The 233,868-nt window shown below is 58.1% G+C and overlaps 4 protein-coding genes and 1 non-coding gene across 9 annotated transcripts in view; 2 read left to right on the top strand and 3 right to left on the bottom strand.

Moving 5' to 3' along the window:
* Positions 1-293: 293 nt before the first annotated feature.
* CHRAC1 (chromatin accessibility complex subunit 1) lies at positions 294-4,486 on the top strand. Its single transcript, XM_008156630.3, has 3 exons — positions 294-1,128; positions 2,727-2,853; positions 3,394-4,486. Exons 1-3 carry the CDS (start codon positions 982-984, stop codon positions 3,516-3,518), a joined length of 399 nt encoding a protein of 132 aa, XP_008154852.2. The 5' UTR covers positions 294-981; the 3' UTR covers positions 3,519-4,486.
* Positions 4,487-15,140: 10,654 nt separating this feature from the next.
* On the bottom strand, positions 15,141-54,696 carry AGO2 (argonaute RISC catalytic component 2). Its single transcript, XM_054708742.1, has 19 exons — positions 54,515-54,696; positions 36,579-36,774; positions 31,285-31,405; positions 29,402-29,583; positions 28,614-28,750; positions 28,027-28,161; positions 27,506-27,593; positions 26,607-26,754; positions 25,986-26,105; positions 25,781-25,903; positions 24,411-24,544; positions 22,772-22,956; positions 22,250-22,409; positions 20,362-20,452; positions 19,522-19,716; positions 17,843-17,977; positions 17,479-17,580; positions 15,763-15,962; positions 15,141-15,562 (listed from the first exon to the last, which is right to left on the bottom strand). Exons 1-19 carry the CDS (start codon positions 54,534-54,536, stop codon positions 15,454-15,456), a joined length of 2,583 nt encoding a protein of 860 aa, XP_054564717.1. The 5' UTR covers positions 54,537-54,696; the 3' UTR covers positions 15,141-15,453.
* A 6,461-nt stretch (positions 54,697-61,157) lies between these two features.
* Positions 61,158-143,033, bottom strand: PTK2 (protein tyrosine kinase 2). Of its 3 annotated transcripts, XM_028132801.2 has the most exons (32): positions 142,807-143,033; positions 139,928-140,094; positions 136,284-136,371; positions 131,460-131,539; positions 130,635-130,697; positions 128,978-129,032; positions 127,210-127,350; positions 126,459-126,536; positions 125,190-125,297; positions 123,722-123,839; positions 121,918-121,948; positions 118,990-119,042; positions 111,223-111,279; positions 109,701-109,721; positions 108,555-108,652; positions 107,467-107,551; positions 106,464-106,564; positions 103,861-103,976; positions 103,055-103,155; positions 100,240-100,329; positions 97,264-97,468; positions 83,132-83,243; positions 79,901-79,987; positions 77,548-77,685; positions 76,838-76,969; positions 69,507-69,569; positions 66,724-66,763; positions 66,333-66,439; positions 64,095-64,103; positions 62,972-63,127; positions 62,345-62,425; positions 61,158-62,165 (listed from the first exon to the last, which is right to left on the bottom strand). In XM_028132801.2, exons 1-32 carry the CDS (start codon positions 142,999-143,001, stop codon positions 61,953-61,955), a joined length of 3,189 nt encoding a protein of 1,062 aa, XP_027988602.2. In that variant the 5' UTR covers positions 143,002-143,033; the 3' UTR covers positions 61,158-61,952. The 3 variants fall into 3 exon arrangements, with proteins under 3 accessions (XP_027988602.2, XP_054564691.1, XP_054564690.1); XM_054708716.1 differs by lacking the exons at positions 64,095-64,103; positions 109,701-109,721; positions 139,928-140,094 and adding an exon at positions 113,658-113,675 and having other exon boundaries at positions 142,807-142,883; XM_054708715.1 differs by lacking the exons at positions 64,095-64,103; positions 109,701-109,721; positions 139,928-140,094 and having other exon boundaries at positions 142,807-142,879.
* On the bottom strand, positions 94,928-95,008 carry MIR151 (microRNA mir-151). The gene has a single exon (NR_129159.2). It is a non-coding gene; the product is annotated as a microRNA mir-151 (primary transcript).
* Positions 143,034-207,398: 64,365 nt separating the features above from the next.
* Positions 207,399-233,868, top strand: part of DENND3 (DENN domain containing 3) — a 26,985-nt gene continuing 515 nt past the window's right edge. The window contains exons 1-23 of one of the 3 annotated variants that reach the window (XM_028132782.2): positions 207,399-207,587; positions 212,738-213,014; positions 213,855-213,970; positions 214,464-214,609; positions 216,020-216,131; positions 217,180-217,299; positions 218,312-218,530; positions 219,307-219,413; positions 221,096-221,251; positions 221,742-221,838; positions 223,072-223,175; positions 223,704-223,903; positions 224,241-224,762; positions 227,714-227,973; positions 229,137-229,307; positions 230,003-230,132; positions 230,534-230,641; positions 231,173-231,312; positions 232,083-232,243; positions 232,720-232,853; positions 233,227-233,339; positions 233,418-233,552; positions 233,657-233,868. The exon at positions 233,657-233,868 is cut by the window's right edge and continues 515 nt beyond it. In XM_028132782.2, the coding sequence (XP_027988583.2) occupies positions 207,486-207,587; positions 212,738-213,014; positions 213,855-213,970; positions 214,464-214,609; positions 216,020-216,131; positions 217,180-217,299; positions 218,312-218,530; positions 219,307-219,413; positions 221,096-221,251; positions 221,742-221,838; positions 223,072-223,175; positions 223,704-223,903; positions 224,241-224,762; positions 227,714-227,973; positions 229,137-229,307; positions 230,003-230,132; positions 230,534-230,641; positions 231,173-231,312; positions 232,083-232,243; positions 232,720-232,853; positions 233,227-233,339; positions 233,418-233,552; positions 233,657-233,857 (3,831 nt within the window). In that variant the 5' untranslated portion in view covers positions 207,399-207,485 and the 3' untranslated portion in view covers positions 233,858-233,868. Of the gene's footprint in view, positions 207,588-212,737; positions 213,015-213,854; positions 213,971-214,463; positions 214,610-216,019; positions 216,132-217,179; positions 217,300-218,311; positions 218,531-219,306; positions 219,414-221,095; positions 221,252-221,741; positions 221,839-223,071; positions 223,176-223,703; positions 223,904-224,240; positions 224,763-227,713; positions 227,974-229,136; positions 229,308-230,002; positions 230,133-230,533; positions 230,642-231,172; positions 231,313-232,082; positions 232,244-232,719; positions 232,854-233,226; positions 233,340-233,414; positions 233,553-233,656 lie in introns of all 3 variants that reach the window. The other 2 variants (XM_008156620.3, XM_054708700.1) reach the window with 2 other exon arrangements.

Raw genomic sequence — 233,868 nt, 5'->3', positions numbered from 1 at the left:
AACAGGTATTTGTGCCCATGTTCACAGCAGTCAACACGTGGAAGCCCCTGCGGGCCCCAGGGGTGGGTGAGTGCCACGGGAAAGCCTGCCCCTCTTGGCCTAGCATTGCTCCCACCGCAGACCTTCCACCTTTACCACTCCCGCCTGGGCTATTCGCAATCAAGAGCCAGAGACTGTTTTAAAAACTTCAGACAAATCCCATCATCCCTCTTCTATCTTTCACCCTCCTCCCCTTTTCCTTAGAATAAAAGCCAACAGGACAGACACCTCTCGGTCCTCCTGGCGGGCACACCTGGTTCCACACCCCGGTCCTGTGGAGCTTTCCGGGAAAGCTCCTGCCTCAGAGCCTTTGCATCTGTTTCTTCTCCACGGAAGCGCGTTCGCAGACGTCAGGCCGGCTTCCTCTCCTCGCCGCCGTCTTCCTCCCACCGCCCCGGTTAAAACGGTGGCCGTTCCTCCGTATCTCCTCACACTGCTCTGCCTTCCTTCCCGGTTTGGATCAGCATCCCGCTGGGTGCCGGCTCCTTTCCTGCCTTCCCTCCGGAAATTCGGCTTCAGGAACGCCTTCCCTTTGGTGCACGCTGCATCCCCAGTCCCAGCAGAAAAGATACCGCACACTTACTGAGCGACACGGACCGAGGGGGGAACCTTCTCCCGCCTCCGGGAACTCCTGCACCGCCCACCTGCTCTGAGCAGCACCCACCCTCCCTCGGGCTCCGGCTGCCACCCAGCCAGGTGACAGCGCGCCCCACGCCGCCGCCGTTTCAGGCTCCCCCGGGCTCCTTCTGCGCAGCCGCGGGATGCGCGGGGCATCATGGAGCTTGTAGTCCGTCCCCGGAAGGACGGCCGCCGGACCCCGCCGTGGCGCCTCCCCCGCACCACAACTCCCAGGGGGCAGCGGGACGTCGCTCTCGCAGCGCCCGTGTCGGCCGGCCACCGTGCGGCGAGTCCCGGCGGCCGCCGCGGGGGAGGGGCAGGAAGATGGCGGACATGGTCGTGGGCAGAGACAAGTGCGGGGAGCAGCGCCTCGTGTCGCTGCCCCTGTCCCGCATCCGGGTCATCATGAAGAGTTCGCCCGAGGTGTCCAGCATCAACCAGGAGGCGCTCGTGCTCACGGCTAAGGCTACGGTGAGCGGGCGCCGTGCGGGGAGGAGTGAAGGGCGGGGGTGGGGGCCGCCGGGAGCGGCCGCGCTGCGCAGTTCCCGTGGGCCCGCGCGACGCCAGCTACCCTTCCGTGGGTTCGCGCGTGCGCGCACCTCTGTCCACGCCGCGCGCGCCCCCGCGCGCTCTCCTACACTCGGCCCCGCCCCCGCGCTCCCTCCTTCACTTGGCCCCGCCCCCAGCGCAGCTCCCGTGCTCCCTCGCGCGCCCTCCTTCACTTGGCCCTGCCCTCAGCGCCGCTCCCGTGCTCCCTCGCGCGCCCTCGCCCCGCCCACCCTGTGTGGCTCCCGCCTTCCCCCGCGCGCCCTCCCGTCCTCCCTCGCGCGGGGGTCAGCTGGGCGGTGTCATTGCTTCTCCGGCCGAGGCGCCGCGCTGTACCCCAGAGCCTGCCCCTTTTTCTCCCTTTCGGCCTATTTCGTGGTTTCGGGGCCCCAGCTCCCCAGACGGCCCAGTGAGGGCCCGGGCGCTGCCACGCGAAGCTCGAGGGCTTCCAGACGAGGTCCGGCCCGGGTGCCTGGGGTCTCCGCACTTCCCCCCCATCCCAGCGGGACGTCCCCGGGTGGAGGGAATCGCAGGGACGCGAGCTGGACAGCCTGCCGTGTCCGATTTGGCCGCGGCGGGGGAGGCGTGGCGGGAGCCCCCCAGTTCCTCGGTTGCTGGGACTTGCCGTAGGTGGAGTCTCCGGCTCCTCCTCCGTCAGCCCCTGCAGTGTTGGGCCAGAGCTGGGGGCGGCGGGAAATCCCAGATTTCTTAGAGCCAGGGAAATGCCCGCCCGGCATGGATGTTGGGGTGCTTGTTTCCCGGCACAGTGTGGTCCTGTAAGTATTCAGGAAGCAAGATTTAGCCCCGGCTGGTTTGGCTCAGTGGAGAGAGCGTTGGCCTGTGGACTGAAAGGTCCCGGGCTCGATTTCGATCAAGGGCATGTGCCTGGGTTTCGGGCTCCATCTCCAGTAGGAGGCGTGCAGGAGGCAGCCCATCAGTGATTCTCATCATTGATGTTCTCTCTCCCTTCCTCTCTGAAGTCAATAAAAAATATATATATATATATATGCGCACACACATATTTATGCAGCAGGCACTTGATTCCTCACTAACCGTGCTGGGTGGAGTGAGAGGCTCAGTGCAGGCCCTTGCTTTAGGGAAGGTGTGTGGGCGAAATAGGAAATGTGGTCTGTTCTGAGCTTCCGGTTTTTGACTGTTTTATTTATAGGCGAACCACCTAAGACAAAGTATTCCTGAGCCAAACAATTTTTGAATGGTCTCCTGCTCCTTTTTTTTTTTTTTTTACTGTAGAGCTTGGTCATTAAACATTTACGACTCATTGTTTCGTTTTAAATATTTTTACCGAGTTAAAAATCTAAAGTAAACTTTAGGGAAATGCCTGCTTCCCCACCAACTTTGATACTTGGTTTCTTTCTGACCTCCTAGCTCTCCTTTCCTCGGTCATTTCCTGTCATTTGAGAAACCAAGATAGTCTGCAGTCATCCACCTTAATGTAATTCAAATTTTAAGTTCTGTGGTGTTTTCAAAGCACACCTTTCATTTTACCTTTTCATTTGTTTTAGGAACTCTTTGTCCAATATCTAGCCACCTATTCCTACAGACACGGCAGTGGAAAAGAAAAGAAAGCACTCACTTACCATGATTTATCGAATACTGCAGAGGAATCGGAAACGTTCCAGTTTCTGGCAGGTAACGTACAGCCTTTCTCCCTGCTTTCACTGCAGCGAACATTGCGCTGCTTTCTGTAGGTGCCAAAGTTAGCCGTGACCTGGCACAGTCTTGCCTGTTGAGTATGTTTGTAACGTGGCTCACCTAGGATGACGATGAGGTCAACAACCTCCAAAAGGGTGTGTGGCCGCTGGAGAGCGTGGCAGACCCACCCTGGGACTTCTCCTTGCCGCCGAAGGGAAAACCCTGGGCTGGTCCACTTCGCCCCGGAAACACAAACTAACTGTTGTGGAACAAGCGGCGTGGGCCAGGGCTGAAAAGGGCTAAGTCTCCCCCTGGGCGGGCCAGCCTGGCACACAGAGCAGCACATGGTTTGCATTCCGTGAAATGGAAACAGACCTGGAGCACTGGTCAGGAGACCACCCAGAACGCCGTCTGATTCCGTCTTGTTTCGGGACCTACTTTAGAGGTCAGAGCAGGAAGTAGTACATTTTGGAATGTGCGTGGCTGTATGCATAGTCTACCAGAAGCAACTGCTGATGCTAGCTTTCTGTTTTTAAGATATATTACCAAGGAAGATACTAGCGAGTAAGTATCTGAAAATGCTTAAGGAGAAGAAGGAAGAGGAGGAGGAGGAGGAGGAGAATGAGAATAACAACGATGAAAGTGATGAAGCAGAATCCTAAACCCCAAACGAAATGCTTTCCAAGTCCGCCTGGTGAGGCCCTCCAGGACTAGCCCAGCACTGCGCCTTCAGTCTCCTCATCTTCCAGAGGCTTCCAAGACACTGCCCCTCCTCGCTGAGACGCAGGGCCTGAGGCATCTGCACACAATGGCCAGAGGAAAGCTCTGGCCCACAATGCAGTTGGAGGGCACCAAGCAAGAGCTGCCTGGACAGCCAAAGGCGATTCTGCTTAGCTTTCGTTTCGGGGTCGAGTTCCAGAGCTGCTACGTAGCAGTCATGTAAGACAACTGCGTCTAGTTTTAGCTAAATGTAGTTTAAGTTACATTTTGTTACATTGTGTGTAGTGAGTTACATTGGCATTTTTGTATTTCAAGAAAATTTGATTATTTGTTTAAATACAGCATTTTTAACTGTAAAGACAAAAAATTTAAATTAAAAGTTATACGTATTTTTACAGTAAAATGCTCTAGATCTAATTTTAGAACCCTCTATTCTAATGCTTCGCTTATTATCTGAGACTTTTGTGAAATTTTAAAATATGCATTTCTAGCATTTTTATTCCCAGATGAAAATTTTAAGTCAAATCATAAATCCAAAAAGAAATACTACCTCTGCATAAGCATATTTTTCTTAAACACTTTAGAACCTTTTGTATCTTGAAGATATAACTCATTTACTGTTCCTTCTTTACACCTACCGTAACTATTACCGTCCACAAGAGAAAACCATAAGCTCTGTATTTTCTGGCTCTTACCTTTTTAATCTTTTTTTAAAAATTTAGATATCTACATCCAGTAACAGCACCCTTGTTCAGTCTGTCGGTTGTGTAAGCAAGCAGTCAGTCCCGTCACCCCAAACATCCCACGTACCCCTTGGAGGGACTCCCTTTCCCTGCTCCCAGGCAACCACTGATGTTTTCTGTCTCTCTTGTTTTTAAAGTTTATTTTTTAAAATAAATTTTAAAATCCACTTTTTGGTGTACAATTCTGAGTTTGACAAATGCAGAGTCATGTAACCACTGCAATTACGATAACAGTTTTATCACCTCCCCCCAAATTTCTGCGAGATCCAACTCATTCCTTCCCTTTACCTTGGCAGCCGCTGAGCGAGGCCCTGCCCTACAGCGGCGCCAGCCCTTTCTGAAACCGGCTATATGGAAAGTATTTTCAGTTTTGTGGGCTGTCGATTACTCAACCCTGCCGTTGTACAAAAGCAGACTGAGATAGTACCTAAGGAATGAGCGTGGCTGTTTCAAGACAATATTTCTGGATGCTGACATTTGAATTTTGAATAGTTTTCATGGGTATAAATTTAAAAAAAAATTTTTTTCCAACCATTTAAGAATGTAAAAACCATTTTCATAGGTCCAACAAAAAAAAACACAGTAGCACCCCAGCTGGTTCGGCCTGCAGAATGAAGGGTCCCAGGTTTGATTCCAGTCAAAGGCACATGCCTGGGTTGTGGGCTTGAGCCCCAGTGTGGGGCGTGCAGGAGGCAGCCGATCATTGATTCTCTCCCATCATTGATGTTTCTCCCTTCCTCTTTGAAATCAATAAAAAGATAGACTTAAAAAAACAAACAAAAAACAAACCCACAGTAGCCCCCAGACTGTGGTTTTCTGGCCTGTCTTTCCCCGGCCACGGAAGGACCCACAGTGCGCGTGGCTGCGGCGGGCTTTTCCGTGCGGTACATGCGCGTGGCTGCTGTTACAGTGTCAGCAGCCCAGGCCCACGCCTGCTGAGGGCTCCCGTGCATGGAGACCCCGCGGTCACCGAGTCCCGGGGGAATGGGTGAGTCCCAAGTTGGGTTGTTTCCAGTTTTGACGATTACAAACAGGCCTGCCTTACGGGGAACGAAACCTCCGCCTGCGTTAGTAGCCCTGCATCCTAGTACCTTCAGCCACTTTTTGCTTTTCTCAATCCACTGTCCTTGGCCTTCCCCTTTTTATACAGACAGAAGTCAACCCCCCCAGGAGGCCCAGGACTCAGAGCTGCGCCAGTGCAGGCAGCCTCAGCCAGGGCAGGGGGCCCAGCGACCCGCCGGCCGCGAACCCCGAGTATGGACAAGTTTGATTCCCACAGGACGTGGAGTCAGGGCTTTCATCTGGGGCTCAGCTGAATGGTTTCCTTCCTTCCGGCTGCTAAAGTAGAAGCACCCCAACTCATCCTAGAGACATCTGTCCTACCATCCAGTCCATTCCTGTGGCTCTCACCCCCAGACTCCCAAGTTCTCAGGGGCAGTGCCCAGCACTGTTCAAGGAATGGGTGAGTCCGATGCTTGTAGAAGCCCTAGACCAGCAGTCGCCAACCGGTGGCCCGCGGGCCACTGCCCTGGGCAGTACCAGTAAACACACAAGCAACTGAAGACCTTGGGGAGAGGCAGCTGTAAATACAAGGAATTTTATTTTATTTTTTGCTGACATACTATGAGGCAAAACAAAATTGACACCATACAAAATAACTTTATAAAATATCATTCACATATTTTATCGGATTTACAGCATTCTGTGCATGTTAAGGGTTATGTAAGGAGGTGAAAAAACACTATGCCAAATTTTTAGTATTAGTTTATATACACACAGTAAGAAACAAAACAAATAACTGTTAGGGTTTCCATGAATTTATTGCAAAAATAGTGCAAACTACTTAACCTAGGAAGCTGTAAAACAAACTCGAAAGGACCCAGCTAAGCTTAGACACGACCGAGGTGCTCAGCCTCTCAGCCTGGAGCTTTCTCCACCGGTTTAGCTTCTGTCCATCAAGACCACGCCCCACCCGTTTGGTTAGGGTGCGAGCAGGGGGCGGAGATGCAGAGCCTGGCTCTCCGGAGAGGCCGCCGCCCCGCTGCCCGGGGCCAGCAGCTCCTCTAGGGTCATGCTACTCACTCAGTGGCGACCGTGTGGGGTCTGTTGAAAACGTGTGAGATGCCACGATGGTTAAGTCTGACCTTAGCAACGAGTTACCCAACCTCTGCCTGGCGCGGAGGCCGAATCCAGGACGCAGCGCGCAAGGGAAGGACTAGGCCCGCCGCCCGCCGACACCCTCTCAGGTGTGTCGGGCAGAGGATGATGCTACTTGTGGGCAACCTTTGAACCCGATGGTGAAGTTAAAGAAACAAAGCCATGGTGTCCCCACAAGGGTCCCTCTCAGGCTTCTCTCAACAGCCTCTCGGGTCCGAAAGCATAAATCTAAACAACAGTCAGAGCAGAACAAAAGGCTACACAGAGACGCTAAAGAAACAGATGCAGCACATTCAGGCTCTTTTTCTTGAGGTACCTATATAAACCCAACCACCTGCCCAGGGACTCCTGTTCCTACGACGACGCTTCCTGGCCAGCCAATCGCAGGGCAGCTGTTATTACTGAGAAAGTGCATCAGGGCCCATCCTACATGCAGCATAAAGGGTGACTCACTCCACTCAACAGCCCACGGAGCGGCCCGACAGGAGTTTCACACGAAAGACGTTTACCCAGAATTTGCCCCGTTTTTGAGATCCTGCAGCAGAAAGCCGCCCACGTCCATCAACTTTCAGAGTTTTGCCACTAAGGAATGTTGGCTCTCTTGTCAAATTCAGAGATCTCTTTAAAATAGTAAAACTATGCACTACAGGAGAGATTCCCCTGAATTTTTACTTCTTATTGGTATAAAATCAAATTCTTAAGACTCCAAAATATTGCGTTACCTCCAAAGGGTTAAGTTAAAAAAGATCGCCAGAGTAGGAAAAGTCTAGAATTGTAAACTGCCCAATACAAAAGCGTGGAAAGTGGCCCATCCCCTCTGCCTCCTCACCTGCCAGGAGGCGCTCCTCCCTGGGACCCCCGGGCTGCTGGCTGCTGCTGAAGGCCTCCCCTCCCCACAGCCTCACGGCGCCGCCCCTGCCCGCGGTCAGCAACACCTCTGCCTGCGGTTGGGAGATGAAATGGACGGCAGTCCGTTGCTGCTCAGGAAATCAACGTACACACCAGAGGGAGAAGGGCCAGGCAGCGAAAAAGCAACAAGAGGACGCGGGCTGGTTTTGGCCGCCCCTTCGTTGGCACAGAAATGAGTGACAGCTATACGTATGTGCATAGAAGAGTTTGGAATTTGTTTGTAAAATGTGAGATTTTCTCTTGGACATAATTTTTTTCTTTTTTCACAAGAAGGCAGTTGGGATTCCCATGTATGTGAGTGGTTGGCTGGGTGTCTCTCCAAGGCCAAGGCCAGCCGGCTTCCCTCCCACCTGGAGGACAGGTGCTTAATTTGAAACGGATCTTGTTTTCAACGCATCAGGATTCAACACAAAAGGCACAAAATAAATAAAAAATATTATTAAATAAACGGAAACTGTGATTTCAAGCTTCACGTGGAGTTTACAGCTCACGTTTGGTTACCTTTTCCAATTTAATTTGACAGGCTTAGTGAATAGCACCCAACTGTGTAGTGAGGTAGGTCCGCATTGTAGAGAAAGCTGGGTCCCCTCCATTTTGTGTCTAAATTTAAGATGCTTTTACAAAAACAAAAATCCATTGAGTCACAGGCAGAAGCGATGGCAGGTGGCACTACCTGAAGGAAGCTTGGAACGTGAGCCAATCAGATTCATGCCCAAATCATACTCTCCATCAGCCATGCGTCCATCTCAGGCTGGAGGGGGATCCAAACATTAAAACCACCTGGAGAAGCCTCAAGGCTTTCAGAGCGGCCTTTCTGACTGACGGCCACAGAGATGCACAATGGTCCGTTCTCACTGAGCGATGGCAACAGCCAGGAGAGAGAGAGGGAGAGGAAGAGGGGGAAGAGACGGGGAGAGAGGCGCGTCACTGAACGTTTCCCTTTGTAACTCTGGAGAAAAGACAAGTTGCATTACCAGACAGCATCTTGACCTGGCCAGCTGACACTCACCCGCCTACCATGCTCTGAAACTTACAAATGGAACGGCGGATTAAGGCTTCATCTAAAGGGGCCTCCCCCCCGGCCTCGAGCAAGCGCCGGCCGGGCTCAGGACACAACGGCAGGGAGCTGGACAGGACGGGCCGCCGCCGAGGTGGGTGCAGCAGGCCCGTCATTCCACAGCCGATACAATTCATGAGCGAACTCTCGAGAAGCCACGCAGAGGCCAACGGGTAGAGATGCTAGTTTGCACAGGAACTGCCAATTTACAGCACAGCACACGGCCCGGCCCCTATCGGCACAGGACGCGGCCCGGGGGCCGCGCGGAGAAGCAGCGAGTGGCAGAGGGGACGCGAGCACCAGCGGCGGGCTCGGCAGCGGCGGGGCTTCGTGGGGAGAGTAAACTTTAATGGTCGAAATGCATTTTGATTCAAAATGTCTCCGAAAGGGTTTTGTTGTGGCGGGGTCAAGAGGAAACTTCTGAATTCATTTTTGGTTCTTTTTCAATTATTTTATAAAAATAAAATAAAACTAGAAAAGTTGATAAAACTCAGGGTTCAAACCCCTCCATACATATTAGGTGAGTAATCGAAGTGTACCAGAGGTAAGAAAATTCTGGATTTAGACACTACATTCTTCTCTTGTATTTGATGAGGAATTAGCCACTTTGCTGTACAGAACCTTACAATTATTCTCTGAAAACTGCTTACACCGTGAAAACGCACTAGTCTCTACAGTTATAAAACATGAGCTCACGCCTCCAGCAACGACGTTACAACCCCTCGCGCTCAGGGCGCCGACGCGGACTCTGCCCAAGGCCGGGCCTCGGGACTTCCAGGTGGACGTGGCTTTGAAGGGGCGATGCTGTCCCTGCGCCTGCTGAGGACGGAGGGCGGGGGGGGCCCCCCCAGAGGAGCCACAGGAAGGGCTTCCGACGCGTTTGTGAAATAAAAGCAGGGACGAGCTCCCCCACTCAAGACCAATCACATCGCCCCCGACACAGAGCGGCTGCGGTCCGACCATCAGCCAGGGCAGGACGCCCACCCCGAGCGGCGCAGGAGCGCATTCACAGACGAGACTCCGATTCCTTTGAAAAATCCAGCTCCATCAGACTAAACACTCGGGAGCGACTGAGCAACCCCACCCGGCTCAGTCATGGCCACGGCCACGGCACGGCCACGGCCAGCGCCTGGAGTCCCTGCAGCATGGCCTGGGCCAGGGCGCGGGAGAAGCCACGCGACCGCCACCTCACGTTTTCTGACACGAGACAGCACCTTTGACAAAGGCAGGAGGCGATGGATGACGGACGTGGGGACGGCGCAGGCTTACCGCCCAATGGGAACGCAGCCCCGACGGGTTCCGAGGACACCGAGGCCCAGGCTTCGAAGGCACGAGGCCGAGACGGGGTCTCCCAGGGCCTGCCCCTCCCATGAGGGTGTTCCCACAGCCTCCAGAGTCCAAGGAGCCTCGGGTCCCCCACACGGGCAAGCAGCGCACCCAGTCCGGGGTGTGGGCTCTTCCTGGGGTCCGATCGCGGGGGGGAGGACCTGGGAGGCTCAGAGGAGCTGGGCCCCGGGGAAGTGAGCGCCGGCGTGCAGCTCCAGCTCCGCAGGCTCAGCTCCACGGGGCGCACAGCGCTGGCGCAGCCCCGCACCCGGGAAGACGGTGAGGTGCCGCCTCCCCCCGGCCCACGGCCCAGGCGCTCCCGGACCTCACACGCCTAACACTCCCCCACGCCCAGCTAGAGAGCAGAGTTCACAAAAGCACCAGTGGTCTCGTTCTCTCCTCGTTAACCACTTTCAGGAGCGCACACGTTGGGGGGTGGGGTGGGGGGCTCTGATTCTGGAGACCCGGGCACAAAAGGCTGATGGGCGGATCCGGGCTGTCGGTCCCCATGACTGATCCAGCAGGGGCTGCCGTGCAGGGTCCCCGAAACACCCATGTGGGGTCCTGGCTGAAAAACACCCATGTGGGGTCCTGACTCACCCAGCGGCCAGCCTCCCTGCGGGCACCCCACGCTCCTCGGGTGGACAGTGCGAGCGTCCCGAGGACCGAAGGACACTCAGCTCTTCCGGGCGTGAAGCAGCCACGGGACAGGCCCGCACCGAGCTCGGACGCCCGGGAGCCTCTGGCCCGAGGCCAATGCGTCCTCCCCGCCAGACAACGCCGCCCGCCTGTCCCTTCAAACTCAGCGTCGCTCGCCCTCTGAGGACGTGCCAGCACAAGGGAAGAGCGAGGGGGCAGAGGTGCCGCTGACTCCGGCCGTGTGTGGGCAGGGACCGGTCACAAGGGCACTCAGTCCTGACTGCCGCCCGGGACGGGCTTCCTGCAACGACCTTGCGACGACCCAGGGAGTGGGACGCCCACTTCCCGTCACGGCGGCGGCCCTGCGTGCCTTCCAAACACGGGGCCTGGGACTCAGACAGAACAACCCACTCAGCCTCCGCTCGGTGTTCAGAAGGGCGTGATGGGAACGCAAGGCTCAGGGTCAAAGGTCAATCGGCATGCCCGCACTGCTATCACCATGCGGCCGCTTTAATTGTGGGGTTTCCGGGATTCGGGGTCCAAGCCCTTGGTGAGTTCACAGAGGCGGTGAGGAGGCGGCGGGAGCAGAGGACGCCTTTCCAACCCAGCCGTGGGTAAGGCAGGAAGGACGTGTCCTTCCTCGGAGCAGGCCAGCCCCGGCCACGTGGACACGCTCCGGCCACGCCGGCGCTGAACGGAGGTGCTCACACTCAGTTTACGGGGAGACGTTTGGCTATTTTCAGTGTGGACGGCGAGGCTAAGAGCAAACACGAACTACAGAGAATTCAGAGGTAGCCTTTATCTGCATTTTTTTTTTAAAACTAAAAGGTATTTAGAAACCACCTTCTGTAGTGAGCTGGCTAAGCCAATACATTCACTGGGGACAGTCACACGGCGAAACGTACCCACAGAGCACGAGGTGAGGGCCCGCGACGGCATCTCGCGCACCAGGTGGCTGGCTGGCGGGAGACTCCGGGCGGCCTGACCCCAAACAGACGCGCACCCGGGAGAGGGGGTGCGAGCAAACAGGACTCCCCTGGCAAACACCGCAGGCCGACGGACAGCGCTGGGCCGCGGCCTCTCCGCACCATGACGGTGTAGACATAGCAGTGACCTTGTGGCTTCACCAAGACGGCTGACCAGAGAGGGGCCCGGAGGCGTCCCTCTCGCCGAACACGGGCCACACAGACGCCTGCTCTCCACGCGGCCCCGTGCGCCCGGGGTCCCGGCAAACCACAGCAAGCCACAGAGCACCCAAGGGCGTGCAAGGGCCTCTTACGACGCCACCTGCGGGCCTCCGTGAGCACACGCCCCCCCCCCTGCAGCTCCTCGGGAAACGAGGGGAGGCCACGCTGCCCTGCACGCACAGCGCGGGCCCAGGCGAGGGAGGAGCCGCTCCGGGCACCGGCACGGCGTCCCGGGGCCCACGCACGGTTCCGCGGCTTCCGCGACCCAGACCTACTTCCAGTCAGCCAGACAAGCACAGCGGACGCGGGTCGGACATAATTACAGAAGGAGGTTGTCGAGATCAGTGCAATTATTTTGAGCTGAAAATTTTCCTTACAAAAAAGAGTGTGTGACGAGAACAGCCCCATGGCGAGGCCGCCACGTGGTGTCCACGCTGACAGACGTCACGGCAGCCGACGCAGCCAGAGAGGACAGCTGGGGTGCTTGGGGGGAGGGTTAAAATATAAATAAAAGAGTTGCATTCTGAAAGTGAGCGTACAAACACCGAGGAAGCTCCTCCACTGTACATTCCTTTTCTCACGAGAGAGAGAGATGAGTCAGAGGCCACAGGGAGTGTCTATGGCTTGTCCGGGCCACTGGGATTGTCCACGGTCGGGGTCATGCCAACTTCTAAAGTTCCTCCGCATGGAACCGCCTTAGTGTGAGGAAAATGCCCATGAAAATCCTGTAACTGTCCATCCACTCAAAGTCCCGCCGAGCCCCCTCACCCAGCCCAGCACCTCAGGCCCCTGGGGACACCTGGGGTCCCACCCGCAGGGCGCTCGGCTGGCCCGCCCTTCACATATTGTATCAAATATATAATTCGACTGGAAAACTGCCTTGCAAACAGAAAAGGTAAATCTCCCCGCAGATCAGTGTAGCATTACATTGCTGCATATATATAAGAAAAACAATTCATCCAGAAAACTTACATTTGTGGCTTTCAAAAATAAATCAGCCGGCAAACCTGCAGGTAAACTTTAGGCGACTCATACAAGCTGGGAAATGATTTCTAGCTGACAAATCCGGTGCCACGCGCACCAGGACGCCCACACGGACCACACACACCAGAGCAGAAAGGCAGAACGAACAGCAACACCGGGCTGAGCAACGGGAAGCTCAACATACAACACGGCATCCGCGCCGCCCGCCACCGCCGCCGCGGGAACGGAGGGCGGGCCTCTCCCAGCCGCACGCGGTGACCGGGGCCGCGGCCAGGGCTCCGCTGCGGGTCCCGGGCTGCGCTCATTTTCCTCAGTGAGCACTGAAGCAGGCTCCGAGGGTCCCAATGCAAGGGTCTAGTTGGGAGAGCTCTTTTAAAGAGACGAGATAAATCCCAGGTTTTCTTTTATATGAACCCCGACTTCTACATCATTTCATTTCACATTCAGTTTGCTTCAAGCAAGGCACACCTTACTAACAGTGGGGTGGGGCGCAGCCAGCCGATGGGGGTGCCCCTCCTCGGCCTGAGCCTGAGGTGGCCCCGGGTGGGGGCGAGCAGTCAGACGGCCTGGGCCCCCCGACTTCCAAATGAACGGGGCCTGGATGATTCTACTGCCCCAGGCCTTCCGCCGTCTCAGACTCACAATTCACCCGCCCACGGCACTGGCTGGAGTCTGGGGACAGCTGTGTACCTGAGTGTACCCACAGCGCTGTCTCGGAGCCATCGGACACAGAGGTGCGTGCAGGCGGCCTGGCCGTCGATGCCGTGAGCGGGGGCGCTTTGTGAGACAAGCACAGGCTGCAGGAGGGAGTGCGGTGCCGCCGAAAAGGAAACGCTGCCTCGAAGCAATCTGTGAGGAAGTCAGGTGTAGTTTTCTGCCAGGTTTCAGCTTAGAGCTTCATGGCCAGGGCCCCTCCACAGGCTCCAGGCGGGGTCCCCGATGTCAGGCAGCCCCGGGCCCGAGGCCGCAGTGAGGCCCGGGAGCCGGCACTTCCTCCGGGCACCACGCCGCCCGGGCCGCGGTCCTGTCGATGATCCTAAGTGGCTGGAAACCGGCCTGACTTGAGAGCGTGTGGGTGAAGGTCCCTCCTGGGCGGGAGGGCCTGGGACCCAGGAGCGGGCGGTGTCCGCGCGGGAGAAAGTGCCACTTGCCAACAGGACAGGGAGCTGCGACGTTTCTCAGAGCAAAGGCCTCTGTCGTTGGAACAGACGAGATACAGCAAGAAGAGACGACTGCACTGAGGAGACACCCACATGCACACACGCACACGCACACACCGCTCAGCGTAGACAGCTTCACAAACACTCCCACCCCCGTCACCGCCGCCAGAACCCGGCCGTGTCCACGGGAGCCCCGCACTTCCTGTCCCCCAGCCTCGGAGCACAGACAGGAGGTGGTGGGCACCCCCTCCAGGGGAGGCAGCCCCCTGGGGACCCCGCCACCACGGCGCCAGAGGTAAGTGTGGGGCGGGCCGTCAGCAGGGACAGGAAACAGCACAAAGCAGCGCGGGAAGGCCGTCTCCTTCCTTGAGTCTCTACAACGAGCGTGGCCGGACCCTGGAGAGAACTGCTGCCGGGACAGAGCCCACGTGGCACAGAGCCGTCTGCCGTCACCTTCCACGCCGTCCGTGGCATCCCTCTTAGTGCAATGGTTTCTGGGTGGCAACCCCACGCCGGGGCCCAGAAGGCAGATCCCCGCGGCAGGGTCTGGCCCTCACGCTGGCAATGTCAGCCGCCCTCCGGGGACAAGGCGCCCGGCAGAGCCCCGCCGACGGCTTTCCGTGGGTCTCGGCGCACAGACCCTATGACACCCGGCACACGGACGTCCTCCCGGAGCGGAAGGATCCGTACAGTCCACTTGTGCTTCATCGCTGGCCACACCGGGGAGGCGGCGGGCGGGCGCGAGTGAATGCCGTGAGCGCCCCGGCCCCAAGGGTACAGGCGACAGTCCACACGGGGCGGCCGCTGTGAGTGAGTCCGCCGCGCACTCTGCGCCTCAGCCGAGACCCACGGGGCGGCGGCCTCCCGCCCCGACGCCGAGCACGAGGAGTCCCGAGGCCAGGAGCTGAGCACACGCCGAGCTCACGTTAATACTGCAGCCAGATACACGTATTCTCTACATCACAGACAACAGTGAGGAGGATTGTACTGTACCATCACCAGACCCGTATTCTTCAGGAACTTTGGAGAATAAACGTCAGTCCCAGAGGACCGAGCTCACCGTTAGACTGTGGGCATACCATCTTTTTTCTTTTTTTCTTTTTTTAAATAAATTTTTATTAAAATGGCACTTGGCTGCCAATCTCTCTGGACCTAGAAATGTCGAGTGGGCGCGGTCTGCGGTGTCCCAGCCCCTTCGGGCCCCTAAGAGCTTGCGGAGCCACGTCAGGGCACACGAGTGTCGCGTGGAACACGCGTTAGTGACAACGTCAGAATGGTCAAGGCTTTAAAACCACAATAGTGTTTGCGTTGCTTTCACCCTCAGAGAACGCTCACAGCTAGTTTGAGCCCATCAATTCCATACAGAATCACGTGTTAAAAACAAGTAAATCGAATGACCAAATAAATTAAAAATGTTTTAAAGCCCTGAGTTCATAGACTGCTTTTAGGAGATGTTTTTAGGAAACACGGGACGATTTAATGAGCAGCGGATAGATTTTGGCAAACCCTATCTCCTGCGACAGTGGGGTCTCATACAGGTCTGCAGCTCAGAACGAGTGTGGAATCCGGGACGGAAGGCATTCTGGGAGAGGAGCCTCGGCTGAGTCCACGACGTCTGGGGTCCAGTGCTGGCTGCCACGGGCTGGCGTCGGTTGGTCTGAGTGTCGCTGGTCTCGTGTGAATCCGACTCCGCACACAATCGTAAACACAACACGTCAAGCAAAGTACATGGTGCGCAGCGTGTCCTGGTGGACCTGGACCGCCTTGGCCAGCGCCTGGTGGTCCCGCCCGTTACTCTGCCCGGAGGTATGGCTTCCTTCAGCACTGGGGACAGGGACAGAGACAGCCGGTCAGCTCGGCCAGGCCACGCCCCCACGGCTCGGCCAGGCCACGCCCCCACGGCGCTGGGCTCGGCACCGGGCCTCTGTTGGCTCCGGCTGCTTCCCGCGGGGAAAGCAGTGGCCACAGCCTGCTTCGGAAGCGACCCCTGCTGGGACCGGTGGCCGGAGAGGCGAGCCACTCACCTGTCATGTTCTTTATCCACCAGGTGGTACCTGGCCCGGAAGGCCACCAGGTGAGCGTAGTACGCTGGCGCGGGGATGGACACAGAGCGCGTGCAGCGCACGTAGGTGTGACACAGCTGGTAGGTGAGGATCTGCAGCTCATCGGAAGAGAAACGATTGTCATCCCAAAGCACGTGGTAGTGGGAAGGCCTGCTTGTTCCCTGAAAGCAGACCGCGGGTCAGAGACGGCAGACTCACCGCTCGCACGCTCCTTACCAAGGACGCGGTGTTTAACGACAGACAGACAGCGACGTTATTATGGTCATTGCAAAAGGCACCGGAGGATGTACTTCATCAGGCGTGTAACACAGACCGCACACACTCACTCAGATACAAAAGTCATAGAAAACATATAAAACACCAGGAAAACGTTTGTCCCGCAGACTGCGTCACCCGTGTAGATCAGGTTTCTACAGTGTTCCACTTACAGGCAAGAAAAACCTCTTAGAACTCACGTGTGACAACACTTTAAGAAGGGAGTTGGCACACGCGTGTTATTTATGCAGTTTGTGTAGCTTGAAATCTTTTGGAACTGAAGGAAGTGGGAGCTGGCAGCCTTGCCCCCCAGCACGGGCACCCTCATAGCTGCCGCACTGCTCAGCCGGCCCGCCCGCCTGCCCGCCTCCCGCCAAGTCCCGCCTGACTCCTCCGTCCGGCCACGGCTGCCCGCTCACCCCTGTGCTGGGCCCAGTGACAGACGTCCCGTCCCTGCCCCACCCCACTTTGCCATTTCGTTGGTGGCTGTCAAAGGGGCGGGGGCCGCGGGGCATTCTGTGTAAGGGGGCCTGTCCCTCGAGGCCCATGTGTCCCCCCCAAAAGCACCGGGGCAGAGAACAGGCCCGAGGGCCCTGAGGGGGAAGGGCGCCCGCTGGCAGGCCGTGAGCGGGAGAGGGGCTGCCCGGGACCCGCAGGGAGGCCGCTCTCTCCAAGGCTCGGCCTCTCTTTCCTCGTAACAACTGCAAACACGGACGAGCCGTTGCGGCCTGGGATGCACCGGGCCCACAGGCCACACCTCGGCGGCGGGCAGCAACAATCCCCAGGAAACTGTCCGACTGCCAAGTTCACAGGGAAGCCTCAGGTTTTAGGCCGCCGTCCCGTCCCCCTGGGAGGTTACGCAGGTCCTAGCAGCCTCAGACCCGAGCCCGTGTGCTGGGCGGCAGCCAGGCCGAACTCCCGGCGCACAGCTGGCAATGGGCTGCTGGCCCGGCACCCGCGCGGCAGACCCTCGGGACCACCCTCTTTGCCGAGACCGGACGAGCCAGAGACACTGCCCAGGTGCCCAGCAAACGCGTGTGGGGGTGACACGCGTGGACCCCACCACGGGGTGTGAGCTCACCGGGGCGGCCCCTCGTCCCTCACCGCCCTGCCCACACCTCCTGCGCCCTCCTGGTCACCGGATGTGAGGCCGCCGTCACCAGGTGGTCTTGTCACCTGAGCTCTCACCCCGCTTGCTGAGCACCAGGCCCAGGGACCCCTGCCCCCACCGGTGCGCCTGCACGTGGCCCTCACCGCTCCTGCCTGGACCTGATCTCCTCTGAAATGCACCCAGCTTCCCAGCGGGTCCCTGTCCCCAGCGCCCGGCGGTCCCGAGCCCCTGACCACGGCTGGGGCCCCGGCCCACCGAGTGCCCACGCCGAGGTCACACCTGCGTGTGTTTGCTGGGGCCCTTGCCCTTACCTGGATGCCAGCGTGACTGCACAGGTAGAAGTCGAACTCGGTCGGGTGGGTGATCTTCGTGTCCACGGTGGTGCCTGCTGGAATGTTCCCGCTCTTCCCGACCTTCAGCGACACAGGGGCGTCAGCCAGCCCGGAGGCGGGCAGCCCAGCAAGCCCCGCCCACTGCCCACCGCCCTGAGCCGGGGCCGCCCCGTCCAACTCTTTAAAGTGACGGAGACGTCGGACCGGCCACTCCTCACTGAAGCACGTCTCCGTGGACCGGGGGTTCGCCAGACGGAGGACGGCGCTTCTCTAACGGCCCGACCCGGGCCCCACGCAGCCCTCAGGGCGGAGGCTCCCCGACCCGGGGCAGGCGGAGACGCACCCGCTCGTTCTTGTCCGTGCAGAAGAGCCGCGTGTGGTGCCGCTTCTGCACCACGATGAACGTGATGCCCGGCTGGTAGTCCTTCTCCAGCTTGATGCACGCCTCGCGGATGGCCAGCAGCTCGTGGTGCAGGACCTGCGGGGACAGGGCGTCAGGGCCGGCGCGGCCTCGGCCTGCTACCGGGAAACAAACCGCTGAGTGACACGCGGCACGTGACACGCATCTGCAGCCACGCCCTCGAGTCCCGCTGGCGTGTTCATGGCTGCGTGCCTCTGCCTTTCGGAACCCGTGTCACTTGTATGACGGAGACTGACAGCCAGGCCTCATGGGCCAGCGGTGTAAGGAGACGAGGCGCAGAACGCTCAGCACGGGCTGCGCAAGGCGCTGCGGCCGGACGAAGGGCCGCACGGGGCATGCGGCACCACGGACACAGCACAGCCCACGTCTGTCTTGGAGCAGAGGGAGCGGCCGAGGAGAGACCGGGCTTAGGAGTCGGGTAAGTCCGATCCCCACTCCGACACGAGGCGGCCGTGAGGCTGCGGGAGAGCCAGGCGCCCGCTCCGATCCCGGTTTTCACTTGTGAGACGGGACCATCGACCTTGCAAGCTGGCTGTGGTGACTACAGTCAGGCCCGGGAGCCCGGGAGTTAGGGCACCAGGGCGGGAGGCACCGTCCCGTTCCCTCCGGCTGTCCTCAGAGAGACGGGGACGTCCCCCACACACCTGAGACCCCAGGCCCGGCCCGTTAGCGCTGCGCTGTGTGTGTGACTACGCCGGCCGGCCCTCCCGAGACTGGGGGCGGAACAAACCGCCAAGGAGGCTGGGAGCGCCGAGCAGCACCTTCCGGCCGGAGGGAGGGGACCCGGGCTCTGCACAGGCGGTGCCATGGGGCCCGTCGGCCTCGGCACCCATTCCCCTCGCCGACCGCGGCCTCGGGACCAGCTGCTGCCCCGGGCCAGGCAGGCGGGCACACAGGCCCCGCCCCTGCACCCGCCCGCTCCCCGGCACCAGGCGGCCCTCCGGCCCCTCCCGCCGGGGCCTCCGCGGCTTCAGGTCCGTGCCCGCACCCGCCTCTGCCTCCTGAGAGCAGCTCCCGGGGACGTGTCGGGGACGTGGCGGGAGCAGAGGTGCAGGTACCCGGGCAGTGGGCACACGCAGGCATTGACCGCCCGAGGTCCAGGCGGGGACGCGAGCTGCCCAAGGCCCCGCTGACCTGGGGGCGCCGCAGCCGCTGCTCCCCTCACCGCCCTCCGCGGTGCCCCCTGCGCCGTGACGCACCCACCGCCTCCCAGACCGCCTCCCTCCACGTCCAAACTGGCCGGGCCGCTGACTGCTTTCTCAGGGCTCCCAGCCACCCCTCCCGCCGCCGCGGTTCTCCGGCGCTGCGCTCACTGCCCGCCCCGCACACCGCAACACGATGGGGTGCCCGCCCCACAAAGCCTCCGCCTCCGCCCGCACAGCCCTCCGGGCCCCAGGCCCACCGTCGCTCCTCCCGCCCCGTCTGTCCGGCCTCAGCGTCGCCGCCCGTGCCCACCGGCCCCGTGACCTGACAAACACAGGCACGGGGGGCGGTAGGACAGGACGTAAGCCGCACCCCCCTTCCCTGTGGAGACCCCGAGAAGCCGCTCTGCCGGACAGACAGGCAAACCCCAGCACGCCGAGAACAGAGCGAGGGCCCACCTGCTGGAACTGCCCCTCGGACACGCCGTCGCGGTAGAAGATGATGCGCGTGGGCTTGAAGCGCGTGGACTTGTAGAACTGGATGAGCAGCTCGCGCACCATGGCCGCCAGGTCCTGGATGATCTCCTGGCGGTGCTGCTGCACCCGCACCGTGGCGCAGTAGCGGTTGGGGTGGGCGTCCATGCTGCCCACGACCTGTGGGCGGGAGGGAGCGAGACTGACCCCGTGCCTGGCGCGGAGCAGGGGCTCACAGGTGCCAACACTGCTTGCTTAGTCTCGAGCGGGGGCAGGGCCCACGAGCTGCCCTGACAGAGGGCTCTGGACAAACGGCGGACACAGCGGCCCGGGCGGCCCTCCGCAGCCCCACCGGGTCGACAGGGACCTGCCGCCTCGGACCGCGCTCCTCCCCCGGAGGCAGGCTGGGCGCAGTGGCCGGGGTCGGCAGTGTCACCTGAGAACCGAGGCCGCCACGCCGCCTCCTGGGTGACAGACACCCAGAGTGAGCAGGAGGGGAGGACTGTGTGTGGTCCAAGCCGTGCCCACGCTTTAGAACAGGGGCCGCAGGCCTCGGTCTGCCCCGAGTGCGGCCAGGCCCAGGAGCAGCGCCCCCTTCGGGGGACGGCCATGCTGGCTGGGGTGCGTGTTCGTGCTAACACGCCGCTCTCACTGCTTCTCAGTGCACTGGCCCGCCTGCCGGCAGCGCCCCCAATGCCTCTCCGGCGGGACTCAGACTTCCCGGCTGCTCTCAGCAAGAGCTCTGGCCGTCTGGCCATCTGGCCGTCTGGCGGTCACGGGACCGTGTCCCCCCCGACCCCCCCGCCAGGGCCCAGTGGCACTCACAGCAGCGATGGAAGGCTTCTTCCCGTCCCCCGCGGGGGGGTGCGTGACGTCGGCCCCCAGGAAGATGACGGGCTGCTGGAACACGGGCGGCCTTCGGGAAGAGAGCGAGCGTGAGGCCGGGGCTGGGCACGCCCACTGGGCACGGGCACCCCGCTCCCGGGCGGCCAGGGCACTGGGCGATGCTCTCTTAGCGACACACTCAGAACGCCTCGCAGTGAACGGCACGGCCACGTGAGCTTCGGAGAACCCGTGGGGGGGGCGGTGGGCCGGCCGCTGAGGCTGGACGGGGGGTGGGGGGGGCGTCCACCTCTGCGCACACTGAACACCTCCCACGTTCACCGGCGGGAACTGGCGGCACGGCCTCGCGGACTTCCTGGCCCACCAGGGGCACGGGCGCTTCCCACCCAGGCACCGAGGACCCCCCGCCCGAGTGGAGGTGCGGGGAAGGGGGGGGGGTGCCGCGTCAGTGCCCCAGACGCGGGCCAGTCCCCATCCGCGCCCAGCGTGGTCTAACCACGGGCAGCTCTGCCCCGGGACACCAGGAGCTGCTTGCTACCCCTTCCCGAGCGAGGGGCTCGCGGCCACTCGACACCGTCCTCCCACAGCTGTACGGAGGGTCCGGCCGGCACCCGTCCACCCGGCGGCCCGCCCACGGCCCCGCCCACGGCCCGGCCTGAGCTTCTGGGGTTACAAGGCCTCCTACCAGCCCCTCCCTTAACCCCGAGCGCCACCGCTGGCAAGGCTGTGAGCAGGAGCGGGGGGAGGAGCACAGGCCCCGCCCCTCCTACACCCCCACCCTGCACCCCACCCCCAGTTCTGGATCATTCCCAACAGCACCCACTGCCGCCGTGACTCAAACCTGCCGCTGGGCTCCCTCCCTCCCCCGGCTCCCCCCCCCTCTCCCCCGGCTCCCTCCCTCCCTGCGCTCGCAAAGCTCCAGAAGCAGCAGGCGGTGTACAACGCCTCCCCACGCTGCCATGGCAACCAGACTCCTCTTTGCAAGGTCACTAACGACCTGCATGCCACCGACCTGCATGCCACCGGTCCAGCCTCAGGACAAACCACCTTGGGGTCAGGACCCGCCCACTGACCCTCCCCTCCCTTCTCAGGCTCCACTGCCAGCTCCTGACCCCTGACCCCCACGACCTTTAGCCCCAGACCCCCACCTCCCCCCTGTCTGCACCCTCCCAGGGTTCCCACCTCCACAGCAGGAGCCCTGCAGCGGCATCCCTGACCCCAGACTTCACCTCCACCCCCGTCTCCCCTCGAGGCCGACACGGACACGCACCCCCGGGGCCTCCAGGCGACCTCACCACCAACCTGCCTTCTCTCCCCACGGGCCCGGGACCTCGGACTCATCCTGGAACCTCCTCCTTCCCCTCAGCCAGACCCACTGGTCTCCGAGGGCCCCTCCTCCGGGGATGAGGCAGGAGCTCCGGGCCCGGCGGCACCAGGAGCCGACAGTGCTTTGGGAACAAGGTCAGCCGGACCCTGTTCACTCCCGAACCTCCAGCTGCAGCCTCCTGCCGAGGGCGCCTCCGCCTGTCCGTCCGCACGGCCCTGCTCCCGGCGCCCACAGCGGCGCCCTCAGCGCTGGCCTCGCCGCGCGGACACCAGCTGCTCACCCTCCGGGGCCGTCTCTGTCCCTGAGCCCACGGCAGCCACTCCACACAGACCCGCCCCGAGCGCCACCTGCACCACAGGCCCTGCTGTCGTCCCCGCACTGAGCCCGTCAGGAGCCCGGGCCGCAGAGCCCGGGCCGAGGCCATGCCTGCCGATGCCAAACTCCGATTCTTCCCCCGTGACCGGGCCACCTCCTGGCAGACGCGGTGTCTGTCAGCGACAGCAAGAGCCAGCAGCGCGTGCGCCCCCCACGCCAGGGGCTCACCTGCCCTGCGGCAGCAGGATGTTGTTCACGCCCCCCAGCTTCACATTGATCTTGAGGCAGAGGTTGGACAGCGTCTGCGGCGTGGTCCGCTGCACGTTCTTCATCTGCACGCACTGGGTGGCCATCCCCAGCACCGTGTCCCCCACGCGCTTCACCTCGGCTGCGGCAGGGAGGGGGGGCGCTCAGGTGGCTCTCCCGGCACCTCCGGAGCTCTCTCTCGCCTGCCCGCCCCGCCCCGCCCCGCCCCGGGCCTGGGAGACAGGGGCCAGGCAGGCGCAGGGAAGTCAGAGCCTCTGGGTTCCAGTTCTGGCTCCGGCACTGCCCCCCTGGGGCGGAAGGCCATCCTCCCCCACAGCGCCCAGGACTCAGGAGTTAGCAGTCAACGCCCGGAAGCCTGTGTGTCCTCGGCTACCACCAGGCTGACCTCCCAGAGCAGCCGGCCCCACCCCGTCGCGGGCTCCCTCGGGACGCGGCTGCCACTCCCGCCCGCCACCGCCCCGCCGCCCGCCCGCGGCCGCCTACCGTAGACGGGGGTCTTGCCCGGCAGGATGACCACCACCAGCTGCAGGCCCGTGTACGTGTTCTTCAGGTGCCGGAACATGGGCTCCACGCTGTCGGCGCCCTGGGCGTACTTGCAGAAGCACGGCTGGCCCTGGATCGGCATCCCCGCGTCCCTCGAGATCTTTCTGAGCTGCTCCGTGAAGGACCTGGAGGAGAGGGTCCGTCGGGCCGGCAGCCTCCCGCGTGCCGGCGTCCAGACCCAACCCAACGCCGTGCCCGGAGGTCGGGGTCGAAGCCGCCGCCCCGGACAGAGCGGTGCCCGCGCGTCCACTCGGGGGAAAGGTGCAGGCTAAGCACCCACAGGCCACTGAGGGTCACCCCAATAAACCGAAGACTTCCAACAGGCCCGCTGCCCCCACCCCGGCCGTGACACTCCGTGCAGAGTGACGCGGTGCCCTGCTCACGGCCCCGCTTCCGTGGGGCACACCCGCCGCTCAGGCCGTGCAGGCCACGCACTGTGAGGGGCCGCTCCCTCGTGTGCACAGCTCGGAGACGGGGTGACATCACCGTGGAAAACAGAAGAGCGAAGCCAGAGGCTCCGGGGGGCACAGGCCGGAGGCTCCGGGGCACAGGCCGGCCTGTTTTAAGCTCTGGAGCAAAAATAACGTCGCCTTCGACAAAGAGGCGAAGGACACCCATCCAGCCCAGCCGGTCGGTGTCGACAAGGAAACACGCCAGCGTCTGCGTTTAGCGCCACGGCACTGACCGCGGGCCCACCTGGCTCCAGGCACAGCGGAAGGAAGGGGCCGAGGACAGACCCCGGGGAGGCCCGGCCCAGACGCGGGCCTCAGCTCGGCTCCGAGGGCTCTCGGGGCGGCCGCTGGCCCTGCGACAGCCCCTCCCCCCCACGGCAGCTCCCTCTGCAGAAATGTCCTGGGCGACTCCCCGGCCGTGGTCCCGGCGCTCCCACTTCCACGTGAGGAGGGAACTCCGCCGTGCGGACGCTGCGGCTCACAGCGCTGCTTTCAAAGGCGGTGCAGCAGGGCCGCCCGCGCTGCCCGGCTCCCTGGAGGGGCGACCCCTGGCTGGGCTGCCGGGCACACCCCCCGCCCCAGGACAGCCGCCTGCCGGGGAGCAAGGCCCCGTCTCTGACCACCTCCCCTCCTTCTGGCTTCACTTTCTCCGTCTCCCTCACGCACAGACACACGTAGCTAATGTGTTTTTAAAAATAAGCTTAGCCCTGGCCAGTTTGGCTCAGTGGATAGAGCGTCGGCCTGCGGACTGAAAGGTCCCAGGTTCGATTCCGGTCAAGGGCATGTACCTTGGTTGCGGGCACATCCCCAGTGGGGGGGTGTGCAGGAGGCAGCTGATCGATGTTTCTAGCTCTCTCTCCCTCTCCCTTCCTCTCTGTAAAAAACCAATATTTTTTTTTTTTAAAGAAAGAAAATAAGCTTAGTTCACTGAGTCCAGCTCTCTCACCTCCTTTTCACACTTACTCCCATTTGCTGTTTTCTTGTCTCATTGGTGCTGCCCAGCAGTGAGGGGGGGGGGGGGCCACCGCGCGGCCTGTCCCCGCCCGGCTGCGGCTCTGACACCAGGAGAGGCTGCCCACCCGTCCCTCCCGCCCGAGCCCGTGCCTCGCCTGCCGCTGGCGCCTTACTTGAGGTGGACCTCGGTGCACTGGCGCTGGGGCGCGAAGCAGGCAATGGCCCACACCTTGATCTCGATGCCCGTGTGGAACTGCTTGTTCCTCATGTCCCAGACGCCCTGCACGGGCGTGGCTATCGCCTTATTCTGCAAATGGCGAGACGGTCAGAGTGAGCACAACGGGGACACGGTCCTCCACCCTGGGGCTGTCACTGTCCCCCGACCGACGGGCTCCTGAGGCTCCGAACAGAATCTGTGTCGCCCACCTCTGGCGGCCCAGCTCTGCAGGGTCCAGGCGGCTGCAGGGGGGGGATGGATGGATGGACAGATGGGTGGGAGGATGGCTGGATGGACAGATGGGTGGAGGGATAGGTGGTGGGTGAATGGATGGGTGGGTGGGTAGATGAAGGGATGAAGAGGTGAATGGAGGACGGTGGCTGAGTGACGGGGACCCTATGCAACGCACGTCACACAGACACGCAACCACCTCCAAGATTCCTACAGGCTCCGAGAGGGAGCACCAAGTGCAAAAGCAAGCTGCAGGCGCCTTCACTGTGCCGTCGGCAGCCCGGCCAGCGAGGCGCAGCGTCGACCTATGAACCAGGAGGTCATGGTTCCATGGATTCCCAGCCGGGGCACATGCCCAGGTTATGGGCTCGATCCCCCCAGTGGGGGGCGGGCAGGAGGCAGCTGATCCATGATTCTCCCTTTCCCTTCCTCTCTGAAGCCAGTTAAAAGTGAAATGAGATGATATGCCTCCCGTACAAGAAGGGGGAACCCTGCGGCCATCGGGGCACTCGCAGCGCGGAAAACAGTGCTCCCTGGGAGCAGCCGGGGAGAGAAGAGACCTCTCCCTACGATCCCTCTGCTGCCTGCTGAGCTTTAAAACGTTAAAAACACGAAAGGAAAGACCCACAAACAAAACTGCCCCTTGCTGGCGGGGACTCCCTCCGAGCAAACACGCCCTCAGTGAGAAGGCGCGCAGTCAGCGAGCCGCGGCCCCCGCCCCAGGCTGTGCACCTGAAGGACCAGCCGCGAGGAGGGGGGAGACCCTGCATGAGCCCCGGGCTCGGTGGTCAGGACGCCTTTGCGTTCGCACTGATAAAAGCTGGGGGTCAGGGGGCAAACCCAGAGACGCCCAGGTGACCGACTGCTGCCCCCCCCCCCCAGCACAGGGGCAGCGGGAAGCAGCTTGTCGCCGAGAGCGCCTGCGGCCCAGGGCAGGCTGCCCCTCTGCATGGCCGCCGGTCACCCCGGGAAGATGGAGGCTGATTCCAAGGAAACGGGCCTGCGCAGCCCCCGCACTCAGTTCCCGCCTGGACCCGGGCTGATCCTGGGCCCCCCGCCCTGATGGGGGACCCCCAGGCCCCGCCCCGCACGTACCCGGCCCCCGTACAGGATGGAGGGCGGCTGCAGGACCCGCCCGGTCACGTCCGTCATCTCATCCTTGACCATGATCCCAAACTCCCGGACGTAGGGGTCGGTGTTAAAGCTCGCGCTTCTCATCTGGAAAGGTGGGGACGGGCGGAGTCAGGGTGTCTGCTCCCCGGGGCCGGCACGGACTGGCCGCCCCAGGACGGACGCTCACCAGCTTGCTAATCTCCTCCTGCCGATCGGGCGCCGACCTGGCCGTCGCTCTGATCATGGTTGAGGTCTGATTGTCCGTCAGCTTCTTTATACATCTCTGTCCCGCCACGATGTTGCAGACCTGGAGGCACAGACGCGCGTCAGCACAGGCCTCTGCGGGCACGGCTGCCCCGCGGACACGGCGGGCAGCGGGCTGACAGCAGGACGAACCCTGCTGGTGACAGGCACCACCCGTGGGCGGCTGTCCCAGCGCTGGGCCGTACGGCCCCCGTCCTCACAGGGACACGGCTGCCCGCCACGGAAGCCCACCTCCGGCCACGGCGTGTGAAGCTGAGCCACGGCCCTCGATGGGGAGGGGAGTGGGGGGGACACAAGGACCGAGTGTAAACCACCGACAGAAAAGCGCGAGGACCCGCGCCCCCGTGGGCTGCCCAGGCTGGGAATTATCAAACAGCCGGCGAAGAGACTGCATTCTGGGAGCACTCGGCCCCGCGCCAGGGCCGGCGGGCACTGGTGCCAGCTCTCATCTTCACACACGACCAGCTCCACACCCGCCTGACTCACGGGGAAACGGAGGCGAGAGGAGGTCCCGCTGGGGACACGGGGGGGGGGGGGGGCTTGCCTCGAGGGGAAGGTAGGTGTGTTTCTGCTCCTGTCCGACTTGTAAACACGGGAGGTGGGGGTAGCGCAGAACCAGCTTGTGCCGGTCCTTGAAGTACTGGGCCACCGTGCACTCCACCGTCTGCCCGCTCTCCTGCTGCAGCGGGAACCTGGGGACAAGGAGGAGCGGCTGCCTGGGCTGCGCCCTCAGGGCCAACCACACACCCGCCCCGAGGCCCCGCCCTCCCCTCCCCGCAGCTGCGACACAGAAACGCCGGCGCCTGCTCGGCAGCGATCCCAACGGCACACGCGCCACAGGGGACGCGGGGAATCGCCACGGAGACCAGCCAGAGGGAACGGCCGGGGCTTCCCAGCCGCCGTGCCACACCCTCTGGCTCTGGACGTGGTCCGTGGCCGGTGCTCCAGGTGCCGGCCGGACCTGCACCTCCCGGTCTGCGGGCACCCTCGGCCACGGAGTGGGTGGGCAGGGCAGAGGCGGCGTGCAGGGTGGGGCCGGTGCGGGACCGTGCCCCAGCGCCCACCGGGCCAGGAGACCCTGTGTGGGGCCGCACCTCCTGCTGCTCCCCGGTGAACACACACGACCCAGGACGCGCCCACCCTGCGGCCCGGCGGTCACGCCACGGCCCTGGACCCGGCTGGAAGTGAAGCCAGGGCCACTCCCAGCCAACACGGGGCCACCCCGAGAACTGGGGGGCGGGGAGGGGAGAGAAGCCCGCTGCTCCCAGCATCTCAGCACGAGCTCGGACCGAGGAGCCCCCAGGTTCCTTCCACCGGGAGGTTTGGGGCCCCTGGGCTAACTTCACAGCCGACGGGGTCGCTTTTCCCCGGAGTCCCTGTTCCCAGGGGCCTCTGCCCGGCGGAGGGTGGAGGGCAGGGGACACGCGCCGGGGGAGCGGTTACGTTTGGTTGCTGGCCGGCCGCCGGGTCACGTTGCAGACGCGGTACTTCCTCTTCATCTGCCCACAGTGTGTGATCTCCACCTTCAGACCTGGCGACAGAGCAGCGCCTCAGGGTGGCGGCCGGGCCCAGCTCGCCACAGGATGCCTCCGCCCGGCCAGAGGGGGGGCGCGGGCTCAGCCTGGGGCCCTCGGCCACCCCGGCGTCCGGTGCCTCCTGGGCTATTTTTAGCAGCAGCCTCAGCGAGCACAGGTGCCCACGGCCGAGCCGGGTGGCCGGGCCCCGGTCGCTGCTCCAGGAGCCCCGGGCAGAGGGGGCACGACAATGCGGGGCCGGAGGTGACACCGGGACCAGGGCGCCCGCCTGCAGGGCCGCCGGACACGGAGCACAGCCAGGAGGGAGGGACGCTGGTGGCCGCCCTCGCTCCGCGCCCACAGGCATCGAGGCAGGGCGCTACCACCCCGCTGAGAAGCGGGCTCGCTCGCCTGGGGGTGACCCCGCCTCCGGACCCGGGCCCCACCCACCTTTGATTTCTTTGGTAAACTTGACCCTTTGGGAGTCTGTCAGAGGTTTCTGTTGTTCTTCAATACTTTTAAAATCCAACACTTCACAAACAAACTCGATGACCGGCTGCGCCTTGTAAAACGCCGTCGCCGAGACTGGAGGCGGGAAGAGAGACGGGCAGAGGCGTGACCGGGTCGCTCCGCCCTCACTGACCGCGAAGCCCACCCTCGGGCCTCGGAGGCGGGCAGAGCCGCGGTTCACGCCTGCTCATGGGCGGCCCGATCCTCCCTGGGGGCTGCTGGAGGCGACCGTCACCCTCGGAGACGGACACCCAACATCACACCCAGAAGGCTGGGTTCCCGACCCTCATGGAGCAGGCCTCTCTGAGGTGGCACCCCTGGGGCACAGGCAGTGGGGGTCCACTCATCCCCCAGCAAACCCCACCCGCCCTGTGGGCACGGCCGCGGCCTCTGGGACCTTGTCAGACGCGGGCCCTGCGGGTCGCTCCTCCGCGAGGAGGACACAGGCCGGGACGCAGCCGCTCGGGCCCTTCGAGGTCGCAGCCCCCCGCAAGCCCCACCCGCCCGCAGAAAACGGGTCTGCTCACCATCAATATTGAGCATCATCTTCCAGAGAGAAGGGCGGACGGACTGATGGAAGCCGAACCACACTTCCCGGCCGCCGCCCAGGGGGTTGGAGCAGCCCTCGGAGGCGGTGAAGAAGGAGCGGCCCACGGGCGTGTACCTGCGGCCAGAGACCCGGCTGAGCTCGCGGTTGCGCCCCTCCCGCCCGGCGCGTGCAGGTGGCGCCGGGGGTGGGGACGTGACTCAGAATAAAGCGAGAGTCTGATCACGCACGGGCCCTGCAGCCCCGACAGCTCCTCCGGAGGCCGCTCCGTCGTGTGGAGCGCGGACACTATGCCACGGACAAGTCCCAAGTGTGAGGCCACAGGGAGACCGTGAAACAGCGGCGCTCACGCCCGCAGAGCGGAAACCCGGCTGCGCCCCAGGCTGGAGCGGGGGGCCCTGCTGGGCTGGGAATTCCGGGAATCCCTTTCACATGAAAAATGTTCCGCTTGCCCTGACCGGCGCGGCTCAGTGGATGGAGCGTCGGCCTGCGGACTGAAGGGTCCCAGGTTCGGTTCCGGTCAAGGGCATGTACCTTGGTTGTGGGCACATCCCCAGTAGGAGGTGTGCAGGAGGCAGCCGATCGATGTTTCTCTCTCATCGATGTTTCTAACTCTCTCTCCCTCTCCCTTCCTCTCTGTGGAAAATCAAATATTTAAAAAAAAAAAAAAGTCCCGTTGCACTGCTGTGACTGCGCTACACAAACGCACACGCTCCCTCAGACAGGGCGCAGCCGCCCAGGTCCCCCCCCCCCCCCCCGGCGGCTCACCTCATGGAGGGCAGGTGCCTCATGACCACGTCCAGCGCCTGGATCGTCTCGAAGGGCACGCTGGGCAGCCGCCCCGAGAGCGCGTCGTGCAAGGCCTGCAGGCTCACGCAGGACACCCACTTGATGGACACCTTGAAGATGCGGTCCTTCCCTTCGCCCGGCAGCGTGACCTCCAGCTCCACCTGCGGGCCGGGCGCAGGTCAGCACGCGCCTCCGCCAAGGCAGGGGGGTCACGCTCGGCGGGGGGCGGGGCTCCTCTGAGGAGGGCGTCCCCGGGAAGGGGAAGAGGAAGAGGAAGAGAGGGGCACAGGAAGGGGGTGGGCGGCCGGCGGGCCCTGGCGCTCTGTCCCCACGGAGTCAACGGAGGGGCTGGGACCTGCGTCCGGTCCTGGCTGATGAGTCCCCTCTCCCTCCCTCTCTGGAACCAATATAACGATCTACGTATTTCTAAAGACGAGCCCGGCCTAATTTACCCCGGCTGTGCTCTCCCGTTTGAACAGTGTGGGGACCCCCCCCCCCCCCAAGGAAAGCGCCCTGAGCCCCGGGCGCAGGATGAGCACGCGGCCGAGGCTGAGTAAGCTCGTGTGGCTTTCTCTCCCACAACTTTAAACAAAAACAAGCGTCAAGTTAAACGCAAAGCTTTGCATCAGTGAATTCCCGACGCTCCGCACGTTGGTTTGCAAGGGGCGCGCCTCCCGCGCCGGCGGGCAGGGTCCTGGCACCCCCCTGGGGACATCGGTGCCATCGCCCCATGCCAGGCAGTGCCCGGTGCTATCCGAGCCACCAGCCTTCAGCCGGAGCCTTATCACCCGGCGGCCTGGCCGAACGCCTCTCCTCTTATCGGGCACAGCCCCACCAGAGCCGGAGCCGCCCGCCTGCTGCCCCCCCCCCCCCCCCGCGCCCGGTGCAGGAGCGCTGTCTCCGCAGGTGGTCAGAGACCGCAAAAGCCACACCGCACAGCCTGCAGGGCGCACGCCGGCCAGCCGGCGAGGCCTCGGTCTGGGCCGCCCTCGGGGCCCGGGTTTAAGAGGCGGCCCGTGCGGTCAGCCCACAGAGCCGGCGGGCCCTCCTGCTAACGGGCGTGTGAGGGTCTCCGAGCCGCCGGCTCTCCAGCCCCGACGCCCCAGCAGCCGTGTGCTGAACGACGTGCCACGTGACAGCTTCTTGGCAGGAAGGTGACACTTTTAAGCAGAGCCACTCGCCCCGGAGCCGGTGCAGGTGGGGAGAGGGCGGCTGCGAGCACGCAGGCCTCACGGGACCGCCGTGGCTGTCACTTCAGGCAGACCACTGGCTACAGGCGGAAGCCAGCCTGTTTTACTGCCACGGACACACGGACACACAGACACACGGACACGGACACACAGACACACACACGGACACATGGACACACAGACACACACACGGACACACACACACGGACACACACACGGACACATGGACACGGACACACACGGACACGGACACACACAGAGACACGGACACAAAGACACACACACGGACACACACACACGGACACACAGACACACACACAGACACATGGACACGGACACACACGGACACGGACACACAGACACACACACAGACACGGACACAAAGACACACACACGGACACACACACACACAGACACGGACACACGGACACACACACACACACACACGGACACACAGACACGGACACCCCTACAGCCGTGCGGGCGCCGCTCCTCAGGGTCTCCACCCCGCGGGCAATCGGGCTCCGTCTGCAGCAGCGGGCGGCACCTGCCCACGCGGGCCTGTCTCCCACCGGAAAGCCCAGTGGTTTAACTCCTGTCTCCCGGCACTGGGAGGCGTCCTGACGGGCCAGCGCGCTCCCCGGGGCGGCTCCCCGGCCCAGCCGGACTCACCTTCTCCCGCCCGATGGGCAGGGGCATGGCCGTGTAGAGGTTCTTCCTCCCGTCGAACACGGGCTTCCGGTCCCCGAAGATCTGGGCTTTAAAGTGCTGCACCATGTGCTCCACGATCTCCCTGCAGCAGGACAGGGTTCGAGCGGAGCGTCCGTCAGAGGGAGAGGAGGTGCGGGGCCCCCTCGCTCCCGCAGGAGCCCCGGATTTCACTCAGACCCCGAGTCGGCCTGGCCAGCGGCCCAGGCACCACCGGCACCCGCAGGACCGCGAGCGCCCATGGGCGTCTTGGGGGGGGAGGGGGCAGAGGGCGGAGCTCTCCATGCATCTCCTGGATGGCGCCACCAAGAATGCACCAGGGCAGGGGGAGGGGGAAGGGGGGAGGGGGAGGGGCAGGGGCAGAGGGCAGGGGGGAGGGGGAAGGGCAGGGGCAGAGGGTAGGGGCTGGGGCAGGGAGCAAGGGGCAGGGGCAGGACCCAAAGCCTCCCCACACTGGGTCCTGAGCCCAGCTCTGCTCGGGGCTTCTCTCCGCCAGGAAGCAAGAACCAAAGGCACCCACTCCTCTCCCGGGAAACGGACAGCCCGCCTGCCCGGCCTTGCCCAGCCGGCCTTGCACGGTGCCCATCACAGGGACCCAGCCGGCCTGCCTGGACACCCATGCCCGGAGTCCCAGGGGTGGACGGAGCTCGCCATGCATCTCCTGGATGGCGCCACCAAGAACGCACCAGGCCTCCCGGCCTCCGACGCCACCTGGAGACCTCAGCCCGGGCAGCGCCAAGCGAGGCCTCCAGCCAACGCCCCCTTCCCCCCCCTCCCCCCCAGCAGCCGGGGCGCGACCTCCCCTGCGCCTCCGTGGGCCACTCTGGCCACTGCTCCCCGAGCCTCAAGGCCCCCATCTTCATGGCCAGGACGTCACATCGCCTCAAGGTCCGGTGGCTCCGCTGGGAGTCCCACCCACACCCAGAGGGCGCCGCCCCACCGTCCTCTGAGGCTAGCAAAACTTTTATTGTTTTAAAATGTATTTTATTGATCTCTGAGGGGATGGGAGAGGGAGATAGAAACACCAATGATAAGAGAGAATCACCAATCGGCTGCCTCCTGCACACCCACGCTGGGGATCCAGCCTGCAAGCTAGGCCTGTGCCCTGACCGGAATCACACCCTGACCTCCTGGGTCATAGGTCAACACTCAATCACAGAGCCACGCCGGCCGGGCAAGGCCAGCAAAGCTTTTATCTCGACACTGACAAGGTGATCACGGGCCAATCTCACTGATAAACACGGATGTAGAAACAAGGTATTAACAAAAGGAATCCAGCAACACGTGTCGAGGCTGGGCAGACGCCAGGAATGAAAGGTCGGGTTTACAGCGATGAAGGTAATTATGTGGAACAAATTACACACTTAAGTAAGAGCCAGAGCTATAGGCCTTCTGGAGGGAAGCAAAAGGGAAATCTGCGAGAAGCTGGGGTAGACCAGGCACCTCAGCACGTGAACAGTCTCAACGGTGAAAGGAAGGAAATGGGCCGGACCACAGACAGCCCCAGAGCAGCGAACGCTGTCCCCTAGAAGACGCCTTCACCACGGGAAGGGAAAGGCCAGCCCCCAAAAAACCACACCCACAGAGGACACTATCGTGCGGCAGAGAGACAGCCCGGGGCAGGACCTGGGCAGAACCCAGAGCCCAGAAGGCCGGGGCCTGGACATCTCATCTGCGACAGAAGCGGCAGGAGAGCGAGGAGCTGAGGCAGCGCGGCTCCCGGTTCTCAAAGCAAAAAACCGGAGCCTGTGCCCGTGAGACGGCGTGCACACTGCCTGCTGCCGTCACTCCGGCTGCGGGCAGGAGGCCCCGGGAAGGCCGGGCCACGGGGCTCAGGGAACAGCTGTTCAAAGAGGACTCTGCTCGACCACGACAGCCGGGCACCGACGGGGGACACGGCCGCCCTGATGGTGGCACCGTTCTCTCGGCCTTGGGCAGCCGCTGGGGGTCTATCCGCTGTCTCCAGGGCACACTGCCCTGTAGGGAGCACCGTGTGGAAGGGGAGGGGCCTGACAGCCTCCCCCCAGGGGACAGACAGCCCAGCCTGAATCCAGTCCTCAGCCTCCCTCGGCCAGTGCTGACTGCGCCCCGCTGACCCGGTCTGGCTCCTCCCCACCACTCACCCGGGCCCAGTGCCCAGAGGAGGTTCCCTAAAGGGGGCAGGAGCCGCCCAGGCGGGTGTCAGCACAAACACACCCACATTTTCCTGTACTATTTTGACTGTAATTGAGGCAGGGCCTTAGCCGAACTGCACCGGAATCAATCCTGTACAATAAAGAGCTAATATGCAAATGGCATCACGCCCTTGGGCTGGGGCCGGGGGACCTGAGGCCACGTCCCCTGCCCGGCGGGGCTTGACGGGCGTGGGGGCGGCCGGGTCTGGGTCTCGTTCGATTTCGAGATGTGTGTGGGTGGGAGGCGACTTGACTCTGGGTCCCGGGGTGCGCCCCAGACTCTGACAGGAGGGAGATTTTCATATACATTTTACTAATTTTCTTTCATCTCTGATACTTCTATTATAGAGAAAGGGCAAACAGCAATACTAAAATATTTCCTCTAATTAGTTCCCTTTAAATGTGCACGAATTTTGTGCACCGGGCCACTAGTAGTAAAATAAAAAAAACCCCGGACACTCACACACTTAACCAGGCGGCAACTCCCAGGCTCGCACCCGGTGGGGGGGGGGGGGGGGGGGGGGGGCAGCAGGACACACGGGGACACGGCCGGGGGCGCCCACGGAGGTGCCGCTCAGGGCCCGCCTCGGCTACTTTCTGTCTGACTCGAGGGGATTTCTCGTGGGAACCTCCAAACCCAACGGGCATAACTACCGAGAACTGTGGCAGCCGGGGGGAGGGGCGGCAGTGGGGAAGACACCCCACTTTATTTTTTTTATTATTATTTTTTTAAATATATTTTATTGATTTTTTACAGAGAGGAAGAGAGAGGGATAGAGAGTCAGAAACATGGATCAGCTGCCTCCTGCACACCCTCCACTGGGGATGTGCCCGCAACCAAGGTCCATGCCCTTGACCGGAATTGAACCTGGGACCCTTGAGTCCGCAGGCTGACGCTCTATCCACTGAGCCACACCGGTTTCAGCAACACCCTGCTTTAATCATTGCCGACCACTCGCCAGATAACACAGCCTCGGGCAGACCTGTCTTCATAAAAGGGCGCTGCTGGCGTGGAGGTTGGCGGCTCAGTAGGACCCCTACCCCGACCATCAGGCCCGGGAAGGGCCGCCCCCGTCCCCTCCGCCAGCGCCGAGTGCCCTGACCGGACTCTCACACAGACCAACAAGCCCCGATAAACCCAACAACGTAAGCGAAATGGGCAGACTCCCTAAAAGACACAAACTACCAAAACTGATACAGAAAGAAATGAAAAAAACCTGAATCGCCTAATATCTGTTGAAGAAATCAAATTGCTGCCCGGCGGCGTGGCTCAGTGGTTGAGCGTCAACCCAGGAACCAGGAGGTCACGGTTTGATTCCTGGTCAGGGCCCAGGCCCAGGTTGTGGGCTCCACCCCCTGTAGGGGGCGTGCAGGAGGCAGCCGATCCACGGTTCTCTCTCATCACTGATGTTTCCATCTCACTCTCCCCACCCTCTCCCTTCCTCTCTGAAATCAACACCAACATGTTTGAAAGTGTACAGTTTGGTGGTTTTAGCAGATCAGAGAGTTCGGTAGCCGTCAGCTCCATGTAAGTTTTGAACACCCTCATCACCCCAAAACCCCACACTCATTAGCAGTCACTCCCACCCCTTCTAGAGAAACGAAACGTTAAAACACAATTTACAGTAACAGCAGAACACACTGCAGGACAAACAAAGCGAGGCCGCTGGCTGCACGTTAGGAGTAACGGCGAGGGGAAACTAAGGCCGCGCGCAGGGACGCGCCGTGTGGGTGCACTGCAAGACCCGTGGCAACCCCCACGTTTAACTACAGGTCAGAGCAGTCCAGGGTCCGGACGCCCAGGGCGCTCTGGTCGTTCGTGAGCACGAACCGACGTCCCCCCGAGGGGACAGGCCAGTCCGGGCAGAAAGAAACGCTCTGTAACAGGCCCTCGCCTCACACCGGACACAACCATCATCTCAAGATGGACCGAGACCTCAATACACAAGCCACACTGTCATCCTTGTAAAAAACCAAAATACACCACGAGGGGGTCTCTGTTCCCGCCGGGCAGGCAGATGTTCCTGAGGGCGCCTACCATACCACGCGGTAACCGGTTTCACAGTTTGCCAGCTGGGCCTCGGAGACATGGCACGCTCTGCTCACTGCAGACGCCGACGTGCAACGGCCAAACCCCAAGTCCCACCTGCGCCCAGGATATACCAAACCCTCCCACTCGGGGACGAAGGACCAGCAGCCCCGAGACCGGGAAGACTGGCCTGGCTGGCGCGTGCCGACCGGGCGTGGAGCGGGGCCGGGAGGTGCCACGGCGTTTCCCACAGCCACACCCCACCCACCCTGCGCCCCGCAGCCCCCTCCTCGTGATGCGTCCGAGAAACACGGACGTGCTGGTCACAAACTAGACTGACCAGGTTCACAGCAGCTTCGTGCAAACCCGGGCTCCCGAGCCTCTACCAGGAGCAGGAGTGACTGAGGAGGAAACGGCCCTGGCCGGTGTGGCTCAGCGGGTAGAGCGTCCGCCTGCGGAGCAAAGGGTCCCGGGTTCGATTCCGGTCAAGGGCACGAGCCTCGGGTGCAGGTTCCTCCCCGGCCCAGGCCGTGGCCGGGGCTCGTGCAGGAGACAACCAATCGATGTGTCTTTCTCACATCAAGGTTTCTCTCTGTCTCTCCCCCTCTCTTCCACTCTCTCTAAAATCAATGGAAAAATATCCTCGGTGAGGATTAAAAAAGAACAATAAACAAGTAAATGGATGAAATGATGAAATATTCACGTCAGATGGTCCCGAGCAGTCAAACAAGAAGCTCCTATCACGAGGAAGCCGGTCCATCTCAGGAACACGGGCCGATCCCGCGGCCACACGGACCGGACACGACCTCAGAGGGCAGGGCCGGCGGTCAGGGTGCGGGCACCGCTCCGGGGGTGGGCATCTGTGCGCATCTGTCAAAACTCGTGGAACTGCACCCCGGATGCGCACTCACTGCACCCCGATACAAAAACGCTTTTCACAACATCCACGCGCCGGGAAGGAGCTTCCGGGGAGGCCGCGCTGAGGACCGAGCTGACCAGCAGGCAAAGCGCACACCGACCGACCGACCGACCGACCCGCCACGAGGACACGGTACCTGTTCACTCTCCGCGGGCATTTCTCTGGCTTGATGTCCAGCTCGTAGTGATAGATGTCAATTTTTGGAATGTCCATCTCAAAGAAGTTGGCCTGTAGCTTGATGGTCCTCCCCGAGGTCCCGAAGTCGGGTCTGGGCGGCGGCTTGAAGGCATATCCCTGGAGGGGGGGCGGCGGCGGTGCCGGAGGCGCGAGAACTGCAAGGCAAAGAGGTCACGTCACGCAGGAGCGGACGGGCGGCCCCTGGAGCAGCGCCAGCGCAGGCGGCGGCCGGGCCTGGCCGGGCCATCCTCCCCCTCCCGGGACCCCGCGCCCTGCGCCCCCTCCCCGGTCCTCCCGGCTCTGCCCAAACCCCTGAAATGGTGCGTTTCCCCTGCTGAGGGCTCACGGCCCCTCCCGCCATCACGGCCGGGCCTGCCCACCTCGTCCCCGGCCACTGCACGACCCTCGTCACCTCCACCTGCCTGTCCCTCAGCCGCCGTCCCGCCCCCTCCGCCCGTGCTCACGGCCCGGGTCCTGCAGGAACCACAGGAGCCTCCGCCGTGCTCGCTGCTTCCAGGCCGAGTGTCTGAGTCACCTGCCCGCGCCTCCGCGGCTCCCCAGCCGACCCGACACCCAGGCACGCGCAGTCCCCACCCCGGCCCGGCCTCGCTTCCCAAGACCCCAGGCCCCGCCCACGGTCCGCACAGGGCGGCTCCTCACCCACCGCCGGTGTAGGCGTGCCCGCCGGTGCTGCCGCCACAATCGAGGCGCCTGGCTCCCCAGCGGGAACACGAGCATCTCGGAGCGTCCGAGAGCACGTGACACACGGGAGGCGCGCAGCCCCTCCGATCCCCCTCGCTTACCCCAAGGACGCGGCACTCAGAGGCGAGGAGAGGGGAGTCACCGGAGCCTGCCCTCCACCGCGCCCACCGGCTGCTCCGGCTCCTCCGGCCCCACAGGCACCTACACGGCCACGGCCTCTCTGGTCCCGGAAACTGCGACTCAGCACCCCTAGTCTAGACCAGCGGCCCCCCCTCCGCCCCCCGCCCCCGCCAGGCAGCATCTCCACTGCTCAGCGTCCCCTCGCCTGCACAGTAGACGGGAAGGCGGCGCTGTGAGCGACGGCAAGGAGAGGACCGAGGCGGCACCACTATTCACACCCCCGACCGGACGGGGCGTGCCCCCCGAAGGAAGCAGAAAGCAGCTTCATCCCGACCACGCTGTGCACGATCCCTTTGTGCAGTTAGAGCTGTGCCTCCAGCCGTCCGTTTGGCTCAGTGGATGGAGCGTTGGCCTGCAGACTGAAGGGTCCCGGGTTCGATTCCCGGTCGGGGCACAGGCCCAGGTTGCAGGCTCGATCCCCAGTGGGGGCTGTGCAGGAGGCAGCCGATCAATGATTCTCTCTTCATTGATGTTTCTCTCTCTCCCCCGCCCTTCCTCTCTGAAATCAATAAAGATATATTTTTAAAAAATAAATGTGAGATTTTAGGAAAAACGTCCCCCAATAATAGAATGCTTTTAATTTTCACTCCGTCTGTGGTTTCTTAATCCTCGTTAAAAAAGACCCACAGCCTTCAACGCCCCGCGGCCCTGGAAACGCGCTCTCCGACGGCGACGGCGAGCGGAGCTGCCGGCTCTCCTCACCCGGCGGCCGGGCAGGGGCTCCTCGCGCTTTTTTGTTTTCTTTCTGTGGGAAGCGAGCGGCGCCCGGGTGACGGCCTCGCGGAGCTCCATCTGGACGCCTTCGGGCCCGCCCTGCCGTGACTTCACACATGACACACTCAGATTGCACAACACGCCGTCCGTGCTGGGCCGGGTGCCAGGGACAGGCACTCGCAAAAGCACGGTTCTCTCTCCGCGCTCACGTGTCCCCTCCCGGGAGCGTCCGGGCAGCCGGCGAGTGGGTGTGGTGCGTCCACTTCTCGGAAGCCCAGCAGGTCACGTGACCCTGCACCAGGGCTCCCACGGTGCCCAGGAGCCGACAGAGTGACACCAAACCAGGCCCCTCGGCACCACCCGCCCTGCCAGGCCTGCAGGCCTCACCCCACATACATCTGACCCGACACAGGTCAGGCCTGGGCCCACCCCTCAGGGGAGCCTGCTTTTCCGACGTCCCCAACACCCATTCCTTCTACGGGGTTTGCCCAGGGACACAGAGAAAGCTGTCCGCCATGCTGTTAAAGCGACGTCAGGACTCGGACCGCGACACGGTAACACCCAATCCACAAGGTCCTGCCTCCTTGCAGCCTTTATGTATATTTATTGATGTCAGAGAGGAAGGGGGAGGGAGAGAGAGAAACATCAGTGATGAGAGAGAAGCACTGACCGGCTGCCTCCTGCACGCCCCCCACTGGGATGGAGCCCACAGCCCAGGCAGGTGCCCTGACCGGAATCGAACCCAGGACCCTTCAGTCCGCAGGCCGACGCTCTATCCACTGGGCCACACCAGCGAGGCCTTCCTTCCAGCCTCTGCGAAGGCAGCACTGAGAGGGCGGGAGAGGCGGGGTGCGAGGGAGCCCGCCAGCAGGTGCCTGCGGGCACGCGCCCCCGGCTGCCTCCTGCACCGCGGCCCCTGCAGCGGCTTTGCTCCAACCCGGGCGCGGCCTGGCCGCAGAACACACCAGGGCGTCCCCAGCGCATCCAGGGCCGGGGTGGGGGGTGGGGGGTCAAGGCGCACCTCGGGAAGCCAGAGAGGAGCGGGAATTTGCCGTGAAGGAGGCGGGACCTCCGGGCGCGCAGGACCCTCGGCCGCCCACACCACCTGGGGTGCAGGTCCAGAAACCACGAGGGCGACGGGTCACCGAACAAGCTCGGCGCCTGGGTGACCTCGGTGCCTGTCGCCTCTGACAAGATCTACAAAACCGCAAGCAAGAAAGGAGACACCACCCCCGGGGTCCGATGCGGCCTGGCCCCGGCCCCCGCCCAGCAGGAGCCTCTCCCCAGCCCCGCCCCGCACCGAGGACTCCTGCGTCCCCCGGGTGCGGGCTCCCGGGCCCCAGGCCTCCCGCGGCCCCTCCATCCTCTGCCCGCGGGGCGCTGGTCAATGTCAGACCTGCTCTGCGTGGGGAAAACCCGAGGAGCGGGGACACGGGGCGCTGGCCGTGAGGCTGGCTGTGCTGAGGACGCTCGGCCCCCGGCCTTCAGTGACGACCGTCGTCCGGCCCTCCCTCCCGGCCAGAGCGACCTCGAGGGCTGGGTCCCCGCTGAGCACACAGCAGTGCGGGGACCGCCTGCCCATCACCATACATGGGTCTCAAATCCCCCTTTCAGCCCAGCCCGCCTGGCTCAGGGGTGGAGCGTGGACCCGGGAACCAGGAGGTCACGGTTCCTGGTCGGGGCACAGGCCCAGGTTGCGGGCTCGATCCCCAGTGGGGGGTGTGCAGGAGGCAGCCGATGGATGATTCTCGCTCATCATTGATGTTTCTATCTCTCTCTTCCTCTCGCTTAAAAAAAAAAAAAAAAAGCAGCTTTTAAACAAATTCCATTTTTAGAGCCGCGTCTCAGTCAGTGAAAGGGAAACGTATGAAATGAGTCACGGCTTCCCGTGCGTGAGTGGGTCGCAGCCCCGAGAGTCTCGGGGTTTCTCAGACGCTGGGGCTGGTCACTCGGTGCTGAGGAGCCCCCCAGGGCGCAGATGGCCTGGCTTCTCGGGGTCGCCGAGCAGGGCGGGGGCACGGCTCCACGCACCAGAGCCGTGACTGCACCCCCCCTGAGGACGGGAGGGGCAGGGAGGAGCGGGCACAGGGACAGGAGAGCGAGGAGACGAGAGGAGGAGGGGTGGGCGCCCAGGTGGGGGCAGGGGGGCCGCAGTCGGTCCCTCGGTGCCCCCTCACGGCGACACGGCCACAGGGACTTCTGCTCAGACCCAGCTCACCTGGGGGCGGCCGGGGCGGCGGCACGGAGAGCCCACCTGCCAGGTCTGGGGGGGAGCAAGCTGGGGTGTGGGGCACTCCCCCAGCTGGGCCGCCCCAGGACCCCAGGAGCTGGGCCTGGTGACAGAGCCTGGAAGGGCTGCCCATCAGCCCATCAGCGGAGCCGCCTGACAGGCGGGAGTGGGTGTGGCCGAGGGGAGGGGAGGGGAGGGGAGGCGGGGCTAGGCCGCCCAGCTGGAGACCTTGTGGGCTGAAGCGCACCCAGTTTCGGCCTCAAGGGAGTCACTCGGACCCCACAGCGCAGTCCGGCCCAGGACGCAGACACACTAACCCTCCCACGTGGACCCAGGAGGCCGGCACAGACCCGGTGCTGAGACCACGGTGGGCCCAGCGTGGCAGCCTCTCGCCCAGGAACCCGCCCCGAAGGGCGTTTGGGTGCCGTCCAGTCCCCGTCACACCTGGCGGTGCCCCAGGTCAGCGCACAGCCCCTCCCCGGGGCCTTCACCGGGCGGCTGGTCTGCCATCCAGGGCACCAGCCCGCTCACCAGGCTGCCCAGGACCAGGCCGCCCGGGCCAGGAGCCATGGTGCCGAGGAGCCGGCCCCGCAGGTGAGACCGGAGGAGCCGGCCTGGTAAGGGCTCGGCGGCCACGCAGGGAGCTCGTGTCCGTGAACCTGGACCGACCCTGAGGGACCCGTCGCTCTCCCCGCCACGAGGAGCCGCACGAGGGTGTCCGCCCCCCGCCTCACCGCACGGGCCCTGCGGCCTCGTCTGCCTCTGTCCCCGGTCCCTGTGCGCCGGTCACGGCACTCCGACCTCACCAGCCCTCAGCCCCGGGCTGTCTGTGCCTTGGAAACGTCCTCCCCACAGGGCCCCCCCCCCCCCCCCCCCCCAGCCTACGGCTGACGAGGGCCCCTCCCCCCACACCGGCTCGGAGGGGCCGGCGGCCCATCTCTGAGCAGAGAAACCGGGGTCCCAGCTGCTGCCGTCACCCAACCCCCCGGTGGCGGGCCGTGCGGAGGGCCGGGTGAGGGCCGTGGCAGACAGCAGGCCCGTGACCACTGCCCTCCGTGGCTGCGCTGGGAACGTCCCCGAGGTGAGCGCACGACGTCCCGCTGCCATGACAACGGCTGTCCTGCTCCTCACAGCGCCGCCCCCTCGCGGGCGCCGAGTCGGGGTGCAGAAAGCGGACATCCTCCCGCGCGGGCAGCATCGCCGGTGGCCAGGCTGGCCCGGCGGCTCAGGGGCAGGTGCCCCCTGCCCACCTGCTTTCCGGTGGGAGCCGCTTGCCCGGGCCAGGACAGGTGCGCAGGGCAGCGGGGCCAGAGCTCCAAGTCCGCCCTCAGCGCCGAGACAGGGCCAGGCCTGCGATGCTGGCCGGGCGCAGCCCTGGGACCTCAGGAGGCCTCGGCCGCCCCCCCCCCCACCCCCCTGCCCTTCAGCGAGCAGCGCACACAGAGGTCCTGGCCCAGGTACACGCGCCCCGAACTAAACCACAGGACAGAGCCAGAGCCGCCCTGGGGACGGGGGGGGGGGGGGGGGGGGGGGGGCACAGGGACTCGCCCTCCCCCCCCCGCCTGCCTGCTCTGAGCCAGCGACTGGGAGCCTGGCTGTAGGCGGGGGCTGGGGGGCAGCACCGAGACAGGCCTGGGGCCGTCAGGGGAGACGCCATGAAAACACCCAGAGGAGAGGCGGGCACAGGGCTTCCCAGAAGGGGCAGAGCCAGCTAATGCCCAGGGGTTTCCATGTGGTAACGAACAGGCCCGGTCACCACTCCTCACGGCCCGGGCAGGTGCGGTCAGCCTCCCACTGTGGGAAGAAGAGAAAAATGAGAGCCGAGGAGGCGGCCCCCCGCAGGCTGGGGGCAGGCTGGGGGGCGGGTCACAGAGCTGGTCTCTGGAAATGTGTCACCTCCACACGATTCCTGTAAGTCCCTCATTTCTTCCTCTCTCGGTGAAAACTCGGTGGGAAACTCCAATCCGTCAGCCTGGTTCTAGGCACCCCCCTGCCCCCCGACTGTGGGCCCCAGAGGCCCTCCTCACTGCGGAAATGCCTCCCCCGCGTGTGCGGTGGGTGAGTAACAGGCTAAAAATATGTCAGCCTCCCGTGGGCCACGTGGTGTGCAGTGTATGACACACGTTTGGGATTAATCACACACCAACAACGGCCTCGTGCGGGTCCTCTTTATCTCTGTTCGACCTCCAGGAACTCCGCGATGGGTGTTCAATGGGCTTCAAGGTTCAGCCCGACCCCCCCCCCCCGACCCCCGTCGTCTGAAACACCACCCCTTCGAGCGATGGTGCCCAAAGGCACCCCGTGTGCAGCGAGCAGCGTTTTACTGTAAAAACTGTGGATGCAATTCCCCTTCGAAGTTAAGGGCCGCTCTGCCGCACCCCGTGTCCCAGTGCCACGCGCCCCCGAGGCCGAGGGACATCCAGGCGCCTCACCTCCAGGGCCGGCCACGCCGTCACGGCGGCGGGACCCACCAGCGCGCGGACCTCGGCCTGCGGGGCCCTCCCGAGTCCGGCGGGGCCAGTGAGGCGCCTGGATGTCCCTCGGCCTCGGGGGCGCGTGGCACTGGGACACGGGGTGCGGCAGAGCGGCCCTTAACTTCGAAGGGAAATTGCATCCACAGTTTTTGATGCAATTCCCTTCGGGGTAGGGAGGGAGGAGGAGCCGTGAGGAGGGAAGACACACGCCTCGCAGCCACGCCAGCCCCAGGAGAGGCCTCTGCTGCCGCCGGTGCGAGTGTTTTAGGGCAAAACCGGAGGCGCCGTGTGAAGCCCGGTGTCTGTGCCAGCCGGCGCCCGTTCTCACCGAGGATGTGGCGCCCTCCGCATCACCAGGTTCCCGGGAGGCACTGGCCCAGGAAGCCGGCCGTGACCTCGCGAGCAGGCCTCACAGGGCAGCCACCCGCCTGGACCACCCGCTGGGCAGGGCAGGATGCAAACCGGGGTCCCTGCCCAGGGCCCCTCGCGCTCCCCGCCGACACCGGCCTGAAACGCAGGCGAGAGCCACAGCCGGGCCTCCCGCACAGAGGCCCCCCCCCGACCCCCCGCCCCGGACACGCAGGAAACTGCCTGCACAGACACTGCGCAAGCCGGGGACCCTGCGCCCCGGGACCCTGCACCCGGCCCGCTGTCTGCCCCCCTCCCCGCAGGCTGCACGGTGGGTCCCCCTCAGGTGGCGGGACCCCGCATTCCCCGCCCCCTCTGGCTTCCACTTGCCAGTGTCGTAGCCGCGGGACACGTGCCCCCACTTCGGGAGAGCGGGGACGCCGAGCCAGGGAGCTGCCCACCAGCGCTCACTTTTTGAAAAATATTTTTTTATTGATTTCAGAGGGGAGAGAGAGAGAGACATCAATGATGAGAATCACGGATCGGCTGCCTCCTGCACACCCCACTGGGGATGGAGCCCACAACCCGGGCATGTGCTCCGACCAGGAATTGAACCGTGACCTCCTGGGTCATAGGTCGAGGCTCAACCCCTGAGCCACGCCGCTGGGCCGCCTTTTCTTCACGGAAAAGAGAACGCAGCACTGAGCGCACCGGCTCCCGGCACAAGGACGTGGCGCACCTGTGCGTGTCCCAGGCCCAGGGGCCCGGCTGGGACGAGGTGCGGGACAGCAGCTGTGGTGTGAGCAGCCTGGGGGTCCGGCTCGGCCACGGCCCCCAGCCCCTCCTGACGCCCAGCAGCCCGGCATCCGGGCATCCCAGTTCCCTCGGAGGCCGAAACCCGCCCATCAGCATCCGCTGTGGCTCTGGTGAACTTTAAGGGAAAGGAGTGAGGAGGGAAAAGGACGCCCACAACCAAGAGCTTCCATCCGGCCCGGGGCTGACGCTCTGGCCGCCTGGAAAGGGGCAGGTGCGCTCGCAACCGGGCAGCCAGCCCTCCCGCCGATCCCCGCCGCCCGTGTGCCATCCCTGCGCCGGGCGGGGCTCCGGTCAGAGGCTCTGAAGTCGTCACACCGAGAGCCACCTGGGACCAAGGCCGCGTGCAAGGTCAGCTGGGGTCGCCACAGCCCCAAGCTGGCGAGGGGAGGGGCCTCGGGGGCAAGCGGCTCAGCCTGGAGCAGCGACTGGAAACGGAGCAGAACGGAGCGGAACAGAGCGGAGCGGAGGAAGCGGCTCCCCGTGGCCAGGACGGAGGCAACGCGTTCACGGAGCCTCGAGATGCGACAACACCCCCACTGCGACGTGGCCGCCAGCCTCCAGGCCGGTGCGGCCGCAGCCACGCAAGAGCGTCCCCAGCCCCCGGGACCAGCCCTCACACACGCACAGGAGCCGGGACGTGCTGGAGGCCGAGTTGTTTAGTGGCTGCCCAGGTCAAGGGCCCTTTAACACTGACCCGGCCCACTGTCAGTCGGCACACGGGCCGTCGGCACACGGGCCGTCGGCACACGGGCCGTCGGCACACGGGCCGTCGGCACACGGGCCGGGCCGCACGGAGTCCCTGTGGCTCCACAATCCCCGGGGCCTCGGCAGACACAGCGGCCAGAGACAGAAGGCAAACGCTGGCGACCTGTCCCGCCTCCTGGCCCTGCACCTGCCCGTCCCCGGGTCCCCTGCTTGCGACTCTCCTCCCTCCCAGACCCCTGTGGCTGCTCACCCCCTCTCTCCGGGATCTTTGTTCAAAGATCCCCACTTGTTGGAAACGGCCCTCGCCCTGCAGCGCAGACCACGAGTCCTCCCGGGGCAGGTCCCGCCGGGGGGTGAGCGCGGGGCGAACGCCTCAGGGAGACGGGGTTCTCTGCGCCCCAGCAGGGCAGAGCCTGCCGGCTGCCGCCACGCCGGGCTGCCTGATCGTCCTCTGCCAGCGGCACACGCTGCCAGCTACGCGGCCCGGCGTGTGGGAGGCAGGCTGGGGGCAGGCCCCACGGCGGCTTCTGGGCACAGCACCCCAGGCCACACGCCCCTGGAGAAGGACACGAGGAAGACACGCGTGCAGAGCTCCACACCGCCTCCCTGCGGCCACCGTGCTCCACACGAACACGCAGGGTCCTCCCTCTAAAAACAGGACCGCCCGGCCAGCGGGCTCCATGGTGCAGCGTCGACCTGTGAACCGGGAGGTCACAGTTCGAGTCCCGGTCGGGGCACCTGCAGGGGTTGCAGGCTCGACCCCCAGTGCGGGGTGTGCAGGAAGCAGCCGATCCATGATTCTCTCTCATCACTGATGCTTCTGTCTCCCTCTCCCTTCCTCTCTGAGATCAATAAAAAAAAAAAATCTAAAAAATAAAATACTTAAAAATAAAACGGTATAATAAGGTTCAAAGAGGCCCGCCGACGGCACCCTCTCCGTGTGGCATGGCTCTGTCACACAACATACTCCACACGCCTGGCGCAGGCGTGGTCCGCTCCGGGGCAGCGCCACGGGCACTCCGCTGGGGGAGTGGGAGCCACTGAAGGCACAGCCACCGTCCGGGGAGGGCGGGACTTCCTGCTCACAAAGCGGACACGGCGAACAGCAAGCATGTCGGCGCCCAGGACGGCGTCCGAGATCAACGGGCAACACGGGCCTCGGCCTGGCCCATCGCCAGCCGGTGCCCGTCCGCGCCACCCCCTCGCCGGGGCGGACACACCCCAAATTCACCAACGGACAGAAACCAGGACGTCCCCGTCCGCGCAGCCAGGGGTGAGCTGCCACGGCGAACGGGCGAACGAACGGGCGCCGCTCCTGCCAGCCAGGGCCTCCGGGGGGGGGGGGGGGGGGGGGCAGGGACGCAGCCCCAGGGGACCTGAGGAGGGAGCCACGGGAGGGCCGGCCGCCATGACAGGACATGACCGCGTCCCCTCCCACAGGCCGCGGCAGGCTGGGCACACGGGAGACGCGGCCCAGGGTCATCTTCGATGGTTCACGACCAACGGCCGGTGACATCGCTGGCGCCTCAAGGTCAAGGCCGAGCTTGGGAACTGGCTCATGAATATGCATGAAATGATCCGGGGCCAGGTCTTTAAAAACTCACATTAAAATCCACATAAATTAACATAAAATTGACCGTTTTAACCATTTTAAAGTGTACAATTTAGTGGCTTTCGGTGCAACCATCGCATTACCCAATCCCAGGACATCCTTTCCCCCCAAAAAGGCAGCCCCCCTGCCCCGCCCCGCCCCCCCACGGTCGCACCTGCTCTGACCGCGTCGCCCCCCAGGTCCCCTCCCCGGGCGCCAGACGGAGCGCGGCCAGAACCGACTGGAAGCAAAAGTAAACCGAGTCTGCATTCATTCATCAAACGAGCGCTTTCAGCAGAATCCACCGGCTCTTCTGCAGGGAGAGACCGGAGAACCCCACCCACGTGGCTCCCAGTCAATCCCCCTTTCTCCGCGAGGAAGCGGGTCTATACGTTTGGGTGACGGTGGCCAAGCAACACCCCCCCCCGCCCCGTGTGCTCACCGCCCAGTTCACAGCCTGGCCCGGCCCTCCCCACGTGACAGACCTCCCTGTGCCTCAGTTTCCTCTTCCAAAAGGGGAGGAGGCCAGAGCCACTGGGGCACGTGCCCGCACAGTCACCGCGGCGCGTGGGAGCTGCTTGCCGGTGTCGCTCTCACTGAGTGCACCCCCAGCTCACCTCAGCCCAAGCCGCCTCCCCCCTCAGCTCACCTGCAGCCCCCGCGCCCCCCCCCCCCCGCCCCCAAACCCCACCTGTGAGACTCCTGTGGTTTTTCCCGACACACAGACTCGGGCCCTTTCCCGCGGGTCCTGCCGCTCACACACTCATCGCTCTCACCTCCACCCCCCGCCTGTCCTGTCGCCGTGGGAGGGCGCTCAGGCCCAGGGGCTGCCGGATGCCACGTGTGGGACACCCTGCGAGTGAGGTGACCACCTGTCCTGAGGGGGCGGTGACGGCCTCACAGCGGCAGGAGCAGCTGCCCCCGAGGCCGCCCGCACTGAGCTCGGCTCCCACACCGTCTGGTCAGAGGCCGAGCTCAGGGTCAGGGCCCCAGGGCGCCACGGGGCGGAGGCGGCTCCAGCGTCTTCGGGAGGCAGCCAGGCCACAGGAAATGTCAGCATTTATTTTTTCAACTTTTTTTGAAAACTATATTCTTACTGATTTCAGAGAGGAAGGGAGAGGGAGGGAGAGAGAAACATCCATGATGGGAGAGGACCACGGGTCGGGGTCGGCTGCCTCCCGCACGCCCCACCCTGGGGATCAGCACACAACCCGGGCCTGTGCCCCGACCTCCTGGTTCATAGGTCAGCGCTCAACCTGAGCCACGCGGCCGGGCTGAAATGTTAACATTTAAAGAGTTTGAAAGTGGATGCCCCCGCATGGGTCTGTCCCCGCCCTCACACAGAGACGCCCCACCCGCCCCCTCCCCGCGGAGGCCTGCTCTGGACTGACACCCACTGCTGGTCCCCGCGAACCCGCCCGCCGCCTCCTGTTCAGGAAACAACCGGCCGATGTCCACGCCGCTGCCGCTCAGCCTGTCCCGTCCGGGGTGATACAGGCCCCGCGCCCACCCCACCACCAGCCTGTCACCTCCACCCGTCACCTCGAGGCCCAGGCGCTCACCCCGTGAACCACACGCTGTCCCGGGGCTCGCGGGGTGCTCAGACCCCCTGCCCACACAGGGGACCACTGAGCTGCCCACGGCCTCACGTGGCAGCCGGCACCACGCCCGGCAGGACACCCACGCCCACCGTCCGGGCCAGAGCGGAGCCCCCAGGAGCCCCCGCGGCTCAGCCCGCACCAGCCAGGCACAGGCCTCCCTCTCCGCCCAACGCCCCAAGTCCTCTGCGCCCCAAGTCCTCTGCGCCCCAAGTCCTCGGCGAAGGGCTCGCCCCAGGAGCCCCGCCTTCCACCGCCGATGCCAGCGCCGGCCCAGTGACCTCGGAGCACAGCCTGGCCCGGGAGGCCTTCCCTGCGGAGCCCGTTTCCCGCCACGGTGACAGCCACAGTGACAGCCACGGTGACAGCCACGGTAACCGGCCACGGAGCAGCGCCCACTGCGTGAGCGACGACGACGGCCATCAGGGTAACCGCCACCTGCCCGCACCAACACCATCGCGGCTGCGGCTGCGGCTCCGCCACCCTGGGCGATGCCAGCCCGGGCCGCGGCCCCCCCCCCCCCCCCCCCGCAGAGAGGCAGAGCGCCCGGCCAGCGCCAGCAGAGCCCGGGCGGACCCAGGCGTGCGGCTGCAGCTGCCAGTTCCCCGGGGCTCCTCCGGAGAACGGGGAGCCTCGGGGAGACGGGAGCACGCACTCCTCTCCGCTCCTGGCCTGGGGGTGGCGCCCCCCGCGGGTGTGCAGCGGGGTCCCCAGCGCCCGCCTTACCCGTGACCGGTGAAGCCAGCTTACACCCGGGGCCTGTGATCACCCCTTAGGGAGACAGACACGCCCCAGCACGAGGCATTTCCCCTCGGCGCTGTGTGCGCTCCCTGCGCATCCCGTCTGCCCCGCACCCCACGCCCCTAACCCCCCACAAATGCTGCCGACCTGCTCTCTAGCACCGGCCGAGGAGCCGGGCAGCCTGTGGTCAGGGAGAGGACACCGCGTCCCCCCACCGGGCCGGACTGGAACACAGCGCCGCAGGAAAAGGGGGTACAGAGCGAGTACGGGAGTGCGTGCTGCCGGCCGCCCCTCCGGCTCCTCAGTAACTCCGAGGGGCTCCTCAGGAGCAGAGCGGCACAGGCAGGGGAGGAGCTGACATCACCCGCGGGAGCCACGGCCTGCTCCTCGCCCGCCGCCCGCCGCCCGCCGCCCGCGAGGCCGCCACCTTCCAGACGTGAGGTGACGAGGGACAAATAGCGTTAAAGGCGGCTCATCCAGCTGCCCGTGTGGACGGGGAAAGGTCTGAACATAAGCACGCGTCCACACGACACGATCTCCCCAGGAACAGCGTGGCCGCGCTTGACCACCTTTTCATTTCGGCATCTCCTCAATTCTCTGAAATGAGCGTGTATTCCTGTTAACATGAAGGAAAGAATGACCTTTACAAAACCCACACACACTCAAAGGACAGCACCGCCCGGGTCACACCCTAAGGAAGTCCCGGTGGACGGCGTGGGGTGCGGGCGGGCGGGGCGGCCTCCGGGATGACAGCTGCGCGCCCGCCCGTCCTTCCCGCCGGCCCTCAGCGCAGACAGAGCCTCAGTGTAGCCAGCGGCCCGCACGGCTTTAGGAGCAACTGTTACCAAGTCCCCCTCAGCCGCACACACTTGGCAGCTACTTTGTAGCAACTCAAACATTTACGCGGCTCCGGAGGCTCTGTAACGGGAGCCGGGCCTGCTGACTCCGTCACTTGTCTCAGGTTTTAACCGCCTCCTCGGCCGGGGCTCACTCCCTCCACACACACCCACCTCCATCTCACACCCGGGCCGAACGAGGGACACAGGAGACCACGGTCGGTGCCGCGTGGCACGCGTGGGGCCCCACACGCTGGCCAGACGTGGTCAGGACCGAGCGGAGAAGGCGCCCGCGGACGGAGGGCACCGACGGGAGGGGAAGCGCCGGGGAGCGTGGAAGGCGATGCCGTGACTACACCGAACACCACACACGCCATCGGTTCCCTGGTTAGGACGCGTTTCTCCCAGGGACACGGTCCCCTCCTCAAGCGACCGCGCACCCCAGGTCTGAGCAAACACGCGAACGCCCTGTGGTGCTGAGAGCCAGGCGCCTCCGTCTACAGAGAAGTTACCAACACGGACGGGCACGAGGGTCAGCGCGGGGCACTGCACGGCCCCGGAACGGTCGTAGGGACTCACGGCGGAGACGTACCCAGCCCCGGCGAAAGGGACCCGGGCTCCCGATGAAACGGCCGAGGCCGGAGGCACACCAGGGGAGCCCGGAGCACCCACAGGTCCTGAGGAAAACCCTCGAGAACGAGGGGGGGCCTCGAAGAGCTCCCAGGTCAAGGTCACAGCAAAGGCTGGAGCGCTGTCCCAGGCTGGAGAGCAAGGACGCCGCGGGCCGGGCACAAGGGACGCCCGGACGCCCGGCGGCCAGACTCCGGGAGCAGGAAGGAGGCAGCGCCGGCCCAGCGCCAGCCTCCGGCTGTGGTCCCCATCCCAGGAGCTCATCGGGGGTAACCCTGGGGGCGGGGGACTCCGTGCTACTTGGCCATTTTTCCAGAAACAGAAAGTTATTTCCAAAGAAACGGTTAACAATGTTTGTGAACGCAACAGCGCGAGCTTCAAGTGGCGGGTGCGGCCAGGGCAGAGCGCCGGGAGGACCGAGCGCCGGGCGGACCGAGCTGAGCGGCGGGACGGGGCCGCATCCTCCCCCTGGACTCCGTGGTCTGAATTCTCCCCCTTTGAAAGGCCTAAGGCTTTACCTCAGCCAGGCCGGCCGGCCGGCCGGCCGGCGTGGCTCAGTGGGTGCACTTCGACCTTTGAACCAGGAGGTCACGGTTCGATTCCCTGTCAGGGCACAGGCCCGGTTATGGGCTCGGTCCCCAGTGGGGGGCGTGCAGGAGTCAGCCAATCAGTGATTCTCTCATCATTGATGCTTCTCTCTCTCTCTCTCTCTCCCTCTCCCTTCCTCCCTGAAACCGATACAAATATATTTTTTAAAAGAACTGAATTTCCTAAGAGGCTGAGGTGGCCATGGAGTCGGCCGAGATGTGAGGGAAACGGAACTTTAGATGCTGTGGGCTCCTCACTCCTTTACTCCACCGCCCAGCTCAGCCCGTCCCGGGCCTCCCCCAGGCAGACCCCCGGCCGCACCCACCTCCTCGGCTCGGACCCTTTTCAAAAGGCAGACACCGAGGCCCCTCCCCCTCAGCGGCCCTGGGCTCCAAGTCCCTCCCACCCCTCGCACTCCCCCCTCATCTCACCCGCCCCCCGGAATCCTGGCTCTGAGCTCACCTCAAGGCACCTGCACTCTGGCCACAGCCCTCACCCCCGCACACGCGCTCCGACTTCACCCCCAAAGCGGTCAGTGCCCACAGCTCCAGCTGTTACAGTGGAGAAGCTTACACTTGAGGGGTTTCTCCAAAGTCCAGAGCAGAGGAAATGGGGGGCAGGGGAGGGAGCCCCCTAGCTTTAGAGTCTAGAGCCTCAAAGACGGAAAAGCAACGTATGTGAACCTTCACCGACACTCAGGATCCCAGACGGAGAGTGGCCTGGGCCGCGGGGACACGGCCTGGGCTTAGCGTCCCAGCCGCACACAGGGCCCCGGTGCGGGGCGGGGGGCGGGGGCGGGTCTGGGAGCGGCCGTAGACCCGGCTCCGAAGACAAAGGGGAGTGGGCGGGGGCACGCGTGGGGAACCGGACAGCGGCTGAAGCTGCAGGTGGAGGAGGGTCCGGACTAGCCGCAGACTCTGCGTGTTTTTTATTATTTTTTAAATTCTTACCCGAGGACATTTTCCCGTATTTTTAGAGAGAGTAGAGGGAGTGGGAGAGAGAGAGAGAGACATAGACGTGAGTGAGAGAGGCACACCAATTGGTTGCCTCACGCACGGGATCGAGCCTGCTACGGAGGTTCGTGCCCTCGACCAGAATCGAACCCGGGACCCTCAGGCCGCAGACTGATGCTCTATCCACTGAGCCAAACCGGCCGGGGCAGACTGGGTGTATCTTAATCAGTTTACAATGAAAAGTAGTTAAAAAATGGAGCGAGACGTTTCGAAGGCTCAGGGTAACAGCTCAAGGAGCCGAAGCGCGTGCTGTCGGCGGGCTTGCCGGGGCCGCACAGCCGGAGGGGAGGGGAGCCTCGGCGCTGTGCGCAGGGAGGTCGGCTTCTCCACACCACCCAGGCCCGGGGAGCTGGCGCCGACGGCTTTTCCTCACCCCTTTATGCACCTCCCTCTCCAAGGGTCAGGGCAGATCCCAGGCTTAGTGCCTCCGGGGGCAGAGGCCCCGCGCACTGGGCGGGCGCGGGCGCGGGAGCGGGAGCGGGCACATCTCACAGAGATAAGGGGGGGGGGGGTGCAGGAGGAGCCAGAGCCGCAGTGAAACGTTCCTTCTCAGTCACTATCCTCTTCAGACACTTTCCAACCAGCCGCCGGCGCTCAGCGGCTACTTTGTAGCAAACCCGGGGATGTAACGGGCAAGCTCCGCACCAGCAGGCCGGCCAGGCCTTCTCACGCCCCCAAGATCCGAAAGTGGTTTCTGGTGTTGCTGTTTTTTTTAAATAAACAATTTGTTGCCTCTGAAGGTTCAGGGCCACAGGAGAACCCGCCCCTCCCAACCACCGCCTCTTCCCACAGCTCCACCGAGGGAGGAGCACAGACCCAGCTCCAGGGTCCCGACAGCAACGGCACCTGTAACCGCGTTTGTAACCGGCCGTGAGCCTCGCTCTTAGGAAATTCATCTACGTAGGAAGTCTGCTTAGCAAGTGTCTTATTGGAGGAGCCACCTGAAATGTCCACACAATCCGATGTCCCCTCCTGACCCTAAACCAGGACACGTTCAGAGGTTTCACCGAAGAGCCTCCGGCCCCAAACTCCTCCTAACAGAACGAAAAGGTTAGTGTGAGGAACAGGCCCACCTGGCCTCACAGCCGGCTCCTGGCCCGAGCGCCGCCCCACACGCCCCTCGTTTTCCCAGCCACGCTGTCCGCCGCGGGCAGGTGCGTGTCCCCACCGCGCCGTCAGAGGCCCGCGCCACGGCCAGGCTGCCAAACGGCGTTCTGGGCGGCACGGAGCCTGGAGCTCGGGGCCACAGCGTGACAAGGAAAGAAGGAAGCAGACAGGAGCTATGGGGGCGCGGGGCCCACCGTGCGGGGGGCGTGCCTCCGGGGCTCCCTTCAGCGCTACCTGTGGGCGCCACGCAGCGCCCCGTCTAGACGGAACCGGTATTTCTGACTGTGGGTCAAGGTCACAAAGCCCCACAGCCGGTGCTCTCGGCGTGGACAGAGTCGGCGAGGGACCAGACGGCCGTCCTAACGCCCGTGCGGCCTCCACCTCTGGGCTGAGCCTCTGCAGGGAGCGCCACGCGGAGCCGGCCGTCCGGGGCCCCAGGATGCCAACCTCGGCCGCGGGCCTGGCCTTCCCTCAAGGCGCTTCCCTTCTCCCGCCTTCAGCCTTCAGAGCCAGGCACGGCGGGGGCCCATCACGGGGGCCCATCACCGGGGCCGCCCGGCGCTGGCAGGGCCTCCTGCAGGCAGGGGAGGGGCGGCACTGCCCTTGCCCCGTGGGGGGCCAGCACCCCGAGCCTCAGGAGCCAAACCTGCCCCCAAGACTGTCACCTCCCAGGGGTAGGGCTCCAGACCGGCTCCCACCCCCTGGCTGGGCTCCCCGAACAGCTGGGCGGGCTCAGCCTCCAGAAGCGACCCGGGGAGCAGACCCTCCAGCCCGGGACCCCCACCCCGGGGCGGCCGGCAGCCGGGCCGCCTGGCGGACAAAGGGGCAGGCGGCGCCCCGCGAGCGGCAGGGCCAGCGGGAAACTGAGGGCCACGTGCCTGGCGGGACCCTCTGCGCGCCCCCAGTCCGGCGCCTCTCCCGGCGCCCACACAAAGGGCGGCGCTGCCGCTCGGGCGCTGAAGTTTGGGACTTTTCCCCCGAAGGAGCGGCGGGCGGGCCGGGGGCCCCAGGAGGCAGGGGGGCCCCGAGGCGGCGGCACGTCCCCTCCCGCTCCCCGCGCGGCCGGGCCAGGAGCGCCCGCGGAGGCCGGGGTCTGGGGGCGAACGGCCGCATGCAGCCTCGGGGTTCGGGGCGCGCTGCCCATCTCCCGGCCCCGGGGCCGCACCGCCCGGCCTGCGGCATCGCAGACGCCCCCTCGGGCCGGGGCCGCGGAACGGCCGGCGACAGCGAAACGAAACCCGGTGCGCCCGGCCGCCCCCGCCGCCCCGAGCTCGGCCTCCCCGGCGGCGGCGCGGGGCTCGGACGCGGCCTCGGGCCTACACGCCCCGCGCGGCCCCGGACCAGCTCGAGCGCCGCCCGCGGGCCCCGGAGCGACCGGGAGCGGAGGCCCAGGCCGCGCGGGGCGCCCCGACGAGTCGGCCCGAGGCCGCCGAGCTGCGTGTCCGCGCCGGCCCGGGGCTGCGGCCGCCGCACCGGGACCCGAGCCCCAGGCCCGGCCCCCGCCCCCGCCCGGCCCGGCCCGCGCCGCACCCGCCAACCGCCAACCGCCACCCGCCACCCGGCCGCCGGGGGAGGGCGCCGCGGGAGGAGCGCGAGCGGCCGGCGGCCCCGCGAGGACTCACCGGGGCCGGCTCCCGAGTACATGGTGGCGCCGCCGAGGGGCTCCGGGGCCGAGGGGCGGCCGCGCGCGCGCCACGGGCCCCGACGCCGCGAGCCGCGAGGGAGCCCGGCCGCACGATCCGCCCCGGCGCGGCCGCCTCGCCAAACAGGTTTACCCGACGCGGCCCGGGCGGCGGGCGGAGGCGGCGGCGGCGGCGGCGGGAGGGGGGGGGAGGGGAGGGCGGGCGGGGCGGGGAGAGGGAGGGGCGAGGGGACGGGGCGGGGCGAGCGGAGGGGGAGGGCGGGGCGCGGGGCGGAGGCGGAGGAGGCGAGGCGCGCGCGCGTCTGGGGGGCCCGGGCGGGGACCCCGCGGGGCCACGGAAACTGGGCGGGCGGTGAGCCGGGGCCGCGGCGGGGCGGGGCCAGGGGCGGGGCAGCGGCTGTGATGGGGGGACCCCTCGCAGCCACTCAGATGGGCGACGTGGCCTCCGGGGCGGAGCGGGCCGGCTCAGCGTCAGCGGCCGAGCTCCGGAGAAACCGCGGAGCGCACAGCCGGGCGTCCCCGCCGCCTCCCGCGCGCGTGGGGAGCGAGTTTTGGCTGCTCGGTGGGGGCGGGCGGGGGGCGCACGACCCTCCCCACGACCCCCACCGGACGGTGCGCTGGGCCGCGAAGCTGCCTGGTGCCGGACCCCCCAGCATCTCAGCCTGGCTTGTTTTTTTTTGTTTTTGTTTTTTTGTTTTTTTTTTAAGTTATTAACGAAATCGGAATGTCGGGGCGCTGGCTTCCGACCAGAGCGTGAACTTGACCGCGTCCGGCCCTCGCACGGCCGCAGCGCCCCCCCCCCAGATACTCGCTGCGCCGCTCAGCCACCGCGGTGCAGGCTCGCTGCCGGCGAGGCCATCAAACCTGGATGAGGGCCAGGCTCGTCCATTGCCCCACCTGCCCCACCTGCGCCGCCCGCCGCCTCCTCCCACGCCCTCCCCCCTTCTCCCTTTACTTCATCTTTGTCCATCCTCACGGAGCGTTTGTTTTCCATTGATTTTTGGAGGGCGGAAGAGAGGTGGAGAGACACAGAGAGAAACAGAGAGAAGCATTGATGTGACAGACACATGGATTGGTTGCCTCCCACACGTGGGATCAAGCCTGCAACCAGGTACTGCCCTTAACTGGAGTTGAACCCAGGACCCTTCAGTCCGCAAGCCGATGCTGTATCCACTGAGCCCCAGCGGCCGGAGCTCAAACCCTCCAGCCCCCGCGTCCCCTAGGCTCTCTGGAGCTCTCTCCAGGGCAGCCCGCCCGTCCCCGGGTGGTGGGGTGACTGGAAGTCGGAGGTGACAGTGATGCCAGGGGCTGGTTGCCGGGCCACACGCTCCTGCTCGGCCTCCATCCCATCAGCACGCACTGCCTGCATGTGGGGCAAGGCCCGTCCCTGCAGCCAGGCCCAGGTGACTCGGAGCGGGAGGGCCCTGCCCCACAGCTCTGCACCCAGTAGGTCTATTACTAGTTCTTTGCAGCCTCCGGGGCACCCCAGAATAAGTGCAGGGCAGCCAGCCTATTCTCCGGAGAGAAACGCAAAGGACAGCCATCTCCGCCAGAGAACCCGTGGCCAAGGCCGCCGCGGCCCAGGCCGCCCCCCCCCCCCTCCCCCAGCACCCTGCTCTCCAGCGGCCGCCGTCTCCCTAGATCACAGGCTCGGTTCCGTGCCTACTCGCTCTCTGGCTCCCGTCGACACCCGCACGTGTCCCAGCCTGTTTGCTGTGCAGAGCCGGACGCCAGCCCCTTCCCCGCTCCTTCAGGCCGTTGTGAGCTGGGTCTTGCCACAATCACTCTCACTGTGGAAACCAGTGAGTGGCGTCCGGAAGCGCTGGCCTGGGGGTGGGGGTGGGGGTTAGGGGGAGCAACGGGCCTGAGTGCCTGGGCTGCATCAGGGACCAGCTCCGGGAGCCGCACTGTTCAGAGGGGGTCAGCCTGACGAGGAGCCCTCCAGCTCAGCACTGCCCGCTTGGCAACAGTGTTGGGTGACAGACGCCACGGGCCACACCGGTTCCCTTTGTAAAAGTTCCAAACCTGGGCCCGGCCGACGTGGCTCAGGGGTTGAACATCAACCTGTGAACCAGGATGTCACGGTTCGATTCCTGGTCAGAGCACAGGCCCGGGTTGTGGGCTCCATCCCTAGTGTGGGGCGTGCAGGAGGCAGCCGGTCAATGATTCTCTCTCATCAGTGATGTTTCTCTCTTTCTCTCCCTTCCTCCCTGAAAGCAATAATAATAATAATAATAATAATAATATATATATATATATATATATGAAAAGGTTCCAAACCCAGGCTCAGGGCTGTGTAACTGACAGTAAAAAGTAAAGACAAGGTAGTGTTACCATGAGCTCAGACGGATGGATGGGTACTGGGGGGCGGGGAGGGAGGATGGGGGAGGGGGGTCTCTCTCCCAGGGTTGGCGTGTCTCTCATTCTGCGTCAGTTTGGGGCACTCCCTGTGCCTTCGCTGTATTGCACAATGGAGAGTTTTCACGGCCAGTCACGACTCCTGTGGCTGTGCTGCCCATGAGCCTCTAGCCGGAGGTCTCGGTTAAAGCACGCATCCTGCCTGCTCAGGGCACTGCCCTCTTCCCCTTAGGTTGTCAAATAAAGAAGTGACAACAGAGCAGTGGGTCCGGTGCGGATGAATGAAAGAAAATGATACCTATTTCTTTTGTCAGATCGGCAAAAAGTATCTATTTTTGGTGTTAGCCTCAGAATGAGTGTGTGTGTGCCACGAGGTGAAGGCTGCCTCCGGAAATCCCCGAGTGACCCAGAGGCCGCGCCTGCGGCTGCTCCCGTGACCTCCGGCCTCTGAACCCCCGGGAGAGCCGGGTCCGTCCGCAGGCGGGGAGCCCTGCCTCTGAGCACACCCGTGGGGTCAGCGCGGGGCCCGCTCCCTGGCGGAAGGTCAGGCAACATAGTATCATCGCCCGGCGCTTCTTTGTGTCGCTTCCCCGCCTGGAAGGACGCGCGCGACCCCTGTTGGTGGAGGGGCGCCATCGCAGCCCGGCCCGCCCACCAGCGTCCCGCGGGCTCTCCCACCCGCTGCCCGGACTGTCCCCCTGCGCCCGCCTCCCCCAGGCCGCAGCCTCCAGGCCGGAGGGGTGGATCCGGCCCTTTCCTCAGCCCCCGACCCCCCAGCTCCAGGGCCACAAAGCCAACCCAGTTCCTCCTCCGATCTGCCCTTCCTCCCCCGTCCCTGCGGGGCCAGCGCTCACCATCCACGAAGGCAACCCCAGGCCCTCCGGCCTCCCGCAGCCGCGGCCGCTTAACCCGCGGAAGGGGCCCAGGCCCTTCGGACTGTGACCGGCGCTAACCCCTCCAAGTCCTCCTCCAACGCGGATGCTGACCCCACAGGACTGGCTCGCGGCTCCTCTGGGGCCCAGTCTCTCTCCCTGGCACGTTTACTGCTCTGTATTTTGGGGCCCCTATGCTAAGATTGCAGGGCCCCCCCGCGCTAGTCAGCCCCAGGTTTGCACCTCGGATGCTGCGGTCCAGACCGGTAGCGCGCTGGGGAGGTCAAGGGAAGGGTGGGCCACAGCGCCCTCCTGTGGTCATCGTGCCCACACAGCTCAACTCTGAGGCCCCGAGTTTCTTTTCCCCGGTAAACATGTTTATGGATTTTATAGAGATTTAGAGAGGAAGGGAGAGGGAGAGAGAAACATCGATGAGAGAGAAGCATCATCAACCGGCTGCGTTCTGCACACCCCCCAACTGGGATTGGGCCCGGAACCCTGGCATGTGCCCTGTCTGGGAATTGAACCATGATCTCCTGGTTCATAGGTCAGCACTCAACCACGGAGCCACACCGGCCCACAGGATGGACTTTGTGATAAAGGGTGCTGGGGCAATGGACACCCACACTGGGAAAATGCATCAAAGCCCAATTCCAGGTGGACGACAGACTACGTTTAAAAGCAAAACAGTAGCCCTTTCTGGTGTGTGTGGCTCAAAGGTTGCTGGTTCGATTCCTGTTTAGGGCACATGCCCGGGTTGCAGGTTAAATGCCTGGTTGGGGGCATGCAGGAGGCAGCCGATGGATGTTTCACTCTCACATCAATGTTTCTCTCTCTCCCTTTCTCTCTAAAAATCAACTTTTCAAAAAGCCAAAAAGAAAATATGAGACACATGAGGCCTCACACTGCAACTTCAGGGTTTATTATGAGCAACAGCATGGAGATGGGTTGGCTCATGCAGAAAGGTGTTTTCTGAGGCTCATATAGAATCTTCTTTTATTTGGAGCCACCCTGTGCCACCTGATACATGCAGGGAGGCTTGGGGACATAAAAACATATTAATGCATCCATACCAGTGGTCGGCAAACTGCGGCTCGTGAGCCGCGGTTTGCCGCTCTGTTGACTGAGTTTGCCGACCACTGATCTATATCATTGCCAATAAAATGTTTTTAAAATTAAAGTTTTTGAAAATCACTTATTTACATAAACTTACATCCAACTCTTAGAGCTACAAAATTTAGTTCATTCAATTTATGGAAAACTAAGGCCAAGTCCCCTTTGTCAAACTACTCAGCCAAACACACTTTTTTATTTTCATTGATTTCAGAGAGGAAGGGAGAGGGAGAGAGAAACATCAATGATGAGAGAGAATCACCCATCAGCTGCCTCCTGCACCCCCACACTGGGGATCGAGCCCACAACCCGGGCCTGTGCCCTTGACCAGAATTTAACCTGGGACCCTTCAGTCTGCAGGCTGATGCTCTATCCACTGAGCCAAACCGGCTAGGGCTCAGCCAAACAAACTTTTTAAAAAAATATATTGTATTGATTTTTTACAGAGAGGAAAAGAGAAGGATAGAGAGTCAGAAACATCGATGAGAGAGAAACATCGATCAGCTGCCTCCTGCACACCCCCCATTGGGGATATGCCCGCAACCAAGGTACATGCCCTTGACCGGAATCGAACCTGGGACCCTTCAGTCCACAGGCCAACGCTCTATCCACTGAGCCAAACCGGTTGGGGCCAAACAAACGTTTGATTAGAAGGTGACTTCCTTTTATAACTCAAATGCTAATATGCACTTCCAGGAATATTACAGCATCTACTGAGAATTCGGTTCAGGAGTGAATGTCTGATAAGACAGGCCCTAAAGGCAGTCGGGTGAGGCGGAGAGGGCTAAGGTAACTAACGTGCCGATCACGGTGTGCTGGGAGAGCCAGGAGGCAGGCGGAGCCTCCAACAGGACCCGGTTCCTGGTAACACCGGGGGACACGCACCAGGACAGTCAGTACGGAGCCAGGAGGACAGGAGCCGCTCCCTCTGGTAAATGGGGGCGACTGCCAGGACCGACGTGTGCTTTGGGCTTTTGAGATTAATTAAATGAGAATCAAGTATAAAAACCAAGTAATTCCATTCATTTTGTTACATATCATGACTGGATTTTCCTATGGATTTAAAGAAATCTTATGGAATTTAAGCAAATGTTTAAAAACAAAGGAACGATCGCTCGGGAAGCTCACCTCTCATGTTAGTTGTTGCTGCTAATCCTCACCTGCGGATGTTTTATTCCATTGATTTTTTAGAAAGAGTGGAAGGGAGTGAGCTGGGGGCGGGGAGAGAAACAGCCATGTGAGAAAGACACGTGGATTGGTGCCTCCCACATGTGCCCCGACCAGGCTGGGGATCACACCTGCAACCTGGTGCACGCCCTCGGCCAGGAGCCCAGCAGTAACCCTTCAGTGCGCGGCCGCTGCCGGCCCCAGCACCCTCCGGGCTGCTTTCTGCTGATGTGAAGTATTGGAGAAGATGAAGTAAGACGGGGACTGACTGATGCCCATCCAATGCGGAAGGGACGAGGGAAGTGTGAGCTGGGTTTCAGCGCTGTATCCTGAGGTGGTGGTCGGTCCAGAGCACACTGCAGCTCGACTCGTCATCGCCAACGCCGCGGTGTGAGCTCCTGGGAGGGGCCTTCTCTCCCACCCGGGACACGCCAACCAGGAGGAGGACCCTGGCTGCTGGCGAGTGGAGGCAGGCAAGCTGCTAAGCTCCCCGCAGTCCACCGGGCCGCCCCCTGCAAGCCCTGGTCACGTCCGGGCAGTTCACCTCGGACCCCGCTCGTCTTCGCCTCCCTGTGGCCTCTGTGAGGAGGAGGAAACGGACTCGGAGACCGAGGAACGCCAGAGAAGAGAGCTCAGAGGATGCAGCCTGACCTGGCCCAGATGGAGTCAGCGTCACAAAACCTGCAGGCACAGGTGTGCACACAGGAAAACCGGGTTCACCGGGTATGTCCTCCAGGCCCCACCGGGGCGCCCTGGTCCCGGCCTGACCCTCCGATCCCGCCCTAGCTGCCCGCCCACGCCAGGGCGGGTCTGGGAGACACGCGGACCAGCCCTCCCCAGTGGCCTCAGGAGGAGGGTGGCCCCGAGGCTGGAACGCCAGGACACCAGCACCACCCGGGCCGCCCTGGCTGGACAGTGCTCCGACCGACCGCTGCCGCCAACAGGTGACAGCCCGGCGTCTCTCCGGGCAGCAGCCTCCACGGGTCTGCAGGCACGGAAAGAAGGACGGACAGTTACCGAGAGCTTCCTGCGTGGGACCTCACCGGACAAGTCACCGGGAACTGCCCATGTCTGAAGGAAAAGAAAGGCCACCGCACCGAGCCCTTTACGGTAACACCTGTTTAATAGGTCAGAGTCACTGTACAGGTCATCATATTCTTCCTGAGAATAACTTAGATCCCCCAGCAAACCAAAGGGAGGGCGCAGTTCTCCAAGGGCCTGCCTGGGCAGCGGGCGGCCGCCGGCCCCCGCCCTGGCCTGCTGCCCGGGAAGACACAGAGGAAGGTCAGTGCGCGGCGGCGGCGGCGGCAGGGCAGTCATGGCTTTCCTCTCTCGGTATAAATTATAGAAAAGGGGCGGGAGGCGCTGGCACAGCGTTTCTGCTGAGAACATCGCTACAAACTGGCTCGCCGTTCCGTGAAGAGTCCGTGCGCTCCACGCCGTGCCCCCCGCGTCCCCCAGGCCCCGTGAGCGAGAGGCCGGAGGCGCGAGGGCTGTCGTGCTTTTCTAGAACGACACGTCATCCAGACACGGCGCTCAGCCTCGCCCTCCGGGACGTGGTGGCAGCACGTGCAGCCGAAGGGCGTCTGCCCACAGCGGGGCCCAGTCCGCACACTGTTCCGGGCCCCCCTCCTCCTCGCGCTTCTAGCAAGTCCGGCCATTTCCTGCCACAGTCTCCGCACGACCCTAACGCTTCTCCCGGACAGTTCCATTCTTAGAAAAATGCCACATTTTGGATCCGGACTTTTCTGAACACCATGATTCAAGAAACAACAAAAAATGAACCCAAATCAAAATGTGGTTAAACGCTGAGAGCTCATCCACCAGCTGTCAGTCAGAAGCGCCGGGCGTCGGGCTGCCCCGCGGCGGCCCCGCTGCTGGTGCACAGGAGTGTCGGGAGCGGCTCGCTCAGTGCGGCCTCGCCTGCCCCAGCATCTTCAGTCTGGCCTGGTCGATGACGTCCAGCAGGTTCTTGGCGTCCACGGCCAGGGCGTGCGCGGCCGTCAGCATCTGCTTCTTGTACTCCTGCTGCAGGCTGGTGAGCACGTGCTGCTGCGCCAGCCGCATCTTGCTGATGAGCTCGCCCAGGTCCGAGTTGAGCAGCTTCTGGGCCATCTCGACCTGGAGGCACGGGAGGGGAGCCCAGGGAGCGGGTCAGGGGCTCACCCCTGCGGCGCCTCCCCGAGAAAGGACAGCTGGGAGGGTCACTGCACGGCCGGGAGCCCGGCCAGTTTAAAGGGCAGCAGCAGGGACCGCCCGCGTCCCCCCCACGAGCCCCAGAGCAGGCGTGCCGGGCCTACCTCGCGGTGCGTGCTGGCCGGCAGGCCGGGGATGGTCTCGTCCACAGTGGCCAACAGCGTCCGCAGGGCCAGGCCGACTTCCTGAGGGACAGGACCACACAGTCAGGTCACACAAGGCCTCACCCGCAGACCAAGCTGTCCTTCCAGTTATGACATTTCTGCGTTTCTTGCCCTCGTTCCCTGAGCCCCACCTTCTAAGTTCCGAGGCAAGTCCCCCGAAAGGCTCTGATCTGACACCAGGGCTCGACTGCCCTGGGGCGCGGGGTGAGGAGACACTCGCCTGAGGAAGGTCCGGGGAGAGCAGGGCTGGAGCCCCGTTTTCCTTGTCACCTGGTACTCCCACCCACACTCTGCCGCCGCCTGCCCGCCCTCCTGGGTCAGACGTGCCACCTGCCAGTGCCGCTGAGGGCGGGCGACACACTCTCAGAGTGCTCCCTGAATCCCTTCTCCCCTGGGAACTTTCTAGGGCCCAGGAGGCCGGCAAAGAGGTGTCATGGCTGCCACAGGCCTCGCTGGCCAGTCTCAGGCCTGTCAGCAACTGTGGAACGCCTGCCGCTCCAGGACATCCCCACCCAGGCGCGGGGCCAGGAGCAGCCGCCCCGAGGTCGGGACACGTGACGGTCTCACCTTCACCATGGGGACGTACTCCTCGGGCGGGGCGGGCTGGATCTTGCTGGACATCTCGATGACCGCCTTCACCAGGCCCGTCACGTGCTCGTACACCCTGTCGTTGGAGCGGTCCAGGTTGGCCGTGGGCGGGGGGCTGATCTCCTGGGGCTGAAGCTGCCAACACAGAAGCCCGTTACCTTCTGCGTCCCGGGCGGCGTGCCACGGGGCTCGTTAGGGAGCGTCTTTAAAAGAGATCAAAGCAGATGAAGACGGACTCTTGTTCTACGGGGTCAAGTTCACTTGGAGGATGAGTGACGTGACTCCGAGTGACACACACACGAGGTCCTCCTCTCTCTAACTTTGAGCTCAGTTAAAGGGGATGAGGGGGAATCACACACGATACCAAAAAGCCCCTGATTCTCTCAGACAAGCGATTCGATGCCCCCAGAATCATTCCCCCGGGGAAGCGTGCGCACGTGCCCGCGGGCGTTCAGAGGGGCTGCTAAGGGCCAAGCGCTCTGCATTGGACCAGCGATGCCCACGGGGCCGAGTCCTGCAGCAGGGACTCCACGGCGCAGCGGCGCCTCAGGCCGCCTAGTGGGAGCTTCCCTGGCAGGTGACAGAGCGGACACCATGTGTGCAGACGCAGCTCAGGTGAAGCCGTGCTGGTGCCGGAGCCAGCGCCGCGCTTCCGGGGAGCGGCGGCTCAGCCCCATAGGCAGGGCCCGTGAGGTGGCCGCCCCGCGCCGGGCACCGAGCTACACAGGCCTCTGGGGAGTCTCCCAGGGTCTTTCAACAGCGAACGGCTGCCCTGGCCCCACGGCACAGCGCCGTCTCCCCAGAGACTCAATTCAGCACAGTCTGGGCCGAGTCGCTGCTGCCTGGGCTCGGCTGCAGCGGGAGGCGCCCTTTCTCGGGCCGCTCTGCCCGGGGAGCCTGGACTCGGTCCCCATCGGGCTGGGGGCGGAAAGGACAGTAGTCCCCCTGCAGAGGTGCTCCTGCCTCTCGCTCTGGGAACGACAAATGCTGCTGCTGCTATGAACAAGCCAGGAGCCCCCACCCCCCGATTTCTGGTCCAGTCACATGCAGAGCGCTGGGTGTGATACAGAGCTGGACAGACACACAGACAAGATGTGCTTACCCTCCACGGCTATTGTTGAACGGAAGGTGAGGAAAGGTTAAAGGGGTTATCAGAGAGAGGGAGAAAAGAAAAACAGTATTAATACAGGCAGCAGACAAACCCCGTCCACACGAGCGGGCGAGCAGGAGCCCGTCGGCCGGCTCTCAGCCGCTGCGTCCGAGCAGAGCCGCGCACCCCCAGGCACCGCAGTCCGTGGGTCTGCCACACACACGCCTGTTCCCACAAAATGATCGCGGAAACAACGTGCGAGGCCCGAGAAGGACAATCTGCCAGCTGTGCGCGGACCAAAGACCAGGGCCCTCAAAAAGGGGGAGGAGGCTTGTGACCACTGAGCCCCTGGGCCTCCGAGTGACTCAGGAACCGCACCCCTGCCTGAGCCCGAGCCCCAGCCCCAGCCGCCGGAAGTGGCCGCACCACACAATGCACTCCTGGGCCGGGCTGGGCTTAAAGACGTCAGGAGCCTATTTTAAAAACAAAAGCAGAAACCCTTCTTTTGAAGCAAGTCTCATGGTTCCTTCCTTAAACTCGTGTAACTTACTGCTTTTCTCTGCAGCCTGAAGCAGGGCCCCGGGAAAGCTGGCTGGGGAAGCGGGGCCGTCCTCTCCTTACAACTGTCTGAAGCAGGAGCCGGGGGTTCAGGATTCTGCACGTCTCGGCCCACTATCTGCCCTGTGCTGTGGGGGCACGAGGGGGTCCCCCGGGGCTGCAGCGCCCTGCAGGGCCCTGGGAGGGCAGGACCCGTGCGGCCGGGACGAGGTGAAGGGGCTCCCCGAGGAGCCTCCGGCAGAGCCCCGCCAGCAGCACCGGCTCCGGAGCCGGGCAGGGCAGCGCCTCCACTGCGTTGCCTTTGCCACTCCCGCCACAGCAGTCCCGGTGCCGTGAGGGACACTCGCAGCGACACCTCCAAGCGAGAGCTTGGACGACGTCTGTCGCTGGTTTCAATGCCGTCCGGACGGGTCACGAGCGTTTCCGTGACCACAGTCGTGCTCTCAGCTGATGTGACAACCTGCACCCAACTGCTGGCCAGCGGGCAGGACGCACGCTTCCCACTGCTGCTCCCGCACACCCCGCGTTCCCACATGAAGGACGCACGCGATCCCGGTAAGACTCGGGCTTGCTCCACACCCTACGCGAAGGGCTTCTTCACACGCCTCCCCTGCCCCACGCCACACCCACCGTGAGCGCCGCACCTGCCAGGCCCGGCTGCATCGGATCTCCTGCTCACCTGCTGTCCCTGGCCCACCAGCCACGGGGAAGCCTGCGCACTAACCCACTTCCCCCCTCGTGTGTCAAGGACCCGCGTCAGGAAGGGCTGTGGGCTGTGTCCTCCCGTCTCTGCCCGAGGACACCAGGTGTGCTGCCAGCAGCCCTGCCCCTTACACGGCACCACAGGGAGAGCCCCGCCCCTTACACGGCACCACAGGGAGAGCCCCGCCCCTTAAATGGCACCACAGAGGAGAGCCCCGCCCCTTACACGGCACCACAGGGAGAGCCCCGCCCCTTACACGGCACCACAGGGAGAGCCCCGCCCCTTACACGGCACCACAGGGAGAGCCCCGCCCCTTACACGGCACCACAGAGAGCCCCGCCCCTTACATGGCACCACAGGGAGAGCCCCGCCCCTTACACGGCACCACAGGGAGAGCCCCGCCCCTTACACGGCACCACAGGGAGAGCCCCGCCCCTTACATGGCACCACAGGGAGAGCCCCGCCCCTTATATGGCACCACAGAGGAGAGCCCCTCCCAGGGGCCCGGGAGCCCAGCACGCCAGGGCCCTGCTCCCGCCCCGGGCGGGCGGCGGGGAGGGAAGGTTTGGAGCCACGAAGTAGCTCCTGGGCGTCAGCGCCTGAGCCTCGGGTCCCTGTCCGGGCGGCTCCGCGCAGTGCAAGCTGCTTCCACAGGCCGTTCTGCTGGGGAAACAGCGGCCTCTCCACTGAGCCACATGGCGGGCTGGAGCCGGGCCTGCAGGTCTCGCCTGCGTCCTGATTTAATCAGTTTTTAAAACCAGAAGCCACCCTCTGCCTGGCCAGAGAAGACGTGTTGGGACAGTCAGGAGCTGAGCGAGGCCCTGGGTGGGGTCTGTCCCAGAGGAACGGGAAGGATCCCGGGAAAGCGTGTTCCTGACTCTCCGGGGTTTGGAACCACCCTGAGCTGCAGCCCACGGCTGCCGCCCCGGCCCCGCCCGCAGCGCAGGCTCATCCGCCAGAGCCCGGAGCAGAGCCAGCTCCCCGCCCACCTTGACGCCCTCGTTGTAGCTGTCCCCGGGGCTGCTGAGGCTGGCAAGGCTGCCCAGGTGGCCGGGGGCTCCGGGGCGTGGTGGCTTCTTTGGTGGAGCTGCAGGATCTGGAAAAGGGAACACGTCTCATTAAAGAACACGCCTTCACAGAGCGCACGCACATGCACGCACACGAACACGCACACGCACGCGCGGCCCTACTGGTGCCCGGTACGAGGTTCCCTCTGCAGCCTTCTCGGCAGGGGCTGCCTTTGGGAACCGTCACAATCGCTGTGGCTTGCAGAGGGGACCGATAAACCATGAGGTGTTCCAAAGCTCAGAAACGTACACATGAAAAGCCGCTCCCTCCATGTTACCCAAACTGCTGGATATGGTTTCTTTCTCCGCTTACCTGGCTTCCCCACCGGCTGGTAAATGTGCTGGTTTCCAGTCTGTGGGACAGAAAGGTCGGTCAGCGCGGCAGCGTCACGGCCGCCCGCCCTCGCCTGCCCCCCCCCCCCCCCCCGGAACCGGGTGCTGAATGCTGGCTCCAGACACCACCGAGACGAGGCAGCTGCTTTAGGCCTCAGCGGGGGAGGGGCAGGCAAATAAGCAGGTCATGCTAACGGGGACAGAAGGGCTGCGACAGCGCGAGCCTGGGGGACGGCGATGGCCAATTTGCGATCCTAAGAGCCCCGCCGGGTGCCGGATGTGGTGCAGTCAGCTTCCCTGGCCGGCTCTGACCGCCATCCTGACAACGATGGACAATGCTGTCAGAGCACTGGGAGCCTACGCCCCCCGGGGCCATGTCCTTGTCTCCCCAAGCCCTGCGTGTGTGGGGACCGGCTGGGAAGGCGGTCCTAACCAGACCAACTTCGGGCTGGCAAGCGGCCATCACACTTCCGACCACCGCCCCCAGGCCGCGCCAGGCAGAGCAGCTCCTCAGAGCGCCCGCTGCGGGAGACCTGCCTGTCTGCGCACTCCGGCTGCGCTGCCCTAGGGGCCCCTCTTCAAAGGGCCTGCCATCGCGCCCCCCGCGCCGCACGCGGACGCCAAGCCCTCGGAGCCGGAGCTTCCGGGCAGCACCCCGGACCTGCCGCTCACCTGCTAACACCTGCCCGCTCCGCACCAAGCGGTGGGGGAGCGGCACCGACAGCAGCAGCTGCCGGGGGAGGGCTGCGAGCAGGCCGGGCCCAGTGACAAAGGAGCTGGGGCTGGAGGAACCCGAAGGTCAGGCCCTTGAGAATGTGACCCCGTGCAGACCTGGGGTGGGCAGCGGAGGTGTGACAAGCCCACGGGGCCAGAGCAGCTGCGGAGGAGTGAGCGGCCCAAACTTTAGAAACAGACATGGCTGTGCTGACCCGGCCGTAACGCGCACACATTTTAAAAGGTTTGAAACATAAAGAATGTTCTGGTTGACTCCTAGGTAGCAGGAAAGTTCAACAAACTAGGATGTTCTATTCTCAGGACGTTCTTGATGCATTCGGCAGTGTAGGCATCAGGCACTGTGCTAGGCAGGCACACAGCTCTGCCTGGAAGGGCAGGCCTGCGGGAGCCCCTGCCTTCAGAGCGTGCTGGGGTGACTGCGTGGACCCGTGCTCTGGCGGGACGTGTCTCCAGCTGGGGGCCTGCGGACTCTCTCAGCTGGGGGCGGCTTCCGTGTCCCATTCGTAACTGAGGCGAACAGCTCACAAAGTAACGGTGCTGCCAACCCGGGTCCTAGCAGGGAGTGCAGGTCGTTGTCCTCTATGCGGCTGAGGGCCGCCCCCGCCTGTTCTCAGGCTCACCAGCCTCAGCCGAAGGGCTGCCGGCAGCCGCAGCACAGCTCACAGCCTGAAGGCGGGGAGCGGCAGCCGCGGGCAGACCACGGAGCCACCTGTAGCTGAGGACACGGTCCCGTGTGCACCGCCCCAGGAAGGAAGCCGCCACAACCTAAACCGCCGCGGCAAGTGAAGAGGCCGCCCGGCCAGCTGGCCGCCTGGCGTCTGACGCGGCAGCGGGCGGCTTTGGGTGCATTTCCTACAGCCTCGGTTCGCCCACCTGTGGGTGTGGGTGTGGGTGTGGGTGTGAGCAGTGCTGCCTTCACGGGGTGCTGGGGACGTGTGGGGGGCAGGACGCATGCAGCACAGCACCTGTAGGACGAAGCGCCTTCCCCACCAGGTCGGCCCACCCTTCCCGTCGCCCAGGCCTGGGGCAGCCTGTGCTACGAGGTCACGCGTGGCCCCTTCCTGTGTCTTCGTTCCACGGAGTGTTTCTGCCGCCCCTCAGCCGGGCCGACCTCAGCCGTTACTCGTTCCTCCACACCCGTCTGTGCTGCCGTCGCACACGGAGCCCAGCAGCTTTCCTCACCAAGCTCCCTCCTGGTCACGTTCCCACAGCAGGTCCCGGGACGAGGGCTACATCGTGCCGAGCCTCTCTCTCCCTGTGATTCGGGACAGAGTGCTCACGCACAGGAGGAAGGGGGACGTGTCAGGCGGCGGCGGATCACTGACTCCGTGCTCGGGGACTAAGGACGCCTCCCTGCCTGCAGGGCCCGCCGCACCAGCGCCTTCCGGGGCTGACACTGAGCACGCCACGCTCCCAGGCCCGCCTCAGGGCAGCGGGGTCCCAGCGCAGATGGGACAGCTCCTGGCCTGTGCGTGTCCCGATGGCAGCCGACGGCTTCTGTCTAACGGAGCCGCTGGTGGACACTGGCGGGCGTAGGCCCTTTTCCTGGGCGCTCCTTTCCGTGAGAGAGAAAGCTGTGCTTACTGTAACCACACACCCGCTGATGGAGGTCCTAACGAAACATTTCACTCCTCTCCCAAGACCAGGGGAGTTCCAGCAGGGCCTAACCTACTGGATGAATCGTAAGCTGGCTCCTTGAGGAGGATGTGAGGCATTTCCCCCGACAGCGCCGAGGAAAGGCCTTCCCTGCAGCAAGTGTTCTGCGATGGGAGCGGCTGTGAGCGCGCAGTGAGAGCGTGAGAACGTAGCGGACTCAGCGTGTGCGTGTCAACATTAGTGCGTGTCCCTGCTTCTCCAGGCGCAGAGCCCAGCTGCCCACGGAAGAGACGGCACTGGTGGCGGGGTGGAGACCTCCGCGTCTGAGCAGGGACACGGGGTGCGGGGCTACCACGGCCGCTTCGCCCACAGAGTGGATGGCTGGGTTCGGAGGCGCCACGACAAGGACACAACAGCCCACGTCCTGCTTACCGGGCCCTGGAGACTCCCGTCCTCCCTGTCCACGCTGCCTCGGGAGAGCCGCACGTCGGGTTTCTGAAGTGAAAACAGAACCAAACAGCTTCAGTCGGGGTTAAGTCCCTTCCTTTTTCAACACAGCTGTCCTCAACTAAGGAGAGGAGATTAGGCCCCAGTTTTGGAAAAATTCTCAAAAGCCAGAGACGACAACCCCTGGTCGGCGGCCCAGAAAACCCCACGTGCTCCCAAATAGGGTTGGGCCCGCCCCCGAGCCCGGCCCCTCCTCCGGCAGCAGGAGAGCCTCCCCCCCCCCCCCCCCCCCGCCCCCCCGCACCCAGGAGCCACCAAGGAAAGGAGCAGCGCACTCCCTGCGCCCGGAGGAGCGGCGTGGACCTGGCTCTGCCGCCGCAGCGGTCGATGGTACATTTCCCACAAGCACCCAGAATACAGACACCAAACAGAGAACTGGTTAACAGAAATGAGCTCACCACGTCACACGCACTAGAATAAAGGCTGGGTCCACACCACCGGGCGGCAGCCTCCAGCCACCAGCGCGCTGCCCACCACACCGCCCCCTCCTGGGCCCACGCTCCCAGGGAGCCCTGTGACCACCGCGATCGCTCCCCGCCAGACCAGAGCGAGCTGCCGCGAGCCCGGCTGTGCAGCTCTGCACCGGGCAGGGCCGGCGCCCAGGACACGGCCACAGGCACTGCTGGGGCGATGGAGAAAGGGCTTGGCCTCACTCTTTTTAAAGGCACGTGTGCACAAAAGGGCAACGACGTCACAGAATCTGCAGCCTGACTGAACTAATATTGGCACGTGACTACGTTATTGCCACATCAGGTGTCCGATAAACCAACACCTCTCGTTCGTGGAACACCTGGGCCATTTCCACGTTCAATGGTGGTAGCAGGCTGTGGGTGACTGTGTACAAACCGAGCTGAATCCCCGATTACCTCCCGGGCCAGAGCTCTAGGAATGGAATTACTGAGTCAGAGGTCTCAACGTTTGGAAAGTTCTGGGTATAAGTTGCCAAACTGCTCCCGGCAGGGGAGTTTACCTGCTGGGTGTGAGTCTCTCCCCATATATATGTCCCCCTGTGCTGTCACTCAAGACTCGGCCAATTCCAGGAACAAAACGCTACGCTGCTGGGGTTGCGCCCCCCTTTCTGAAAGAGAACACCTGTTTCTTCTCACTAACCCAGGGGTCCTCAAACCTTTTAAACAGGGGCCAGTTCCCTGTCCCTCAGACCGTTGGAGGGCCGGACTATAGTTTAAAAGAAACTATGAACAAATTCCTATGCACACTGCACATATCTTATTTTGAAGTAAAAAAACAAAACGGCAAAAACACCCGCCTGTGGCCCGCGGGCCGTAGTTTGAGGACGCCTGGTCTAGACGCTCGGCCCGTGAGGTCAGAGGCCCTGGCGCGGCGCCCCGCTGGGTCTCAGGACAACAAGTGGGGAAGAGCCACCTGCATGACACCCCAAATCCACTCTCTCCCGTGAGACGGAGCCCATGGGTGCCCGGTGCTCAGCCCGCACTCCAGGAGCCGTTAACCCCCGCGGGCAGACAGGCCCTGCCGTGAGGAAGCGCGTGGGAAGGCAGGGGTCGCGGCGGCTCCATCAGTTCACAGGGACCGGGAGCACCTTCTCCCTGGGAGGTATGTTATTTGCTTTTTTGCTGTAATGAGAGCAACTTGAGTTCATTGTTTGCTGACAGAATAAGGAGCTGTGTTTCATGTACTTACAAGAATTACCTATTTTCTTCCCATGTGAGTCACAGGAAATGACATGCTTTCATTCTTTATACGTAACAGTTCCCTCAGGTGTACTTTCCCAGAGTGGGGATTTCAGCTGGAAGGGAAAGGTCTTCCCCACGCGTCCTCTGTGTGAGTGGCCATGACCGAGCTCCCCGTGGGCTGACAGCGCCTGAGCGGAGCCCGCCCGCCTCGAGCAGCGACCACAGAGGGAAGAGATGGCTCTTCCCTGCTCCCGGGTGAGGCGAGTCTCCCGTTCCCCGCCCAGGACACTCCAGACCCGAGGACAGGAACGGCTCCGATAAAGGAGGCGGCTACAGCTGACATCTTACACTGACAGGTACAGACGTAACGTTGGGGGCTATGTGGTTATTGTCCCCATCGTGCAGCATCTTCTGGTTTTTATTTAGGTACAACATTTGTGACAAAGTGTACACATGTTCAGTGTAAAGCTCAACACATTTTCATGTATGTGTGTCCCTGCCTAACACACCACCCAGATCAGGACAACCCAGCAGACTCCCGCCCCCCCTGCCTTCGCCCGGCCACAGGGACGAGTGGCTGAGCTTCACGTATGGACTCAATGTGCGCCCGTGTCTGCGAGACGGCCCCTGGGCTGCCCCGTGGCGGCAGCACAGCACCTGCTGTGTGAATCTTGCCTATTTCGTGGTCAGGGGCAGGTGGGTTACCTCCAGTTCCTGGCACCACACGGGCGCTGCTGCCAGCAGGCTGCTGCGAGCAGGCGCACACACTCCCTCTGCTCAGCAGCAGTGAGAGCCAAGGCACTTCTGAGGTCCTAGGGACACGGCCACCCACAGGCCATCTCGGTCTAGACTCCCCCGTCACTGTCCCTCTGAACACTTCATGTTCAGACTTTCACTCCACAGTCGCGCCAGCGTGAACTACACTGCTTCGCCTTCGAACCTGGCACCTGATGTCAGGAGGAAGCACAGGGGGATGTGGCCTGGCCCAGAGCCAGAGCCAGAGCCAGAGCGAGCAGCAGAGCGGTCTGCGGACGGGCTGTCCTGGGTCGGATCTGAGAGGAAAAACAGCTCAAATATGTACTTCCTGTCTGAGGACACAAAGCAGGCTTTATGGAGGCAGGCGTTCTCATTTTAAAATTAGACTTCTGTCTTGAGCCCAGTATCACATCAGAAAACTCCTGTGCGCACAGTGACAAAAATAAGGAACAAAGGTACTCTGTGTGTAAGTCACCCCCGACCGGGAAGAGTGCTGGGAACAGCCTGGGACTGTGCTCTCACCCAGATCTGCATTCTGCTGGCTCGGAAGGACACAAGCTGAGCAGGGATGGGAGAAGGGAGTGGGCATGCCACCACACACAGGTGCCGTGGGTCCCGGCTGGGTGACCTTGGGCAAGAGGCTGCCACTGCCGAAACCGGTTTGGCTCAGTGGATAGAGCGTCGGCCTGCGGACTCAAGGGTCCCAGGTTCGATTCCGGTCAAGGGCATGTACCTTGGTTGCGGGCACATCCCCAGTAGGGGGTGTGCAAGAGGCAGCTGATCGATGTTTCTCTCTCATCGATGTTTCTAACTATCCCTCTCTCTTCCTCTCTGTAAAAAATCAATAAAATATATTAAAAAAAAAAAAAAAAAAAGAGGCTGCCACTGCAAGAACGTGTGCTAATGGACACACAGATCTGGGGGTCCTGGCACACCACAGTCCTCAAGAAAAGGCAGGAGCTATTATTAACAACTAGGGGCCCGGTGCACAAATTCATGCACACTGAAAGGAAATTAATTAGAAAAAATATTTTAATATCGCTATTCACCCTTTCTCTATAATAGAAGTGTCAACCAAATTCATGATAGACAATGACAGATGGAAACACACGCATGTGATTGGCGCCAGCAAGAGCTTTATATGTATTGTGCATGTGCGAGTCAACTTAGCCTTTTATATGTATAGAATAAACTTGCTTAGTTAGACCTGCTTTCTGATGTAGCTAAACTTTTTCCAGCCCCGTGAAGCACCCCAACTTCTCTTTCAGGTAATTGTCAGCAACACAGCAGTAAATATCAACACAAAGCAGATTATTATTGTAGATCATGCAGGGAGAACAAAGGGTAAAATATTTAACTGCAGCAGTGTTTGACTATATTCTGTGCAGTGAGAAAACCTGAAGTCATTTTCAAGGTCCACCATTTCTTACTTCTTTTCAGTCAGGTCAAGTTTCTAAACTTTCTAAATCTCCCTTTTCCGGCTAATGAAAAGAAAATAGGATTCTACCGAATCTCCTATCTACCTACTCCAGGACTTCTGTGAGGATCAAATGAGATGAGGCATAGGAAAACGCTTCAGACATTTGGTTAAAGTGTGAAATGTTTGCACCTGGCGATAAAGCAAGCTGTGTTCCTGAGCTGAAGAAACCCCCCAGGAGGCTAGTTGCCAGGGAGAGAAAATCGGGTGTTGCTACACTGCTACATGACGTCATTACCGGGCGGGGCTGGGCTGTGGGCTGCATTTTGTGCACGGGGTCTCAGCAGCATTGGCTGCGATTTGGTGGGGTGTCACTCTGGGATGGTGGCGGGGCCTGTGTCCCACTTGAGGGAAGCCGAGTGTTGCTTTGTCAGTGTCAGGTCGGTGGTGCTGTTTCTTTGTCAATGGCCAGTGCGCATCACAGCAGCTCCTGCGTTGAGCGTCTGCCCTCTGGTGGTCAGTGTGCGTCATAGAGACCGGTCGGACGGTGGAGGGACACTTAGCATATTAGCCTTTTATATATGTAGATGACCATGCAATCATGCAAGCCCTGAAAACGGGATCTATTCGAAAAAATCTGGGAACTATGGCTGAGAAGCAACTTTAAGAGTTAATTTTTCAAGTAGAAACCTGACTCTGTCCAGGCTGCATAGCTGATGTTACTGGGGGCAGCACTGCTCCCCAAGCAGTCTGAGGACCAAGCGGGGCGGAAATGATCTGTTACCAGGCCAGGAGGAGACAGAACAGAAGACAAGAATCTTTAGAAATTTCTAGAGCCATCTGAAATAGTGTTAGGTCCGTTGAAGTTCATAATGAAAAAGTTTGGCTTGTATGTTGTATATCTTTTTGAAATTTCCCTTTTCTAGTAACTGGGTTTTATTTTCCTTAGCCAGGGCAGCAGGTGCACAGCTCGGACGACACCAGAGGCTGGCCCGCCGCGCCGACAGCAGGACACGCCTGCCTTGGAAAGCGCCGCGGCCTAAAAGGCGGCATTTACGACTGGCAGGCTCTGCGCACTCCAGGGGCTGTTAGCTACCTGCTAACGAGAGAGAGTGAAGGTTCCCTTGTGACAGCCAATAAATCCAATAAAAGGCTCTGCAGCTCCTGAGCAGCGATCCCCTCAGGCTCCTCTGCAGAAACCTTTCGAGAGTAGCCAACCTCGTACTCCATCTCTTCCTCAGCTTGGGGTCAGGAGCGGAGGAGGTATTCTGGGACTGTCTGCAGGAACGCTGTGTCATAGGAGGAACTTTGTGACACATGACCTAGGAGTCTAGGTTCTCACCAATGTAGCTCATGGCAGCGATGGAGCTCAAACTGAGGAAGAGCGAAAAAAGCCCTTTGAAAATTAGGGGGGTGCTCCTCCCTCCACTGCTCCCATGTCACCCTCACCCCCCTAGGAGGAAAGCATTACCCGCACTGTATGGCGGGCCTGAAGTGCTTCACAGGCTAAGAAAAGCATGAAGAGAGAAAACAATGCAGGGTCCCAGTAACGAGGATTTTTAATTCTCCCAAGTCTAAGTTCTTTCCCATGATGCCGGCTGAAAGGACAGTCAGGATGGGAAGGACCTCTGAGTGCCAAACTGCTCCGTTTCCCACCACCGCCAGGCCCTGCCCCCCCCCCCCCCCCGCCCCGCCTGCATGGCCCGAGGCCCTGTGTGGTCTGCCCCCCTTCGTTCCTGCGCTCTGGCCTCTATGGCTCTCTTTCCAACCCTCAGATGTACTTGGCTACTTCCCAGCTCGCCTTGGGTCCTTGCACTTGGCGTGCCCTCTCCCTGGAATGTTCCTCCCCAGATCTTCTGGGGCTGTCACTCGTGCCATTTTAGCCGCTCCGCCTCCCCAGTGAGCTGGGGCTGTCCCTCCCTCTGTGCTCAGTGGCTCTGCCACAACGGGAGGCTGACCCAGGAGGACAGGAAGAGAGGAGGGGCAGAGGAGGCTGGGCGGGTCATCCTGGGCTAGCTCCTGCAGACTGGACACCAGAGACTCAGGATCAGACCTGTATTTTAGGAACATCACCGTGGCTGTGGCGGGGACAATGCTGCAGAGACCCCAATTAAAATGCCCATGCGGAAGGAAGGCTAACTGGTCCCGTCTCCTCGCTCTCAGTCCTGTCATTGGAGGCGGCCCCGCCTTGACTGCCTGCTGCTCTCAGCCCCACCACCCACGACATGGCCCTAACGAACCAAATCCATAGGGTGGCAATCACTCACCGCACCTTAGGAACCAGCACTGTGCGGATCCTAAAGCCAATAAGCGATGACAAGAAACACATTCTTCTCACCGATGAGCATCATCTAACTCCCAATGAAACGCCGCAAACAAAATAAACCAGGCCTGCAAAGAGGGGTCACCTATGACTGAAGAGGGATTTATCTCTGGGATGCAGGACTAGCATAAACCCAAGCAAAATGCTCCAGGTAACTCAGGTTAAACCTTTTAAAGTTTTCTTTTCTTTTTCTTTTTTTTTAAATACATATTTTTATTGATTTCAGAGAGGAAGGGAGAGGGAGAGACAGAAACATCAATGATGAGAGGGAATCACTGATTGGCTGCCTCCTGCACGCCCCCTACTGGGGATGGAGCCTGCAACCCGGGCAGGTGCTCTTGACTGGAATCGAACCCTGGACCCTTCAGTCCGCAGGCGGACGCTCTATCCACTGAGCCAAACCAGCCAGGGCTAAAGTTTTCTTAAAAACACCACCACCACCTCAATATATTTAAAATGTACAGGCACAAATATACCAAGTTATCCTTAATGGAGCAAACTATTAGAGGCCCTACCTTTAAAAGCAAAAGCAGGGAAGCCAGCAAGGAGCTACTTCACACTGAAGTTGGCAAGAGACGCCCCAGGAGGGAAGGCGCACGTGTCTAAGAAACACCGAGTGAGACGAAGAGCGACAGCTGTGCATTCGGAAAATCCAAGGGAACCGGCCACCGAGATTTCACGTGACCGATACCGGAAGACCCAAGACCAATTCCTAACCACCAACTGCACGTGCACACACAGAAATACACAACGACAAGTTCAATGCAAACGAGACACCAGTCTCTCAGCGACAGGCAGCTTAAGTGGCGGGCAGCAGGTTATCACGGAGTAGACAGGCGGGCTGTCCGTGCGCAGGCTGACACCTCGGGGAGCTGTTTCTGTCAATTCGGTGGTAACACAGAAGCCACAGAAATGCTCACACCTCTGAGCCTACAAGGCCACTGCTACCCTCAAAACTGATACTGAAGAAGTGACTCCAGGAAAGCCAACACCCACAACGGCCATTTCAGGAAGCGGATGGGAAGCCAGCTCTCCTGCTTTGGAAGAGGGACCTATGCCCCAGACCCCGCAGGCTAAGGGTGGAAGGACATCTCCGAAACGCAGTTACCAGAAACCTCTCCTCTTTCTCCAGCCAGCGCTGGTCCTCCTCCATCTCCTGCTGCTGCCGGATCAGCCTCTCCTCCATCAGGTGTGTGGGCAACACCTGTCCGATCCCGCGCAGGTCCAGTGCCGCAGGGTCCTGAGGGCAGAAACGGCACGGCTGCTCGCGGGTCTACTTGGGATGCTCTCACGTGTTCCCTGTCTTCCCAACAAGGAAGCAAGGTGGTGGGGACAGGTGGCGTACACGGCTTGTGGGAGCGACTTTCCTGGAGGCTGTGAGTTGATGCGTGCCAAGCATCTTCAGAAAGTATACAATCGCTACGCTCAGCGCCACCGGCAGGCAGACACTTGACGGAGGAAGTGAGCATCTGCGCACAGATGTGCCGTTAGTCCTAGCGGGCAGTGGAAACCGTCTGGGAGTGAGCAGGACCCCACGACAGAGGCGACAGCACTGACGGCTCGTCTGCCTGCTCCTTCCTCAGCTTCAAGCCAATTCCATTCAATCAGGGGTCTGCCTTCCAAACGAAGGGGCTAATGCTGGTGGCGTCTCTCCTCTCTTTAATAAGAAAGATTCCCAGCAAGCATCTGAGTAAAAGGAGCCTCCTGATCTGAGAAGTAGGTTACCAAAATCAAGACACCCTAGGATTTAGAAGGAAAAGGTACCTGGGGCAAAGCTTTGTCAGTTAACAAACGGAAGCCTGAGAGCACCCAGCTTACCTCCACGCTGGGCTGCCACATGGACATCTCCTGGGGTCTGTGATTCCACGAATCTGTTTGGTCCAAAAGGGATGCCTGTCCCGGGTACATGCTGCCTGCCATGGCTGGGATTCCGTGTGAGCCAGGGTAGCCAGAGACCTGCGGGCGAGTGAGTGGTGGGTCAGGTTCGGACACACGAGTTCTGCAGAGTCTGCGCCCACGAGAGAGGAGGTGACTTGGGCTAGAGAATGCTGTGGGGCTCAGTTCGCAGTCACCTTCCGGGCAAAGGGACCTTGCAGAGGGATGTACATGAGGAACTTGAGACAGGGGCGGACCTGACGTGACCTCAGGGTTCCTTAGAGAGTGCAAGAGGGAAGCAGGGGGCGGGGGAGGGAGACCGACTAGTGAAGATCAAGAGCGCCTCACCAACTGTGGCTCTGAGGGTGGAGGAAGGCCACAGCCGAGGAACGCAGGTGGCCCGGGGAGTCTGCACTGAGGCCGCAGAGACAACTGCGCAAACACGCCCGCAGTCAGACCCTGCACTTCCTACGGCCTCGGAGGCCGTCCACAGGCTGCGCCACGCACTGCCAGGGAGCCCTTCCCGCCCGGCCCACAGACTAAGCCCAAGGCTGTGCCCTGGTGAACAAGGGCTGGCAGTGGGGTGGGTGGGTGTGTGTGTGTGTGTCAATCTTCAAGTCCTAACCAAGGTGAGTGAGCCCGACCCTAGGAGACAGCCAGCTAGCCGTGGGGAACAGCGGCAGGCAGGAGGAAGATGAGGCTGTTTTCCTGAGCTCCCTCCCTCCCTCCCTCCCTCCCACCCTCCCTCCCTCCCTCCCTCCCTCCCTCCCTCCCTCCAGAGAAGACAGAAGGGCCCTGCCCTGTTCCCAGGGCTCATGATGGCCTGGGCTCTCGGTCACATCTTTAATGAGATAAAGCACAGCCCAACAGCCACAGAGCCTTCAACAGAGGTTTTGTGTATCCGTCAGGCCTCCGGGCACTGACATACCAATCCCCTCCTGACAATATGGAATTAGACTGCCAAATGAGACATATAGATAGTGCTCACAGTTTACCGAAGTCAGTATTTAATGGTAAAAATTCTGCTAAACATAAAATGCTGTATACTCTTACTGTATTTGGTCAGAAAGGACATATTACTGCCAAGGAACAGTCAGGGATTTTCACGAATGCCCTAAGGCAGTTCTCTCCATACCTCGCGTGTGGCAGGACCAGAGGAGCACTTTAGGCTCCAGAGGAGCCTGAAACACCGCCAGGCAAGGCCCGCAGCTGCGCTCACTTCCAAAGCAGGAGGGCTCCTCACCCTTTCCGCCAGGATAACACAGACGCCGACCTTGACTCCTGGCCTCTGCTGTGCGCGCTGTAGCAGGCGCTGAAAGTCCAGGCGAGTCCCTGTCCTCAGGGGACCCCCACCTCTAACAAACACACACCAGAGCCCAGCCTGCAAGCGCCATGGCCGGCGCGCCCGTCACAAGGCGAGGACCCAGCTCTCGGCACCCGAGCGCTCCCTCTCTGTGCCGCCATGTTCTCTCGAAACATGGGTCCGACCCCTGCTGGGTCCGACCCCTGCTCAGTGCCCACTGAGCCCTGACTTCCTGCTCTTAGGAAGAGCGGACACCTTCCCTCGGAAATCCACACCACCATGACTGACTCTGCTCTGGGCCTCCTCTCACGCGTTCACTTCTCTGCGCAGGTTTCTCGTCTGCAAGCCCACCCTGCCCTCCACACCGGCCCATCTGGCAACTCATCTGGGCTTTTTGTTTGCTGTGTTAATCCTCACCCAAGGGTATTTTTTCCATTGATTTTTAGAGAGAAGGGGAGGGAAAAAGAGGGAGAGAGAGGGGAAGGGAGGGGGAGGGAGTAACATAGACGTGAGAGAGACACATCAATTGTTTGCCTCCCACCACTCCCCGACTGAGGCCAGGGATTGACCTGCATCCCAGGTATGTGCCCTTGACCAGGAATTGAACCCACGACCCTTCGGTGCATGGGCCGATGCTCTAACCACTTAGCACACCGGCCAGGGCTCATCTGGCCTTTAAGGCACTTTTGAACCTTATTCTTGGCTCCCAGGAGAACTGCCCAGTGGAGGGGGCTCTGCAGAGCGGGTGCCTGCTGGGTCCTGTGCTGAGGGAGCAGGCGGGAGGGAGCAGACGGGCACGGTGGGCCATGGGACCCTCCCCCAGCTGCTTTCAGAGCAGTGAGCGCTCAAGCCCCACATGAATGTCAGGACAACGTGCGCCTTGACAAGACTCCTACGCACACAAGTAACAATACAGACACACAGCGTCCTTCCCGATCCCGAGCCGTGCTAGAGAAGAAGAGAACAGATCTTGTCTCGGTGAGGCCTGCGTACCTGGTAATGGTTGGTCTGCACCATGTGCTGTGGGCTGGGATAAAATCCTTCACTGGACCGCGGACTAGGATAACCCGGCCTGCTGGGCTGTGGACAAACCAACAGAGCATCACATGAATGGGTGTTTTGATTACTTTGTAAATCATAAATCCTGGTTTTATTGAAAATAATAGAAGAAGGTGTTTCTCTAAAAGAGTTTACTTAGAAAGAATGACAAAAGGTACCATGACATCTCAGAGGGGTTAGAAATAGTCTTTTCAATAAACGATGCCGGAACAACAGGCATCCACATGTGAGCAAATGAAGCTGTCCCCTTCCTCACAATATCCACAAAATCAACTCAAACGGGGTCGTGGTCTAAATGGAAGAGCTAAAGCTATAAAACTCCCAGAAGAAAACAAGGACAAATCTGTGGGTTAGGGAATAGTTTTTTGACTATGACACCAAAAGCTCAAGCAACAAAACGAAATAAATAAATAAACAAACTGGCTTTCATCAAAATTAAAAGCTTTTGTGTTGCAAATGGCAGCATTAGAAAGCATTAGAAAAGTGAAAAGACAACCCACAGAATGGAAGAAAATGTTTGCAAGTCATCTATTTGGTAAGAGTCACACCCAATTATAAAGGACAGGTGTCCCAGTTACCAGTGGGCAGAGGACTGGAGTGGCGCGGGACGCCGTGCGATGGCCAATGAGCGCAGACGTGAGAAGATGCTCACACCACTCAGCCTCGAGGGAAAGTGATGCTGGACACCCATCCTGCTCGGCCACTTCCTGGTGGGTGGCCGGGGACAGAGCAGCAGGCTGGCCTCTACTTCCTCACCTATGACATGGGGGTGGCGCTAAGCAACTCGGAAGTCACTCCCAGATCCAAACTGTTGGTGAGACGCCTGAACTTCAAGCATTTTAATCCTTGGAACAACCGTGGATGCCGCTTTTTGGTATTACAGCTGAACTCAGCCGCGGTGGGCGACTGGCCACACGGAACTGGAAACTCTGCCGCCAGCTGTTGCATCACAGCCTCTGCCGTCTCTGGGCTGTGAGCGCGCCTCTCCCGCTCATCACGGGGAAACAACGGAGAGCCGAGCACGCGGCTCTTCAGTGTCCACATGTCAAAGCACCCCGCAAACGCCGCGCACTGTGGGCACCACCCACGCTCAGCAGGTTGGCTAAGAATCGCAAAGCTACCAAGGTGATGGAGATATTTTTCCGAATTCAAATTTTTGGCTGAAAATGTAAAATTTCTCCCTGGCAACCAATGTTATCAGTTGTTTTCCTTGGTGAGACAGTCTTGCTTCTTTCTTTTTTTAGAAAATGTCTACCAAACGCACAACTTGAACCGCACGGCACACCTGCCAGCTCTCCCTCCAGGAACCCGGGCTGCCAGGCGCAGCCGCATGGAAACCACTGCGGTGACTCTCTGGCCCTGACAGCCTTGTCCAGGGTTTGCCAAGCTCCCTCCTGAAGGGCCAGAGAGTGAACACGCTGACCTTTGGGGCCACACAGCAGCTGGACCACTCAGCTCTGTCTGCGGCAGTGAAACCAGCACGGACATCGCAAAAGAAGCTGCAGTTTGTTCCATTCAAACTTTAACGAATAAAGTCGGGCAGTGGGCGACAGTTGGCTGACGCCTGTCCTAAAGGGCAGCACAATCTCTGATTATGGAAAAGAACCTAAAATAGGCCCTTTGAAGCACCTCCAAAAACAGTGGGTGTTTAAAAATGGAAGCAGAACTGGTCTCTACTCTGCAACGGAAGAAAAAAGCCCTGCCTCCTCCTGCACCTACGAACCTGGCAGCCAGCTTTCAGAACTCGGCCGACTGAACCGTCCACGTGCCACGGGGTGAGATACAGGGAGCTGTCCAGGTGGGGGAGGCCTGGAACTCTGTGAGTTTGGGGGTGTGGGGGTGCATTACTTGGCGCCCATCTGTGGGGCTGAAGACAGTGCTGTGAATGCCCGGCCACAGGGGACACAGCGAGGCTGGCACAGGAGGGAGCCTGCCCGGCGGAGAGCCCGCGGTGAGCTGGGAGACCGCCCGCCCCAGCCCTGGCCTCCGGCAGCTGTCCCGAGGTAAGACAGGCACGCTGTGGACAACTTGGGGGCCTGAGAGGCTGAGAAGTGGGGCGCACAGCTGTTCTGGGGGGCAAGGAGGGATTTTCTGTTGTTAAACTGGGAGACGGGGAAACGTCCTGGCTCCAACGCGAAGCCACTGCAGTGACTTCCATGGGACAGGCGCCGGCCTCCTGCCTGGCCTTGGGTCTCCATTGCTGAGGAGGGTGCCCTGTGGAACCCCCCTCGGGAAGTCTGGGGAACTGTGCCCGTCCCCAGCACGCCGTCAAATGGTCACAGTGCTCGCCGCTCACACGGAAAGCACTGCCCGGAGAGCAGCTCTCGGCAGAGGGGAAAGCCGGTGGCATGCACACAAGCATTTCTGGTTCACAGATTTCGAAACATTTTCAAAAAGAAATGAAGTAAAGAATGTCAACGTTTCTTAATATGTTTTTAGCCAATGAAACACCCAATCGCAGGTGATTAACTGCAGAAAAGCCTCCTGCCCATTTACTTTCAGAGGATGGTCTGGACTGGATTGATGGCGACTGAGCCTGTGCGTGAAAATACAGCCTGGCAGAGCCAAAGGGGCACCCCAGCACAGCTCAGCAGGCCACGGTGAGGGGTGGGGGGAGAGGCCCCCCTCCCCAGCACCAGAGTCTAGGTGTGAGGGGAGTGGGCAGGCGAGGCCCAAGGATGCTGCGTGAGTTCCCTCACCAACACCCCAGCCAGCAGCCGCGAGCCAGAAAGCGGCTCCAACCCAACCCAAGCCGAAAGGAGCAGGCGGGCGGGACGGACTCCTGCTGAAACAGAGCAAAACGGAAAGCACTCGGCCTAGGCTCAGTCCCTCTCCTGCCTTCACCGTGACTTGATGCGAGCGAGCGAGGTCCCTGACGCCAACAGAGGAAAAGCCTCCCCAGGGAGGCTGCTCAGTCTGTGGCTGGGGGAGGGGGAGGGGAGGAAGGGGGAAGGGCGGGAGACCAGAAAGAGCATTTTAAAATCATAGCAAACGAATCTAATCCAAGTGCACAGAGCGCACCAGCAGGAGCAGACAGGAAACCACCGCTGGAGTGAGAGGGTCACTCTTAGAAGCCCCGTAGGCATGGCTTCCCCTCCAGGCAGCTGCCCACCCCAGAGGCGCAGAGGTTGGGAGGAATGCGAGTTGGGTAGGGGCCGCTGCTACCTTGGGCGGAGCTTCGTCGGAGCCTCCGGAGTCCCAGGACACTGTGACCTGCCGCCTGGACTCCATCCTCACGCGCTCCTCGTGCTGAGCCTTCTCCTCCTCCAGGATTGTGCTGCAGAGACAACACAGGGGTTAAGGGAGCCGGGCAGCCAGCACACACCAGCCCCACCCGACTGTCTCGAAGCACACGGGCTAACAGTAGATGGCAATCAAGAGTGGGAAAGACGATCAGGTTTCTGACTCTTCACAAAATGACTCAAAAATAGCTGAGTCCAAACTGCAGGCCCAGTTGCAGCCCAGCTATAGGTCAGAGGACAGCTGGGAAGACACGAAGGAGTGTGGGAGATCAAAGACTCGCCCAGGCGGGATGGATGTGTGTGCCTACATGAGTTTGGAGCAGAGCAGAATTGCCTCGAGCACCCCGGCACCTCACCCACACAGACACGCCCCAGGACAGACTCCTCATGGGAATGTGGGCACGCGGGGAGTCAGCATGTTATGGGGCAGCTCAGCAATCTGGCCATCACCTCCGTCACCGCCGTTTCCTGCTCGCTCTCAGCTACCCAGCACTTCACCCTCAGGAAAATGCGGAACCAGTGACAGTATGGCAGTGCTTCTGGAAATACCAGCGGCTTTAAGCTGCGAGGTGTGGGTAGTAGTGCTGTAGGCAGGTAGACGGACATGAGCAGAGCAAGGAGGATGGGCCGAGTACAGGTCACCAGGATGGAAAGCCCAGGTGCCTGGCAATGGACAGTCAATTGTAGGGTAGGACCTCAGCCCCAGGGTGACCTTCCTCCCCTAGCAAATCGCTGGTCATGAGGTTTGGACCCCTGACCTTTCCCCCCTCGAGGTAACATCTAGGCCTCACTCGTATTTCAGCTCCAGGCCCAGACAAGCACAAACCCGGCCGGGCTGACGTCAGGACCAGCTGCCCCGGATGGTGACCCTGCCCTGGTGCCGGCCCAGCCATCGGGGAGCGCAGCCCTGAGAGGACCCGCTGGAAGCTGCTGCCTCTCTGCCGGGACCTTCCCGGGGGGCTGCTCCCACCTCCGCCCTGAAGCCCTGAGGACGGAGGCCCAGTGCTCGCCTCCTGGGAGCACAGCCTGCTGCCCTCCCCTCCCCCAGGCAGTTACCTTAGCGCCTCACTCCCCAGCCCCAAGGCCCCCCTTTCCTCCAGAACTTGTGTGCGGAGCCATTTCTCCTGGAGTGACTTCTACCTGCGAGTCACCCAGTACATGCTCTCTGTGGTCTGGGTCTTGCTCTGAATTCTGTCCCAGCCAGAACCCAAGGCCCGAGGTTGCTGACCCCACCGGTCAGACGCCTGGTGCCGTGCCCCCGCCTACAACAGCAGCACCCTACTTACCACTGCTCGCCTACTCAGGGCCTCGCTGCATCCCACACTCCTCTGTGCCGGCTGTGCGGCGGCCTGATCCTGCTCTCTGCCATCCAGAAGCTACCCCGAAGGCCGCCAAGCCAGCCCCTGCCCCCTGCCCATTGCACTCGGGCCCCCGGGTTCAGCGGGCGGCAGGTCTGACTCTTTCGTCCCTACGATGGCAATCGGCTCTCCTACAAGCCTGCGAGGCTGAGCTCTAGGAATGCAGCCGCCTGGTGGATGCAGGGAGTCCGCGCCCAGAATTACTCATGGAGTGAGGTCACTGCAGCGCTCCCGTTCTGCTGTGGGAATGTGCGCCGCTCAGACAGACATTCCTGCCTGACAAGCAGCATGCTCTCACCCCGCCAGCTCCCAGCGCCCGGCAGCAGACTGTCACCGCTGAGCGTTTTAAGGAAAGGGACTGCTTCCTGTTTCCGTGGGAGGTCCCACCTCCTCAAACAGGGTTCTGGTTTCTTCCTGCCCCGCTCGGTCATCGTGACCGAGGAAACACACGGCGTCACCCTCGGGCCCCGGCGCCGTCACCCTTGGTAAGATGCTCTGTGAACGGGACTGTCCGCCTGACTTCGGCTCCCACTAGGCCGATCCTGCCCCCACATGCCCGGATCCCCACAGATCCCGGCGCCCAGCTCCCTGTGCACTTGGTGGCCAGAGGGTCATGGAGCAGGGGTCCAGCCTGAGACACTGGCCCCAAAGGAGCCACCCTCTCTCAATCACCTGACCCTCAAAATAAATAACGGACCCCGGGAATCAGAATTTCCAAACACTACTGTTTAAGACAACTGAAAAGTCCACAAAAATCAAGAAAAAAAAACAAGTTAAAAAAATGTCCTTTTTTCAAGTGAGGAAAACCCAAGCAAACTATGGTAAGACCACGTGCGACATGCTCTTTCAGGAAGGAGAAGTTACGGCACGCGGGATGCTTGGTGAAATGGAGTCACTGTGCCCACAAAAACCACGCAGCTTACGAGAGGTCCCGGCCACAGACCCTCCCCAGCTCCGTCCACCAGTCTCCACCACCTCGCTTCCCCCGCTCTCCGCTCCCGAACATGCTGTCTGAACCCACTGCCAGCCCCTCAGCACCCCACCTCCACCCCCCTCCCCCGCTCGGCCTGTGGGTCTACTGGGGGGCTCCCCGCGGCCGTCACTCTCATCAGCTGTGTGGCAGCTCAGGACAGTCACTTCAATGTCCCTCCACTGAACAGGCCAGCCTCGTCCCCAAGAACACAGTGACAACGGGGAGCCAGTTCCCTCGACCTCAGCACTGCATTCTCACACCGAACAGCACGGCGCCCCTGAGAAACCACGCTTTGCTGCTCAGAGCGGCCAGGAATATACATGACCCACGAGACGCCCGTTTCCCAGTGGACACGATCCCACCGGTGGACTCGGGGCACGCGGGGACATTTGTGAGCGCTGAGCAGCCGCTGCCGCACCAGAGCAGGAGCCAGAATGTGCATGTCAGGGGTCAGGTTTAAACGTCTTTTCCCAAACGGCAGTATTTTTAGTAGCAAGACGCTCTCCGGGCGCTCGGAGCTGCCTCCTGGGAACTGGCACGGCGCCCTCCCTCCTTCCCTGGGACGTGGCTCTATCTCAAACTTGCAAGCAGATGAAACAATAAAAGCCAAGACTCACTTAACCATCAGAACAGCCGGCACTGTCTGGTATCCACAGGTCCCACCCAGGAAGAGGCCGTGAGGAGAGGGAGTACTTATCCACGTCCGTCTTATTTTCACCCCCGGCTTTGACAGAAGTCGTCAAAGACCGCGAGGCAGGGACAGGGCCGCCCTGGGCCCGGAGGGCGCTCTGGGGCAGTCTCCGGCCGCAGCACTCCCTCCCTGCGAGGCCTGGTCTCGGGGCCTCGGCGAGCTGGCACGGGGAGGGCTTATTAAATTTCCGTTCTGGAGCAACAAAACATGACTTCACTTTGAAGGCATTTTCATGGAGAGCGAGAGAGTGGTCTCATCGGTTCCTTGTTTCCAGGACTGACACGGCCAGTCCCAGCTCTGCGGGCTCCAGGACACAGGGCCGTGCGTGAGGCACACCGGCCTGGCCTTGCAACCTGCCTCCTCATCATAAAGGAGGGTCCGGTCTGCCCTCCCACCGCTCGGAGCGCGGACGGAGACGAGCGTGGGAAAGAGTCCCACTCCTAAGGGAGCGGGAGTTCCTCCAGCTCTCCCTCTGGCCTGCCTACAGGCTCCCAGGGGGCTCCGTGCTTTTATCTGTTTCCCTCGGTCGTATTTTCCCCGAGAATACTACTCTTCTTTGAAACTAAAACCCTACAACATTCTTCTTTTAAATGTAATTTGCTTGAATGAGTTTTTTTGTAGAAGACTGGACTTTGGTCACCTCAACATCTGTTATGGTGACATCACACCATTTGCTGTGGACACAGGCATCAGGCTGGATCCACAGCTCCTCAGGCTAATCCGAAAAATGTCCAGAGAAACTGCAGCAAGAAACGGGAAGGGAAAAGCCAGGAGGGAAATGGCTTGCTTTGGCAAGTTCATGGGAACGTCAGTTTGGAAACATGATCTCTTCTCATTGCCAGCACTGCCTCAGCACCGAGGAATGGAGCTGACCTAGCACAGCGCGAGGCTGGAGCCGGCGTGAGCCGGGACGGATGGCATGTTTGTAAGGGGCTGACCCGGGGGAAGTGCCCCGGCCGGGGTGGCAGCCTCGGCCTCTGCGCCTCTTCCCTTACAGACAGGCCGGGCAGACCGACGTCTCGTTTCACGGATGCACTAAAACCACTGCCTCTCTTTGCTTGTTAGGTATCTAAGACTGTCGGAAATAATGTACGTTTGTTTCATTGTACTACCCATCTCAAAATTATTAAGAGTGATTTCTACTGAAATCTCCCTTTAAGATGGTGACCTCTTTGTATCTGCCACGTTCGAGCACTCCGATGTGACCACCCTCTTGCAGGCAGGGGCTATGGACATAGGAAGTGGCTGGGGGAACAGGAGAGCCCCCGGCGGCGAGTCTGGGAAGCTGACATGGGGGCAGGCCACGGCACAGGGCGGGCCCACATTTCAGAGGCCACAGCCAGAAGCAGGCCCGATCCTGCTGGTGTGAAGAACCAGAGCGTGAGTCACCACAGGAGGGGGAAGTGAGGGGGAATCCCAGTAAGAAGAGAGCCAGGCAGAGGGTTCCTCAAATTCTGAGTATAAATTCTGCCCCAATCTCTAGCTGACCTGAGTCACCCACCTATAAGGCAGGTTCCAAGAGGCCCAGCTAAGGCTAAGAGGACGGAATTAAAATGTGCTGCTGCCCACACCGTGGAGAGAGTCTGCCATCTGAGACCAGCTGAGTTAACTACTCGCTAAAACCAACCAACCAACCAGCCAGCCAACTAACCAACCAGCCAACCAGCCAGCCAACTAACCAACCAACCAACCAGCCAACCGGCCAACTAACCAACTGTGGGGAGCGGGCTGTAAGCTGACCCGGTCCTTGCACCTGTAGGGGCTAGCAAGGCTGGCACCTACCCGCACAGATTTCCCAGGCCTGTTTGGATGGCAACTAATCAGTATAACGAGAGCAGCCCCTGCCTCCAGAGCTTTCCCAGGTTTGTTTATATGACTGCTATCAGTAGGATAAGAGCTACTTTCATGGCTGACCAAGAAATATGTACCAGCTAGTGAGATTTATTGTAACAAGAGACCTGTCCTTCAACTTATCCCTCCAGTAGTGATTTCAGAGAAACAAAGAATGTTTTCCTTGTGATTCCCTGCTTAGTGTCTTGTGTATAAAAAGCACTGTATTACTAATAAAAGTTGCCAGAGCTTCTCGAGAGCTGTGGACCTCCCGAATCCCACTGTCCTGTCTTTCTTTCTCTTCTCAAATCCCACCTCCCTACCTCAGCCCGGTTCAATCGTCAGGCTGGACCTGACAACCAACCAACCGGCCAACTAACCAACCGGCCAACTAACCAAGGTCTTCCGGAAAGAGTGCAGAGCACTGTATGGACTTAAATATAAAGTATTTTTTCCCTAAAAAGACTATTTTACACGTGAAGCGCCAGCCCGTTTTGTCTTCCGGGCGGAAAGTATAGCGTCGGTGACCGGTGACTGACTGGGCGCTCATGTGTTCAGACACAAAATACCGAACCTTATTGTGTGAGGGTCCGAACAAACAGAGCGGGAAGGGCTGCGGCGGGCGGGCTGTCCACACCGTGGCGGACGGTGACGAACTCTCAGTAGGCTGAGAGTGACGCACGGCTCCGTCAGCCTGGGTCACCATGCAAACACAAGCAGACGTGGGGTTCGGAGAAAGGTGAGGAGATGAGCTGTTGTCTCACTCCGCTCAGCCAAGAACGGGGCCTGAGCCCAGGACTCCTCTCCTCCCCGCAGGCTGCAGGGGCGTGTGGTTTGTAAGTGCCGCGGAGCCTGTGCTTCTCCTGCCTCCCCCCCCCCCCCCCCCCCCCCCCCCCGCACACCTCCCTCTCCCCCCGCACACCTCCCTGTCCCTCCGCACGCTGACGGGGCAGGACCACCTCGACCCCATCCCCCACAGCCGAGAGAGGACGGGAGATAGTCACGTCTGCTCCTCTCCTCCCTGACGGCTCCGAGGATAATAACCTGGAGACAGAATTCAGTGAAGGGAACGAACAACAGCTGAAAACTAGAGGGAGAATGAATGGTGACAGGCAGACAAGCCGTGAAGAACTGCAGTGGTTGCTGGGAGAGAGGGTTTCACTGTGGGTTCTGGGAACCGGGGCAGCGTGTGACAGTGAAATACAGGCCACAGCTGAGACGTAGCTTCGCCTGGTCAGAGGTCTCTCTACAGGTGAGAAAGCGAGGGGACGCACACAGCGCACGCGACACCCAGAGGGAGGCCCTGTGGCCCCGGAGGCCGGAGGAAGGGGCCGGGTCTGGGGTCCACGCTGGGCTCGCTGCACAGCCAGGGCAAGCCAGACTGCTCTACGGCCGGGGCTGCTGAGTGAACGGGCAACAGAAACTCACACGGCGATGCATGTGAGGGTGACCCGGGAAGCCACACAGGGACAAAGGACCGTGTCTTATTACACGCACGTTTACCCCACTGTACGCCGTAAGTGTCTGTCGACGCAAGCGGGGGACCTCACCCACATGCCACGCACTTCTATATAAAAAAAAAAAAATGTTTTCCCTAAGTGGCAGCCTGACCAATTTTAAAATCATTTTTTGTGAGAATTTTCAGCTAAAAATATTCAAGAATATTGTTTTTATAATATTTATTGCAAATTTATTTTTTAAATTAAATTCAAAATATGGTGGCGTGTGAAGATGGTTTCCGTTTTGGATGCGTGGCAGTTAACTGGTTAATCTCACTAGGAATTTGTTGACTTCACACAGAACCACAGCCAGAAGCGGTGTACCTATAAGACACACTTGCACAGCTTGGAACACCCATGTGTGGCTGAAACCAGCACGGGTAAGAATCATCCTTAGAGAGAAATAAACAAATGGGACTACATCGAAACGAGAAGTATAAATCTGTGCAGTGAAAGAAACCATCAACAAAGCAAGAGAGCCCACTGCATGGGAGAACATATTTGCCAATGTTATCTCCGATAAGGGTTTAATCTCAAAATTGATAAGGAACTCGTACAACTTAACAAAAAGAAGATAAACAAATCCAATCAAAAAATGGGCAAAGGACCTAAATAGCCACTTTTCGAAAGAGGACATACAGAAGGCCTGGACACATATGAACACATGCTCAAAGTCATTCATCATCTGAGATGCAAATCAAAACAACAATGCGGTACCATTTCACACCTGTCAGAATGGCTACCATCAACAAATCAACAAACGACAAGTGCTGGCGAGGATGCGGAGAAAAAGGAACCCTCGTGCACTGCCGGTGGGAATGCAGACTGGTGCAGCCACTGTGGAGGACAGTATGGAGTTTCCTCAAAAAACTAAAAATGGAACTCCCATTTGACCCAGTAATCCCACTTCTAGGAATATATCCCAAGAAACTAGAAACACGAATCAGAAAGGATATATGCACCCCTGTGTTCATAGCAGCACAATTCACCATAGCTAAGATTTGGAAACAGCCTAGGTGCCCGTCAGCAGATGAGTGGATTAGAAAACTGTGGTACATCCACACAATGGAATACTACGTCGCTGTAAAAAAGAAGGAGTTCTTACCATTTGCAACAGCATAGATGGACCTGGAGAGCATTATGCTAAACGAAATAAGCCAGTCAGAGAAAGAGAAATCTCACATGATCTCACTCATTGGTGGAATATAATGAACATAAACTGATGAACAAAAATGGAACCAGTCATAGAAGCATTGAACAGACTGTCCAACTATAAGGAAAGGTGGGGGTGAGGGGGTAAGAGATCAACCAAAGGTCTTGTATGCATGCATATGAGCATGACCAATGGACACAGAAGGGGGAGTGGGGGTGGCCAGGCAGTGGTCAATGGGGGAAAAAGGAGACTTATGTAATACTTTAAACAATAAAGAATTTAAATAAAGAATCATCCTTAGATGAGAAACAATTAGGACATAATTTTTAGTGGAAACAACTTAAATTTTACATTAAATTCCTATTGAATTTAGATTTACTATTTACGTTTATGACTGGAAGGCGAAGGAGCAAGAACAAAAACAGAGCCTCCAGTTCAGGTGGGGCCATGCTCAGATGTGTACCGGGGAACTGAGGCCGCTGTAGGGCCCCAGCAGGACAGCAGTGAGAAGGAAACACGGTTACGATGACTTAAGGAGGCGTTTAACTCCACCTCTGAAAGGAATTTTGGAAGCAAATACAAAACCACTTAAAAAAACACACACAGCAAGGAAGTACAAGAAACTTCGAGTCATTAACCAAACATAGAGCTTTAAATTCAGAGTCCACCTTTTAGGATAAACCAAGACTCGAAAAAGATAAAAGAACTTGTATAAGATGCTGTTCACATATTAACATTTTTAAATCCACGTCTCCGTAAAACATCTATAAAATGTCAGACAGATAGGCTTTGTACTGGGGTATGTGGGTAGCAACAGCTAACACTTTCCAATTCCAATAGCCGATTAGAACGGCTACTGTTCACTTTTCTGTACTCTACCGGCCCAGGTCCCTTTGGGTCTTCAGAGAGCGCCTTGTCGTCACTTCTGCCACCAGAGCAGCTGTGTGCGCCACGGAGCCGCGGTGATTTCATTTCCCCCTGAGCGCCAGGTGCAGGTGGGCTTTGTGACCCTGCTCTTACAGCCCAAGGTCACGCAGCCTTTAAACTCTAACCTTCACCATACAGGGCACGGCACTCTCACCTCCACACTCAGGGGTGTTCTCTGAGCTTGTACTTCTGTAGGAGGCGCGCACACACCATTTACCCTAAAGGTGCACTGGCCTGAACTGGCAGCCTCACAGATGAACTGGAAGAGTTGTGCCCTGAGCCGCTGTGTACCTTCCCTTGGGTGTGGTACTGAGGTGTAATAGGAAAAAAACGCTGTACGAGTGAGTCTGTGGCTGCAGCCCTGAGGCCAGCTTTGTTCGATAAAGCAAAGAAGGGAACGTGAGGATGTTAAGTTAAAATAACTAACCGCCCCCCCCCCCCCCCGCCCCAAGCTGTAGACGGGCTGGTATCACGCAGACAGGAGGCATCCACAGCCAGTAACTACAGACTGGCCACACGCTGGCATGACACGACTGCCGCCACCTCGCCTCAAGTCACCGCAGGCAGACTGGGCCTCCCCAGCACTTCCGAACCGCTCCCCCACTTCTGGGACCCAGAGGCCACGGCTGTGACAGCGAGACAAACGTCAGGAAGAGAACAAACGTTCTGAAACCGGCACACAGACCAGGTCACCTTTTGAAGTCCTTGGTGGGGCCTCCATGCCTACGCCAGGAATGCTGCCACTCTTTTTGGGGTCTTGTCTGGTTGACACTCAAACAAATGTAAGAAAACCCACTGTGGGAATTCCTTGTAAAGTATGTTTTCCTCCTTTTCCTTTTTAAAAATTATTTTATTTTTTAAATATATTTTTATTGACTTCAAAGAGGAAAGGAGGAGATAGAAACATCAACAACGAGAGAGAATCCTTGATGGGCTGCCTTCTGCACGCCCCTCTGGGGATGGAGCCCACAACCCGGGCACGTGTCCTGACGAGAATCGAACCGTGACCTCCTGGTTCTCAGGTCAACCACTGAACCACGCTGGCGGGCTCTTCTTTTTCCTTGTTAACTAACCAACGTTAACAGGTGCTCACCCGTCACATCATAAGGTGGAGCACTCAACCTCCAGGCATGTCTCAACCAAGGCGCAGAGCAGAGCCGCCAGCTCGGGCCCTGGGCTCAGGCTGGAACCCAGCCCCGGCCGCGGTCGGCTGCCTGACCCGTCTCAGCACAGAGCACGATGCCGCCGCCTCATCTCCAGGGCTGTGAGGACAAAGAGGAAACCACGTGTCGAGGTCACACACAACGCCGGGCCCACAGAGCGCTCAGTAAACACCGGTTTTCAAGTTCATGACTAGTCCTTAACGGGAGCGGATGGGGACCTGTATCAGCGGACACGCTGCTGGTTCAAAAGGTCTTCCCCAGGCTCAGTGACAGGAGACCCACTCGGCATCCCGGGCCCTTCCAGGCCGATACTTCACCGGCCAGTGTCTTTGGGACAGAAAAGCTCAGGTCATCTGCCTGCACACCACTCAGCTCCTCCGGCCGGCCTCCCGGCGGACACCGCGTGCTGGAGCCAGGAGAGACGGCCCCGGGTTAACACGCTGGGGCTGGAGAACGAGTGTTTGAGTTTGTGGGCGCATCCCCTTTGGAAACTGGCGGCACCTACTGACTAGACTTGTGCACACGGCTGCCTCTTGGGTACACACCGGACTGATACTGTTGAACACGTGCTCACCAAGAGACGCCCATCGTCAAGTTCACACAGCAAGAGTCTCAACAGCCCCAAACTGGAAGGACCCAGCAGTGGAGCGGGGAAGCTGGGCCAGCCACCCACGGACACCACAGCCACGCGCATGCAGCACAGCCACCCGGACAGGGCCCATCTCAGTGCCACGCTGAGCAAACCACCAGACAGACAAGCCCGCACAGAATGCCCACTGACGTGACGCTCAGGCAGGGGAGCCCGCCGCGGTCGTGAGCCTGGGGCGCACCGTGACTGGGAGGGCAGCTGGGGGGTGGGCCTGGCAGCGCCGGTCTCGTTCTGGATGCTGGTTACAGTCTGTGTGTGCCTGCTTGTGAAAATCTAATGAGCCGTCTACTTCTTGGCATGTTTATATGTTCACATCTTTGTATGTCAATAAAAAGTTAAAAATATAAAAACTATGGTATAAAGCTGTAAGTGGATAATTCTCTTTGTTTGCTGCCCTTGTTTGTCTAAACGGGTTTAAGGAAGCACATCAACTTCGAACTTTCCCTAGGGGTGCGACGCGGCCACGGCGATGCCGCAGGAACCGCGGAGGCAGGCAGAGCGCTGCTGGAGCGGGACTGGAACACACGCTCCCGAAGGGCAGGTACGAAAGCCGTTTATGGTGGTGTCCTTGGCACAGTGGCTATAAAAAGTTAACTGAGCTTATCAGCGACTAAGCAACGTTTTCATTAAAAAGTAGTGCACGTATGAGCTGTCAGTCACAGCACAGAAACACCAGAGAACACGTGGAGAACCGTTCACGGAGGCCCGGCCCGTGCTCCGCGGACGGAGTCCGTCAGGTCCATCTTATTCGCATCGCGGTGCATTCACACCGTGAGTAAGACACAGGATGGAAGGACAGACTCTGAGTCACAGAGACACGCCCACGACAGTGTGACCGAGCCCTTCATGAGTCTGCCCGACAAGGTTCACGCGAGGAAGGGCACACAGATGACCCACGGTGGGCGGCGGCTGGCAGGCACCCTGCTGAGTCTCTCTGCAGCCCTTTCTCTTAAGGCAGACGAGGAGGATGGGGTTTGGGAAACATTACTAACTGCCCTGAGGTAAGGACTTTCCAAACTTATTACTTTGCAAGCATCTTGAATATAATAAAACTTTTTAAAAGCTCAGTAAAGTCTATTTAATTACTGTGATACACTGTTACATGTAAGTGACCAAGCAAGCTAGCAGATTATAAATTTCACTGGCCTTTTTGGTAGCCGTATTATACATTTTCAATTACAAAGTTAAATTTAATTTCTGACTAATACAGGACGATACAGAATAAATTAATTTTCAATGGCCTGTGCTAACTGTGCACAGGAAGATATCCATAAATTATAGTCTAGGTATCTTATATCTACGTGTGTGAGTGTTTGAAAATAGTTATATTTAGTTCTAAAAAGCCATGCTGGCAGTGTCTGGGCTCGTTTACCAAGGAACAGGCCTTAAGTGACTGTCAGGGTGAGCTCGGGGCTGTGTGACCCCCTCCCGCCTAGGCTCCTGGCCTGGAGGTGCGGGCGACACCGAGGTGAGTATGACGATCCCTGTCCTCAAGGAGCTTCAGTCTAGTAGGGGATGAGACATACTAGACTGTGAGCTCCTCGAGGGCAGGAAAAGTGCTCTGGTCATCGTGCCCCAGTGACCAGCACCAGGCTCAGCACGAGGTGCTCAGTGTCTGTGGGACCGGACGCGGCTGCAGCCAGTGTGGCAACATGGGGGGCGGGACAAGAAGAACAGTGCTCGCAAGACTCCGAGGCCGCGGTGAGTTAGCCGGGAAGTCACAGAAGAGCCAGCACAGGAGAAGCCCAGAGGGACAGGCAGGGTCACCAGGGGCAGGAGGTGGTCCAGGCCAGAAGGCGGGTTAGCTTGGCCACAGTGTGAGAAAAAGGACGGAAAGAGCTGGCAGGTCAAGGCCATCCCGTTTGAGTCAGGGTCACGTCCCACAGCGAGGCTGCAGGAGACGGACTAACGAGCTCTCCTGGGCAGACGGGAGGACAGTCAGGAGGACAGCGGAGAAGGAGCGGGCAGGAGGATGGGGCTGGAGGCGCCACAGGGAGGCCTCCGGCTGTCAGCTGATGGGCGGGCGAGGAATTACCCATGACCCCAAGGTGGACTTGAAGACAAAGGCCCCACTGTCACAACAGAAGGTGAGGGACCGAGAGAAGAAGGCCACAGCTTTGCTCTGGACAAACGTGATGGCCAGCGGCGACTTCAAATGCAGGCGGAGGGGCTGCGAGAAAAGGCAGCAGAGCCAGAAGCAGACGAGGGCGGAGGAGGAGCAAAGCCAGAGCTGCCAAGAACCCCGGAGGACGGAGCGGAGCGGCCCGAGGAGAAGCCTCTCTGCTCAGAGCGAAGGGGCAGGGACGCAGGTCAAGAGGCAAGAAGCCAGGGAGGCGGGCAGGTGGGACTGGGACCGGAGGGCAGACCCTGAAGGGCAGAACCTGTGAGCTGTGGGGAAGACCAAGGAGGAACAAACACGCCTCGGAGCACAACAGGAAGCGCGTTCGAATCCAGCCCCAGCGGTGAGGCCGTGCACCTAAGTCGTAGGAAAATGAGGAAGCTTTGGCCGGAGCAGGCCGTCTGGAGTGAAGACCGCCATGTATGTGGAACGCGGAGCGAGCGGCTGTGCGCTGGCGCGGCCCAGCTGAGAGAGGCAGGCGCTCAGCAATCAGCTGCTGCCTGGCCGGCCCTTCCCTTTCTCCCCAGGGGCCTGAATTCTCCTCTCAGGAAACTTGTCCAGCAGGTTGAGTGCATGAGAGGAGGGGAGGCTATAGATGGTTAGGGAGGGTTCAGGCCCTGGGGAAGGTTGGGCTGCATGAGCTCAGGGCCTTCTGGACCCTGATACTGACTACTTTTTATGAAAAAAGACTAAATGGCAGCAAATGAAAAAATCTCACATAACCTCGAGGAAGCACCCCAAATATGAAACAGGTGACACAGCTCACAATAAACCATGGCACTGGTTGGTTATAAAATTAAGCTCCCCATGCATATGCATAATATTAAAATATCTTATCTATTAAAGTATTAAGTCTTAATCTAGACTTAATTCCATTCAATTAGGCAACTGTTTATTGAGCACGTAATGGGCGCCTGGTCCGAAGCTCCGGGGCACAGAAACGAGTAAGACCTGGTGGGCCCACCCAGAGCCTGAGTCTGGCTGGAGACACAAACAGGCAAACGAGGAACTGCCAGGCCGGGCAGGGCCGCCTCTGTGCAGACGGCCGGCGCTCGGCACACGAACAAGTCCCTGAGCGGGCCTCTCGGGGACGGGGAGCCACTGAAGGTTCGGGTCTGGCAGTGCCTGGCACAAAGCCGGAGCCGCTAACTGGTGGCGGAATGGCAATGCGGACTGCTCGATGTGATGACAGGAGTTCTGGAAAGGCACCAGAGGAGTGGCTGTCTCCTGGGGGCAGGTAGATGGGGGAAGCTTCCTCGGGGAGGTGGCCTCTGGGCTGGATTCTAAAGACAGAACCGGTTCACGGGCGAAGGCAGGGGGGCTCCTCTGAGAGAACAGCCTGCGAAGAGGCAGGGAGCGGTGCTGGCGGGACGCGGGCGGGGGCGGGCTGGGCTGACGTGAGAGGAGCCGGACAGGCAAGCGAGGGCGGCATTCCAGAGGAGCTCGCATGCCATGCGAAGTCAGTGAGAAGTTAGGGGAGAGATTTCAACATAATCTGAAGTTTATGAAGATGTGAAGATGTAATCTACTTAAGACTCTTGCAAGGTATAAATAAATGCAAAGTAAGTTTCAAAATTATGTTTGCCCAGGAAACAGGGTCAGCCTTTGACGCACTGATCAAGCGACCGTGACTGCTATCACTCAGGGAGCAGCGGAGCCTGCCCAGCCCGGCCCTCTCTCCCCCCACTCCTACCTGAGCTGAGCCTTGAGCTCAGTGAACCGGGGCCGCCTGCTGGGGTCATAGGCCCAGCATTTCGTCATAAGGCTGTAGAGGGTGGGAGGGCAATTTGGAGGCATTGGCAATCTCTCCCCATTCTCAATGCGCCCGATCACATCATTGTTCTTCACTCCTTGAAAAGGCTTCACACCATGCATCAGTATCTCCCACATACATACACCTGTGGAATGGGATGAGAACAGAACAGGGGACTTAGCAGGATCGCTTCAGAGTCAGCACGAGACCACCAGCTGTGTGATGTGGCACCAGCTCAATAAAGCACATTCGATGGGCTCTTGTAAGAACAGCAACACTACTTTAATATAATGTGAATAACGAAACATGAAATTACCAAGGAAAAAACCGTAACTTTTCCATGAGGTTTTCTTGTCTAAAACCCCTACAGGCAAAGGGCCTGGCAGTGCAGGGCCACTTCCCGGCTTGGTGGACAGCTCAAAAGCAAGCTCAGAGGCAGCGGAATGGGTTTCAGCCTCTCGCTCGCCAGTGCAACCTGCTGATGAGCACAGCGGAAGCCCCGCGCTGCCGCACTGCAGGGGGACACTCGGAGCCCTTTCGAGCTGTGGTCTGTCCTGGACTCGGTGCACACGGCCCGGTCTCCTGGCTCACCCACGTCAGTCACTGCGCCTGGGACGTCTCGTCCACACACTCCACCATCAACCTCAGAAAGTCTCCTCACAACCTTCCCTTGAGAATCTCACACTTTCTCAGGATCGGCTGAACAACTGGGCACTCACCTTTCCATTAAACAAATGAACCAAACCTAAAACTGAAAATGAGGACCAGCCCGGAAGGACCAGGGAACTGAGCCCGGCGAGGAGGGAGGGCGGCTCTCTCCTGGTGGCGTCCGGTCAGCACCCGGCACTTTGGCCCCTGGAGATCTTGCCACCCTGAACATGCCACAAACATGCCTTTGCTCGAGTGGAGTTCTCCGACCTAATGCCCCTTTACTTCCTTCTTCACAAACCCTCCTCTCGAGGCACCCCTGCGGGTTCTTCTACAAAGCTCTTCCCGATCCCCCGGGACACCTCTCTACGCCCAGTACACGCTGTGCACCTCCTCCGGAGGGGAGCTGGGCCTCCCTCCCACATCTGCAGTTCCTAAAATGGTCCGTCCCTGAGGGGAGGCCCGGCATCTTCTCAGAGCACGTGACTGCGACCCTGGAATGAGCCAAAGGCTAAGCACAGAGCGGTAAGACAGACGCGCTGCCGTCGGCTCGCTCATCAGAACCAGGACAGCACTGTCGGAAACACTGGCACCGGCCTCGCTTTCTGAGAACATGACACACCGCGGACACCCTTCCTCGATGTGCGCGTCATCCTCAATCCTCACACCTTCCCTCTCTGTACACACAGCATGTCCTCACGTCTGAGACGCCACGGGCTGCAGGGTGCGCCGTTATTGTATATGACTAAGGAGGGGGGATGCTGCCAGCTACATGATGATACAGCCTTTGTCAGCTCTCAGCATGGTTTTCGTCTCACCAAAAAGCTCTTCCAACTCATCCAGACACGAAAGGAAACATGCACAGAACAGACCAGGTCCCACGAGTGCAGGCAAAGCAGCCACAGGAAAACAGGCCCCGCAACCCCCGCGCAGAACTCCACGCCCTGGCGTGCACACAGCCCAGTTCCAGGAACGTTAAAATGTGAAAGAAACAGGCATTTAGAATCTCTGAAGGACGGACTCTCCTTGCAAACGTAAGTAACCTGCTCCCTAGCTGCACAGCTAACGAGCGAGGTCCTGGGACCGAGCCTTTTTCTTTTCTTTTCCTTCCCTTCCCTTCCCCTTTCCTTTCCTTTTTTCTTAAATATTTTCTTCTCTTTATTTCAGAGGGGAAGGGACAGGGAGAGATGGAAATATCAATGATGAGAGTCATTGATCGGATGCCTCCTGCACACCCTCTACTGGGGATGGAGCCCACAACCAGCCATGTGCCCTGACAGGAAATTGAACCATGACCTCCTGGTTCATAGGTCAATGCTCAACCACTGAGCCACGCCGGCCGGGCCCCAGAGCCTTTCTTGACCCTGCCGGACTACTTCCTATTTGGCTGAAGAGGCCCTCCCGAACCTGGTGTCAGTGAGAGCACTAGATGGTTACTAAGTCAACAGCAAGTAAAGAGAAGAAAACAAGGACACACACTTGATATAGATGAAGTTATTTTTATTTATAGGAAAAGGTACATGAACACACCAGCAGAGAGAAGACACACATTAGACTGCGCAAGCTCCACGTGAGCGTTAGGACAGGGAAAGTGCGGAAGACGCGGAGACAGGGAGTCCTGTGTCGGGACGCTACACCTGCCACAGGAAGCTTCACGGAGAGGGACATTTCAGCTGGCCTGGAGGTCACACAGAGCTTGCACTGGGGGAGTCCAGGGTGAGGTGTTCCAGGTGGGAGGAGTCACAGGGGTGCGCAGTGTGGGCTCGGAGAGCCCCTTGCACTAGCTGGGAGGTGCTCAAGGACCCCCAGCAGGAGGAGGACCGGGCGGGAAGGGACAGAGCAGACACGGAAGGGGCAGGACCACAGAGACGAGGGTCAAACCTCAAGCCCTGAGACAAGTTAGGAAGGAGGAGAGTCCAGGGGAGAGGAGGAAGCGCGGTCTCAGGTCCCCGGGTCTGAGGGACAATCAGAGCCAGAGGGACTCAGTCCATCACAGAAAGGCATGACCGAGATGGCAGAGCGCGGAGAGAAGGAAGCAGAGGTGACCGCCCTGTGGCGCAGAAGCACGGCAGGGGAAGCAAGGGAAGAGTGACGGAAGGGACCAGCAGCGGTCGCCGCAGAAGCCACACCTGGAAGCTGGCGTGCGCAGCTCCACGACTATCTGCCCAAGGAGCCCAAGAGGCCGCCCCCACCTGCTCGGAGCCCAGGCGCAGCGCAGTCAGGAGAGCGGGGAACAATCAGAGACACAGAGCTCGTCACAATACTCACCAAACATCCACACGTCACTAGCTGAGGTAAAGCGTCGAAAATTGATGGACTCTGGAGCCATCCATTTAATAGGCAATTTTCCTTTGGAAGCTAGAAGATTAATTTTAGAAAGTGAATTTTCTGTTATCTGCTGAGGAAGCTAACAGTCACAGCTTGCTGAGATGTTTAGTACCAAGATAAAAAGCGTTCAACATCCGACCCTGAACTGCGTTTCCCTGGGAGAGCTACTTTGCCTTCCCCTGACGTCCTGAGGTCCCTGGGAGGGTGGCAGTTCCACGGGGCGGGGGTGGAGCCCCGGTGTCCTCCGGGGGCAGGCGGGAGCAGGAAGGGCGAGGGAGCCCGTGCAGAAGGCGTTCGCTTGGGCTCAGGTAAGCAGCTGACATTCCCCAAGCAGCTCCTCATGCACAGGACGGAGCCCTTGTGGTGGGAGCTGCCTGCTAAGGACAGCAGCCCCTTCCCACGCATGAAGCACCTGGAACTCGGAAGCACGGTGCCCAGGGGAATATCACATGTGCATGCTTATCTCCGTCAACTATAACCTTCAATCCTAAACCTGTCCCGGTAGGTTCTCTGCTTGGGAACACGAGGTTCGGGCGCCTTGGGTGACGAGCCCGAGCCTGGCCTTCCTTCTGCGGCGGAGGGAGCACGCCTCTGGTGACTTGGCATCAGGAGACAGCCATATGCATTCCATTTATAATTTCCCGCTTCACTTCCAGAACCTTCATGACAACTGAGCTCACATCCTGTTTGCTTCCTTCCAGACAAACTGCCCTACCACGGTGCGCTGACCGAAGGACCCCACCTCCAGGGCGGTTTTCCTCAGTCTAGCGGACTCCGCGCACTGACCTTTCTGAGGCGCCAGCTGCGCGAAGCTGCCCGTTGCCCATTCAATGCTCAATGACGGCAGGCTCGCACACCCTCCTGTTCGGAGTTAGCTTCACTGGGATTCTAGGGCTTGGACTAGTTAGGGTTTGAGCTGGACAAAGACTATATTTTAAAACACTGGAAAGCTGACTTGGTTGTTTTACAGTTATCTGACCAACTAACCAAAATGAATATACAACCAAAGAGTTTTCTTTTCGCACAACCAAGGGTCACTGTTAAAGTTGTTTCAGGCTGTCGTATGCAGAAAGCATATGGAAAGAGAACAGCCAGGAGCTATAGGAAAAGTCAATCAACTGAGAAACTGGTCTTTGTAAACAGTAGTAATAATTAGAATACACACTAATAGCATAACATGAATTTATAACGCAAACCTTAGCTGAAATACTAGAATGTAAACATTTATTAATAAAAACATTTGTCAATAATAATTTGAAGAACCAAAGTCAATCTGTCCAAGGCTGGCAAGTTCAAGGAAAACCACCTGAGCTGGGTTTCAGTCCACACTCATGGGCCCAAGTCGTGGAGGTGAGTGAGGCAGACGCCTCTCACTGAGCCCTGGGACCGCCCGTGCGGCGGTGTCCGACTGCGTCCACCAGAGGAAGGACCCTGGCTGACTCCAATTCTTGGCCACAAGCAACAAGCGGCAATAACCCTTCAAGCACAGGTGTGAGTGAAGGTAAGTTTTCCCTTCTCCTGGAGAAATGCCCAGGATTGTCGTTGCGGGTCATATGGTAGCTGCATGCTTAGGTCCCAAAGGATCTGCAAACTCTTGCCCTCACTGGTGTGGCTCAGGTGGTTGGAGAGTCAGCCCCTCCAATGAAAGGCTGTGGGTTCAATTCCAGTCAGAGCACGTGCAGGAGGCAACCGATCAATGTTTCTCTCTCCCCCTCTCCCCCACCTCAAATCAATAAAAATACATATCCTTGGGTGAAGATTAAAAAAAAACACAAAAAATAGCCCAGCCAGTGTTGCTCAGTGGTTGAGCCTCAACTCATGAACCAGGAGATCAGTTTAATTCCTGGTTAGGTTACATGCCCAGACTGCAGGCTCAATCCCCAGTGGGGTGCATGCAGGAGGCAGCCGATCGATGATTGTCATTACTGATGTTTTCCGTCTCTCTCCCCCTCTCTCTGAAATGAATGAAAACTTATTTTAACATAAATAAGTAATTTTTAAAAAGACTCTGCAACTGTTTTCCAGAGTGGCCGCACTGTTTACTTTCTCACAAGTGATTTGAGGAATTTGGTTTCTGTGTTTGTGCCAGCACTGATGGTATCGCCACGTTCACATTAGCTGTTCTGATAGGTGTGCAACGGATCTCACTGTGCTCTTCATCACATGTCCCTCTTACTGTATTCATTTGCTATCTGCCTATCCTCTGCAGTAAAACCTTCCTTCCTATCTTCTGCCCATTTTCTTTCTTCTTTGTTTCTTTTTTACTGTTGAGCTTTGAGAGTTCTTTCTATACTCTAGGTATCAGTTCTTTGTTGGACAGATATGTGGTTGGCAAATATTTTCTTCCACTTTGTGGCTTGTCTTTTAACAGGTCTTTTGCAGAACAAAGATCTTTAATTTTGATGAGGTCCAATCTATCCATTTTTCCTTCTATGGATGTTCTGGTATTGAGTCCAAGGACTCTTTGCCTAGCCCTAGATACCACACATGTACTCCTATGTTTTTCCTAGAAGCTGTACATTCTGTACTTGTCTGTGACCCGCTGTGAGCGACATGGAGGCGGTCAGGCTGAGGCCCACGCATGCCCGTGGATGCCAGCGGTCCAGCACTGCACCTGTCGGAAGGCTGTCCTTTCCGTGAACTCACTCACACCTGTCAACAATCAGCTGAGCCTATTTATTACAAACATGCCTTTTAAAGGAATAACACCCATGAAAGGTCCTGAACCTATTGCTTATTTATTGCCCCATCTTACCTTTGTAGTAAGTACTGTCTTCCATGTATCGGGATAATCCAAAGTCTCCTAATTTCACGCAATCATTTGAGGACACCAGAACATTCCGAGCAGCAATGTCCCTGATAAAGAAGAATTTGGGCCAACAAATTTTAATACAAGGAAGATGAACCGCAAAGTCATCTATATTATATAAAGACATATAGGTACTTTGAAAGACAGCTTATATACAATGCAAACAGGAGATCGACCACACACTGAAAAGAAGGACACTTTACTATTTTATTTCAAGTATGTTCCTGCTGGCAGATATTTACTCGTTAATGTGATGACCAGTATTGTGAATGATGATGGCAAAGTGCATTCTCAAATAATGAAGCTGCTCATTACTTTGCAAACAATCGTTTTTGCAGCGGCGTTACTGACAGTGACCCACAGCCATGGTCGGCACCCGGCTGGCCTCAGAGGCAGGAGGAAAGAAGAGTCGTCTCATTACTTGTCAGCGTCTTTGCTCATGTGCTCGCTTTAATGCCAGATGACAAAACACTAACACAATACCACGCCCTCACTTGCCTCACACTAGACCCAGTTATACTCAGAAACCCCAGGGGACACATGGATGCTCATGACACTCGGTGTCCTGGAAGGTCCCGGCCAATGTGTCAGGACGAGCGTTCGTCGCCCTAGTGCCGCGGTCAGGCTCTCCATAGTGTTTGCGGAAGGAAAAGTGAACTGATCTAAACTGACACCTCACTCGGCCAGGGCAGACACAGCACCCGCACACCCGGGTCAAGCAGCACAAAGTCACCCCCTCCCCCTGACCTTACCTGTGCACAAATCTCTTGCTCTCCAGGTACGCGAGAGCTGTGCTAAGCTGGTAGGCGTACAGGATCAAGGATGCCAGATCCAAGCTGTACTTCCGGACTTGCAGAAATGACCTCAGCTTTGGGACAGTGACCAAGACAAAATGGAAGGATTAGTGGAGAACAGAAATGCACAGCCAAAGAGCTACTCCAACCCAGTGCTGCCCATCGCTAAATGCACTCAGGAGAATGGCTTCAGTTCTCCCCTAAGAGCAAAGCATGGCGAACCAAACATACTAGCTCAGAAATTATGGTTCATCATTCTTTATTTGAAATCCTATTGTCAAGTGGGAATCTTCTTGGCTATAGACAAACTTTTGAAAAAAATCAGAAAGATGTTTCCAGGGAATGAATAAAAGCACTATGTATATATATATGTACATATATATGTATATGTGTGTGTGTGTGTGTGTGTGTGTGTGTATATATATATAAAAGGCTAAGCGACCATCCAACCATCCAACTAGTAGCTAATGATGCACAATGACCACTAGGGGGCAGACGCCCAACACAGGAGCTGCTGAGCTACTGTGACTTGGCAGCGGTGGTTCTCGGGTGACACACCCCGGAACCAGAGAGGAGGGAGTCCGATTCCGGGGTGCGTCACCCGAGAACCGCCTTCTCGCAATCCTGGACCCCTCAGGGGATGTCAGAGAGCCGGTTTCAGCCCAATCTCCGCAGGCCAGGCCAAGGGACCCCACCTGCCAGAGGGACCCTGCTCACTCCACAGAGCTGCACTGCCACTGGCTGGGGAGGGACTGCGGGAGGTTGGCTCCAGGGCATGTCTGATCCATCTCACCCAGTCCTGCCCCTCCGGCCACCTTCTAATTAATTTCCTTTCAATGTGCACGAATCCATGCACCGGGGCACTAGTTACTAAATAATATTAGTTAGAAAACAAAAAGATCTAGTCACCTCTCAAAAAAATCCAATACACAAGCATGGTCAGCTCACACCACCCCATCCCGGGCAGATCTGCATCCCGGGCAGACCTGAGGATAGGTGAGGAGGGGAGGGAGGGAGAGATAGTAACCCCCCCCCCCTCACAACCCCCATGGAGCTTTGGGTGCAGAAAGGTCAACTGGTCATGTTTAGGATATTTATCCCACTGGGCTTCCCAGTGGTGCCTACCACTGTCATGGTTCATTCAGCTAAATACTAACATAGCAAAGAAAGGCAGAGGAGCTGAATACTCTAATTCTACAAAATCAACATATAAAGGAGAGACATTTTTTAATCCCAAAGAATTAGCAAATTCTTTAAAAGCAAAGCAGAAAAATACTGTACAAAAATATGGAAACAGCCCTAGCCAGTTTGGCTCAGTGGATAGAGCGCCGGCCTGTGGACTGAAGGGTCCTGGGTTCGATTCTGGTCAAGGGCACATGCCCGGGTTGCAGGCTCAATCCCCAGTAGGGGATGTACAGGAGGCAGCCAATCAATGATTTCTCTCATCATTGATCTTTCTATCTCTCTCCTCTCTCCCTTCCTCTCTGAAAAATCAATAAAAATATATTTTAAAAAAAAACCACACAAAAATACGGAAAGGTAGAGCAGAGGAGGGGAGACGTTGTAGGGACCTTAAAATGCTCCAGCCAGCAAACTTTGTTAGCATACGTGGGGAGAAGAGCGTGGGGACCTCAGGCAGGGCCCTTTCAAAGGCGGGCGTGGGGGTGATGCTGTTGCAAAGCGGAGGAAGGACCAAACTACACTTCGGTTCCTGGTAGCTGGTAACCCCAATACTCATCAGAAGCAAAACTGTATTTGGGAACCTTTAAAAAACAAGGAATGTGTGTAATGTTTTCGAAGGTTGCGTTAACTTTCAGTAGCAGAAAACTGCATCTGAAAAATCAACCTGTTGATCCCCAACCAGGCCAGGCTACCGAAGGGGCGTGCAGATGATAGCAGGGCTCTGGGCCCTCGCTGCTGTGCCCCATCCCGCCCCTGCCCCCGCGGGAGGGTAGCAGCCAGCAGGCCTGGGGTGGGCACAAGAGTTTCCATTTGGAACAAGGTCCCAGGTGATGGTGTACAGTGATTAGTTCGGTGTTCTGGAGAAAGTCAAATAAGGAGAGCTGCTCACACTGTTACTCATCTTTAAAACTGTGACGAATGTCAGCGGGTCCAATGTGAATTCTGAAAAGCTTAAGGAACCCTTCAGATTGACCAAAATCCAGCACTACTTCGCCACTGCTTCTCTCACCCTCCCTGCACCGGAGAGGAGAGAGGTCCACTTTGTCAGGACTGTTGCTTCCAGTCCTAACAAAACTTTTGGCTGGGGCAGATGCGCTGCTGGGCCGGAGTTAGGGACGACTGGGGAATGTGAGGATGAGGACATTGTACTGTATCCTCTGAATCAAACCTCACAACATACACCTCCCTTTAACAAAGGACATCACACAGCCAGTGTGGACTGCATGAGTACTGAGCCCAGCTGACCCACACAGGCCAGACCATGGCACACGGGGCAGCCAGCACGCACAGGCCGGGTCCGGGCACAGGGAAAGCCCGCCCACAGGCCGGGTCCGGGCACAGGGGAAGCCCGCCCACAGGCCGGGTCTGGCACATGGTACCTCTCCGAGAGTGCACAGCTCCATGATGATCCAGACCGGGTTCTCCGTGATGACGCCAATCAGCTTCACGATATGAGGGTGGTCAAACTGGCGCATGGTTACTGGGGAGAACAGTGGCCACAGTTACTTTCTCGCCAGGCCGTTAGGTGGTGATGGCTGGCTCGCTCGGTGTTTTCTTGGCCTACGCTCGCAGCAATAGACTAGCTGAGGCAGCATCCCTCCCAGGCCCCAGTCTACTGAGTCAGAGAGACACAGCAGGGCTAAGGCTATGCTTAGACAGCTGATGAAGTCGCGTGGGGTCCCAGATTTATTCATTTACTGACTGTCACGTGGTAAAGTCCCAGAGAGGGAGAGCGGAAAGCAGCAGGTTGGTCAGGGCTCATGGAATGAATAACACTGAGATTCATTTATACGACCAATGTCCGCCAGGTGCCTTCTGTGAGCAAAACAGACACGGTCCCTGTCCCCCATGGAGCTCAGAGTCAGGGCGGGAGCGACAACACGACTTGCAAGCAAGGCCGCTGAGCGGTGGGTGCTTGGGAAGGAGAGACCCTGCCTGCGGCTGGATGCGGGGACATGTGAGGGGGAAGGGCTCCCAGCTCCAGGGCAGGAGGGCGGCAGCCTGGCGGCTCCGCGTGTGCGCCTCCAGCAGAGAAGACCCCCAGGCAGCCTGGTCAGGGAGCGTGACCGAGCAGCGGGGCCAGGGGCTGCCTGTCCTGCTCTCTCCAACCCCAGGGCCTGCAGCACGTGGGCCGGGACCACTCCTCTACCTGCCCGATTCCAGGGCGAGGATGTCAGTGGGACAAGGTCCCGAGGACAAAGGGACAGCAAATCAATGTGCTCACGGCTTCCCGGGAAAATCTGCAGGTACGGCCTCTACAGATACAGATCAATAAAAGGAGCTGCCTCCTAAAAGTCAGAACATTACTTTTCTTCTTCAGAGACAGTCTGGATTTCACAGATAAAGCCAAATGGAGTTCCAAAGAAATTTCTAGAAACTTACAGGCTTCCTGCAGGAATTTCTCTCTCACGCTGTCGGAAGTACAGTTTTTACAGGTTTTAATTGCAACCGCCAGAGCTGGATTCTCCTGTGGGGAAACCACAGCGTCACACACGTGCCAGCGAGGGCCTCTGCCTGCGGCAGGGCGGGCTCAGGTGGCTGTCTGCTCTGCAGCCAGGGGGACCCGGGGCCTGACAGAACCAGATGTGAACTCAGGAGAATGGAAACTGCACAGAAACGGTACATGAACGTCCACAGCAGAATTACTTATAACAGCCCAAGTGGTGATGACCCAAATGACCACCAACAGATGAGAAGATGAACACAAAGTGGTGTATCCATACAACAGCGTGTTATTTGCTGATAAAAAGGAGTGAAGTTCTACATGACACGACATGGCAAACCCTGAAACCATCGTGCTGAGAAAACAGCCACAAAAGCCACACATCGTATGATTCCACTGGATGAAATGTCCAGAAAAGGCCAATTTAAAGAAAGAGAAAGTAGACGTGTGGCTGCCAAGTGCTGGGAGAGAGGCAAAAGGAAGTAACTGCTAACAGGGTTTCTTCTGGGGATGAAAATAATGTTCTAGAGTGTCCTGTGGTGATGGCTGCACGCCTCTGTGAACATGCTAAAAACACGGAATGATACATATGAAAGAGTAAATGTGTTAGTTTGTGAATTACCTCAATAAGGCTATTATTAAAAAACTAATTTTTAAAATTCACATCTCAGTGGAGGGCAATCTGGAACAAATTAACGGTCTGTTCTTGAAAATGCAGGAGGGTGGGAATATTGGCTGGCTGCTGTTCACTTTGGTCATGTGTTTGTTAATCCCAGCCAAGGGGACAATCTTCTATGGAATCTAGAACCGATGACAGAGGCTGGGAGAGTAAAGGATAAAAGACAGACCCGGCACTCTAGGAGCTCTTTTGCCATTTTGTCATTTTTGAATATATTAAGGAAGTTGACATATATGATGAGCTTTAAAAAGCCAACTGCAAATACCTTGAAGAACTCAGGGCTTACGAAGACAAACAAAAGGCCATTTCAACTGAAACAGTCAAAGCAGTCCAGACTTCGGGACTTACGGGGCTCACGTAAATGCCTTGGTGGACATCTCCGAACTGGCCTTCTCCAATACATCGTCCGAGCTCTATTCTTTCTCTTTGAATCTCATAATCTCTGGCTGCAAGACAGGATCCACACATCAGAAACACGAGCACAGCCACCCCAGATGTGGAAATGACACTCTACACGGTTCATTTCATGAACAGCCCTGAGTAACAATGTCAACAGTGGCACATCTTCCTATGAAAACGCTTTCAACCCAGTGGAATTCTCTTAAACGGCGTCTTTAAAGGAACTCGTGTCTGCAGGCACTGATTAAACCACCAAACACCGAGTTCTACTGCAGGCAGATTTGTTTTCACATTTTTAATGTCTGATTTAGTTTATATCTATTTGGTAGTTTTTAAATAATTTCTCTAAATATTAACTTATATGCTTATTAATAAGTGCTATTAGTTCAGGTATTAATATATGAAGGCTAACAAGTTATTTAAAGCAATTATCTTACAAATAACTTAAATTTGTAAGTTATGGAGGCAACAAAAAAATTATGTCGTGAGTAATTGTATGTTCTAAAAGTTTAAGAGTGTTCCACTTTATTATAACCCTATCTCAATATTATTCATGGAGCTAAAAGAGTTTAAAGAGGTAGCTTCTAAAAATTAATTTCAAAATTAGATGACTTGGGATCAGGTTGAGCACATCACACAAATTATGAGTATTTTATATTTTTGAGAGCATATGCCTCAAATTAATGTATTAGATTGTTGATTTACACAAAACCAATGATTCAGAGGTACACGGAAAGGAATATCCACTAGGGACCTAGGAGATTGGTTCTAATCAATTCACTACTTCGTATGCGTTTTGATTTCTCCCAGTCAGGAAAGTGCTCCCCGCAGCCCTTACTGCACATACCCCATTAGTGTGATCACCAATGGAATAACACAACTTTCCCCTGGGTTATCAAATTATAAATCATGCAAAAATTCAACCCAAAATTTAGATGGTGATTTTCCTCTTTAAAATCCTTTAGCTAGTAGTTCCATTCAATTAACAGCATGAGTAAATCAATGAAAAATAGCTTAAAAATAAAAGAAACATCCCGTATCATTCCATAGGTTGCAATTGCAAGCAAATGCAGTTATTTTAAAGGATCCTGTTACCTTCATCTATTCCATAGCTTTCTGTATTGCAATTAAGAGAGAGAAAAATTGAAGACCTTGCTTAGAAATAGCTAATAGCAATTAGGTTAACAACAATAAACATGGGAGTACATGTCAATAATATTCACTTTATTAAATACTTTAACCATGAATATGAGTTAAAAAAGAAGAGGACCAGACACAAGGAAAAACTCCCTCCCTCCAGTTAACTCAGTGTGATATAAACAACACTCCCAAGTTCTATTTCACAAACTCCTTTATGATAACTCTTTTTTGTGGGGGTCTGGGTGAAAGCAGCCATTTGGGCATTTACTACTCAACTCTGGATAATAAATATACAAATAAAAATTTGGATTCTCTGCAGGAATGTGCAAATAACAAAATGACTAAACAAAAATTAACATTTTCCCAAATTGCTGCTGCAAGTCAAAACGTTCACAGAAGTGTGGCTTTCGCCCGCCTGTTCCACATCTCTCTCTAGTAACACAGGGGCTGAGAGGGCCCAGGGCCCACCTGGGACTGCGCATGCCTCAGCAGGCCGGCGGTTTTTCTGTATTTTGGTAACAGCCCCTCAATGTACATAGTAAATCTGAACGCGAGCATCTTTTAAGATATTTACACAACAGGGTAAAGCACCCAAACATGCTACAAATATGCACAGCTCTACTGAAATCAGGATGTCAACTCGAATTATCTAGGCCTCTGAGGCTGTAAGCCGGAACCATATGGGGCCTCTTTAAGAGGGAGGGGACAGTTTTAAAATGGGAATGACATTTCAAGGGCATCTCCAGTTCTAGGTCTGGGACTGCCAACTCCAAGTAGACCCGGGGCTTCCAGATCCTCCTCAGGCAGCAGGCAGCTCGGCAGAGAAGCGGATGCTGCTGTTCCCAGGCTGCGGGGGGTCAGCTTCCCACTCCTCCCACCGCTGCAGCGCTGAATCAGAGCAGCTCTTTGTAGCTGGTTAGTCAAGGGCAGTGAAGAACAACATCTGCCATAGCTGGTTTGCTTTGGTGGGTAGGGCGCTGGCCTGCGGACTGCCGGGTCCCGGGTTCAATTCCGGTCAAGGGCACATGCCTGGGTTGTGGGCTCGATTCCCAGTAGGAGACGTGCAGGAGGCGGCTGATCAATGATTCTCTCTCATCATTGATGTTTCTCTCTCCCTCTCCCTCCCTCTCTGAAATCAATAAAAAATGTATTTAAAAAAGAAAAGAAAAAACAACAATTCCAAGGGGAAATGCAAGTCACTGGACAGACATATTTAAAAATGAAATACAGATTTTTAAACTTTAAATAACACTCTATAGAGAGGAAATACTCTAATCAATAAAATCATACTATCACAGAGCCCGCAAGCAAGATGACACAAAGCCTGTAACTAAACTAACTTGAACTTGAGTGTTAGGCACATAAAGTGTGGAATTCTGGGGGTTGAGAGGCGTGTTGTGTCACAGGGAGAAGGACAGTGAGTGAGTGAAGCGCTGGCTGAGCCTGTGGCATGGGCGCCGAGCAGCGGGCGGCTTACTTGAGGGCATGGTGTAGGTGTCCTCTTCATCGATGATCTCGGCGTAGTCGTCCGTTTCTGCAGGGAAGGAGACAGGCGCAGCGGAGAGGTTACACGCCGGCCTCCGGGCCTGGGGACCCCTCTGCGCTGTCTGTTCTACACAGTCACGCAGCGGCTGCCCGAGTCGTCATGGAGGTGACAGTGACGTCATGCCCCACTACGTCAGAAGGCAGACCGCTTCTCAGAGAGCAGGCAGAGCTGGCACAGAACGCCCTTGTGGAGACAGAGAGACACGAGACAACCACGCGGAGCGCCAAGCCGCCACGGGCGCGCACGGCCGCCTCCCGCAGCCCGGCGGCACCTGGAAGACCACGCCCTGGTCTCCCGCTCCGCGAGACGGAGCTCACACACCCGACGGCACTCCTGAGGTGACACCGTGCTCTCTTGGGAAATGAGAGGGGCAGCCGCCTTCCGCAGGGTCTCCGGGCTGACTGATTTCCTTGGTTCAGGGGGAGGCAACCCAGATGGATCTCCGCTGACTTCCTCGCTCAGACCTTTGCAGAGCGCACGTGAAGGAGGGCATGGATCGAACAGCATGCTACAAGGAGTTCTTTTCTGAGACGAGGACAAGGACTCCAGGGTTTCCCCTTCCTCCTCTCCATGACGCAGCCACGGAAAAACCCACCACCACGTGCTGGGGAGCCACCGCGCCCTGGGGGACCGTCACCTCCGTGCAGGGACGGAAGCGGCCAGGGAAGGGCAGTCGGTCCTTGGGAACCATCGTCTGACGGGGGCTCGGTCTGAAACGGACCTGGCGGCTGCTGGAAACCCCAGAGAAACGAGAAACAAAGCTCTTTCTTCTCCGATGCCATTCATACTGCATTCCGATATTAAAATTATGGAACCCAAGGAAACGGAGGCCGTTTACACTCTAGGGTACTAGTTGTCCCACGCGGCTACATAATGATGGAGAGCAAACCTAAGAGTGCCCAGGGGAGTTCGTTCCTTAATTTGTAACCATCATTACAAGTTATTAAAGTAAAGAAAAAGTCAACTGGCAGAATGTAAAGTAGACAAACCAGTTCTCTTTAACACACTTATCAAGTAAATTCTATATGCAGGCAGATAATGTATGTTATTCTTACATGTCTCCCCTAACCCTAATACTACGTGCAGGATTGAAGAAAAATAATTAATCTACCCAAAGCTTTCAAGCTTTTATTTCTGTATTCCTCCCGCTTGTCTGTTCTCAGGGAATACTTAAGAACAACAAATTGTCATGATTTAGGCCAACGGCTTTGCTTTCTTGGTGGGAGATAGCTTAACAAAAGACACCCTGAAATGCAATGTGGGGGCAGAAGGGAGCCATCGGGCACCTGTAAGAAACAGGAGCTGACCATTTTGAAATAAACAATTTTTAAAAATGGGGACTTCTAAAACCTCAGACATTGTCATTGGAAAGGCTTGGTATCACAGTGTGTGGTAAAATAAAAATGATACAAAGACATATAGAAGGACAGAAAGCGGGGAGACGGCTCAGAGGTGAGGGCACAGGAGAGGAGCCTCTGCCCGGGATCGCCATGTCAGCGGAGGACAGCACGGGCAGAGGGGCGCACGGCGGCTGCAGCCTGAGACCTGGCCACTCATCTCGTGGTGGCCTCGGCTCATCAGCGGCCACACCTGCACAACAGAGCATCGCCGCGCACAGAACTACCCTGAGCGGAAGCCGCCCACCTGCCACTCCCAGGAGGGTCTGGAAGTGCGCTCGCTCCCCGGCTGCAGGGCCCCGGACGCACTGTCCCAGCCCCGCTGCCTTGAGCTCTTCCCCTGCAAGCGTCCCATCCCCGGAGCGGACCAAGATGAGAATGGCCGGGACGCAGCCGTTCATCGCCCCCGAGGAGAAGCGCGCCCTCGCTCAGTGTCCGTGGGTGAACTCTGCCTCCTCCGCACGGCGGGCACAGTGGACAAAGGAGACGCTGACGGGCAGGGAGACTTCCAGTTGACTGGGCGCTCTCCTCGGCGGCTTGGGCACCAGCTGACACCTCCCTAAGTGTTTCAGTGTGTGACTCTGATCCCTTCCTCCCTTCCTCTCTGCTCCCTCCCCACACGGAGCACGGCTCCAGATCCTGCACTTGGGGGGCAGTGTGCTCTCGAGGGGGATGCGTCTTGCTGAACGATACGTCTGGACCACTTTTCTACAACTTCGGTTTGGTAACAAAACCTGGAAGATACACCATGAATGTGTACAAGTCAATGTACCAGGGAGACGTGGTGAAGAGATGGAGTTCTCTCCATGTCGAAGCCCTCAGCCACTCCCGGGAGACGCGCGCTCACACCAGCATTCCGCACACGTGCTGCCACACAGAGCCACCTCCTGCCTTGCACTCAGTCCTGAGCTACATGACATCAGCAATAGCCATCTCACATTAGTAACATGAATGTAAAATAAACATTACCGTCCCCACTAACTTCATCTGCAGATCCAGGTGGCATGCAAAGAAAGGGGGAGGGGTGGAGAAGGGAGGAGAGGAAGGAGAGAGAGGGAAAACACTATTAAAATGACAAGTAAATCAAAGTGTAAGGAAAACAAAAAAATTACCCCCCAAGGTCTACTTCAAAAGACAAAGGAAAGAGGTGGCAGTGTGTTTACTTGACTTCAGGCACTGCTGTCAAGTTATACAGTTACTCTGCGGTGCGGCAGGGTTCAAGTCGGTCTCTACCTCACCGAACAAAATGAACTGGATTGCCTCTCACAATTAAGTGTTAAAATGGCTTCAGCCCCCGCCCCCCAAAGGACACATGGACCCGCTCGGTACAGATGAAAGCGAGGTGTCACTGGTGTGCGTGCTCAAGGGGAAGCAGGGCAGCCCTGGCCCGGGCCCGTTCCCATGGGGATCCGCCGGTGCTGGGAGAAGCTCCCGCTCCCTCGCTAGAGTCTGCTCTCCTGGACCCTCTCCACGTGGCCTGGCAGCCTCTGCTGCCCCGCATCCCTCCACAGCTGCCCGGAGCCCGGAAGCATCGCGGCGCACGGCCACTCCCTGCACCCAGCCGCATGCTCCGCCAGGAGACCCGGTGCAAACACAGCAGTGCGGTCCTGCGCTCCCACACCCCCCCCCCCCCCCACGGGGAACCGGAAGCTCCTTCTCGCCCTGCCATGCATTACACATCAGCAAACAGGCAAACAGTCTGCTATCGACAGAGCAGCCCAAAGACCTTTCCACAAACACTGCCTCATGTCGCTGCCGGGCGGGCCAGCACACACGCAGGCAGGCACCCGTAAAGATGCGCTCTGCTCGAGACCATCTACCGCCTCTGGGCAGACGCTGGCCTGGGGGCTGTGGCTAACAACGGCTGTGCAAATAGGAGAGCAGTACCCGCAGGAGGCTCGTGGGAACAGAAGAGCAAGGGGAGAAAGCGCCTAGGTTTCTGAGCCTTATGCTGGCAGTGACTCACTCCTTTGTAAAGAGGCGAGAGAAAGAGAGAAACAGAAACGTTATTTCAGTACAAAAGAAACAATTTTAAGACATAGCTATAAAATAAACACAAAATTGCAATACTTTGACTATTGACACATAATTTCTTACTATGATTAACTTGGGCTTGGAAAAAATTACTATTTTCACATGCAATTTCCTCTTCTAGCAAAGCTTAGCACTAGGTACAGAAACTTCCAGCAAGACATAAGGAGACTCCCAAGACTGCAGTCAGCCAAGTGAAGGCACAGACACCTTTACAAACAACAAAACCGAAACAAAACAAAACAGGATGAAAAGTAAAGACCAACACATGATTCCAGATTCTCGCGAACACCTAACATTCAACCACAAAGAAAACGATGCAGAAACTAGCCCATCAGATCCTGATTTGTGAAAGAGCTTTATGGGCAATTTCCCCCAAATCATCAGAAAGACAGACTCACAGGCCGTTTGTGTACACTGGTGATGAGGATGTTTGAATACACAGGTTGCAAAGCTCTCTACCCACCAGCATCATTTACGCATTCACTCCCTCATTCACATACTCACAGCTCATGTGAAAGTCAACTATCTCTAGAGGAGGCACCTGCTGGGTCCACAGACACACCGCAGCCCCCAGGAGCTCACAGCACAGCGAGAAACAGAGAAGAAACATGTGCAGTAGAGCCGGGCAACAGCAGGCACGTCACAGGGACTTCAAACAGGGGACACACAGCACAGCCTTTTCAGATGTAGCAGTGACATGTGACAGAAGAGGCATGAAAATTTAACCGCAAACCACAGGGACCCATCAAGAAAGATGAGAGGGGGCGGGGACAGCCTGGGGTGGAGGGCGGGGGCATGCTGGAGTGGGTCAATGGAGGGGGAAGGGGAATATATGTAATGCTTTCAACAATAAAGAATTATTAAAAAAAAAAAAAAAGATGAGGACGTCAGGTGTGGTTCCAGGGAGAGCCCAAGTCAGGGTCCAGATGGCAACAAGCTATGGCCATCAACAAGCCAGGAGCCTGGGAGGTGGAGCATACTTCTCGCAGCAGCGGGGGTTCCAAGGCCAGTCCACGTGGTAAGTGTGTCCTCTGACCTTTAGTCACCAGGTAAGTGACCAGGCCTCTCAGTCCCACTCCTTTCCTGACGTGATGGTTCAGTGCTAACCACATTAATTTGATCTCAGCCCCGAGTTCTGAAAAAACAGTCCTTCTGGCAAATCATCCCACCTGGTGGTCACGGGAACTCCAGCCCTCAGCAATGTTAAAAACCCGTGTACTCCTAAGGGGGCTCAGAAAGAGGAACCCACAGAACATCACCTGGGGAGGGAGGCAACTTTTTTTTAGAATCTGGTGAATGGAGGGAAAGAATCGGACAGCCTTTGCAGTAGGAACCATTCCTCAGTGTGACGGAGCAGCTGATGAGGGGAAGATGTCTTTAGACACAGCCCAGCTAAATAACCAACAAGGACATGGCAGAAGTCGCATGTCCTCCCGCTGCAGCCCTCATGGAATACAGGCGTGGAATGGAGGTCAGTAGCTGCTAAAGCCATCAGGACATGCTCACAGGAGCTTTATAACAGATGCATCATACATACCAAATCTATCGATTGCTCTGGATGTCGCAGAAAGACAGCCAGGTGGCAATGTGCATCACCCAGGATGTAGTCTTGTAAAAAAAAGCCAAACCACTGACCCCGACTCTGATCAAACTTTTCTGGATCCTAACGCCCAGCTCAGAGGAAAGGCAGGAATACAGGGGCCTGAGAGCGATGCACCCAGCATGACCTCACAGAGACGGAGCAGCCAGACCGGAGTGTGGGAAAACAGCACGACACCACGCCTTCAACAAACAACTTGCCATCAGAAAAGGAAAGGCGAGGAGACCTGCCTGACGGCCTGGCGGACGGGAGAGGCAGCAGTGCTTGCTCCGACCCCCGCCAGCAACTGAGCGTGACCGGGCGGAGGGCAGGTCAGAGGGGGCTGCGCACCCACGGGAGAGGTGGTGTGAAGGAATGACTGTGCATTTTCTTGCAGCAGATATTTTTAAAAAGAGTCCTGAACTTTCAGACATATTTGTGGATGAAATTCGCCTTCGGTGCTTTAAACCAGCTGCGGGAATGAATACCGGTGTGGGGTGGAAGCTGCCAAGAGCATGATCAGCGGCTGCACGGTGTGAGTGCGGGAGGAGCGTACCAGTGCCACCCTCTCTGAGTATAATTCCCCACGAAAAAGTTTTAAAAACGACACACTCAAAAGCATGACAATATCCATGCATTCGGATGGTTTCTTGCTTGTAAAAGTATCAAATATATTTTTGTCTTGACTCATGCAGGCTGATTTTAATGAATTCCACCATTACTATGCAGCCACAACATGCTACACACCTGGGGGGAGAGGGGAGAAACCTTGAGTTCAAATTCTAAAATTTGCATTTAAAAGTTTCCAGCCTTCCTTTAAAGTTTTTCTCTTTCAAGAAAATAAATAATGGGGCCTTTTGATATTAGCAATACATTTCGCAAGGTGACACTTGGGCTTCTCGTATTTTATGAACAAGTTTGTAAAAGGTTATTAAAGTTTCCTGAAGCCCCCTCCCGCTGTGACCACATTTACAGCCCCTTATTACAGGCTCTGGCCTCTGGGTTCTAAGTTCTGCCTGCGCTCTATAATATGCACAAGTTTCATTAAAAAAAACAAAAACAAAAAACCCACTTGGTAATTAGGCTACAAACCTCCTCTAGGCCCAGAATAATGTGCCCAAAGCAGCACACTGTTCTCCATCAGACTTTTTGTGGATCTCACTCATTTTTATAGAGAAACCTGGTGTTGATGTCAAAGGTAACTCTCCACACACTGAGCACCAACTGCAGCTTCTTACTCAGGACCTAGTCATGTCTTCCTTGGCAGTGAAGTGTGAGTGAGGGCTGCCAGCGTCTCCAGTGTCAGGAGATGGCTCTATTTCCCGACCAGGGACCCAGCGGGAGCCAGACCCCCCGAGGGCCTCCAAGGCCCTTGCCTCAAACCTCCTAGAAAGCGGCCAGAACCAATCACAGGGAGCGGCTCCCAGGGATCATCCGGGAGGCCACGGACGCTCACTTGGCTCCGACTGCCCCTGCCTTTCTCCTTTCCCGCTACCTGAACGCATTCCTCTAAGTCCCAGCACAGAGATTCATTTAAAAACATCTGTCACTTGCTGGCCACCCTGCAGCCGGCAGGCCTGGGACGCCGCCCACCAGCACAGCTCCGCTCAGGCACCCCACCCTCCGCTCCACCCTGGCGGGAAGTGCTCAGTGACTTCTGAGGGGGTGCTCGTCACACACACGCATCGCGAGGGTATCTTTGCTCAGCGTGCCAATACCGCACAACACTCCTGAGGGCCTAGAGGACGTTTGTGCACACAGAAGAATGAGCGATGATATGTGTAAGCTGGGAAACAAAAAGAAGCCGAGTCGTCAACTAGGCAAAAGCACAAAACTAAATTTCAGGAAAGATGGACTCAGGACAAATTAAACTAACAGGAACTAGGTTTCTCCTAAGTCAGACTGTCAGATACCAGAGCTGCTAGGAAGCTGTTTCATACGTTAGAAATGTGACATATATCTAAGAACAGATTACATGTGTGTGCAGATACATGTGTAGACTGTGTGTGTGTGTGTGTGTGTACATATATAATGTGTACTGTAAGGGAGCAAACTGGGTCCATCCAAGATGCTGTTTCTCCCCCCCCCCCCTTTCTGTTTTCACGTTTTCAATGGGGAAAAGGACACATGTATTTTGAAAACACACCAAGGCAAGTACACCACACTCATCATGCCAACAAATAGTTAAGATAGTGCTTAGCCATTATCTTAACTATAGTTTTTAAAAGCAATATTCAAACACCATTTTATGTTAATTGTGAAAGACAAAAACCATCTAAAAATGTTTCACATATTCTGAACTTCCAGAAACAATGATATACAAAGTATATTCTGTTGAAGTCTGCTGAACTGCAAAGATAAATTATAATGGCAACTCAAAAAGTAAAAATGTTCACAGTAGATATGATTAACATGACAGTAAAACTGAAGAATAACTTGGAATTCTATATAATCGTGAGTAATCTGGAATTATACATGTACATCTCATCTACAAAAAAAACTATGAGCCATACTCACACCTATTTAACGAAGGTAAAGTGATGAAGCTGGGTGTGAGAATGTCTTACTCAGGGGCTGCTCCGAAGGAGCGGTCGTAATAGAAGGAGCAGAACCTGCCACCTCCCACCGCACTGCTGGGAGCGAAGCCTGCGCAGCTGGCTCTGTGGGCTTCCAGGCCGAGCCCCTTACCTGACACGGAGACTGCATGTGTCCGCACGCCCTGCTTCTCACTGTTGGCCAGCCTGCAACAGAGAGGGGACTGCTGTGAGTGCCGTGCTCAGGACCAAGCGGCCATCACGCTTTCAAACCACACTGCGGCCATCAGGAGGGCCAGGCCATTTCCCGCGGAGACTCACGTTTCAGAGGACAGACTTTGGAAAAAATTGGATTCTACTACCCAAACCCTTAACTCACCAAGCTGCCTTAACCTTTCAGAGGTCAGAAATTAGGTGACACTGAAGGCTCTATGAGCTGGAACTGGATGTGCTCTCTAGAGCAGAGTCTGAAACCCGCTCAGGACGGGCCCCTGGCCCAGAGCACAGGCACGAGCAGGTGGCAGCGCGCAGACATCGCCACTCACAGGCTGGCTCCCGGTGGCAGGAGAGGCGCCACGTTAGCGGTTCACATGTCCTTCCACATAAAGTGCTGCCGAAGGTTTTAGTGACATTTAAAAAATGAAAGTAGAGCTCAGTTAAAAATGTTTGGAAAACACAGAATAAAGGAACCCTATAGTCTTCAGAAGTCAAAGTCACTTTGATCTTTTTACAAAAGAAACTTTTCCCAGACATGTAGGCTTTGGCTATGGGAGTCCTGGATAAAACTCTGCCTAGTATACGGAATGGCAACTAGGAAAAACTGAAACTTAAATAGCACATCGATTCTGAGAACTAGAAACAGTCCCTATGAAACTGTAAACCTGGGTAAGGATTGGTTTCTGCACAAAGCCATGGAGTTGAGCTCCATTTGTGGAATTCTCTACCTAAGACGGTGCCTTTAAGTAAGAGAAGTCTAGACAAAGCTGTTTTCCCACGAACCCCGCACCTCTGCTCTGCAGCTGCCTCTGCCGGGAGCCCCTGCCTGGCCGTCAGGGCGCGTGGGCAGAGGCTGCCTCGCCTTCTTCCGTCCCCTGCTGCTCGGGCCCGGGCCCCCTTCCCCAGGGTCTGCCTGTCTGTGGTGGAAAGTCACCTTCTTACACTTCCTGGTCAACGGCAACAACGGGGGCTGCTGCTCTGACGTAAGCTTGCTTTATTGTTCAGGTTCTCTAGTGTCTGTGACCATTTCTAACCTAGCACCTTCTCCACTCACATTTCCGTCTACTCTTATGCCTCCTGTGTGTTAATCCTCAAAGTCATCCTTAAAGACTTTCCACAACTCAAGATACTCTGAGCGTTAGTTCCTGGCCTGATATGGGACATGAATAAATATTTATTAAACATCGAGTTTGTGAAGCACCCTGCCTAAAAGCTAAGAGAAAGCTGCCCCGCCCCATCCCTCCATTCACCCACACACATACTGTGCCTACTGTGTGCCAGACACCGCCCAGGGCTATGACACAACATGACCCTGGCCTTCAACAAAGTCACGGGGGGTGGGCGAGCAAAGCGATGCTGTGCGAGTGTGAGGACCACGGTGAAGTCGGGTGTGTTGTGGGAAAACGCACAGGCCGCTTCCAGGACGGGCTCACGGGAGGTTCCCAGAGGCAGGGAGGGAGGTGGGTGAGACCTGAGCGGTGACCAGGCCTGGCTGCGACAAGGGGGCTGGAGGAAGAGCATTCGCAAAGGCTGGCGGGAGCGAGAGGGTGGCATTCCAGCAACTCAAAGTTCACTGCAGCTGAGCACAGAGTGTGGGGAGTGGCGGCACGAGGCCGGTGAGCGGGCAGGGGAGTGACCACCCGGGGCCCAGCGGGCTTAGGACGCTGGCATTTATCCTCAGAGCCACGGTCAGGCAAGGGCTTGAATGAGGAAGCGCCCTCATGCTGGATGCCGACAATGGACAGGACAATGGGCAAAGCTGGACCAATGGGCAGTAGGTGAGCAGACAAAAAGTTAACCCACAGGCTGGGCTGCTGTCCTGAGGCGCCTGTGGCTGGTGCTGGGGACCTGGGCTCAGGAGGGGAGAAGAGCGCTGTGCCTACACGGCACCAACAACACGGGTCCTGCTCCAGGCCTGCTTCCCTTCGGGGAGTCCGGAGTTCTAGGCCATTCCAGGCACAGAGTGTCTGTGCCCAGGAGCCCATAAGAACCACGGGCACTGAGCTCTAACCAGCCTCCTGGATCAACAACCCTCCCATGTTCTCATTGCTGCTGGAGGAACAGGGGGTGTCCTGCTGAGTGTGCTGGGAGAGCGCTCTTGGGAGCCTGTCCTGGTGTCCTCCGCACGTCACCCCTGTGCCCCCTCCGTGCTGGTTGGGCTTGGTGTCCTTTTGCTGTGACTCTGACACAGAGCTCCACTGGGGCCGCCCAGACAGAAGAGAACAAGAGCTGAAAACGGGAGGAGCCGTGGGCGGCGGTGCAGTGGAAGGAGGACAGTGGGGGCAGAGCAGGGGGTGCTGGGTGCCCCTTCGCCCCAGGCTCCAAGGGAGTGCTCCTCCGCAGGCCCGGGACTCTGGCCGCCCGCTAGACTGCCCTGTACCCCAGCCTCAGCTGTCATCTGGTCACCAGTTCCCAGCACAGTGGCTGAGAAAGAGACGTCATTAAGTAAGTTCTTTAGGCATTACTATCAATTTTAAATTTTTATACATCAACACATTGACTATGAAATTAATGACATAAACAAGCAAAAAAAATGAACTTAAGTTACTTCATAATTTTTAACGTTCTCACTTGTCAAATAGCCAGAACGGTCCCTCTCTCCAGGTTCCTAAAAGACCAGCCGTGAATGACCGTTCACCCGTCCCAGGCTCGCCACTCTGCCTGTCCTTGAGCTCCCTACTGAACGGAAAGCAGCTTCTCATCAGACCCTCACACATCACGTGACCACAACGGGCTCGATTTCCATCTGCAAATGCTTGCTAGGCCCCATTGGGAAGTGTGGCGGCCTGGCTGCCAGGCCGGGGTAAGGAAGCAGTGGTTCTCAGTTTCTAGCCAGTGGGTCACACGTGCACACAGCAGCACTTACTTTGGTATTGATGGCAAAGCCCGTTCGCCTTCTGGGGAAAAAAGAAAGACAATGGTGAGGTTCCTTCTATTCCTTTCGGAAGATCCTGCGTAGAAATCAGGGCTGAGAAGGAGGAGTCCCATTCCAGTATCTCAGCAATAGTCCTTTAAAGGAAGTTCAAGTGTGAAAGTGACAAAACGATGAAAGGTGTCTTCCCAGGAGGCTCTCAAAGACCAGGTGCCTCATGGTCCCAGGAACACTCCATAACAAAGGCCTGGACATTCCACATTTTTACATTTTGATAAATGAGCTTATTAGCAGCAACCAAGGTTCCAAATGATTCCTGTGCTACACACGTGTGCACACAAACTGCTCCTCCATCCCTGGTCTGGGGCTCTCTGTTCTCCTCGTGCTTTTCGTGTTTGTTTGTTTTTTAAACATATTTTTTATTGATTTCAGAGAGGAAGGAAGAGGGAGAGATAGAAGCATCAATGATGAGAGAGAATCATTGATTGGCTGCCTCCTGTACCCCCCTACTGGGAATCAAGCCCACAACCTGGGCATGTGCCTTTGACCAGAATTGAACCCGGAACCCTTCAGTCTGCAGGCCAACGCTCTATCCACTGAACCAAATCAGATAGGGCAGTGGTTGGCAAACTGCAGCTCGCGAGCCACATGCAGCTCTTTGGCCCCTTGAGTGTGGCTCTTCCACAAAATATCACGGCCTGGGCGAGTCTATTTTGAAGAAGTGGTGTTAGAAGAAGTTTAAGTTTAAAAAGTTTGGCTCTCAAAAGAAATTTCAATCGTTGTCCTGTTGATGTTTGGCTCTGTGGACTAATGAGTTTGCCGACCACTGGGCCAGGGCTCCTCAAGCTTTTCTATCCTCTCCACGGTAAACCCAGCCTGCTCACGTGGGCACACCCCACCCAGCCCTTGGGGACTCTCCTCTGGAGCCACCCTCGCCACCAGCTGCATGCGGGAGGGATCCTGTGTCCGCCTGCCACACAGCTGGCTGCTCTGTGAGGCCGACTGTGGAGCCACCTACCAGGCTCTAAAGTCGGTGTCACGTGTCTCTCACAGATGAGCAATCTCAAAGTCAGGGTCCCCAGAGTGCGTCCCGAACACACGGCAGCCATGGCAGCCAGGGGAACACAAGAACTGACACTGGGAACACGTGTGCACAGGGCCGTCCCAGGCCTTCACGCACACGGGAGCGGGGACCCTCCCAAGCCCAGAAGCCAGGCCACACTTTGTGCTCAGAGATGAGGCCGTGGCAGAGAGGAGGCGCACAGAGGGCAGCAGAGGCTCGGACTGGAGCCACAGGCGACTCACTTCCAAAGCCCCGTTTCCCGCTGCTCTCACCACGCGGCTGTCCTGCTGGGAAAGCTTTCTTTGACGTTCAGAAGCCCAAGCCTCTGACACATCCCTTCCTACTGCTTTGCAAAACCCACCACCATTTCTGAAGCAATACAGCCCCCTGCTAGGGCAACCATTCATCCTAATCGTTGCTTTTACCTCATGATTTATTTACATGAGTTAGAAGTGAAACTAAAAACAAAACAAACCCAGAACATTATCCCAAAAGTTTATTTAAAAGTACTAAGGTCACCTAGAGAACACGACAACACACCAGCTTCCTTTAAGCTCCAGTCACACCCAGCTCTTGGGCGGGAGCTGGGCCGCTTCCCTAGGAAAACCACAAGGCAGACTGACGGCTGAGTCACTCGTCCGAGTTCACGGTCAGAGTCATCGAAAAGGGCTCCAGGCTACGGGGTAGCTCGTCTCACAACTCGGTGGGAACGCACAAACGGACACAGAAGCTCACCTTTCTGGGGTCGGATGATGAAGGACTGGGAGGCTCCGTTCACCAGCCGGCAGTACCCATCGATCAAGTCGGCCATGTTCTCGGCAATGGTCAGGGACGGTGCTGTCACTGTCAGAGGCTAAAAGGGGAACAGACCGAGAAAGAGCCGCTATTGTTCTCCCCACAACCAGAGGGACAGCTGCGCGTGACATCAGACCGCTGGAGGCCGTGGAGACAGGAGAGTGGGAGTGAAACAGGCTTGTCATAAGGTTTGAGGGAAAAAGGGAATTTGATATTTAAGACGCTATTCCTAGACTGTGACAGAAGGCAAACCCAGACGAAAAAGGAAGCATCTGGAGACTCGCTTTCTAGAATACAAGGAGGTGAAAAAGTGTTTCCCTGCAGAACGCCTGTCCCTCTGGCACACTCTAAAGGCAGCATGCAGGTAACCAGGGGGCTAAAGTAGGGCTTATTTTAGAAACTACACCAACGTGGAGTACATTTTTATCAAGCATCCTTCATAGCTTTTCTAAATGAAAGGAAATTAGTAAAATATCATTATTCTTAAGCAGGTACAGCCATGTTTTGCCTAAGAGCTTAGACATCCCTCTTTCCAACAGAAAACATGCACTTCGATAACCTTCCTAACAACCTGCCACCGAGTGCCATCCAGGCGACAATCGAAGCTGTACTTGACTTTCAAAAACAGGCTTGTGCTACTTCACGTAGTATTTGCAATCCCCTTGTACAGGAACAACTTGCCTCACCTGCATCACCCCTTGTTCCTTGGGGAAAGCAGAGAACGTGTGAAAATGACAGTGCCTCACAAGAACATTTCTGAGCTATTTGCAGGAAATTTCCATTTGCGACAAGGAATCAGTATGTTATGGTGTCGTTGAACCCTAAGAATCAGTGCCTTTCCCAGAGCCTCAGAAACGCCCCCCAAGGCGCAGAGGCCTGAGGGCCGGTGAGAGGCGCTGCCGGGGCCGCGTGCACCGCGCACCACAGGGGAGTGGGTGAGCGCCTGACACGCTTCCACACACGCACAGTGTTGGTGCCGCGCTGGCCAGACCCTTCCACACGTGGGTGCTCCGTCCCCCTTCAGAAAGGCTCCCTTGGGCAGCACTGCCAGGTGCCACTCCCACGCCCAGCTGTCTTCAGTGCTCTCGCGGCTCGCTGATGGAGAACCCAGGTTCTGGGGCCAGACAGCGCGGTCTGGGAAATAACATTTACAGAATACATGTGTTTTTATACGATTTTAAGAAGTTGATTGCCTTGGTAATTCGCGTTAATCTTCAATCATCTTCACAACGATGCTCTCAATTGATTTTTAAATCTCTGTGTCCTGTTCTACTCTTGGGACATTTAATCACGATTATTTGTAATGTAACAGTGCTGAGGATCCATGGACACCTCACCCTAAAAACACCACGGCTTCTAAAATGCCCCTCCGCTTCCGTCTCCCCGCGACTGCGGTGAGCGTCCGTACCTCGGGCGCGCCCGCGATCTTGAGCTGGAGCATCCCCTTCCTGTCCTTGTCTTCGCTGTTGGAATACTGAATGGTCTGCACTTGATTGAAGTCGGCCAGATGTGTGGGCTTGGGGAAGAAGAGGCACACACTGTGGACCACAGATCAAAGACGACGCCGCGCATCCCAGGAGGCCCTCAGGCCCACCGTCCCGCTCTCCTGAGGACGCCCCCCCCCCCGACCCTGGGTGTGTGGGGGGGAGGGACGGTCCCAGCAGCACCAGGGGCTTCTCTCTCTGAGCAGTGGAGCCGCTGGAACCGTCTGCTCACTGCAGGGCCTGGGACGTGCCTGCCCTCTGTGCTCCTGATGGCCAAGGAGCTGGCCACGAGCCACGCAGGTACCAGACAAGGAGACAAAGAGGCGAAGGAAGTAGAAGGGAGTCCTTGACTTGGCTCCTCGCACCCGGGGAAGTGAGGGGGAGATGGAACCGTGAGAATGCCTGGTTGGAGCGGATGTTGTGCTCCCCTTCCCACAGGGAGGGGCTGGGCCCACCCACTCCCAGCACATCCTGAGCCGGCATGAGTCCGAGACCTCCAGCTCCAGGGTGGAACGGAGCTCGGGAGGCGGGAGGTGCCCAAGGACCTGCCCATGCAGACAGGCCCAGGGCCTGTGCTCAGCTTCCCGGCAGAAGTAACTCCTCAGGAGGCTGACGTGCCTCTCCGGTGGCCCTCAGCCTTTCACAAAGGGACCCTCTGCATGCAGTCAATTCCGACACCGTTACCCAAAACCTCAGCCTGGCTGAGGCCTCGTGCTCTTAGCACATCACAGGCTATCAGCTTCTCCTGCCAAGTGCCCCCAAAGCATGGGTTACACCCCTGGGGCGGAGCTGGAATTCTGGATCACCAAGGACCAAACTCAGCTTCCTCCCCAGCAAAGCGTCTTTACAGCTTTGCTTTCGGGCACAGGAGTCTTCGGAGAGGCCCCTGGGTATCCTCCGCGCCCCCTGCCCTGGCGTCTGGGCAGCACGGCCCCAAGGCTCACTCTCCTCTGGCCCAGGGGACAGGCGCCCGGGGGTTCCCGCCACCGCCCGGCGCTCTCACAGCTCCTTCACTGGCTTCTCCCTCGCTCAGTGACAAGTGTTCAAGCGCCACAGACCCAGCGAACCCCATTCCTTAGCTCAGCCCTCGGCCTGCAGCCAGCCCACTGCCCACGTCACACCTGTCTTTAGGGCAGGAACCCCACGTGAGGGGCGTGTGCAGCAGGGGCCGGGACGCCCCGGAGCAGACTTACGTTGCAGCCCTTGTCTGTGAGGTAGCTGATGCCTTCCTCGGGGCCGATCGCCAGCTCCACCGAAATAATCCAGCTTGACTTTTGAAGGGGAGACGGGTGAAGGCAGAGGTACCGGAAGGAAAAGAGCTATTTTAGACAAAGAGCCCGGGGCACATTAAAGGACCAATGGGAGGCTGGCTTAGCTGGCCATTCATCTGTCTAACCGAATAACACGAAGTATTTATAACCTCATCGATCCGCATCTCCCTAGCCTAGCCAGAGACTGCGCTCCCACCAGTGGGTCTGACGCTCAAGGCTGCTTGGGAAGACAGTCTGAACAGGGCAAACCAGCCCTTCGGGAACAGGTACCAACAGACTGCGCGGCTGGAAGAAAGAGTCTGACTCAGTGATGGCGAACCTATGACACGCGTGTCAGCACTGACACGCGTAGCCATTTCTGATGACACGCGGCGAGGATGAAACATTTCCTGCTCCTGAGGATGAAACATTTGCGAAATAATGTTTTTTCCTCTAAGTGACACACTACCCGAGTTATGCTCAGTTTTTTGGCGAAGTTTGACACACCGAGCTCAAAAGGTTGCCCATCACTGGACTAACTGAACACAGGCATGCTATCAAGAAAGGTGATTGTACTCCCACTGATTCATTTTGGGGGCCTTTCCCCCACATCCTGATGATGTTTAAACGTGACAAATTCCATTTCCATCAGAAACGTGGACAGACCCGGTAAGAAAAGCCAGCGCGCACTTACCCCGAGCGCGCACTTGAAGCACTCCTTGTCGAATCTGTACACTGGGGAGAGGATCTCGAAGAACTTCAGGATACTCTCCTCGCGGTTGAGGTTGGCAAACTGTCTGAACGTCTGCTGGATCAGCTTTCGCAGCGTTTTGGCCTGCACGACACAATCACAAAAACCTCTTCAGCGTCGAGAGCGAGTCAAGAGCCCGGCAATGCCAGCTGACTTCGAGGAAGCGGTCTTCCGTGCCACTCAATGCACCTATGTCACAGCTTTGCAATGTCATCCTCGTCGGAGCTGTTTCTTTCTAAATAGCTATAATAAAATACAACTACACAGAAATACTATCTTCACCCCTTTCCAGTGTGCAGTTCAGTGGCTCCGAGCTTTGTATCTTAGACAGAAATGTGTAGGGTAATGCTGGTTCATTAGAACATGTAAGGAGTAAGGCATTAAAAACATGCCCTGCCCATGACAGGGACCTGGCACAGGTGAGGAGCCGCGGACTCACGTGCCCATTGCTGGGGCAGTCAGTGCAGCCTTTCTGAAGGACTTGGCATCTCCCATCAGAAACCTTAGGAAACCACACTCTTGACCCAGCCTGGGAAATCCGGGCATGCCGGCTGAGGATGGTCACAGAACGGCAGGCTTGGCACAAAGAGGCTCTGCAGGGCTGTCTGTAGGAACGCACGCTGCTGGGTCTGTCTCCCCAGCTCTCTCCCCAGCCCTAAGAACGGCTGTGTGATGGTGACAGACATTAAAATCCCATCACGGAATTCCATGGAGAAATATGAGAAAACTATGCACACACAGGTGCTGTGAAAAGGAGAGCACGGGGTGGGACTCGCACACGGACACAGGGGAGCACACGCTCACCGGCATTAATGCATGAGGAAGGAGAGAAACAATATGCCCTTCACCTGTGTGGGAAACAAGGCACCTACCTATCCCCGCATGCTATTCCATTTCACACGGACTCACATACAGAGAAAACTACCACAGGCCGATGCTCTATCCACTGAGCCAAACCGGCTAGGGCAGGATCTGCTTCTTTTTAGGGCTGAGTACTGTTCCAGTGTGTGCATCTTCTTTATCCTTGCATCCACCGATGGACACACAAGTGGCTCCCTGCCTTGGCCACTGTAAATGCTGCTGCCATGAGCACGGGCGGCTTTTCACCCTGCCCCCGGGGCCTGTATCAGATGGGACTTTTCATGCAGGCACCAGGTTCCCTCTCCTTGGCGCCCACGCTCAGGACCTGGCACGCAGCAGATGCCCACAATGGAGTGCTGAGTGACTCCTCAGCCGGGTATTCTGGGCCTGACTAAGTGCCAAGCCCACAATGGTCACCTGCTAATCAGACATGAGAATTACTGTTTTCTCTAAGAATAAGCGCCCCAATGGTGCTCTAGAAAGCACTTTATTTCATCACTTGGGAATTGGAGAGCAGCTTCTCAAACCAGCAGACAGCAGAGCCCCCGGCCTTCCTCAGCCCACCTGAGGGGACACCTTCCGTGGCCCTGCTCCGGCCCTGTCCACTGCACTGCAGACTGTGCCCACGTGTCACTGTCTGTCCACCAAGGACACTGTGCACTCCTCCCTTTGAGTGCTCACTTACTCGAGTCTCCTGTCTCCTCAGCTGTGACAGCTTCTGACGCTCTTGAAGAGTAAGGATCAGAAAGCTGTACCTACAACATCACAACTCACACACGAGGGAGGAAACCGCATATCACAGGGGGTGAGAGTAGGTGGCCGTCTGACTGTGATTCAGAATTCTAATTACCTTGACAGAATCCAGTAAACTCCTGGGGAAAAACCGCTTCAAACCAACATCTTTCCTGGAATAGAAAAAGATTTGTAACAGTAACACCACCAAGTCAATGAACAGAGTGACACTACTGCTAGAGCCCAGGAGTGTGACCTATTTATCCCTGCACATGTGGTCCAGGAAGGAAGCACAACAACATTCCAGCTCACCAGCAAGGCCACCGAAGGGGCAGGACTAGTCACCATCTAGAACAGCGGTTGCCAACCGGTGGTCCGCGAGGTCCGAAAGGTTGGCGGCCGCTGATCTACACATACGCACAAGACATCAATGCAGTCTGGTTTAAGTAGAAAGCCTTCTGTCCTTTTAACACTTACTGGAAACCCATTTTAAATATTGCCTCTTTGAACGGCAATGGACAGATAAACTGCTCTTCTTCCAAAATCCATGTGAAGGGGCAATGCTGTATTTGCAGATGGGCCTGGTTGGTTAAAGAAAGGGAACATACTATGGGAGTTTTAAAAAATAAACTGTGAATTCATCCTAAAGGCGGATTCTTTTTTAAACTGAACTTTTTGAATAAGGGACACCGTTAGTCAAGGTTCATCATCTCGGGCTCACACAGGAAACAAGAGATTAAGGGATTTGCCTGAGGACAAAAGCTGAGTGTGAAAACGCTGGAACCTGGAACTTTCTTTAGATCAGGCTACAAATCAATCACATTACCAAGAGCCTCCAGCACTCTGGCCAAGAAAACGGATGGGCAAGGAGTTTTCTTTTTTCCTTTGAGGACCAAGTGCCCAAGGCTTTTGGCCACTAGGTGGCAGTCATGTGCTGGTAAGATGAGATAAAGCCTGGACAAGGCAAGGAATGGCAGGAGACCCGGGGATGTACAAAAGGATCAGGGAGAAAAGTGAAATACAGGTATCTGTTCAGGATTACATAAGCAAACAAATAAACTGGATATAAGATATCTAAAAAACACATGGAAGTCAGCGGCATCATAACAGAAATCACGCCAGTGCATGTGGCTGATCCCACATCCAAAGCCTACCCCTCTCTACAACCTGACTGGTCTTTACGGCGGGGTTCACTCCATCTTGCTTGGCTCTATAACATACTTTCCTGGGTTTCAGCTATCCGCTCATTCACGAAGCCCCTGGTTTCCATTTACTTCTCTAATTTCTCATCTTTTCAAATCTGTAGCACCGATGTGACTCCAGGCTGAAAATTTAAATTTCTAGATAGTGCTTTTCCCATTCTCTAAAGTTGGATCTGATGATTTTTAGAATAAAAATATTAAAAGTAACCAAACTGTCTCCTCAGAGCAAGGTGTTCTATCCAAAACAAAGGGACGGTTTTCCAGCCGTTATCTCATCGAGTTTCTGGGCCTTCGCAAAAGCTGGTCTCCCCTCCTGGATTAGCCTGCTGCCCGATCAGCAGCCCGCCACCTGCCCACACTCCTTCTCCAAAACTTGGGGTGGACAGCCATCTGAGATATCAAGTACTGCCCCCCACCCCGACACCCTCTAGAAACTTCTACATTAGTTCCTAGTATTTTTAAAATAATATTTACTTTCAAGTAAAGATAAACTAATAAAAACTACCATTTGAAGAATGAGCTAGTTCTGAATATTTGCTTCTAGAAGGCTCATTTCCAACGTGTGATACTTACTCTAATACTTCATAGTTAGACTTCTTCTCTAGTGCATTGCCCCGCATCTCCCAGTACGATCGCCTAAAGTCAGGAAAGAGATGAAGTTTTATACACATACGTTGTCCAATGATAAAAACCGTAGGGTGGGAGGGACTTCACTACCCCGTGGCTCAGCCGCAAACCTTCTGAAGAACTAGAATACAGAACGAATCTGATTGTCCCCACACCCTAATGAAGCACAATGGATTAACCCAGGCCGATTTCTTTCTTTGAAAGTTTTACTATTTTAAAAAAGTTTTTATTAATTTTTTAGAGAGAAAAAGGGAGAGGGAGAGCACGAGAGAGAAACATTGATTGGTTGCCTCCCACACGCACGCACCCTGACTGGAGAGTGAACCTGCAATCTGGGTATGTGCCCTGACTGGGAACCGAACCAGCGACCTTTCAGTGCGCAGGACAACACTCAACAACTGAGCCACCCGGCCAGGGCAACCCAGTCTATTTCTACCGAACAGCCTCCTTTCCCCTTTAAGGGGAAGCAGGTCTGACTCTCTGGAAAGACGAGGCGCAGATTCCAGGTGTAAGGGACCAGCTCCGTTCACTACTTCTGAACGTCACCTTCCCTCAAGGGCCCGCACAGTCAGAGCCACACCCCCTCTGGTGGGGCCCACACCACAGGGCAACCGCATCAGACATGCAATAGAATCGTCTCAAGTTGTCGCTGACATTTTATTCAATATTTTATTGATAATCTTTATGAGAAAAGGAAAATACCTGAGTAATTTCCCAAAATAACAAAAACCACTGATGAATAAAAACATCAATGTACAGTGAGTGCCTTACCGTATTTCTAGACAGCCCAACTTCAGAGCGATGTCCTGGTCTACTTGGTCAGCGATCTCTAACATATAATCACTCTTCACCTACAAGAGAAAGGAATGGAAAACAATGCTGTTTAAAAAAGTACATTTTAGACTTATTCATTCAACAGATGTTTACCTTTACATACTGTATACATACTGTGTCAATAATGATGCTGGATGCTGGATATGAAGATGAATAATATAAAAAACAGTGAAAGATATAACAAGAGTCTCTCCTGCTAAGAAGAGCTGATGTAACCTATGAGCACTCACACGGGACTTGAAGAACCAACAAACGTCATCAGAATCACAGTAACTCGAGCCCCTCTACCCCTTCCCCACGGCCAGAAGGGAAAGCCATGGGGAGACCTCCATTCCCACACACATTCGCACTGGACCTATTTCCTAACTCAAACTTCAGCCTTTTTTGGACCTTCGTGCAAGACCAGGGACATCTACATATTTCAAGATTCAGTGAACTCTGCAACTGAGGTGCTTCCGCCTACCCACCACCTGTGATCCATCCGCAAAACAATAAAACATGCTCAACATCTCACGTGAAGAGAAGAATCTAACAGGATTTTACAAATGCCTTCCCACAATGAGCACACGCGACAGACAGCACCTCTCAGCGGGAGGACGCGTCAGGCGAAGCAGGTAACATGCCTCTTTACAATGGCCGTTACGGGCTCAGCACCCGCATGGATGCTGATGCTGGGAAGCACCCGTGGGAACCTCAGTGAAGGAAAATGCTCTCCCTCCAACCAGAGCTCCACTCTCCCCATCAGCAGACCACTCTCCCACAGCACAATGTCAATTCCTGTCGAGGAAGATACATCACCACAAGACTGTCTTAAGATTAATCCCATGATTTTAAACACTATTTTCAGGTGGGAAAATGTAATCATTTGCTTTATTTCATTCATCAAAACCGAATTCATGTATTACATTTGAGTTTTTCATCTGACTGTGCACTAGAATGCAGCACAGGGTGTACTATAAAACCCACTCACATTTCTAACAGGAAGTTTCTGGTTCGTTAATCCTCACCTGAGGGCATTTTTCCATTGATTTTTAGAGACTGGAAGAGAGAGGGAAAGACGGAGAGGAAATCGATGTGAGACAAACACACTGACTGGTTCCCCTGCATGAGGCCCGACCAGGGCCCGGCCGGGGAAGAGCCTGCAACCAAGGTACCTGCCCTTGACCAGTACTGAACCTAGGGCCCTCCAGTCCACAGGCCAGCGCTTTATCCACTGAGCCACACTAGCTAGGGCTCTAACAGAAAGTTTACCCCTAAATCACCCCATACTTTATTCTGTCTGTCAGCTCAGTGCTTCGGCCCCACAGGGGAGTGTGCGTTTTGCTTTGCTCTCTTCTGCACACTCTGTCTGCTAGCCAATTCTCAACAGACCAGAAGCCCAGAAGTAAGACTGGACACAGAACACAGCGTGCCCGCGCCAGGCACGCCCCCGGCGAGTTTAGCTCCTACACCGAGTTAAGTCAGGTGTTCCATTCGAGGTTGTGAGCCAAGGGACGGACACACTCACTTAACTCTTAAAATATCTGTAGACAGAACAATGACAACTTCCTGTCAGACCAGGCGTCCTGAGAGCTAACCATTTCAGTAATGCCAATGGGTTCTGACCAAGTTCAGCTACTATGACAACTTCTTTTGAAAAAAAATATAACTATTTTTATTGATTTCAGAGAGGAATGGAGAGGGAGAGAGAGACAGAAACCTCAATGATAAGAGAAAACCATTGATCAGCTGCCTCCTGCTCGCCCCACGCTGGGGATGGAGCCTGCAACCTGGGCGTGTGCTCTGACCAGGAATGGAACCATGACAGCTGGTTCATAGGTTGACACTCAACCACTGAGACATGCCAGCCGGGAAATATGAATACTTCTTGACTAAACACTGACGTAGCCCTTCAAACCAATGGCCACCACTACTTGCAAAAGGTTACCAACCAAATATTCACACTTTTAACAAGTACAAGTTCAGAGAGATAAAGAGGAATAAAATGCTATATGGCAAAGGGAAAACTCTATTTCAGGGTAAGACAATCATTTTCTTGTTTTATAATGAGCCATTAGCTTTAGTGTCAAAACTTACTTTTATAGACTCCTGCTCTACAGTGAGTAAGTTATAACAAGATTCTAGTTTATTTTTAGAGTGTGCTGATTAATATCTTTCAGAAATTCTAAAATGGGTCAAAAACACTGAGTGACTCATTCACCCTGTCTCACCCTGGGAGTCCCATTTGGGACATCTTTAAATGAAACTGCATCCACAGAACAATGTCCAACAAGTCAGCCACCCACACCCACTACTCCACTGACAGGTTGTCCTCACGACACCACCCCAGAGCATGGGACACAGGAACAGTGGAGCACAGATGAGCTTTCAGAATCAATAATAGCAGTAAGGGAGGGTACTGTACGTTCTCTCTCCGCTTCTCTGGAAATGGTGGTACAGAGAATCTAAACAGTTCCTTCATATCTAACCTGATAAAAAAGCCAAAACAAAAATACAGATTCTTCTGAAACAGAACGAACAACAAGAGTTAACGCTCAGGGGTGTTCACCATTCCCCCGTATAGACCCTCAAGATTCCCAGATGTGAAGTTCAACAAAATAACGGGCACAACAAACACACAAGGAAACGCGCCACTACACAAGAGTCCATGCACGCCGCCCCTCACACAGCACGTCCAAGGGATTCGGGTGCTGTCATTTTGAGACACTGACTCTCAATAAAATGATCAAGAGCCCTGACCAGTTTGGCTCAGTGGAAAGAGCGTCGGCCTGCGGACTAAAGGGTCCCAGGTTCGATTCCAGTCAAGGGCATGTACCTTGGTTGTGGGCACATCCCCAGTGGGGGGTGTGCAGGAGGCAGCTGATCGATGTTTCTCTCTCATCGATGTTTCTAACTCTCTATCCCTCTCCCTTCCTCTCTGTAAAAAATCAATAAAATATATTTTTTTTAAATGATAAAGAAATAAAAGTGCATTTAGTGGCAAAATTGTAATTCAAATGTCTCTGATATTCATTAGACATTTTGACGGGCACAGCTAATACTAACAAGTAACATTTATTCGGTCGTAAAATTGTGTTGGCTCATTTATGCCACATGTATTTATTGCCTAGCTCATACCGTAAGGTACAAAGAGCAAGCTCCTCTTGGTGAAAAATGTCAATCCTGGCTTTAGTATAGAAACGGCTATTGAGGTTGTCCAGGTACAGGTATCTCTGACAACAAATTCTGCATCTGCTGAGTGTGCTGATACTCAGGCATGTGAACTAAACTGGCAATCAGAGGATGAACAACGGCTGTGTCACCTGGACTCACTGTCTCCACATAAAAGGATCTTTTAAGAGTTGCCCAAACATACAAAAATTTACCAAGTGTCCAAAGTTCCTAAGTTCTTACTAGCTAAGAGTGACAAACTTATATTCTCCCAAATGTTAGATTTCATCTAATTCTTAAAATTAAGCTATCCTATATAACAAAGAGGGAATATGCAAATTGACCATCACTCCATCGCAAAGATGGCTGCACCCACAGCTGAGGCCAAGTTCCCATAAGGAGCCTTAACAAGCAATCAGCAGGGACCTGAGGCTACGCCCTCCCCCGCCCCCGGGGGGGCTTGACAGGGAACCTCAGGTCGTGTCCCCCACCTGGCGGGGCTTGACAGGGGATCTTAGGCCACGCCCCCCACCTGGCGGGGCTTGACAGGGGATCTTAGGCCACGCCCCCCACCCGGCGGGGCTTGACAGGGGATCTTAGGCCGCGCCCCCCACCCGGCGGGGCTTGACAGGGGATCTTAGGCCGCGCCCCCCCACCCGGTGGGGCTTGACAGGAGAACTCAAGGTGCACTTCCCGTCCTGGTGCTGGGCTAGGGCACCTTAGGCTGCTCCCCCCGCCCTGGCACCAAGCCGGGGGACCTCAGACCGCACCCCCCGCCCGGCGGGGCTTGACAGGGGACCTCAGGCCGCGCCCCCCGCCCCAGGGCCCGGGGACCTGAGGCTGTGCCCCCCTGCCTGGCTGGGCTTGACAGGGGTCCTCAGGCCATGCCCCCAACCAGCGGGGCTTGACGGGGGACCTCAAAGTGCACCCCCAGTGCTGGGTCGGGGGAACTCAGGCTGCGCCCCCGCCCAGTGGAGCTTGACGGGGGACCTGAGGCTGCGCCTCCCCGCCTGACAAGGCTTGACAGGGGACCTCAGGCTGTGTCTCCCGCCTGGCAAGGCTTGACAGGGGACCTCAGGCCATGCCCCCCACCCACCGGGCTTGACAGGGGATCTCAGGCCGTGTCTCCCACCTGGCGGGGCTTGACGGAGGACCTCAAGGCATGCCCCCCGCCCCGGTCTGGGCTGGGGGACCTCAGGCCATGCCCCCCATCCTAGCGCCGGGCCAAGGGACCTGAGGGTATGCCCCCTGCCCGTCAGTACTTGACAAGGGTGGGACTGGCCGGGTCTGGATCTAGCCCAACTGGGGGGTGAGGGGGCCGGCCGGGTCTGGGTCTCACGAGATTTTGAGGTTGCATGTGGGTAGGCGGGGACTTGACTCTGGGTCCCATGGTGAGCCCCAGACTCTGACAGGAGGAAGGTTTTCATATACATTTTACTAATTTTCTTTCACTTCTGACACTTCTCTTATAGAGAAAGGGCAAATAGCAATATTAAATTATTTCCTCTAATTAATCCCCTTTTAATGTGCACAAATTTCGTGCACCGGGTCACTAAATAGATAAAATTCAAAGAAATAAAGAAAAAAGTATGTTAAATCACCCTCCTATACCTGTTGATAGAAGAAGTTCAAAGTTGGCTTATCTTCAGTAAACTGGTTTAGAAATCCTTTTGGCAAGTAACGAATTCTCAATTCATATCTAAAAAATAATTCACAAAATTGAACAATTAGAAAGCAGTAATTTCCTCAATTCATCGCTACAGTTACAATATGATGGTGTGTATGGCGTTGCCAATTACTCTGACATACTTAAAAAATAAGTTAAAATATAATCGATTAATCTAATCTATAAATGTTTTATTTTTCAGCACAAAAGTGCGCGCGTCTTCAGCTCCATGATTCTGCAGAGAGAGGGCCTGGTGAGAAGCCCAGCAGCCCCTCCAGCCCTTAGCCACGGTCCACCGCTGCCAGGGCCGCGCCCTCGCACGCCCCGCATGGCTGACTTCGCCCACATGGACTCACACAGGAACAGCCTTTGTGCCTGGCTCCCTTCATTCACCAACATGTTCGTGAGATTTGCCCACATCTAGCAGCTGGAGTTTGCTCAAAGCTGAAAAGTGTGACACACACAACTATTCAGCCAATAACTGCTGATGGCCACTTGAGTTGTTTCCATTTTTTGTCTATTCGGAATAATGCCAAACACTCATTTTTTTCTTCCTCTAAGCATAAAAAAGGTAATCTATCTGCTCAGGAAGCCAAGCTTCAAGAAGGGTTGAAACAAATGGATTTCACCAGAATTCTCTCATTCTCATCCTCTCTCTCTCTCTCTCTCTCTCTCTCTCCCTCCCTCCCTCCCTCCCTCCCTGTGTGTGTGTGTGTGTGTGTGTGTGTGTGTGTGTGTCCCATAATGAAGGCTCCTGCACAAACTCTGGGGAGCACTTGTACACATTTCTGCTGCGTAGCCACTGGAGCTGCACAATAAAGTGTTATGTGGTGATAACAAATACACACTGTAGCTTTACCTGCTGTCACCAAGCAGGGAATAAGCAGACGTACCAGCTGACACTCCCACCAGCAGCACGGGGTGTCCTGGCTCCTCTACACCCTCCTCCCGCCCTGGCATTTCTAACCTGTTCATTTTGGTCACACGGGTGTTTGTTTATTGCAATAGGACAGATGACTTCAGCTGGCACGTCCTGGGTGAGCGATGACACTGGGTCAGTAAGCGTGGCTGGTGAAGACCAGCTGTCCAGCACAGACTAGGATCGCACTGTCCTGTCTGTCAGCGTCTGGTGCGGGAGCATCAGTGACCGTTTGATGAGTCAGCACACTCAGAAGTCCATCCTGGTGTTTAAAGGTGTCACTTCCAAACGTATCAGAGGTTCCTGCGTACGTACGTCTATGGCTGTCAATCTTTTTAAGATCTCTTGGTTGAACTCGGTATTACAACAAAACACTGGCTTTTCAAATTAAGGTGCATGCATAGGGAATGTCATTTCAAGAGCACGCACACACACACACACACACACACAAAAACTGTACCAAAATACAATCTGAAACGCCCTAAACTCCCAGTCTCGTTTTCTTTTGTCCTCTTCGGAAAAGGACGCCTCTTGTCTAGCTACGAGTTTTCTCCCGTAAAGTTCTGAGAAAAGCCCTCTTTGCAGAGCGAGCGGTGAGCCCAGTGAGCAGGGACGCGCTGAACAGGAGGACGTGACCCCCATCTTGGCAACAATGAAAAGGATTTTCTTTTTCAGTTGCTCTGCAAAGCCCCCAACACTCTCAATGCCAAGGGAGCCTCCTCTGGGACCTGGCCCTCCAAGCGCCGACTCGCCATCGGAAAGGACCGCCAGTGCCCAAACTCCTACAGCCTAAGCATAGCTGCTTAACCCCCGGGAAGCCATACCGACCCCTCCACCACTGGGGGATTCCAGATAACTGAAATAGTTATCAAAATCCCGTTAGCTGGAATTTAATTATCAAAGCGTAAGACTTTTAAGTTTAAGCCTGTTTGACAGAAACCTCTCGAAACTGCGTAACACCTTTTGCTGCACTATAAACTCGGTGTGGCATCGCAGTTTAAACGTTTTTGGCTGACTCAGGTGCTACCAATACCACCTACTTAGCTGGCATCTCCCAGGGACCCCATGACAGGTGGGCAAGCTCTTGGACCAGCTGAGAAGGAAGCAGGGACCGGGGCTCCTGTGTACCAGGAAGGACCCAGGTCAGCCCCGGTCCCTTTGGGGTCTCACGGGGTCGGAGAAGGCTGCTCCCCCTGCAGGGGCTCTGGACGCCCACTGCCCTCTGCCCCTTTAGCTGATGTCCATGCTGTCTTTCCCAGCGGGTATTTCCCAACGGCAGTTTCAGGTTTATTTTGCTTTTAACTTTATAACAGCATGTCATGTCATGTCATGTCATCTTTTGGAACTTACTTTTTTTTAAAGATGAAGGTAAAAATCACATAACAAAAAACAAACAGATGCAGCAGTGCGTTGTCCTGGGACTTATGTTTGTCACACAGTGGTGTCTGGCTAAGATCCATCCACACAGTTGCATGTCCCTGCAGCTCACTCATTCTGACTTGTTTGGTTTTTTAATTTTTTGTTGTTGTTAATCCTCACCTGAGGGTATTTCTTTCCATTTATGTTTTTAGAGAGAGTGGAAGGGAGGGAGGGGGGGAGACAGAGAAACATTGATGTGAAAGAAACACATCGATTGGCTGCCTCCCACACATCAGGGCCAGTGATAGGGCCTGCAACCCAGGTACATGCCCTTGACTGGGAATTGAACCCAAGACCCTTCGGTGCATAGCCAACGCCCTAACCACTAAGCAATACAGGGAAAGATAGTCTTAAGTTTTAAAAACACTTATTTGATTAACAGACTAAACAATTGGAGGTCAAATCTCCACTAGCCATTGATGTAAACCAACCAAACTATGTTGTCACGTAATATTTTGTTCGCTCGGTTCCTGCTACTGGATAAATCTGAAAATACAGTCATTTTTTTAATAAACTCTAACTGGCACAAGATTTAATTCAACTAGAGGTTTATGGACCTAAACATGTTAGTTTTTCTCTGAAAATGTAGAACTGATGCCGATGTTCCCATGGAGCTTGCTGCCATCTGACCGTCCGCTTCCATCACAATCCCCTCTACTCCTGCAGTGGCGACAAAGGGCCCGGTCTTCACAAGCCATACCCTCTCTGGGTAACCGTCAGACGTACGGCCTCCTCCTACCGCCGCCCGGTGAGACAGGGAAAGCACACTGCAGGGGACTCCTCTAGCTCACTGCAGGGCCAGTTTCATTAGCGCGAGGCACTAGGTGGTCCCTTCCTGCTGTAATGCCCCCTGCGAACATCCATCGCTCAGCCCGGACCGCAGAGCCAGCGATGCAGCCCAGTAACGAGGTCGCTGGTGTGGCCTCCTGGGCGCGTCAAGTCCTGCTGCACTAAAGGGTGCCGCCGAGCGGACGTGGGAGTCGGGCCGGAGCTGTCGGAGTGGAATCCGAACAAGCAGCACAGACAAGGGAAGTGGGAGCAGCAACAGACCATCCCGGCGGAAGAAGTCAGCGGTGCCCAGGCAGACTGAGCGGAAGTTAGGACAGGTCACTGGTTAACGGTTACCAGCCAACTTCGCCAGGAGTCGCAAGGACAACCAGTGTGAAAAGAAAGCTAACACGTTCACCCTCTGTGCGTGACTACACACAGAGACAGGCCGGCGAGAGTGACACGCAACAGGTGTGGGCTTACTTCCACTCCTCCGGCGGGTGCGCGAGCTCGTACTTCTCCCTCACGCTGGAGACGCCCATGTCCAAGTGGAGCCAGTGAACCTCCTCGGACCGGAGGTGACTGAGCCGAAATCCGTAGCAGGCCACGTGCTTCACTTTGTGACTGTCCACTATCTTCTGAATGATGCCCTGAAAACATCCCCACAAAAACAGCTGTTACACACAAAACTATGTGCTAAGAGCTAATGCAATGGGCACTTCTTTTCATTAATTATCAGAAATCTTCGGTAAAGGCGTTTCAAGGTAAGTAAATCCCTGAATTTCACCGAGGACTCTCTCCCCTCCAATAGCATTGTTATGAACAGGGAAGAGTTAAAACAAAAAGAGGCTCTTCCCTTTCTCTGCTGGTAAACAAGAGTCTGCGGGCCTCGCCCGGCCCCCGCCCGCCCCGCCGCCGTGCCACCTTCCCTCCTGCTGAGGAGCAGACCCCGGGGGCGTTCCCCTTTCTGAACCAAGGACAGCATACTGTTGGAGACCCCGCTGCAACTGATATCCTTTCTAAAACACACACATTTGGGAACATACAATTAAGATCGAATTCCTGATAACACTGATGATGTGTGGAAAGTGATTTGAAGGGGGGCCTAAGCACTCTATTTGCGCTCCACAGACTAATATGCAGCAACCTAAAGAGCCCCAACTCTGGTGCTTCTCACCCCTGTGGCCCAGGGTTTGAGAGAAGGTGAAGGTCATCTCTGAAAGAGGCCACCGGGGAAGTCCTAGGGGAGGGCGTTTCTCGGGGGGCTGTGGCGAGGGAAGCGGCAGGCCTGGCTCTCGCCCTGTACCCGCACAGGTGTGGCAGTCACGGGCACACGTATCTATGAACAGGCACACATGGATACTCACTTGAGAATGACAAAACCCTCCACTGCCCTTGTGTGAGGGTGTGCTAGTCACAGTCCCTGAAACCTTCCCAATCTTTTAGGCCGTTAATAAATTTTTAAATGATGCTGCTATTAACACATAAATGTCTATTAGAGAAAATCACTGGGCCCTAGCCGGTTTGGCTCAGTGGATAGAGCGTCGGCCTATGGACTGAGGGGTCCCGGGTTCGATTCCGGTCAAGGGCACATGCCTGGGTTGCGAGCTCAATCCCCAGTATGGGGCATGCAGGAGGCGGCCAATCAATGAGTTTCTCACATCATTGATGTTTCCATCTTTCTCTCCCTCTCCCTTCCTCTCTGAAATCAATAAAAATATATTATAAAAAAAAAGAAAATCACTGTTTTTTAAAAACTTACAATTACCTGAAGCTATCATATAACTTAAGATGTAAGACACATCTTAAAAGTCCCACACTGGTACAGTTCTTTATGACAGCACAATGCTATCGATGATACTATTAAGGAGCTCCCAGGCCTCCCGATGAGCTAGGAACATCACACACAAACACTGGCGAGGACCCCAGTGTCCACACTAAGGCAGGTCGTGTGCTGCGCTCCTGGTGCCTGCACGTGGCCAGCCTCCCAGTCAGACTGCTCAGTCGCGGACAAGCTGTGTGTCCAGCACAGGAAAGTGTCAGGGGAGGGATGGAGGGATGGGGGGAGGGGGAGGGCAGAGGGAGGGAACAAAGGACCAGGCTGGAAGAGTCAAAGACAGCTTTCTGAAGAATTCTCACAGGACAGGCAGGGTGGGTGGAACCAAGCTAGGCATAAAATGCCCTGTCTGGCTCTGGATTCAAGGCCAGGAATTGGTGACAGGGCCACCCGGAAGGCCGGTGCGGCTGTCCCACCAGAGGGTGCCCAGCCAAGGGGGCCCAGGCTCCGGGGTGGGGGTCTGCCCAGAGGAAGGGACACCTTTTCTAGTCATTCTCTCACAGACGACTTCGGCAGCTTCTCCTTGCCAACACGCAGCTCCCTGACTACACAGGACGGGCTGGCGCCTCTTTCAAATTCCCACAAAGGCGCCTTTGTCCGTGCCCTCACGCTGCCAGTTCACAACCCAGCGCACACTGCCACCCGTCACCCTGAGAGCACAGCTCCTCTCTGCCACAGCAGCTCAGTGTGCAGCCTTCCTTCCTCGGCTGGGGCTGCAGCTCCCGTCTGTCCGTCTAGTCATCTACGTTCACGTCTGTCTTCCACGCGCAGACACCGTGCAAGTGCAGGGCACACCCCACTCCTTACACTGCAGTTGCCGTCAGCACCCCAGGAGAAACCCAGCGTCTCTGGTGCCCTTCCTCAGGACCCTCGCCAGGCTCTCCATGTCCTCGGGACTCGGGGGCACCCACAGGAGCCCCACCGAGCAGCAGCACTGACCGGACAGGCTCACCCACTCTCACCCCCCGCCCCCCACAGGAAACCTGCCCAGGCCAACGCGCACACCCAGGGGCCCCCCCCCACCCCCCGTCTCTGGGAACGCCTGGAGGAGCACCTGCTGCGCTGCATCTCCCCAACAGACTGCGAGCTGTACGAGCAGGGGACTCCTCCCTCTCCAGAACCTGCCCATGTCTGGTACGTAGAAGACAGTCAACAGCTTTTAAGAAACTATCTATCCTCTTTGGAGTCATGCAAATACCTCCAAAATCACACTTTCTAGAAAATGGCTTCTTATTTCCTAAGTATCAGAGGCTGTTTTAATTGCTTTGTGTTTTTTGTGTCCTTTAAAGAATTAAAAAGAAAACCTGGGGGGGCGGGGAAAAACAAGTCGGTGGCATCCTATAGGTAATATATAATTCGGTTACTCTTTTCCTAAGAAATTTCACAACAATCTGAACTCTGGTCAGGCACACACTAGGAGCACGAGCACTATGAGGAGAAAGGACCCTCTCCGTACTGTGGGGACAGGAAGTGCTGTAACATTGACCTGCACCCACTGCCTTGGTTGCCTAGGAAATGCACTTACCCTGACATCAGTAGCATCTCCATGCCTGATAATACTGGCCCAAGTGGTCGGCTCGCTGTTGCTTTCAAAATAATGAAAGACTTTTAGCACTCGCTCCATGGCGCCCGGGGACCGTTCCGCACCGGTACCCAGGTGCGTCTTGGCACTCGAATTCGGTGTGTGATTCAAGTTTGGGTCCAGGTAAGCAGCTGCCATTGTTTTGCTAGATGCTAGGTACCTGTCATATTCTGTAAGAGAGGAAAAAAGATGTTCACTGTGCAATATTTGAAGTCTACTGATGGAAATGCCCCGCTAATGATGACATTAACAAGCTTTATAGCCTCTCCCCCCGCTTGAGAACTGAGACCTAGGACAGCAAGATAGTCACTGCCCCCCCCCCCCCCCCGCCGCCCTCAACCAGAGCAGAACCCGATTCACCATAGCATAATATTTATTATACAAACTCTTAAAAGGCCAGGAGTCCTATTTCAACTCTTGTCAAAAATCCACTGTTATCTATAAACTATGTAACTTACCCACTTTTAATCACCGGGTATGTTAATTTTGCTCCCTACTTTTGAAAACTTTTACCTGAGATACAGGTTCCTTGTTCACAAAATAACAATTGAGTGAGTAGTCACTACACAAACCAGGCTTTAGCGAAACACAAAGTCCTCCTGCCTAGTCAGTCACCTTGCAGGAGAGTCAGACGCGTCACAACAGAGAACCAAACCAAACCAAACCCAGAAACCAGCGGCTTTTTACAAGGAGGACAGGGCTTGCATGTGAGTGTGAAGGAAAAGCTGGGGCAAGACTGAAACTCCCCCAGGAAAACCCAGCCAAGCGGCTACCACCACCCGAAGGAGCCTCGGACACAGGGAGGTCCCCTGACCACAGCGGGCAGAGACGGCTGCCGGCTCTCTAAGGGTATTTGCCAATTCTGTGTCTTCAAGGACCCGCTGGCTGAGATGAGGAGCACAGAGGGAGACACTGTCTGGGGAGGGGAGGGAGGGAGGGCAGGAAGTAAGAGATTAATCCAGTTTGAGGAACATCACAGGCCTAAGTGCCTGAACTCTCACCAGAATGAAGGAGGCACTTCATGCCTGGAGAGAAAGAGGGCGGGGAAGCCGGGAGCCTTGGCGGGAAGCGGGAAGTTGACCGTGGAAAGAGACATCATGTGTCCCCCACCCTCATCCCATCTGCTTTCTGGCTGGGGGATGAGGGTGGGGGACTCATGAGTGACACTTTGATTTTGGCTCTTTGAAACCTCTAGAGGAAAACTATAACCCCATAGAGAAACGGAGTCTTTGCAGTCCTAAGGAGAAGTCGATTTACCTTTGGGAGAAAGATCCCGGGGGAGGCGGCGCTCTCTCTCTCTCTCTCTCTCTCTCAGGGCACTTTGCAAAATCAAAACAGCCTATGGCAAGCACCCTTCCTGGAATGCAGACACTGGCTTGCACTGAGTGTAGACGGCCCCGGGTTATTTTCCTAACGCTGGGCAGCATTTACCAGGCCTGTCCTACTTACAGATGAAGTCACTTCACCCTCAGAACAACTTCACGTCCCACTTCCGGGTGTGGGAACGGAGAAGCGACTTGTCAGTGGCCACGTGACTGTGCAGGGTACTCAGGCCAGGCAGTCCACCTGAAGACCACCCCTGCTTTGCAGGGTTTGCTGGTTTCCATCTTGCTTTGAAACTTGTCACCGGCTGAGTGACAGCACTCTCCTATCATCAGAGGCGTCACTGCGCTACTGTCCTTGGCCAAGAGCCAGCTGCCGTTTATTAGAGCTCCGCCCACCTTCTCACTCATTCATTTGTTCATGTCTCTGTAGGCAAATGATGTGCCACCCTCCCTCACATTCACTAATCCTACCGACGCTTACGGAGTCCACTTCTAGCTAGGCCTGGGACCGACGTGTGGATGTGGATGGTAAATTTTATATAACACCCACACATCTGTATGCATCAACCCCCACCCTTCAGAGCGTTCGGCCTACTCAGGCTCCACACGCACCCGTGATTGAATGACAGCTGTGTGAGTACTAACGGAAACTGACAGTGTGGCTCGAGCTGCACTGATGTCAGAGCCGGGGGAAGGCCACTTCAGGGCTGGCAGGAGGGCAGGCAGCCTGAGGCAGCCACGGGGCTTCCCGCTCGGGAACCTTCAATCCAAACCCTCCTCCTCTGGCTCCAGGAAACGTTCCTGCGTCACTTCCTTGATGCCTTCCTCCCTTTGCTTTCTGGGCTCTACTTATTTGGATGTTGGACCTTCTGCATTTGCCACGCCAGTTTCCTTCTTTTTCCTCCACTCATCTTTCCATGCCAGGTTGTGAGGCCTTCTCCACACGACCTCCCAGTGCTTCCCCAAAGCGAGCTGGTTTCCGCTCTGACACTTCCCATGCCTTGGTCTTGATGTACTTTAAAGAATCCTGTTGGTCTTTGCTCTTCTCCTGGCTTCTGGGCATGGTGCACTGAGATGTGACTGTTTGTCTCCTGCTCTTAGCTTCCTGCTGCCTGCTGTGTCATCTTCGCTTTCTCTGGCTGTCTCTGTTTTGGTCTCCTGCTCTGAAGGCAGAGGCTGTCTTTAAACACAGGAGCCCTGGGCCTGAGGGAGGCTTGGTGACCTAGAGACAGAGCCATCAGCAGAGCCCCAAGTGTGAGAACTGCCTGTGCTCTTGGCCAGGCTCCTCAGAAAAGGATGTTTTCACCTCCCGCCATGGTTGGGCACAAGCCTCCGTACAGGATTCCAGAAGCCAAGGAGAGAGAGGGCGCCTCATTTCACTCAAGCCCCAACGATGAGTACCCGAATGCATTATCCTAGTATTTAGTATATGGGTTACCAGAAGTTTTCCACAGCAAAGTTTTTTTTTAAATATATTTTATTGATTTTTTTACAGAGAGGAAGGGAGAGGGACAGAGAGCTAGAAACATCGACGAGAGAGAAACATCAATCAGCTGCCTCCTGCACATCCCCCACTGGGGATGTGCCCGCAACCCAGGTACATGCCCTTGACCGGAATCGAACCTGGGACCTTTTCAGTCCGCAGGCCGATGCTCTATCCACTGAGCCAAACTGGTTTCGGCCCACAGTAAAGTTTTTAAAACTTGCCCTAGCTGGTTTGGCTCAGTGGATAGAGCGTCGGCCTGCGGACTGAAGGGTCCCGGGTTCGATTCCAGTAAAGGGCACATGCCCGGGTTGTGGGCTCGATCCCCAGTGTGGGGCGTGCAGGAGGCAGCCGATCAATGATTCTCTCTCATCATGGATGTTTCTATCTCTCTCTACCTCTCCCTTCCTCTCTGAAATCAATAAAAAAATATATTTTAAAAAAAAACAAAACAGGAAAAAAAACTATATATGTAGGCAAAGCACAATGGGGAATATAATTTAATACAACAGCATTTCAATTGTTATGGCTTTGAAGACTTTCACTGGTTAGGTGCATTCCTCAGAATATCGAGACTAAGAGACTAAATCATCTCTCCTTGAGCCATTTATTCACTTTCTATGGGCAAGACACCCTAAGATCCCAAGACACCCTAGGATCACAAGTCAGCTAAAACTTCAGCTCAATCGCAGAATAAACATTTAAAAGAATGAGCCCAGCACGACCTCGGAGACTCGAACTGAACAAGCTGGAAATGCCACGGCAGAGGCACATCTCAGAGATATCAGCAGTGCCGCCTGAGCAACATCTGATTAAAGAGGGGAACACCTCGCTTCAGAATGTTAAAAACTGTGCCTGGCCCCCCACTCACCACTAGGAGACTGGTTACGAAGGTTCCTTATCTGTAAGTGCAAGTAGAAAACCTCCCCTGTGAGCTGACAGTAGTGGTCAACAGATGATGACAGTCGCTGAAGAAGGGTGACCTGAATTCTCCAGGCCAAGGACAGGGGCGCACTAAGCAGGACTGCTCTCTAAATGGAAATCGTCAGGCCCACCCCGTCATCAACGCTTCAGAAGCCCATCCCAGCCCGAAAAGGCAGCTTTCCGGTGAAACGCACAGGCCCCCGTTCTTACTGACTGCCTCTGGTATGTTTGAAATGTGTTATTAAATCCAAAACCAAGTCCAGCACACATGGGCCTTTAAAATGTCCTCCTAAACCTTGCCCTATAAAAAAATATGGATTTTTCAAAACTGAAAATATACCATCCCATCACGAACTTATATAGAAGTTGAAATGCAAAGACTATTCAACAGTCTGGGATTCTTATCTTCTCACTGAGTCTACTTTAAAAAACAGTAAGATTTTTACAGTAAAAAAATTAATAATTAATAGATGATATTCTAGCAGTACTTTGTCTCTTTAAAAAAAAGTTACCAAAGCAGACCTCGGGAGGTACAAACGCTGGCGTCAACCTGGTTGGCAGGCCCGGGTTCTCTCCCGGTGTTTGCCATACGGCAGAGTACGCATCTTTCAATACGTCTTCTGGCCAATGGAAATATGCGGAAGATGAATATTTACATCCCCAAACTCACTATAATTTTAAACAAAAGTATGTGTGAAGAAGTCTCAAGTCAAAATCCAAATAAAATGTGCAGGGCCTCCAAATCACCTGGGGAGTTCGAAAAGGCTAAAGTGTCAGGAAGCGGGGGACACTGCCCTGGAAAGCGGCTGCTCCGGACGTCCCCGCTCCACACCCGGCCCCTTGCAGCGGTGCCCGGGACACTGAGAGCAGAAACCAGGGGGCACAAGCAGAGCTCTGGTCGCAACATTGGCACCCTCAACACCAACCGCCGGAGACCCTCCTCACTCTTCCCTGGCCAGAGAGCACCCCGAACTTCTTCCAGACCAGCGCCGCCCCTTCTCCACCGACATCCCTCCTCCTCCAGCCCCGTCCAGTCCCCTTCCTCAACTTTCTCCAAGCCTCCGCTGTCCGCACCTCGTAATTCAGGGAAACTGCCTTCTTTTTTATTGTAAGTGTTCACCTGCCTTTTTTCCTAGCACCTCTGTAATCCTTCCCAGCGTTTCAACACATCAAACAAACACTGCAGACATGGATACGATCACAGGGCTTTCTGCATTCAGTCCTGGCTCAGCCTGTGGACATGAGTTTTCCTCAGCACTCCGAATTACATCTCTTTAAGACCAGGACACTGTGATGCGGCTGGACTCGTTATCACAAGTCCTTTTAAACATGTTAAAATCTGATCTTCCGAGGGCAGGACCGAAGAGGGCTCCCGCACACCACACTCACAGTACAGCCCACTGTATGACCGAGGGGACCCCAGAGGGTTCCCAGGATGCCTTAGGGTTCAGTTCAGAGTACACAATATAGGTCTGTCCCACTATTTTTAGCCTGTTCTAGTAAGTATTTTATACGTCCTCCTAAATTAGGACGCTGCTGTTTTTTGAGGTTAATGTGACTGATAAAATCAAAGTGAGGTTTGGATGTCTCACTGCAAACAGATTTGTATCTTCTTCAGATGTGAGCTTTTTCATTTTGTATTTATCTAAAAGCAGCAGCTTCTACACTTGGCACCACCAATGCAGCCAGTTCCTATGCCCCACCCCACCTTTGCCTTCATCACACAACTGATGAGCATGAAGCCAGCTCCCCTGCCTTCCTGTCCCGGCGGCGGGAGGGCGCACAGCTCACTGGGGCAGGAGCATGCTCAGCCCCCAGAAGGGGGCCGGGGACAAGCGCCTTCGTCCCGAATGACCCAAAAGCAGGACCATTCCTCCCAAACAGCCTGTTCCAGCCCCACAGAGACCGACTCTGACCTGAAGCCGTCCCTCTTCCCGTCCTCTACACACGTGAACTCCATCTCTTGCCCAACCCCAACCTCTTATTAAATGGTATTTCAGTTAAAAATGCCTCTATTCATTTGCTCTGTCAGCAAAAATAATTTTTAAAAATAGATTGCTTCAATTCAACTGCTTTAGGATGAACAAAAACACTGCAATTTCTCTTCCAAGTTCCTCTTTCTAAAGTCACTTTGAATTTGTAAAGACCTAGTAGCTGCTTATTTCATACCCCATTGCTGCTGGATCCACAGGTCTGAGTGCAGCCCAGACTTGGTGAGTGCGGTGCCAGCCTTACTCTGAAGGGTCAGCACCAACAGGCGCTACCACACAATGGAGGTGGCTCCATGCGAACGCGCCCAGCAGGTCTAGGGAAAGACCAAAATGTTGCACAAGCACAGAACTCTGCCTCTGAACACTCAGTGCTGGTCATGCTCAATCATACCAGGCGGTCCTGAGGTTCCCAAACCCAATTTTCAAAAGTTCCCAAACCCAAAGCCCTTTAACATTCAAGAGCTTGAATTAACTCGGCAAAATCTTTACTCTGGATATCTAATTATTTAACAAGGTGACAGGTGCTTTGTCAGAGAGCGCCATACTATGACTGTTCTAATGTCATATGCGTTAGATGCCTGAAAGCCTAGAAAAGAATTCACAGGACGTTAGCGGGCCCCTCATAAAGGAGATCCCATTTAACAATGCCGCTGTGGTTTGGTGCTGAGCCATCTCCTGGTGGCACATCTCTAACACCACCGCTCTTCACCGGCACAGGAGCCGCCTTCAACAATATTCCCGAAGTGCAGTCCCATAATATTTAAATGGCACATTTTAAAATAAGAATCATTAACTTCTCCCTGAGGACTTGTCTCCAGGCTGAATATTCACTCCTACTTTAAGCAAAGGTTTTGATCTTATTTCTGCATGAATTTTGTGGCATTTTAAACTTCTAAGCATGCTCCCCAAATATTGCCTTAAATATTATAATAAAAATGCTACATTTTCTATTTACATTTTTTTATATAAATAAAGGCCCTAACAACTGTGGAATGGAAAGCTGTCTATTCAGAGTGTTGCTGACCCTTAATGATCAGCCCACCTTACAGCACCATGGAGTGTCAAGTTAAATAAATATACCATCTTCACAGGGAGTGAAAGTAACCAACTTTTAAAACAAGAAAATCCATGCTACTCTTCTTTTTCTATTGTCTTATTTAAGTTAAAATTAGTCTCATTATTCTTTTAACATTTCCACATCATAGAACAGATATGGATGTCTTGATTAAAATACAAAATAAAACATACAACTTACAGAGACATAGGACAGCGCATATAAAAAAGCTAGTTTACACACTTAAAATGCATTTCCACAGAAGTCCTTTTACTATGTGAAAACCTATCTAACTGGTTCCCTGCAGTAGCTGCAAACTCATGCCACATCAATGTTCATTTTCCCATCAATTTAACTGTAAATCTATTTGAAATAAATTCTACAAAACTCTTATCTACCGTTTTAGTGCAAAGTGTGAATGTAAATAAATGTAAACCAAACCGATTTTTAGGTTATTTATACCTTTAGCCCAACACACTGGGAACGGACTACAGCCACTCTTCTCCATACAGCCGGCCCCTGCTGGCTTCAGGGCCTGTCGGCCCGCCAGTTCCAGCAACATCAACTCAGTGCTACAGAGACCAAGCCCGGAGTCCGCACACAAAGTCCCGGGTCATCGCTCCCACCGCGTGTGCTTCCGTCCGTCCGTCCGCAGGAGACCAAGCTTCCCTGGGCTCCTTCTCTCAGAGCTCGAGGCACACTGGGGAGGTGCTGCTTCTGGGCAGCCCGCAGCCGCTGAAGAATGCCTCTGTTACAGTCTCCTCCTGCTTCCGCAATCTGAAACAGACCATCCTGGCCAGATTAGGCCACCGAACAGAAAGAAACCAGCCAGTAACCAGTAACGTGACCCCACGGGTCTGTGTTCCTAGATTCATTCAGGGCAGGAGGAGGGGAGGAGGGGAGGAGGGGAGGAGGGGAGGAGGGGAGGAGGGGAGGAGGGGAGGAGGGGAGGAGGGGAGGAGGGGAGGAGGGGAGGAGGGGAGGAGGGGAGCAGGGGAGCAGGGGAGCAGGGGAGGAGGGGAAGAGGCAGGCCAGCAGCCAGCCCCTTATTAATATGCTAATCTCAGCCTTGGTCAGCTCGTCCAGCAGCCTGTTGACACAACAGCCCGGTCGGTCCGGAGCCCCGCACTGAGTGAGCTGAGGATCAAACCCACAGAGCCCATGTCTGCACAGGCCACCTCAGACCACTGCTGTTTCCAAAGTCATGCCTTGGGCATTTTCCAGCCTAATTCTGACCTTACAGTTAAAATAATTACCTTGATAAAATAAAAATCATTTTGAAAACAAAATCCTTATTGGCATTAAAAAAACAGGCTGTAAAATAAATATATGTCCATAGAAACCCAAATCTTTTTTAGGTAAAATGTTTCCAAATTGATCCTTTCAGAGTAAGTTTGTAAATGTATAAAACTATCTAGAAAACACACAGAAACAGAAACTTGAGGTGCCAACTTGTTTTAGAACTAGCTTTGAGGAATCTCGAGGGATCCAAATGCTTGATCGCTTTTCTTAGCTTCAAAATGTAAGAATCTCACGGTGGAGAAGCAGCACGGAAGACAAGCTTACCAGCAACGTCGTTAAACTGAAACACCGCTCACTCAGGCATTCGAGCTGCGAGAGAGTCACGGTCCGCCCAGAACGCAGCGATCTGAACACCCCACGCAGCCGAAGGCCAGTAGCCAGGCTCCTGGAGCCCTTGCCGGCTGAGCGTAGGTTTCCAAACATACGGGTCATTTTGTTAGCAGCCAATCCCACGAACTAACAAAAACATCAAGTGCTTTACTTAACTGTGAACGTGACTGAGGCTTTATGCGTTCACTAACTTCTGAAAATGAGCTGAGCAAAGGCTGAGGACAAGAGGCATATCGTGTCCAGGGATGCCCGGGCAGTCTGTCTCATTTCTAACGCGCTGCTCTTGATGATGGCTCTGTCTCCAGGCTTCACAGTCAGGCTCCTAACAGCAGCGGGGCTCAAGTGACCTTGCATGTGCCCCAGTGAAAACACATCAGTCACCAGGGTGAACTCTGACCCCAGGCAACACTGGGAAGCAAAGGGGCTCCCGAAAAACACAGGCAAGCAGGCTAGAAAAAGAACAGAAGAGACAGCAGACAGATCAATGCGAATACATGGAACTACGCCAGCGTCCACCACTTCCGAGGAGAGCAGGACACAAAGGCCCGCTGCCGTCCTGGGAGCAGCACGTCTGATGTCTGATCAGACCCCTGAGAACGCGGGGGCTGCCTCTGAACCATGAAGTCCGAGCCTGCACAAACAACCCTCGCCACTGTAAGTCTCTCTTAGAGCTAGGCCTCTGCACAGATAAAACCTAAGGCTCCTCTCCTAGTCCCCTGCACGTTCTTCTCACTAAATGCAGATAACATCTCATTTTCACATCTTCTCAGCAAAAGCAGGGCTCGCACATCTGTGACGACAGGGTCACACGACCAGGAAGAGGACACTGAGCCCACCCGCTACCCAGGAAGCCAGGGGTCTTCACACACACCCGCCTCAGGAGGGACATGAGCTAAGCACCACCTGTGCAGAGAGGGGCTGGCGCAAGCGAGCGAGCGAGCGAGCGGTGGCGGAGGCTGGGCGAAGGCAGGGCAGTGGAGGCGCGGACGTGGAGCTTTCTAGGATGTGGAAAGTGGGTGTGGAGAGTGAGGAAGAGACCCTGACATTGAAGTAACCAGTGAACGGCGGCTTTCTCCCACCCCGTCCAGCTTCGGTGATACCCAGACATCACCTCCACACGTGCAAGGGCCCGAGGGCCTAGATAGACCACAGATAAGGGATCACAAATCCCTCCAGGCCAGGAAGCAGACGCGTGGAAGCAGCAGCTGTGGAAACGTTAAGAACCAATCAGGTCACTAAGAAAAAAGAGCAGACCAGACAGTGAGAGAGAGAGAGAGAGAGAGAGAGAGGTGTGTGTGTGGGACGGGGGGGCGGGAGTGGACGACAGGAAACAGGTGCCACCACCACAGTACAGAGCGGCTCACCTGTGCCAGTGCTTTTATATATAAGACCATCCCCATCTCTGAGAAGAAGAAACTGAGGTTCAAAAAGGTCGAGCAACTTGCCCGCAGCCAAAGAGCTGAACAACGCCCCGGGCACCAGGCAGCTTGGTGGTGCAGCATCACTCGTATTTTCTTCTTGCTAAATATTAAGAACTTATGCTTTTAAATTCCCCAGCCAGTGACATCTTGAAAAGAACTGGAAGAGCCTACAGTTAATGCAACATAAGCAAAAAAGTAAGCAGTCCTTCATGCTTTCTGACTTACAATTCTATATACTAATTTGTAAAGGTCATCATTCATTAAAAGTTCTATAATTTTTTTTTTTTTAAATCCTCACTCAAGGGTATTTTTCCATTGATTTTTAGAGAGAGTGGGAGGGGGAGAGACAGAGAGAAACATCGATGTGAGAGAGACACATCGACAACGTGCCCGGACCAGGGCGCGGACCAGGAAGAAGCCTGCAACCAAGGTAAGTGCCCTGGACTGGAATCGAACCCGGGACCCTTCGGCCACAGGTTGGCGCTCTATCCACTGAGCCTAACCAGCTAGGGCAAAATTCTACAATTTTAAAAACAAATTTTTTATAGTATCAGTATAGTTAAAAGCAACTCTGCTAAGTCCTACTTAACAGGTCTCAATTGAAAGACTTTTCTTTACAAGAAAGATACTCAGACACAAACCTTAGTCATCCTGACATCTCTGTCTCCTGGCACAAAGCATCCATCAGCAGAACCCTTAACAGCACGAGGTTAGGGGTACCAACCCTGCAGAGTCAAAAATCCACACACAGCCCTGGCCAGTCTTCCCAATGGTTAGAGCATCAGCCTGTGCACCAGAGGGTCATGGGTTCGATTCCCAGTCAAGGGCAGATACCTGGGTTGCAGGTTCGATCCCCAGCCTTAGTCAGGGTGTATGCAAGAGGCAATCAGTGGATGTCTCTCTCTCACAAAGATGTTTCTCTCTCTATCTCCCTCCCTCCCTTCCACTTTCTCTAAAAAAAGAAAATCCACACATAACTTTGACTCCCCCAAAACTTAAGTGCAGTCCTCCTTCAGTATCCACAGGGATTAGTTCCAGAATCCTGACAGCATGGCCCCAAGATCCAGCATGAGAAATACTGAGCGAATATTTACTATCCTGAACCTCAGTTTGTCCATGCTGAAAACGAGGATGATGACAACAGCTATCACTTACTGAACAGCAACTACGTGTCCGTCGCAAAGTAGTAAAACAGCCACACTGATAACAATGCCAATACAATGACAAGGACGAGATAATGATGACACCCAGCTCATGTTTACTGCATGCCAAGCCCTGTTCTAAGTATTTTCAAAATATTGACTCATTTATTATTAACAGCCAATCCCACGAGGTAGATTCTATTACCACGATTCACAGATGAAGAAACTGAAGCACAGAGAGCTAAGCAACTTGTTCAAGGTCACAGAGCTTCTAAGTAGCAAAGCTGGGAGACCTCCACCTCGGGCAGCCAGCTCCACAGTCTGTGTTCCTCACCTATTTTCTCAATTGGCACTCCCAGCAGCCAATGAGGTCCATGATGCTGTAATCCACGTGGCATGTGAAGGGAAGGAGAAACAGAGTAATGAAGTACATACCCACTACGACAGCTAACTGGTCAGTGGCAGAGCTAGGACAGGCTCCAGCACTCGGACCCCAGCCAGACCAGACCACACACTTAACCCCCCACCGACAGTGTCGCTACCTCGCTGCTGCCAGGTGTGCGGAGCGAGTCAGGAGGAAGGCCCTGCTCGCCCTCTGGAGAGTGACTGAGCCAGAGGGACCACAGGGACAAGAAAGGAAGAGGAGAGGCGCGCCACAGAAAGAGCATGAGACAGGCAAGCCGCTCTCAGGGGGCCTACGCAGCACCCACATCACCAAACCCTGCACTCAGGTGACAGTCCCCGGTGACAGCAATCCTGCCCCAGCACAAACGCAGACAAAGCCATCGCAGTACCTGCTGGACCCGTAGCTGGTGGCAGAGAAGTGCATCGAAACGCCCAGGAAATAAGCGCGGCACAGAGGGAAGCCGCGCCGAGGTAAGCGACACCCAAAAGGCAGGCAGTTCTGAACGTGTTCTCACGCTAACCAGTCCCGAAGCAGAGCAGAGGCTTTCCCGGGCGCTGCGAGAATGTTCTAATCGTGTAGTACCTGACTGTTTAGTCAGGGGCGCTGACCTCTTTCCCCGCAGATTGTCACATTAAAAAACGACAGCAGTCAACATAACAATAGCCGTCCGGGGTGAAAGAATCAAAATTATACTTTGTTTTTGTCAGGTCGGCAAAAATTGTGATATATGTTTTGGTGTGTTCCAGAATGTCAGTAATTAGTGCATGTATGCCATGAGATGAAAAAGGTTGAAAATCACTGGGCCAGAGCACTTTCCCAGGCACTAATTAGTGGCCATCTCTAATTGTTTCGCCATACAGGAGATCAAAGCTAAATTCCAGGCTTAGAAACTATTGGGAAGTTACTTGTCATCAAGTTTAAGAGGAAAAAAAAACAGCCCCTGAAAGCTGTCAGATGCCACTTCAGTTTTTCAAATATACCGGGAGGGGCATGATGACACAGTGCATGCCAAGAAACGCCGCAAACATTTCAACGTAACGATATATGTCATAAAATAGAGGGGGTTTTGTTTTTGATCAAAATAACACAAAACTTTATTTTATTGAACATGCATGTACACACCTAACTAACTTGAGCATTTCATCAATTTTCTTTTTTACCCTATAAATCCAATGTATCCCTGGTGTGATCGCTCACCTGAGTTAGCAAACAGCACCAGCATCAGAGGACTGCGCCTCTGTGTTAGCTCCGTAAGCAGAGGGACCTCTGGGCGGCCTGCGAGAAATCGGCTGTGAGGCCCGCTATCCCAGCTATCGCAGGAAGGCATGCTGGTGTCAGGAGGGCCCCTGGTGGTGAGTGGGAGTCCCTTCTACCACCTACATGTCTCAGCCATGAAGGGGAAAAACCAACACTACCCTTTAAACTATCCCTTGTGGTGGCTTAGAAGAGCCACCTGTTCCTACAATCTGACGCCGCACTGTCTTCCAGAAACAGCAGCAGCGTCTGGTGCGGATCCACTCCGTGCTCCAGCGATAGGAGGAGACGTAAATCACTTCTCTTTCCGAACACAGCTACACAGTGGCCGGTTTTCTTTGTCAACTGCCCTCCCCTACACGTCTGGTTTTGTCTTATTGGTACTGACAGATACTATTCCAACTTAGCAAGAAATGTATGCAGTCACTTTTCTAATTCTACTCAAAATTTTTATGATGTTAAAACCAACCTCAGACTTATTCAGATGATCACTATGTAAAAAACAAAACAGAAAATAACTAGTGTTGGCAAGGATGTGGAGAAATTGTTCAGATCTATTAAGAAAAGAGAACTTATTTTGTGGTAAGCATTAAACAGTCCTTGGTTCAGCATTTAATGGAAACTAACTGTGGCTTAAGCAGAAAAGATGCAGAGAAGAAATACAATCTTTGCCCTCGAAGACTCAGAAACAGACTTACCCCAAATACACAAACACTGCTGAAGACACATTCTATGGACTAGGAGGGGAGTTCCACGGGGAAGCAAGTAGCGGGGCTGTGGCCTTCTCCCCCTGCAACACCATCACCCTAGCCCAGCACACCCACAGAGCAGGCGCTCCCGCAGCCGGACCGAGCAGGGGCCTGGAAGAACAGGAGCCGCGCTTCCAGGCTCGCTAGGAACCGGAAACTGCATGACATAATTTCCTCTCCCCCGGCCTAGGCTCTGGAGAAACAGAAGTAGGTGTGGGGGAGAAAGAACAAAAGAGGAAAGTGAACTGACCCTCAAAAGGAAATGAAAGAAACAATCCAGGGCCCTGCCCCTCGGGCATCTAAGACAAAGACACTGCGCCAAAGCCAAGTTCAACATAAATTATAAAGCACTATGAATTCTGGGCCCATGAAGTCCAAGTTCATGAGGCTTTTACCATACCAACGTATTAGTAAAACACCCCCAGCAAGATTTACGAACCTTCTATCAACTATCTGTCCTCAATTTGCCACTAACTCACGGGAAAGAGCAGTCTGGTTCAGACAAACTGGGACAGAATCTCGACTCTACAACTTCCCACCTGTGAGCAAAGACAAGCTCCAAATTAACAAATCACAAAATAGCCCATCGCTCTGGGCTGTTTTCCTCTTGTAGAATGGGGAAGACCCCACGGAATCGCTATCGGGTGTGAGTGCTGAGCACACTGCACACGTCTCACAGCGTCTTCCCCACCGGGCAGGAGGTCCCAGAACTACACGCTCTGTCCGAGGAGAAAGCTGCGCTTGGGTGTCAGTGAAGAGTTCCTAAGCGAAGCCCACATCCGCATCCCAGGCCCACGAGAATGGGTATTAGTAGTGAGCACACACGCGGAAGCCACATGGAGTGTGCATCGAGCTTGGCGTTACTAACTCAGTAACCTTGAACCCTCTGTATCTTGGTTACGCAAGTATGACACGGGAAAAGTGGCCCTACTCCCAGGTTACTGTGAGGACGCAGTCAGTAGTTGTGACTGAGCATGTCCACGTGCACCGGGCACTATTCTAAGGCGCGGCCGTCACTGTGACTAGCAGCACTGTTCCCGCTATCATAATGCTGCCTGTCTCAGAAAATACGTGTGAAGTGTGTACACACAGAAGGCACTACACAACTCACCTCGCACTTCCGCCCTCACCTGCCCTGCAAAATCAATGCCTTGGGTTTGTTTCTGCTGTGTGTCACCGTCACCCAGGGCAGGTGAAAGGAAAATCAAATAAAACGAAAAACCAAGGCACAAGCGTAGCAAGAGAACGTACTCACGGTCAGAGGCGCCGCAGCTCTGTGGAGTCAGTGACAGTGTGCGGAAACACCCCTAGCTTCTCTTTCCTCCTTCCATAGCCGCGGAGAACCTGCCAAGAGAGACTGCACGTAAGAGACCACCTACGGCCCTGAGGCCTGCTGTGGTCACCCCTCAGTCAGCTTCCCTGCCACCTCTCTGGGGAACGTGGGGTGAAAATCTGACGGCAAGTTCCTGTCTTCAAACCTACATCCTAGCTAAGAAAATACATGTGAAGTAACTGAAAACGACTGAAACATATCAATAATCACAAATTAATATGGCAACAGAATATACACATCTATTTCACCCCCTCCCACTAAAATTATACTAAAGAGGTATTTTTAAAAATTATTTTACAACAGCACCGGGAGAACTAAAAGGAAAAAAGGAACAAAAATTTTGGAAATTATAAGAAAAGCTTAGTTCTAATTCTAACATGGAAGAGAGAGACCAAAACAAATAGAAAAAAAGCAGGAGAGCCCTAACCGGTTTGGCTCAGTGGATAGAGCGTCAGCCTGCTGACTAAAGGGTCCCAGGTTCGATTCCGGTCAAGGGCATGTACCTTGGTTGCGGGCACATCCCCAGTGGGGGGTGTGCAGGAGGCAGCTGATTGATGTTTCCCTCTCATCGATGTTTCTAACTCTCTATCCCTCTCCCTTCCTCACTGTAAAAAATCAATAAAATATATATTTTTAAAAAGCAGGAAAAAAAACTTGGAGGAAACCAATTATACAAAGATTGGAAACATATAAATGACTCTACAGGCCAAGAAAGCCAGGCCCCACGCCAGAGTGGAACACGGAGAACCGCTGCAGGGCCCAGCGGTGCCCCAGGAGGCTCACCCTGGCAGCACCTGCAGACAGAGCTGGGGGCAGAGGCTGTCTGAGCTGCAGCGAGGACTCACACGGTGCCTCCCTGTGACTCTGCTCCCCGGACAGAGGCTGGAGGGCCGTTCCCTGGAAAAGGCAGTGTCTGTGGCCTGAGGCACCCAGCCCAGCTACACAAAACGAGGTGGAGCTCATCCCGGTCCGCCCCGCCCGGAACAGAGAACTCTCCAGGTCCCCCACCCCTGTCAGAGGGCAGCAGGAAGGAGACAGACAGGAAAGAGGTGGGAGGGAAAGGAAGAGAGAAAGTGGAAAGAGAAACTATACAAACTATCAACCACGGTTTTTGTCTCTAACATTTTGTCTCTAACATTTTACCTCCAAAAGCCACTGGAGAACGTCTCCACCAACATGTGATGAGCAGAAACAAACATGAGGAAGACCTGGGGCACAGAAAACATGAGCTCCAGCGGAGAGGCGCTGAGGACAGGGCATCCCCAGGGTAAGGGAGGGAGGCTCTGGGACGGCAGCTGTGCGCCAGCAGTGGGATGAGGCCCAGCTGGAGCAGGCCGGTCCAGAGCAGGGTGGCGGCTGTCTTCACCTAGCCCAAAGGCACTGCGCCATCGCTTTACGGGGATCGCGGCGGGGTGATGTACCCTACCAAAACAAGAAGTCGGCCAGAAGCACAAGGATGAGATAACAAACACAAGCCCAGCTCTGGAGAAAGCCACAGGAGGAGAGCACAGGAATATCCGGACAACAGAGGGAAGGGCAGAGGAGCACCCAGCTCGGCAAAGAGGAGAACAGAGACCTCTAGGAAACTGTCTCCCAGAAATACAATGCGAACAGATGAGTCTGTGTGACGGACTTTATGGGAAATTGGCTAACAGGCTATCAGAAACTATGGGAAAATAAGCAATAGGTGTAAAAAGAACTAGGAAATGGGGAACTGAGCTGTCACAGAAAGGTGACTGTCCACCCCACTCCCCTGGGACATCTCCATCCCGGGCCTCACCGACCGCACAGTGATGGGTGACTGCTCTCTCCCTCGCTGACGGGAAGAGCTTGTGGAGAGGGCCCATCTCAGCGGGCTGTCCCTTTCAGACCCAGCAGAATGCCTGCTACAAGACTCCACACAGAAGCAAAGGTTTCCTGCTACTTACTCCTGTACCGAGCGCCCACTGCTGCTCCTGCACGTGTCACCTGAGGGCTCGCCGTAACAGCGCGACTTAAGTATTGTTCTACAACGCACTGCTCACACATGTCTAACTCGAGAGAAGGACTGCATTCATTTTTTGTGTTAGCATATCCTACACTTAACATTGACACTTGTCCATCTCTTGTAGCCATGTGACTATTAAGAATGCCTAATAATATGAACTTTAGCTTTGTCGAGTGTAAAACAGTCAGAGGGGAGCATTTCATGCCAACTAGAGTCCCAAATACCTGGCCGGCCTCCATGTTCCAAAACGTGTCTTGTTTTGACTGGAGGGTGGGGAGGCCAGGGGAAACATTTTAATTGCCGGTTGCGATGGTTCAATGTAGGAGGCAGCTGCATCTGTCTGAATTTGACGTGGCAGTTTGGGGTATCTCACATTTAAAGTGAGACTCCTGCCATCTGGATGCTTCGCCTTTGCTCAGGCCCCAAACCGCTGATGCGCACCAGGTGTCCGCCGTCTAACAAGGACTGGCTCCCTCGGGGTGGGCTCCCTTCAGTCATCTGATGGAAGCCCCCGAGTCTCTCCCCAGGGCAACAGCTCACACGCTCACACAATCCTCTTAAGAGTTCTGGGGTCCATGAACCTAGGAGTAAATGTTTCCTCCTCAAAGCTTTTGTTCAATCACTAGCCTTTGCATAAGAGCAAAAGGAGCTTCATGAACTTATCACCAAAGGGGAAACCTGGGAGCCATGCTGGACGTACCCTGGACTCCCTCTCGGCCCTGCTGCTGCACTTCCCAGCTCAGGGCTGGAGATGAACTCAGAGCAGGCCTCACACGCCTCTCTCCCAGTCTCAGCTGCACCCTTAATTAAGGCTTTCTTCATTTATTTGTACAACAGCCATACACATAAAAGGCTAAGTGTCCATCTGTCCAACCGGTAGCCATGACGCGCACTGACCACCAGGGGTAAAACGCTCAATGCAGGAGCTGCCATGACGCGCACTGGTCATTTAAAAATAAATGGCACCACGGACCTGGCGCCGACAAACCAACACTCGGCTTCCCCCAAGTGGGACAGAGGCCCTGCCACCACCCCAGAGCGACACCCACCAAATCGCAGCCAACGCTGCCAAGACCCCATGGTGCAAAATGCGACCCACAGCCCAGCCCAGCCTGGAAATGGTCACTGTGGGCACAGGTAATGACATCACATAGCAACACCCAGCTTCCTCTCCCTAGCAACTAGCCTCCTAGGAGTTTCTTCAGCCCAGGAACAGACTTGCTTTATCGCCAGGTGCACACATTTCACACTTTAACCAAATGTCTGTGGAGCGTGTTCCTATGCTTCATGTCATTTGATCCTCACAGAAGTCCTGGAGTAGGTAGTTAGGAGATTCCGGTAGAATCCTATTTTCTTTTCATTAGCCAGAAAATGGAGATTTAGAAAGTTTAGAAACTTGACCTGACTGAAAAGAAGTAAGAAATGGTGGACCTTGAAAATGACTTCAGGTTTTCTCACTGCACAGATTATAGTCAAACACTGCTGCAGTTAAATATTTTACCCTTTGTTCTCCCTGCATGATCTACAATAATAATCTGCTTCGTGTTGGTATTTACTGCTGTGTTGCTGACAATTACCTGAAAGAGAAGTTGGGGTGCTTCACTGGGCTGGAAAAAGTTTAGCTACATCAGAAAGCAGGTCTAATTAAGCAAGTTTATTTTATATCTATAAACAGCTAAGTTGACTCGCACATGTTCGATACATATAAAGCTCTCACTGGCACCAATCGCACACGTGTGTTTCGATCTGTCATTGCTGATCGTGAATTTAGTTGACACTTCTATTATAGAGAAAGTGCGAATAGCGATATTAAAATATTTATTCTAATTAATTTCCTTTCAATGTGCACGAATTCGTGCACTGGGACACTAGTAATTATATAATTATATCGCACCCTCTGAACTTTGCTCGCCACTTTACCAGTGAGGTGACACTGGGCAGCTGTTTCCTTAATGACTTCTAAAGTGTGTAACTACAACACCCCTTTGCTGAGCTTTGTAACTCCAGTCCAACCATCCTCCTGCCCCATAAACCTTCTCTGAATTAGAATCAAGTACAAACTGCATTGATCTTGTCTGTAATATCAACTTCACTGCCTTCTTTGCACAACCCATCCTGTACTCGAAACTTGACAAAAATATTCAGTTCCACAGAGCCCAGCCTCTCACACGTGCGCCTTTGCACAGGTGTGTCCTCTGTCTGGAAGGCCCTTCCTGCTTCCCCTTGTCCACTGACCTTCTCCAGGTCCTTTCACTCAGCTACATCCTGCAGAGGTGGCCACATCTGGTCTGCAGCCAGTTTTTGGTAGAGGTCCTGGATTAAGAGTGATCTTTACCTTTTTAAAGGGCTAAAAAAAAATGTGACCCACAAAGTCTGAAGTGTTTACTGTCTGGCAACGCCTGAACTTGACCAGCACTGGGGACGTGCCTTCTGAGTCCTCAGAGCACCTGTACGACATGAACACTGTGGGCATCACACTGCACTGTGTCAGGCTTGGTCCCCTCAGGTCTGTAGCTGTTACAAGACAGGCATTCAACAGATGCTGGACAAATGAAGTACGTGAACAGAACAGCTCAGGACAAACTAGGGAAACACATTTAGCACAAAGGGGAGCCTGCAGTAGCAAAGCACTCTACAGGTCTGTGAACGATCCAATGCCAACACTTCACATCTGCACCCACTTCCCATGGTGACTGTACACACAGCCTCAGGCTGAGGTCACTACAAGCACAGGCTTGATCGGCAAGGACACTGGGATCACAGAAACGAGACAACCTGTCAGAAGTCCCATGACCAAAGGCACAGAGCAACATGTGCACCTAGGCCTTCTGTCTCCGAGATGAGGTGCTCTTTCCACTAAAAAGACCTGCCCCTCTACACACACCAGGACACCTAGACCCCTTCAGTTACTAATTCCTGAGGCTTTGGGGAAGGGACAAAATTTAATTTTTGACTCATTATTTAATGTTTATAATTTTTCACATTAATATTACTTTTTGTAAAAATAAATAAAATAAAATTGAAAAGGACACCCACAATAAGGACTAGACTAAATGGCCTCAAAATAATCACAAACCAAAAATTTTCTTTCTTTCCTTTTTAAAAAAAATCAGTCCCTGAGAAAGTAAAATTAAACAGCTCAATTAACAAATTCAGTGAAAGGAAGGCAGCTGCAGGCCCAGCATGAGCCCCTGTCTGACAGCTGAGCTCAAACAGACTGGCAGGCGAGATGGTGTCTTTCCTGGTCACTTCTCCGAAAGCTTCGGTTTGGGGAGAACAGGGCCAAGAGCTGGGCGTGCACATGTACACCTTGACCTGAGCCAGGAACCAGCAGGCTTCCAGAGGCAGAAATAAACTGAGACACTCCATTAACTGAAAGTTTAGGCTAATCTATTACTCAAGTCTGTTTTTCATAACCAAGGTATAAACTATGTAAGTAGCTCAGAGCCCAGAAGTTTCTAAGTTAGACCAAGACCACAGCCAAAGTGACCTATGACATGGGTCTAGTTAAGATAACATTTCAAAAAACACAACAAATTTTGTGACTACAATCCAATTTTAGAAATAAGTCACAACCAGGTATATAAAAAATGCACTCATTTGTAATTTATCAAACACTTTTCAGGAATCTGAATGGCAATTAAAAAGTAGAGTATTTACATAATGAACTTACTGAATAGAACAATAAATGCTTTATGAACTAAATAAAAATACTTCATATCAAAATTTAGCCCTCCAATAAAGAAAGATTCCTTAAATGAAACAAAAAATGCTAATCATAAAAGAAAATATTGATAAAGAATTTTAATATTAAAAACTTTCGTTCTAAGACACGTCAAAACGAAGACAAAGGACTGCTGAGATCCACACCCAGAAAGAAGGGCTAGAGCCAGGAAGCCAAACAGAGAGGAGATTAGGCCAACGAGCTCACAAGTCCGTCCTAAAACAGAGAAGAGATATGGCCAATAGATTAAAAGAAGCTCAACAACATTAGCAATGCGGGAAATTCAATTTAAAGCCACAATAGGTATTATTACACACTCAACAGAATGGCAGGACTAGAAAGCCAGACAAAACAAACTGCTGGCCAGGATGTGGAACCAGGAGTCACTTTCTCACATTCATGGGGAGCAAATTGGTACAAGCACTTTGAAAGCAATTTGGCAGCAACTAGTCACGCTGAACACTGGCCAGCCCAGAGCCCAGCAATGGCGCTCCTAGACGGATGGGCTGGACATCTGCACGCATGTGGGCAGCAGGAAACATACAGCAGCGTTTGCAATAGCAAAAGGCTAGAGGCCAGCCAAGTGCCCATCAATCGTAGGCCAGATTACACAACAGTGAAAATGAACGAACACTGACGATGTACACCCCTCAGGTGAGTCTCAGGATCAGAGCTGAGTGCAAAAAGGAAGTCGTAAAAACACATATAGTGTGACTCCCTGAGTAAAAAGTTCAGCCCTGGCTGGTGTGCTCAATGGTTGGAGCGTTGCCCCAAGCACCAAAAGGTTGTGGGTTCAATTCCAAGTCGAGAATATGTACCTAGGTTGCGTGTTTGCTCCCCACCCCAAGTCAGGGTGCGTTCGGAAGGCAACCAATAAATGTGTCTTTCTCACATCTATGCTTCTTGCTCTCTCTCTCTCTCTCTCTCTCTCTCTCTCTCTCTGAAGGCAACCAATAAATGTGTCTTTCTCACATCTATGCTTCTTGCTCTCTCTCTCTCTCTCTCTCTCTCTCTCTCTCTCTCCTCCCACCCCCTTCCTCCCCTCCCTTCCACTCTCTCTGAAAAAGCAATGGAAAAAGTACATTCAGGTGAGGATAACAAAACAAGACAAAAAGTTCAAGATGGACAAAAAGGCTGGAATTGTGCCCTGTAAGTGCCAGGGCCCATCCGCAGCATGGAAAGCTGGCAGAGAGGGACAGCGAGCGGGGCTGCTGCCGCAGGGCCCTGGTGCACCCGTCCCTGGTCCGACCTGCAAGCACTCTCGGACTGGGGCTCAGGGGCTACAAAGAGGTTCCAAGCCATCCTTAATCCTACCACATTCTTACCAATTAGCAGGGATGCCTGCGTGAATGGACGGAGCGCCGTTTCAGGTTTTCCACTCATGACCTTCTCTTAAATCTGTGGTTTCTGCCCCCTTCCTTGATGCGAGAGGCTAACGTGTGGTGCGGTAAACCATCTGCACGTTCCCCCACCATCTATCTGTCTCTGCCTGTGCTCTTCCTCTGCCTCGAACACTGTCCCCATCTTTCCCCTCCCCCAGGCCAGCTCCTACTGACCCCTCCAGAGGGTGCAGCCCCCCTGCAAGCCCGCAGTCCCCTGCAGCTTTGTAAAGCACGTGAACATGCATGGCAACTGCCTATTTACTGGACAATCACCCCCAGGGCAGGGATTCAAGTCAACACATCATAAACATTTTCAGTAACTCTCAGTGAAACTGGCAGATATTTGGAAGCTAACTCTCAGTACTCAGTGGTTTCTACTCAGTGCACCACCTGCCCAGTCTGAGAACCCCACACACCTCACGGGGAGGCTTCATGACAAGCTTATAAAGGGGCCAATCATCTGTTCTAGCCGCAGGCAGATTGCAGAAAAAGTCACACTTTACGCAACAAGGACACCTGTGTTCGTGGTTCTCAAGGCAGACCAGTGCGCCACGGCCAGGCCCCGTGACGTCCAACAGAATTTCGTGCAATGATGCAAACGCTGTGTCTGCAGTGTCCCAGGTAGGAGCCACTAGCCACCTGTGGGGACTGAGCACTTGAAATGGGGCTAGTGTGACTGTGGAAAACAACTTTCAACTCAATTTCACTTAATTTTAATAGCACATGTGGCTAGTGGCTACTACAGGAGAGACGGCAGCGCCAAGTTTGACGGTAGACACTGGAGTAGAAATGAAAAGTTTCCTTGGTTCCTAACAGCAGGCTATATTATTTGAAAAAGACTATATTGTCTGAAAAAAGACTTAAAAAGACGGGTGGAATACTTTAATCTTAAAAGCAACCAGAAACTGACAAGACAACAAGGAAATACCGGGACAAAATTAAAGTGAAATCAGGAACCCAGAGATAAACCAGCACAGAAACCACCTTTGCCCTGAGTCATTTGCCAGTTCTGAAATTTTCAACTTTGCTTCCACAATAGTGCGGGGAAAGAGACAGGAATCAAAAGGCTGAGTCCCCCGAGTGTCTAACCGACCTCAATGAGCAGGGCCCCTCGATGTCCCTCTCAGGATGGCGTGGCCAGCAGTGAGCCATCGCTAGTGGAATTACAGCTCTGGACGGCACAGACCCTCAAACCTGGACCTTGGCTTCAGGTGATCGCAGACTGGGTGACGCAAAATCAAATGCTCTCTGGAGGGAGCTACCTTCTACAGTCTATGCCTTAAATACCGTGGGTCCACATGCCACACCACAAATCAAGATGATCTCAAAATGAATCAGAGCCTCCATGTGAAAACTAAAACTACAAATCTTCTATAGGGGGGAAAAATGGGAGAAAATCTTTGTGACCAAAATTAGGCAAAGATTTCTTAAATATGACACCAAAAAAAGCACAATCCATAAAACAAATTGATAAATGGGACATCATCAAAATGTAACTTCTGCCCTTCAGGAAACTGTTAAGAGAATGAAAAACAAGCCACAGCATAGGACAAAAGCATTGCTCGTACCTGATAAAGGACTTATAACAGAATATATAAAGAATGCACCACTAAGGGAAAAAAATTTTAATGGGCAAAATATTTGAACACCCAAGATGTTAGGGATGTCAAATAAGCATATAAAAAGATACTCAACATTATTAGGCATTTGGGGAATGTAAATTAAAACCACAATGAAATACCATTAGACACCTATTACAATGGCTAAAATTTAGAAGACTAACCGCACGTTAATGAAACTGACCCTTCTTCATACTATACACCAAAATCAATTCAAGAGAATTATACAGTTAAAGGAGGGAGGCAAACCATGAAGCATTTAGAATATAACAGAGGAATTAATTCATTACATCAGGGCAGGGAAAGACACGAAAAGCACCAACTATAAAGGAAAAGACTGATAAGACTTAAGAACTTCTATTCATAAAAAACACACACAAAACAAGCCCTGGCTGGTTTGGCTCAGTGAATAGAGCATCAGGCCTCGGACTGAAGGGTCCTGGGTTGATTCCTGTCAAGGGCACATACCTGGGTTGCAGGCTCAATCCCAGCCCTGGTCAGGGCGAGGGCGAGTGAGAGAGGCAACCAATTAATGTGTCTCTCTCACATGGATGTTTCTCTCTCCCCCTCCCTTCCACTCTCACTAAAAACCATGCAAAACTATCCTCAGGTGAGGATTAACAACAACAACAAAAACAAACAAACAGAAACACTGAGTCAGTAAAACTGCATATGACAAAGTGTGAAAAGACAGTGGCAAAATATATAACTAACAAAAGACTTCTGAATAAAGTCCACAACCAATTTTTAAATAGAAAAACATGGGCACTTCGTGAAACAGTGAATGGCCAGCAAATGTACAAAAAGACATGCAACCTCATTCGAACCAGGAAAAGGCTATTTAAAACCGCAAGGTGGTGATGCTACAGAAGCCACCAGCGGTGGGAGGGACGGCCCAGGAGCCCAGAGGGCTGCGGAAGGGAGCAGCAGAGCGGCGGGTCAGCGGCGCCCCCCGCCCCCCGCCCCCGCATCAGTGAGGGGTACCACGAGGGGCACCAGGAGAATCGTGGGCTGCCTTCTCTGAGCAGCTCCTCTGGGCCAGGCACCTGAAGCACATTTCATGGGGTCACGGCTGTAACTGACTGAACACTAACTTTAACTTCATTTGACCCATTTTAAGGAAGACACTGTTCCAGAAGGCTCTTTCCCCCAGCTCATTTCTCTTTCCCCTTCACAGAGCTGTGCAGTTGACTGAAAGTTTGATCATGGGGTGTGGGGGCAGAACGGGGGGTGGGGAGATTTATGTGGAAACTCCTTCTCACTGTTTGGGGATTCCACTTAATTCCATCTGCCTATCCCTAACTCTTCTTCTCTACCTTTGCAACAACTCTCACATGGCCAAGACCCCTCCTTTCTACAAAGCCCACAACCAAGTCCTTGACTCCCTTCAGGACCTCCGCAGGAGAGACTGTCTCCAATCAGCCAGAGCACTGACCACCCACCTACGCTAGTAGAGCGAGGAAGCTGTGGGGACCCAGGATCTGGAAAGGATAACATAAAGTCCTTGTCCCTGAACTCATGCATTCCATCTGCCAATAGGTACACCTGATTCTGCATCTGGGACAGGCACATCACCAATCCCAACTTGGTACCGTGAAACTTTTACTTAGCCTTTTTCTTAGGAAAAAAGGAACGAACAAAAGGCTAAACAAAATGTATTAAAGTTAGAAATGAATTTAAGGCTAGGCAGAGAATCAATTCACACCACACCTCCATTAGTCATACCAAGACTGGGCAATCGCCCTGACTCCAGCAGAAGCTAGCCAATTTTCAGCACCAAAACAAAACTACCGGAGAACACGTGCCTGAGGCACTCACACATACACTCTCCTGCCATTAACCAAAAGCCCCAAGTCCAGAAGCCACACAAACTATTGCAATGTAAAACCGTTCATTTAAAATGGTTCATTTTGAATCGGGATTCAAAGTCCTTCCCTGGAATCCAGTCCGATGTGGTCTGTAAATGAGGGTCTTCACCAAGGCACACCAAGCAGCAGCCTCCTGGCGCCGCGCAGTTCTCCAACGGTCAGTGTTTGATCAGACGCCGGACATGCAATAGCGTGTAAACCAAAGTGCCGCCCTCATGGCGCTTAAACTCTGACGGGAAGATGCACAATCCACTGGAAATATGTCATGTAAACCGTGGAACCTCCAGTGCAGCAAGACAAGGTCAGGAGTAGACACAACAAGCACCCAAAGTCCACAGCAGAATCCAGCCACCAGATGGCAGGACTTTTCGTCTAGAACGTGAAGGCAGGAGATGCTGGGCAGACAGCCCGCAGGCACGACTTTGTAGGTTCTTGTAAGCCCTGGTTTGGGTCCACTGACGCCAAATAAAGGAGTAGAGAGAGTGTCAACTGGAAGAACAGGATGGAAACTCTAGGCTGGTGAGAAGGAGCACCGTCACTTCAGACGTTTTTAGAGCAGCAGTGTTACAGATGAGGAACTCCAGGAGTACTACCGAGCTTATCTGTGAGACACCTGCATTGCTTTTCCCTTGTTACTCCTTGCTTCCCACAAAACTGTATTCGAAAACAACACCAACCCCCAAAAGTCCCCAATGACAGAACTCCGTCAATACACAAGTTACTAAGCCACGTCCACTGACAAATAAGCATCCGTCACTGCACAAGGCACTGCCCGTTCTTATTCAACTGATTCTAACTTTAAATAATTAAACAATTTTGGTATTTCATTACAATGTTTACCAACACTATGTTAGCCATATCAGAACTTCAAGTCCTGAAAGTATCAGAGTCAAACAGAAAACACGAGTTTCAACCTTCCCAGACACGGCCATTACTCCAGCACATTCCTCACTCCCACGTCAGAAGGCTGGGTTAAGATGTTCGAAACGGCTCCATCTCCAGTTAGGAGTGGCTCTGGTCAGTCCCTCAGGCCTGGCCAAGGAGGACCCACCACTTTGGGGTCAAAAGCCCAAGGGTGAGCTACTCTAACTCCAAACTCGCAGTGTTTCATCTACAAAATGAGGATATGAACAGCTCGACAGCTCTCTAGCCCTTGTGAGGAGTAAAGGAGAGGAAGCATTAAAGCACCCGCTCAGGTCTGCCCCGGTGCTTAACCACTGTGACTTCCTTACAGTGCGGAGCCTCTCCCAGGTCGAGCACCTGTGAGAAGGTAGTGACGCCTACCAACAGCCTGTGTCCCACACAGTGATGTCGCATGCCTTCCCCTAGCACTGGATAATGTTCACATGTATTAACTTGGGTCATTTTCTGGTTCTGTAAAGAGTTTACAGTAACTGGCAATGGACATGAAGTTCAGGTGGGATTATTTTAATTAAAACAGTCTGTAGGGAAACATCTTCATGTTCTTAAAACCAGGTACCGGCTGTGGTGGGCCACCAGGATTTTCCCCTGAGGCTTCCAGCGGCTAAAGAGGGGGAACGGTGCCACGTGGGTAAAACATCTCTTTCCTCCTCCTGTCTACAAACCATGGCAATAGTGTTGATACAAATCAGACGATAATTAACAGCATGTGCTAAAAATCCTTTTAGACTCAAAGTTGAACTATCTATGCTTATCTGGATTTATTTTCATCAGAGAGCCTAGTAAAAAAGCAATCCAATTATTAGACAGGAACAGACGGGGCTTCTCTGCTGTTTTATAGTCAGAAACACGAAACATTGGTGGAGAGAAAGAGCAATAAAGAGTTCAAATAGCCCTAGCCAGTGTGCTCCGTGGTTAGAGTATCAACCTATGAACCAGAAGGTCATATGCCCCAGTTGTGGGCTCGATCCCCAGTAGGGTGTGTGCAGGAGGCGACTGATCAATGATTCTCATCGTTGATGTTTCTATTCCTCTCCCTTCCTCTCTCTGAAATCAATAAAAACATGTTTTTTTAAAAATGTAGCCCCGGCAGTGTTACTCAGTGGTTAGTGTCGGCCAGAGCACAAAGGGTCTCAGCTTTGATTCCTGAAGGTCACGTACGAGGGTGTGTGCATGAAGCAACCAAGGATATGTGTGTCTTTCACATCGATGTTTCTCTCTCTCTCTGTCTCCCTTCCTCCCTCCCACTCTTTCTAAAAATCAGTAAAAATATATATATATCCTCAGGCAAAGAAATAAAAAAAGAGAGAGTTCAAACACTGTTTACAGGAGGGAAGTAAAAAATCACTCTCAGTGTAACTGGGAGAGGGTGAAACCCACGTGCACCCGGAGCTCAGCCGGAACTGCTCTCCATCCTCTTAAAGGGCACCTTCTAAGGACTGACAAGCAACCTCACGTGTGAATGCTTATTCGCATTCACAAACTTCCTGGACTTTTATTACTATTGACTCAAGGTCACTTACTTTGCCCAAATTTTTAATTGGCATTTTTAAGTAATTAATACAGGCATCAGTAAAAAGTCTCAAAGACCTTCACAGCAATTTTTTGCTAATTATTTAGGGCTTTTTTAAGGGGAAACAGTAATGACAATATGTTCTTAAACAAGCTTTAAGATAAAGTACTACAGAAATAAGCTTTTATCATTTTTTTAACAAAAAAGCTCATTTCACAAATATGACAACAAGAACAGAACTTTCAATGCTATTGAAATTTAAAACAAGATTTAGTCTAGCTGAAAATGTCTTAACTGCAAATATTTAACTTCAAAAGTTAAAGATTTACATAATATATTAACACTTTAAATCTAATCTTTTATTGCCCTACTGACAATTTTTAATTATTTTGTCAAAATCAAGAAATTTTAAAATATAGGAAAAAAGGTTTCCATAGTATTTTATAGAGTTTAATAGAGATAGGAACTAAGATCCTATTTCTCTTATCCAAATAACATCCAAAGAAAGGGTAGTAATTTTCAAAATTATTTTTACTATGTTAGTGTATGTACATACATGCACACACACACACCCCACATACATAAAATAATTTCTTCTGGGGAAGCTAATCATCTTTTTTAAAGGAACTAACTTTAACAATACAATTTTGTTATTTAAACAATTTCTCCAACTTCCTAACAAGAAAATGATCTGACTAGTTTTGAGAACTGGGGCATTAAATTCTGTAATCCCCAACCCTGGGCAGAAACGATTCCAGTTAAAAACGTTTTCATGATTTCCAACAATGGGCCTGGAGTGCAGAAACAATGTTAAAAACATCTTGATCCTCAAGGCTGCTCAGAACCCCCCTCCCCACAGACCCTTCATCACGCCTGCGTTCACGGAGCTCCACTCCTCATCTGACACTTACTCACCCTCCGTGGGTGCCAGTCTCAGAAGAGGCTCAAGTCACACCTCCTCTCCGAACCCCGGTATCTGCCCAAACCATGAACGTTAAGTTTGGGGTGCAGTGTCTTATTGGCCCAAGACTCGCTGTCTGCTGCCTGTGCTCCTCTCTCTGCCTCTGGGCGCCCAGTCCGTGGGCTTAGCAGGGAACACGGCTTTTTGCCGCCTCTGCCGGTGCTCATTCCGAAGCTGGACTGCTTGGTACCGCCTGGAGATGCTCCAGAGCGGGCTCTGTAAGATCCGACCTGGCCGATGCGGTCGCATTCGGCACACAGCGCTCCAGAGGGTGAACAATGGGCTCGGCCGGGTTCCCCTCCAAGCGGAGCGCAGACCTCGAACAGCCGGCTCGCGGAGGCACTGAAACACCAACTTCCTGGACGCGTTCCCCGCGTTTGAAGACGGCGGGGCTTGGAAACGCACCCCAGGACCACTGGACGGAGCCCTACCGAGGGCGCCCCTCCACGAGAGCACACGGCGGCGGGCGGGCGCAGCTGTCTCCGGGGTCTCTCCCTCCCCGCACCCCCCTCCCGCCCCTCGCAGGGCGTCCGAGGCGGGACGACCGACCCGAGGGCCCCGCAGTGTCACTCGGAGAGGAGAGGGGCTGTTTCACTGCCCATTTCACACACACGAAGGGGGAGGCTCTGCGAGCCGTTCCAAGGAGCAGCGGCCTAGTCTTCCAGCCACGGACGGATTTACCTTGCGAGGAAAAACCCGAGCATGGCCGCCGTCCACACAGATGCCCGAGCGCGCCCCGGCCCCGGCCCCGGCGCCCCTACAATGTCACCATTCTCTGCCCCCCACGCCCGAGCCCAGCTGCAGGCCACGCCGCCAGAACGGGACCGCTGAAATGGCTCCCAAGGAGAGAACACCGTGAGCGCGTTACGGCACAGAACCCTGCAAAGAGCCCCAACAAACACACACAAACCCTCCCCACCCTCCCGACAAAGGCCGGGGCGAGGGAGGCACCGAGAGGGCCGGCCGGCCCGGTGCCCCTGGCCGGCGGGGGGCGGGGGCCCGCGGAGGAAACGGGGCGGCACAGGGACCCCGCCGAGCGCCCCGGCCCTGGCCCTGGGGTCGCGGGGCCACGGGGAACCGGGGCGCCGGCGGCAGGGATGGAGCCCGCCCGGCCCGGTTCGAGGTCACCCGCCCGCGGCCCTGCTCTGACGGACCCCCCTTCGCCCTCCGTGGGCGCCAGGCTCCGGAGAGGCCCCGAGGGTGGGTCTCCATCCCGGTCCCCCCGGCGTCCCCGCGGGGCTCCCGCTTCCTCCTCTTTGCTCTCTCCTTTTGTGAGGCGCCCGGCCCCCCACGTCCCCGGCCTCTCCGTCTCCCCGGAGCCCCCCGCGTCCCCACCGCCCCGGCCTCCCCGAGTCCCCGTCCCCCCACAGCCCGGCCTCTCAGTGCTCCCCGAGCCCCCGGCCTCCTCATGTCCCCCGGCGTCCCCACCGCCCCGGCCTCCGCGAGCCCCCGGCCTCCTCACGTCCGCGGCCTCCCCATGTCCCCAGCCCCCGGAACGGCGGCGGCGGCGGGCGGGCAGCGCGGGAGGAGCCGGCCTCCGTCGCATCCGCCTCCGGGACTGGTCTGTCCGGCCCCGCTCGGCCCTCCGCCCTCGGGCCGCGGCCCTGCCAACCACCAGCTCCGGGAGTGGCCCGCCCGCGCCCCGGCCCGGCCCGGCCCCGCACTCACTCACTCGGACCGCGCTCGGCGCGGGCAGGCGAAGACCGACGACAACGGGGCGGCGCCGCGGGCGGACTGGCCGCGCTCCCTCCCACGCCTCACGCCGCGGGCGCACAGCGGTCCCGGCCCGGCAGCGGCGGCGGCGGCGGCGGCGGCGGCGGGCTCGCGCCCTCGGGGCCGTGCTGCGCGTGCGCGGCGGCCGGCGGCGGCGCGCGCTCCCCGCTCCACTACGCGTGTCCGCGCCCCGCGCTTCCGCCTCCTGCAGGACCGGGCCTGCGCGCCGCGGGATGCGCATGCGCAGGACGCCGCCGGGCTCCTCTCCGAGGTCGCGCGGGGGACGCCGGGCCGGGGCTGTGGAGGGCCCGGGGCTGAGGGGGCGGGGCTGCGGGCCGGGGAAGCCTTGCCCGGGGCGCGAGGGGGCGCCGGCCGTGCGGACGTCCGGGGGCCGCCGTGGGGGGCCTCCGGGCCGGCGGGTGGGACACTTCCCTGTCCCCAGACCGCAAACGCGGCGGCTCTGGACGCCCTGGTCGGCGACCCAGCAGTCCCGCCCCAGAGTCGGAACCGCCCGTGTCGGGCGCCGCTGTAGGCCTGGTCCGTGACCTCCCCAGGCTTCGCGCCCACCCTGAGGAGCTCGGGGCCCTTTGCAGGCGGAGGCTCTGGGGCGTGTGTCAGCGGCCTCGGAGCTGAGGCTGGGCCTTGCTGAGGTTGCTCTTGGGGATAGTCCGAAAGGGGCTTGCAAGTCAGGTGGGCGGCCATGGCCCTGGTCTGGGGCCAGGTGCTCTGGGCCCGGGGCCTGGGGACCGGGAGGAGGATCCAGGAATCCGGCATCACCAGGCAGAGAAAGCTGAGGGACAGCCAGTTTTGGAGAGCTGGCGGCTTCGGACGACGGGGTGTCGGCAGGTGGCAGGGGGTGCACAATGCCGACGGCGGGGCTGGTAGTCGGGCTTAGGTGCCTGGCCTTCATTCTTGAGGCAGCGGGGACCCGGGGAAGGGTGTCCACAGAAAGCGATAGTGGACTTGTGTTCTTTAAAAAAAATCCCTGGCAACTGCGGCGGGAAGTGAAAGAGCTTTCATGTTGACGGTGTCGCCCTAACCCTCACCACAAGCCAGGGTCCTCCTTTGGAAGGGTGAGCTCCCCGAAGCTGGCAGAGCCCGGTGACCCCGCTTTCAGAAGCTGTCCCTTGGTTCCCATGGCAACAGAACCGGGTGGAAGAACAGGCGTTTGCTTAGCAAGACCTTTCCCATAGGAAGTTTTCTTTGTATGTTGTTCCTCAGGGGAATGCATTGTGGTTGTTGGGTGGGTGGGTGTCTTTCGACTACATTTCAACTTGTAAGTGACCTCTCTGCCCGTGCCAGCCCGGGGCCTTTGCCCTTGCTGCTTGCTCTACCTGGACCTCTCCCCCCTCTGCCTGGCCCTCCTCCTTCCCTCACTTCCTTCAAGCCCGCGGACGGCATCGTAGTGGGTGTGACTGACCCTGTATATGAAGAACCTCGCACCCCCGCCCGCCCACTCTGCTGTTCTCCAGAGCACCCATTGCTCACAGCCTGGCAGTAGGTGCTTGTCTCTGGATGGTCTGCGCCCTCCACGAGACCGTCAGATTCATGAGAGCAGCGACTTTGTCTTGTTCGCTTCTGGGTCCCCGGCACATAATAACATACTTGTTGAGTGATTGAATGAAGCTTTGGGTGATGCCAAGTGAGAAAGTATTATTTCAAGTAAAAGGAGGGAATGGGAGTGGGGAGGGGAGTGAAGGGACAAAAGGGATCATAGTAAAGAGATGTCTTTGGGGGGAGGGGCGGCTTCGTGTGGTAGACTAAACACAGCCACCAAGTCTGACATTGCTCCCTGTAAGAGATGGGATCCAGCTCGCCACCCCTTGAACCTGGACTGATGTTGTAAGTCGCTTTGACCCATAAAATGTGTTACCGTGATGTCCGACTTCTAAGCCGAGGCCTCCAGAGGCCGGCCCCAGCGAGCCTCGGGAGGCCGGTGGAGGAGAACTGAAGTGCGCTCCCCCTGCCCCCCTTCCCTCCGCAAGCTGGGCAGGCTGCACAGCATCTCTGAACCTCATTCCTCGTCGGCAAAGTGGGGCTCATGAAGGACCTGCGTGACATCGGGTGGTTGTAGGACGGAATGGACCATGCCGTGAGACCCTCAGCAGTGTGCGTGGCATCATACGTGTTATTGGTTAGCTGTAGCATTACGACTCACCTGGACCATCACGGCTCCCCAGAGCGTAGTGTTAGCAAAGGCCGATGTGACGTGGGCTCTGTGGGTCAGTCCTGCAAACACTCCCTCTAAACCTCATAGCAGCCCTGCAGCTTACACCCTCTTGTCATCATCCCATTTCCTTGATGTGAGAACTAGGGCTCCATCCCCAGTGTGGGGCGTGCAGGAGGCAGCCGATCCATGATTCTCTCTCATCATAGATGTTGCCATCTCTCCCTCCCGCTTCCTCTCCGAAATCAGTAAAGATAGATTTAAAAAACAAACACACTGTGGCTCAGAGAAGAAAGCAGCGAGGAGACAGAGAGCAGGTGCCGTCTGGGTATTCTGAAAGATGACCCACGTGGGAATTCACTGACGTCTTTCTCGTGATGGGTTACTGGGGAGAGACCACAGGCGTTACGTCGAGTGCCATCCTAGCTCATCGTATCAATAGTTCATACTGTCAACACGACTGAAGACTGTCACTTGCCCACACGCCTTGCCAGACTGAGTGCCTCGGAAGGAGGTCTGTGTAAGGCCCCAACGAGAGAGCGTGGGAAGCATCTATACAGGTTACTTGGGGTTCTTCTGTGTGGGAGACTGGTCTCTTCCCCCCCATGTGTTCAGTTACTCCGTTTACATCAGCATGGGCTCATGGGTATATATATTTTGCACTTTTGGTTACAACCCATCACCACTTCATTTTGTTGCTCTTTCTTTGGACGTAGTTAACGTCCAAAACACCGTCAAGCCTGACATCACCCATTCAGAAGCAGGCCAGTGTTTGCTCGGGTAGAGCTGCCTCGTGGCAGAGAATCCTCGTGTGTAATCCCGCCCTGGCCACACACAGAGACCTCCGCGCGTGGAAGAGCCAGCGAGGGGGCGGGCGGGGAGATTGATGGGTCTGGCTATAGAGCTTGAACGCACCTCCCAGGTCTGTAATGTTCGTTCCCTCATGCACACCACTCGAGCCGAGCCCCGGGGGTGCGCCACACAGCGTGCTAAGCACCGGCTTGCTTCGTTCTGGTGGGAGCAGACGGTAAACGGAATCAGGACTCGGGTAGCGAGCCGCGCCGCGCTATTGCAGAGGTGGTGTTTGCGCTGGGTCTTGTTGTTGATCCTCACCCCAGGATCTCCTTCCATTGATTTTTAGGGAGAGGGGAAAGGAGGGGGAGAGACAGAGAAATATCATCATGAGAGACACATTGATTGGTTGCCTCTGGCTGGGGATCAAACCTGCAACCCAGGTACATGCCCTTAGCGGGATTTGAACCCACGACCTTCGGTGTGAGGGCTGACACTCTAACCACGAGCACACTGGCCAGGGCTTGGCTATAATTTTTTAGTAACTGTTAGATCCCAGGCATGTTAATTCATATCTCTTACCATCACTTCCCAGTTAGATGTTCTCATTATCCCATTTTATGGATTGGAAAACTGAGGCACAGAGAGATGAAGAGACTGCCCAAGGTCAAACCTTTGGCTCCCAGCCACAGGGCCTTTTATCTGGCTTGGTGTGTACTCCTCGGAAACAACCCAGAAGCCAGCAATTATGAAATCAGAAATGCCACTTTAAATTCCAACAGGTGTCCGCACTGACCCTTCTGCTTGTTCTGAGATGTCACTGTTCTTTGGCTTGAGCTGTTTTCCTTCCGTCTTCTCCAGCTGCCTGCCATCGCTTTTCACTGTGACCGTGACAACGCCCTTTTCTTTTCTAAAGGTCATCTAGCCAACCTGGCTGGGCGCGGCTCAGTGGGTGCGCGTCGACCTATGAACCAGGCGGTGACGGTTCGATTCCCGGTCAGGGCACAGGCCCGGGCTGTGGACTCGCTCCCCAGTGTGGGGCGTGCAGGAGGCAACCGACGCATGATTCTCTCTCATCATGGATGTTCCTATCTCTCTCGCCCTCAATAAAGACATTTCTTACAAATGATTTAAAAGTTATCTAGCCAAAGCAAGGGGCAGTTTATAACCCGCCAGGTAAGTAGTGCGTGTGGCGCCCACAGGCGTGGCGCAGACTTCGGCGGCGGGGCGGGAAGGCATCCACGGGAAAAGGCCCGTCCCACACCCACCCTGGGGGCCTCACGCTACAGGTGGCATCCGTCACTCGCACCACGTCCGTCAATCGTGTTGGCCAGCAGCCACACGTGTGGTCGCCCTGAGGGGAGACTGAGGCTCACCCGTGGCATCAGCCAATCAGCACGAGAGGCATGTGGGCAATAGGCGTGGTGGGCGCAACTCCACCACGGGTGGGAGAACCTTGTGCCGGATCCGGTGTTTGTTGAAGGACTGAATGAAGGTCTCCCTGGCCACTCGCTTCTCACCATGAGCGTGGACAGGGTGGTACCGGGCACTCGCCTAACTGTGAACTCGCCGAGGCGATAGCAGCCCACCCCCAGGGCGGAGCTGCGTCCCGCTCACCCCGCACGCCCCGCTCGGACACGCAGCTGATCGCAGGCGCTCCAACGTCTGTTGGTTGGAGTTCACAGAAGTCTGTGGCCGTCATTCTTACTTTAAACGTGGCCGTAGTTTGTAATTCATCCGGAGCGTCCAGGACTCTGCATCTCCTACAGAGGGGCTCTGGGGATGCGTATATGGAGAGGGACATGTTTCTTTTCTCTCTTTTAAAAAAAGGTATTTTTATTGATTTCAGAGAGGAAAGGAGAGGGAGAGAGAGAGAGAAACATCAATGATGAGAATCATGGATCGGCTGCCTCCGGCATGCCCCACACTGCGGCGCCAGTCTGCAACCCGGGCCTGTGCCCCGACCGGGAATCGGACCAACGTGACCTCCTGGTTCATGGGTCGATGCTCAACCGCTGAGCCACACCGGCTGGGCGGAGAGGGACATGTTTCTCAATAGCAGCCCAGAGCGGCCTACAGGAACGGAGGGGCCGGCCGCAGGGATGGAGGGACCGGCCGCAGGGATGGAGGGATGCGCGTAGGGATGGAGGGACCAACCCACAGGGATGGAGAGACAGGCCCGCAGGGATGGAGGGCCCGGCTCACCCGCGCTGGTAATTAGCATCCCCACCTGGGAAAGTCCCGGTGACTCACTGGGTGGAAACGCCTCGGGAACAGGAAAAGGGCTGGGCCCTCAGCCAGCCCCGCCAGGCCTGCGGCTCCCCGACTCCCGGTGGAAGTCAGCATGGGCTGCCCCACGGGAAAGGGCACACGCGGGACTCACAGCCGCCTCTCCGGCCACGGTCACCGCGCCCTCCGCAGCCTCGCGCTCCTGGTCTGTGCACGGGCCGAGGACTTCTGGTCTGAGATCCTGTGAGCCCACCACAGGGGACGGTTAGTCGGCCGCAGGCTCTTAGTGGTCACCTCTGGGCAGGTGCCAGCGCAGACACTGACGGGTGTTGAGGGCAGGGGCACAGCCCGCGGGAGGCAGTGCTTTCGGAAGCCCCCGCCTCCCACAGACGGCCATGGCAGCGGGCGGACGTGGAGGACGGACAAATGCCAGGCACTGGGCGCTCCGGGCCAGCCGCAGTTTGCCGACCACTGCTCTAGGGGGTCGGGAAGGAGCAACTAGCTGGGGTGACCCCATGCTCCACGGCGGATGCTGACTTCCACGCAGCCCTGGGGGAGGGGGAGGGGGAGGGGGAGGCCTGGCACGGCGGGGCATTCTGCGCCCAGCTGCCCCCTCCCGTCCATACATCCGCTGCAGGCAGGTGTCCTGGAGACCTACTATGTGTGGGATGCTACCAGGTGCTGCAAAGGCAAAGAAGCTGGAGCGTCCAGGCTCCGGCTGCCTGTGGGTGTCACAGGGGCCAGCAGGGGGCGAGTGGGGTGCCAGCTGGGGGGAGGAAGGGCTCTGGAGAAGGTGGGGGACATTCCTGGGGGTGTGGTCCTAGGCCAGATCCTGTCCCCCCAGTCCCTGGTTCCTGCTGTCCCTGGGCATTGTCCCTCATTCTCCACCGTGATCACCCTGCACCGATGACCCCCAAAGCTGGACCTCAGGCCAGGCCTCTGCCCAGAGGTCCAGACCAGGGTCCAAGGGGCACAGACCCCATTCTAAGCCTTTTACCAATTGTCACTTATAGCGACCCCCCACCAGCTTGAAGAGGTAGCGACTGCTGTTACCCCCACTTTGTAGACGAGGGCACCGAGGAGCAGAGAGGACCTGGCCCAGAGCCCACAGCGCAGGAGCGGCAGCGGCAGGGTCTGGGCTCAGGGGCCCAGGGCCCAGGCGCCTCCCCGCTGCTGCGGGCGCAGCCTCTGCGGTGCGTCGGTAACTCGCATTCCACCCCGGAGCCTGGCCTGTGAAAGATGTTAGTTCTCGGCTTCCTATTTTAAGACCGAGCCGCGGCTGCAGGAAACAGATAAGGAGTGTGCTTCCGGAGCCCAGGGCCGGGCAGACCCTCCCATCGCGAGGAGCGGGAGCCGAGCCGCAGATGGGTGAGGGGGTGAGGCCGGGAGAGGTCCCAGGGGCGCGGGGGCGGCTCCCTGCCGGCCTGCGTGCCTCCGGCGGAAACCGCTAAGTGGACATCCAAACACACAAGCCAGCGCGAGCAAACTCACCAGCGCGTGGAAACTACCAGGAGGGGAGGGGACGTGGAGCTGCGAACGGAAGGCGGCGCTGAGCCAGGGGCCCGGGGTCCCTGCCCGAAGGAAGACGCCCCGGTGCCCAGGGAGACAGAGCAGCTATTCAGAGCGCGCGCCCGCCTTCTCTTCAATAATGGATGCAAAAGCCGCCCACAAGCGTGCACACGGCGAGGGGAGCAGGGAGGAAGGAGGCGTGCTGTGGCCTCCCAAACCCGGGGAGGGGCCCCGGGGCTGACAGCTCTGCTGAGGACCCCTCCCCCACTCACCGGCTTCGTGGCCTTGAACCTCCGAACCCCCGTTTCTCCATCAGATTGGCCATTGTGGCCACAAGCTGTTCCTTCAGGATTTGGTGGGGGGCGAGGGGGGAGGGGAAGGCAGGGGGAGACCGGGGCTGGGGAGAAATATTTCCACCAGGGCCTCGGACCCTGGTTGTCTGAGCCAGTCGGGTCCAGGAAAATGCTGGCCGCGCAGAAGGGGCTGAACAAGCCCTCAGAGGCTGCTGTGAGCGCCCGGTGACCGGCCTGGGCCTGGCCCGCGGCGACCTCCCTGCCCAAAGGTCAGGGCCAGGCCGCAGGAGGCAGGCGGCCAGCCGGGGCCCCGCCTGTCTGCCCCGACCAGGGTGCAGTCAGAGGCCCCCGCGGAGGGGGACCGGACTTCCACGCAGGGCCCTGCCGTCACCGCCTCAAAATGCTTCATCTTTTGTCTTTGCATCTGCGTTTCGTAAGGACCCTCGGGGGACACTTGAAGCCTCGGCATGTGGTCCCCCCATTACCTCCCAACGCCCTGGGTCCCACCCGACCTCACCCTTCCTGCCCCCTCCCTGGGCAGCGGCCGCCCTCCACCCCCGGCAGGTGGGCATGGCAGAGGCTGTCCCCACCCTCGGCTGGCAGTGCCCCGGCATCCCCCTCTGAGCCGGGCCATCCTCTGGGGCTGTCCCCCACGTGGCTGGGGGCGGGCCCTGAGAGGCAGGGACGGCTTCTGGCTCCGGGCTGGAGCATCCCGTCTTTGTTTTGCCTGGAGCCCTGCAGACTCCACAGCTGCTAACCCTGTGGCTGGGGCGACAGAGGAGCCAGGCCCTCACACACCGCTCCGCGCTGTCCCCAGCACACGGGGAGGGCTCTCCAGGGCCCTAGGCCTCTCCTCAGGGTGACAGCGTGGCATGGAGGCCGCTGACTCATCCCACAAACGCTCGGCCCTCGCGGCCCCCCGCGTGGAGCCGGGGCAGGAGGACCTTCCTGGAGGAGATGACAATGGCTTGCCTCTTCCGCCCAGAGCAGGGGGGGGCCGGCCGGGAAGGGCGCTCTCCGCGGGTGGAACAGCATGTGCGAGGAGTCCTAAGCTTGGAAGCGTCTTGATGTTGGGGGGAACCTGGGCGTGTGCCGGGGGGCTTGGAGGCAGGGAGGGGCCGCGAGGGCTGGAGGAGGCAGGGCAGGCTGAAGGGCCTTGCGCAGGAGCCACCCAAGTTGGGATTTTATCTTTCTGGTTCGTTCCCAGCCGTATCAGGTGCCGGCGGTAGAGGCCCAAGCAGAAGCTTTATTGAAGCAGACTCGTCCCTGACATTTCCCGGCGTCTCCTTACGCTGCATGTGACCGGCAGTGCCGAGGGGAGGCGCGGTCCATTCCCTAAAAACACTCAGGAGACGCCACGGAGGGACAGAGCCCACGGAGGGACACAGCGGCTGGTGCTGCAGGGAACCCCCTTTTTCTAGGAAATGTTCCCCCCCCCACCGCCCCCGGCTGCTCCAGGGCAGGGGAGGGCGGGGGGAGGGCATGGCTGACGGGGGAGAACTGATCGGTGGGGTAGAGAGATTTTAAGATCCGTGTGCGATGTGTGAGACGCACAGACAGCATCCCTCCTCGAGAATGTTCTAGCACAGGAGCAGCCACAGGTGCTGATGGCAGGAGCGCGCAGCTGACCGCAAAGCAGGGGAGGCGGCCTCCACCACACAGCTACCTGGAGGCGGGAGCTGACCGGGGGCCGGCTCACCCCCGGGCGCTGGCAGAGCAGGTGCCTTCCGAGGAGAACCTGCCCCGGCTTTCCCGCGTCCGTGCCCGCACCCCCGGCTCCCAGCCCTTCCTCCCTCCTCCCGGGGCACCTCCTGCCTCGCTTCCCTCGCCACATCTCCTTCCCACGGAGCCGAGCCGCATGCTGCCCTCTCTTAGGGACCCGTGTGCATATGGAACCGGACAACCCGGGGTGCGGCCGCCTGTCGCTGCTGCGGCCAATTGAGCAGAGGCCGAGCGGGGGGAATCCCAGATGAGCGTCTATTCCAGTCCTGGGGCAGCGTGGGGAGCAGCAGGCCCTCCAAGGCATCTGCTCTGCACCCCCAAGCCGCTGCTTACTGGGTGGGAGGAGGGAGGTTGCACAGGAGCAGGAATGACAGGCCAGGGGGGCGGGGGTGGGGGCGGGGGTGGGACTCCACTGTTTGGGCAACAAGGCTGTTCATCTCTCCCTGATAACAGGCGGTTGAAAGAGACCGGACCACATTCCTAGGCTGACTCCCAGGTCCCAGGGGCACACAACCCCCAGCCAGGTTAGAGTGTCCTTCTCTCCTTCCTCCCCTTCCTTCCTCCCTTCCTGTCTTCCTTCCTTTCTTATTATATATTTTTATTGATTTCAGAGAGGAAGGAGAGAGAGAGATAGAAACATCATTGATGAGAGAGAATCATTGATTGGCTGCCTCCTGCATGCCCCCTACTGGGGATGGAGCCTGAAACCTGGGCAGGTGCCCTTGATCGGAATCGAACCCAGGACCCCTTCAGTCGGCAGGCCGACGCTCTATCCACTGAGCCACACCAGCCGGGGCGAATGTCCTCTCTTTAACCAGCACAAGGCAATCCTGGTTAAGAGCATGATCAATATTTCCCATAACCATAGCTTGGCCCCAGCGTTCTACTTTTGCCCCACAATGACGGGGCCCACTGCATGGCCCAGGTGACCTGCCCTTAACCACACCCCCACGTCCCTCTCGCCGCCGAAGGTCACTGTCTGCAGGGCCCAGGGTTAGGGCGCGGACGGCGTCCGAGGGCCGTCACTCTGCTCCCGCAGTCACGGTTACGGCGCGTTGAAGAATCCAGGTGGGACAAAGGGCCGAGTGGCCCAAGAAGGGGGAGCGAGGGGGACTGTGGGGCTCTGGGAGGCCCCCCTGGAGGAGGTGGCCCTGAGCTGAGGTGGCAGAGCCAGAAGCGTTCCAGGCAGAAGGCGGCCCAGAGCGAAGGTGCCAGGAGAGAGGACGCCGGTGCTGACCGAGGGCCAGGGAGGTAGGGGACGCACAGACACGGCCCGTCAGGTGCCTGCACACCTGCCCTCCCCGGGGGCGCTGTCCTGGCGCCCCTCAAAGCAGGAAGGCCCTGACCTCCCCAAGGCCCCGGCCGCGAGCGCGCAGGGCGGGCGGGCGTGTCTCAGGATTTGGGTGGAGCGACAGGGAGGGGACAGGGAGGGAACCCTGGGGTCGGGGAGGAGGGGGGAAGGTAAGGGACCCTGAGGCAGGAGGGCGGGATGGCGCCAGGAGGTAAAGTGAGGAGGAAGCGGAACTTCTGGGAACCGTCTGGGAACTGTGGTGAGAAAGCCGAAGCGCTGAGGGGGGTCTCCTGGGAGCGGTACCCCAGGGGGCCCGGATGAAGGCCTGCTGCTCTGGGGGGCACTGCTCTGGATGAGTCGGGTGCTCTCTGCACGGCCCTGGGCCGCCCCTGCTCCCCCGCCTCCACCACCCAGGTGCGGACCCCCCATCGCTCCCTCCCACCCTCCACGCCTCCGGCCCCCTCCCCCAGCCTTCCCACCCCTGCCTCCCAGCAGCTCTCTGGAGAGGCACCCTGCCTCCCAGCGCACACCAACGCCATGGCAACGGCAGCCCCGTGACAACAGCAAAGAAGCCAGACACCCATCGCCAACTCAGAGCCCGCCATCTGCGCGGCCAAACCGCCGCATGCGCCCGTGCTGAGGGCTCCGGGCAGCCCAGCCCTGCAGGCGGCCCAGGCGACCTCCGGGTGGCGCAGGAACAGCGGCCGTGGCATCCCTCCAGACGGCCTTTCTGACCCACCGTGACCGTGACCATGACCGTGACCGTGACCGTGACCGAGGAAGGGAGCAGCGGGGGCCAGAGGTGCCTGGCGGGAGGGGCGGTTGTAAGGAACCTTAGGTCACCCTGAGGGGAGGGGCTCTCCTCTGACCACGCGGTCCGCGCTCTCCTCTGACCACGCGGTCCGCGCTCTCCTCTGACCACGCGGTCCGTGCTCTCTGTGGGGAGTCCGTGTGCAAGCCCATCTGTGGGGGCAAAACCTGTGCATCTCTGAATCAAAGGCCCGTCCACGTAGCCCCCGGGGCCCGGGCTTCCACAGGCTGGCCGCTGGCTGTCATAACCATGAGAGTTTTCCGAGGGAGCACGCACCGTGTGCCCGGCCTTCACGTCTAGTATCTCACTGGAGGCCCGGTGCACGAATCCGTGCATGGGTGGGGTCCCTCGGCCTGGCCAGCGATCCAGCCGATCGGGGCTGTCTCCCACTCTGATCAGGGCCTGGGGCTGATAGGGGCTAGATAGCCGGGTGAGGGGATGCTGGGGTGGTTGCCTGTGGGAGTGCACTGCCCCTGGTGGTCAGTGCACATCATCGTGACGGGTCGACCGGTTGTTCAGTTGCTTAGGCTTTTATACATATAGATTCTTCTCCACAGCAAATGGGAGGAGGGGCCCTGATGGGCTTCTTTCTTTCTTTTGTTTTTTGTTAATCCTCACCTGAGTGTGTGTGTGTGTGTGTGTGTGTGTGTGTGTGTGTACATATATATATTTTTATTTCAGAGAAGAAGGGAGAGGGAGAGAGAGAAACATCAGTGATCAGAGAGAATCATTGATCAACTGCCTCCTGCACATCCCCCACTGAGGATCAAGCCTGCAACCCGGGCCTGTGCCCTGACCGGGAATTGAACCGTGACCTCCTGGTTCAGAGGTCAACGCTCAACCACTGAGCCAGGCACCTGAGGGTGTTTTTTCATTGATTTTTAGAGAGAGTAGAAGGGAAGGAAGGGGAGGGAGGGAGAGAGAAAAAAAAAAGAGAGAGGCATTGATGTGAGAGACACACATCAATTGGTTGCTCCCCCACGCACTCCAACCGGGACTGGGGATTGACCTACAACCCAAGTACGTGCCCTTGACCAGGAAGTGGGCCCACGGCCCTTTGTTGCTGGGGCCGGCGCTCTAACCACTGAGCCACCAGCCAGGGCACCATCTTTCCAAAGATGAGGAAGTCTGCTAAGAGGTGTTACCTGTGCAGGATCAGCCAGGTGCAAGGAGGAGGAAGAAGGAAGGAAGCAGCCGTCCTGCTCTAGGGTGTGAATTCTTGACCTTCAACTCACTCAGGGGTCGAGGCAGCCCGAGGGATGCCCGTGGAGGAAGAAGGGGTTCTGTGGATTTGGTCATAAACCCCTAACGAGGCGGCAGGCAGGTCCAGGCCTGTAGCTGCGGGTAAAGGGCGAGTCCCGCCCTCAGCCAGCCCTGGCCGTTGTTCCAGGACATAAGCGGTAACGGCCCTCGGGGGCACATACCTTTAACCTCCTGTGGCCCGGCCCCGCCTCCTCGTCGCCCGCCTTCCCTTCCCGCCTTCATACCATCCCCTCTCGCCTGTGAGGCCCCGCTTCCCGGCAGCGTCAGTCTCGCTCACAGGAACTCAAACCCTCCCTACAGGCCTGGGCGTTTCTCACGTGGACGACGGGGTGGAGGAGGTGACACAGCTGTCTGCTGTGTGAGAGCCGAGGTGACAGCAGGTGGCAGGAAGGCACAGGTGTCTGGCCGGCGGGTTCGGTCACCGCCGTCCTCGGTTCTGGCTGGGGAAGCGTCCAGAGCAAGGCCCACACTGCGAGGACATCCTTCTAGGAGCGCAGAGCCGCGGGAGAGACCCGCGGGAGGGACCCGCGGGAGGGGTGGGCTGAGGGAGCCGCACAGAGGCGGCCTTGGGCGTGCGGAGGGGATGGTCATGTGCGGAGGGAGGGGCGGCGGGGGGAAGGCGCAGGTGTGCTGGGGAGGGTGCACGGGGTCCCGTCCTGAGGGTTTTAGGGCGGAGATGGTAGGGCAGCTCCCAGGAGATCTTACTAGAACCTGCGGCCGCTCCCCAGGTGTGTGCTCCCGTCCGGGGCTCCCTGATGGACTGGCGGCTCCAGGGCAGGGCCAGCACCCGGGCAGCTGTCCTGAGGCAGCCGTGGCGTCCCTGGCCTGGTTTGGCTGCCTTTCTGGGCCTGGAGCTGAAATACAACTGAGCCCAGATGTTATCTCCAGAGGGCAAAGGTCAGGGGGTCCGAACCTGCTTTTCTGGGCCTGGAGCTGAAATACAACTGAGCCCAGATGTTATCTCCAGGGGCAAAGGTCAAGGGGTCCAAACCGCATGACCAGCCACCTGCCAGGGAGGAGAGGTCACCCTGGGCCGGGTCCCGCCTACGATTGTCCATTGCTAGGCACCTGGGAGTTCTGCCCTGGTGGCCTCTGTCCGGGACCCAGCGTCCTTGCCGGCTCCTGTCTGTCTCTCTGCCTCTCTGGGGTCTGCCCTGCGCCTGCGGGACTTCGGAAAGGGGGGAGGGGTGCAGAGCCACCTCTGCTGCTGGGTTTGCTTCAAAAAAAAAAAAAAGCCAAGCTGTGGGTTTAGGTGCAAAGCCCCCCCCTGACCCCCCCGCCCGCGGGGCTGGGCGCCGGGGTCATGGGTGCCTTTCCCACTTCCTCTCTGCTCTGACCGCCGACCGCAGACGGCACTTTCGCTGAGATCCTTCCCCCTGAGATTACAGGGCCGAGGCGCCGGGAAGCCCTGGTCTGAGTCAGCGGCCGCCCGGCCAGGGTGAACGGGGTCGGTATGGCAGCGGCGACTCCTGCCCTCAACTTTCCACACCGGCCCCTGGCTGGACGTGGAGCCCAGGAGACCAGTGTTTCTGCCCTGGCCGGTTTGGCTCAGTGGGTAGAGCGTCAGCCTGCAGACTGAAGGGTCCCAGGTTCGATTCCCGGTCAGGGCACATGCCCAGGATTGTGGGCTGGATCCCCAGTGTGGGGGTGCAGGAGGCAGCCGGTCAGTGACTCTCTCTCATCATAGATGTTTCTCTCCCCCTCTCCCTCTCTCTCTCTGAAATCAATACAAATATATATATTTTAAAAGCTCCGGGTTTCTGTTCCTCGCTTGCAGGCTCCTGACCTGGGGTGGGCCTCGGGGCCTGTTCCTCAGGGTATGTATCCGCTCCCAAAGCTGCTGTCACAGTGGGCGGTTAACGCACAGAAACTCCGCCCACAGGCCCGAGCACGCCTCCAGGTCCCGGTGTCATGGGGCCTTCTTCCCCAGGAGGCTCTGGGGAAGGACCAGCCCTCCCAGCCTCACGGGCTCTGCATCCCTGGGCGGGGGCTGCTGCCTCCCTCATCCCGTGGCCCCTCCTCCGTGGCCCCTCCTCCGTGGCCCCTCCTCCAAGGTCCTCTCCTCAGGCCTAAGTCTCACCCTACATCCAGGAGGGTCTCCGCTCAAGATCCTTAACTTCCGTCCGCCAAGACTTTCCCCAAATAAGGTCACGCTCCCAGGAACTGGGGTCAGGACTTGAACACATCTTTTAGGGACACATTTCTGCCCCCTCCCCCGCTGCATGTGGGGACAGGGATCTGACCCAGCCCCATGGACGGGGCGGCAGGAGGAGTGAGACACAAGCAGAGGGCTGGAGCCGTCTGCAGTCCCAGGGGTGAGGTGCAGGGGGCGCAGCCCCGCCCGCCCCAGGCCCCACCCAGACAGCTAAGCCGCCAGGCCTCTCCTCAGCTCTGTCTGTCTGAGCAGCAGGACCACCTGCCCCTTGGGGACAGAGCTGTGTCTCACCCCGCCCCCCCGGCCCCCTGCCTTGCCCTGTCACACTGTGCCCCACAGAGGTCCCAGCCGCCCACATGGCTCTCAGCTCTCCCTCCCTCCCTCCCTCCCTCCCTCCCTCCCTCGGCCTAAGCTCCAGCTGCTCCCTTCCTTCTCCCCTGCCCCTGCTCCCTGGACTCTCCTGACCTTTCCCTGCTCCAGGCAGAGGGTGCTAGCCATCACTGGGCCCTCTCAGGGGGCCCCCACACAGGAGTGCAGGGGCAGGAAGGCACCCCTCCTGAGCCTCCAGCGTGGAGGGACCGTGGCCACACACCTGGTCCCCGCGCCCAGTGCTGTCCCTGAGGGGGTGAGCGTGGGCCTGCCTCCCCTCTGCCTGGACCTCCCCCGGCCCTCCACCTGAGCACAGGGCCCGCTCCCTGGAGAAGCCCCCTGAGTGCAGGGTGGGGGTGGGGGGGCTGAGGGAGCCCATCTGGTCCTGAGTCAGAATTCTCCCGCCACTTCCCGTTCCCCCTTCCCAGCCCCAGTGCCGCGGTCGGTGCTTATCTCCTCCCGACTCAGTTTCCTAATGACTCAGGACACAGAGGGCGGGGTGAGGTCAGCGGGCACCCACCCCGCATTGGGGTTCCGGGTGACTTGGGTATGTCTGTCTGTTTCTCCAGGGCGGCGATGAGGCAGGGGGGTGGCGGGGCTGGGGATGGCAGGCGAGCCCAGGTGGGCGTGATCCCCCTTTCCAGAGAGGGATGGGGGGGGCGCCAGGGCTCCCCGTGACTGGGAAGCTGCAGTGCGTGACTTCCTGCCCCAACGTGGTGACTGGCGGCGAGGCTCCAGGGCCTGGGGGACCTGGGGAGGGGGCTGCCCACCCTGATGGCCTTGGGTGCCCAGGGCCGGGGTAGCGGGTGTCCAGGCCGCCCTTGCTCCGGCCTGGGCCTCCCCAGCCCCTGGGCCCGGGGCGGAAGCCCCCCCCACCGGGAAGTCCATCTGGCCATTGTTTGGCATTTCCTCCTTGGCAGTGGTCGCGGTTCCGGAGCCGGGCTCCTGGCCTCCCCAGCTGCCCAGGGGCCAGGGCCTGGCTCTCCCAGAGGCCCCGGCGGGTCCCTGCGGAGCTCAGCCCGTCAGCCAACAAATACGAGGCCGAGGAGGCCACGGGCTCCTGCCCTGGAGATAAGGGAGTGGCTGCAGACGGAGCCAGGCCCTCAGGGCCACCCCGACTCCTTCCAGCCCGGCCTCCCGAGCTCAGCACCGAGACAGAGATGGAGACGGACATAGAGAGTAAGACAGCCACTGTCATTGTGGTAAAATACAAGGAACAAAATTTATACTGTAAGCATTTCTTAAAAAAAAATGTATACATACATATTTAAATTGATGTCAGAGTTGGAGAAGGAAAGAGAGATAGAAACATCAATGATGCGATGATGAGAGAAATCATTGATCAGCTGCCTCCTACACACCCCATACCTGACCGGGAATCGAACTGTGACCTCCTGGTTCATAGGTCAACGTTCAACCCCTGAGCACACTGACCAGACAACAGCATCACCATTTCTAAGGGTACAGTTCATTCGCAGAAAGGAAGTTCAAACTGTTGTGCAATCATCACCACCTTCCACTTCCAGAACCTTCTCGTCTTCCCAAATGGAAACCGTCCCGTGAAACACCCCGTCCCTCGCCTCCCGCAGCCCCTGGCACCCGGCGTTCTCTGCCTCTCTCTGACCTTGACCTCTCCAGGCGCCTCAGACACAGGGAACCCGCAGTCGGTGTCCTTCTGTGACTGGCTTCTCTCACTCAGCGCATGCTCAAGGCTGCGCCAGGCTGCAGCACGAGGCGGAACCGCCCTCATGTTCAAGGCTGAGTGATATTCCTTCCTACGGCTGGGCCGCCATTGTTTCCCACCATCGCCCGTGGACGCGGCGTGGCCCCACCTTCGGCCGCTGTGAACAGTGCTGCTGGGGACACTGTGCCGGCCGGCACCCGAGGTTCTGCTCCGGTCCTTTGGAGCAGATACGCAGAAGTGGGATTGCTGGGCACACCCAGGGACAGACAGAGAGGGAGAGAGACAGAGAGAGAGGCAGACAGAGAGAGAGACAGAGAGAGGGAGGCAGAGAGAGAGACAGAGAGAGGGCCCCTGCTCGCTGGGGCTGCAGGCACTGAGCCAGCGTGATTTTCTCCAAATCCGAGAGGCAGCCTGGCTGGAAGGTGCTGGGATTTCCAGCTCCCTGGCTCGCTGGTCAAACTATATAAAGGCCTCCCCAGGCCCCCAGGGGGTGGGGGCAGGGTTCCCAGCTCGAATGTGATGACGGTCATTTGGCCCAAAGAAAACAGCCAGCAGAAGCCGGCTCCTTCCCCATCAGCACCGGCTCCTTCCTCGTCAGCACCGTGTGGCCCGGCTCCTTCCCCGTCAGCTCCGGCTCCTTCCCCGTCAGCACCGGGTGGCCGTCCGTGTGGACTGTCTGGTGGTCGAGGGGGTGTGGGTGCTTCCAGGGGAAGTGCCAGTGGCTCTGGCTCAAGAGACGCGCTCAGGCCTGTGCGTGTGGGCGCGTGCACCTGCGCACGTGTGGTGTGAACGTGTGACCTGGTGCCGTCGTCTGCGTGTCCCAGCCCCCAGGAGCCGGCACCGTGGCAGCTCTGCAGAGAGAAACAGCCGCTCACAGAGTCCCTCCGCGGCCTCCAGGGTCCGAGCCTCTGCTCTTCCCTCCACGCGCTGCAGGGACCGCCTGCCGGGCGCTCCGCTCGGAAACCAGAGGGTCCCTGTGCGAGCAGAGGAGCGATGCGTGAGCGAGAAGGGAGCTCTGTAGGGAACACACAGACGGAAGCATGGACAGGCCCTGGGATGGGACAGACAGAGGAACGTGAGAGAAGTGCAGGCACCGTAGCCAGCAGGAGACACAACCATGTTAAGTGGAGCAAGAAGCACGAGGCTAGGAGACCTTCGGGAGGGAACACGAAGGCTGTCAGCTCACCCACACGCAGAAGAAACACCAAACGCGCATCAGGCGGAGGGAAAAGATCCCAGGTGAAGGGAGAGAATGAAGGAAGAATAAAGGGCGCCAAAGCAGAAGGCAGATAAAACCAGTAAATGTTGGCCGCTTTAATGACATCTTGTGGGACTGACACATACTTACAAAAACATAATTAACAAAACAAAAACGTTGTCACCGACACCTTACACATCTGGGAGCCAAACACAGGAGCCCCGGCAAAAACATGCCCCGCCCACGATCCTGCTGCGCCCACTGCCACCTGGTGGCAGCGCCCAGTAACTGCAAGGAACTGTCGGAGAAGAGATTAAAGGTGTGGCCCCAAACCTAGTTACCAGGAAACAGGGCACCTGGCATCAAGTGGTTCCGTCAGTGTCTGTCGGATGAAGAGGTCATTGCTATGTTCTCTGCCTGTATTTATTTTTAAGAAAAATATTAAAATACAGAGTGACATCTGTGCATTATAAAGAATTCAGTAAAACAAGCGGAAACCCCAAAGATGGAAGTAAAAAAACACCCCCAATCCCAGCAGCCAGAAGAGCCAACACCATGGGGTGAAGTTCATTCTGGACAAATTAGCATGCAACACGCAGAGAAGCCTGGGCGAGGCACCGGTGGGCAGAGATACTGTTATAAAACCATCACAATCACATTTCACTGCAATTTTAAATTTAATTTTACGTGAATTTCACAAAAGAAAGAGAAGTTGATGGAATTGCTGAATTCATAGAAATATTTCCTCTAGACAAGAGATACTTCCCCTAAAATATCCGTTCGAGATAAAAAAAAAAAAACCTGTGAGAACATCAAATGTTGAAGTCATTATGATTTTTCCCAAGGACGTATTTTCATTTCTGTTCGTCTATACCAGTGGTCGGCAAACCGCGGCTCGCGAGCTGCGGTTTGCCGCTCTGTTGACTAATGAGTTTGCCGACCACTGACCTAGACTCTCGATTCCAATAATTACAGGCTGTCGTTCCTTGTGGTTAAGCCCTAGACCGACTTCTTGCTGCGGAAGAGGAGTTCGTTGGCCCAGCCACACGGGCACGAACAGGCGGTTCTGAAGGTACTGAAGCCCTTCGGTACCGGTACCGTTAGTAACTGTCAGCCCGGACGCTCCCCAGGGCTCCCCTCCCTGCTGGCTGCCCCCTCCCACCGCCAGGACCGGCCCCGCCCCGCCTCCCGGACCCGGCGCCTCGGGGAAGGGACTCTGGTCCCCAGCGCTTCACAGGCACCGCTTCGCCCAGCAGCTCAGCGTCCGTGTTTCACACAACGGCCTCCGGGGGCGCTGTTTGCAGAAAGGGTTCCGCGGGACCCCGCTCACGGTCCGCCCTCAGGCCCTTGGAGCGCACAGGCTGGGACTTCGGAGACGGAGGCCTTTCCCCGGACACGGCAGCTCCTGGGGAGCCCAGGCCGTCTGGTCCCGGCGTCCTGACCGCATCCTAACGGGCAGCACCAGGCCTGCGGGTGTGGACGGCTCCGAGCCGGAGGCGGGCAGGTGCTGGGCCCAGGCTCAGGCGGAGGCGGCAGGCGGGGCCCGGGCTCAGCACCCAGTCCTGCGGCAGGTGCCCCCCCCCCATCCTGACCGGTGTTCCCTCCCTCCCTCCCTCCCGGGTTCACTGAGCACCGGTCTGTGCCAGGGGCTGGGGCACAAAGGCAGAGCTCGCACCCCAAGACCTCAGCCCGGGAGAGCATCATCGAGAAAACGGCTGTGACCTTGGGGGGTGCAGGGGGCGCCCCGAGGGACTCACAGCCAGCTGGGCCCTGACGGCGGAGGAAGGCCCTTCCAGGCGGAGGGAACTGCATGTGCGAAGGCGGGGAGGCAGGAACCGGCCGGCTGGTCTGGGGGCTGCGGGAGGGCGAGGGAGCCCAGGCCCAGGAGACCTGCTGGGTGAGGCTGGGGTCCCAGCACCCACTCCCCGGACCTCCTGGGCTCCCGGCTGCCCGCCCCAAAGGAGGCTGTGAGGCGGAGAGGGATGGGGAAGGAGGGGCCCCTGTGTGTGTTTTGGGGTGGCCTCGCAGAAACCGGCCCCTCCTCCTCCTCCTCTGGCACCATGGCAACCAGGTGGCCGCTGGGGGGCGCCTGTGAAGCTGGGCGGAGTGGAGGGGGATGGGGGGCCCCTCTGCTCCCCTCTCTGAGCCTCAGTCTTGGCGTCTGGAATACGGGCACCACCACCCAGGGGGGCTCCTGTCACCCCAGGGGCTCCGGGAAGCGGAGGCCCAGGCTGGCCTCCTGAGGGGGAGGCCGGCGGGGAGGGCGGGGCTGGGGGTGCACCATCCGGCAGCTGGGGGCCCGGAGCTGCGCTGTCCCTGCCGAGGAGCGGGGAGCGGGGCGCGGGGCGCTGCGGCTCCGAGGAGGCAGAGGGGCCTCAGCCCACGGGACACGCGCGGTGGCCGCTCTGGGGCCGGAACCTGACCTCAGGGCGTCCCGGGCCGGTCCCTCCGAGGGCGCCAGGGGGGGCTCCCTGCCTCCCCGCTCCGGGGCTCCTGGCTCCTGGCGCCGGGCCGCACCCCTCAGTCTTCACAGGGCCGCTCCTCGGTCACGCGCCTTCTCCTGCCTGGTCACGTGCGCACTTCCGGCGGATCACGTGGCCCCGGCCCCTGTTCACGTGACTCACCCCCCCCCCCCTGTGAGGAGCAGCTGTGGCCCATCCCACAGGGGAGGCTGCGGCAGCACAGAGAGGGCGAGCGGCTTCCTTGAGGGCACACAGCCTAAAGGCGGAGCTAGAAAGGGAGCCAGGGGCTGCCCCAGCCTGAGTCTCCCTGACCTGTGACCTCTGGGTAGGACATGGATCCGGGTCTGCAAACCGGCCAGCTGACCTCCTGCACCCGCTCTTGAGCCGCGGCCCCGCCCGGTGCCGCCTCCACGTCCCTGATGCCACCCCACCTCCTGGCAGCGTCTCTCCCCCCGGAGCCCCGCGCAGCGCACAGCACCCTCCGCGCCCCCGCAGCTCAGGGACCCGCTGACCGGGCCGGCCTGTCACTGGTCCCCCAGGTCCTGCCTGCAGCCGGGCCTCAAACCCCCGTAGACGGAGAGGGGGGGGGGTGCAGACCCAGGTGGGCACCCGCCCTCGGAAATGCCCGAGCGCCGGGTCTGGGCTGCCGTGCAGCTCCTGGAGGGCCCGCTGGGCGCCGCCGGCCCTGCTCGGCCTCCCGTCCCCCGCGGAAGGGGGTCCAGGGTGGTTCCCCTCGGGAGGCGGCGGACGCTGTCGCCCTCTGCCGGCCGGTTCCCGTTCCTGCAGAAGGTGGAGCCGCCCCCGCCCCCGCCGGTGCCCACGGGCCAGCCCAGCCCCGCTCCACCTCACAGTCAAGCCGGGCCGAGCGGAGCTGGACGGGAACCGGGAACCGGGGCTCTGCCGCTGAGGCGCGGGGCCCTCAGGAACCCGGGAGGCCCCGGGGCCTGGGCACGGGTCACCGGCCATGTCGCCGTGCGCTCTGCAGAGAGGCGGCAGGTCAGCCCGAGAGCTCAGGGCGTCAGCGAGCGGACAGCTGTGTGGAGGGAGCGGCCCGGCCTCCTCGCCGCCTCCAGGGGGCGCCCGCACCCCGCGGGGAAGGCAGGTCCCGGCTCCTGTTGGTGAAGACCCGGTCCGACCCGGAGCTGGAGCTGGGGGAGACCTGGTCCAACCCTTTGCTTCCTTCGGGGGAAACCGAGGCGCAGGGAGCCCGAGGGTCGGCTCTGTGTCCCGTGGGCCCCGCGCTGTCCACGCTGGTGACGCCGCACACAGCCCAGCGGTCTCTCCTGCCCCCTCCCGGCCCGACCGGACCCATCCCCTGCCCGGTCCCAGCTGGCGAGGGCGGTGCCGCGGAGTGAGCGAGCGGGAACGAAGGATGCTCGAACCCGGAACCGCAGCGGCACGGGGCCTGCTGGGAGGGCGTGGGGGATGGGCGGGCACCAGCTGAGTCCTCCTGCTCCCGGGGGCACCTGGTCTTGTCCGTTCTTTCCTTCCTTCTGACTCGTCATGGTGTTTCTAATGTGCTATTTAATGGATTTTTAAAAATGTATTTTTTAATTTATTTCAGGGAGGAAGGGGAATAGAGAGAGAGAGAGATCAATGATGAGAGGATTATCCATCAACTGCCTTCTGCATGCCCTACACTGGGGATGGAGCCCACAAGCTGGGCATGTGCCCTGACTGGGAATCGAACCATGACCTCCTGGTTCATAGGTCGACGCTCAACCACTGAGCCACACTGGCCAGGCTAATGTGCTTTTAAGTAAAAATAAAACTTTACATCATGGTATTTTGAATAAATACTAATGAAATGAATAATGCTAATAACATAACCCACAATTGGCATTTTATCCTTCATCGTTTTACTGTGGGAGGCCAGTTTTAGATGGAAAGCACTGAGCTCGCGGAGGCCTCTCCAGGACCACAGACCGTGCTTCGCCGTTTGTACACGCAAATGCCTCCTGTCCTCAGGAGAACAACGGAAAGACTGCGGATCGAACCCCTGCTTGTCACTCCTGGCACGCGCAGGCCACGCCTCCTGCACAGAGGCCATCACGCTGGGTCTTGCTGAGCTCCTGTGGTCGTGGCTCCTCCAGGATTCTAGGCCCATATGACACTGCAAACACCACGTGCTCCCGGGGCCCACGGGACCAGAACTACCCAAATGCAGGGGTCCCGTCTGCTCACGGGCTCCCTCATTGTCCCACCACCGTGTGACAGCAGAGCCCACGACAGGGGGCTCTTCCGAGCGGGGGCCTATGTGACTGTGCACAGTGCGAGTCCCTGAGCCTGGCCCTGCCCCTGACATGTCCGGAGGGAGAAATTAACACTCTGAGATAGAAGATGCTGGGCTCCGGGGAAGGACAGGGCAGGGACATGAGTGTGGGGGTCGCTGACATGTAGATCCAGTGAATGTGGACATGCTGGGGGTGCGTGAGGAAGGCAAAGGCCCCAGGGGAGAAGTAGGAAGAGTCTGGACTTGAAGTCAGACCCTGGCCAGCTCTGCCATTGACAAGCTCTGAGCAGGTGACTTAAACTCTCACCTGTCCAGCTACCCCTCCATTCACCAGTTCCCCCATCCAACCATCTACTCACCATCCACCGTCCATTCCACCTACCCCTCATCCATCCATCCATCCATCCATCCATCCATCAATCAAACAATCCATCCATCCATCACCCATTCCATCTACCCCTCATCCATCCATCCATCCATCCATCCACCCACCCATCCATCTATCCATCCATCCATCCATCTAACCATCCATCCATCACCATTCCACCTACCCCTCATTCATCCATCCATCCATCCATCCATCCATCCATCCATCAATCAATCCATCCATCCATCACCCATTCCATCTCCCCTCATCCATCCATCCATCCATCCACCCACCCATCAATCTAACCATCCATCCATCCATCCATCCATCCATCCATCCATCCATCCATCAGTCTAACCATCTATCCATCCATCCATCCATCCATCCATCCATCCATCCATCCACCCACCCATCCATCCATCCATCCATCCATCCATCCATCTAACAATCCATCCATCCATCACCCATTCCATCTACCCCTCATCCATCCATCCATCCATCCACCCACCCATCAATCTAACCATCCATCCATCCAACCACCCACCCATCAATGTAACCATCCATCCATCCATCCATCCATCCACCCACCCATCAATCTAACCATCCATCCATCCATCCATCCATTCCCCCATTCCATCTACCCACTCATACATTTATCCACCTGTCTACCCTGTCAATCCATCCCTCCATCCAACTAATATTTTGAAGTCTCCTGGGAGCCACAGTGGTGACCACGTGGTGGACGTGGCCTCTGCGGTAGGTGAGGGTGCCGTACCTGTAACAATGTTACAACAAGAGCATGTTTGTGAGCTGTCGGCACAGAGCAGTTTAACATGTAGATGCGCCCGAACGCTCCACAGTTCTGCCTTGTATTCTCCCTCGCCTCCCAAACTGCTATGAAATAAAACGGGCACTAGAGGCCCGTCTTCACTGAGGGCCTGGCAGAAAGCGGGTGGGAGAAAGGGCAGCGGAGGCTGGAGGCCGAGCGGTGGGTCCCTCGGGAGGGGCTGGGCACAGAGGGTCCTCTGGGCACAGCCACCCATCAGAAGCTCTGAGGGGTGGGCTCTGCTGTGCCCACTTTACAGAGCGGTGCGGAGCCAGGCCGAGGACCCGGGCTCACTCTGCCGCCCTCCCATCCCCCAGCTCGGGCCAGCCCTTCTCCGGCCGCGGGCAGCGGCGCAGGCTCTGCCCTTGCAGACAGTCAGCACCGGCCAAGTCTCTCCTGACCCTGCGAGCAGCGGGGCATGGAAAGGGGAAGGAAGTGAGGCCGCCCCGAGCACACAGTGGTTGCCAAGCCTGGGGTGGCCCCAGTCACTTCTCAGAAGAGGCAGAGGGCTGTGCCATCACCCCATTTCACAGCTGGGAAAAGCAAGGCTCCCCCACAGCCCACACCGCTGAGGCCAGCCGCGACTTTCTTCCTGAAGTTGATGGATTGCCCGGCAGCGTGACCCGCAGAGAGGAACGCCCCGCCCCCAGGCCCCCACTGCTTGGTTCTTTCCAGGCCCTGTCCACATCGGGCCACCACGTGCCCGTGTCACGTTGGTCATGGTGACCCTAAGGGACCCCCGGGCTGCTTTTGGCCAAAAGCCCCTTCGTTTCCCTGTGGCCACACTGGCTGTGCAGTGACCAGGTTTTGAAATAAGTGGGTTTCCCCCTCACATTAGAAATTCTATCTAATTACAGAAAAAATATTTAAAACTAAGAGAAAAAACACACCCCCCCGCGACCCCCCTGCTGCCTGGCAGTCTAACCCCCTTGTCTGTTCCCATCCACTTATTGAGCACCCACTATGTGCCAGGCGTTGTTAGGCCTGGGGTGGGGAAATGAACAAAACACACCTGCATTTACAGAGCTGGGCCAGCTCAGTGCCTGAGGCTCTGCCATCCAACCTCCCCTCCCCCCACAAGTCATGGTGTGGATGTCTACACGGGGACCTCAAAATGGCCTGCGGGGCGGGGGGGGGGGATTGCGAGTTTGCTCTGCAAGCCCATCCAGCTGCACCCCACATCTGGTCTGGAGCCGAGGCCCAGCTGCCAGGGTGAGTGTGCGGTGTGTAGGTGACAGGGGCTGGGCCCCGGCTCCCCACCCTGGGGCCTCCCAGCCTAGCTGTCCCCGGGGGCACCGCCTGGCTTCCGGCTGAGCACAGCATCGCTGCCCGCGGTGCCTGGCCGGTGCCTGGCCGGCTGGCCGGTATCTAAGTTTAGATGAGAGGAAAGGAAGGACGGAACTGTTGCCAGCGCGCCGATGAGCCCTCGGTTCGTGTCTTCTTGCAGGAGAGAATTGAGTCAAGAGAGAAAATGCAGCAAGACGAGCAGGCGTGTATCGGCCGCGGCCAAGCCACACCCAGGCCAGTGAAACCAGGAGGGGCCCAGGAAGCCACAGGAGCGCCCAGGCCGGGTACTCTGGCCCCCTGGGGAGTCCGAGAAAAGGGGGCCTTGGAGACAGGCCCGGGGTGAGCCTGGGACGAGCTGCTACGGCTGCCCTGGTCACAAGTCTGGCCGGGTCCCTGGGCGTCTAGCAGATGCAGCCGTGGGGGAAGGAGGGAGGGAGGAGGGGATGGCACCAGCACCACCCAGGAGGGAGAGCGCCCGGGGGGCCCTGGGTCCTGAGGGCGTTTATTTCTCTCCTGCAGCGGGGACGCTCAGGGCAGGTCTCCGAGGAGGGTCAGCAGAACGTGTGGCCGCTCCCCAGGTGTGTGCTCCCGTCCGGGGCTCCCTGATGGACTGGCGGCTCCAGGGCAGGGCCAGCACCCGGGCAGCTGTCCTGATGCAGCCGTGGCGTCCCTGGCCTGGTTTGGCTGCCTTTCTGGGCCTGGAGCTGAAATACAACTGAGCTCAGATGTTAGCTCCAGAGGGCAAAGGTCAGGTGGTCCGAACCGCGTGACCAGCGACCTGCCAGGGAGGAGAGGTCACCCTGGGAGTGAGGTCCTTGTTTTCCAAGTTTTGCCCCTGGCTGTCCGCAGTGCTGGCCTCCGTAGCTGGCTCCTCGTCCTTGCTCGGCTCCTGTCACTCCAGCTGCCTAGGACACAGTGGGCTGCGGTGGGCCTGCGGCCAGGACAGCCACGGGGCACCAGCAGCCTGAGCAGGCACCTGAGGACGAGGGGTCTCCCCCCCCCCCGCCCCAAAGCAGGTGCATGCAGGGAGGGTCAGGCTCGGGTGAGCCCTCCACCTGCCAGGGCGCCACGTGGGGTCACGTGCCCGGCATGGCGGAAAGCTGTGAGTGGCAGGGTCAGCCAGCACCCCAATCTTTAATCAAGTGCTTGGTGCTCCCCAAACCAGCCTGAGGGCCAGTCCCGTCCTTCCTGAGCTGGCGCGCTGTTTTCATCGTCATCTCTGCAGCGCGCCTCGGTGTGCGGCCAGCATCCGAGCCCAGCAAGGGTTCCAGACGACCCAGCACCTAGTCTCCCATGTGTAGGCAAGAGAAATACTTTTACGTATCTTTTTATTTTATTTAAAAAAAATATTTTTGCCCTAGCCAACTTGGCTCAGTGGATAGAGCGTAGACGTGCGGACTGAGGGGTCGCGGTTTGATTCCGGTCGGGGGCATATGCCTGGGTTGCCGGTTTGGTTGCAGGCTCGGCCGATCGATGGTTCTCTCTCATCATTGATGTTTCTATCTCTCGCTCCCTTCCTCTCTGAAATCAATAAAAATGTATATATATATATATTTTATTAATAAATTTTATTGATTTTTTACAGAGAAGAAGGGAGAGGGATGGAGAGTTAGAAACATCGATGAGAGAGAAACATCGATCAGCTGCCTCCTGCACACCCCCTACTGGGGATGTGCCCGCAACCAAGGTACATGCCCTTGACCGGGATCGAACCTGGGACCTTTGAGTCCGCAGGCCGACGCTCTATCCACTGAGCCAAACCAGTTAGGGCTATTTTTTTATTTCAGAGAGGAAGGGAGAGGGAGAGAGAGAGAAACATCAATGATGAGAGAGGATCACTGATCAGCTGCCTCCTGCACGCCCGGCACTGGGGATCGAGCCCGCAGCCCGGCCTGTGCTGTGACCTCCTGGTGCGGAGGTCGACGCTCTACCACGGAGCCACGCGGGCCGGGCCTTACGTACCTTTAACACAGCAGGAGCAGCACCTAAGTGTCCTCCCGGTAGTGGCGGTACAGGGCAGACCCCGTGGGGGCCTTGGGGAGCCAGGTCCCCCTAGAACAGGCTTGGGGGGCAGGGGGAGCTGCCCGTCGGAAGCCCCAGCCTCACCTGGCCTGTCTGGGGGGACGAGCCCTCTTGACCTTCCAGGGTTTCTCTTTTCCTGCAAGTTTTGGACCAAAGTTTTATTTCTGTTTTTTGGTCTGCCTCCGACGCTGGGACCCCAGGAGGTGGGACAGCGACTCCCGAGTCTGCACTGTCTCCTCTGCCTAGTTTCTGGGGGTGCTGGCTGCGTGGGAGTGGGTGCTGGGGGGGGGGCGGGCCACACTGGCAGGTTCTGCACAAAGCAAGGAAGCATGGCCTCACAGCAGCGTCCCTCTCCTCTCCCTCCCTCTCTGACATCAGTAAGAACATTTTTAAAAAATCGTAAAGCGAGTTCTCGAGGGAAGGAGCAGGTTCCGGCTGCCTGAGCCTCTCCTGTCCCCTCCTTTCGAAGCGGCTGAGAGAAGCAGGTGCAACACGGGGCACGGAAGCCCGCAGCGCAGTGCGTCCGGAGCCAGGCCTCCGCCTCCCGCCTCGCGTCTGTGCTGGTGGGAGGGCGCTGGGCACTGTGTGGGCGTGCCACCCCCCAGCTCCGTGTCCCCCTCGGCCACCTCCGCTGGACTCCGAGGAGCAGTGACAGGAGGCGGCCACTCGGGCGGGAGAAGGAGCAGCTGGGCGGAGCCTCCAGCCACCGTCTCAGAGTGGGGGGGCCTGGAGCGGCTCCCCGACCTGGTCTCCGCGCCCCCCCCCCCCCGCCCCCGCCTTGGCGCGTGGCCTGGGGCAGGGAACCTGGCCTTCTGCGAGGTCCAGCGGCGGGCACCTGGCTGACGTGTCCTGCACCCCGACATTAGGAAGCGCCCAGTTAATGTCAGTGTAGGGGCACCCGCGGACTTCTCGTCCAGGCGGCCTGTCAGGACTGAAGGTCAGCACAGAGCAGCCTTAGCCGCCGTGTTAACGAAGTGAAAGGAAGGAGAGCGAGGGAGTCTTCTAGGACATTCCATTGCCCCGGCTGGTGTGGCTCCGTTGGTTGGGCGTCGCCCGGGCACTGCAAGGCTGCCAGCTGGACTCCCAGGCAGGGCACATGCCTGGCTTGTGGTCTCCGTGCCGGGTGGGGACGTGCAGGAGGCAGCCAACCGATGTTTCTCTCTCGCCCTCTCCCTTCCTCTCTCTCAAAACCAATTAAAAACCTAAAAATACCCATTCTCTTTAGCTCAGCGCATCGAAGATGTGTCACCTCAACATGTGATGGCTGCGCAGTTAGTGCCAGGATGTGTACCTTCTCCCGGCTAAGTCCTCCAAACCATTCGGGGCAGGCGGGCTGGGCGCGAGCAGACCCCGCCATGACGTGGCCGCAGGGCGGGCAGGTGAGGGGGCGCTGCGAGCCCCCCGCAGGTTCCTGTGACCCTTGTCCGGGCGGGGGACGGACACACAGTACGCGGAGCAGTAGACACCGCCGCCCACAGCCCCCGCCGAGGGGGGGCCGGCCTGGGGTGGCGGCAGGGGAGCAGCCTGCGGGCAGGCACCCTCCTGGGCAGCAGCACCCCCTCTGCAGGGCCTGACCTCCGGGCGGGAAGGAGCCCCGAGCCCCACGGCCAGGGCTGTGCGGTTGGGACAGCGCCCTTGGCTGCCCGCCCAGCCGGCCCTCCTGTCGCTTTGATGGGACGAATCTGAGGCGACGTCCGGTCCCCAGACCTCCCCGCGGGACAGGACTTAGCTGCGGCCGCGCCCTGGCCGGGCCCTTCCGGGAAGTGGGAGCGCCCTTCCTTCCCGGCCTGCCAGCGGGCCTGCAGGGGCTCCCGGCCTTGGACGGAATGTCTCCAGGTCAAGGCCGAATGGGAACCTGGGGGGGGCGACCCCGGTTTCAGGAACCACCTTCATCCGGTCCACACTCCACAGGACGGCTCAGTGTCCCTTCCCCACCCGACACACACACTCACACTCACATGTGCTCACACACACTCACACACGCACATGCTCACACACAGGCTCACACTCACATGTGCTCACACTCATACACTCACATGCTTACACTCACACATACGCACACTCACACACGCACACACACACACGCTCACACACACACACTCATACTCACATGCTCACACATGCTCACACTCACACACGCTCACACTCACGCACACGCTCACACTCACACGCTCACACATTCACATGCTTACATTCACACACTCACACATGCTCATACACTCACACTCACACGCTCACACACTCACATGCTCACATTCACACATGCTCACACGCTCACACACTCATACTCACATGCTCACACTTGCGCTCACACTCACACTCACATGCTCACACTCACACGCTCACACACTCACATGCTTACATTCACACACGCTCACACACTCACACATGCTCATACACTCACGCTCACACTCACTCACACGCTCACACACATGCCCACGCACGTGCACACACCTGGCAGTGGGTGAGGCGGGCGGGACGGGAAGCGATGGGCTGGGCCCAGCCTCTGCCCTCCTTGCCGGGCAGCCAGGCCTGGCGTGCAGGTGAAGAGGGACGGAGACGGACAGCAGAGCCGGTGGCCGGGCCTGAGCAGCCCCGGGGCCCAGAGGGGTTTGTGGTGGAGGCTGAGCTGCCAGCGGCCCAGGCCACTCCCTGCGGGCGTGAGGCGGCGCCCTTCTCCGTGGGGGGGCGCAGCCGGACCTCCCGGCTCCGGGAGAGCCTGAGGGAGGCGCCTTCTGTCCGGGGTGTGTGTCCGGGGGAGGCCGTGGGCACCTCTTGGGGGCCTGAGCCCCGCTCTCCTCTCCAAGACTGCCCTCCACGCTCCATCCAGCCCTGGGCCGGAGCCAGACCGCCCACCCCGCGGGTGCTGACCACGGGCTGTGGGGTGACCGGGAGGACGCAGCTTGGACCTTTCGCAGGGCCCGGGGAGTGTGAGTGGATGGGAGTTTGGCCAAGAGGCCCCAATCCCTGGAAAGCTAGCATTCAGCTGGGGGAGGGCCACTCCTCACCGCGGAGCAAATTGAAGAACCACCTAGAATTTCAGGTAGTGAAAACGTCCTGGGCCCCAAGCCAGGGCTGGTTTTCAACAAATCCACCCTTGACAGACGCCCCAGCGCCCATGAGGGGAGCAGTCAGCATCATTGCCATCACCCCTGCCCCTTGTGTGTCTGCCCCGGCCACACCTTGCAAGCCTGCAGAGGGTCCCAAAGACGGGAGAGTCCAGGGCTGCCCTGTCTCCCAGGAAGTGCCAGGTGAGATGGGACTAGACTGAAGCTCTGGAGCCAGAAACAAGTGAGGGGTCAGGTCAGTTAGTCGGTTGGAGGCCCCAGGGCAGGCACAGAGGGCAGGACCCGCCCAGGTGGCGCTCAGTGGTCCAAGGGCCATGATGAGGGCCCAGGAGGAGTGATGGGATGGGGGAGGGGGGCGGCCACTCCCACCCGAGCAGGCAAAGCAGAGAGGCCTTCCTGGAGGAGGCAGCATCTGAGCCGATGGAAGGAGAGCCCGCTGTCTGGGCAGAAAAGGGAAAAGGACATTTCAGGGCTGCAGGCCCGGCGGGTGCAGAGGAAAATAACCTTGAATAACCTTGGGCTTCCTTCTCTCTCGGGCCCTCGAGTGCCGGGGGGTACCCGACTTCCCCTTTCCCACACACTTACTGTCAGCCGCCTGTTGGTGCTCGTCTTGATTCCCAGTCTGGGGGGGTTCAGAGAGTTCTCACATCTGTCCCCTTCCTCCATGCCTGGCGCACAGCAGCAGCTGGGACGCAGCTGGACCGCAGCTTCCTGTCTTTCTTCACAGCAAAGGGCGAGTGTGGCCAGCGCCCCCCCCCCCCCCCCCGCCCTCCCCGCGGGGGACCCGGCGGCTCTGCCCCACAGCCCTGCAGCCTCTCCGCCTGCCATCCTTCCCGCCCTCGGATTCGCTCTAAGCGAGACCCTCTGAGTGTCGTCCCTGAGAGCGGGACACAGCCTTGGTCCGAGGCACCCTCCTGGCCACCAGCGTGGGGACCCCGGGCAGCCCGCGGCAGCCACATTGTTTGGCTACAACAATGTTCCGGAAACAGGCCAGGCCGTGGGTTGCCTCTTTCTCTCTGAGGAAGTTTTTCGTGTTTACAAAGAACGTGTTCAACTACAACATGGACACCCTGCCCCACCCGCTGAAGCGGCAGAGGGCCGCCCGGACCCCTCCCCTCCTGAACTAGTGTCGCCATCCCTTGCTGTCCTTTAAATAAAAAAAAAAGCATATATATTTTTTATTGATTTCAGAGGGGAAGGGAGAGGAGAGAGAGATAGAAACATCCATGATGAGAGAGAATCATGGATCGGCTGCCTCCTGCTCGCCCCACACTGGAGCCTGCAACCCAGGCGTGTGCCCTGAGTGGGAATCGAACCGTGACCTCCTGGTTCATGGGCCAGCGCTCAACCACTGAGCCACACCGGCCGGGCCCTGGCCTTCTTTAATAGCCTCTTTATGGGTGTGTGTTCTGCCCAAGCGCGGACTCTGAACTGGCGTCTCGGTGTGTTTTCCTGTGACCCGATTCTTTCCCTCGGCCTCAGGTTGCTGAGTGGCACCCACTGCACAGATGGGCCCTCGCCGATGGGCAGTGGAACTGGATTCTCTTCTTCATCAAACACTCGTGTGCGCCCGGGTGTGCTGGGAACTCACGTGCACAGGGCGGGGTCTCCCAGCGTGCGGGCACTGGGCCGGGTCAGATTGTAATTCACCGCAGATAGTCAGCCCCACTACGCGCCAGCTCTGTCAGGCACGACGGCGGCCAGCGCACAGTGGGCGCTCAGAAGGTGTTTGCTGAGCAGAAGGAAGTGTGTGTGTTTGGGAGAGGGAAGGCCCAGGACCTCCGTTTTACCGCGGACACAGGAGAGAGCCTGCGCCCAGGGGTCCTGCCGCCTGGCCGGTCCTCTGCTGGCTGGGCTGCCTGTGGGCTCCGGCTGCCACCGAGGGCTTCCTGGAACCGTCCCCGGGGATTCCGACCTGCCCGGGTAGGAGCCGGGTGTGCACCCCTCACAGCCCCGGGAGACCCCGAAGCCGGAGGTTGCAGTCTCCACAGGAGTCTGGCGGGCAGCACTTACCAGCATGTGACTTCCTCTTATTTATTTTTAAAAGAGAAAACAACTTGTCACAATGGGTTCCAGCGGGCTGGGCGAGGTGCCCTTCCCCGGGGCTCAGTGTGCTGGGCTTGTCCCTGAGGCCAGGCCCACAGCCTGGGTGCTCTGGGGTCTCTGCCCTCTGGTCTCTCAAGGTTCTGCCCTCCTTTCCACCGGGTTTCGGGTTTTGGGTTTCGGGCGTGTAGGAGGCAGCCGTCAATGTTTCTCTCTCATCATGGATGTTTCTGTCTCTCTCCCTCCCCCCTCCTCTCTCTCTGACATTAATTTAAAATGTTTTTTTTGTGTTTTTTTTTTTTAAGGATAGATTTTGCTCATACTTGTCTCGCTTTCTCCCCAGACATGTGCCTTGACCTGGAATCGCAACGTGACCTCCTGGTTCATATACCGGTCTACGCTCAACCACCGAGCCACGCCGGCCGGCAAATCTCTCCTTTTTAAAAAACATATTTTTATTGATTTCAGAGAGGAAGGGAGAGGGAGCGAGAGATGGAAACATCAATGATGAGAGAGAATCATGGATCGGCTGCCTCCTACACACCCCCTGTTGGGGATTGAGCCAGCAACCCCGGGCATGTGCCCTTGAAAGGAATCAAACCCGGGACCCTTCAGTCCACAGGCCGGCGCTCTATCCACTGAGCCACACCAGCCAGGGCCACATCTGTCCTTTGGAAGTCAATGACTAACTGCTTGCCAGCAGGCGGGGGAGAGCCCTGGCTGCCTGGCCACCTGCGGACTGACGGACTGACGGAGCGTGACTCAGGATCCTGAGGTGACTTACTACTAAGTGGAACACAAATCCCGCTGTGAGTCAGGCTGTGGGGCCGGCTGGAGCGGGGAAGGAATCGTTCGCCTCAGGGCCCAGGCCTGCCCCACCCCCACCCCACCCCACCCCACCCCAGGCATTTCCACTTGTCTCCTAGTTATTGTTCTTTTGTACTTTGAAGTTATTACTGGGCACTGCCGGCTTTAAAATCGTATTTTATTAGAACTAGAAGTTTCTGCCGAAACCGGTTTGGCTCAGTGGATAGAGCGTCGGTCTGCGGACTGGAAGGTCCCAGGTTCGATTCCGGTCAAGGGCATGTACATTGGTTGTGGGCACATCTCCCGGTGGGGGGTGTGCAGGAAGCAGCTGGTCGATGTCTCTCTCTCATCGATGTTTCTAGCTCTCTGTCCCTCTCCCTTCCTCTCTGTGAAAAATCAATAAAATATATTAAAAAAAAAAAAAGAACTAGAAGTTTCTTTGGAATCATTTCCCTTTTCGTTTTATAGATGCATATGCCAGGGTCCAGCCGGGATCTGTCCAAGGTCAGCTGGGACCCCGGCCCCTTCCGTTGTGTCCAATGACCAGGCTCCAAAGCCGGACCAGGAGGTCACCGATAGCCCCGTTTCACTGGCCTGACGGCTGGGAGCGGCCCACGGTCCACAGAGACCCGGCCAGGCCTGGAGCTGGTGGGGCAAGGGCCTGTCTGTCTCGGACCCTTCCCAGCCCTTTGCTCCCAGGGCTCCATTCTAGTAGTGCGCACTCCACCCCGTTTCCTGCTGAAATTTAGTTTATTTTATTCTTTTTTCCTGCTGAATTTTACTCAATCTCTTACTGGACATGGCCAGTCTTGGGTTAACCGGCACGAGTTACTAACCAGGAATGGAGCTTTCCACTCCCTTTCTGCGCCGGCCCTTCCTGCTGTCCACGCCCAGCCAACTCCCAGGCCCAGGGCCAGAGGGCTTCCTGGAGGAGGCGGCTGGGCGGGGGGAGAAGGGGAGCCCGAGGGACCTTAGTCCCTCCGGGTCACCGGGCCCCATCTGGGGACCCCGCCCACTCCTTCTCTGATTCCCCGGGGAGGGGGCCGCGCGCCAGGACCCGCCAGTCCGGTTCGGAAATGACTTGCTGCAGCCGGGCCCTGCGCCCGCCCCTCTCCTGCCCGCTCCGCTCCAGCCCTCCGCCCCCGCCCCCCAGGCCCCGCCCGCCCCCCCCCCGCCCCCCGCCCCGCCAGGCCCCGCCCCCTCCAGGCCTCACTCCAGCCCTCAGACTCCGCCCCGCCCCCACCAAGGCCCCGCCAGGCCGCGCTCCAGCTCCCAGGCCCCGCCCCACAGCCCCGCCCCGCCCCCGCCAGGCCCCGCCCCCGCCCCGCCAGGCCCCGCCCCCGCCAGGCCTCACTCCAGCCCTTAGACTCCGCCCCCGCCAGGCCCCGCCCCGCCCCCGCCAGGCCCCGCCCACCAAGGCCCCTCCAGGCCGCGCTCCAGCCTTCAGACTCCGCCCACAGACCCCGCCCCCACAGGCCCCGCCCCTGTCCAGGCCCCGCCCCGCGGACGGCGCTCTTGGCGGATCCGGCCGCGGCGGGTAGTGCGCTCCGGGGCGCTGCTGGGCGCGAGGTCGGCATCGGGCCCCCCGGGTGCGCCCCGCAGGCGGCGGCGGCATAGCAGCCATGGCGGAGGCGGCGCCGCAGCACCTGGCGCTGCCCTCGGGGCTGTTGGAGCTGTGCGTGCTGCTGGGGGCCCCCCGGGACAGCCTCCGCGGCCCCGAGCTGGTAAGCGAGCACCCCGCGGGAAACTCAGGACCCGGCGCCCCCCGAGTCAGTGTCCCTGAGGACCCCCGCACCACCTCCTCGTCCTCGCGGCGCCTCCCCCCACCGCCGGGCGGGGACCCTGCACGTCTGCGGGGTGCGTGCAGGCCGTCCGCCGGGGCCCGAGAACCGCAGCTGTTCGTCCCAGAGGCGGAGTGTGATTGGCTGCCGCGGGGGGCTCCCCACCCCCGCAGCACCCCCGGGGCGGGGACCCGCTGGAGTCCTTCCAGAGACTCCTGGGAGGGAGAGCCTGGCGCCCGGCCCGCGCGCTCGGTGCTTGGCCTCCCGGTGAAACCAGCTATTTTTGTCACCCCAGCCGCCGGCCCCGCCGCCCTGTTCCCTCTCCACCGTCCCCCCGGGCAGGCTCAGGCCGCCCGCCCCGGAGAGCGGCCGCTTCGGACTGTCTCCTCCTCGCTTTTCCGTGTGTTCTCCCTTTTCTCAGTCCTGACCCGGCTCTCTTCTCCTTCTCTTGGCCGAGGGTGGCCGTCACTGTCGTTTTCGGGGAAAGAGCGATGCCCCGTGTGCTCAGAGGCCCCGACTTGACCCGTCACCCCGCAAGCGCCTCAGAGAGGCCATGAGAGCGGAGCGAGGCGTTTGCGCTTTGGGACCGCAGGACGGATGGACGGCGCCGGGAGGAGCCAATGTTACTGAAATTTACCGATTTGCACCTGCCCGTGCTTTCCTGGTCTCTGCTCCTTGGCCATTGCCCCCCTTTTCTCCTTGAACCCCCAAATGTCTGTGTTCCCTTTTTAAAAAAGTGTTTTTAAGAATTGATTTCAGAGAGGAAGGGAGAAGGAGAGAGAAACCATCAATGATGAGAGAGAATCATTGGTTGGCTGCCTCCTGCACGCCCCACACTGGGGATCCAACCGGGCATGTGCCCTGACCCGGAATCGAACCTGGGACCCTCCAGTCTGCAGGCCGACGTTCTGTCCCCTGAGCCACACCATCCAGGGCGGTGTCCCCCTTTTGACCCGTCTCCTCTGACCCTCCCTGCCTCTCCGTTGGCAAGTGGCTGTTCCTCCTTTTTCTTCGGATAGGAAATGGCCGGGTTCAGCCGGGTCAGCCGGCAGCCAGGCGCCCGTGCTTCGGGGCGGTTACCACACACCCGTCAGTTGCCTCGATGGGAGATGTGTTTGGCAGCAGGATGAGCGAACTGAACTATTACAGCGCCACTTCCTGAACCGAACAGGCTGCGGCATCCTCCCAGGTCGGGGCCCTGCTGCTCTGCCTTCTACCTTTCGCCTTCTGTTCTAGGCTGGATTCCGTTAGGGTTTGGAGGAGGGCGGGGAGAAGACTAGAAGGAGCAGGAAAAAGGAGTGAGCGTGAAGACACGTGTTACACTTCCTGGAGTGGCCCTGCTTGTATGACTCACATGAATGTTAAAACGAACCAAACGTTTTATTTATTTACTAGAGGCCCGGTGCACAAAATTTGTGCACGGGCGGGGGGGGGGGGTCCCCTCAGCCCAGCCTGCACCCTCTCCAATCCAGGACCCCTCAGGGGATGTCTGACTGCTGGTTTAGGCCTGATCCCACACTGGGGATAGAGCCCAAAACCTGGGCATGTGCCCTTGACTGGAATCAAACCCAGGACTCTTCAGTCCACAGGCTGATGCTCTATCCACTGAGCCAAACCAGCCAGGGCTGAACCAAACCAAATTTTATTTACTTAGTTTGATTTAAAAATATATATATATTTTTATTGATCTTAGGGAGGAAGGGAGAGGAAGAGAGAAAAACATCAATGATGAAAGAGAATCATGAATCAGCTGCCTCCTGCATGTCCCCTACTGGGGGGGTCAAGCCCGCAACCCCGGCATGTGCCCTGACCGGGGGGAATCGAACTGTGACCTCCTGGTTCATAGGGCAACGCTCAACCACTGAGCCACGCCAGCCAGGCTTACTTAGTTTGATTTTTTAGAGCTGTTCTATTGTGAATGCCCAAGGCTGTTTAATAACGTTTAATTTTGCTTTTTTAAACTCCACCGTTTCTCTGTGACGCAGACATTCCTCTGGTGAGCCTCGCGGGGTGAGAGCCATCAGCTTAAGCGTCGGACGGTGCCGTGTCCTAACTTCGGGGTGTATGTGTTTCTCAGGCGAGGTGGTGTGTGTTGTGCTGATGACAGTGACAGGGAATTGGAGGGTACAGTGCAATCCCCAGGTGAGTTACCTGTTGGTGACATTTCCCGCCACTCTGTGGTTGCTATGGAGACCCGCACGGGGGCGTGAGGCAGGGGGCACAAATCTGTCAGAGAGGAAGGAAGGAAGCGCTCAGAGCCTCCGCAGTTCGGGTCGCGCTGGCAGTTTGGTGGAGAGCATCCTGGTTTCGGTTTCGAGAGCAGCACCGCCCAGCTGGACTGTCTGGGCCGTGACAGCTGCTGTTATTCATCTGCGCTGCCCAGCACGCCGGCCACTGGCCGCCGAGGCCACTGGAGAGCGGCTCCGGAGCGTTAAACAGTGATCAATTCCTGTTCTATTTCTCAGATGAGGCAGACCCCCCACCCCCCCCCGCCTCCCCCCAAGGTCAGGGCCACTGTGACTCACAAAAAATCTGTGACTCAAGTGAATGAATGCTTGTGGTCTTACCTGTGAATGAGATTTTTTTTTAATGCAAATGATGTTTTTCTTGGGGGAGAAGGGGCTTATTAAGTCCTGCTGGACAGGAGCTGGAGACCCCTCGGGCAGAGTCTGTGGAGCTGGAACTGGCCGCCCTGGGTGCGGGCAGCGGGACGTGTAACGCCGAACACGCCGGGGTTCAGGGCTGTTCTTCTGGGACTGACTGCTGGAGGCGTCCTCACACGTGCACTGATGTGTCGGTGACGGGCCGTCCGGTCAGGGTGTCCGCAGGAAGACACGGGGCACACACATCACAGCCTCGCCGCACGATGTGACACTGCGCAGGGTGAGCGGGGCGCCAGCGCAGGGTGAGGTTACGGGGACGAGCCCGCGGCTGCGGGACCCTGTGACTGGGGTGGTGGGTTTACGAGAAAACGCTGTTCACAGATCCACACAGAGCGGGGAGGTCGCCCGGCTGCGGCGTGCGCCCCGTGAGTCAGGGCGCCGGGGGAGCCGTTTTTAGATGCGTCTCTATTGCTCGTCGGGTCAGAAGAGGCAACGGCGGAAATGGTTCCCACTTTTTTTTTAATTCTCACCCAGGGATACTTTCCCATTGATTTTCGGAGAGAGGGGAAGAGAGAGGGAGAGACAGAGAAGCTGAGAGAGAAGCACAGCGATGGTCGCCTCCTGCAGCCGAGGCCCATGCCCTTGACCGGGACGGAGCTCCTGACCCTGTGGTCCACAGGCCGGCGCTCTAGCCACGGAGCCAGACCGGGAGGCCGGCTCCCACTTGGGAAGCAGCGCGCTGACCGCCAGCCGGCGGGGTTGGCCACGTCACTCCTAAGTGACCGAAGCGGAAAGAGGGACAGCCAGGAGCTCATGGGCCTCGGTGTGACGACTGCATTCAACCCAGATCAGCAGGCCTCAGGGGTCGCAGGGGGGTGGACGCGTGCGGGGGGGTGGGGTGGGTGGGGTGCGGGGGGGGGGGGGGGTGGACGCGTGCCGAGGGCGGGGGGCGGGGGGATGCGTGCCGAGAGGGACAGACGCAGGGAGCCACATCTGTGCTGGGGGTGGGGACACCCAGAGGAAACAGGGCGGTCCCTGCCTCGCCCACCCGCAGCGCCAAGGTTGTGCGGTGCCAAGGCCGGGGCAGCCGCGCTCTGGAGGGAGGACGGAGGGGGGCGGTGTCTGGGAGGCGATGGGAGGACGATCGGAGCTTAATTTTTGAAGCTGTAGGTGTAAGGGACCCGCGCAGGTGCCGGTCGGTCAGAGGCACCTGAGGACAGCCTGGGCGTGGGAGGCGGTCTGAGCGGGCGTGGGGCTCCCTCCGGGCGCTGCCCCCTGCGGGTGGACGGAGGGCAGTGAGGAGGGACGGCCTCAGGACTCAGCCCTGGGGGGCCGCAGGCGGCTGCGAGGAGCAGGAGGGAGGGGAAGCTTCCGGAAAAGGGCCCATCAGCCGCCTCCTCTGACTGTTTCTACCGTGAGATTGCTGGCAGGGGGTGCCTCGCCCCGTCTTCACGGGTGTAACGCCCCCTGTGGGGAGGAAGGGAGACCATGGGCTGTAGTGGACTAGGCCCGAACCGCTGCGTTTTGAAAGGAAAGTTGTACAAAGTTTTCGCGTAACCGAAGAAATAAGCTCCTTTGTGTACGACGCGCGGAGGTTTTTGAAGATACAGTCCTCTGACTTCCCGTGTTTGGTCTTGGTTCCCATTGGTATTAATTTTTCCCCAAAAAACAAAAAAATGACTGCATTTAAACTCTAGAGCATGAAAATATTTTCTTTAACTTATTTTTTATTGATGGATGTTAGAGAGAGGAAGGGGGGCCGAGAGAAACACTGATTTGTGTTCCGTGCATTTATGTGTTCGTTGGTTGATTCTTCTTTTTTTCCATCACCACGTGCCCTGACCCGGGATCGAACCCACAACCCGGTAGTCGGGACGACGCTCTAACCAGCTGCCTCCCGGGGCAGGCAGCACGCTAGCGGGCACTTAGTGACCGAAGACGCCGTCAGCCACGGTGCCAGCCCGCGAGGTGTGGCGTCCCCGGCCGGCGCCGCTCCTTACCGAGATGTGATGTCGGCCGTTTGCTTCCTGCCGGCCACGGCCACGTCCTCCTGGGCCGGTGATGTCCTTCCTGAGGCCATTTCTAGGGCTGTGCACAGAGCCGTCATGGCGCTGCCCTCCCCCAGCCCGTGAGGGGACCCCCAGAGGCTGAGCCCGTGGCCTGGGGCGTCCCCTTTACTTCCCGCCTCCCCCTCCCCCGGGCAGGGAAGCCCAAGGCTGAGGCGCTAACGGCCGCCCGGGAGACGGAGGGCATCTGACCCCGGTCTGCCCGCCGCGGGGCTGGGCTTTGTTCGGCTGCTGCCGCGTCCGGGTCAGAGCTGCAGGCCCAGGCCCCGGCGGCGTCCCCTTGCCCGGACATCGGGCGGCTCCGAGGTCCTCACTGTCACAGCCGCTGGCGGGAGACGCCCCCACGGCAGTGCCGCTGCCCGCCCAGAGGGGCGGCCGGGATGAGGGCGGACGCCATCGCAGTAACCCTTCCTTCTGCCTCCAGGTTGCCCAGAAAAGGGGGGTCCAACATCTTCCTGCCCTCGACCCCGAGGTGCTGTCCGTCTTCGCGCCGCCCTTCGTCAGCAAGGAGGACGGACAGCCGGCCGGCGCCAGCTGCGGGACCCTCGGCAAAACCAAGCGGCGCTCCTTCCGGAAGAAGAGAGAGAAGCCCAGAGCGGACCCCGGCAAGGGCCCCTCGGGGCCCCGAGAGACGGACATCGAGGACGTCAGTGTCCCCGACGGCGTGGACCTGCTGGCCCTGCCTCAGCTGTGCTTCCCAGGTACCCGCCCCCCCCCGCCCCCCCGCCCGGGAGGGAGGTGCCTGAGGCCGCACCGGGACCTCGTCCGGAGGTCTCCGCCTCCGGGAGAGAGCAGCCGGAGGGGCGCTGGCCACGCCTCGGCCCTGCGTCCTGTCCCAGGACTGAGCTGTCTTCTTTTCTCCTTTTTAAATATATTTTTATTGATTTCAGAGGGGAAGGGAGTGGGAGAGAGAGAGAAACATCAATGAGGAGAGAGAATCATGGATCGCTGCCTCCTGCACGTCCCACTCACACTGGGGATGGAGCCCACATCCCAGCATGTGCCCCGACCAGGAATTGAACTGTGACCTCCTGGTTCACAGGTCGACACTCAACCCCTGAGCCCCGCCGGGCGGGCGGGACTGAGCTGTCTTGATCTTGGGGTTTCAACGCTAACAGGCGGCGGGCATTTAGCACAGCCCTGGCACGTTGGAGAGCTGAGTCCTGGCAGGGTGCGTGGTGTTTATGGTGCTTTTAAAGCATCTTCGTCCTCAGGGGCCTGTGATGTCCGGGGAGCAGTTCCGGCCCCTCCCACCGTTTCCTGGGTCTCTGGGGCCAGATGCACAGGCAGCGTTTCCCCCCAACACTGGCCAGGCCCGCAGCCAGCAGGATGCGTGCGGGGCCTGGCTTTCCAGCTGGCCGCCGGAGACGGCACAGAGGCCGGTGTAGCTCAGGCCGAGGCCTGGACATGGCGCCGTCCGGCTGTTTCCGCTGGAAGCTGCTGCTGCTGCCTCGTTCCGGGGACCGTACACCAGGGGTCCCCGTGCTCAGGCAGCCGTGGCCACTCTGGCTTCACACATTCTTTCCTCTTCCCGCCTGCAGGGGGCCTGTGTGTGGCCTCGGAACCGAAGGAGGACTCTGTCCACTTCCTGGTGCTGACGGACGTCTGCGGGAACAGGACGTACGGCGCGGTGGCCCAGTACTACCGGCCGCTGCACGTAGGTGACGCCCGCGCCTTCCCTCTGGCTGGGTTCTCAGGACCGTCCCATTTTACAGATGAGAAAATGGTGGCACAGAGTGGTCAAGTGACTTGCCTGAGGTCACACAGCGGCCAGGATTTGAACTTGAGCAGACTGACCCTCAAGAGTGTGCACTCGCTGAACGGTGGTGGGCAGGCAGGCGACGTGGCCGAGGGCTCCAGGCCCTCCCTCTGCCGGGCCCCGGAGGATGATGGGACTTGGGCGGAAAATGCTTTGAAAGCACCATAAACACCACTGGGGGTGGAGCCCGCGACGAGCCTGTGCCGGACAGGAACTGAACTTGATTGGGGGGTGGGGCCGGTCCTCGCCGGACCTGGCGGGGAAACGGGGTGCGGGAGGGGACTGGGTCCGGCCCCGCAGGCCCGTCTCTGTCCGGAGACGCGGGCGCTGTGGAGGGTGCACGCGGGGACGCCGGGCGGGAGGTGACGCCCCTCCGCTCGCCCTCTCCCAGGACGAGCACTGCTTCTACGGCGGCGGCAGGCCCCACGGGGAGGCGTCGCGGCTCAGCGTGGGCGCCGGCGGCTGCTTCGTGCCCTTCGCCGTGTGCGTGATCTCGCGGTTCCCCTACTACAACGCCCTCAGGGACTGCCTGTCCTGGTGAGCCGCCACCCCGCCCTCGGCCGCGGGCACCTCCTAAAACCCTGACCCGGGATCTTGGGCGATGCTGACCTGGGGACCGAGGGACAGGGAGGGGAGGGAGGAAGGGACCGAGGGACAGGGAGGGGAGGGAGGTCGGAAGTAATTAATGCGGAGGGTTTTCCCTGGGTTTAAGAAAGGGACATGAATCAGGAAAAACGCTTTCCCTGGCCAGCTGAGAAAGTCAGCGGCTGCTGTCAGTTCTGATTTTTGTTTGCATTTTATTTTCATTTATTTATTTTTTAAAAATATATTTTTATTGATGTCAGAGCGGAAGGGAGAGGGAAAGAGAGAGACATCCATGATGAGGGAGAATCATGGATCGCTGCCTCCTGCACGCCCCCGCAACCCGGGCCTGTGCCCGGACCAGGAATCGAACCCTGACCTGGTTCATAGGTCGCCGCTCACCCGCTGAGCCGCCGGCGGGCTGCGGCACGTTGTCAGTCTCCCTGTGCGGGAGAAGAACTGACGCCACGCGGGAGCTGAGTGGGAAGCGGAGCAGGCCTGGCAGCCAGGAGGGCATGCAGTGCCCGGACCCACCGCCCTCGCGGGGTGTGGCCGTGAGGACCCTGCGCGCAGCACGGCCCCCAGCTCTGCTCTTGGGTTGGAGTGCTGATCGCAGGCGGCGTGAAAGGCGTGGGCAGCGGTTGCCTCGGGTCCTGACGCCGAGAGCCATGTGTGCAGGTCCCGAGTCCCGCTGGTTCCGCTGGAGGACCGTCCACTGGGACTCCCCGGATCGGGCTGGGCCGGCACCCTCTCCGGCCAACGAGCCGTGTCCGCACTTCAAGGCCCAGCACCCCCGTTTGCAGTTTGTCAACGGTGGCCCGTCTCCCGACACAGTTGGGGTCCAGCCTGCACTTATGGCCACGCAGAGAGCTGACTGATTCTTTCTTTTCTTTTTAAATATATTTTATTGATTTTTTACAGAGAGGAAGGGAGAGGGATAGAGAGTCAGAAACATCGATGGGAGGGAAACATCGACCAGCTGCCTCCTGCACCCCCCCCACTGGGGACGTGCCCGCAACCAAGGCACATGCCCGTGACCGGAATCGAACCTGGGACCCGTCAGTCCGCAGGCCGACGCTCTATCCACTGAGCCACACCGGTTTCGGCTGATTCTTTTTAAAAAAAAAAAATATTTCTTTATTGATTTCAGAGAGGAAGGAAGAGGTAGAGAGAGATAGAAACATCAGTGATGAGAGAGGATCCTAGATTGGCTGCCTCCTGCACGCCCCCTACTGGGCATGGAGCCTGCAACCCGGGCATGTGCCCTTGGCCAGGAATAGAACCTGGGACCCTTCCGTCCGAAGCCTGATGTTCTATCCACTGAGCCACACTGGCCAGGGCTGACTGATTCTTTTTCAATTTCAGTTTGCTGACGCATCTGAAGCTCTGTAAAGATTTCGAAGTTGACAATCACATCAAAGATTTTGCTGCAAAACTCTCTCTGATCCCCAGCCCCCCGCCGGGACCGCTGCATCTGGTAATCGTCGCCCGCGTGTCTCTTTGCCAATAGAAACGGTAACAGGATGAAGACGCCTCCGTGTTTCCTGAACAATGTCTTCAGGGCTCGCTGGGTTCCTGCTTCGGCTCTCAAGTTCCTGACAAGCCTTTTTCACGCTATCCCTAAAGGTCACAAGAACCAAAACTAGAAATTCATTTTCCAAAAGTGTAGCAATGACGCTTTGTTCTTGCACCCAGTAGGTAGGCCTCGAGTTCCGCTGATTGGCTCCCGGTAAGTGCTGTGGAGCTGGTAACCGGCTCCTTGAGGCATGAACCCGCTAGGGCCGTGGTCGGCAAACCCATTAGTCAACAGAGCCAAACATCAACAGTTACAACGATTGAAATTTCTTTTGAGAGCCACATTTTTTAAACTTAAACTATATAGGTAGGTACATTGTTATTAACTTAATTAGGGTACTCCTAAGCTGGCCTTTGCTAAAGACTCAAGGGGCCAAAGAGCCGCATGTGGCTCTCGAGCCGCAGTTTGCCGACCACTGCGCTAGGTCATTATTCCCTTTGCAGAAAACACGTAGCATTTACTTAAATTACGAATTTCCCACTTGTTTCTCTAGAATATCAGGCAATATATTTAACTAGTTAATGTTTTCTCCTGTCTGGTGTGATTAATGATATGTATATACTTACTTAGTTAATGAACAACCATTTCCCAAACTGGGTTCCATGGGAACCCCCCCCCCCCCCCCCGCGGTTTTTGGCTGTTTCCTGCCGGGGATTTCAGGGTTCAGGGGGAGGGGTCGGGACGGGCAGACCACATTCTGCCTTCGTTGAGTAACAGCTCAGACTGCCTGTGATGCAACCTGTGTGACTCAGCGGTTTTCAGGCCGATGGAGCTGTGCGATGCTTCCTTTTTAAAAAACAAAACCAAACCCCGAACCCCAGGCCCGTTAACTAAGCGCTAGAAGCGCAGGGACTGTCGAATCCCGCCGCTCTCTGAGCCCAAGCCGTGGGCGCGGGTGCGTCCCGCCTCTGCCGGGGGCCTGCGCTCACACGGAAACGCGTCCCTGCAGATGTTCAACATGAAGCCGCTGCAGATCCTGTTCCCCTCGCGGGCGGACCCCGAGAGCCCGGTCATCGACCTGGACCTCCACCTGCCGCTGCTGTGCTTCCGGCCCGAGAAGGTGCTGCAGGTGCGCGCCCTCCCCCGCCCGGCGCCTGCCACCGGCCTCATGGGCATCAGGGATGACTCCAGCGCAGGGTCTTCCACAGCACAAGGCCCTGTCCTCCAAGCCTTCATTCCCTTTTTTAGCGGGAGTGGAAGGGAGAGGGGAGCGGGGAGGAGAGAGAGCAACATCGATGTGAGAGAGACACATTGGTTGGTTACCTCCCGCACTGGCCCTGACCGGGGCCGGGGCCGGGGTCTGCAGCCCAGGTACGTGCCCTTGACCAGGAGTTGAACCCGCCACCCTTTGGTGCTCGGACTGACACTCTAACCACTGAGCACACTGGCCAGGGCTCAGAATGTTAACATTTTTAAAAAATATATTTTTATTGCCAAAACCGGTTTGGCTCAGTGGATAGAGCGTAGGCCTGCGGACTCAAGGGTCCCAGGTTCGATTCTGGTCAAGGGCATGAACCTTGGTTGCGGGCACATCCCCAGTAGGGGGTGTGCAGGAGGCAGCTGATCGATGTTTCTCTCTCAATGATGTTTCTAACTCTCTATCCCTCTCTCTTCCTCTCTGTAAAAAATCAATAAAATATATTAAAAAAATATATATATTTTTTATTGATTTCAGGGAGAGGAAGAGAGAGATGGAAACATAAGTGATGAGAGAGAATCATTGACGGGCTGCCTCCTGCATGTCCTCTCTTGGGGATGGAGCCCACAACCCGGGCCTGTGCCCTGATTGGGAATCAGACTGGTGACCCCTTGGTTCCTGGGTCAATGCTCCACCGCTGAGCCACACCCGGCCGGGTAAACGTTAATTTTTTTGTTTAAAAAAAATTTAGCGTTCACTCCTGTGCACACTATTTACAAATTGCAACTTTTTTTGTGGGGGGTTGGGGGGTCCAGGTGGCTTTTGTTTTGGCAAACGGAGCAGGGAAACCCGGGCAGAACCTGCACCCCAGGCTCTGGCTGTGTTGGGGGTTCAGGGCGGCCGTGCGGGCGGGAGCATGCCTGCGGTCCGTCTGTCCCCGCAGATCCTGACGTGCCTGCTGACGGAGCAGCGGCTGGTCCTCTTCTCGGCGAGCTGGGCGCTGCTGCCGCTGGTGGCCGCGTGCTTCCTGGCCTACCTGCACCCGCTGCGCTGGCAGCACACGCTGGTGCCCATCCTGCCGGGGCAGATGCTGGACTTCCTCATGGCGCCCACCGCCTTCCTCATGGGCTGCCACCTCCGCCACCTGGAAGAAGTCAGCAAGGTCAGGCGCCGCCGGTCCCACCCCGCATTCCCGGGAGGGCGGACCCCGGCACGTTCCGGGGCTGCTGGCCCGAGGCCGCGGGTGGCGCAGTGTGTATTCTGTCGCAGATAAGACTTCACAAGGAGGCCGTGCGCGTATTTTAAAAATCCCAAGTGTGTGCGGTCACCGAGCCGGGCCCTGCCCAGGCCGGGTTCTTGGAGGCGCAGAGCTGGCGGGGCAGCCGGACGGACACGTCGGGCGTGGAATGTTGGTGATGCTTCGCTGGCGTTCTGGAATGTTCTCTCCAGGCTCCTCGAAGTAGCGCTGCAGTGTTTGTACCGGGGCAGGCGGAAGCCCTCGATGCGCACTGAGGTCTGGATCAGACACGGGCCTTTAGCTCGTCGACATCACTCATGGTGTTGACCCACTTTTGGTCGAGGTCACAGAAGGCTCTGTGCCCACACGAGGCTGGGTAATTTTTAAAAATGTGTATTTTTATTGATGTCAGAGAGGAAGGGAGAGGGAGAGAGAGAAACACCAGGGATGAGAGAGAATCATGGATCGGCTGCCTCCTGCGCACCCCACACTGGGGATGGAGCCCACAACCCAGGCCTGTGCCCTGTCTGGGAATCAAACCGTGACCTCCTGGTTCACAGGTCGACGCTCACCCCTGAGCCCCGCCGGCCGGGCTGAGCCGGGTCATTTAAGGAGGACCCTGCCTCCGTGTGTGCACGTGCATCCTGTGCTCCCAAAGCCACAGGCAGAGTCTCACCTCGGCCTCGACGCCTGTTCCACAGGAAGCCGACGGTTTGGTTCTGATCAACATCGACAGCGGGAGCGTCACCTGCTCGGGCTGCGAGGTCCCCGACATCCCCCTGCTGGCGGCGCAGACCTTCGTTCAGAGGTAACCGTGGGAACTGCGTGTGCGAGGACTCTCACTGGCCCGTTCTGAGTTCCTTTTCAGTCTTAGGTTATTGACAGACTAGAGGCCCGAGGCATGACATTCGTGCAAGAGCAGGCCCTCACAGCCCGGCTTCGTCCGGAAGGGCGTCCAGACGGTCGTTCCGCTGTTAGGCCGCTTGGTCGATTTGCATATTGTGCTTTTATTATTATAGATAGTTCACGTGTTTATAGCTTGAAATTATTTGTGAGTTTTTAAAAATAAAAGTCATTTATCTTTATTCTGATTTATCCCACGTATCAGTTATGGCCTGAGGAATCGGGATGGTCATGGCTCCCAGAATAGTACCTCTTCTTGCCCAGGATCCTGTGCCCGTGACCTTTGCAGTTCCTTCTGTCCATCACCCCTGCACCCACCTGTCCATCCATCCATCCATCCATCCACCTGTCCTATCACCCCTCCATCCACCTGTCCCATTACCCCTCCATCTACCTGTCCATCCACCCCTCCATCCATCTGTCCCATCACCCCTCCATCCACCTGTCCATCCATCCATCCCTCCATCTACCTGTCCATCCATCCATCCATCCATCCATCCATCCATCCATCCATCCCTCCATCCACCTGTCCATCCATCCATCTATCCATCCATCCCTCTATCCATCTGTCCATCCACCCCTCCATCCACCTGTCCATCCACCTGTCCATCCACCCCTCCATCTACCTGTCCATCCATCCATCCATCCATCCATCCATCCATCCATCCCTCCATCCACCTGTCCATCCATCCATCCATCCATCCATCCCTCTATCCATCTGTCCATCCACCCCTCCATCCACCTGTCCATCCACCTGTCCATCCACCCCTCCATCTACCTGTCCATCCCCCCCTCCATCCACCTGTCCCATCACCCCTCCATCCACCTGTTCATCCATCCATCCATACCTCCATCTACCTGTCCATCCACCCATCCATCCATCCATCCATCCATCCATCCATCCATCTGTCCATCCACCCCTCCATCCACCTGTCCATCCATCCATCCATCCACCTGTCCCTCACCCCTCCATCCACCTGTCCCATCACCCCTCCATCCACCTGTCCCTCACCCCTCCATCCACCTGTCCCATCACCCCTCCATCCACCTGTCCATCCATCCATCCATCCATCCATCCATCCACCTGTCCATCCATCCATCCATCCCTCCCTCTATCCACCTGTCCATCCACCCCTCCATCCACCTTTCCATCCATCCCTCCATCCACCTGTCCATCCACCCCTCCATCCACCTGTCCATCCACCCCTTCATTCAGCTGTCCATCCATCCCTCCACCTGTCCTTGGGGACTCAGGCCGAGTCCGTGGCCATCCCCTCCGGGCCAGGGGGTGACACGGGAGGTTTGGTGCGTCTGAGCGTGCCAGGCAGGCGTGCGGTCAGGCCCTGCGCCGGAGGCCTGGCTGTCCTGCGGGGGGAGTGTGTGCCTCGCTGGGCGGAGCACGGGGAACGGAATGATTCCTGGATCAACATGTGGTGCAGGCAGTCAGGCCCTGAGTTCTGCACTGAGTGGCTGGCTGGGGGAGGGGACTAACTTATGGGGGGTGTGTGTGTAGCGTGCCCCCCGCCCCGGCCTCCCGGAGCCTTCCCCCGCCCAGTGGGGCACAGGTGACACGTCCCTGCCCTCCAGGGTCCAGAGCCTCCAGCTGCACTACGACCTGGACCTCGCCCACCTGGGCGCCAGCACCGACGTGAACGAGGGCCGAGCCCGCAGGTGGGCCTGGCAGCAGAGGCTCAACGGCCAGATCCAGCAGCTCGCCCTGCAGCTGCTCGTCAGCATCTTCAGGTACCGCCCTCCCGGCAAGGGGCGGGGGCGGGGCACCCTCCCCCCGGGGTTCAGAGCAGAGCCTGCCCACGGGCTCACCACCCGGAACTCTGTTTTTTTAATACTTTAATTTTTTTTCTTCTTAAAATATATCTTTATTGACTCCAGAGAGGAAGGGAGAGGGAGAGAGAGAGAAACATCAATAACGAACGAGAGAGAATCATCCATCGGCTGCCTCCCGCACGCCCCACACTGGGGACCGAGCCCGCAACCGGGCATGTGCCCTGACCGGGAATCGAACCCTGACCTCCTGGTTCAGAGGTCGATGCTCAGCCCCTGAGCCACCCGGTCGTGCTGGACTCAGCGACCTGTCTGTGAGGGGCGGGGCCTGGGCCGCCCTGGTCGAGGGAAAGCTGTGCTAGAAGTGGTTCTGCCCGAACCGCTCGTTCCGGCGCCAGGAGGCCTCTCTGAAGGCCCGCTTCTCCTGACGGGCGTCCCCGTGTCGTGCCAGGGAGGTGAAGAACCACCTGAACTACGAGCACCGCGTGTTCAACAGCGAGGAGTTCCTCAAAACCCGCGCCCCCGGCGACCAGCGCTTCTACAAGCAGGTGAGCGGCCGGCGGTGCCTCCCGCGGGCAGCCCTCCCGTCCCCAGCACCGGCTCACGCCCCGCCAGTGAGCCGCTATTCCTGCCGGCTCGCCGCCAGCCCTGGAGTGCGACGGAACAAAACACACCCATTTTAAGTGCAATATTTTTACAATATTTTTTATTGACTTCAGAGAGGAAGGAGAGGGGGAGAGAGAGAAACATCCATGATGAGAGAATCATGGTCGGCTGCCTCCTGCACGCCCCCTACTGGGGATCAAGCCCACAACCCAGGCATGCGCCCTGCCCGGGAATCGAACTGTGACCTCCTGGTTCATAGGTCAACACTCAACCACAGAGCCACGCCGGCCGGGCTGAGAGTGATGACTTTTGACAAATGTGCCCGCCTGGGTGACCCCCCTCGGTCTGGATGGAGACCTCCCATCATCCCAAACAGTCTCCCCCGTCCCCGCCCGGGTTCCCCGTGGGTTCACTGGGTGAGGTCACCGCCTGTGCCCGGGGTCCTCCCTCTTCCCCAGCAGAATCCCCGGGCCGGGCCGCCCTTCCTCTGTCTCCTGTTGAGGAGCGTCTGGCTGCCTCCGTTCTTGTCTGTTGGGCAGAGGAGTTTGGGGTTTCTCTGGCGGCTCAGCCCCAGGCAGGTCTTACTTTCAGGGGAGGCTGAGCCCCTGCGTGTCCTCCTCCTTGTAGGCGGCTCCATGGCCCCGCCCGCCCTTCATCCTCCTGCTGAACATGGGGTTTGCCAGCCCCCTCCTCTCTGAGCCCCAATCCTCCTGCATGCCCCCCACCCCCTGCCACGCCCGGGGCAGCGGAGAGCAGGTCGCCGTGGAAACAGCCGGGCTGTGGCTGCGGGAGGCTCACCGTTGTGGGTCGCGGGAGCTCAGGGCAGGCGTCCCGAGCTGACGAGGGGGGGAGGGCAGGGGAGCAGGCAGGGCGGCTGCCTGAGGCCGGGAGGGTGCAGGGAGCCTCAGTCCCTCCCGGGATGGGTGACAGGCCTTGGGGACTGGGCCTCGCTGCTGTGGGTGGGGGCCGTGGCCTGGGCTTTTGCACTTCCTGGTGGTTTTAAATGCACGAAGGGGCGCATACGTCCCCCTCGCGGGTGAGGCGCGGGGAGTGCTAGCGGCTGTGATGCGTTAGAGACTGGGAACCCGTGCCCTCTGCCGTGCGGAGGCCGATGGCCGGGGGAGGGCGGCACGGAGGAGACAGGCGTGCGGCGGGTCACCCGTGGTCTCCCTCAGGTCCTGGACACCTACATGTTTCACTCCTTCCTTAAAGCCCGGCTCAGCCGGAGGATGGACGCCTTTGCTCAGATGGAGCTCAGCACGCAGTCGGAGGAGGACAGGTGCGCTGCGGGGTGTGGGCGGCTCTGGGCACCGGAGTATTTATTTGGGGTCCCTCTGAACCCCACCGGCACCCCCCCGTGTTGGCACCTCTGGGTCTGTGTGCGGGCCGTTCCCTCCCATCTTCCTTCTGGCTCTCCCCCCACCTTTTCCCGAGGCCTCTCCCCGCCTCCACTGCCCCGCTCAGCCTCCCCCTCGATGCGAGGACAGGACACCGGCCACCACCCCGGGGACCCGCGGAGCCTAGGCTCGCTGTCGGTCGCTTTTTGTTAATCCTCACCCAGATATCCTCCCATTGGCTTTTAGAGAGAGCGGCAGGGAGCGGGGAGACAGACAGAAACACCGATGTGAGAGACATGGATGGGTTGCCTCCCACATGCTCCGGGCCAGGCCCGGGAGCCCGCAATCAGGACATGTGCCCTTGACTGGAGTCGAACCCAGGACCCTTCAGTCCGCAGGCTGACGCTCTACCCACTGAGCCACCCGGCGCGGGCAGTCGTCTTTGTGTCTGTAAAACATGCTTCTTTCAGGATGAACGGGATGCTCCTGAGCCCGAGGAGACCGACCGTGGAGAAAAAGGCGCCTCACAAGCCGTCGCCCGGGCGCGCCGCCCGCCGGCGCATGGTGGTCAGCATGCCCAACCTGCAGGACATGGCGGGCCCCGAGCTGCCGCCCCGGAACGCGTCGCTGCGGAAGGTGGAGGCCGAGGACTGCAGCTGCCCCAGCCCAGGTGACGCTGCTCGGTGTTGGTGTTGCAGGCTGTGTTCATGATGCTTTTTTAAATTTTTACATTTTTAATTGATTTCAAGGAGAAACGGAGAGAGAGAGAGAGAGAGAGAGAATCATCGATCGGCTGCCTCCTGCACACCCCACCCTGGGGATCGAGCCTGCCACGCGGGCCTGTGCCCTGACCTGGTTCCGAGGCCGACGCTCAACCCCTGAGCCCCACGGCCGGGCAGCCCCGGGTCGTGCTCTGTGCCGCAGGAGGTGGATGTTTCGGGGGCCCCACGGGGGGCGGGGCGTGTCTGCGGACCCCGTTGACCATCTGCTCCTCCCCTTCGCTCCAGCCCCGGACGTGAGCCCCAAGCCCGCGTACACGTTCAAGATCCCCGAGGTGCACTTCCCCCGCGTGCGCCAGTGCGTGCAGGCCTACTACGCGGACTGCGTGTCCCTGCTGACCAAGGCCGTGAGCTGCGTGGCCCCCGACAACTCGGCGCTGCTGGCGCGGTACCTGTACCTGCGGGGCCTGATGCGCCTGGCGCAGGGCCAGCGGCTGGACGCCCTGCTGGACTTCCAGAGCCTCTACAAGACCGACCTCAGCGTCTTCCCCGCCGACCTGGTGCGCAGCGCCGTGCAGGCCCTGCCGGGCCCCGAGCGCGCCCAGGCCGAGCGCACGCCCGAGCTGCGCATGCTCATCAGCCGGGTCCTGGACAAGCCGGGCGAGGCCCCCAAGGCCGACGACCGCGTGAAGCACTTCGAGCTGCCGAGCCGGCACCTGCCGCTGGGCGACTTCGTGCAGCGGGTGCAGGAGTCGGGCATCGTGAAGGACGCCGGCCTCATCGGGCGCCTGTTCGAGGCCCTGACCGTCGGTGAGAGGCTCCTGCGGGCCGGGCCGGGACGGGGAGGCCGGCGGCTGCGGGGGGAGGGCTGTGCCCCTGCCGGGCGCCTGCAGGGAGGGAGGGGGCAGTGCCTCCGCAGGGAGGGGCGCGCTGCACACACGCACCGTCTTCCTCCAGGCGCAGCCGGCCCGGCGCTCCCTGGCCACTCGCGGGCCGCGCTCTGGAGATGCCGCGAGGAAAGGGCGCCGCCGTGGCCCGCGCAGGCGGGGACTGGTGTCACCGGGGGTCTGGGGGCGGGTGGACACCGCCCGGGAGCCGCCCTGGGCAGGGCAGTGGGGGGCAGTGAGCTGTGCCGAGGGGCAGGTGCCCACAGGGCAGAGGAACCGCGCCAGCCGGGCACCTCGGGGCTGGGCGCCCGTCAGGACAGGCCCTGCCCTCCCTCTGTGGGACGCAGGTGCCCGGCCAGTTCAGTAGCAAGGCCTGAAATAGGGGCGTAAAGCGCGGGGCGTGCTCCCACAGCCAGGGCGTCGCGCACCCCTCGCTCGGGGCGGGCGGGGCGGGGGGGTGTGCTCCAGCCACTGAGCCACACAGCCCCGCTGTCGCTGTGGCTCCTCTCATGTTGCAGTTTGTGGCTGGACTGGGACACGGGAGCCGTGCCGCGGGCACCGGTGGGCGTGTGGGCCTCACCCCGGGGTCAGGGGTCTTTCCCACTGGTTTGTAGAGAGAGTAGAGGGAGAGGCAGAGAGGAGTATCGATGTGAGAGAAACACATTGATGGGTTGCCCCCTGCACACGCCCCAACCAGGGCCGGGCCGGGGAGGAGCCTGCAACCAAGGTAGGTACGTGGCCTTGACCGGAATTGAATCCAGGACCCTTTGGGCCGCAGGCCGATGCTCTGCCTACTGAGCCACACCGGCCAGGCCTGAGTATCGCCGTCTTGGAATGAACTGGTGTGTGTAAGAATACATCCAAGATTTTATTTAAAAAACTCAGGTGCCCTGGCTGAGCGTCGGCCTGCGGACAGAAGGGTCCCGGTTCAATTCTGGTCAAGGGCAGAGGCCCGGGTTTCGGGCTTACTTACCAGTCGGGGGCGTGCAGGAGGCAGCCGATCGACGATTCTCTCTCATCGGTGATGTTTCTGTCTCTGTCTCCCTCTCCCTTCCTCTCTGAAATGAATAAAAATATATTTTTAAAAAATGCATGTGCCCCAGCCGTGCTCTGCAGGCCCGTGAGTGCGGGTGAGCGCCCCCTGGTGGAGAGTCTCCCAAACAGTCTGGTCCTGCACCTGGGGGCTGACTTCCAGGTCCCAATTCTGACAGTCCCCGCAGTTCTTACTCCTCACCGCCCCCGCCCCCCCCTCCCCCTGACCCAGGACATGGCTTCCCTTCCCCTGGCCACCCCGAAGACAGCTGCTGTGCCGCCGAGTTGGGCCAAACTCAGCTGTGGCCGTGACATCAAATCCCCCGGGTACCCGTCCCCCGACACTGACGGAACCCGCGCGGGGATGTGGCCGCACGCCAGGCTGGGACAGGGCGCCAGAGGGAAGGCAGACGCGGGAGCACAGAGCAGTGGGCTGCCTGCCCGGCCCCAGGCCCCGCTGCACCCTTACTGCCAGGAAGGGCTTGCCCGCCCGTGCCTTGGTTTCCCCATCTGTGAACGAACCTGATAGTGGTGCTGCCTCCTGCAGCGGTTGGGAGGGTCCCAGGGGCCTGTGTGGTGGGGGTGCGGGGAGCGCCGTGAGACCCCACGGGGCCAGGGGACTGCTGGTCAGGGAGGCTGCGGGTGCTCTCCGGTCTGAGGGTGGGCAGGAGTTTCCGGGTCCAGGCGCGTGCAGGGCCCTGACCACAGGCTGGGTGCCCGGGACGGGGTGTGGAGGGCGGAGCTTGGGGCCTGGTGTGGCCGAGGAGCCGAGTGTTTGAGCGGCGGGTGGAGCCCCGACTGGCATCTTAGAAACGCCGTTGTGGGCGTGGGGCCGCTGGGAGCCGGGGCAGGGCCACAGGAGCTGCGTCCTGCGCGGACAAACGCGGCTGCTGTGCGATGGGGCAGGCAGGGGACAGACGGGTGGGCCCGGCGGAGGCAGAACAGAGCCCCGGCCGGAGGTGGAAGGCCGGACTCCCTCGGCGGGGTGCGGGGGAGGGCAGGCCACCTCCACTTACAGGCAGGGGCGGCCCCTCGCACAGCTGCCGGCAGCCACACTGCGAACGGGCGCCACGCTGGGCCTGCACACAGGACGCTAGTTCTTAATATTCCTTTTTTTAAAAAATACTTTTTAATTGGTTTCAGAGAGGGAGAGGGAGACAGAAACATCAATGCTGAGAGACATCATGGATCGGCTGCCTCCTGCACGCCCCCCACTGGGGATCGAGCCTGAAACCCGGGCATGTGCCCTGACCGGGAATCGAACCCTGACCTCCTGGTTCATAGGTCGATGCTCAGCCACTGAGCCACGCCGGCCGGGCTGCATTGGACATTTGTAAAGGTTACCGCAGCAGTTAAGATCATCTTGGCTACAGATAATCGAAGTAACGTATTTGCTCACATAACCCAGAAGTGCTGAAATGCCTGGCTCAGGCACGGCTTGATCCAGGGGCATGGGAGGGTCATCAAGGGTCTGGACTCTTCTGTGCTCGCTTCACCCGAGGACTCGCTCCCGCATGGCCCCGGGGCGGCTGCCGCCAGGTGAGGGTTCTCACGGATCTCTGCCGCCGTCGAGTGCTCTTGTCGAGTGCTCTTGTCCCCGTGTCCCCGACGTCCTCGGGCACTGTGACCGCCTGGCCTCGCTCACCCAGCGATCCCCACCCGGGCCCCTGGGGCTGCAGGGAAGGGAGGGGGACTCCTCCCAGGGGTCTCCCCTCCAGGTGGTGAGTCCCGGCGCCACCTGCTGCCCGGGTCGGGTAATGCGCCGCTGCCTTAGGGAGTGCCCACGCGGAGGGTGCCCAGCCCTGTAGGTGGCTCAGACTCCTCCTCCTTCGTCCACCTCAGGGCAGCAGAAGCTGATCGACCCCGAGACGTTCAGGGAGTTCTACACCTGCTGGAAGGAGACGGAGGCCCAGGCGCAGGAGGTCAGCCTGCCGGCGGCGGTGGCGGAGCACCTGGACAAGAACGAGTGCGTGTACAAGCTGTCCGGCTCCGTGAAGACGAGCCGGGGCGTGGGCAAGGTCGCCATGACCCAGAAGCGGCTGTTCCTGCTGACGGAGGGCCGGCCCGGCTACGTGGAGATCTCCACCTTCCGCGACATCGAGGTGGGCGGCCGCTCCGCCGCCTGCCGTCCCTCCTCCACGGGCCGCGCTCGGAGACGGCGCTCACGGCTCTGTGGTGGCGGCTGGACCACGGCCCCCGGTGCTTTCCCTTCGTCGCCCCCGGCTGTGTCCGCCTCCCCCCGAGAGTCAGGGCAAGAGGAACCCCTTTAATTTAAATGCTGGGCACGAGGCCGAGGGGGGAGCTGCTGACCCCCAGGAGGACACTGAGCCTGGGACAGCCACGGGCTGGGCTTCTCCATGTCTGAGGCCCTCCCTCCTCCCACCTCCCTCCTCCCTCCTCCCTCCTGGGACCAGGGTCATTTCAGGGCCTTCTCTGTCCTGCGGGGACCCCCCTCCCACAGCCCCCGCAGCCCAGCTCTGGGCCAAGCCCCCAGGCTCTGTGCTCTCTGGGCGTGCCCCCCGACCCCCCACGCTGCTGTGAGTCAGGGCCGTAGCCCAGGGCCCTGGTAGGTCCCTCAGCGAGTGTGGACGGGGACAGCATGGTCTTATTTTTATTATTTTTAAAAAAATACTTTTTATTTCAGAGAGGGAGGGAGAAGGAGAGGGAGAGAGACATCCATGATGAGAGAGAAACATCCATGCTGAGAGAGAACCATGGATCGGCTGCCACAACCCAGGCATGTGCCCTGACCGGGATTCGAACCGTGACCTCCTGGTTCATAGGTCGACGCTCAACCACTGAGCCACGTTGGCTGGGGGACAGCATGGTTTTTAAGTTTTGTGTTTTGCCTTTTTTTTAAATCCTCACTCGAGGACATGTTTTTTTAATTGATTTTTTTAGGGAGAGGAAGGGAGAGAGAGAAGCATCAGTGTGAGAGAGACACATAGATTGGCTGCCTCCTGCACGCACGCCCACTGGGGATCGAGCCCCTAAGCTAGGTGTGTGCCCCGAGAGGGAATCGACCTCTGACCTTCTGGGGCAGGAGGTGATGCTCCAACCAGCCGAGCACCCCCCACCCCCAGGCCGGGCACTGCGTGGTCTCCAGGCGCTGCTCGCTGCCCCTCACTGCCGACCCCTCACCCCGCCCCCTCACCCCGCCCCCTCATTGCTGACCCCCTCACCCCGCCCCCTCACCCCGCCCCCTCATTGCCGACCCCTCACCCCGCCCCGGCCGCAGGGCCGCACTCACCGCCGCCCCCCGCAGGAGGTCAGGAGCACCACGGTGGCCTTCCTGCTGCTCCGCATCCCGACGCTGAAGATCAAGTCGGTGGCCAAGAAGGACGTCTTCGAGGCGAACCTGAAGGCGGAGTGCGACCTGTGGCACCTGATGGTGAAGGAGATGTGGGCGGGGAAGGCGCTGGCGGACGACCACAAGGTCAGGCACGCGGCCGGGCGGGTCGCGTGTCCCTGGGAAGACGCTGGGTCAGGGGGTGAGGCCTGGCCAGGAGGCGGCGAAGAGGCTGCGGTCTGTTAGGGGCCTGTGGGCGGCCACTCCCTGTCCCCCGTCGCCGTCCGGTGACGTCCGGGAGGAGGATGGGGCTGGCCGGCAGGGCCGGTGGGTGCCGGGCGCCCCGTTCCTCCCCGTCAGCCCGTGCGCCGGGGTTCTGCCCCTGCATTTACTCCGGCCGCGGTGGTGGCTTTGTTACGTCACGTCCCGGAGAGCAGGCAGTGCCGGGATGGAGGACGTGGGGGGGCGTGTGGTCACCGGGGCAGAGACAGGAAACCTTACAAAACGGCCCGCAGCCTGAGCAGGGCTCCCACGGGGAGCGCCCGCCCATCCCCCAGGCGGCGGCTCCCAGCGCGGTGCAGGCCTTGGTTGGAACTGTGGCGGGGGAGCGGGGGGCTGTCGTTGGGGGGGTGTCCCCGTCACGGGAGGGGCTCCGGCCACAGTGCGGAGTGAGCGTCTCGTTCGGGGAGCAAAGGGGGTGGCGATCGTGTGGCCGCAGACGGAGGCTCCCCTCCGGCCGGGCAGCGGTCGGCGTGGCTTACGTGGGAGGAACGGAGCCGCGAGGGCAGCCAGATGCCCGCTCCCCCGGGCGCCGAGAGGGCCTCAGCGCCGTGTCCCCGCAGGACCCGCAGTATGTGCAGCAGGCGCTGACGCACGCCCTGCTGATGGACGCCGTGGTGGGCGCGCTGCAGACGCCCGGGGCCATCTACGCGGCCTCCAAGCTGTCCTACTTCGACAAGATGAGGAGCGAAAGTAAGGGCCTGGGGCTCCGTCTGGGGGACGCTGACGCTGGAGTCCCAGCCCCGCTTCGATGCCTTTGTTCATTCTATTGATGTCAGAGCGGAAGGGAGAGGGAGAGAGAGAAACATCCGTGATGAGAGAGAATCACGGATCGGCTGCCTCCTGCACGCCCCGCACTGGGGACCGAGCCCACGACCCGGCCTGAGCCCCGACCGGGAATGGAACTCTGACCTCCTGGTTCCCAGGTTGAGGCTCAGCCCCTGAGCCACGCGGCCGGGCTCCGCCTTTGAATTATGTCGCTGTCGCTGTTCTGACCCTCCCCTCTCCTGACGAATCCCGGGAGCACGTGGCGTGGGGGCCGTGGCCGTGGCCGTGATCCGTGTCTGCTTTCACCGTGCCCACGTGTGTTTCAGTGCCCGTGGCCGTTCCTAAGACGACGGCGGAGACGCTGAAGCACAAGATCAACCCTTCGGCCGGGGAGACCTTCCCGCAAGCCGTGGACGTGCTGCTGTACACGCCAGGTACCGCCTCGCTGCGCCGGGGCGGCGTCGGCAGGCTCAGGCTCACGTCCAGGGTCAGCAGGCGGCCGTGCGGGGGGGACAGGGACTGGGGGTCCTGCTCTTCGCGGGGAAAACCCCGGCAGCTGCTCTGTGACCCTCTGCGGCCGCCACCACGCGGAGGCCGGAGCCGAGGAGCCCGAGGGGGGGCAGGGCAGGCACACCGGGGCCTCTCCCAGTGAACCTGGTCCTGTTGTCATGGTTACAAAGTGAGGAGTCCCCCTGGGCGGCACCGGCCGGCTGCTGGCCGTCTCCCCTCTCCCGCCGCCCCTGGTGCCCACAGCCCTGCTGCTCCGTCCCCTCAGCCCCAAGCCCACGGTCCGAGACGCAGCGACCCTCCAGGCCCCGCCGGGCAGAGCCCCCGGCGGCTCCGAGGGGGACGGGGGTCCCCGTGGCGCTCACCTGGCGCCTCACAGGAGCCCGGGCCATGGCGCGGCCCCGCCTGCCGCAGCGAAGGGTTCTCCGTGACCCCCTCCCGGTTGCTTTTCGCTTCAGGGCACCTGGACCCGGCGGAGAGGGCGGGGGACGCGCGCCCCAAGCTGTGGTGCGCCCTGCAGGCGGGCAGAGTGGTGGTGTTCGACGCGTCGTCCTGGAGCCTCCACCAGCACTGCGTCCGCGTGGGCTCCTCCGCGCTGGTGCGTCCCTCGCGGGAGGGCGGGCGCCTCGGGCAGCTGCCAGGTCATGCGGCGACGGAGGGAAGGGGACAGTCAGGCCATGGGACGGGGCCCCGCAGCGCCCTCCGCCCTGGAATCGGGGCTCTCGCTTCTGCTTCCGGTTTTTAAGGCAAACGTAAGCTGGTCCCAGCTTTACTGAAATGTTCTTTTTAAACGAGCAGGTAGTGGCTGAGCGCCCTCGCCCCGAACCTAACCTGGCCCTCAGCACCTGGGCTCAGCCTGAGTCCTCCGCTCACCTAATTCGGCACGCGGGGCTGTCTTCTTAAAATGTGTTTATTGACTCCAGAGAGGAAGGGAGGGAGGGAGAGAGAGAAACATCCATGATGAGAGAGAATCATGGATCAGCTGCCTCCTGCACGCCCCGCACTGGGGATGGAGCCCACAACCCTGGGCCTGTGCCCCGACCGTGACCTCCTGGTTCCTGGGTCCACGCTCACCCCCGAGCCTCGCCGGCCGGGCCCATTTCTGTGCCTTTCCTGGGTGGCCTCTGCTGTTGAGCCGGCCCCCAGGTGTGCAGCGGCGAGCTGGCTGGTGTCCCGAAGCACGAGGAGGCGTGCCCTGCCTCGCGGAGGTGGTGTGTGAGGTCGGCCGCGCTCAGACACGCCTCCCGTGATGCTGGCCGTGGGCTCGCGGTGACGAGTCAGCAGTTCACACAAAGTACGACGTGTCGCTGGGTCGGAGCTCCCCAGGAGCGCCGGCTCAGTCCTCACGCGGCCGCCCTCCTCCCGCAGAACTGCATGGCGATGGTGGCGCAGGGCCAGGTGTGGGTGGGCTCGGAGGACTCCGTCATCTACATCATCAGCGTGCACAGCATGTCCTGCAACAAGCAGCTCACCGAGCACCGCGCCAGCGTCACCGGCTTCGTGGTGCAGGACGGGCCCGACGCGCCCAGGTACCTGGCTCCCCGGAGGCGCTGCCCAGTGCCCCGTGGACACGGTGTGAGCGGCCACCGCAGGGCCAGGCCTGCCACGTCCGGGTCTGGAAGGAGACGCCGGTGGCGTTCTGTTTGCTGCTGGTTCTGGGGCGGAGCAGCGGTCTCCTGTGGGAGCGGCCCCAGGCTTCTCCGCCGCTCCCTCCGGCCACCTCCCCCCGGCTCCCTGACTCGGTGTCAGCGCGGCTCCCCGTCCTCAGCGAGGCCCCGTTCAGGTGGAGCCGGGGCGCGTGGCTCTCCGGCCTGCCTCGGGGCCACGTGGTGCCGTGGTCCTGCTGGTCGGCCACGTCGTAGCCACGGCCTGTCCTCACCGCGTCAGTGTGTGCCTGTCATTCTACCCGGGCGGCGGGTGGCGAGCTTTCGTGGCAGCGTTGCCGTTTTGGATTAAAATGCACAGCGTGTGTTTCAGACCAAACGAGACGCGTTTGTGCCTCCAGCCAGGTGTATTCGTGCAGCGTGGACGGGGCGGTCCTGGCGTGGGACGTGAGCTCGCTGCAGGTGACCCGCAGGCTCCAGCTGCCGAGCGGCGGCCTTTCGTCCATCCAGCTGCACGCCGGCTGCCTCTGGTGCTGTGAGTCCCCGCCGAAGGCCCGCTCGCTTCCCGCCGTCCAGCTGTCACGTCCAAGCCCAGTCTTCCTGGTCCCTTCTCCGTGCCTCCCCTGGGCGGGCAGCTCTGCCGCCTCTCCCCTCTGCCCGCCGGTGGCGTGGGCACAGCCACGCGCTCCCAGGAGTCGCTGTGAGCAGCCGGGGGCGCCGTGCCACTGCACCCCAGCAGAGCAGGCGGAGGGCTGCGGGCTGAGCCGGCCTCTGCGGGGGCGGGCCCCCAGCTTTGCGCTGTGCCTGCGGCGTGTTCTGCATTCCTGAGGAGCTCGGAAGCCCGCAGCCCCTCCGCTGTTGGGTGGGAGGCCCCGCGTGCTCTGCATCCTCACGCGCCCCCTCCACAGGCACCTGGGGCAGCATCGTGGCGGTGAACAGCAGTGTCCGCCAGGAGCTGAGGATCGACGAGACCTTCCAGGAGCCGAGCACCACCTTCGTGGCCTTCCAGCTGCTCCCCGAGGTACCCGCCCGCCCGCCCTGGGGCCCCGCCCGGCGCCAGCACCCGCCAGCACCCGCATGGCCCTTTCTGCCTCAGCAGGAGCAGCTGTGGGCCGCGTGCGCGGGGTACGACGACCTGTACGTCTGGGGCCTGAAGGACCTGGCCCGGCCGCCCGGGAGGGTGCACCTGCCCGACTGCGCCCAGGTCACCTGCATGATCCGGGTGAAGAGGCAGGTGAGGGGCCGCCCGGGGCGTGGGCTTGGGCCAGCCCTTCACCCCTCCCCCTGCACCGCCCGCGGGGGCCCTCCTGGCCCGGTGCTGACGCCCGTGTCCGGCAGGTGTGGGTGGGCGGCACGGGGCTGTCTCAGGGCAGGTCCCGGGGGAAGATCTACGTGATCGACGCCGAGAGGAGGACGGTGGAGAAGGAGCTGGTGGCGCACGCGGACGCCGTGAGGACGCTGTGCTCGGCCGAGGACAGATACGTGCTGAGTGGGTCCGGCCCGGAGGAGGGCAAGATCGCCATCTGGACCGTGGAGTGAGGGTGCGTGCG

Source organism: Eptesicus fuscus, chromosome 19 (assembly GCF_027574615.1).
Source record: "Eptesicus fuscus isolate TK198812 chromosome 19, DD_ASM_mEF_20220401, whole genome shotgun sequence".
Taxonomy (NCBI): Eukaryota; Metazoa; Chordata; class Mammalia; order Chiroptera; family Vespertilionidae; genus Eptesicus; species Eptesicus fuscus.
This window is presented reverse-complemented; position numbering and strand designations above follow the sequence as displayed.

Bases quoted from the DNA above. Each gene is read 5' to 3' on its own strand.
- AGO2 (XM_054708742.1), bottom strand. From the start codon at position 54,536: ATGTACTCGGGAGCCGGCCCCG. The intron at 22,410-22,771 runs GTAGGCGGCCGC...TCCCTGCCGCAG, and splicing joins GGGCAAGACCCCCGTCTACG to CCGAGGTGAAGCGCGTGGGG. The intron at 15,963-17,478 runs GTAAGGGCAAGG...GTCTGCTTTCAG, and splicing joins GCAGTCACGCTGGCATCCAG to GGAACAAGCAGGCCTTCCCA.
- PTK2 (XM_028132801.2), bottom strand. From the start codon at position 143,001: ATGGCAGCTGCTTACCTGGACCCAAACTTGAATCACACACCGAATTCG. The intron at 108,653-109,700 runs GTAACAGGATCC...CCTGTCTTGCAG, and splicing joins AAGCTATGGAATAGATGAAG to CCAGAGATTATGAGATTCAA. The intron at 62,166-62,344 runs GTAGGCCCGGCA...CCGTGCCTCCAG, and splicing joins CGGCCAGCACGCACCGCGAG to GTCGAGATGGCCCAGAAGCT.
- CHRAC1 (XM_008156630.3), top strand. From the start codon at position 982: ATGGCGGACATGGTCGTGGGCAGAGACAAGTGCGGGGAGCAGCGCCTC. The intron at 1,129-2,726 runs GTGAGCGGGCGC...CATTTGTTTTAG, and splicing joins TGCTCACGGCTAAGGCTACG to GAACTCTTTGTCCAATATCT. The intron at 2,854-3,393 runs GTAACGTACAGC...TCTGTTTTTAAG, and splicing joins AACGTTCCAGTTTCTGGCAG to ATATATTACCAAGGAAGATA.